Source organism: Pseudoliparis swirei, chromosome 4 (assembly GCF_029220125.1).
Source record: "Pseudoliparis swirei isolate HS2019 ecotype Mariana Trench chromosome 4, NWPU_hadal_v1, whole genome shotgun sequence".
Classification (NCBI taxonomy): Eukaryota; Metazoa; Chordata; class Actinopteri; order Perciformes; family Liparidae; genus Pseudoliparis; species Pseudoliparis swirei.
Window position 1 is genome coordinate 16,848,769 of NC_079391.1, and position 288,358 is coordinate 17,137,126.

At 42.1% G+C, this 288,358-nt stretch overlaps 3 protein-coding genes across 4 annotated transcripts; 1 reads left to right on the top strand and 2 right to left on the bottom strand.

The window, feature by feature from the left end:
- Positions 1-26,955: 26,955 nt before the first annotated feature.
- Positions 26,956-188,629, bottom strand: LOC130192398 (protein diaphanous homolog 3-like). Its single transcript, XM_056412368.1, has 28 exons — positions 188,486-188,629; positions 178,501-178,533; positions 177,442-177,624; positions 176,573-176,677; positions 171,369-171,499; positions 156,748-156,822; positions 156,495-156,564; positions 153,753-153,889; positions 152,927-153,032; positions 150,023-150,133; positions 149,372-149,490; positions 149,029-149,145; positions 143,519-143,637; positions 143,377-143,441; positions 142,027-142,131; positions 140,070-140,396; positions 138,469-138,583; positions 119,955-120,047; positions 118,346-118,440; positions 116,504-116,605; positions 112,996-113,235; positions 110,552-110,681; positions 103,875-104,000; positions 99,752-99,915; positions 91,412-91,550; positions 80,640-80,735; positions 79,968-80,030; positions 26,956-28,373 (listed from the first exon to the last, which is right to left on the bottom strand). The coding sequence occupies exons 1-28, from the start codon at positions 188,603-188,605 to the stop codon at positions 28,039-28,041; spliced, it is 3,621 nt and encodes a 1,206-aa protein (XP_056268343.1). The 5' UTR covers positions 188,606-188,629; the 3' UTR covers positions 26,956-28,038.
- Positions 188,630-192,673: 4,044 nt separating this feature from the next.
- On the top strand, positions 192,674-206,777 carry tdrd3 (tudor domain containing 3). 2 transcript variants are annotated; one of them, XM_056413178.1, is made up of 13 exons: positions 192,674-192,843; positions 193,609-193,693; positions 195,565-195,630; positions 196,341-196,501; positions 197,530-197,671; positions 197,813-197,884; positions 200,937-201,086; positions 201,577-201,729; positions 202,253-202,430; positions 202,995-203,120; positions 203,518-204,461; positions 205,730-205,849; positions 206,021-206,777. In XM_056413178.1, exons 1-13 carry the CDS (start codon positions 192,800-192,802, stop codon positions 206,171-206,173), a joined length of 2,394 nt encoding a protein of 797 aa, XP_056269153.1. In that variant the 5' UTR covers positions 192,674-192,799; the 3' UTR covers positions 206,174-206,777. The 2 variants fall into 2 exon arrangements, with proteins under 2 accessions (XP_056269153.1, XP_056269154.1); XM_056413179.1 differs by having other exon boundaries at positions 205,987-206,110.
- Positions 206,778-233,413: 26,636 nt separating this feature from the next.
- LOC130192875 (protocadherin-20) lies at positions 233,414-236,557 on the bottom strand. Its single transcript, XM_056413056.1, has 2 exons — positions 236,510-236,557; positions 233,414-236,131 (listed from the first exon to the last, which is right to left on the bottom strand). The coding sequence occupies exons 1-2, from the start codon at positions 236,555-236,557 to the stop codon at positions 233,510-233,512; spliced, it is 2,670 nt and encodes an 889-aa protein (XP_056269031.1). The 3' UTR covers positions 233,414-233,509.
- Between the last annotated feature and the right edge of the window lie 51,801 nt (positions 236,558-288,358).

Below are 288,358 nucleotides of genomic sequence, written 5' to 3' on the forward strand. Positions count from 1 at the left end.
CGATAATCTGATTGACAATCATAAAACTCTTGGTGGTAACGATAAAAAAAGGGGGAATAAATGTAGTACTTTAGGAAATGGTGCACATGTGGAGATGTGTTTCATATTTACAAGCCCCTCAAACAGACTCCTCACCATGTACCTCTTTGCCACCACTTCTTCTTGCTTAACGTGTCTTTTTTTCCTTCTGTCCTTCCTTCCTTCCTTCCAAATGCAGTCTCTATTCTCGAGATGACCCAAAACACTTCTAATTATGATCTTTTCCCACAGGAATAACTGGCTGCCAGGGGCTGGTAGAGTTCACTGAACCTACAAAGTGGACAGCTGTTATTTTTGACTGGTGTCCAAAAACAAAATTGGAGTTTCGGTAGAATGGGTGTAAATTCTCCCAGCTTAAAATGCATAGGCTACTTATTTGGTTTTCTTCAGGTGACAGGCGGAAGGAGTAATCAACAACATATTTTTAATTAGGTTTTAAGTGAGAACTATTCATATTAATGCACAGAAACAGAAGGAGAGCTTAAACACACTAATATCCACACAAACACATATGCACACACACACACACACACTCCAGAAACAATTGATACCAAGGACATTTTAGAAACATTTCCAGGTACACAGGAACACAAAAGGAAAAGAGCTTTGATGAGCAAATTCCGCTTGCAATATCACACTCACATTTAACAACCCATTTTCAGTTTTATATCCAAAAATGTGAAGTGTTTCCACGGGGTAAGAAGTGAAGGTTGCAGCTCTCCGGTAGTCTTGTCACATCAGGTGTCACCATCTAGGCCTAGGGCTTTAGTCAAGTAACAAAGCGGCAACAATCACTCAGAGTCGTAAGGTCTTCTGCTGTATATGTAACTCATGTGTTCATTTACCTGAAGGTGTTTTTAAAAAAAAGTAATTTAAGAATGCCATTTGTCCATTTCAGTTAGTGGCTTCAATCAGGGAGACTGACCTCCTGGCACACTAAAATGGTACCTTGATGCATTATTGTATAGGCAAAGAGCATAGAAGCCAAATAATCTAAACTGATGTGCAACCTAAGCCAGAGGAAAAAAATGCATGTGAAAAATAACCAGATAATAATTATTACTGATAAAACAAAATAGTTCTCAAAACAGTATATTTTCAAATATCCATGTTGCAGATGGGTTTAAAAAAAGAATCAGGATGAGAAAACTATGAAAGATGAAGGTACGTGGCTCATGTCCAGTTAGCATACCTTTCTCCTATACATGCTTCAAAACCAGATCTGAAAGTTGTCTTGTGGATATTTGCCTCAAGACAAACCTATTTACTTCTCTAATACTGATGGCTATGGTATTGTATGTCCATATACTGTAAATACTTCAATATTTAAGGTGTTGAAGTCTTCTCTCGGATACAGCAGAAGCAACAAATACCAAACAGTCGAAGCTACAAACCCAACATTGTCCTATCGAAACCACTATTATTGACTGGCTAAAACTGACAATATATTCAAATATAGAAAGAAAACGTAATACGACAACATTATTTCAGCAGGGGGATGAAATGTTCATAATTTAATAAATGCCCTCTATTGCTGAGACACTTATCTTTAATTCATTTGAGGAGAAAATTGGTATGAAAACCCTATTTCATTTTTCAAAGCTGCACACCTGACAGCTATGACCTCTTCGCAAAGCTCACATTGCTCATGCTGCAATCTAACCTTTATGAGATGCCACTTTTCTTCTTCTTATTATCACTATGACTGATGTGGACTGCTCGTGCTCACACGCATTCGCTGTCATTCATTTCATGCAGCTCTGTGTAAGAGCCAAATGTGGTAATTAAGTGTATTTACTCTATGTATACCGAGTGGCGCTGTTCTGGGTTCCTGTCCTCGCCTATATAATCAATTAGGACATGATTGACGTCAGGTCTTTTGACAGCTTTTGCTATAAAAGTGAGCTGCTTCCATCGCAACGTTGGAGGGAAATGATGTATACCACAGCACAAATATACCAAATATACCCATATTCATACAACATAGAACGTGTCAGTGGATCATGTCTGCAATCGAGGTGAACGCGGAGGTAATTGAGGTTGAAAGAACAGCGCGTCAGCCAGATCAATCTAGAGAAAACAACAACTCAGTGGTCTTAGTAGTAGACTGGGCTCATTTAACAGTCAGTTCAAAACATATCCTTGATGCTGCCAGTGAAAACACTTGTTCCATGTTTGTGCAAACTTGGTAGTGGCCTCAGCCACCCTTTTTGAAGTGTTCTAGGCATGCCTCAATAGGAGGAGACCTCGGGGTAGAGCAAGGGCACACGAAAGGGATTACATCTCCCATCTGGCATGAAAGCACCTGGAGATCCCTGAAATGTAGTTGTTTGGGAGAGGACAAATTGGCAGCAAAGGTTTGTTCAGTCATAATACAGTCAAATTAAGGAGTTTGGGAAAACTGGGAACATTGAATTAAACACCAAATTGTTCCTGTTATTCTAACGTGAATGCAGGATGAGCTATGCCACCATGTTACTAACAGGCTATTAAGGGTATTGGACAAAGGTGATTCTGTGTGGAAGGATTTTAGTCATTACAGACTTTGCCTGATACAACTGAACCAGTCTCAGGCAAATCACATAACTGCTGCACTAAACATTGGAAATATCTTTCCTGTAGGCAATGACACACGCATGTCAGTGATACTGCTACACTTTTCTCTAATGCTCCTGGGATTGTGCTAAAATATGCATCCCACTGAAAAATCATCTTAAAAATAGATACATTATACAGCAGATGACGCTGTTTGGATGAACTTTGAAAGATCAGTAACAGGGGAATTGGAATCTTCAAAGTTGTCAGTGATTGATCATTTGACGGTTCACGTGACATTCAGAATATAATAAGAAGCATATTTAAGTGGTTATTACTTAATGCTAGTACATAATTAATGTTAGAAACACTAGACTGTTTGTTTCTTTAAGGAGTCACAGATTATGTATTGTCGCTCGAAGAAATAATCATAAAATAATTATTCTGTCAACGACTAATGCTGGAATCCAATTCATGGGTGACAAACCATGCCGTACCATACCCTGTGTTTGCACTCATCCAAAGAATGTAAAGGGTTGGTAGACCAACAGGGGGAGAGAGAGAGGAGCGGGAAATATGTTTACTACCTTCACACATGCACTCTACATAGAAGAGATAAAGAGTGACACATAATCCAACAGAAGTTGACCACAGAAGCGTCTTTAAAGGACCATTTCTCTGAATTCCTGTGGTTAGCAAAAGTTCAAAAGGAAAAAAAAGGAAACAAACTCCTCTTTTCCATATTGAGACCAGCAGTACAGTCAGTCAAGTGTCTTTATGATGGGGATTCAGAATTTATACAAACCCTGAAGTGCTGGTTCATATGACCCGGTTGCATTGAGCTAAACACCAGTTTATTCCTAGTATTCTTTTCTTTTTGTCTGAAATGGGTATTTAACTCCTTATGATTACCTACATTCATAAAACTGTTGACAGCCCCCAGCCTTTTAAAAAGGGGGGCAATCGAGTTGAAACATAAAGATGCCGACATCGTTTCACCTTGTTCAAGGGCGGCAACATATTTCACAAGGTCCCATTGAAAAATGTGTTAGATACTGAGCACACACACGTCTGAGTTTTTTCTTTTTTCCCCCTGCTTCCTACATTTTCTTTTTTCGGTCGGGGGGGGGGGGGGGGGGTAGAGGGAGGTATGGATAAGAGAGTCTGTGCTGACCCTGACAGCAAAAGAACAGCCTTTAATAAGAGACACCTAACTCTGCAGGGAGTTTCTGTTTGATTTCATTGCTTGAGGCAAAGCTGTCTGAATATTATCCAAACTCCCCCTGTGCCACGGCGGGAAGCTCCATCACACTGTCTTCATTCTTCATATTTTTATTGGCAGCAGGAGAACTGGGATTGTGACAAAGTGTGGGTGTGTGCGCCTGTGTGCTCATGTTGCGTGACTTGAAAGAGGTTGGGCTGAGAAGGGTGATGCACTACTGGTGTGTGTGCGTGTGTGTTTTGTGAGTCCCTATACAGGACTGTCTCAGAAAATTAGAATATTGTGATAAAGTTCTTTATTTTCTGTAATGCAATTAAAAAAACACAAATGTCATGCATTCTGGATTCATTACAAATCAACTGAAATATTGCAAGCCTTTTATTCTTTTAATATTGCTGATTATGGCTTACAGCTTAAGAAAACTCTAAAATCCTATCTCATAAAATTTTAATATTTCCTCAGACCAAGTAAAAAAAAGATTTATAACAGCTGAGTGTTTGTCAAGGCTCAGGAAACCCTTGCAGGTGTTTCGAGTTAATTAGACAATTCAAGTGATTTGTTTAATACCCTACTAGTATACTTTTTCATGATATTCTAATATTTAGAGATAGGATATTTGAGTTTTCTTAAGCTGTAAGCCATAATCAGCAATAAATCAGAATAAAAGGCTTGCAATATTTCAGTTGATTTGTAATGAATCCAGAATGCATGACATTTGTTTTTTTAATTGCATTACAGAAAATAAAGAACTTCATCACAATATTCTAATTTTCTGAGACAGTCCTGTATGTGGGCAAGTGGTAGGATGTCTTTTTTACGACGAAGCTGACAGAGTCAAAATACAAAAATATTTTCAGTTGTCCTTTGACCAGAGGTCAGAGATCTGAGCATAGCAGGATGGCCAGCCTTCAAAACAACACGACTCATTTGTATCAAACTCCCCAGCCTCTATCGCCTCATCAATCAAGGCTGCAGCCCTGCAGAAGCACAAGCACTCTGAGATCCTGTGCCCTTTCATGCAATACACATGGCATTATTTCACTGGTATTTTAATTATGTCCACAAATAGCTTTACGTCCCAGTTGCTCCTGTAGATATCATTCTAACATGACTTGAAGGACTTTCAAACAAGGTGCTTTGCCAGGGAACCATTCAGAAATTCTGGACAAATTAGACATATTTGAATATGTGTGTGTGTGTGTGTGTTAACGAGTCCTTGTATCTAGTATATTAGATCAATAGCACTATGATGTGTAGAAATGCAGGCATGCGTGTGTGCGTGTATACACACAGATTTTCCTTTCACACAGTAAACTTTGGCATCGTTACACATTTACCAACAGGGGGCACTTGGGCCCTTCGTCCCCGATTGGTCATGCTTTAAAATCATGCTAAATTCATGTGTGAAACCCACTGGGGAGTCATTTGAAAATGTAGACAAGCTTGCAAGTGTGTGAGTGTTTAAGTCCACGCTCAGCACCTCCCCTGCTGGCTGGAGCACTGCTGTTATCTACACGAGATGTATTGTCAATTTAGACTTTACTAGAAGGTCCCTTCGTTTTCAGAAGCAACATTACCATACAATTCTGGATGAAAATGGAACAAATTAGCAAAGCTTTTATCTGACCTCGCTTTATTCATCAATGAGTTTAAATGAATGCCCTGAAGATGCCAACATTGAAATAGTGGATGCATGATCACAAACGTGCCTAAGATTGGGAAAGGTTCAAAGTAATTAAGAGCAAATACAAAATGTGATATAAATCCACAGGATGAAGGGAACAATCATTAAAATGCGTACTTCACAATTTTACACAGGACTTGATTACCAATAAATTTCCACTGCAGTATATGGAAGGCCACACTCGGCAAATGAATAATTAGCAAATTTGTAGTAATATTCAGAGTGATAAGACCATAATAGTAACATTGCTATTTTTTTCTTTCTCAAAACAACCAGAAATAGAAGTCCACACTTGGTTGAAGTAGCAGGATAGTCCACTGTTGGGAATATAGGAATGTATGCGTGTGAATTGTTGGATTGGGTGTAGTTTAAGGGTTTCCCTCTCTACAATCGATTGATGAAATGTTATTTTTTAAGAAAAAATAATTAGCAGTAATTAATTATTACCACATACTATAGCAGTTACTCAGCGTATTGCTACATTAGGATCCAGCAAGACTTTCAACAGAGCACTTTAGTTGTGTAACACAGCTGGAAGGTGTAATCATCTTCATGTCTCTGTCATGACTTGATGCTAGTCTGATACGAGCAGATGAACATGGTGCTGCAGGATGCAGTTTAGAAGCTGCTTTCTCTGAAGACCTTTGCATGTGTCTGATGTAGTTGTTTAATAATCTACGAGCATTATACAACAGAACGTTGAAGAGATAAAGCACTTGCGTTTGTTATCGCTACAAGACAGAACATCACTTAGCCAGGGGACTACCAATGAAGCGGAGGCACTGAAAGCAAAATTCATCTTTGCCTTGTGGTGAAACCCAGACCGTATACTTCATGAGATTGTGAAAAGGATGCTTCCTTCTTTTTTTCATAAGCTTCTGTTCTCCCAACATAAACATGTTTTTTTTTTTTCAATGATACAAAATCATAACTGATACATTTTGGCACTAATATTTTCGGTGTTGATGCAGATGATAACCCTCGTTTTATGAGCGCAGGTGGAGTCTTTAACTGGACTCCATGGGTAGTACTCAATTACGAGCATGGTTAACATAGCTGGCCAATCAGGAGTATCTACTCAAATACGAGCTGATGCACTTCACTACGATGACATATTGTTACCTTCACATTGAAAATGCGGAAGGTTATGTTTTGATCGCCGTGTATTTATTTATTTATTTGTATGCGTGTTATTCGCAGAACTCAAAAAATATTGAACCGAATCGCATGAAATTTGGTGGGATGATTGGTTATTATCCGGGGACCAGTTGATTAGATTTTGGGATCGATCGGGTCAAAGGTCAAGGTCAAAGGTCATGAACAGGTCTAAATCTTCTTGAATCGCATGAAATTTGGTGGGATGATTGGTTATTATCCGGGGACCATTTGATTAGATTTTGGGATCAATCGGGTCAAAGGTCAAGGTCAAGGTCATGGAAAGGTCAACATCTTTTTTTACCATAGCACGATACATTTTTGTCCAATTGGCATGCAACTAATGCCAAAATGTTCATAATTCAATGCCCAATCTTGTGATATGCGAAGGTATGCGCTCTACCGAGTGCCCATTCTAGTTGTCATTGTATTGTTCTCGTGCATCGTGTCGAAGCGCTGACTAAACACCAAGTTGAACCGCAGTCCAAGTAGACAGAGTCGAAGCACGTTTCACCATTTACTGTCACTCTTTTTCCTTCAACATGCTGGTGAAACAAAGAAAATACAAACATTCATTCTATGTTCTTAAACATTGCATTTTACAGAGTGGTAAATATAAATATATATTGCATAGAACTCACGGCATTGCCTCCAAGAGGCTTCCTAGTGGATGGGAACGGATTGCATTCTGGAGCATGCGCTCCTCTGGTGCTTTCTACCACCTACCACCAAATGTTACTGAACAGGACGTGGTAGAACCGGAAGACCGGGAAGTGACCGGCCTGGAAGTCCCATAACACGGACTTGATTTAACCGGAGGTAATGGCATGGACAGGACATTTATATTGCTTTTAATTATGTCTTGAAATTTATACAACAGTCAAAAACAAAATAAATAACTTTTTCTGAGGATCAAATCTGGTACTAAACCGTGATACAATCTGAACTATGAGTCGTATGTTCTTTTTTACCCTGGTATGATCGTAGACTGTGATTGAGCGCTCACAAGTTGCTTCAGGGTAAATCTGTTCAGCAGTAGATGACATTCAATTTAGTTTGATGTCTTCATTTGTGTGAGCGAGTGTGCCACTGGTGTGTAGTGGGGGAGAAGGTGGCAGTTGGCTGTGAGTAAGATTTATCTCCAGGTTTATTTAATTTAGTTTGTTTATCATTTTTCAACCACCCACACATGTTTTACAGCATTACAATAACAAAAGAACAGTGTTGGGCAGGAGTGGCGCAACACCAGAGCCGTAACCAGTTTAACTAGCAGGGTGATAGCTTCACTGTTAATCACTATCTGGTAGCTGAGCTCACCACACTTTCCAAGTTGCTCACTTAAAACGACAAAAGGAACATGCGAGCATAAAGCAGAAATTCAGCTACATTAGCAATCCAGTGCAGTTGTGTTTCTGGCCCTTGATAATTGTGTCAAAGATTCTGTCACCTTCACTGGTTTGGTCCACTAAGTCCTGAGAGAGAAAAACATTGCATCTTTAAACTAGTTGCTTGAACTTTTTTAAGTATTTATTTAATTTCTCTGCTACGCTAGGGAGTTAGAAGACACTTACTGTAATTTCCCTTCTAAAAAATGATATTTTTGGCTTGAGTGGTCGGTGTGATCTAAACGGTATCATTATAATGAGAGTTAAGGAATATAGTCTAGGATGCCATTCAAACCGTTAAAGGTAGGCGTTGAGCGCCAGACAGGAGAATAAACTAATAGGGTAACCTTTAAGCTTTCAATTTAAGTGGATGCTACCGGAACGGTTAGAGGCTAGCCTGCTAATCCCTCCGCTACAAAAGACAAACGTTCCTTAAAAATATTATCATGTTCATTCGTTTAGCGTCTTCCCTTGTTTTAAATACAACTGGACAAATCAAAAGACAAACTTGGGAATAGACTCTTCAGCCTACTGCCCATAAAGAAAAAGAGAAACTTGAATAGAGTCCGGTGATGGCCTTAAATGTCTGTGATTAATGTAACTATATAATATGTAGACTCCAGAGAACAGCTAATTAAGTGTGGGGGTCAGAGGGGTGTGTGAATGTGCAGGAGGCTGTGAATGTGTTGGAAAGGAAAAGGCTTGTAGGTCCATTCAATCAGACTCAGAGATGAATTGTCTTAGGCTACAGGATAGTTCAGTGTATGGTGTATGGTGTATGGTGTAAGTGCGTGGATGTGTGTGTGTTTGTTTGGGGAACAGATAGGGCAAGCCTGGAGAGTAGGGTTCGTAGGGATTTATCTTGAGGATCCAATGCAGGGAAGGAGATCTTCTGTGGCATCCAAGCATGGCCCGGTCTTCACTTTCCAAGTTGCTCCTGAACAGCCTGCTACTGGGATCCGTACTCCTCCTTCAGGGTTTCCATGACGTGGTCGAACTCAGCCGGTTCCGTTCCTTAGATGCTCCCGTTGCTTTCGTACTTCAACTATTTTCAAGCTTTTTCTGAGGTGTACAGAAACTGAATCCTACATAAACTTTTCCTTTTCCTTCAGCCAACCTCCTTTCTCTCTCTGATCTCCATGCTGGTTTTGTTACTTGATAATTGTTTCCCCTTTTTCTTTTGTTATCTACTATCAGCTACTATCAATTGAATTAATACTAGGGGCTGCTCAAGGATCCCTCTTGTCCATTTTACAATAAAAGTTTGAACCACAAGGCCACAGACTACGTGCCTTTATTTGTTTCCTTTGCCTCTTTTTCTGAACTGCTTTCGAGCAGCTCTACTGTTGTCTGTTAGAGCTGCTCTGTTCTATTGAGAGCCGAGAATCAAGCTGCACAAATACAATATATCACAAGCCATTTGGTGCTGCAAGACGGTTAACTCGAAGTCTGCAAGGATGCATGATACTGATGTCAAATGCCAGAACATAATAGTCTTGCACTGAAATATTAAAATGCCTGTGTCAAAGTGTATGAGTGTAAAAAAGGTACATTTTACAGAGAGCACTAAGCCGTGTGGGTAACACGTACATGTAACATACTTTTAAAGATGAATACCTCTGGTTCCCTTTCACTTGATCTATTAGGAAACACTGCATTAAATGGGACATCATTTGTACATTTATGTCACATATTTTTGTACTTTTACATTAACAACACACAATCATTCATAGTGAGCATTATTCTCACATAAGTTGATTCTGCCAGGGGTAAAATGTATCTCCCCTGTCTCCGTCTGACACACCTCTGTGTCAAAGCAGTCGATTTCACTTAAAGTAATAATATAAAAAATTATAAATAGCCTCTAACAAAGGTGGACTACAAAAACACAAAAGCAGGAGCCATCTCATCTTGGTAATGCATCTTCAAAAAGCTGACCAAAATAATAGTTTCAGTCCTCATTAAAGAGACCAAGCTTTCTTGTCTCTTCTTAAAACTTAGACCATGTTTAGCGGTTCTAATAGACAGTCTATTATAAATAAACAGAATAAATGTGGTTTTCTTGACTAACGTCACTGAAAAAGTGTTGTCTACACCACTATGATGAAACTACTGCCAGTACAGCACGAACACGCTGAATGATTTAATTCGTACAATATAGACCTAGTTTAGGAAACAGAAACAGAAATATCCATCTTCTTCGAGATGTATTCTCCCTCTCACTCATCATTCGACACTTGCATTACTTTCTGTTTAAGGATTGGGTCTATTTTTAAATTGAAAACAAAACGAATGAGTGCGACATTGAAATGAGAATAATTTACATACTTGAAGAGCAGGCATCAGCCTTTAATTCAATAATATGGCAGTTTATTGAGGATTTAAATTCCACCTTGGCTTGGAGATCTGCCAGTGGGGAATGGATCCACTTGACCTGGAAACATGTTGATGGGAAAAAAGAGCAGGGGCTAATAATGCCACAAGAACCCCCATGATGATTTAAAATGGTATGCAAAGTCCTAAGTGTCAGACTGTAGTGACACACAATCTCTCCTGCGAGAATAAAACTGTCCACGGACCATTTTCATTTCTCAAAGGAAGTGTTATGCCATTTTTATGGCGTCAGTGATTATTATTCAAGCCAAGTAAAACAAGTATGCAAGTGGCATTAGGATTTTGACATGCATGAGTATGTATGAAACAACATGAAATCAGAGTTAAAAAAATGCAAAGTACATTTTTGTATGTTTTTATCTTTGTGCATGCAGACATTTTTAGTATTAGTTTTATGTTTCTGAGATCTATGTCTCGTGTCTCTTGCTGTAACTGACTCACTTGACATCACCATTTAAAAGGGCCACAAAAGCAGCAGCAACATCACTCTTTACCATGAAATGGAATCATCTGAAGAGTTTACTGATAAGGATTTGATGAATCTTTTCAGTGCATAAAAGCTCACGTCCAAGGAAGTTAGTTTTCCTATGTGAATCATCAGCTCTGTCCTTTTTATTATGGTTCACCCTGTGAATTATTTATCTATCCAAAATGACTGATTGAAATTACAGATGTACATTGCCAGAATCAAATAAATGAGCTTTATAAGTAACACAAATCACATCTGGAAAGGGCTTCACACAAAACCTTTCACATAGCAATTATCTCCACAACCCTCCAACACCATTCCTTTGCACACACACACACACACTGCAGATGTGGCAACAGGGTGCAGATGACCTCTGTGTTTTTTGTATGTAATGACTGAATGCTGAAGTAAATTTTCTCTAGGTCACTGAGCTGTTGTCCAACTATTTTACTTTTTCTCTCCGCAAACAAACAGGAAGAATGAGAATAAGAAGAACATACTTTCATTGTACGTCACTGACATGACAAAGCTTAACAGCTGCCACTGTTTTAAAGCCAAAACATGCCAAAAAGAAGAAATGTTCTTGTCTGCCACACTGACAGTTTTCATACACAATTTCAGAAAGTCACACAAAGACTCTACTGGAGCAATAAGATAAGTGTGTGTGTGTTTTTGTGCATGTGACAGCGAGAGAGGGATTTGTCCTCCCGCCGGTCGTCTGTAGGGCCTGAGCAAACACAGATAAAGTCACATGTGAAGGATTCTCAAAAGCACACATCACCTCCCTGCCACACTGCAACATGGTGCAATGATCGGACAGAAAAGAAGTGGACAGGTGTGAATGTTACACAGCAATGTGCCATGTTCAGACCTAAAGTCATTGACTTTGACTCCTTTAAAATGCTGCTTATTATACTGAATAATTCATACCACTTTTTTGGGGTGGTCTGAAATATAGAAATGATCTAGAAAAGCTTGACTTGACACCCAATGAAAGTCATACTTAAATTTCAGCAGGAAAAGTTCCATTATACTTCGTAACCACTGATGGAAAAACGCGTGGTTGTAAGATATCCACTGATAAGATACACTCTATCACAAAATAAAAGAACATCAAGTAATTCATTCTAAATAATGGACTTTAAGAATCAGTGCAGAACGTAATCCAAGAATGCAAGACGGAAGTAAATTATCCAGATTAATCACAAACATTTCAAGTTTTTGAAGCATTTTCTTGTGTATTAATGATGGTAAAGTGTCTTTAGGGGTAGAATGTCATGGATCTTGGCTAGAGTCCAGTGCAGACTGTCATGCAACACAATGCAAGCAGTGTTTTTAGGAGGGTAAGGCAACAGGGCAGCCATGTTTAAATTGTTTTCCCAGGATGGTGAGGGCAATGAGGTGCTTGTTTTTCTCAGCAGTGTGTGAGGGGAAAGATGTGGAGAATCAGCACAGTGACACATAAGAAAAGATTGGGAAATATGACGCAAACTGATACATACAAGCTAAATATCTGTCAAAAGGGATACTATATAGCATTTCAATTAACAATCATTTGGTGTATGATTTAAGTCGCTTTGCATAAAAGCGTCAGCTAAATGTAATTTAATAAAATAGATACATGGTGGCTCATTCTAAGAAAACACAACAATTCTTATTTTCAGGTGAATGCAAACTAGAGAAAACATAACGACAAATATTATATTTTCTATATATATAGCTCCCCCTAAATGCTACATACTGTTCCTTAACACACAGTCAATAATTGAAATAGCTGCAGATTATTGTTTTAAAAAATCCACTTCCCAAAGAAATGGACTCACTGCTTCAGTTCTACTGACACCCAAAACCACCCGAACAGTGAACTGAAACTCAGAAATGGAGGGAAAGGACAGCTCCCCCAGGAAGGAAAGCCTGGAGGATTACCTAACCAGACCCCTGTGTGAAAGATGCCGAGCCCCTCCAAACCTGTCCAGTACTTCTCTGGCCTTCCTTCTAAACTACACTCGGGAGGCTCTGAACACAGCCTGGGCACTCACGGACAGGATGCAGCCACCGGCGGGAGAGGTGGATTCCCTGGGGAAGGAGACAGATGTTCGTGCTTTTAATGATTCAAAAGGTATTTGTGTATGAGTGGATGGCTTAGGGAAATGTAAAAATATGTGGAAGTTACCGGTAGCTCGATGTCTCTATATATGCATCTATGATTAGTGTCTGTGTGGTGATGGGGGCTTCTGTTATCTTGCACATAAATATAATATAATAATATATAATACAAAGGGAGAAAAAGAAGAAGAAGAAGTGTAATTCTGAGATGTTATATCCTTTCTGCTGGAGAAGCTGCTCTATGTTGAAAGGAAGACGGTGATGATTCAAATACTGAGGAAGGCCACAAGGTCAGAAAAGTGTCTTAGGATAATAAGAACACTAATATCAATAAGGCTTTACAGAAAGCTGTCATAGGCGAACTGTGCAGAAAGATAAAAGATCCCTTCATAAAAGAACAGATCGTTCTTGTCGTGGGCGATTTGAACAAGCTTTGTGGTCGCAGTGTTAAAAACAAACTTATTTGGGAGAAGTGCTTAGCGTTGTCTCTGCTGTCACTACAGACATGTGTCAATATCAGCGTTGTGCTGAGGGATGCTTGGTTCAGCATAGATTCCAGTGAGGATATGGCTCCGAAGAGCCACTTGTCATTTCCTCTTGACACTTGTTATCTCACACTACCTCGCAGTCCAACAACTCTCAACTCCCAGTGCTCGCCCTCATCGCAGGATTGTCGCACATTTTTCTACACATTTCACTAAAATTGTGAAAAACCTTCTGATTCTCTGCTTCTCTTAATTGCTCCATTCTCACATTGTATAGATTAAATACTACGTATATTTGTTTCCAGAGCCTCTGGAGGTTTGTCAATGTGACAGACACAAATGGGACATAATTTGACTCCAGAAGAAATGTCATTTATGCATATTGTCTAAAAAAATAAAATATATTGTAATATTGTGTACAGGCTAATGCAAAGCAGAATTTAATTAAAAGTAAAATATCTTTATGAGCATAGCTACATTCAGGGACACCATTGCCACCTATGTTTCGTTTGATTTGCTATGTGTTTAGAATGTTTATTTTCATCTTTTGTTGCAAATATATATGTCTATGAATGTATATAAAAAAATATTATAAAGGCACCTGAGTGGTGTGTTAGGAAATGACATGATACAAAGTTATTTGTTTGCATTACCACAAACCACCACTGCAAACAGTACCACTGAGGCTAATTCGTAATTTGTGATATTGGGCTATATAAAATAAACTGAATTGAATTTTTTGGTTTTTCTAAAAGCCCATGTGGGCTGGGCACAGTGAGTAACATATTTAATTGTTATAATAATAATAATCATTTATTTTATATCGCGCTTCTCAGGGCACCCGAAGTCGCTTTACAGTCCAGAGTCCAGTAGTCATACACACACACAGTCATACCGGTGGTGGTAAACTACATCAGTAGCCACAGCTGCCCTGGGGCAGACTGACGGAAGCGTGGCAGCCAATCAGCGCCTACGGCCTCCGACCACCACCAACATTCATTCACATCCATAGGAACCGGGGTGAGGCTGCGGTGCATGTCTTTATGATGGTGGGGGAAACCGGAGTACCCGGAGTAAACCCACGCAGGCACGAGGAGAACATGCAAACTCCACACAGAAAGGACCTGGAACGACCGGGACGACCGGGATTCGAACCCAGGGCCTTCTTGCTGTGAGGCGACAGTGCTAACCACTGAGCCACCGTGCTGTTGACAAAATTAAGACATGCATACTTAAATTAATCAAGTTTTGACCACCCTGTATCTCAGCACTGTGATCGAATTTGCCTTATGACCAACTTTTGTACATCTTTTATAAATTTACCGATAAGTAAATGGGCCCTAACCCGAAATGACACCAGAAATGTTACGCACAAAGACGGAGTTCTGAAGCTCCCCGTCGGGGGACAACAAGGTGATTGACGCCTTCAAGAAGATATGTGGCCTACTTGGTGTAACCTGCCTTTGTTCAAGTGTGGTCTCAGAGCCAGCTGTGACACGTCTGTTGCTGTCAAGAGGAATCATGGGATGTCGGGCAGACGGCCGAAAAGGAGCCGGTCTGCATCCACGCATGTGCTTCTTCTGCGTGGGCGAAGACGGCAGCTTTAAGTGCTGCGGGCCCGGCCGCCCGGGAACACACCGACCATATGCCCGGTAATGGCGGCAGACCCAGAGTGTTACCGGCAGGAGAAAGGCCATTCAACTCTGCTCCCTTGGTCTGGAGAGGCTCCTCTGGTCTGACAGCACCTAGAGACGGTAAGTACCGTACACACTTCAGACACAACGCGGGCCATAATGAGAATACATGGTGTTACACAAACTCTGGTTTCCTCCACTGGATTGTTTTCACTTCACATGGGAGTTGATTAAAGAGGAACTCTTGTACATTTTCTCGTTCACTTGAAGTGTCAATTAAAACCGCACAAAGACAGATCCCTCTCGATTGATCTTAATACCCGCCATGCAGAAGTATTCTTTGCTCATGTGCAAGCTTGATGGTTGAAAAAAATTAATCCAGTCCACCAAAGCATCCAAAACCACACAAATGATTTCCTTTTTCAATGTGAACACAGTACACTGAAATCCCCATATGACTAAGAAAATAGGCAAAGTGTCCTACAGTAATACTATGTTCCTTATCTGTCATGACTTCTCGAGATGCTGGAAGTGGTACTGTAAATGAGCCTGGTTTCTTTTCTCTAGCAAGACAAAGCGTTCTGCTTTAATTGGAGTTCAATGTTTGAGGAATAAAGCAACTGGCAGTTACTATGCCTTTATTCCTGTCAGCCAATGTATGTGGATTTTATTTTTACAATGAGCTTAATTCTCCCTGCTTCGGCCGTCAGTTCTAAATAATACTTAAATGGGGCGATGACAAGACTGCAGTCAAGCTAGTTGACAGAATGACTGGCTTAAAAAGTAATCTGAAACAATAACACTGGGAGCAAAACCAGAAAGCAAGTTTGATGAAAGCTGAAAAAGAATGAAATCAATGGGCACTTCAACTCCGATGAAGTCGTAATTATGAATGATTTTAATTTACCCTGCTATATAAAACTACCCAACATAGTTCATGTTTAGACGAGACATAAGCAATAACTGAAAATAGCTGTTCCTCAGCCAACTTGATCTAATGCTCATGTAAATATTCTTACAGAAATATGTCTGTTCCTTATGAAAAAGGTGGTAAAGTATGTCCTTGTTGGATAACCATCCATTTTAAAGTATCTGTAACAAATATGATGTGTTCATAAGGAGTCACAATGATTATGCGTCGTGTAAAAGTGGACATTTGTTGTGAAAAACCCATCAAGTTTCAACCCAACCACAACTCCCCTCAGTGCGGAGTCTCCACATCCCTGTTTTCAGCAAAGAGGTCCAGTAAAGTAAACAACAACAATGATGTTGTTCTTTCTGTGCAGAACCAAACACAGAAACGTGGTCTACTCTGTTGGCCAACAAGTTGTCTGTAACTGTTATACATAATTCAGTTTTATGATGCAACAACACCATTGTTGGGCTTTGGTTGGGACACCAAAACATCGGTTTGGATTAAAAGGACTATTTTGTTAAGGTGAGGGAACCTGCTGTTTATGACCACCTGCTCACACAACTGATGCTCTTCTTGAGGACAATGCGTTCTCAGCAGCTGGCAGCTGTTTCCAGTTAAAACTCTGATAAACCAACTGTAGCCAACTGGTGCCCAGCATCAAATGGCAGGCCGAGCTGGCACCGTGCTGAACATGGTGGCAACCAAAGCTGAGAGATCAAAGGAGAGTGACAAGTAGACCTCATTTTGACCTCATCTGACTGTGTGTCTGCTGGATATGTACACGAGCCAATGAAGGTTTAACAAACAACAAGTCCAGTGAAACAGATTCCCCACTGTTTAAAGTTTTTTTTTTTTTGGAAAAACAAAATGGGAGCATTGTCCATAAAGAGCTTCCAACTGGCCTGCATGGTGTTAGTTCAACCAGTCGAGCAACTCTGTGAATAACATAACAAAGCAGTGAAAAGCAAAACAAGGAACTTATTATTGTTATTGCTTACTAAATGTCACATTATTTACAGCAGAGGTAAATAAACACTCATTTTTAGATACAAAACAACACTTTTGGTGCATAGAATAATAAACTATTGTAAGAGCAACGCCGTTTGGCTTGTGGTCTGAAGCTGTTGGTCGAGCTTTGACCTTTTCAGACTTTTTCCCCACAATGCACCTGCAAGAAGGTGAAGTTGTGCCAGAAACCCCAATTTGCCTCCCGTGTTCTTTACAGCAGTCAGTGGGCGGCAAGTCTTCAGCCATCAGTAGTAGTGGCGTCTACTTACTGAAGCCCCGCATGTGACCTACTCAGTTATAGTGGGAGTCTTAAATCTAGTCTGTGTTCATGTTAGTTGTATACTCAATGTGATAATGCTGGGACATAAACATCAGGGCCTCTGATAGGATCTCGATTGGAACGCACCAGCCGGTCTCGGCATCTCGGCGCTGCAGATAAGGCCTCAGCCGCCACTGGGCGCGGAGAAGCCCGTGGTCGTTTGATTCTTGAGATGAACTGCACGTTGCTGTGCTTTCAAACCAGAGGGGGACTGGCTGTTCCCAGAGCAAAGCCAGAGCTGACTCAGGCACTCTAACCCCCGTGCCCCAAATCACACCGCGGTGTTATCTGCCAGAGGATACAATCACAGAAACACATCAAAGAGTGAAGTGAGCTGGTCTGCTCACGTGCATGTGGGCCTTGTGGGCACACAAACACATTCAATGAATCTCTCCCTAATTGCACATGAACACTCTGCAGGATGACTCATAATGAAAGAGTAATTAGGCCTCTCCATCACTGGCTTTGAACCAGACGCAGCTCTGCACTTTAATGCAGCAGCTGCTTTCAGGCATCTGCAGGCTCACCACGTGTTGGTCGGTTTGACCCGACTGTCGGACCTCAGGGAGGCTCGGTGGGCTTCCTGCCCACCTGATGTCAGGACCTCCCCTCCCACCTTTCAGTCATGTATTTTACCTCTCCATTTACATTCCAACCTTCCTGCTCCTATTAGTGGTGTAGTCATGTGTAACGTCGGTTGGGATGTATTCCCATGCCTGGGCCGGAGCCCAGAACCGACCTGCATTTCACTCCTGAATGAGGCTTTCTTTGTTTGTGTGTGTGTGTGCGTATTACTTGCTCAGCTTGATGACATTCTCATGTCGAGCGTAATCTCTGGTAATAATGTTGTTGTGGGAATTTAAACACGTGTTGCAACGCCCTCATCTCATTCAGTGGAGCCAAATCGAGAGTCCATTTTGTTCCAAATCTTGTTGACATCAAACTGCAGGCAAGCTTGACATGCACATTCATATTAATGCAGTCATGAAGTCATTTATTCACTAGCTGATTTAAATTGCAGAGCAGAGAGCTCCTAAATCAAAGGGATTTCAAAACACTTTACCAGATTTGCAAATTTGATGTAACAAGCTGTTTATTTCTCACACGTGTTGTAGCTTGTGGCCCTAAACTTAATTGTATTCTTAATTCTTTCATTAGGCAAATAAGACAGTGGCTCCTTCTACACTAATGCAATTTGCTAAACATGTCTATAAGAAATTAATCATCGGGTGTCTGCATGCGAGCGCATGTTTTAAGTATAGCCTCAATACACACCAACACATTCATAAGCATGTAAACACGCAGACATGTAGCTCTCCATATTAATCTTTTTTTCTTGGCCGCGACTCTGAACTGAAACGTTATCTACTTGTCTGCTTGTTTCTGGTCTCGAGGGAGGAATGTGCATGTGGCAGAGCCCGGCGGAGCAGAGTCGGTGGGACAGATTCAGGATTTGTATGCGACGGGAGGACCTGGAGGAGCCGGGTGTCTGGTCTGGGTGACGCTCAGTGATTCTCGACGGGGTTTGGAGCAGAAGCTCAGTAGGAGGAAAATAAATATGAGCTTTATTGATCACAGCCTTGTATGGAGAGAGACGGGGGGGGGGGGGGGATCCTTCTGCATACAACAGGGCTTTCATTGACATTGAGGATGCAACACGTGAGGTCACTGAATAATTGATTTAAAAAGTGTAATGTGTTCTGTTCTTAAAAGTCTGGATATCGGAGACACATCTTTGGCTCCTCCAAATCCTCCAAAGGCCGATTAAGGCATCAATACCTGCGGTTGTCAGAGCCGCTAGGTGATGATCTCACCTGCACAGCACTGGAAAAGATGCTCTGCTGCCCACTACACATAAAGATCATATGGTATACCGCTGTTATTATCAGAAATAGGAAAGTAAAGCTGTTAGCTTCTTTAAAAAAAATGTTTTTAAAAGACGCATTAAAAAAATTATTTGGAACTTAAAATGTGTACAATATTTTAAACCGTGTGGGGATTATATCTGATCGTCGTGTGACTGAGGCAACGCTTAGTGCATTGTGTGGAACTGAAGGTGAACAGAAAGTTGCCTTGCGTTGAACTGGAAGGTTTCATAAGTCCAGTCGGTGAGGATTGTTATTTCAATTTGTTGTGTTTGTTTCCTTTTTATAAAAATGTAAAATAGATGTCTGCAATTGCTGCGACCTGTAAAACTGACGTACGCGATTGGGCGGAGGTGGTTTGAAGTGGTGGAGGTGGCTGTTTATCCGGAGAGCTGCTCCAGAGGAGCGCTGTGTTCCCGGTTCTCTGCCAGCATCCTGTGCTCCAGGTGACGCAGCCTGTGGCTCGCCGAGCTGCATGCTCATCCACCCTGTGACAACAAGCCCAACTCCCCGCACCATTTACTTGTCTACCGGAGCTTCACCAAACAACAGCCCCTGCCCCGGCGCTCAGAGACTAATCTCGCCATTCCCGTTAAAAAAGAGAGACTCGACACACACCGTGTGTGTGAGCGAGCACATACGTTAATGCAGAGCTCTGTTCTGAAGGCCCTCGGTTGTCTTATCTTGTTTGGGAGCTTGCTGCTTTGGGTTGGGGGAACGTTGTCAGTTCACCACAGCACTCGGCCTGGCAGCTGCTCGTCTTATTATGCTGTGGACCGGAGTTCTGCAAACACAAATGTGTGTGTGGAAGGAATAAATCCTCTGGAATACAGGTGCTTTTTTCTCACAAAATGTCCCAGGTCGGAGGGAAAGTAAATGTTTTAGCATGAGGATCAGGACTGTGGCAAGTTGTGTTGTACAAGTGAGACGTGGACGTCAAGTAACCAGGACTTCATGGCACGAAGGTTCAATAGTGTATAAAAAAACTAAAAACACAGTAGCATAAGTACTTTGGGGGTGAGGCTCTCGGGTTTAACAGGAGCATGTTCCCAAGTTGTTGACATAATTACACTCTTTAACTACTGTGCTGATTATTATTTGAGACTAAAAAAATACTTATCTGGTTTATAAGTGGACAGCAATTAATTATGTCTTTGGAGCCAAGACATGTTTGTTTTGATCAGATAATTGTCATGATCCTGAGTTTGTGTCTTGTTTTGAAGTCCTTGTGTCGTCCTTCTCCCTGTAATTGTCTGCCCTGGTCCTGATTGTTTCCTTCTGTGTGATTGCTGGCCCCGCCCTCATTGTGTCCACCTGTGTCTCGTTCCCCGTTGTCCAATCACCTCCGCCTGCCTGTGTATGTAAACCCTGTTTGTCTCATTCCCAGTGTGGTTTCGTACTGTTTGGTCCACGTGTTTGTCATCCTGTTAGTGGTTTGAGGTTAAATATTGTATTTTGCAGAATATGTCGGCATTTGGGTCCTCTCTCTCTGCGACATCCGTGACACGTCATGACAGATAATGCCTTTAGGTAAAAGCTATTTCTGTATTATTTTTATATCCTTTAGTTTTATTCACATTGTACTTATTACCTTCGCATTGAAAATGCGGAAGGTTATGTTTTGATCGCCGTGTATTTGTATGCGTGCGTGTTATTCGCATAAGTAAAAAAGTATTGAACCGAATCGCATGAAATTTGGTGGGATGATTGGTTATTATCCGGGGACCATTTGATTAGATTTTGGGATCGATCGGGTCAAAGGTCAAGGTCATGAAAAGGTCAACATCTTCTTTTTACCATAGCGCGGTCAATTTATATCCAATTGGCATGCAACTAATGCCAACATGTTCATAATTCAATGCCCAATCTTGTGATATGCGAAGGTATGCGCTCTACTGAGTGCCCATTCTAGTTCTCAAAAGTTATAGGTCTCCAAGTTTCAAGAGAGCAAAAAACACTGATGGAAAAAAGGACTTCCAGCCAATCTCTCATGAATGATCATGAGAGATTGAATGTACATGTGATGTTCAGGTGGTCCTGATGTTGCCAGATACCTGTGCAATCCTGATGGATGTGGTCGTGGCAGCAGAGTTCACTTCCCTGGGGGGCTGCACTGGGAGCTTTGATTGTCCATCGAGATGAATGTGACGCCTCACATCTCCTGGTTTGTCTCCATACTTGTGTGCTCCTAAGTCGAGTATTGTTCTGCTACATGTCTTTTCACTTAATCTATTGATTGGATATTAAGTTTTCGAACCGTCAAGTGGACAGAAATGTTCTCTGGATGCTTCTCTGTACTGTTCATTGGGCCCAACGCGGGAGGGCAGGTGGTTGGCGACTTGTCCTTTTTAAAAACCGTCTTGTGTTTTAACAATTTTGCAATCTCTGACCATTCTTTTGAAGAATGGGTAGGCCCAGTATTGGACTCAGGCGGATTGTATGGTTTCTTATTAAATATGCCTATTCTCGGACTTCAAAAACAAAGGCAACAAATATCACCAGTCAGCAAATTGAGGGAATCCCTTCAGCATTCTCAATCGCCTGTGATGAGTGGTATGAGAATTATATGTATAATGATACACACACATACAGCTATAACTAATATACAAGCTTTTATAACCTGTGATATCAAAAAGCTTTAAGGAGCTCACATTAACACCCCCTTGTGACATGTTGACATGTACATAAGTGTCAACTGTATATAAATGACTGTGGCAGCCCTCGTTAAATGGTGTCTGTGTTAAAACATGGAGTTATTTGCATCTCTGGAACACAGTGTGTCTCTTGTTCCTTCCAGCTTGCGTAAGCTCGCTCTTGTTTCAAACAAGGACAGCAGTATGCGGATATACCACGTCTTTTCTCTCATTAGACTTACTAAACAGGATAACGATTCCCTTGAGAATCTGTCTCCATCGCTCGACTTGCCCTGCCACTCTGCACTGTCATCACCATGGTGATCAAAGCCAGATGTGCTCACTTCTGTCGCCGCCCGCAAAATACAACTGTGTCGCTTTTACAGTTGTCACTCTGCTCAGGGCCGCGGCCTCGGGGGATTTATCATGCGCTGCAACAGCCCGACAAAGACACCGCAGTTCCCCTCTTGGACTGTCACGCACACTCTTCAATTGAAAAAAGCTAAATTTGACCATTGAAAGTCGGCTATAATTGTTTACATATATATATATATATATATATATATATGGCTATAATCACCGAGCATGAACAGCATCCTATTCTTATTTTAGAGCATTTGACAAGTAAAGTAGCAGCCTCAGTATTGTTTTCATGCCCTTCGCTCTGTTATAGTTTCAGAGTTCCCCTCTAGTGTTATTTCAACATGTAGCCTAATAGTCTAATTGGACTAACATGATGTTTTTTGTGTGTTTTATTTTCCAGAAACCTTTACAAATATAAAAGTAATGTTTACCCTCGCTCCTTCCTCCACCTGGCTGATGTTTTTAATCTCATCTATAGTATTAGTGACTAGTTGTTTCACTCCTTTCTTATGTGTCGTCGTTTTTTGAGCTCCTGCTGGGTGGAATCCAAACGTATTAAACTATCAAGAAACCAAACAATGAAGATCAGTTGCCGATCACAAAAACAACAGCCAAACAATCCTTTCCTGAACATGCAGACAGACAGCGGGACACCATTCAGTCGTCTGAAGAGAGAATAAATATGTGCACTGGGACTGATATTCCATATCTGCTGGGAAATTTTGCATGATTGCCAAATATGTGCAATTTGTTTGAAAAGCGGCGATGGATGAGTTCTCTGTCTTCAATGCTTTTAACAACAAAAACAGCAACAAAACATCCCCGCTAGACCGAACAACAAAGACAAAGAACTGAACGAGGGCCAAAATGTACACTGGTGTACTGCAAGAGTGATCAAAGAAACACTCTCACACACACACACACACACACACACACAGATGGAGGTAACTCTGGTGAAGAAGAAAGAGGGCTGCAAGATAAACCGGTAGAATAATAAAGAAGGTGGGGAAAAATCCATAGTTGATTTAAGTGTTGCCCCACACATTAACAGGAAAGAACAACGAGAGCCTCATTTGTACCTGGGCGACCCTATTAGGGTGTCGGCTTACCACCATAACTGTCTCCTCCTGGATCTGAGCCCAGCAACAAGGCGACTCCGCTTGGGTTGCTCAATGATTGGTCCGGTTCCGCCTCAGAGGCCTGACCTGTGACGCAGTTAAGAAGAGAGAGAAAAGAAATACAGCCGGGTGGTTGAGAGAGAGGCCGCACATGCTAAAGACACACACTCCGTTCCTGAGCACGTTTGGGGAACAGAACAGAGCAATTACAACACTGTTTTCACTCGGAACTTAAATGTACAGATCTGGTCACAAATATAAAAAAATGAGGCTAGCTATTTCTTTACAGGGAGCTGTTGCCGGGAAAGGAACTGATAATCCAAGAAGTAACAGCACGGTTGTTTTAACAACGGCAGTTTTTCCGTGTGTTTGTCCATCTCAGGCTCGTGTGACGGAGCAGACGGCCGGCCGGCGTTCCACTTGTTTAACCGCGAGCATCCTTTGAGGTCTCGAGCAGTGGGTTCATTAGTTGGCTTTTAAAATATATTTTAGTGACTATTGCGAGTGATGGATAATAGCAAAATGTCGGGAGGATCTCGAAAATCATAAGAGAATGAACTCTCTCAGGGGGTCTGCAGGGTCAATCAAAGGGCTCTTGAACCCCCGGAGAGCCTCCGTACTTCCAACACTGTGCTTCAGTCCTCCGGTCCCTTCGAAGAGCTGTGGCTCTACGCCGCCACTGTCAACAAGGAAGAACAGCAGACTTTCCGGATTGCAAAAACCGTCAACATCTCCAGAAGGAAACGGGGATGGATGGCCACATTGCTCCGAATCACCCGCTATAGCTGTGACTGACGCCATCAGACTGACAACGGAGACACATTTTTGCAACATCGAATTCACCAGCATGATGTGTTATAGGCAGTTATAAATACAGCAGAAAGCTCACTCTTTGCCGAAATAGCAACACCTCTATTGATCTGCTTTGTACTTCCCACTCCTCGACAAATCCTCAGACACATTTTAACTTCTTCTCCAATCAAAGAAGCCCAGATTGCAATCCGCTTCACAATGTTTTGCTCCTCTTTATTAGGCCCATAGATACACGTCATGGCTGGAAACACAGGCCTGTGAGTACTGAAGGCTCCCTCACCACAACAAGATCCCACCCTCCTTATGCTCTCCTTCCCCTCTCAATTTGAGGCTCCTATGAGTTTAGCCGGTCATGTTGCTGCCCTCCTTCCAAAGAAACTAGGCCTGCACAGATGCTGTGACAACAAGTAATGATTGTTTAGATCTTGGAAGTATACAGGCAATTAAAGAGAAGTGTGCTGCTCCAGGCTACTTCTCCTGATGTGGACAATATCAATCGTCTTCTTAACTGAAATATGGTACAATGTTTTTGTAAATTAAAGCACACATTTCTGCAAAAAAGATTAGACTGATTAAATGTTTAATTTATTAATCCTGAATTATGGAGTGTTGTTTCTGTACTTGTAAATCACAAGGATGTTTACAGCACATTTATGAACTTGTATTAAGAACGTGGCACGTCTTCAGAAACAGCACCGTGTGAGACAAAGGAGAAAACCCACGCACAAAATATCGGAGATCAAAAAAACATTCTGGAAACTGAAAGAACAAGAGCAAATTCAGCGACACAGAAACGGAGGTAATCCTCCGTGGCATTGGAAAGAAAAACAACCCAAATTAACTCTCTTCTGAGGCAGCGGCTTTACAAAAGAGCTGAGGTATCGAAGACGGCGACTGTCCACGCGGAGAACCGTGAAAAGCCTTCAAAGAAAAGTGATTTGATTGTAATACTGTTCAAGAGGAAAGCTCACTGCAGCAGCTGCAGCTGGATCAAGGCCACTAGAGGAGCAACAACAACTGCACCGCTGAGTGCATCAGCGGGCAGGTGTTTGTCTCTGGCACCGCTCCAGATGTGGACAGTTGTGTCTCTCCCACTGGTGAAGAGAATCATCATCTGAAGGGCTCCAGCAAGCAGTGGGTTAACGGGGGGGGGGGGGGCAGATGTCTCTCTCCAGTATAACCACATTGCATGTTTTTTTTTGGACTCCTGTATATCTACCGTATATTAATATACACCAATTGATGTGTTTTAAAGGACGTAAGGGAATAAAAGTTCACAGATAACAGAGCCATGTTCAGCAACCAGGATCCACTGATATGAAAAAATAGATACGGAAGTTCCACGTGCAGGTTGTCCTGTGATGATGAAATAATGACATTTACATCAACTTGACCTCACAGGGGAGCAGATAAGATCAGCTGCGTTTCTAAATCAAAGGCCTTTTTTCTTTTCTTTAAAAAGTTGCACAGTTGCAGCATGCAGACGTTCCACCTGGTGTTACGTGTCAGTGTTGTGTGTTCTCCACTCCCTCATTGTTTTCCCTTCAGGTGCCATCAAGTACCACCTGTACGGGCCAATCCAGATGCAGCTGGGTTCCAGAAGGCGAGCCGGCCAATCGGCTGCGTGGGCCCGGTTTAAAGACAGAAGCCTGAAGAGTTCCGTGGTGGTTTGGGCGTGTTTACTGTTTACACCGACACTGCTGGGTGTCGAGTTCAGTGGTGAGAGGTTGAGGTCAGTAGGTACCCCGTACATTTGTGCACTCACGTAGGTACTTTGTGAAACATTAGACTATTGGTTGGTGCTGCCTCTGTTGTTTTGACAATAACTTTGTTGGAGAAGCAGTGAAGCCATTTAGTTTGTTTCTTTACATAGAGGTAGTTAGCCAGGCCGAGTTTTGTTTTTCATGTAACAATAAATATGATTGAACCCGTTACTCCTACTTTTGACTTTTTCACGCATTCTTTGACTGTCATGTGTTCGTCCCCCCAATTATCCCCTATAGACCGAGAAGGGGACGGACCACTGGTCACAACACGGCACGTTGCCTCCATGCGAGGATCTCGGGGCAGAGGAGACAAAAGAGGAGACAAAGCGTTCTGGATGGCGTTCTGCAAAATGCGATCGGCTGCAGTGGAACATTCCTGGACTTTAGTCACACAGCATTTGACACATAATACATCTTTATCTGGCATATGAGATAGTATGGAGTTATTGGTATTGGAACGCACAGAACAGAAGTACAAATATTTAAAACAGAGTATACAAATATACAAAAATAAATCACATGAAACCCCTCAAAACGAGTTTGCACGCACACACACACGAAGCAGTTACTAAAAGCATGACACATTTGTAACGGTCTGGTACTTTAGAGACTGGGATCAAGAGGTCTTTCAAAATGATATTCATATTGAACAACTTACGGTGGGGAATTATTTACTCCTCTACGGAGCACAATCGAAGAAAAATATGGGATCTCGGTCTAAAAGTAAAGAGTCCGTTGGGAGAATTTGGGCCCAGATGATCCGAGCCCCTTTGGGCCTCGAGTAGCCATGTGGCAGCCTTCAGCCCTTTTCCTCCAACAAGTGCTGCCAACTAATTCCCAAAGTGTGTACAAGCATATACAACTGCCTTATCTTTCTTTTACTAATGCAAATATTTCAGGATGTCCGTTAGGATGCATTTCTGCTCACTTGGTGAACGTTAAAGTCAAATGATCAGAAGCCCTGAGAACATAAACACACAGACTTGTATGTTTAATATCCCTCATACATTTTGAAACTTTTGTTAATGATGAAAAAGACGACAACACATTTTTCGTTTCATTTTATTGTAAATGTTTCTATAAAAGTGAGCAAATACAACAAATATGCTTAAGATATGAGTAATGTTTGGGAGATGGAGACGGAAGTAACTCGAGGCTGGATGAACTTTAGTTTATTTTGTGCCACATTTTGATCGATAATACTCGGATAGTGTTCCCATTCTGCTAAATAAACTTGTCAATGACATCAAATTGCTGTTATAACATGCACATACAATGTTATGTTTTATCTCGTATGTGTCGGTCCTTTGTGCTATATAGAATGCAGAAAACTATTGTTTTTCTTCTAGAATACAAACAATCAGATTAATACTTTGAATATAAAAGATCACAGGACTGGAAAAAAGACTCAAAGAAGGAAAAAGAAAGAAAAAAAGACACAAATAGTTAAATACAGAGAGAGATAAATGCAGACGTAAGCTGACGCTCATTTAATTGTCGCATGTATATGAAAATAAATGGTGTAATTGAAAACTAAAATGTAGGGAGGGCAAGATCATATGATAAAGCTGTAAAATAAATGACAGAGGTAATGATAGGAACTTCCAATGTGAAAATAAATGTGATATAATTTCTATATAAAATTGCATAGAAAGAACGTGCTTAACAACATTGCATCTTTTACTTCAAGAGAAAACCTGATATATTCCAATTCTTCGGAATATATAAAGGATTTGAATGTTTTTTGGCAGTGCACTTTACAGCATCAGGTGCATTTTCTCATTTAAACTGGAATGTTTGACACTAAAATGCTTAAGTGCAACCATTAAATCACAACTTTTGTCAATATATATTATCTATTTCATGAAGAAACATTAGCTGTTCTCTACCAACTGGAATCTTCTTTTGCAATTCAAACAAATTATTTTCTATGAAGCCAATTTAAATATCTTGGAACTTGTTTGGCTATTTAGCGCTACGACCTTCACTCAAGTCTTTCAAAACGTCGTCTTACTAACTACATTTTCTGCGTGTGTACAAAACTGTCGAAGCGGAATCCCTTTGGTCAGGTTCAGAGTGCGTGACCACGGCGGTGGGCGCTCTGCGTCCTCAGAGGCGGCGTGCACACCTCACAAGGCTCGCAGTCGGGCCAGCAGAGCCTCCAGATCGGACTCGCCGCTGACGGCAGCACCGGCGGGGGACGACCGGAAGGCCGGAGCCTCCGCTTGCACCTCCTTCTCTTTCTCAGGGGGCCTCGCCGTCTCTCTGTCCAGCCAGTGGCCGAGACCCGGGGCGTTCCTATACCGGCGGCCCGACTCGGAACACGCCGCTGCCTTGGCTCGGGATGGATGGCCCAGAGACTCGTTCTGGGCCTCCTTGGCAGGGGGAGCTTTCACCGCCGCCGAACCTCCTGAATTCATATTCTGCCGAGAGCGAGACCTTTGCAAAGGTGCCCTGTTGTTTTCTGTGAGAAAAAACAACAACAACAACAACACAGAGAGACAAAAGCCGTGAGCACAACTGAGCATGAGGGAGGAGAGCGAGAAGCAGGGCCTCCTTCAAGTGAATGAAAGCGACGGTTAAATGAGCAGAATTAGAAAAAAGGTCAAACAAGCAACGGGCTGCGAAATGAAATGCCAATTGTCGTTTACATCCAGGTGCAGATGTTACATCACAGCATCAAGCATGAGGAAATAATGACCACATGCACAACAAAGCAAAGGTACACACATCCACATTCGTCAGAATACACACACATACACACACGGCGTGGACCCTGCGCTTACACACACACACCGACGAGGACACGCTTCCTGCTGCCGACTGTGGCAAGAGGCAAACTCAATATGATGGATTGGATGAGGCTGATCAGCCGTAACAGAAACTCAATAACTTTAGGTATCGCCCTCTTCCAATCTCCCACTCTCTGACATGACACCCTCCCACCTGCACTGATTCCCTCATTATCATCCATTCTCTTTCCTCTGTTCTTCATCTCAGCTCCCCGCTCCGACAGGAGTCCTCCTCATCATTCTTATTCCCCCCCCTTCTGGTTCACATCCCAGCCAGTCAGTGGAGCGAACCAGTGGCGGCCAGATCAGACCTACGTTCTGAATTATAATCCCTCTGAGTAGATCTTAGACTTCATCATCAGTATGTGTGCTGGAAGGAGAGGACGCATCCATATTCATGTGACCTTGAGCGTGAGAGGAGTGACGCGGGGAACGACGCCACCGCATTTAAAATGTCCTGCGCCTGAAATGTCTGGCAAACAGGAGTCAAACACAGCAGAGCAGAGCGAGCCGCTCCGTCAGCCAATCGGTAATGAGTTTGGAGCGTGGCCAGTCAGTCATGACAGTGTGTTTTATGGGCCGCGCTGACGAATGACAAGGAACGTCCCTGAACACAACCTCTGACAAATAAATAAGGATAAAGGGAGGAAAGAGAGCAGACGAGGAGAAGCCGACTGCAAAATGAAGCAAAGAAATCACACACACACCCACACACACACACACGAAATGAGTAGAGAGTGACCGTGTTTACATGCATTCGAATAACTGGTCGGACTGAAATCGAATGATCCGTTTCATGTCAACACCTTTGTTCGACTATGTGCGGTCCGACTACGATCCGATTAACACCCCTGAATAACTCGATCCGATCCGGTTGATAATTCGACTATCGCGGCATGTAACGGTGAATTGGATTAGGAACTGGACTTTGCGTCTTTGCGCATGCTTGAGATCCCGCCGCCCTCCTCCCTCCCATGTCGTGACCCGGAAGTCGAAAGAGACAATAAGTTGTCACTGCCGGGAGCCTGGCCGGCAGAAAACAAACAAACAACGCTATGGAGAACACAAGAGCCACCACACCAGAACAGTAGAGGGATGTAGCTTCGCCTCGCTCTCTGTTCGCCATCTTTCTCGAAATGTTGATGTTGTTGTTGTTGGTTGTTGTTGGTGGTGGTGAAGAGGTCAAGCGGAAATGTCTGTATCACCACGAGTTGTAATGAAAACAGCGCCACCTATCGTATCGGATATGACATGCTTTCGGCCAATGATTCGAATTACTCACTGCCATGTACAGGACTGTCTCAGAAAATTAGAATATTGTGATGAAGTTCTTTATTTTCTGTAATGCAATTAAAAAAACAAAAATGTCATGCATTCTGGATTCATTACAAATCAACTGAAATATTGCAAGCCTTTTATTCTGATTTATTGCTGATTATGGCTTACAGCTTAAAAAAACTCAAATATCCTATCTCTAAATATTAGAATATCATGAAAAAGTATACTAGTAGGGTATTAAACAAATCACTTGAATTGTCTAATTAACTCGAAACACCTGCAAGGGTTTCCTGAGCCTTGACAAACACTCAGCTGTTATAAATCTTTTTTTACTTGGTCTGAGGAAATATTAAAATGTTATGAGATAGGATTTTAGAGTTTTCTTCATAATCAGCAATATTAAAAGAATAAAAGGCTATTTCAGTTGATTTGTAATGAATCCAGAATGCATGACATTTTTTTTTTTTAATAAACAGAAAAAAAAGAACTTTATTTATTCTAATTTTCTTTCTTTCTCCTGTATATTGGGATAACAGCAGATCCCCCAAAAGATAGCATAGTCCGACTAAAGCAAGATTAGAATGATACCATCATGGAAACGCACTGAGTGTTGCCTGTTGCTTGCCTGAACCGTGAGCACAGCTGTAAACGCTCCTCTCATTATCTCACCCTTTTTTCTCTCTCTTCCTGTTGTTGCCGTCTCAATCTTTAAAAGATGACAATTATTCCCCACTGTGGATCCTGTGCTCCACACTCTCCGATCCCATCCGGTTCCTCTCTCCTCCCCCTTAGAACCTGTCATCTACCCCCCTGTGTGTGTGTGTATCTTTGTGTTCTGCCAGTCCAAGATCTCACAAGCACATATTTCCTTTTCAAATGAAACACTCCGGTTCAGGTGGTGAGAAGATGATCAAATATGGTATTGTAGGAGCGCGGGAATGAACGATATGGACAAAGTCACTTTCTTTGGCTGCACACCTCTGTGGCCGTTGATTTCCTTACACAAAACATTTCCCCCGTGACACCGACACCTCGTGACCTTTAAACCCCTCGACGCCACCCCGTTGCCCTGGTTACACTCCCAGCTCTTAAAGGGACCCGGTCACGTATTCTGCACACCACCCTACTAGTCTTGTGAATTATGTGCTGCCAACAGAGTCCCCTACAGTATCAGCAATTTACATGTTAATATCTTGTTTACACTTCTGTCGATATTTCTGTATGCCAGCGGGTATTATCACACATCAGTTTCAAAGAAAAATAAGCAACTCATTTTCCTGACAGGGCCCCGGCCCTTTAGTGGGGAACATAACCAAAGAGCCGGGCTTCAGTTTCTTCTCCCTCTGCAGGCCTGTGACACCCAGCTGCCCCTTCCTTTGAAGCCCGGCTAGCTCCCCAACGTACGCCTTCATCTGACCTGTAAACCACACCAGAGATGTAGAGCACGTGTCTTCTCTTGTACTCCGTTAACCAAGGACTGACGCTGGTTCTTCAGGAGAACGAGTCAAGTGGAATTCAAAGACAAACCTGTCGCCTTTTATTGAACACAACTCTCGCTGCGGGGTTGTGCATTTATCCCTCGGAGTCCGTTAGACACAGGCTGAGACACTCGATCAGCAATCCGATACAACAATCCTCACTAAGAGTTAGGGCATTTCAACGTGGCTTTCAATTGTAAATAAATGAAAGTGTTGGGCTGTGTGGTCAGAGGGTGTGTTGTGCTGCTCGTGGCTAACGTCTCCTCCATTTCACGCAGGAGTGAAGAGCTTCTTTCTAACGCCATTCCCCCAGATTATTTTCCTTTTCAAACTTGTTGTCTTCTGCTCCGGCAGACTCGGGTGACATCACTTGGGCAATCTATCGGATTCCTCACAGCCACTAAAGACTTTCGACAAACTTCTTAAAAAATCAGTAGCACTCCCCAAGACCTGTAAACAAACCTTGACGTCCGACGTTGGCTCTCCGTCCACAGTAAGCAGTGGCAAAAAGGGAACCATTTAGGACGGTCCCCCAAAGGGATGCCCTTTTCACCTAAATGTTGACATCTGGATATTGTTCACCTCCCTTTCAGGGTCATATCCATCCAATCAAATCCAGCACTTGAACACCACCATATGTGTGCATGACCTTGTAAATTAAACAGTTATTGCCTTTGACCAGGAGGAAGAGGGCGAGGGGGGGGGGGTAGTTGGCGTCACAGCCTTTGTTGTGAGCTTGCCTTGGGTCGACCGCTGCTGTGGGCAGAGTTCCAACAGCACTTTATTGTTCCTCAAAGAGGAAGTTGGTGAAGGCGCGGTAGATGCAAATGCTGCGTTTCGTATGTCAACATTTTGGTAGTGTCGTACGCTGGTGGATTTTATCCCCCCCCCCCCACCCCCCCAAACCCAATAGAACCTGATCAATTTCTACATTTTTTGGTCTGTGCATTGATGTAGTACATTCTGTACTCTTGTATTGATTTCCCAAAACACAGCAGTTGATCTTCACACCTCGCCGCGATAGTCAATTGGAAAACCATCCGCGTCCAATATTAGAAAAGAGCGAGAAGCTTTCATTCCATCTGCAACTGGCAGCAAAAAGGAGTTCACATTTCCTCATGTAAAACCGTTCGCTCCATTCATATTTGCGGCTTCAAGTGAAGCAGATGAGCTTTTACTCATCTCCCTCCTCCTCCTCCTCCGGCTCTTGAAGTTGGGAGAAGTTGTGGGGCAGACATGCTTAGGCAGGCAGCCTCAGCCAGCGAAGACTCGACTGCAGCAGTGCTCGCCTGTCTTCCTCTCTCCTTAATGTTGAAGCTAAACCACCTGCCACCTTCGAGGTGACACTCAGTGCGTTTACATGCAATCGAATTATTGGCTTAGTCGGACTGAAATCGAATTATCCGTTTCATGTAAACACCTTAGTCGGACTATGTGCGGTCCGACTTCGGTCCGATTAACACCCCTGGCTAGCTCGGTCCGATCCAGTTGATAATTCGACTCTCGCGGCATGTAACTCTGAATTCGATTCGGAACTGGACTTTGCGTCTTTGCGCATGCTCGAGATCCCGCCGCTCCTCCCTCCCTCCCATGTCGTGACCCGGAAGTCGAAAGAGCGATAAATTAAATTCTCCGTGTACCTTGACGGCGTCTTCTCTCCGTTATCAACTCAGCCAATAGCGCCATTTGCATTCGCTGTACTCCTATTAACACCATGGAAGAATAGTAGAGGATGTAGCTTAGCCTCGCTCTCTGTTCGCCATCTTTCTCGAAATGTTGTTGTTGGTGGTGGTGAAGAGGTCAAGCGGAAATGGCTGTATCACCACGAGTTGTAATGAAAACAGCGCCGCCTATCGTATCGGATATGACATGCTTTCGGCCAATGATTCGAATTACTCACTGCCATGTATATTGGGATAACAGCAGATCCCCCAAAAGATAGCATAGTCCGACTAAAGCAAGATTCGAATTATACCATCATGTAAACGCACTGACTGAACTCATCTACATGAAGAGCTGGGAAGCGATTGGAAAGAAAACACACAAACAAGAAAAGAAAAATGCCTGGAGATTGGTATTGTCTGGATGTCTGTAAAACATGAACGCGTTGCTAAACGGCCGTCTCTCAGTCCGCCGCCATCCTTAACTTTGCCTGGAAGACAGAATAGAAACGACAAACATTGAAATGACAAGAGAGCTGGCAGGCGGAGTTTGTTGTGTCTGTGCTCGCAGCTTCCTCACAGCCCTCAGTCTTTTTGAAGCAGCGACTGACACGGGTTCTGTTGCAGCATGAGTCACATCACAAACGTAGATGTCTGATAGGATAGCATTTTGCAGCAAAGTAAACGGCCCTGTCCAAAACTGAGTGTTTCTTTTGTTTCTCTCTGCAAATAGCTGCACACTTTCTTCTCATCAGATCATTTGGTCCACATGCATTTGCCAGTGCTTATAAAGATGCAGATGAGCCTTTGCTCTCATCTCACACTCCCTGCCCGTCTCTCCGCTCTTATGAAGTTTGCAGTATTTGATCACTTTAAGAAGAGCAGTCATGCAGACTAGGAAAGATACAGAGAGCTATACGCCTTATTTTCCCCTCCCTTTGCGGAGTGATTGACACAACAAGTTAAAGTTCGCAAGATCAAACACGCACGCAGCCGACGTATAATCACTGCACAGTGGCCGTTTGCTGCATGTTGTCTAATGACCACTTTCCCTGTTTGTTTGGGTTTTGGTGCATCCAGAAGTGGAACATCTGGGGGGGGCAGTTTACTGCACAGAGGTCATGTCAAAATGTATGGAACAAAAAAAAAAATCTATAAAACAAATTGTGCAAATATGTCATACAAACAATATAATTAATGATTACGTGCACAGGTGTCCAAAGCTACACTTGGCATCGTCAAGTTGCGTTTGTTTTTGTCCAGTTCTATTTAAACATTTAAACAGTGAGCAAATTCAGAAAGTTCTGCCATTGATGCCTCAAGTGCATCATTGTTTTAAGAGTCTGGCCTGCAGTCTATCTTTCCTCATTCAGGCCCGCAACTCACAACTTCCTCTCCTCTTAGAGGACTGTACGTCCCCCAACAGGTGAAAAACCACCTCATCATTGTTTTGTGAACGTAAAATTGTGGGTACTGTGCAGAGAACGACCATCACTGAATGCATGTGTACGGCCAGAGAGGAGACGAGCAGAGGACAGCAACATTTAGGAGTTGAACAAGTTTGGTGTGAGTAAAGTGTTGATGCGCCGACGTCCCCCCGCGAGCCTTTTAGAAAGGTGAAAGCTAGCAGACAGCTTGTTAGCTTGCCCGTGTGCATCAGGCTCGCTGTAATTAAAGATCATTACCTGGCACACACGCCAGTCAATGAAGTCCCTCCTTTGTTCGCCATAGTTAACTTTAACTGTGTGTGTGTATGTGTGTATGTGTGTGTGTATGCGTGCAGAGCGGTCTGCCTAGGGTCTCTGTCGCGTGTAAAAACAGCATGTGATTAACAAAAAGGATAAGAGGCAACTAGTTATGGAAGGAGGGTGGGAGTAATGGGGGGATGATGATGATGATGATGAGGAGAAGGGAGAATGATGACAAGATGGGCAGAATAAAAAGCCCCAGGACAATGATTTGGAGCAAATGATTGTGATTTGGACTAGACAGAAATAGAGTATAAAAAAAGATGGAGCAATAAGGAGACAGGGGAAGAGAAAATAAAGGAGGTGTGGAAATGGATGGTTGAAAGAGCCCCGACAACAATCCCTGTGGGTAATGTGGAAACTAGCACTGTTCTAGCTAAGTGAAGCCTGTCCGGCTCTAATGCATATCAATGTGTTTTTGCTTTGTTGAGCTGGGATTTGCCCCCCCCCCCCATTTTCTCCTATATTTAACAACCCCAAATATCTTTGTAAATACAGAAGAATGGATGATGGTGTTCGTGGAAAAGCCACATCGTGTGGAAGCCTTGTAGGTGCGTGTGTGACGGTGTGTATGCAGGCCTGGGCTCGGATTGTTTTTTTCTCCTCTATCGTTTGAATTTATTCTACCGCAACAATACCTGGCTACACAAAGCTTTGACTTTCTTTGTTTTTGTTTAAGATCAGTGCCTCAACAACCAATTAAGCAACGTCATAATCATAATAAAGTCATCTATTATAAAAGCCAAACACATTTATTTTTCCTTCTTCTGTTTTTGTTATTGTTCTGAATGGAACAAATTATAGTTTGGGACTGTAGGAAATAAATAAACAATTTGCTGTTAACTAATGGCTCTTGGAATGATTATTCTATTAATAATAATCGACAAATTATGAAAATCGACAGATTATGAAAATAATAATCAGCTGCAGCCTGAGGGGCATGCACGAGATCTAATGAAGGCTGAAAGAAGTGCATATTTTCATTTAGTGACAGTGATGATCAGTCCAATAACAGACAAATTCTGTCCCGTTCATAATCATTATTTTGGTAAAAAGGATGGATAAAAGTACAGTCTGTTATTTCAAGTGTAAAAATGACAACCAATACAATGCGACACACATCCTGGGTGGTAATCTCTGAACACAGTGCTGGGCCTGGAAAGGAAACAGTCTTGTTCAGAGGAGAGAGTGGGGGCGGTTTCTTGACATTTATAGGTCAACCTCCGTGACTCACCTACAAACAAATCCGTGGCGATCATAAACATTATGCGACTGGACATGGCAACGGTGTTTGCACCAGGAACACGCTCCTAAAGACATGTCAACACATATCCGCCGCCGCCGTGCTTAAATAGACATGATCGAGTCACATTAGAATCAAGTGTACATGATCAAGTGAAGAGGGGTGTTTGCTTCAAACCCCAAAAGGGCAACATGGAGGAAGTGAAAGGGCTGAGCTGGATGTCCCTCAAGTCTCTTGCCCCTCAGTGTGAACCCACGCCACTGTGGGAGCAGCCAAGCATGACATCGCGTTAACACGCCTAGGTGCTTCCAACAATGACTCAAAAGTGAGCCTGGTTCAACTGCCACAACACACACCTACACACACCCACACCCACACACAGCGAGGAAGGTAATTAAAATAAACAAAGCTTCCGTTATCATGGACCACACATTTAACCTCTTCACTGTCCAATGCTCGCAATACGATGTTTTTTCCCGAGACGTCACACGTCAGAAACACAGTGGTCAAATTCATTCTCGAGGCCTTTTCGGAGGCGACTTGTTTGACGGACAGCCATCTTCAATTAACTTTATATACGGACACACATCCAATGTCGCAGCAAACTAGCATTATCATTATAGTGCAACGGCTACAACATGTTTACCGCGCACAAACCAGAGATAATGATGCGACTGCTCTGTGCTTTTGGAGGAAAACAAATACCACTTAAATTAATAGTTTTTAACAGCTTAGAAATGGGCAGTGTAGTTGAAAAAAGAAAAGAAAAAAGAAGCAAAACCATGTTTAGTGTAGTAAATTACCCATCTCAAGCAAGTTTTACATCTCTGAAAGTTGTTAAAATGCACTCATGTATTAAGGAACCTGCTGTGCCAGGCCATGGTCAGTGACTATAGAAATAAGCAATCTGTAATAAATGAGGAAAAAAAATGCACCAAAAAAAAAGATGCAGCGGGATTTTTTTACAACATAAACAAATCTGTCCATTTGTATTACAAAGAGAAAATACACCTGGCAGATGGTTGGAGCAGCCCGGGCTCTTAGTCCTGCTTTACTCTCATTATACCTACATGCAGGGTAATGGACTGAGAATGTTTCCTTGTACAGGAACAGCCTCACTTCCTGGGGTCTTTGTCTCTTTGCCTCTGTCACACACCCACAGTCCTTTTCCAATAAGCATTGGCTATTTCACTGATAAGGTGTGTAGCCAGTGTCCTCTGCTGCCTGCGGCATGAATTAAACATGTCTTGGTTTCAGGCTCTGCTTCCTGTTGTTGTTAGTGTGGTTACTGCTGGTAAATAAGCCCAGCAGCCGTCGTCTAATGCATATGTATTTCCCCTAGGTGGCTTCACACTAACTAAGGGTTTCTATCAGCCGCTCTCTCCAGCAGTCACCACCTGTCACACTGGGAGATTAAAATATTGATCCTTCACACGCCTCCAGACACAAAGCTGCCACGCACTCGCAAATGCGTCCGCAAACAGACAAACACAGAGAAGCACACATTTCTCGGTTAGCTTCCAATCAGCCTGTAACGTGGATTAATGGACTGGGGGACTGAAGAGAAGTTTATATGATGGATGAGGAGAACAGTCCTGAGAGCTGTACACACGGACTGCAGCGGATTGTGGAGAGGCTGCACAAGTCATCTGTATCCAGAACACATGTTCAGCCCACCAGGAGTTGTCTGATAAGTTCCTTTGAGATCAAGAAGAGATGTGCATAATTTTAAGAACAAAACATGGTTAGAATTTCACATGAAAACAGTTTTTCCTTCTCTGGTTTTCAGTTTCCAACGTCCAGGTAGGAGGTAGAACCAGGACATTAAATGTGATTTATTGTCATATATTCAAGTTTATGCAAGTATGTATTGGTATTAAGCATCAATACTAATCTGGTAAAGACTTTATTGTGTCAAAGTATAGAAACATTCAAGTGTGGATAGCGGGCATTGAATGTCTGGTGGATTCTTAATCTTGTTTCTTTGACTGGATGCTCATTGAAATATAAAATAATATACATGTGAGGCTTTTTTTTCTCTTCTACTGCTGCTTGTGTTCAGACAACATTTAACATGCATGAGGTTTGGCTTCTTTTGTTAAATAAATGTCTATGAATTATTTATATTTCTCAATGTAAAAAGCTTCACTTTGGTATCATTATTAAAACTTGGAAATTCATATGTGACTGATTGTTTAGCAACACTGGTGTATTGAGGCAATGTTCAACACTTCACACTTATAATGCAACACACAATTGAATCGCGCAACACTATCCTGACATCAAAAGGTGATTAAATATTTCAAACTCCATCGGAAGACTTCTATTCTTTGACTCTTTTGTAGTCTCACGGAGGCGTTTCTTTTTTACCATTGTTTTCGCTGCGAGCTGAGGGCTTGTGTTTAACACTCAAGCCGACTGACAGCTCTCAATATGCAGGGCCAACGCTGCCAAACAGACTTATGAATTCCAAACAGCCCGGAGTCATGCTCCATATTTTATTGAAGTTGAATATTTAAAAAGATCAATCCACTCAAAACCATATAAAACCTGTCGTTGTGGGGCCTTGTGTCCTAAAAATAAAATCGCATCTGCCATATCGCATTACAGACAGCCACATCAGCCTCCATCTCTTCACCATTTCCCCCTCTGTTCCCTTCTCTCTCTGACAAAACCCATCTGGTAACCAGCCTTTCTCCATCAACACTTTGCCTTCTCTCTTTCAAACAACTGCAAACTTCTTGCTGCCTCCTCTCTCATTCGTCTCCATTTCCTCCCTCACTGTCTGGCTCTGACAATTTCTTCCCTTTATTGGTAAAGTAACTCTCATCCCAGAGCTGTCCATTAAACTAATTTCTTCTCAGGGAATTACACAGACCACCAAGTAGAAAGAGAGTTCTCCCTGTCCTTCCTACAGCACAAATAACATGGTTCTTATTTTAAAAAGTGAACACAAAAAAACCAAACATTTGATATTGACCAGATATGACAGAATTAGTGGAGACAGACTGTAATGCAGCCGGCGTCTGACAGTCAGATCAAAGCACTCTGCACCAATTAAAAGGGGAAACGACTTTGACAAGACAAAATGTGAGAAGCGGACAACGAGGCCCGATAGAGTTCTACTTGTATGTCGCTTTTCCACTTTCAGCTGTCGCACTCATGCCATCATTCACCCATTCTGATGGCAGGACCCACGCAAGGTGCCACCTGCCCATCTACTCATGCATACACCGCCAGCACAGCCTGCAGCAGCAATCTGAGGTTAAGGGTCTCGTCCAAGGACACATCAATCCTGCTCCACCACTCAACCACTGAGCAAGTGGGTGTGCGCCGTCACTCGGCTCATAGCATAATTAAGCGTGAAGTAAAAACGTATCCAGATATTTATTATTTCAGCTAGCTTTTAAGTCACCTCTCAGATATTTGAATGGAACAACAAACAATACATTTGACAAAGCATATCTAAAAATATATTTTAGCTTTAAATTGTAAAACTGATATTTAGGAAATTGCTTGACAGATTGGTGGAGTTTTTGATCTTCATGATCTTTTCTGTCCAGATACTGACTTTGAATGAGATAGAGATTCAACTTGAGGAAATAACCTCTGCAATGTGTCATAACAGGGAAAATATGTTGGTGTCGGCATCTTCCTGGTTTCCGTTTGTAGTCCGAGGAGTATGGACCAATCACGATTGAGCAGGCTTTGGTCAAACGCAGGTAAACAGTTTGGGTGGGGAGCAAAATGGTTGGTATGTATTGGGCGAAAAAATGCAATATCCGAGATTGAGCTTTTCATTGGTTGAAAATTAGCTCGTGAACTGGCAGGCTGCTAAACGCAACGTCTCTACACTCCCAAATCAGGTCTCGGATTTCAAGTTGCTAATCCGACTGTGGACAATGAGCAGCGAAGGAAAAAGTCTTGGCCCGGATATCCGCTGGCTCTAGAACCTCAGAAATGTAGCCGCTTGCTTCAAGTGGCTTATCTGTCATCAGACCGATAGCGGATGGGTTCACAGAATACTCAATTACGTACAAGAGTAGTGTTCTGTAGGTAATATTACCCATGCTAAAGAAATAGTACTGTTATTATAATGAAATAATAATGATGACTTTGAGAGACAAAAAAAGGGAAACAAACAAACAAAGCAGCATTTATGAGGACTCCAGCCTGATACAACACAACAAGGACCATTACAAGAAATTAGGGCTGCAACAACGAATCGATAAAATTCGATTATTAAAATAGTTGGCAACGAATTTCGTTCTGTCGCGCGATTATTACGGCACTCAATAAGTCGCCGAGTATAAAAACAGTTGAGTTGAGCGCAGAGCTGCGCAGGAGAAACCAGAGCGGAGCGAGAGGAGAGACGGAACGCTGCGTTGTGAGAGCCAATCAGCGCTGAGCTGCTCCGCTGTTGATGAATCTAATTGGCTGCTGCTGCTCACGTGGCGCTGGATGCGGAAGTCCTTCACGTAGTCGGAGTGACATTCACGGAGCTGTGTGCGCCTACGGGTGATGTTATGAACCCAGACACCAGGGCGCTACGACGTGTGTGGCATTTCCACAAGAAGTATAACGTAGAAAAAGTGGTTATTTATTCCGTGGCGGATAGCTGAAAATATTTGTCCATGGAGAAAGGCAACAGAGATAAGCCACGCCCCCTCACCGTATGAAGCGTTTAACCCATAAATAGCCAACTCAGGAGAGTAAACCGCTGTCGGTCTGTTTGTCACGGGTTCATCCACATGCTGACTAGTGAACAGGGTTCATCCACATGCTGACCAGTGAACAGGGTTCATCCACATGACCAGTGAACAGGGTTCATCCACATGACCAGTGAACAGGGTTCATCCACATGACCAGTGAACAGGGTTCATCCACATGACCAGTGAACAGGGTTCATCCACATGCTGACCAGTGAACAGGGTTCATCCACATGTATTCCGTGTAAATTAACATTTGAATATAACAAATTTGCATTACTTTTCCAACATTTTGGGATTTTATTTTTTTCAATTACTTTTCTAGGCCTGCTAATAGCCATTTAAAAATGCCATGACTTTTCCAGGTTTTCCATGACCGTACGGACCCTGTTTTGAATAAAGGGTTGAAAATTACAGTGTTTTTGTTTTTTTATCCGATTAATCGAAAAAATAAACAACAGATTAATCGATTATCAAAATAATCGTTAGTTGCAGCCCTACAAGAAATCAGATCAAATCAACCCATACCAGAATAAAAGTAGGGAGACGGGCAACATATCGGGCCAAGATTGTGTAATACGGGGTGACGGTGTCATTGCATGCATTACTAAATAGCATGAACGTAAAGCTTGTAAGCTTTTGCATCGGGTGCTGCTTATGCTAGCAAGGGAGAGAAGCGGTCTACAAAGTAAGAGACTGCCGGCGTCACATTCTCCTCCTACTCAGCCGCTCTACTCTGCGGCATCAGTGAAAAGAAAGCAACATTCACATGGCACCACCACAGTGATTTGGGGGTAGTATTGCTATCAATACAATTTGAATCATCGCTTTGTCTCCCAGTGAAGGTCAGCTAGCAACACGAGAGAGAGAGGGAGAGAGAGAGAGAGAGAGAGGAAATGAAGTGACAGGGCAGGCAGAGTTCAGCTCAGACTCTGTCCAGGGGCTTCTTTCTCTAACAGTCATACAGGCCAGGCAATTAAAAATACATGCATCAATGGGCTATGCAACTCTAGTGATACAATTACACCTCCTGAATAGATGTAAATGGCCATAGCCATTCGGCACAGCGTGTGTGCCCAAATGAAAGCCCATTTCATATTCATGTGCACTTAGAACCGGTGGCTGGCCAGCCTTGTTCAATTCAATGAACCTCTCATCAATGCAGCGGACAGGTCACGCGGTTGAATAGGAGGTTGTACACTTCACGGCTCAGCAGAACGCTGTAGTTCTTTACACAACATGAGTCTTCTTCAGGGACAGACATCAGTAGGCCAGGACAGTGGTGTTGCTGAGATTGGACCATATTGATTTATGAATTAACGCAGAGAGAAACAGAGATGTGTGCCCTCTGTACTGAAGCCCCATGTTGTGGCTAGCTGTTAGCAAACACCCAGGGGAGGACTTTCAAGCTGAGTGGGACCTGTAGCAGTGACCTCAGTGTGTGAGGGTGCTAAGTAGGAGTGTGTTTTGATTCAATAAATTATTTTTTTATATTTAACTTCCAAGCGTGTACAAAGATCCCATCCCTGGTACAGTACATGTGTGTAATATCTGTTTGTGTATTGACGGTCTAGCACAAACACATCCTAAACAGATCTCCCCTGAGGGAGAGTGCAGTGCTTTGCTGTAAGTGTGTCATCCATCTCATTCCTCCTGAGAGCTCCCATAAGGCCCATATTTATCAATGCTCCCCTCAGAGGTTCTACGTCCCGCCCAGTGAGCCAATGGCCATGCGGACAATGGAATGGGTTAATATTGTAAATGGCCGGCAGAAGATCAAAGCTAAAAGGCCCACAGCACATCCAAAGCTTTGACTAAGAGGAAGAGAGACTTGGGAGTGAAATGTGCATCCATGGCTGCGTCAACAATCAGAGAACCAAAGAATGTCTCGCTGACAAAGCGCTTTCCTTACAGAGAAGTACATTGTTTGCTAGTTCAGTCCTCTTGTTAGCCTCGACCTGCAGAAACACGCCAGCAGCTGTGGAGCAGAAGGTGTGGGGGTAATCCACTTCTTTGTACACTCTTAACCCTTGTGTTGCCTTAGGGTCATTTTGACCCGAATCAATATTACACCCTCCCTCCGCCTTTGGGTCAATTTGACCCGATTCAATGTTTCACCCTCCTGTTACCTTTATATTTACTAACATATTTTACCCTTTGGGTTCAATTTGACGCCAGCAATTAAAACCTCCAGAAAATTATTAGAATTAATATTGTTTTCCAAGTTTAAGTGTGAGGCACTTTATGTTTGTTTGTTGACTACCGAAAGAACACCGACATTAAACATTGAATGGGGTCAAATTAATCCTAAGGCGGGGGGAGGGTGTAATATTGATTCGGGTCAAAATGACCCTAAGGCAACACAAGGGTTAAAATTCACATTCAACGTTATTTTTTACAGATACAGAACCTTGAGCAGAATCAAAGTACACACACACAAACGCGCGCGTGCACGCGCACACACACACACACACGCACACACACACGCGCGCACGCTGGGCTTAATGTCTAAGATACAGCTGCATCGATTCAAACTGCTTGAATCAGGGCATTGCTGGGAGGGAATCAATGACAAGCCTGATATAACAGGTATTTCTTTGATAAAAAAAAGAAAAAAACAGTTAATAATGTCTTTTACTTTGTGTTTCCCTTTCTGCCAGTCTTGTCAGCTCCGTGAAAGTTCAGATCATGTGTTAACCACCGCTTGAAGCATGAACTTAGTAGGTGACAGAATTCCTTTGCCTGCAAAATACATCAAAATGTGACTGTTCAAATATAGAAACCGCTTTCTATTGTGGGAATTCCTGTATGAAATATTTCACTCTTTGTCTCGATGTTGCCAGAACGAGAGACACCCCTGTATTTTTAAAACTTCCACAGTTGCTCAGCACCATCAAATATACAAAATGGTGTTTGTTTTCTTTAATCAGCCAATGAAAAGGACAATGGCTCAGTGGGAGACATCAGAGCATACAGGAGCGCCTGCGGCACAATCGTAGTTGTAATTATCACAACACCAATCAGCAAACACGCGCAACACAAACACAGGGACAAAGAAGAAATCCAGGGAGGAAACAAACAAGTAAATAACTTCAGAGGACAGGACAATGCACCATGAGAGCATGCAGCACCGTCTGTCTGCGAACAATCAGAGAGGCTTTGGTGCTCTGGCTGTTGCTATCATTAATCAGACAAGAGATATAAAAACAAAAAGGGAGAGCGAGCGCACGGCTGTGAGGGCACGTGTGTGTACGTGTGTGTGTACGTGTGTGTCTTCTGACTGCTTTGGAAAGTTAAATGACACTTACTTTTAGCTATAGCTGCCTCATTATGATTTAACAAAGTAGTCTAGCCAGGAATTACACTTAAATGTTCACCCAAAAAAAAATGTATGAATACATATCATACCCTAACACCACCACCACGAAACCCAGAAAAACCTAACCCCTTATCAAGAAAAAGCATTTTTATTTTAATGCTGAGAAATGTGTTTTGCATAAGTGAAAGCACAAGCGTTAATGACTAGTGCAGCATCTGTATGATGTCACAGGAGAGGGGTGTGACTGAAACACGAGCACAGCCGTGGCTCATAACGAATAACATGTCACATTGTCAAACGGACCAACAGACCCTGCAGGAGCAATTAAGAGAGATTCAACTTGGTGCACTTCTGCTTCTTAGACGGAGAGAAAATATTCCAGGAGTTCTAACAAGCAACAGTTGCTTGTTAAAAAGAAGAAGAAAAAAAATCAAACCAGTGCAAATGTGATTGATCCGAAATGTTTTACAAAATAAACGAAACCGCTTTTGTTTGTACGAAGATCCATGATATCAAAAGCGAGTCGGGTTCAACTCTATTGCAGAGTCCTTCATGTCGCTGTGAAAGAAATGACCACGCCGTGCTAATCAACTGAGTTAATTGTCGGGGAGATAACATGTCCATTCAGTTGAGACGATTCATTCATCAAGATGTTGCCATGCAAACGAGACGAGCCGGCAGTCATGCTCGCATTCAATTCAATTTGTGAATTTTTCAACAAACTTTTTTAAACGTCGCACAACAGGGATGCGAGTTAGGCACATTTCCACCGACTCGTTTGCACCGAGCGTGGTTTCGTCTGGATTTTTCCGGAACGTGCTAAGCTTCATGCATGGCGATTATCTGCCCGGCAGAATAATAAATGTAGGGGCTGCGAGATGGAGACAGAACAAGTCGCATTGGCTAAATAACCCGCGGTGACAAATAAATAGAGAGGCGTTAAGGAAATTGGTTTAAATTGTTAAACTTTTTAAGTTGTAATTGTTTTTTCTTGTCTGCTGGTATTTGGTCATGTTTCATGACGGCCGGAGACAAAGAGGAATTAATTATTCGGCAACGGCATTTCCATATCCCATTAAACACATCAACTTTCATTTGAAAAAGACCCACAAAATAACCCGCCATGTAAGTACAAAAAAAATTGCCCAAGTGAGTACGTTTAATCGGATCTTGACGTTTCCATAGAGCTTTTACACGATCAATATAAGTAAACAATACACGGGCTTTCTTCTGAAGTTATTCTGCAGGTTCATTTAAACCAATCCATTGTCTGCCGCCAGCACCACTAATCATGATGTGTTCCAGAAAACTGATCTGCCGACAGCTAAATCTTTGCAAACTGTCCCAAACACAAATGCGGTAAACAGAAGACGTGGAACACAGCAGGAGTTAAAGTAATGAAGAGAGAGGAAGGAGGGAGAGAGCAGAGAGAGGGGAAGAGAGAGAGAGAGAGAGAGAGGATAGGGAGGGCAGAGAGAGGGAAAGAAAGAGAGCATAGGGAGGATATGGAAAGCAGAGACAGAGGCTAGGAAGAGCAGAGAGAGAGAGAGATAGAGAGCGAGAGAGAGAGTGGAAATGCATGGCAAGAGTCAGAGCAGAGTAGAGGAAAACAACTTGGCCGGAAACGTGGCGCGTAATACGTCCATGACTGCAATTACAGTCGTCACCTCAGTGTTGCTCCAGGCCTTGGCTGTGGCCATGCACAAATCCGATTTAGTTTGCACTGATTTCATATCTGCCAAACCACTTGGCGAGGAGGCCGAGCTTACATTGTTATTGGAATTGCTCGGGTCTGGACATAATCAGACATCTCTAAACCCAGAAGGAAGATAACAGGAGAAGAACCAGCTTACACGTCCGCTAAGAACCTATGCTGTTACCCTGCTGTACAGCAGACGCACACATTTAGCACAGGTCTGGAACAATAATCTTGTTCTGCTGCGGCAGATGGATGATGATTAAAAAAACATTAGCGACTGTTTTAGTTTGGCTAGTACAGGGTCTCACACTAATGATGATACCAGATTCTCCAGAATGGCGAAGTGTTTGATTAGAAAGCTTTCATTTTCTGAGGCACGCTTTCCCCCCACAATAAGCAGTATTAACACAGCAACGGTTTTGGGGCTGCACTATGTCACCCAAAGGGATACCGTCTTTAAAAACACAATCGCAATAGTTGACAGTGCTATGTTACTTATTCACACTTTTAATTTCGTGGTAAAAGGTCGTTCATTATTCAGAATGTTCTAATTAGGGGAACAAATTAAGGGGAACTCGTACAAAAATAATCCCCAAATGAATTGCATACAAATCAAATTGAAATACAAATATTCAAATAAACAAGACAGTTGATTGAGGCTCCCTTCTTGCACACGCCATAGATGTGCAGTCTCAGTGTTCACGCTGTCCTCAGGAGCAACGATTAGCTGGTTGCCTCGACACGCATTCAAAGACCACAAACAATGTACATTGAATGGCTCATGCTCTCCAGAAATTCCCCTGTGGAAGTGTTATTATTGAACACAGCTAATATATGGATTATATTTGGTGTTGTGAGAGGGACACTCCCAATGCGGATGCAGGCGTACTTCTAATTTCCAAACTTCATCGTGCATCAATGACTTGAATTACAAAAGAAATGACGAGAAGATTATGAAATGATTCAAGCCCTGATCCGGTTTTCATATACATTCTTGAATGAATATGATGTTGGATGCTTTACAAATGACATCTCTCTCTCTCTTTCTCCCACTGTCTCTAATTAAAGGATTAGCCAGAAGTGTTTATATCTGAATGGAACCGTGAAGAAATCTCCACACAGACGGCGTCTGATAAACCGGTATAGGAACGCAACCAGTGCAATCAATGCAGACACCCACTGGAACCGGCTGCTGTGTGGCGCCGGCTGGTGACTACTAATGGTTCACAGCCGTAGGTTGGTGGAGCAGAGAGATGATCTTTGTGGAGCTCATGTTTTCCACTCAGCATGTACACAGACACCGCTGTGTGTGACACGCCGAGGATACAGAGAAAGGTGAGCACAAAGCCAGAGGAAAAAAGAGAGCTTAGGAAGCCTTATTTATCTCCCATCGCCAACACCCATCTCCTGACTTGCATGGCTAATGCCACTCGCTCACCCACACGTGGGCCTCCATATGGATGTCATGATACTTCCATTTTTGCAGGCGCTCACATACTTACTGTCTACTATATGCATTGATCGTGGGGGTTCGCCATGGCAACAGGAACAAGACACATAGCGCCTAGTATACAGCTGTAGCTTATGAATACCTGGATCTCATTATAACCCGATGAGACGGCCTGTTGTAGAACCGCTGGACACATGCAGCATTAGCAAAATGGCGCCAAGGCACAGACGGGCATGTACTCAAGCACAGAGTGGTCTGTGGCTCCCGTTTCAAACAGGAGGACTGTGACACATCCTGACAACTAGGGCTGCAACTAACGATTATTTTGATAATAGATTAATCTGTTGATTATTTTTTCGATTAATCGGATAAAAAAACAAAAACTGTCATTTTCAACCCTTTATTCAAAACAGGGTTCGTACGGTCATGGAAAACCTGGAAAAGTCATGGCATTTTGAAATGGCTATTAGCAGACCTAGAAAAGTAATTGAAAAAAATAAAATCCCAAAATGTTTGGAAAAGTAATGCAAATGTGTTATATTCAAATGTTAATTTACACGGAATATATACGGTGTGCTTTGGAATTCTCCTTGTTAGTTTAAATACTACATCTTCTCACTTTGTCAAGTATACACAGAGTTTTCACTAAATGTTTAATCATGGAAATTTGGTTTAAAATCATGGAAAGGTCCTGGAGATCCACTGGTCAGCATGCGTATGAACCCTGTTCACTGGTCATGAACTGGGTTCATAACATCACCCGTAGGCGCACACAGCTCCGTGAATGTCTCCGACTACGTGAATGACTTCCGCTCCCAGCGCCACGAGAGCAGCAGCAGCCAATTAGATTGACTAACAGCGGAGCAGCTCAGCGCTGATTGGCTCTCACAACGGAGCGTTCCGTCTCTCCTCTCCCTCTCGCTCCGCTCTGGTTTCTCCTGCGCCGCTCTGCGCTCAACTCAACTTTTTTAATACTCCGCGACTTATTGAGCGCCGTAATAATCGCGCGACACAACGAATCGACAATGAAATTCGTTGCCAACTATTTTAATAATCGATTTTTATCGATTCGTTGTTGCAGCCCTACTGACAACCTCTCCCTTGTTACCGCTCCTCCTTTCTCCTCACCCACTTTGTCAGGCAGAAGGTGTTTCAGAGGCAAACGGACAAAGCACCTTTGTGGCAGGGGCTTTGACATCATCCGTTTGGCCTTTGTATATGCCGAACGGGGAGCAAAAGGTCTTCGTCATCGCTCTGCTCGACTTGTGGATGTCAGTCAGGAAGCGGTTGTACAATTTATTGTTCTCAATCAAAATGGATGAATACTAAAGTCCCGAAAGTTGTGATTTTGATTGCGGTTCAAGCCAGGGACTGCTTATTGCGCCCGCTTAAGTGACAACTGTCACTGGCTAATTTAATTGGGTTTATCGCCATGTCCTACCGGCGCTAGTGGCGATGGTGTGAAAGAGGAACAGAAGGAAACCATGACATGGTGGGGCGTATAAAGAGAGAGCAGGAAAACAAAATGAGGATAAAATGAACAAGCAGGAAGGGAAAGCGGGGTTGTATGGGTGATGGAAACAGATGACTGGAGGAGGAAAGGGGAAGGAGAGGCTCCACAGACTAAAAAAAGGCACAGGGAAGGTGAAAAGCAGAGTGGGATTTATTTTCACCCGTCAACAGCACTTAAGGCCATAAACACATACAAAGCCCGAGCCTCCGGGGCATTAGGACAATATTAGTCTGTGAGTGTGTGTTTGGGTGTGATGGATGATTCTTCACATTGATGTAGTTTGTCATTAGAGTGTTGAATGTAATCCTCCTTGAGAAATCACTAACGCGGGTCGCCCAGCGCAGCGCTGCCGTCACTGTGGCATCGGTGCGAAGGTAACCGTTTGTGGTGGCGGCGGCGCCCTTCCACAGGATCCACTCACAACGGCACTTTTTAAATTGCAGTAGCGTAGCCCTGATTCACAACTGATCTTCAAACACCCTCTCCATATCGTTCATATCTTTCAGGGAATAGGCAGTGAATTACAGCACTGTTTCTACACCTGCGTGCTGGCTCTTGATATCTTCATGAAGACCTCATAAAGAGGATATTTCAGAGAAAATAAACAGCTCTTATCACTGTTGCAACGCCGTGGAGCGGAGTAAAATATAGAAGATGATGCAAACTTAGTAGAAAACTAATGATGACGAGTGAAAGGTAAAAGGGATCCTCTCTTCATCCCTGGATCAAAGGATAGAGGGGACATGGCAAAATTAATTCATCACCTTTTGAGAAAGTCTTTATATTAAGGCTGTGTGTCCGAACTGGCTCTCGGCTTATTATAAATACTAACAGGAAAAACTAGTCTGAATGGTGTCTGTGTGGATAGGGCTCAGACACAAAAGAGAGGTGATGACTGTCCGTGGCGTCTGAGCCTCCTGGGTCTCTTATTATTCTCTTGTACTCTCGACTGAACTCGACACAAAAATGGCCACGAACATTTGAAAACTGCAACGTCGTCTTCCCTTCACAATGCTGCCAATTAAGAGTAGCGGGGAAATATGACGCTTACCACCAAGAGAGCTGTTAATGTGCGTGTGAGTGTGTGAGTAAGTGAGAGACAGAGAGAGGAAATTTGAGGATCGCAAACACGCTTGAGAAAATGAAACTGAAACCGCAGGTGTTTTCTGCCATTTGTCATCTGCTGTTGCAAGTAAAACATGCATTCGTGCTGCGTGTAATGAACAATATGCAAATCCAGTTTGGAGTTACTCTCTCGGATTGGAATGAAAGCTGCTGTTAAACCGTAATAAATGGAGACACATAATCTACCTCAGGAAATAAGCATTTTTGCCCACATGACTACTTTACGAGTAATAAAAAAAGATCTAAAGATATGAAAAGGGTAAACACAAGAGGTGTTCATGGAAGTGGTACAACAAGGCTGCCGCCAGCTGTGTTTTCCGCATTACAGATTAATTTGCCAATTTGTCTTGTGATTGATTTGCCTATAAAGTCTGGTAACAGTGAAATATGTCAAAGATGATTATTAATTGCTTGTTAGATTGTCTGACCCACAGTCTTAAACCAACATATTTGATGTATACTGAATTAAAAAAGGGAATAAATTAGGGCTGCAACAACGAATCGATAAAAATCGATTATTAAAATAGTTGGCAACGAATTTCATTATCGATTCGTTGTGTCGCGCGATTATTACGGTACTCAATAAGTCGCGGAGTTGAGAGCAGAGCGGCGCAGGAGAAACCAGAGCGGAGCGGAGGAAGAGGAGAGACGGAACGCTGCGTTGTGAGAGCCAATCAGCGCTGAGCTGCTCCGCTGTTGATGAATCTAATTGGCTGCTGCTGCTCACGTGGCGCTGGAAGCTGAAGTCCTTCACATCGTCGGAGTGACATTCACGGAGCTGTGTGCGCCAACGGGTGATGTTATGAACTCAGACACCAGGGCGCTACATGTTACGACGTGTGTGGCATTTCCACAAGAGTATAACGTAGAAAACGTGGTTATTTATTCCGTGGCGGATGGCGGAAAATATTTTTCCACGGAGAAAGGCAACAGAGATAAGCCACGCCCCCTCACCGACACGTATGACGCATTTAACCCACAAATAGCCAACTCAGGAGAGTAAACCGCTGTCAGTCTCTTTGTCACGGGTTCATCCACATGGTGACCAGTGGATCTCCAGGACCTTTCCATGATTTTAAACCAAATTTCCATGATTAAACATTTAGTGAAAACTCTGTCTATACATGACAAAGTGAGAAGATGTAGTATATAAACTAACAATGAGAATTCCAAAGCATATCGTATATATTCCGTGTAAATTAACATTTGAATATAACACATTTGCATTACTTTTCCAAATATGTTGGGGTTTTATTTTTTTCAATTACTTTTCTAGGCCTGCTAATAGCCATTTAAAAATTCCATGACTTTTCCAGGTTTTCCATGACCATACGGACCCTGTTTTGAATAAAGGGTTGAAAATGACAGTGTTTAAAAAAAAAAATCCGATTAATCGATTAATGGAAAAAATAATCAACCGATTAATCGATTATCAAAATAATCGTTAGTTGCAGCCCTAGAATAAATGTAGCAAATACTGTTCTTAGCGAAGCAGGATGTAGATAAAGTAACTTACTGAATATTAATTGATAATTATTGTATTCTAGTGAGCCTGCGGGTGGGCAACTGGCCGCATGTCAGACTGATCAAATGAGTGACCAAAACAGAAGGAGAAAAATACTGCAAAAGAGAAAGAAAGAGAGAAAGTGAAAGAGAGAGAGGGCAATGTCTCAGATGCATGTGGTATACAGCCTGCCAGTTTGGCTCTGGCGGACACTGACCTTGTTTGCATGATTAGAGCCAGTGGGGCGTGATTGGCCCCGCTACAGTATTCTCTCCTCTTCCTTCCCGTCATCTCTTATTTATCAATCTAACTTTCTTTCAATACCCTTTTCTCTTTTTTGCCTTTTTTGTTTCAAAGCAGTTTGACTATGAAGGTAGATTTGTGTCTTTATTACGTAAACCCCCAAAACAGGTTTTGAGAGCAAATTTCTCGTTTGGAAGTAAATTAATTGTTAGTTTTGCTGATGAAACTAGAATGTGTTACCGCAAATTAAAAACCGTTGCTCTCTAAATAAAAACATTTGCTCTAAAAAAACAAACAAAAAAACCCATCGCTCACAAAACAAAACCCTGCGCTCTCAAAACGAAAATCTACGAGTTTAGTTTGGACGTAGTGGGCGGGGCTTACACTGCTGAATGAGCGAGGAGTTTCTTTTGGTGGGTTTGACTCGCTGTTCTAACGGGAGGTTACGGTGAGGAGGACGTGGAGATAAATTGGCATCACATTGCTCTGTTTTGTCAAAAGTATTTTAAATGTAGCAGCACTTCACTTTTTTTCATGTTGTTAGTGCAGTGGAGTCTCTTTTTTAAGAACGACATAGAGGGCTGCTGTGTTGACACGCAGCCCCATGTTAGACCCCGTGACATACATCAGGTTTATCAATTATTTTAATGCATGCAATATGATGCCAACTTCTCTCCATGTCCTCCTCACCATAACCTCCTTTTAGCTCAGCGAGCCGAGAGCAAGTCAAACCCACCAATAGAAACTCCTTGCTTCAGGAGCGTAAGCACTAGGTGCAAACTCAACTCGTAGATTTCTGTTTTGAGAGTGCAGGGGTTTGTTTTGTGAGCGACGGTTGTTATTTGGTGAGTAAATGTTATTATTTTGAGAGCAAAGGTTTTTGATTTGAGAGCAACGATTCTAGTTTCATCTGCAAAACTAACAATTATTTTCCTGGAAACGAGAAATTTGCTCTCAAAACATTTTTGGGGTTTTCCCGATGAAGACATAAATCTACCTTCGTATTTGACAATTGTTCAATCTTTTTAGCGTCATATAAAAACACGTTTCACTTTTTCTTTCAATCAACTTAAAGCAGGACACATTTTGAAAATGGATAGAAGGAACATAGGAGACGCTGAATGTGTTGACTTGGTTTCTTTATGATGACAGCTGTGTTGAATTGTACCGACCTCTCCATGTTGTCTTTTTGAGGGATCCTTGTGTTGGCTATTTGGTTTTTTTACCCGGTTATTTATGTCTCGCTGCAAAAGCTAATTGCCTTTCGGGGACAAATAAAAGTGGAAGTTAAAGAGATAAAAGCAACGAGCAGATGCCTGACTATGCTCTATGTTTTAGAGCTGCGTGTGGGGCAGGCAGCGTGGACTTGTTTACGCCAGAAAGCTGTGCCAACAAACACTTTGCCAACAAAAAACAAGAATCTGGTGTAAGAAAGGGGTCAAACACCCGCTGCTCCCTAGTACCGAGGCGAGTGCGGGATACAGCTGTGAACGGACACCTCCGTCTGATTCATAATGCAGATCATTATTGCTTTCCTTGTGAAATCAAACTCATATTGTAGCCAATTACATTACGTTATAAAAAGATAACTTTCTCTACATTACCTTCGTATTCTACTTTTGTCTCTCCATATATTGACTGCATTGTAAAGGTTTCTTTGTATTGTTTGGTTTTTCCAACAGGGGAACCTAATATTCAATAATATCTTTCACTACGGGAGGGCTAATGACTTCATCCGATTCAATCAACTTTTTTTCAGTTGGAAGGGAAGTCAATTTGTGTCAACAGAACATCTCCTTTTCCTGAGTCGTTGTACATTGAGTGTTTTACGTTTGGAAATAAAGCACACAGGCCACATCCTGAAATTGAAATGGAACAGCTGTGACCCTGAGGTAATGATTTGAGATGGCTCGGCATAGACAGAGGCAGGTGAAGACATTTGAATGGCAGGGGGAAAATGGTGCTTGACGGCCAACCAGTTATGGAGTGGTTTCAACTGTCACCTGTCAACATGGGAATATCAGCGGGATGGAGGGGAAACTGTGTGTGGTCTGTGTGTGTGTGTGTGTGTGTGTGCGCATGCGAGCGAGAGAGAGGGTGAGTGATAGAGAGATTGCTGATGCATTCATCAAAAAAATTTGAAAACGCATCAGTGCTGCTGTGAACCAGAACAATGCGGAGGCTCGTGTTACTGAGCCCACTATGTACATCATTAGAATTTTGCGGATGCAGAGAAAGCTGTGAAATGTATCGTGCTTTGAGATAAGAGATGGACAATGGAGTTCAGTGGAAGCGTCACAAGGAAGAAACAATTGGTTGTTTTACGCACTGGTGGATGTAAGCGGGCAAGTGTGTTGTACGGTTTGGTTCGGGCCTTGGCCACGCCCACTTCCCTAAACCACGAGGAAGGCCATTTATACTGACCCACACACACACGGTTTATTATACATGTCAGTGTTCACTGTTCCTATATTATATATATATATATATACACACACACAAACAATATATATATATATATATAAACAACAATATATATAGCAGGTTTATTATAAATAAATAGGTGTGTTATGTTGTTTTCTTCTGCAACACAGAATCACAAAGGCAGCCTCATTTAATGGTGCAGGAAGAGATGTGAGTCACAAAGTGAGTGAAGTGGAGCAGGATGAAAAAGACACAATAAGCTATCAGACTTTGAAGGGGAAAGTGGACAGGGCTAATAAACATAGCAGATGGGGCTCTTATTCATTTGATGATACTGGTGGAGTGCCCAGTATGATGCATTAACATTACAATAGAGAGCCACTCTGACGCTTCAGAGCCACAAATTAACTGTCAGGAAAAACTGACCATCAGCTGGTTACTCCTATACAGTTGTTCCTACTGCTCGTCATCGGTACCATGAGCATATGAAGCCAAACTAAATGAATTTAAAGTAGCTATAATCGATATTTGGAAATTATGATGTCCTAAATGATGATGTAAAAACATTGTGTCCAAGCAAAAGGATTCACTCTGATTAAATTAACCTAAAGATTATTATCACCAGAATCTGTGGCTCCTTGGCTTTAAAGAGCTCATTGTTCCGATGTCCGGCTCACAAGCAGACCGACAGTTAGCAACTAGAACGGGCACTCGGTAGAGCGCATACCTTCGCGGCAGCCACATATTGGCATTAGTTGCATGCCAATTGGATACAAATTGACTGCGCTATGGTAAAAAGAAGATTTTGACCTTTTCATGACCTTGACCTTTGACCCGATCAATCCCAAAATCAAATCAAATGGTCCCCGGATAATAACCAATCATCCCACCAAATTTCATGCGATTCGGTTTAATACTTTGAGCTATGCGAATAACTCTCACACACACACAAATAAATACACAGCGATCAAAACATAACCTTCCGCATTCTGTGAAGGTAACTAGCTGGTGAGCTTAGCGGAGCATGTAGCAGCTCAAGAGACAGCTATTTCCCATCTCAGGAGCTGGCGGAGATCACACACACACACGCGTTCAGCCATCTTCATAGGAGACGACATGTTAACGTTGTGTGAACAACCGGCTTCTGCTGCCACCAAAAGCGCCAAACGATCACCAGCTTAAGCACGACTCCCCGGCAGAAAAGACGTTGAATCTCAATAGAATCGTGCTGGTTATATAACGCATTGCTACTTATTTTTTATTTGTTACAGTAAATTAGGTTTTAAACAATTATATCATGATGTAATATGATCAGATTGAATGATCGCCAGCCTTTGGTAATCCGCTGGATGCCATCTAAATGACATTCATGCCCGTCTCCACCATGGGTCAGGGATGTCTTTGTGTACAGATTGTAACGCCCTCCGAGGCAAATTAGCAATTTGTGATAATGGGCTATACACAATTAATTGAATGGAATTTGATAGATGGACTGCTTAGAGGGGATGAATTATCATTTGACTTTGATGTTTGCTTATTCTCTGGAATACACACACACACACACACACACACACACACACACACACACACACACAACTCATAATCATGAACGAACCTTTGGAAGCTTTCCATATGGGAGGAGCGTGCTGCACAGACTGATGATTTCACGACTTGAAATGGTCGCGTGCCGTCGTCCTAGTCTCTCTATTGTCTCTGGTCTCTGTGCCACCGCCAGCCGCCCGACCCGTCTCCACCTCATTGAGCTTCATGGGTGGAGGGCTTCTTCCACAAGATCCTTTTCAACCAAGCAGCCTCGAACCCTCTGCTCTTTGGTGTCCAATGACTATCTATTGAGCCTAATACCAGGACAGCACTAGTCAACTACTGTTTGTAGCAGTGTGTGATACTTACGTGTTATCCCATGCACACACAATTGTATAAAGGCAGTTTAAACGAGAGAAAAAAAGAGAAACACACACACACTGGCATGGGTAGCCTCGTGTCCAGACAGCCCGTCCTGTGCCAAATGTTTAATGAACATCAGCTGGCAGACCTTCATGAGCAAACTCTGGCCCACACCACTGTTTGATGATTAGCTACAACCCACGGGAATACACACTCACAAACACACACTTTGAATCAATGGCTGAATAGAAACTAGACAGCCATTCAGTATATGCAGAGCTAATAATTGCTGTATTTTTTTCTTTACTTCTTAACATCTGCTTTTTTCTGCTTTCTCATAATTGTTGTCTCGGTTTTTCTTCTCCTGACCCTCACATTTTCATATTTCTTCCCTCCCTCCGTTGTCATTATTTTGCTTGACAGGCAGCTACGAGTCAACTGTCACAGCCCAACAAAGAGGCTTTATTTCTCAGCAAAGAGACACTTTTCTCTTCACAGGAAAAGGGGGAGCTGAGATACTAATAGGGCTGAGTTGCACAATAATCCGTTTGTCATTTAAATACTTTGATTTGTAATTCATATAAGGTCGATGACAACTTCATTGGACATGCACAATAATAAAAACATAATAATAATAATCATTTATTTTATATAGCGCTTCTCTAAATACCCGAAGTCGCTTTACAGAGTCCAGTAGTCATACACACAGTCATACCGGTGGTGGTAAGCTACATCAGTAGCCACAGCTGCCCTGGGGCAGACTGACAGAAGCGTGGCAGCCAATCAGCGCCTACGGCCTCCGACCACCACCAACATTCATTCACGTCCATAGGAACTGGGGTGAGGCTGCGGTGCATGTCTTTATGATGGTGGGGGAAACCGGAGTACCCGGAGGAAACCCACGCAGACACGAGGAGAACATGCAAACTCCACACAGAAAGGACCTGGGACGACCGGGATTCGAACCCAGGGCCTTCTTGCTGTGAGGCGACAGTGCTAACCACTGAGCCACCGTGCTGTTGACAAAATTAAGACATGCATACTTAAATTGATCAAGTTTTGACCACCCTGTATCTCAGCACTGTGATCGAATTTGCCTTACGACCAACTTTTGTACATCTTTTATAAATTTACCGATAAGTAAATGGGCCCTAACCCGAAATGACACCAGAAATGTTACGCACAAAGACTGAGCCACCGTGCTGCCCTGATAATGTGCTAATATTAATTCTGATTGACTAAAACAAAGGCAAAGTCCACAGCCATGCTAGGATATATGTGACTCTGTACTAATTATGTCAGCATCCTAACACTAATGACATCACATGCCGATGTTAAGTGTATAATGAACCATGTTCATCATCCTAGTTGAGCATGTCAGGATATTAGTCTTAGCACTAGGCACAAACTGTAGCTAATAATGATGGAAATGTCATAAGTTCTGTTCATAAACCAAAGTAAGTGTTGATGCTGAGAGAGTCGTGAACATAAACCTGAAATCCATCCAGCGTTGTCGAGACATTCCACTCAAAACCATAAATGACCACCAAAGAAGATCATTAGGATTCATACTCTGGTCATCATGGACATGTGTGCCACATTTAAAGACAGACTGACCTGCATGTATACTGATCCCTGGAGCAATACTGCATACATCTCACACATAATCTAAATATAACCCTCCAAATGTGTGCGACAGTGAACCTTAGATTCATTTTATAATGTGAATTTTTGGAAAAAGAAGCCAAAAGTAGCTCTATATATAATGCAATCGTTAGGATTCGTGAAAATGGCTGCCAATGCCAAGCCTCGGCCTAATGGCTCACTAAATGATTCTGCCTGCAAGTTAAAAGCCTAAATCAAGTTACAACAGTTCAGCTCTCGAGCTAACAACTGCCCATGACCACAAACATGGATGAATCATGTTTATGAGCGAGACAAAAATGTGCTTCACAGGCCCTCAATCACAAGGCTCCCTCACCAAGCAGATCAATGCCGTCTCCCCCACATTGATCATTCAGTGATTGTGCCATAACAGAGGCTATGCTCTCCGGTAACTCAAAGCAGGTTTTTTAAAACACACACTGATGAAGCTCAAAAGACCTGCAAAGACTGAGATAAATAAACGTAGCAGGGGGGAACTCCCTGGTGGAAGCAGGTAGGCATGCAGTAGGACATATGTGCTCGATGCATCAGTTTGCAAAGGAAAAAAATGAAAGCGAGACGTGTGTGAAATATTCAGATGAGATGATAACCTGTGCTATGTGGAAGTAGTTCCTATTGCTACTGCAGTTTAATTCATAACTTTCTCATCATGTATTTGAGTTGTTTATTGGAGACACTTTGATATAAACACAAGGAGAGTTTTGAGCAGTGTGAATTATTTCAGCATGGTTTCAAAATCAAAATCAAATAATGGAGAAAGAAAGGGTGCCAAACAGCACTACGAAACCCATTATTCTCATGTGTTACATATACGGATAAGTAAATGATGAAATAGACTGCAAAATATATTGAATCCAGGCTTGCTGGGATTTTATTCTTGATTTATACTTGTGCTTGACCGCAACACATGCATTCAAAACTATGTAAAGCCTCCCTGGTATTATAGCACAAGAGTCTTGGGAAGAAACGTGGTTAAGTAATGGTGATGAGAAGGACTTGAGCAGGTTGCCAGCTGGGAAGAACAGATATTGTATTTGATAGAATGACGAGGAATTAGGTGTTTGGAGACACTGCCTGTGTTAGGCAAGTAAACCTCAGCAGCAGGATGCCTTAAGTTATTCAGCTAAGACGCCGCGGAGCTGCTTGTGCTTCTGATTAGCTTTGGAATAGATTTATATTTACTAGTGTTTTCATTACCAACACAAAAAACAGGACAGCATCAAATTCGTAACTTAATTTGGGTGTTCTAATGCGTCCATTATTGACTATCATTTTCATCTTAGCTTTACATCCTCCTCCCCCCCCCCCCATAGATTCGGTATTCCTTCTACTCCACATATACAGACATACATATAAATATATACATATATACACACACACATATATATGTGTGTATATATACTGTATACATATATATACACATACACACATATATATATACTAGGGCTGTCAGTGTTAACGCGTTAATCTATGCGATTAATTTGGCTGCGTTAACGCACTAAAATATTTTAACGCAATTAACGCAATTTTTTTTTTTTTTTAAAACCGCGGCAGTACGGTTTGACACTGTTTCCGTTTTTAAAGCAATTATTTCTCCGCGAAAATAAGGAGCAGAAATCAGTTTAACTCGTGGATGAATCAGTCGGGTTTCCTCCTGCTCCTCCTTCCTCCCGTCTCCCCCTCTGAGACACAGAGGAACGGAGGCGCGTGTCGGGTGACGCGCGGAAAGAACTCGTCACGAAACCTTCACCATGATTTGTCAATCCGTTTCGGTAAAAACAACCAATGAACACTCAGTAAATCACAAAGGACCTCCCACCTCACAGGTAAGGCTCATTTAGCAGCCTGTCAGTCAGGGAACCAGAGAACACGGCGCGAGGACATTGAGCCTTATTTCAGAGCTGAGATTGTTCTGGAATGTTTGATGTATAACACGTGGGGGTGTGTCACATGCAAAAGACTTTAAACGGTGAATTTAATTTATTTTGTAAAATGTATAAAATGCCCACAGCCTCCAGAGGGTTAACGTGACATATGTGAATGTCAGTCAGTTATCAAGGCCACTGGTTCTGCTGTTCAGTGTTAAAGATGACAGGACCAATGGGGTCTCAATATACTTTTTTTTTTTTTACTAATCTGATGTTTCACTGAAGAAACAATTTATCATCCACGATATTAAATACCTCGCTGGCACTGTATATGTAGGAGCCTCTTTGAAAACACAGCTCTGTGTGAAGTTTTGTCTTTAAAAAGAAGGAAAACACTTAAGTGCGATTAATCGCGATTAATCGCGATTAATTAATCGCAATTTCAAAATGTGCGATTAATTAGTTAATTTTTTTTAATCGATTGACAGCCCTAATATATACACATGTACATACAAACACATACATATATATATACACTGCCGTTCAAAAGTTTGGGATCACCCAGACAATTTCGTGTCTTCCATGAAAAATCACACTTTTATTTATCAAATGAATATAAAATATAGTCAAGACATTGACAAGGTTAGAAATAATGATTAATATTTGAAGTATTAATTTTGTTCTACAAACTTCTAGCTCAAAGGAAGGCCAGTTGTATAGCTTATATCACCATCATAACTGTTTTCAGCTGTGCTAACATAATTGCATGGGTTTTCTAATCAGACATTAGTCTTCTAAGGCGATTAGCAAACACAATGTACCATTAGAACACTGGAGTGATAGTTGATGGAAATGGGCCTCTATACACCTCTGGAGACATTTCATTAGAAACCAGACGTTTCCACCTAGAATAGTCATTTACCACATTAACAATGTAGAGAGTGTATTTCAGATTAATTTAATGTTATCTTTATTGAAAAAAAGTGCTTTTCTTTGAAAAATAGTCATTTCTAAGTGATCCCAAACTTTTGAACGGTAGTGTATATAAAATGTTTGTGTTTCTATCAAAGTAAACCTGTCTTACAGTAAAGATGACAGGCACAATGTTTTGGATCATTTCATTCTTAACAATGTGGCAGTAGTCAGACAGCATGTGCTTGGGCTGCAGTCTTTCAGGGACACGGATCATATGGAACAGGGACTCTGCAACCTGCCATATTAATCACTTTGCTCTTGAGAGCTAAGAATTCCAGGCGGACTGTGAACTAATCAGTGGTGTGATCAAGCAATTAAATACGTTGGTTTCTATCTTAAAGTCATAAAAGTGCTGGAACCACATGTTTACCTCGCAAGAATTCCCTCCTCAATAAACAAGATTAAACTAAACAATGTATCTTGTGCATTTGTCTGGAACTGAAGCTAAGACCTGACCAGCATACAATCCTGATATTTGAGGCAGTTTTTCTTTGTGGCATATAAAAGAGATGTTCCTCTTTCATGTGTGATCGATGCTATAGTATGCCAGATATTTCTCTCCGACATTCTCACTGTTTCTATTTAACGAGCCCTCACGAGAGGCACCAGGCTCATACATTGTTACTCGAACCATGTACATGGATGTGTGCTCAGACTCTTACAAATATAGCGTGTTCTAGTAAACAGACGAAAATTAACAAAAAATTGCCTCCGGTGGATGTAATAATGGATGCAATACATGTTCATACGGTTATGCTTAGCATTAATTATCCGTCAGAGGTCTTTGCTGTACACTGGAGAAGAAAATGCATTAGAAGTCATGTGATGTTTTCGTGAATACCAAATTAAAATCAATAATACAAATATTTTACATATCAAATGTGAAATACCAAATGAGCAGAGACATCGCAGAAGACAAGAAGTCCAGAGAGGACAGCACAATTGGAGATGTTGCTTCAAGTAGACTTCAAGAACAATAAATTGAGACTTCTAAAGGTGCGTTCACACCAAAAGCAACGCGATTTGTCGCGTTGCCCAAAACGCGCGAGTTTACTCGCTCGACCATTTGCCGTGTTCACGCCATAAGCGTTGTGACGCTCCGTGAGGGGCGGGGCTTAACTCTGTGTCTCGTCTCCGTAAAGACCGTTATCATCTCCTTTATCCGCTATGAAGAACTAACCACTAGTTCTTCGTTATATTTGTTGTGGACATCACACACACGTCTGAACATCCAACGCCCTCGTGTCCATGACATCACTCGCAGGCTCACACAGGTCGGTCACTTTCACGGATGAAGTTACTGTTACGTCTGAAAGACTTTTGCTTCCAGCGCTCCGAGAGCGGAACATCTAAACGCGTGTTATTGTGTTCATACCATTATTAATACCATTATTATCCTCCTTGTTCTGATTCAACAGCGACGGGACAGCGATGACGCGCGAGAGCCGATTGGCCCGAGTTGCGAAATGATCGCATCAAAGTTGAAATATTTCAACTATGGGCGACAATTGCGCCGCTCAATAAGCACCGCTGTAAATGTGTCGCCCGCATTGCTTCGCCCCAAACGCGGCGCCGGGAAAAATGTTGATTCTATCGCAGCCACGCGCGTCTGTACGTTGACTTTTCATGGGATTCGGTCGCGGCAATAAAATCGCACCGCTTTTTGGTGTGAACGCACCTTAAGGCACTGTGCTCTCCTAAAGTACGGCAGCATGGACAATCAACCTCGACAGAACCAGTAATTGTTGACGGCAAGCAAGAGGAGTAACAGGGGGTAAAAAGGAGGAAGGCATTATCCAATTAATGTGCCCTCAGAGGACTTTCTCTATTGCTGGCTGGGAAGGGGCTGAGCCAATCTGCATCGTAGTAACATACCGTCAAAAGGTATTCTGTTAATAGTCCTGAACATAAAGTAAGTTCCTTTTATGTCTTGGATCTTGGAATTAAGAATATGGTATGAATAGGAAAACAGCACTTACACACAAGACATCCACTCCAGGAATATAAAGGAGTTAACAGCACTTTCTTCTTTTGTTGAATTTTGATTTTTGTATATTTTGCTGATCGAAATAAACTAAACTAAACTAAACTGACCTTTTGAAATCAAATGTGGTCGGTTTTTGATCCTATATGGTGTGTTAGGTATTGACCAGATTAATGCATTTAGAAACAGTAAGACATGCTCATTTAAAAGGCTTAAAGTATGTTTTGGAAACCTCCAATTTACATTTTTATTAAATCCAATACTGACAAAAGACGCCATCGATGCCGCACAATCAGCACATTTAAGACTACTGTCAATTGCTGTTGGATATTTACTGTAAAGACTCTTTTAGCTGCAAGTAGCTCACCACCATTTTTGAAATAAAGGAACAGACAGAGAGACGTCTGTACGCCGTAGAATCAAAGGTTTCCATTTCTTCCTTAGAACCTATTGACGACCTTCCACGCTTCGGGTTACTCACCGCCGATTTCCTGTGCAAGCTCGACTTGGGCGGCGGAGAGCAGATGACACCGAGCTCGCCCGAATGTTTTCAAATCTGACAAAGCAGCCTCACAAATTAGCGCGGGGCCAGGAAAATACATTTTCAGACACGTCTATAATGGAGCACCAAGACCTTCTCACAGTGGGGTGTGAATTAGGAATGAAGAAAAATAAATCGTCTGCGAATTCAATGCCTAGAGCTCTGCAAATGACAGATAATTGATGGCGGCTCTTCCTTGCAAATCCCGAGATAATCAAGACAGTTCAGTTGCTTTACATCTGTAGCAGTAAGAAAAGAAAAAACCGGCAAGGCCATGTGAACGTCATGTTTACGAGTGGAACTGTAAATTCTACCCATCACTGCATCACTGAGAGGAACAAGAGCAGCAGATGGGCTGCAACACGGCCCTGTTCTCTCATAAGGGCTTCTGTCAACAGGGTGTTACCTTCAAGGTTGTGTGTCACTTCCCGTCAGATTCAGCTTCTGTGCTACCGTACGCAACTATCTCCATGACAACCCCGATGGCCCTGGGTTTGGGGCGCCGGTGATCCAGTAAGCTTTGCACTGACAGTGGTTGTTGAAGAGAGGCTTTGATTGATAAGCAAAGCTGCCTACCTCAGGCTCTACTTGGCTCTGACAGGGACAAAATAGCAGTCTGCTGCGCCTGCCACTGACATTTGTTATAAATCATGGGCAATTTCATCAGTCGAGAGTGAGAGACAGAGAGGGGAAGACAGTGACCAAAAAAAGAGAAATGGACACCTGTCTCCTAGCATTGTTTATTCCATTTGTTTTTACTTAGAGCTCCCCGTCCCTGTCCCTTCCATTCTCCTTTTCAATTTCCGTTTTTGGCCTTCCTCCATGCCTTACCAGAAACACCTTGCAGCTATGCAGTACGGAACCTTATCGCAACATATAAGGTTAGGACAGCTTTACTCAAAATAATTGTGCTGTAACTCGCCTTGAAGGATCAGGTCATACAAATTACAAAAATAATTGTTTCCACTGATGCCTTGTGATATCTAGCCATGCACAGAGTTATATATATATATATATGTATATGCGATCTGAGATATCTGCCTGACATTCCTGCTGCCACACCAATAAAATTAACAAATTCATGTGGCTTCAACAAAGTGACCCTGCGAGGTAAGATTATGGGGGAACGAATATGTATATTTCTGTTGAATGAAAGCTGGTTGTTAGTGGAGGCATGTGCATGTTAAAGTAGTTGAGGCTCTAAAACAACCCTTCACTCAAGCTTTCCTGGCCAGCCACGGTCGATCAGGCTATGACAAATCGGTGGGATCATTTTCACATCCCACACATCCCACACAAATGTGTGCAGGTCAGGTACAAGTGATCAAGTCCTTGATCCTGACATTTTCAAATGCGTTTTGCGTCACAGAAATTGAGTAGGAGTAGAACGGACACCGTTTTGCAGCGGCAGGTAAAAACGTCTGCCGCTCTGACCATCCTGCTCGCCGATTTGAATGGGGATGTTCGTTCCACTCCTATTCTACTTCTACGGGTCGCGTTAAGAGGCACAAGACTGGTCTTTTTGCTAAATCTGGGAGGGGCCAATAAGAGATACCGAAGGACATATGTGGAAAAGCTGATCTAGAAACTGCTATATAGTAAACTAGAAACGAAAAGGCAAAGCAAGACAGTACAACTAAACATGCAGCGGCTTCCTGGACCTCACAATTCCATCATCATCTTCCAAACAAACGATCCATAATGCTCCGGAGACCTTTTTTCCCCCTTCAAATCTTATCTTTTAATGTCTGAACAAATGAATCCAATGGTTTAAAAAATAAAAAAAAACGCTAACTGCTGCTTCATGGCAGCAGCAACGTTGTGTCACCTAAAAATATGTATTTAGTAAATATTTAGCTTTCTTGCAAGCAGCGGGTGGGATCGCCATCTGATCGGCACTGTACAGTGTGATCACTCCATGTTGGTGGGAGCCATACAGCGGCTTGAGGAATAGAAAATCGAATAGCACGCGCAAGGCTAAACGCTTGGCCTGGAGGGGTAAAAGCTCAAGACTAGAATAATGTTCTCCCCTCCATTTGACAAACTAGACCAAACAGCTCGGGCATTGTAGAAAGGGTCCCATCAAGAAATTCAATTCAATTCAGTTTATTTGTATAGCCCAATTTCACAAATTACAAAGTTGTCTCGGAGTGCTTTACAATCTGAACACAAAGACATCCCTGCCCCAAAACCTCACATCGGATCAGGAAAAACTCCCAAATAACCCTTCAGGGGGGAAATAGGGAAGAAACCTTCAGGAGAGCAACAGAGGAGGATCCCTCTCCAGGATGGACAGGTGCAATAGATGTAATGTGTACAGAAGGACAGATTTAGAGTGGAGATGCACCGATCAGGTTTTTGGTGCCGATCACCGATCACTGAAATCAGTATCTGCCGATCCGATAATACCGATCACGGTGTCGATTGAAGCATTCTATTTATTGTGTAGCATTATTGCCTAGGAATATGAGGAAATACATATATAAAGCACCTCAAACATTAAAGAAATTACAGATTTCTTTAAACATTTAGGACTTTTACTTTGAGAAATGTCCAAATTAATACATTAAAATTGTTTGATTGCTATTGTAGGGGATTTCAGATATGTATGGAACACATCTGCATTATTCATTTCCTGGAACTCTTGGGGAAATCTATATACAGGACTTTTTTTAACATACAAAAGTCTGACTTCTTTTTATAAACTCTTCCTTGGTACAGTAAACATGTTTTAATGTTAGCATAATTTAAGCTAAATCTCAAACGATTTATAAAGATACAAAATCAGTTCATTGTTTACTTGTATATGTTAGAGTTTGATTTGTCGACATCTTATTTTGATAAATAGATGTTGTTTCACGTGGTTCTTTCCGCTAACTTTGTAAAACCGGATGTTGTCACTTAAATCCTTCCGCTAACTTTATCAAAACCCTCGCGCGCTCCCGATCGAATGCGTTTACCGTGAACATCAGTCTATAGGGGCTCAGACCCTCAGACATGCGAGTGTCGGCTGAGTTGACCCAGAGATTCAACTCGGGGGAGTTGAGGAGAACGCCGATCAAAACCGATAATGGGAATATCGGCCGATATGGATCGGCGCCGATCAGATCGGTGCATCCCTAATTTAGAGTTAAAATAGTAATGTGTGCTGGAGAGATGAAAATTCATCCATAAGGAGAGAAAAGAGGAGATAGGTACTCAGTGCATCCTAAAACGTCCCCAGCAGCCTATAAGCCTATAGCAGCATATCAAGGGGCTGGACCAGGTGAACCTGATTCAGCCCGAACTATAAGCTCTGTCAAAGAGGAAAGTCTTCAGTCTACTGTTAAATGAGGTGACTGTCTGCCTCCCGGACTGAAATTGGAAGCTGGTTCCATAACATTTTTCTGCATCTTTTTGAGACAAGATGTGCCTGATTTTTGAAATATTACGTAGATGAAAGAATGCAGTCCTTGAGATTTGCTTTACGTGGGAGTTAAAGGACAAGTCCCGATCAAAGATAACGCTGAGATTCTTTAAAGTGGTGTTGGATGCTTGAGCAATGCCATCTACAGAAACCACATCACCAGATAATTGATCTCTGAGGTGCTCAGGGCCGAGTAAAATTACTTCGGTTTTGTCTGAGTTTAACATCAAGAAGTTGCAGGTCATTTTTATGTCTTTAAGACATGCTTGAATTTTACCGAGTTGGTTGGTCTCCTCTGGTTTTATCGATAGATATATTTGAGTATCATCTGCATAACAATGAAAGTTTATGGAGTGTTTCCTGATTATATTGCCCAAAGGAAGCATGTATACCAGCAGAAATACACCACATACACAAACAGTCTCCAGGCAGATACACCTCAACTTGTTTTTTCTGTCTCGACAGCCATCTCTCTCGCTCACATCTCCGTATGTTAGGCGTCTATAAACTCACCTCTGAAGCTGCATCAGCGGTGAGTTGGTCTGTACTCATCGTTTGCTGATATTTATTTATCTCTGTTTGGATCTTCAAAGTGGATCATTTAAGCCTAGTAAAAGTGGATGTCAACTCCTTTACCTCCTTTCATCAAAGAACAAATGCATCAAAATCTCAGGAGCTGGAACAAAACAAAAGATAATGACTTGCATCTGAGGAAAAAAATAAAATATGATCCAAACCAGTCATCGGAAGAGCCGGCGAGAACTGTCAATGTGTGAGGTTGAATATACACATGAAAAATTCAGTGGTTTAGCGTTAAGTGATTCATCATTTGAATTCACCACACTTCCAGGAGGAGATCAGAGACTTTTTTTCTTTTACTGATCTATTTTGGTGCCCATCATTTTCCCCTCTAATACCTGAGACAGATAATTATCCAAGGCTCCATTTAGTCATTTCTCTCTGAGTAAGATGTTTTTATATGTGACACAACAGATTGACACGCTGGAAGAACGATAGCAATTAGCTTGGAACATTAAGGACAGTTTCTGTTCTCACAGGATGTGTATTTAGAAGAAACGGAGCCCTTTTTCAGGAGTCAAAACTTTCCCAATGTTCTTCATTCGAACTTAAACACACCCGCGGTTCATTTATCCAGCGTGTCTCCGTGTGGCTATTTTTCACAGACACCCAGTGCCTATTCTTTGCATGTTTCATGACACGATATGGGATCATCTTTTAGTTCTGGCCGTCTCTCTCACGTACAGAGGCACCGCGTAATCACTCACCTCCCTGATAAATCATGTCCCCTCTGCTGCAGCCCAAACACCTTACATTGTCAGAGCTCAGGCTCGGCTCACTGGAGAGCCTGATGGATGATTTACAGGCAGCCTCCTCCCTCTAAAACCTTCCTTGGTGGATAAGCCTTGTTCATTAACTCTCTCACATGCCTGAGCCCATGCAGGCTGGACAGTCTTACACTTTGTCTATCTAGTAAGAGGGGGACCATACGGAGGGCCGTGATCCAAGGGGCCACTTCCATCTTCCTAAAGCTTTCCACTGGATTCTAGTCGAAGTCGACGAGCATGAAAGCCAAGGCGTAATCCCGTGGGTCTCATCCAAGAGCCTCCTGATGCGTCCTTCTCCACTTTAAAACTAAATCAATAACTAAAACACATAGAGGGGCTCCTTTTAAATTAAAGTGCAATTGCAATCTTGTAATTAATTATCCTAAAAACGGTTTACGGTTGGTGTAAAGCAGTAAAGCAACAATTCTACACAATAATTATGTCACAGCAAAGGAGCCTATTTTGGTTCCCAGCATTGCTTTGCTAGAGTCTACTCCACCATGAATGGTGTCCACTTCAGGGCTACACTGTCGATAGAGATGCCACGTGGCTTACGTTAGTTTCTTCTGTATGAGATTGTTGATAGTAAAAACTCGATGGCTCAGTTCAGTAGCACTTGGCTATAGAATATAGAAGAAAAAAACAGTGTGTCCTTGTTCTACAATGTACTGCATGAAAGAGTGTGGAGATAATAACCTGGCTATTATGGAATGCAAGGCACACACACACACACACACACACCCACATCCACACACACACACACACTGTAAAAGTATGCACGTATTGGCCCACAGACATCAATGCCTCAAATGTCTTATTTCTTCTACCTATCGGGAAACATCTTCATTTGAGCAATATACTGTAGCTTGAAAAATTAAGAAACAAAGTGTCCTAGACTTTTGAACAATTAACAAGCCATGTTTTGTAAATAATTAATGTTGGGGTATGTGCTGTAGAAGAATAGCATACTGTAGCTAATGTATTCACTTATCCAAACCAAAGGATATATAAAAAATGACCAAACGACATGAGGCAATATTTAAGTGGGAAACCGGCCAGATAGCCATGATGTATTTATTTGCATTTTTAAGAAAATTAAATGGCTTAGCTTTGGCTCCGTCTTTGTGTGCAACAACGGAAGAAATGGCATTATGTGTGGAACTTAAAGTGAGAGTAATAAGGTACAGAAAACAATAAAGCCGAATCCAGCCAGCTACATCCCAACATCCCAGCTCACTGTTTTCTGCCAGTATCAGACAATTTTATACTTCATATTTTATATATTATTTCAGCTTGAAAATGTGAGATACGTTGTATCAAAACAAATGTTGTATATATACAGGACTGTCTCAGAAAATTAGAATATTGTGATAAAGTTCTTTATTTTCTGTAATGCAATTAAAAAAACAAAAATGTCATGCATTCTGGATTCATTACAAATCAACTGAAATATTGCAAGCCTTTTATTCTTTTAATATTGCTGATTATGGCTTACAGCTTAAGAAAACTCAAATATCCTATCTCTAAATATTAGAATATCATGAAAAAGTATACTAGTAGGGTATTAAACAAATCACTTGAATCGTCTAATTAACTCGAAACACCTGGAAACACATTTTCAAATGTTTGATTTTGTTTTGCTGTTATAAATCTTTTTTTTACTTGGTCTGAGGAAATATTCAAATTTTATGAGATAGGATTTTAGAGTTTTCTTAAGCTGTAAGCCATAATCAGCAATATTAAAAGAATAAAAGGCTTGCAATATTTCAGTTGATTTGTAATGAATCCAGAATGCATGACATTTTTGTTTTTTTAATTGCATTACAGAAAATAAAGAACTTTATCACAATATTCTAATTTTCTGAGACAGTCCTGTATATATGTGTTTGGCTGGAGATGTCACTGCATGCTGAATAGAATCTGCGTGTCTACATACGCAAGTGTGCGTATGTCTGTGTTTGTGTGTGTGTCTGTGTGTCTGTCTGTGTTTGTGTGCGTCTGTGTTTGTGTGTGTGTGTTTGTTTGTTTGGACTAACCCAGAACTATCTGTGAAATACATTAGACATCCTCTTTCCTCTTTGCCTGACATTGTAATTACCATTCAAACCAGCAAGGCTAATTACCTCCCCGTTTAGAAAAATAATCAGGGCTGTAGACAAATCAAGACTAGCCATAGAAGCCTCGGCCTAGCATCCAAAGGATAATCAGGTCGACTGGGCATGGTTAATATATTTATCATTTAATTAAACTTGCATGAAGATTTAAAGTGATCCATGATTCTATCATTTAGATTTAAAAGATTGAAAAACTTCTAACCCCTACTCCCACTGGGCTCTAATGCGATTAATTAGTTAAGCATAATTATTATGGCTTGTTTACTAAATGTGTTTTTAGTGTCCCAAAATAATTTTACTTAATTAGCAACAGCGGATGAAATGTCCTGTGAAGCTTGGAGCCAGACATTATTGACGCTTTGAAATCAAAGAAATGATTTGAAGAGGTCTTGCTTCCAACAGCGGGCACAACAACGCTACGATCGAACCAAATCAAAAAACGTGTGAGCTGTAATTTGCTTATGTGTCGATGTGCGCCTACTTGAAAGCTACTGGAAGATTTTAACTATTTTTTACTCATTTTCAATGATGAAGTCCACCTATACTACTCCCCTTTGGGCCAAGGGTTCTTCCAGAGCTGAAATTCTGCATCATTTGTCAAAAACAAAGTGCTTAACGCCCTGTGATAAGGATTTCTTTCTACCCAGCATTACAACGGACATAACATCTTATTGTCTATCACGATGGCGCCACGGACGGCTGCCTCGGTGTGTTGGTGCGCGATGTTTTAGAGACAGAACCCCCGCAAAGCAGCCGGGCCAGACTCTGTCTCTCCATCAATCCTGAAGCACTGTGCTGATCAGCTGTCTCCGGTGTTCACAGACATTTTTAACACCTCACTGGAGACATGCCACGTACCAGCCTGCTTCAAGTCCTCCACCATCATCCCCGTCACCAAAAAAACAAAAGTCACTGGACTCAACGACTACAGACCCGTCGCCCTGACCTCTGTGGTTATGAAGGCATTTGAGCGTCTGGTGCTGGTTCACCTCAAAGCCATCGCTGACCCTCTACTGGACCCCCTGCAGTTCGCCTACAGAGCCAACAGGTCTGTAGACGATGCGGTCAACATGGCCCTACACTTCATCCTCCAGCACCTGGACTCCTCAGAAACCTACGCCAGGATCCTGTTTGTTGACTTCAGCTCTGCCTTCAACACCATCATTCCGGCTCTGCTTCAGGACAAGCTCTCCCAGCTGAGCGTGCCTGACTCCACCTGCAGGTGGATCACCGACTTCCTGTCTGACAGGAGGCAACGCGTGAGGCTGGGGAAACACGTCTCTGACTCCAGGACTATAAGCACCGGTTCCCCTCAGGGCTGCGTTCTTTCCCCTCTACTCTTCTCCCTGTATACCAACAGCTGCACCTCCAGTCACCAGTCCGTCAAGCTCCTTATGTTCGCGGACGACACCACCCTCATTGGGCTCATCTCTGGGGGGGATGAGTCCGATTACAGGTGGGAGACTGATCATCTGGTGACCTGGTGTGGGCAGAACAACCTGGAGCTAAATGCTCTGAAGACAGTGGAGATGGTCGTAGACTTCAGAAGGAACCCAGCCCCACCCACCCCCATCACCCAGTCGACACTGCAGAGTCCTTCCGCTTCCTGGGCACCATCATCTCCCAGGACCTCAAGTGGGAGCTGAACATCAGCTCCCTCACCAAAAGAGCTCAACAGAGGATGTACTTTCTGCGGCAGCTGAAGAAGTTCAACCTGCCAAAGACAATGATGGTGCACTTCTACACCTGCATCATTGAGTCCATCCTCTCCTCCTGCATCACCATCTGGTACGCTGCTGCCACTGCCAGTGACAAAGGCAGACTGCAGCGTGTCATCCGCTCTGCCGAGAAGGTGATTGGCTGCAATCTGCCATCTCTACAGGACCTGTTCGCCTCTAGGACCCTGAGGCGGGCAGGTAAGATTGTGGCCGATCCCTCCCACCCGGGTCACAAACTCTTTGAGGTCCTTCCCTCCGGCAGGAGGCTGCGGTCCATCAGGACCAAAACCTCACGCCACAAAACCAGCTTCTTCCCGGCTGCCGTTGGCCTCATGAACAAGGCCCGGACCCCCACCTGACGGGGTCACTTATCCCTCCCCCACACATATGGACATATTTTGCACACTGAACATTGCACATGCACTTTTGCACTCCTGCCCTGCTTTTTGTATTGTAGTACTGATTGTGTTAGTATGTTTTATGTTTTATGTTCATTTTATGTTCACTGTATGCACCCATACACCAGAACAAATTCCAGGTCGGTGTAAACCTACTTGGCAATAAATACAATTCTGATTCTGTAACAATAATACAACTGTTAAAACAATAAGCAATGGCGAATTTACAGAAAGACAACTTTACAAATTCAGGGTCAGCCATTCAACATGGATCTACTACAGTAAAAGTAAAAAAGACTGCTGCTTTAGAAAATCAGATGCTTGCCTGTATAGGAAGGCCAACTCACTGACCAGTGACGCAGATTCACAGAGCAGTAACTTGATGCTCCAAGAAACCAGAAGCGCAGAGGATGACAAACGACAAATAGCCTCTTAATACAGCACTGCATGAGCAACAACAAGCCTGTTAAATAATCTTTTGGCCCGTACCCTTTGACAGCCAGCAGCCATTTCCATCCCTTTACTGAGCTCCCCAGTATCTGCTTTATTGTGATGCTAAACAGTGAGTTTTGACATTCAGGAGTGCCCTGCCAAAGGCCAGGTGAGTGGACGCGGTAGAGAAGAGAAGGCTTTAATGGGTTCAACTGGAATAGAAAGCATCTGCTCGTCTCCACAGGCTGGAGGAGAGGAAAATGTCAAGTATGGTTATTACAGAGCAGGCAGCAGCTCAAGGAACTTTTACCTGAAGGAAAAACGGACTCGGACAATGCCCACGCACAAGCTACATCTTGATACATTAACTCCCCGAAAGAACCCATTCACACCCATGCTGGAGGACGTGACTCACACATGTTTACGAGCACAAGCAATGCAAATAAACATGTGCAGTCAACGCGTTAGCCGAGTTCCGATGCCACAGTTTTCTCCGGCCCGCTTGAATAAATATCCTCAATAAAAAAATTACAAAACGGATTTAAGGTAACTCTACCCTCTCCTGAATGGCCGGGCTAATCACAAGCTTCTGAAGGGTTCATACATCGGCAGAAAGTCCTTGAGTTACTTGTTTTACCTCCACAGACCACTTGAGTTTGTTTGCTCATTTGTACCCCTGGGGTTGCTAATCAAAGCTAGTGCCAGGCTAATGAAGCTCTCGAGCCCAGAGGCCAGAGGCACAAACATGGCCTTGTGACTCGCGGCTGAGCGAGTTTCTGCAAGGGGGACGCGCGCCTGCTTGTGTGTATGTTTGTGTGTGTGTGTATATATATATATATATATATATACAGTCAAACATGCGAGTGAGTGCATGCGGGCATAAGAGGGCGGTACTGTATAATAGCAGATCAGCTAAGCCAGAGTCTTCCACTCGAAGGGGAATCCGGCATCAAACGGCTCTTGCAGCCGGAGGGTTGGCCTTCCCGCTCTGTCAGCGTGCAAACTTCTTTCGCTGCACTCAGAGCTTCTGGATGAGCGGCAAGGCACAGAGCAGGTGGAGTGGCAGCAGAGACGGCAACCAGGGAGAGGTGAGGCACTTTGGAAGAATGCGATAATTTCATTACAGCAGACTAAAGTGGCCCTGGGAATAATCAACGACAGGAGCCTCTGTGTTGGCTCCTCTTTCTGTGCGAGGATGGTGCCCTGGAGAACGATACCTGGATATGGGGCTGTTTACAGATGGGTTACCGCAGAAAGCTGGGGGGAATTTTAAAGCACAAATCATCCCCTTTTATCACTCCGACATAAAGTCCCCGTTTTCCCTTCGAGTCAAGGCGGCTTAGTGGGCAACCATAGCAACACATGCTATCGGAGATGGGTCTCTTTCTGCCAAGGCCCACAGTGTGACCAGTCGCTAATGTTCACCTGAAGCATAAAACCAGACAGACAGCTCACTGAAAAAGACAAACAAACAGAGGAACAAACGTTTTAGGAGATGAAGCACAACTGTGAGATGAGTGGGGGAGAAATGATGTTATAACACTTGTAACACTCTTTCATCAAAGGCATTACCACTAAAATAGAACTCAAGCACCTCCCTTTGCAGAGAGCAGAGGTATAAAGAGGAGATAGTTCTTATTTACCTCACGCGACAACAGAATCGTATATATAATCGTCTCCCTCGCTCTTTCACTCCCTGACGGCTGCCTGATATGGCTGCTGGCATTGGCAAATGTGGGAGGACCGGGAATGTGTGTGGCTGGGTGATAAGGCTGCTGTAAAATGTAATTAGCACAAAGCCATGGTGAGAATGACTTCATTTCTCACTGCATTATTAACTAGAGTACTGTGTAAGAGCCTAGTCTCAATCAATGTACATAACCAGTTGATGAAAAAAGGGGGCTGGACGAGACAGACAGAAAAGAGAGAGCGGGCGAGACACATTAGGCCTATAAAACCTGAGGTGTGTATCTAAACTAAACCTCTAATGCATCTCCAACCTTTTAACCCGCCGGCTTTTCTGCTTCCGTTCCCTGCACACAAGGTGTGTATTGAGGCAGACAAAAGGCGAGACAGTGTCCACGTGGAAAGAAAGGAAGAGGAGGATCTCAGACGCCGGCTGAATAGCAATCCCACATTAGCGGCTTCACTTACTGTTCGGGGCCTGAGCTGGTGTGAATGGGCTGATTAGGGCCCTTGGCTCAACATGCTGAACACCAGTTTCCATTTCACGATCCACAGCCTTTATTACAGCCAAGCTTCCTCATAATCCAGCTAAAAGTGGATATCTGAGGAGCCTGATCGGCTTAGGACTTGGCTCAAAATCGTGGGATGTATGGCGGAGCAGAGTGCAGAGGTGTTCGTTATCATATGTTTTCTATTAGGACCGAGTGGGCACAGCCGAGCTTGGGTGGCTGTGTGTGTGTGTGTGTGTGTGTGTGTGTGTGCGTTTGTGCATGCTGCTCTCATCCATCACGCTGACCTTCGCGACCAGTCAAGTGAATATACAGCACACCATTTCACTTTCTCATCCTCTTACGTTTTGGACCGGGCACGGATACCGGAGATTACTCCAGTTTTATGAAATAGGCTACATTTTCTTGAGGTGTGTTACGCTTGCCCTCTTCACATTCGCTAATGCAGTGATTATTAGTTTCAGCACAACTTGATATGGATGTGCATCACAATTTAACACGTTTCATTGGGAAAAAGCCTCGGAATCAGGGCGGCAGGACACCAGTAACAGCACAAGTGGGAGCCATTAAAAGTTATTTTTCATTATCTACATCCGTGCCTCCAAGGCAACAGAACAAGTAAACAGCATCACAATCACGTTGAGTGATATACCGCATGGAAAAGCGCAATCTATAACCAAAGGCCTTCAGTGAGAAACATATTTCATGCCATTTACCACACAGGGCACATGATGGAGTTATCATTTAAAGAATGCACTAGGCGCCGCTTCCTAGCTGGCGGTTAGAGAAGTCGCTGGTTCAATTTCCAGAGCAGGGAATACAAATCCGGGACAGTTACTTTTCCAACGACTGCTAAATGGGCAACAGATCTGACTGTTTTGTACTGGGCAGTTTCCACATGTGACTGAGTGTAACTGGGAAAGAGTGCAGCATTGCATTCAATAAAAAGAAAGAATGTTCTCAGAAAATCTTGAATAATAGGCACAAAAAATCTAAATAAACGTCCTTTATTGTTCTCCATCTCCCTCAATTACTACACCACAAGTCTCACTGCACATGTTGGACCTAATTACACTAGCCACTGTGTTAAGGTGACCTCCTGTTCCATCTGTTCAATGCATGTGCACAGGCTCAGGCACACACACACAGACACACACACACCCACACTAAGTGCAGCACTTCAGACGGACAGGCAAAGGCAGGTCAAGGTACACTTCCCCATCTGGATATGCCTTTGTCGACAAGAGCCGCGAAACATCTCGACCACCAATCGTGTGGCGATAAGAGACACGCTGTGATTCCAAGTGGCCAGAGGATTGTGGACATGAAGACCGAGAGCAGCACGCCTGGCCAAGTCTTCCACACAGCTAAAGGCCCCAAACCAGGAGGGGCCTTTGACCTTTACCCTGCGCATCATTAAAACACGGGGTTTGAGATGGCTGTACTGAAGCATGTATGCATTACCAATTATGTGCACAAGTGGGAGAGTGAGCACTTGGTGTTCAGGAACAAAAGCTCTTTGGCAATAATCTGTCACTTTAATGAAAAACGCACCCAACGTATGTGATGTGTGGATGATGGATTACAAGCAAATGCAGATAAATCAGCGACTCCTACCGTTAAGTTTTTGAAACAAAGACATGTGGCATCAATTCAAATAGATCTCGGGAGGAGAGCGTCTGTGCTCTCCTTTCCGTCTTGGTTTCACTGGAATGATTTAATAAGCCCTTCTTTTTGCTCCTGTCATGTCTGGGGGGAAAGCAGCAAGGCTACGAGGGAGAGATAAAGCGGAGACAAAACAAAGTCAAAAAGTAGAGTCGGCTGAGCGAACTTCGGAAGGATGGGAGGCGTTCTCCCATGATTGACATTGATATGAACGGACTGAAATGTGAAAGAGGAATGAGAAGACACTCACACAATCTTGCAGGATGCAGTTGCCTGGAGTGGAATCCATATATCACCGTCTATAAGAGGCACAGTCAAAAAAGGCAAGCATCTAACAGCAGATTCTACTAGAGGATCCGAGCCCCAGGAAGGAAGAGAGACTGACTCTCGGAGCTAGTTTTTCACAAGTGTCTCACATGTGAGCACACAGACATAGGAGGAAACAAACTTCCTTTCATTTCAACTTCACTCTCCACAGTTTTCTAAAAGAGATCGTGGGTTGAGTTGCAAATTAAGCCCATTAGTCATCTCTTACACCCATTCACACTTGTATATAACAAAGCCATTTAAAGTCTGCACTCTGCACTAAATACCTGCCCACATAAACCAAAGATCCAACATTATACGGGAATATATATCCAGGAGAAACTGGTCATGAAGTTGACTTGGCAACCACATCAGCACAAAACATCTCCAAAAACTAGAGGCTTGCTTTTATGGTCAACATAATACTTCGAAGTGAAGTAAGAAGACATAACTCCTGTTTCTATTTGGTAAACGGGGTCGCCAACTTTGTGAAGTGACCTTTGTATCAATTTCTTTATCACACATGATAATTGTTGGATTTCACTAAAGAATGAAGTAATTGCTCCTCCTAAAGACAGAGACATTTACTCCCTCATAGATCTTGTTCCTTAATGCATCATCCCTCCACGAGAAAGACACATACACACACACATTATCTGGTGTGTGCTGTGCTCCACACTGAGGCTCTTGGCCTCTGCCAAACCACAACAAAATAAAATAAATGGAGTTATGTGATTCCACTCAATGTGTGATGAGGACCTGCTTGGAAGACTGAAATGACCAGACAGTGCCTGGAGAGATGTTTTCAGAAGGACAGTTAAAAAATCTGCGGCTGCCTTATAGATTCAATTTGGAGATTCAAGTCTCTTACACCACCGATCCATCATTCTGTGGGGCGCGATCCAATTTAGAGTGTCGAGGAGCCCCGGAGCCCTGCAGCCTTATCCTAACCCAGGCCACAGCCACCGCAAAGCCTGCTTACCTCGACCCCCTTAAGTCTGCGGGTGTGTCTGCGTATTTTTATGAGGATGTGTGCGGAGGCAGACTGCAGACCGGGCTGAACACCGGAGCTGCTGGCTGATGTTAAAAGTGCGCTGAGCCAGTTTAGAGGGGAGAGAGGAGAAGAGATGAGAGACAGAGGAAGTGGGCACATGGGTCAGGAACCTTCCATTTTTCTTCCATTTATTACTTACAGTAAACAGAAAAGTACAACAGGAAGAGAACAGGAAGTAAGAAGAGGGAAAGAAAATAAGTTTACAGTTCTGCATTTAACAGTGAGCTCGTACTTTTAATGCAAATTTCTCTTCCCTTGTGCTGGGGAGCACAATCTACCAGATTTGTTTCTGTGGACAACAAAAAGGATCCATAGGCGCTATAACCCTGCGGGAAAAGGCCCCTGGGGAGCTTGAGCCTCCTCCGGTGTGAGAGCTTGATGACAGCATGCATGTTCGGACCGACCAGTTCAACCTCTCCCCATCACCACAAATTACTACATCTTCTGGCACAGATGCTTCCGTTTTAATTCTCTTTGCTGCTCCACTGGAGTGGAGCAACACCCCTGAGATCAATTATTAAAGGATAATTAGAACTGTGGGAACGGGAGTGGTTGGGGAAGCAGCTGTTTAAGAGCTCGTGCCACCGACTAAACGTCATCACCTTCCAACTAAACAGGGAGCATCCTGAGGGTTTCACTCAGTACTGCAACAAAACCCAGGGCAACCAAGGCCAAAAAGAGAAGGAGATGGTGGAGAAGGGGTGCGGCAGGAGAAGCTGAAAGACTCCATACCAATAACAGGCAATTGTGTTTGGGGAGGGCCATTGTCAGCCATGAGAGTATAGAGGAAGACAGCGGGGATATGGGATGGTAGGGAAATGAGGAGGAGTGTTATTTAGGAGGCAGATGGCAGAGAGGGGGAAATTAAGATGAATGGGCACTAAGAGGGCCGAGCTGGTGCTGGGGCTGGGTAGACGAAAAGTAATTAGCCGTGTTTGCTCTGGGAGGCTGGCAGTGAGTATGATGATGCCTGCAGTGACAGACTCGAGCCTTGAGCTTTATTCGTCAACAAGGCCTTGCCTGTTGCTGCCAGCAGGGGGCAGTTGGCCCAGCAACCATCCTCAAACTGAGTACCTGTGGGCACACCATGGGGTCCACAACACGGACACCGAGCAGCCTTTCCTCCGTGAACTCAAATGGCTTTGGACAAAAACAAAACATCCCTCAGATTCACAGAATCTCTCTTTCGTTGCAGAAAGAGAGCCGCAGCCAAACAGCCTCAGAGTCCAATCCCCCCCCACACATTGTTTCACCCAAACCCATGGGCTCGTTCTTACCCCCTCACACCATTTCTCTCCATTTCTTATGTTACAGCAACCTCTATCTGTCTCTTTCCTCCCACCCTGTATATCTCCCTCCCCCTCGTCCCTTTCCAATCTAATTTCAGATAAGTCGTAGCAGAACAACAGAGCAGGGCTCTTTATCATTGCCATCAATGTTGTGGGTGGACTGAGCGGGAATAATTGTATTCATGCGTGCGTGTACCAAACCCACTGGGATTCCGATTACAAGTAATAAGTTGTAATAGGGTTACGGCTTAATTCTTTTAGTGCCTTAGTGATTATAGTAAAAAATCTTTGACAAGAGAAGAAAGCTGTTGTTTGTTATTCTGCAACAGCCAAAGCACAATATATGTTCACAGCTCTGAACGTTAACGGAAAATTTGGTTAGGTAAAATAAGTCTATCCCAACCCTTCTTCACTCCCAGAAAGTCATACAATTCGACACCTGTTGCTCATTTGAAATGATAAAGATGGAGTTTCTAAATGATGACGCTTAACACTCAATGGTACAAGTGGCTTGCATTCCAATATGTATCTGTATGCATGTTTGATCGTGGTGCAGATGCCTGACCGCCGCTGCAGTACATCGGTTAGAGGTGAGAAACTTGAGATGAATTTTTTTTTTTTATGCAAGCACACTTGACATATACGGTTGTGAATAGACATCTGTCGCTTCTTTTATATTACATTTTTAAATTAGAAACATTTGCCTTCAAGTGCTGCAGTTACTGACCAATTTAAGAACCTTATCAAACTGAATGCCGCCCACACACTGCTTCCAACGCATTTCAACCGAGCTTCTCTCACAGTCTGCACAACACGCAGCCTCGAACTGTATCAGAAGAGACCTTGCACACTTTCAGAAGGCACACATGGTCCACAAATGAGGAATTGTCACTGGACAGACACAAAAGCAGGACACATGCACTGTAGAGGCGAAGTGGCAAGACAGGCAAGAGTTGTTTAAGACGCATGCTCGAGTCTTCAGCTTAGCAGGCTTTTAATTATTTGCTTTACCATGATTAACAGGCCTGAGAACCTGGCGGAAGGAGCTGGGGCTGATGGTCTTCTGCTGGTTATCTGTGGAGGGCAGGGGATATTTAATCTCAACACATCTTACTGTACGAAGAGGGATCCAAAAAGATCACAAGGAGGCATTCGCGAGCTGAAGAATGGCTGTGAAGAGAAGGCCATTAACAGGAACGTCGGTGTTTAAGGGCAACGGTGTCACTTGCCCCCTGAACTGTCTCCTGGACTGTCTGTTCAACACATGTCCAGATGCTGACTAGGATTCTCGAGCATCTTGGATTCAAGACTGCCAGAAAATAAATAACGGGGTGTTGATTTACTGAGAACCAAACATCAGACGGTCGTAGTAGCGTTGTCAGGCAGAAGATTCTCTGGCATTGTGCTGCTATGTGTATAAACAAAAAACTAGTGAATTTTTCAAGGGACTGAGAATGTGTGGAGCCAAGGCTGGATACCACCACGATGCATTCAATTCACTCAGCTTTTAAAAATATGACAAGAAACATATGCATCCAGTTGGCAGGTTGGGACTCATGCTCACTGTGATTTTTAAACATCTAACTGGAATCAGAACATTGCCCACAAGTACAATATGGAGAGCAGGTTTTATGTGAGAGTCTTTGTTTGTGTGTTGGTGAAGGGAAAGGATAAAAGACTCACCTCTGGGTCTTGGCGCTCTCTTCCTGCGGTCTCTGAATGCTGCTCCTGACTGGAGGGCTTCCAGCAAACTATCCATCACACCGGTCTCGTCATTCTCTGAAAAAAAAAACGAAGGAAAAGAACAAAGAGGGTGTTGGAAGACGGAGGAAAGATGCACAAAAAATACATCGAAATCCTGCATCGCTGTCTTGTTGCAGTTCACATCACGGTCCGTCCAAAATGTCATCATTTTATCCAGTGACCTTGACCTTTGAGCTCCAAAAGCTATTCAGTGAATTATTGAGTTCAGGTGGCCTAAAGTACCTGCACACACTGTTGATGCAAAATGAAAGATTTGTATTCCTTATTTTGTGGTCCATTTGCAGGGTTTTTCCTGCATAGAGAAAATTTGGGCGCGCGCCTAAGCTGTTTTCCCGAGCGCCTAAGGCAAAAAAAAGTCTGCGATGGAAAAAAAAAAAAAATCACCGCTGAGCAAGGCGCGCACCGGCATCGGAGCTCTGACGCGCGCGAGCCGAGAAGAGTTGTTGACGGGAGCACCGAAGACCCATTTTGACCCAGGAAAAACCCTGCATTTGTGGGTAATGCATACGTAGAAAAAGACGAATTAGAATAGCGATTTTGACGTAAATTACTACGACAAAGCTTGAAATTAGGAAGCGCTCAGCAGCAAAAGGAGGCACATTTACACGGACGAATGGTGCCTTATCAAGCTGGAATTAAACACTCAAAACTGAAAACATACTATATTTACTGTACAATTCTCTCTCAACACAGTTGCTCTGTTGCAGTGGGGGAACTACTAGACTGCAGATATATTGTAGAAATGGGAAATGGGCCTTGTGTTGGTGCGGCTGATAACCTGGACCCCAACACCTGAGGCATGATGACGGACGTGGCTAGTATTTTGCAGTTAAAACAGCCTCCGGTGGAAGGGAAGGAGAAAGGATAGCAGGTTTATGGGAATGCTGAAGGAGAAGACACCCTGTCCATACTAAGTGATGCTGCAATTGTCATACAAATGTAAGTGTGTGGTGTGCATGTGTGTGTGTGTGTGTGTGTGTGGGCGGATTCCCACTCAAATTCACATTTCTACGACTGACACACTGGTAGAAGAGATATCCGCGTGCACTTAAATCTATGCAGAGAACACTTTTTAGCTGTAATCAGAGCATACAGGGTTCAGCTGGAATGGCAGGCGTAGAAAAAAACAGATCATATCTTATCACTGTATGCAGTGCACCTGTGCACACCCTGGTGGTAGAGGCTCTGCCTCCTGTTAAATAGAGCTGGAACGTGCTGAATGTAGAACTGAGAGGTTTACAAGTAGATGCCCAAATGAAAAACGGGGGGGGGGGAGAGAAGCAAATGTTTTTTTCATGACAAACAGTGAAGAGACTCAGCAAGTTTATATTTGCTTTTTTCCAATTAGTTTTGATGACAATTGTAACTGTTTGTCCTGGAAAAAAATTGAACTGAAATGAGCCAAACTCTGCAAAAGAGAAGCAGATGAAACTTGAACTATACATACACCGTCAGCACGATTCCAACACCCGCTGACACAATGTGCACCCTTGTGAATATCTGTTACCCTTCTTCAGCACCCTGCCACGACTTTCCTACACCAACAGAATCAAGAGCTCTGCTCTGGATTTCTAGTTTGCTGTCACCAACTGAGCTTCATGCCTCGTGCTGCTGCACAGAACAAAGGCTCCCGCCGACTGCAGGCAGCCCTTTCACTCCGACAGTATTCATCATCACAATTTGCCTCCACATTTATTAAAACTGCAATATCAATTGAGATATGTTTTATATACTGTGCACCATATTAAGCACACACACGACTGATTCATAAGTATGAAGTGCCAGAAAAGTTGCAACAACTTCATTAGCTTCAGAGGCCAAGCTGTGACTGCTGACTCCCACCACGGATTTACTTAGTGAAGAGTAGGAGGACATTGCTCTGATTAAGCATGGGTGATTTTTTTTCTCTTTCCATATAATTGGAGAACAATGGGGGGGATGAGAGGTTACGCAATGGGAAAGCTAAACAAAAAAAACCAGAACATCGACAAACTTTCAATTGAATAACACAAACTATGAGAATGATAGGATAAAACATTTATGCAATACGGGTTGGCCAAGGGGCGGAGCTTGGTGTTAATTTACAACAAGCTCCGCCCACAGTATGACCTATTGAATGGGTTAGCGTTGGTTTGCTGGTCACATGACAATTTAGAATGTATTTAGATTGATAGTTATAGCTACAATGACATTTTAAACATGCCAAAAAGAAAGTTCATGCAATGGAACATGTTATATGTAATTTAAGGGTAGAAATATTTGTGATGGAGAGCAAAAGCTGGTCCAAAAGTCCCTTATGCTGACCCCTACTGAGGACATATCATGAATGTGTAAAAACATTTTTTATAATTTAATATTTAATAATTTGAGAATATGTTTTTGTGGTAATCCGTTTGAAATATTAACAGACGCAGATAACATTAGTCTATTTCAAAAGGTATTAATGAGGACTGGGACTGCAGGCAGCGATCAACCTCTGAAGCTCGTCACCTCGTCAGAAGCCTACAAGTCTTCTCCTCATCTCTTTCAAACGGAGACTCTTTCACGAGCCGTTAACTACAAACACAACAGTCGCACTGTACCATGGGGCCTGCAAACTGACATGTTCATCTCCTTTCATGCACACAGTACCATGCGGCACCATGGTGGGATTTCTGCAGACCTACAAATACTGTCAATCAGCAGCACAGTACAGGGTCCCCTTTGCAGCAAACCCATTGAAGCTCTGGTATTGAGGGCAGACGGTCCCTGGGGAGGTGGGCTGTGGTTGTGCCCAAACCCCACACTGAGCTGGGACTAACAAACACACACGCATCATGGCCCACTTCCTCGCTTTCCTGCATCGACTGCATCTGTTGTGCTTTTCATCCGCAACAGTTGCGTTCCTCCGGCTGATGTGTCCAGTTCTTCATCATTACACAGAGCAGAGAGGCAACACCAATCTCTGCGCGACAACAACGCTCCTCGATGTCCAAATTCGTCTCCACTGCCGTGGCAATTCATCACAGGCAGCAAGCTGCACACCCCCACACACACCCACACCCACCCACACACACACACACACACACACACACACACACACACACACACACACACACACACACACACACACACACACACACACACACACACACACACACACACACACACACACACACACACACACACACACACACACACACACACACACACACACACACACACACACGCACACACGCACACGCGACACTTGTGAGCTTCAGGATGCGAGGAAAAAGAAACCAACTCAGATCTCTCGCCTCAGGAATATACAAAAACAGTCCAATTTTACACATCAATCAGGCGGAACTCCGACAGGCCGAGACAGAAAACCGCTTCATAGTATGAGTCAAGAGTAGACAGCCAAAGTCGGCGAAATCACAAAAATATTTATATACTCACGCCCACATGCACAAACTTAGAGTAAGCTCACAGACATGTCACATGGGTGTACTAATGGAGGAGGAACACATGGCAGAGGAATATTAGTCGGGCTTGTAGCTGTGAAATTGTAAACAGTCATGCAGCTCGTGAGAGGTGGTGCTGAGGAGGACGTGGCACGAGAACAAAGACTACAGTGAAGTGTGGTATCCCAGTTTGGCGGCAGAGCCACTGATTAATGCTTTGATGTGCACATTTCTATTCTGCAGCATCTGGGTTCAGAGCTCTCATAACAGGCGTGCAATGTGCACAGAGGCTTTTTGGTTTAAATTTTGCAAAGAAAAAACCAACAACATTAAGACTCTCTCAAAAACCAGTCCAGGTCTCACTGATGCCGAATTAAATATGTGGTTAGGTGTACAAATGTGGGTGTAATTGTGAGGTCAACAAAAAGGTGTTTACTCTGCAACAAAACAGAAGAGTAAACTCTGTGAGAAGAATCAAGACGAAGCTTAACCTCCACCTCTTGGTGATGGCTGTAGTTATCCTCCTGCCTGGAGTGAAACTTCAGCCATCTATTTAATCAGAGCCGGCTCAGAGTGGGTTTTTCCCCCCATTTTCTAGACATGCAGCCTGCGAGTGTGTGTCAATGTCTTGGCTCTATTCAAGCCCGGACTGACGCTTCCCCGCCACTTTACTCAACAGTGTGCCGCACTTATCATCAGGACAATGGCCCGGTTGGAGCAGTATGCAGCAGAGGTGGGCCGGAGCAAGGCAAGAAATAGGGTCAATTGGGCTGGGATGGAAACGCTTACAAGAGAAAATGACATGCCCGAGTACAACGAATGCAGGCCGACCACCTCGTTGGCGTGGACACTTAGAAGACAAATGGTGCAATGAGGCCCGTCAGCCTCCTCCCTCTCTATTGAAGACCCTGTGTTGCACTTTGCTGACACTTTGAGCAGCAAGTAGCCAAACCATTCGCTGCATGATGAATAGATGGATGTATAAATGATGTGGTCATCTTTGCCACTGTATGGATAGAAACATTCATATTTTTGCTGCAAGTAAAAGTATCCATGTGTCCCGAGTGGCACAAAATAACCTAATCAACTGTGATAAATCCATAAATTTAACAGCTGCCCACCCGGGGGCCAGGACCCTCAAGGGTTTGTGTACGATAACCAGGGTAGGGGAAAAAAGAGAAAGAAAGAACAGCGACATTTGCTTTGTTTTATAGGATAGTTTCACAACAACAACAAAATTGCTTTACAGCTTCAGGCCTCTAAAAATTATCAGAACTGGCTGGAGTATTCAGAGACATGGCTTCGTATTAAGATGTCACTGGCAGAAAATGCTGGAACCGGAGCCTTCCAGCACCCTGTTGAAGGCAGTCATAATGTTTCTATGCTCTGTTGAAGCATGTTATGTTGGTACAAAGTCTGGATACAATTGATTTCAGATAGGAATTTAGAATAATGTTGGGCAAATGAAGAAAGAAGAAGAGAAAAGATCTGTAATCCGAGTCGGTCCATGATAAATCAGTCCACCAGGACTGATGAATAAGGCTGGAGGTGTGGCCCCCCGAAAAAAGCTTTCTATTTAATATATAAAAGGTATGCCATTTGGATTCAGTTTAATTTAACTGACGTAAATCTTTGTTTGAACTCCATCTTGAATAATTGTGATCAAAGAAATTGATTTATTGAAGAGGACGCAGGCAGGTCCGGCTCCAGACACAAAGAAGTACAAAAGAGCAAATGACATCAAACCCTCACAAACAGGCAACAGCTTGAAGAGTAACTGAACCCACTCTGACCAACAGTCTGGCTTGCACCACCAACTAGAGGCGACAGCATGCTCCCCCACCCCCCATCCCTGTGGCACTGTCGGCATGCTACAACACAGTTGGGTTCACCAGACTTATTTATACCCTTCACACCATATAGACCAGAACAGACATGTTTCTGATTCCTCCAAGTTCACATCTCTTGGAACTCGGCGGGCCGACATCTCGGCGAACATTAGGACATCTTGAGCCTTGTTGCCCATGGCAACAGAGGGGAACCACCCACTGCCCACCGGTACAAGCCCAACCAATCTGCGAGTAAAGATAACCACTATAATACGAAGTCATGGGTACAAGAACCAGCTGATGAGAACATACAGTATCCCGAGCTTCGCCCACATTTTAAAATCTTTCTTCATCTCCCTCCCGCTCTTTCTTTCGTTCCTCTGCTCTTAGCATCTTTGCATGCAGGGTTGCATCTCCAGCTGTTCTTCTATTTGACGTCTTAATAGTTCATCGCTTGTAGTCATGTAGGGAATGTTAAATAAAGCTCTGATGTGTAATTTGTCGCTGCACAAACATTCCCGCTCCCGGCCTACCCTGGGAGTTAATGCAACAGATTAGTCATACACAAGCCAGGCACAGCTAGAGGAGAAAAAAAACAAAAACCTATTCAATCTGAATTTCAATCTCCGTAGGGCCCTATGCAAATGTATGCAAGCTGATGCTCTCGCTCTCTCTGACCGCCAGAACACACAGTGCAGGCGGCGAAGCCAGGCTGCATATATTTGTGTCTGTAGGTGCCCAGTGTGCGAGGCCGAGGCAAAGGAGAAGTAAACTGGGAGTAGCTCACGTTTCGGGAATACATAAGTGGGCAAAGCTGAAACCAAACTAAATGCAGATACCGGTCGCAAGTAAAGCAGCAAAAATCCATTTTGATCATTTCCTCCAGGAAAGCCTCCCCCCTACCTTCCCCTGTCTCTCATTGTGGTGCCCTTCAGCATCATCTGAATGTGAAGCCTCTCTGGGGCTTTTTAGGAAATTGATGGATAATCAGATGATTACATAGAGAATCTCTATTGAGGACAATCAACCCTGACAAACAAAGAGAAAGCTCTTTAGTTAATAAATAGTCTGAGCAACAGACAGAGTGAGAGAGAGAGAGAGAGAGCGAGTCAATCCTGTGCTGGGTCGGCAGCACAACACCAAATCTCTATCACGTATTCATTTCATCTCAACAATCTGTGTGCGTGTGCATGTGTGTGCGTACGTGCGTGTCGTATATTGCCAGAAACATCACTTCTTGAGGGTGACACTGAGTTTGCCTTTAGCGTCGTCATGATGCGAGCGGATCTAAATACATTTCAAGCCCCAGGCATTTTTGAATAAACCTTTCTGACAAAATTTGGCTGAAGTTTATTCTCGTGATTTTCTTATTCCTGAACTTCATCTCTGAATTAGAAAGGTTTGCAGTGAAGCACAACTCAACGCACAAGTGCAGGGGGGAAGACGTCCACGCTGTCAATCAAGCTAGTAAGAAATCGAACACGCGAGAGGTTAACGACACTGAAACAAACCTGTACCGGAAACAAGTTGAAAACAAACTTATAGAAATGAAATTCAAACATGAGACTCAAAGTCTTTATATTAATCTGCTTTAATTTAATATTTTAAGAGGCAGCAATTACTGCTTAGTGTATACGTGGTCAGGTTACTGTGATCTGGACACTGCATGTATAGCCCATTCTACCTTATAAACAGCTACGGCTCTGTTTAGTTTCATGGCATCTAAATCATTGATTTAATTGCCGTCTGGATTCTGATTCGGATACTCCCGGGCTTTAACATTGTTGTTTTTAAGCCGGTCTTGCTGGAAATTAAATTATTTCCCAAGTCTCAGTTCTCCGAAAGATTCCGGCAAGGTTTTGTTTTGAGTATCTAAAATGATTCTGCAAATTTTAACCCTCTCCGAGCCTTTCAGGGGGCCTTCGGCAGAGAATCATCCCCACAGCATGATGCTGCCACCAACATGCTTCATGCTGGGGAAAGGGTCTTTGTCACACACACACGCAAATAAGAGGTTTGAAAGTGAACATAACAAATTGACAACAGGGTTTTTCCTGGGTCAAAATGGGTCTTCGGTGCTCCCAAAAACTTTTTTTGCGTGCTGCGCGCGCGGCCTATGTTGCCATATCACCGTAATTAGCAGACATGTATTTTTTTTTCTTTTTTCACAGAAATAATGGAGGCAATGCTTGAGGAAATCATTTTGCTTCCACTTTAGATTAAAATAGATAGGCTAATAGATTGACAATTAGAGATGCACCGATCAGGTTTTTTGGTGCCGATCACCGATCACTGAAATCAGTATCTGCCGATCCGATAATACCGATCACGGTGTTGATTGAAGCATTCTATTTATTGTGTAGCATTATTGCCTAGGAATATGAGGAAATACATATATAAAGCACCTCAAACATTAAAGAAATTACAGATTTCTTTAAACATTTAGGACTTTTACTTTGAAAAATGTCCTAATTGATACATTAAAATTGATTGATTGCCAGTGATGGGGATTTCAGATATGTATGGAACACATCTGCATCATTCATTTCCTGGAACTCTTGGGGAAATCTATATACAGGACTTTTCTTAACATACAAAAGTCTGACTTATTTTTATAAACTCTTCTTCGGTACAGAAAAAATGTTTTAATGTTAGCATCATTTAAGCTAAATCTCAGAAACGATCTCTAAAGATACAAAATCAGTTCATTGTTTATTTGTATATGTTAGTGTATGATTTGTCGAAATCTTATTTTGAAAAACGGATGTTGTTTCACGTGGTTCTTTCCGCTAACTTTGCAAAACCGGATGTCACCTCACAGTTGCGTATTGATCAGACAAGAAGACACGCTTATCAACTCGATTACTATTGATCAAAACAGAACGAGGGTTCGGCTGTAGCCTACTTGAAACATACTATTGAGAACATATTCGCTGACATGCACCTGATGAACACAGGTTTTTTTTTCTTTTTTCTCTATCGCAGACTTTTTTTGGCCTTAGGCGCTCGGGATTTGTCATAGGCGTTCGGGAAAACGGCTTAGACGCGCGCCCACATTTTCTCTATGCAGGAAAAACCCTGGACAATATTTTGTCATATCATTTCACATGTTACATGTCAACAGGAATTAATGAATATGATAAAGGTAGAAGCAGCTTCTTCAGCTACGCTGTCTGACAGTAAGTGGAGAGACAGAGCCAAAGCTCGAGCCGACATCTGCACATTACCAAGCATTCCTAATATAAACACAACCCATACTACACTGGCCTACTGGGAGAAGGTGTTGGAATGCAACCCTGTCGCTGGTGTTCTCAGATAACCACAGCCTGACGGAGGTTGAGATACAGCACAAGCTACTAGATTAACAAACATAACCCATCAAACATAACCAATCAACCAGAATCATGTTTAGAAAATTTCAACCGGACATGACCCTTCATTTGGAGGAGCACAGCGCTGTAAAACTTCATGCGCTTTCTGCCAAAATGTGACAATTGAGGAATGTCCAGATGAAAGTGAATGGAAAAAGAGGGTTTTGTATTCGGTTTTAGCCAAGAGAGGATTGGTTTTGGCTCGGTAGAAAGCCGACAGCAGCACTTTGGCCTGCATCGAGCACGGTGGTTCTCCGCTTGCACTAACATCTCCAGGAGTTCTATGGTGGCTGGCATAGTCATGTTAGCTGTAGATGGCGGTGCAGGGATGGGACTGCCAAGCTCAACGCTCTGCCAGCCTTGGCTTTGGCTTTGGCTCTGGAGGCTGCACTGTTGAACAAGTTTATGGCATCAGCAGTGCTCCGACGGGGCGGGGAAACAAACCAAAAAAACCAACCTGCAGGTGGAACTAAATGCTCTGGCATAAGGTAAACATTGCCTTCTTCATAGCAATGTCTGAACCGGCTTGGTAAATAAAGTTTCCACTCTAGCTACATTATCCCAGAGGGCCACAGCAATGGGAAGTGTTTGAAAATAACATTTTACTTCTTCTCCCATAAACATCTACTGAAAGCATGCAAGCAAAAGCACAAACCACCAAGCTGAAATATCGGTAACGTTGATATGAATACAGGACGTAATATTCATCCAGCGCAGGGGAACATCAAAGCAGACTTACAGTAACAACATATTTTTGACAACAAAAAAACACATTTGCCAGTCCAACCCTGAAATTGTTTAAAACCCAACATACTCTTATCAGCAATAAACATATTGATCATAAAACCAGAAAGTGAGCCGTGTTAGATTGAAAGTGTTAAAGAAACCCTGCACGGGGCTGCATTGCTACCAGTGAGACAGGAAATGTTATCCAAGTCACGTTGGAGTAACAGACAGGGACTCAAGTGTGTTTATACCAGACGGGACTTTACAACTATGTGAAGTCATCACAGTGGCACTTATTTTATCATAATCATTTTATCATCATCACAAAGTAAAAAAACTTGGAATGTGCGCTTGTATGTGTTTGATTGGACACCACAGCATCTTGCTCGAGGACTTTCCATTGCAGCCCACAGACAATTAGCCAGGTCCGGCGTTTCTGCCGGAACACCTTGTGGTTTTACACGGACCTTAATGAAGAGATTTTTTCCTCAAACACGGCTAATCTTACTCAGAACTTGGCTTGACCTATCATTTATTGGTACCTTCTTAAAAGGTCTTCACTTTGTATATTATTACTCTTTTCTTTATGGTAACCTAGCAGCTGAACACCTAAACTTTTGCTTGTGGTTTAGCTTCAGGAGTGGCGTTTCTCAACATGCAACGTGAAACCTCCATGTGAGGGTCTGGACAGCACTTGTGATGATCGTGTGACCTCACAGGACACGGCTGACCAAGGATCTCACAGGACAGGGTCGAGCAAGAGGCAAACATCTATAGTCGGATCAATGACCAGTCAATCATTATAATATCGCCTTTTATATTCCGAGGTTGAACGCGCTGCTCGTCGAGATCCTTGCCATGTGTGTACACAAATCAAAGGGAAAGCAACACGAGGAGAATGTTGCCTTAATAGGACACAATAACACGACCCAGAGTGAGTTACAATGTCTTTCATGTCTGGTTTAACAGTCTATACTTTTCATCACTGGGAAACTACATTTGAAGGATTAATTGGTCAGAACTAATAAAACTCAAAAAACAAGGAAAGCTTTTTTTATGTTCTCTTTCAATATCAAACAACCGTGTATTTATTTCCAGCATCACTTAAAATGATAAATACATTTTAAAAAGCCCAAATGCTTTCTGTTTGGATGAGGGATTCAATCTGCCTCGAGATAAATACTGAAATGTGAGAAAATAAGGTGTCTCGTCTAAATCCATTAAAGCAAGGCCTTGCGTTTCCTTTATCGATGAAAGTAATTGCTTTGGAATGATTTCTTCCACGATTTGACCAGATTGAGCTCCCTAAAAGGCGACAACGCAGACAGAACGGTCTCTACCTGCATTGCCTTCCAGCAACCTCCTCTTCTTCTGCTGCTGTCTCTCCTGCTTGTCACGCTCAGCCTTCTCCTTTGCCGCCCGCGCTCTTCTCTGTTTCTCCTCCGCCTCCCTCTGCCTCAGGTTTTCCTTCAGCGCTTGCTGTTGGGGAGGGGAGAGGGAGAGAGAGGAAAAAAAAAAAGAATACCCGACAGATCATTAATTGGGGTTAATTACAGCAGTTTAAAGCCTGTCAAAGGCAGAGACATCTTTATCATACAACATTAATGTCAGAAGAGGCTGCTAAGGTTGATTTTCTGCCTGGTCTTGCCAACCAGAAACAAAAAGAAACAAAAAACACTTGAAACCAGAGATCTGTTAAGATTGAGTGATGGAACAATGACATGAATACAGGCTGCTGCAGGTGCATTCATTTCTGTTCTAATTTTGACTATCCTAACATGACCCGCCAGATGGTGTGTTACGCAGAACCCTCTGAGAAGCCGTCATTGGGAGCAGTTTGGAAAAGGGCCGGGACATTCAAAAATACTGAGGTGCTTGGATGAGCCATCTCAGACTTTGTCTCCAGTTCTGATGAAGCTGATGCTATGGCAAGCTAACCACTTCAGGAGCCGCCATTGTAGCTTTTAATCAGGCGCCTTTTCGTTGCACACGAGGACGCTGATCGGTCCGTGGACTGGCGGGCCGCTCAAAAGGGCGTGAATAAAAGATTGGTAAGATAGATTGTTGTGTGGTGCCATCCTGCGATTTTCAAAAATCCTGCATCCAGTAAGGTAAACTCTTTCCTTATTTAGAAAAAAAATGAAATACATATATTTAAACATATTTCTAGAGAGAATGAAAGCTCTGTTTGGATGTTTCGCTTGTTCTCTTCTGTTCGTCGCTCTACAGTCTTTATCCCTAGTGGCATCACTTTCGAAGATTGTGGAGGAAAAAAAACATTCCCGTGTTTAAAAGAATATATACCAGGACTATTAAATGTAAAAAGTATAAAAGGCGCACATATGTAACAATGTGTGTATTAGTGTGTCTATGCGTGGCGTGTGTTCGGGTCAGTAAGGCAGCATCCCCTGGTGGATACAGTCAGCTTCTTCCAGTCAGTTAACAGCGGGTGAGCTCCGTCTCAATGCAACAGCCTTCAGGCTGCACAGCAGAGGAGCTGCACACGGGTCACAGGTGCTGAGTGGGTGGATGTTGATGTCGCAACACTGACTGCAGGTCAACTCAAAACTAAATTCACACTGAAAACACTCTGATTTTACAGAATGTGACATATTGTGTGTTTATTTAAACGTTCCTGTTCTAATATACATAGTTACTGAACCACATCCCTGGAATTTAATTCGGAAAACGGAATATGTTTAGAGTTAAAGTACTGCACTTGTACACAGTACCAAATACAAATCATATTCCTCAATGCTGATGTTAGGTTCCCTCTTCAGCATTAAATTATTCTGATTTGAATGAGAACATTCTAGGATTGCAATATTGTACAGGTGTACGAATTCACGAGGGCCCTTTCAGGAAAGGGGCGCTGGTAATGAGGTGGGTGTGGTGAAAGGCAGGAAGAGAAGAATAGGAGAACTGGAAAAAAAAAAAAAAATAACGACCAAGCAAAGCAGAATTACTCGACTCTCTCGTGTCCAACAAGACCCAGCCCAGGCCCTGCTCCCACCAACCCCCCACCCACCCCCGCAACCGCCAATCGAATCGTCCCCCGGACCGGCTCAAATGGGGGCAGTCTCTGGGCCGAGGCTTGGGACTTGGGCTGGGGGTTGTTGTGGGTCTCATCAGTGCAGGTATCATGGTCAATGTGGTCAATGTGTGTGTGTGGAAGTAATTCAAGTTCGAAGATTCTGCTCTACCTCGATTTTTTATTTCAACACCTCACCCCTTCTGGTGCCCTTAACACCCTCCCTACTTTTACGCCACCCCCCCTTAAAGCTGCCTCGTGAATGACGCCCACCCTCAATATCATATATATATATATCTACAGTACATCAACCACTGTGGGTACAGGCTCCATAATCCCTTTGCCAAAGGGGTTGTTAAACTCAAGAAGTGTCGATAGCTTAATAATGCCACAGCCAAGAGACAGACTGGATATGATTTAAGAGAGTGCTAGCACGATTGCCATCCTCCTCCTCCTCCTCCTCCTCCTCCACCACCGTGGAAGAATAGCAATGCCTGACCAACAATAATAGATGCACAAAAATAACCCCACACAAATGTGTAGTCTATTGAAACCTACACAATAAAGAGGGTCAGTCACTTATTGAGGCCCACTGACAACCTCTTATTAAGTCAACCAGCACGTGATTATTTCTGGAAATGATTGTCGACTTGAATTGGAAAAAATAATGATGTTTTTTATTCAGCATTTAAAACTTGAAATAAAGATATAGACAATTTTCAAGTTCAGTAAAATGCTAAAAAGTAGGTGTTGTGTTCAGTAGTTTCCTCCTCCTCCTGCATATGTCCTCCTCCGATTGATCCTCCTCCTCCTCCTGCCGACCTTGATCTTTCCTCAGTGGGATGGTAGCTTGTAGGAGGCTCGGCAGGCAGATAATTCAAACACAATTATTTTAACTCACTCGCATGAAGAGACAATAGACGGTTACGACACTGATGAGGACTACTCGGCAGCTTTATAGAAATTTAGGAGAAGAGAGAGAGTGTGCTGAAGAGGAAAGGAAGAAGTGGAAGCTGAATACCAAATGACGGACACACGCGGAAGCTCCATTTCTAAATGAAACCAACTCCTCCACAAAATTAACTTTGATTTAATGTAATGAAACTGTCAGTTGCCTGTGGCAACCACTGATTCACAAATGACTATATTCTTAATGGGCATGCAATCTGGTAAATTTCGGGTGGAGAGAATGAGGGGAAAAGAAAAGAAAAAGGACGAGACCACCGACATATAATACATTTCCAATAAAGAACAATGTAGCGATCCCAGGTTAGTCTTTAGCTGTGATGGATGCCTAATGTGAACTTCCTCAAAACTCTGAAACTCCTTTTCCTCTTCACGCTCTCTCATTGAAAAAGTAAAATTCAATTACCAAAAGAGAAAGAAAAGAAAAAAGACGTTGCGACCCTCAAACAAAACCATTACAGACAGTGAAGCGAGCAAGTCAGTGGTGAAATCAGTGTTGTTTACAACAACCTCATAGATTGGACTACTGATTACTAAAATGTAACAAGATGCTCAACAAATATATGACGCAATTGACAAGGTTGCGATGAAATTAACAATTGTGAGCCACTAACAATACAGACCCTCTTATTGAGGTGGTTAAGTTCCAGGTAATTTAATTAAACATGACAAACAACAGTTAGGAATTCAAACTTATTACAATTCATCCCTAGAGGGACGTGAACGCCTGTTTCATAACAATCCATGCTAGAGTTGGAAAGGTATTTCAATGAAAACCTACTGCTGGCACTGGAGGGAAGGTAATCACCAAAGTCCCCAGGATGCACCGTCTGGGAATCACAAGTTGAGATATTTCTTGAAAGATGTAAAATCTTTGAACTGAGGAAGGTCGAGGGTCGCCATGGTAATTAGGGTGTTAGCCAATCGCAGCCTTAAATAGTTGGAACAAGTTTCATGACAATCCACCCGCTAGTTGTGAGGTTATTTCAATCCGAAGCGCAAATGTCGTCCTTGTGGTGGTTGCTTTCGGTAAACTCAGTGGGATTCGTCCTCTTGGGACCAGGAATGCCTTTACAGAAGGCCAAAGTGTCGGACCAAAGAACTAACGGAGCCCTTTGTGCTGCAAGCTGACGGCAGGTGGTTTCAGTCACATGGTATGCAGATCTCCAGAGGCCTGGAGAGGCGACCGCTTATTAAAACCTGGACACGTTGCTGCTGCCAGCTGCAGGGAAAATAATGATTAGTCAAAAACGGTGTGGGCCTGCTTCAGAGGATCACTTTCAAAAAACTGCTCAGGAACATTAAAAAACATCCTTGTTGAAAAAAAAAAAAATTGATCTGATCACAGCTGGCACAAAAGGGCCTGCTGTCTTCTGAAATCACACAACCAATTAGCAATCTGAGAACAACACAAGTAACAAAGAGCCTGTGTGGACAACACAATTAATTGTGAGCACATTTAAGGCCGTTTTTCATTTGTTTGTAAAAAAAAAAAAAAATAATATTGAAGGCAATAACGATCCAACTAAAAAATAATAAGAACTGAAGGAACTTTGATTTTGAGAGGAAGAGAAGACCCCGAAACAACAAACTACATCTAGAAAGAGTCATGACATTTTTTCCTTCTGACAAAGCATTCTTGTTACTGTAATGTAGAGCTGAGGGAAAGGGGAGAGAGAGAGAGAGAACTAGCTCTCTGAGGAAATTGCCCTCCACTCTCCATCACTGCAGGTCTGCTTCCCCCTCCTCCTCTCCTGGATGTCCGCCATTAGACACGCTCAATTGGATTCCTGTCAGATGTGCGGCCTCGCCCTGGGTCTCCTTCCTACGGGTGACTGAGCATGTTGTACGTGTGTGTGTGTCTGTAAAAAATCTAAGCATCTTTTCCTTCAAGAAATAAGAAAATGACAAACGCGCACAAACAAACAGGCGCGCACGCACACACACACACACACACACATTATGCAGGCAACATGCCCACAGTTCAAGGTTCGCTTCACTCACTGGTCTGGAGACAGCATGCACCCATTAGCACCGGCCTTGGCACAGCAGGGTAAAGGCGGACGCAGATTTGACCGAGAGGTCCCGGCGCTGAGATTTACTGGATGCCTGCGTTCATTGACCTCGCCACGGTTTCTCATCAGTTATGTCCGTGATGTCTCCATCTGAACAAACTGTTGACCTAACGCATAAATAGCTAGCTTGGGAGTCTTGACCATATCATGCAAGTCTTTACCAGGCTGGTACGTTAGGCCAGAACACAACGGCTGAACCCTGGAGCTGAAAGGAAAAGGACCACAGTGCCAGCAGCACATGTTATGGAAGTAGCATTAGACAAATGCATGGAACATATTGACCAGTGTTTCCCCTCCCATTATAACAGGGTGGCGGGAAATCACCGCCAGCCCCCCTGGAATTCTCTCTATAGTGCCATGGAAGTAATACAACAGAAGTAATTTAAGGTTCCAGAGCTTGTTCTTTTATTAAACTGAACGGTCGTATGTTATTGATCGTATCTACACAGCGGCACGTCATTTCTGTCTCTACGTTGTGGCGTTAACACTTTTCTCGGCTCTCCGTATCGCGAGCGGCGAAGCTCCGCCTCCATGCGTACAGACACTTGCGCGCACAAAAAGGTGAGCTCACTCCCACCAGCCGGCAGAGAGCGTCCAACATGTCACGTGAAAAGCAAACCGATACATCTGCTTTCCCACGGTGGTGAAGACAGACAAGTAGAACTCTGAGTAGCTCCCTGCTCCGGGTTCAGGAGCAGAAACGAGGTGGGGCGCGAGGGGAAATGATGATCATTTATTTCAAGACCTTTATTGAGAACTTCACACATTATAAACTACACAGACATAAAACTAAGTCATTAAATGCCTGTACTTTCCTGTAAATGTTTACGTTACGGCGTTAACAGGTTACGCTGCGCATGCGCAACGGACGAGATTCTGGCGACTTGCCAGGTCTTGCCTCGTGAGATCGGCTTTCCTGCTGTTGCCCTTCAAAACAAGAGCTCAACATTGAGCTTTATTGAGAGTGGCCGGATCAACCCTGCAACCCCGTTTTAAAAAGAGGTGTAGTGGAAAGCTCATTGCAGCGCATAATAATAAAATTAAATGTGATGACTCACACATATCTGCACTAGTTTTGTTATGCACGTTATTGTTGTTTTGAAAAGATAGTGTAAAACTCTTTAATATATATATATATATATATATATAAATATTTGAACTTATTAGTTTAGCAGTTGGCTATCTAAACTCCATAACGATGTAGACTGCAGACCTATTCAACACCAGTCGGACTTGTACATTGTATACAGAACGCATGAAATGTCGACATCAGATGCCAAAAACACAAACGTATCGACAAAGCGTTGGAGTACAAGAGAATCTGAGGTATAACTGATGACTGTGCAGAAAAGAGGCATGAAACCCATCTGTGTGTGTGAGGTAGATGTTAAGTTGGGGGTAGGGCAGGAATTTTAGTCGGTTAATTAGCTACTATTATCTGTCTCACCCAGTGGCCTGTGCCACTAATCCTGCTGATTAACACAGTGGGTCTCCACAGCTCACGGTAGCGCCAGTCTGATAAGGCCGCGGAGCTCAGTGATGACATACAGTGGGGAAAAAAAGTATTTAGTCAGCCACCAATTGTGCAAGTTCTCCCACTTAAAAAGATGAGAGGCCTGTAATTTTCATCAAAGGTAGACCGCATGTATGAGAGACAAAATGAGAAAGAAAAAAAATCCAGAAAATCACATTGTCTGATTTTTAAAGAGTTAATTGGTAAATTCCTCGGTAAAATAAGTATTTGGTCAATAACAAACAAGCAAGATTTATGGCTCTCACAGACCTGTAACTTCTACTTTAAGAGGCTCCTCTGTCCTCCACTCGTTACCTGTATTAATGGCACATGTTTGAACTCGTTATCAGTATAAAAGACGCCTGTCCACAACCTCAAACAGTCACACTCCAAACTCCACTATGGCTAAGACCAAAGAGCTGTCAAAGGACACCAGAAACAAAATTGTAGACCTGCACCAGGCTGGGAAGACTGAATCTGTAATAGGTAAGCAGCTTGGTGTTAAGAAATCAACTGTGGGAGCAATTATTAGAAAATGGAAGACATACAAGACCACTGATAGTCTCCCTCGATCTGGTGCTCCATGCAAGATCTCACCCCGTGGGGTCAAAATGATCACAAGAACGGTGAACACAAATCCCAGAAGTAAAAACTCAACTCGTCGTGTTTGGAGGAGAAAGAATGCCGAGCTGCATCCAAAGAACACCATACCTGTGAAGCATGGGGGTGGAAACATCATGCTTTGGGGCTGTTTTTCTGCAAGGGGACCAGGACGACTGATCCGTGTAAAGGAAAGAATGAATGGGGCCATGTATCGTGAGATCTTGAGTGAAAACCTCCTTCCATCAGCAAGAGCCTTGAAGATGACACGTGGCTGAGTCTTTCAGCATGACAGTGATCCCAAACACACCGCCAGGGCAGCGAAGGAGTGGCTTTGTAAGAAGCATTTCAAGGTCCTGGAGTGGCCTAGCCAGTCTCCAGATCTCAACCCCAGAGACAATCTGTGGAGGGAGTTGAAAGTCCGTGTTGCCCAGCGACAGCCCCAAAACATCACTGCTCTAGAGGAGATCTGCATGGAGGAATGGGCCACAATACCTGCAACAGTGTGTGGAAAACTTGTGAAGACTTACAGAAAACGTTTGACCTCTGTCATTGCCAACAAAGGGTAGATAACAAAGTATTGAGATAAACTTTTGTTATTGACCAAATACTTATTTTACCGAGGAATTTACCAATTAATTCTTTAAAAATCAGACAATGTGATTTTCAGTATTTTTTTCTCTCATTTCGTCTCATAGATGCGGTCTACCTATGATGAAAATTACAGGCCTCTCTCATCTTTTTAAGTGGGAGAACTTGCACAATTGGTGGCTGACTAAATACTTTTTTTTCCCCACTGTAAATGTCGGGGGGAGACTGGACTAAACAGGACTGGCACTGTTCTGCCTTGCTTAATGCCACAGATGTTATAATCGCACAAGAGAGGTTGAGCTTCGTCTTGATGCGGCCCAAAAGTAAAGAGTACAATTTTAAATATGACTTGATAATGCCATTTATGGTTTTTTTCCTTACGCCAGTGCTGCTCATGAATACGAATGAAGAAAAGCAGACCTATATTTTTGAAATACCTTCAGTTGATTAAAGACAGAATTAAATCAACAATAATTGTTCAGTATAGTCCACATGAGGTGGCACTCCAGGGTATTTTAGTTAAACAGGTGCAGTTGCTTAATGCATCGACAGTATGTGCCACAATTTCAATAAATTCTCTCAAGAGCCAACAAATTAACACATCACTGGTAAACATCTGCAACATGCGATTAGCGGTGCATTAACTATGCTTATTTGGATGTCAAAATGTAATCAAATACCTCAAGGCACCGCCAATTCCACTGAAGATGTTACTTCCTGTATTCTTGTTGTTCTTAGTTTGTACTCTAGGTTGAAATGCACTTTATTGTAAGTCGCTTTGGATAAAAGCGTCTGCTAAATGACATGTAATGTAAAAGATCAACTCAAATAACTCTTGGCCACCCGATGTCAATCGAATGTTCCCATGCACAGCAAGAGGTCAAGCGGTGCGCGAAATACTCACAGCGAACATGGCACGGAAGTTGCTGAGATCAGTGAACAGCTCGTCCACAGAGGTCTTCTTGGGATCAACGGCGAAGTACTCGAGCATGTTCTGATAGAGCGTCTCCATGTTGCCGTGCATTACCACCAGCTTGCCATACTGTTCCCTGGCAACCTTGCTGAAGCTGTGAGGGTCACTGTCAAGGTCTCTGTCGCTTGTTAATTACATACTTGAGCAGTTATCCTACTTCCATATTGTACAGCAATACAGGAAGTGTGGGAAAAAATAAACAAATAAATCAATGCATTTACGTTTGCTCGGAGACCGCCAGTCAGATCGCTCCTGCAGCATCTGTGACTCATGTCTGACTGAGGACAATGCGGTGTTGCTTTATTGGACACAATGTTAAATGCAAATCTATTAACAGGAATAAAAAAATTAAAATGTCTGCTCTGAAAAGAAGAAAAAAAAGGGACTTTACTGCACTTAAGGTTCCAACTGTTCCAACTTCAACCCTCTCTGCCACTGCCAATTCAAAGCCCATCCAATCAGATCACACATCGACTGAAAAGCTTTCAGCATTTTTTTTCCCAGTATTTCTTTTTCAAATTTATATAAACACGGCAGAAGACTAGGTATTTGCACTCTGCACTGGGTCTGTGCCAAATCTGAAAGCGAGCAACGTCTAATTATGTTTTTTTTTTGTCAGACTAACCCCGAGAAATGAACACCGTGCCACCTCTCTCTCTCCCTGTGTAGAGCAATTACATGTCCTTGCACTTCAAAATGTCACAACAATAGTGTCAAGACCTGGTCCTCAGTTACAGATGTATATCCCACAGCACAGAGACTTAGTGTCGCAAACAGACACAAAATAATTTGAACATCGCCTGCACAGACTGACGAGCATTGGAAGGGCGTCTCAAGGTCCTACTGGTTTAACCTCGGAGAGCGAAGGGCAGCTCTGCTCTGTTGATACGTTTGTGGACGAGGGCACACAGGTTATAGTTGTTAGAAACCCACAATCACCCACTCACCAAGAGCCTTACGAATGACCCCAACAACCTTGTCTCCGCTTTCTCCCCGGAGTCCTTTTGACTTCACGTCTCATGGGGTCATCGGACCCTATGAGACGACATAGATCCTATCTGCCTGATGGATCATCGAGGTCTGGGTCGTGGAATTCCTGCTACCAACTACGCTACTGCCCTGTTGAGACTCCGCCCACTGTTGAGACTCCGCCCACTCCTCCTCTCTACCTCCATCTGCCTGATGGATCGTGGAGGTCTCCATCGTGGAATATGCCTACTATGAACTATTCATACACTGTCATATTCATTGAATGTATTTTAACTCTAAATCTGTCCTTCTGTACACATTACATCTATTGCATCTGTCCATCCTGGAGAGGGATCCTCCTCTGTTGCTCTCCTGAAGGTTTCTTCCTTTTTCCCCCTGAAGGGTTATTTGGGAGTTTTTCCTGATCCGATGTGAGGTTTTGGGGCAGGGATGTCTATGTGTACAGATTGTAAAGCACTCCGAGACAAATTTGTAATTTGTGAAATTGGGCTATACAAATAAACTGAATTGAATGGCAGATAAGAAGCAAACATGTCTGTCTGTCTGTGCTATCACAATGACGAGGGCAGCCTCTCTGGCTCCTGCTGTGGCCCTTCATTACCGCTCAATTGATGGACCTATTTGATGTCTGGCCTCGCTTGAATCTGGCTGTGGATGGGACGACCTATTCACAGCGGGATAAATGCTGATCAATAGGCACTGCTCCCAGATTGACTCGTCAGTAATATCCTTGCAAGCCAGCAGCTTCTGGAAAGAGGCACGAGGAAAGCCTGAGCAGATGATGGAAAGGCGAAGAGGGAGAAAAGAATACATTGACGAGAGTAGTGGTTGATAAGTATCATGGGGTGCTAAATATTTCTCCTCCTCCCGTTCCCGCTCTCCTAAAGTCGTCCCCTATTCCAGAGAAATCAGTGGCCCACTGCAGCTCCTTCTCCAAACTGTCTGTTCAATCTTGCTTTCTTACTGATCCTTCACTCTTTTCCCTCCATCTATTCAAACATACTTTCTTTGCCCATTTTTCATTTTCTCACTATTTTTGCTTCTTCTTCTCGCCAGTTTTCATAGGCCACTTTTCCAAGCTTAGCTCAGAAGTGTAACACTTATGCCACAAACTGCATACTCAAGTAGCAGTAGTAGTGTCATGAAACTTTCAAGGTCACCGATGTGACACTGCGAGCTTCTCACGTTGAGCTGGTTCGATTTTGTTCGTTGGAATAATGATGTACTTCAGCTGCAGGTGAAGCTGTATCATCTTTAAAGATGCTTCTACAGGATGAGGCCTGGAACTTCACGAATAAAAGAGCTTATCTCTTTGCCTTTGATCTCGTACTTTTAGAAATCTTATGATCTGCATGGAATCTTCAAAGATTTAACCGAGTAATGTTCGGTAATGGTCGGTATTCTCTAATGTGGGATAATAAGGTAAATGGTTTCCTTTAAAGAGATAGTTTATCCAAACACGGCTTGCCAATATCGATTAGCAGACACATCTATAGTACAGCTTAATAAAGTCATCGTGAGAGTTGCTGCTTTTTTTACATTATGGGCAACAAAATATTTTCAAATGAAACTTAAAAAAATATATATAATTATATATCAAATTAATTCAAGAGTGCACCAAAGTCTTAGTCACACCTTTGTTGCTTTCAGGAGTTTCCAGGTCGTAGGCACAGGAAGTGACTATCGACAAGGCTACCAATAAAACTATATTGTTCTGTTGTCAACAAAAGTTGGGTGGACAAGTTCCAAAAATATGAGCACAGCACGGAGTGTGAGGCTCTCATAGGCCTCGAGGTAAATATGACATTGAGCAGCTTAAGCGGCTCCATTTAGATCAAATATAAGATCTGATGAGACTTTTGGTCTCTATGGCTTAAAATTAGAGCCTCGACGCTCAGTGTTTTTTTTTTAATGAGCGGTAACAGTTAGATTCCAGATATTATTTTCACTTTTGAAGGAGTTGCTAAAATGAGCTTTTTCTTTTTTCATGGCACCTGGAATTGCAAAGCAAGGTCGAGAAAGACAGAGCTGTCAAATCCATTTTCAGTGAACCTTTGCCTATTGCACCCAAGTTCTCTCCAAACTCCTGCAGCACAAGCCGTCAGTGGCTCAGCCCGAAGGCTATCGATCAAAACTACATGAAAGAGGCCAGGTACACGGTGTATTATTGAACACACACTTACACACCTGGGCTGAGACGCGCCTGTCAACCTGATCCACTGGAACTACCTCAACGTACAATGAATAATTAACACTTCTGCCAGACAGATATGGACAGCTGTCAACAAGGGGCGCTGAAGAGGGCGGAGAGACAATACAAGTGAAATTGCAGATTCATGCGTTTGTGAAATAGCAATTTTGTTTAATTATCATAAGCTGACAATTGAATTAAACTAATTCAACTAATTTCGTCTCGAGCAGCAAACACAAAAGGAAAGAGAGCGAGAGAAAGATGTAGGAGGCTCCGTCCTGATTCTCCCTCTCTCCATCTCTCCCTTTCATTTTGAAGTTGCTCTCAGTGCAACTTACCCTTCAAAAATCGAGCTGAGAAGGGGGTATTGGGACTAAACCCTGATTTTGCAATGGGATGCCACTCATCGACAGTATATATAAAAATATCTATATAGGACTGGTGGTGGGAGAACTAGCTGCGTGTCCTACCTTTTGCATTTTAACAGCATATTATGCCTCTACCGTACATTGCGGATCACGATGAGTTGTAGATAGTCTGTATATAAACAAAGTGATGGACACTTTAATTTTGGGGGACGAGAGGAGTAGAGTCACTTTAAAAAGGTTTTCATTACAAAATGTCCTGAGAATGTCATTATGTAAAAGATAAACGGTAATGAGTTCAACGGGGCGTTCAATCGGCCAAAGACTTCAGAGTTTTTTCCTTCTTACGATTTTATTATTTAACGGTGGATTTTTCTCTCATCATTAAGACCTTTAACATATGAAAACTTGCCCTTCTGACAGCCGATGCAGCATCAGTGTTGAATTGTTATATATATTTTTAAAAGCCCCTAACTGGTGAGGGGAATGCATGCGTGTGCAAAGGATATTTCCATTTTAGTGAAGAACATGTCGTTTGGGTCATCGGGGGAGGAGAAAGTCTCCAGGTCTCTCTCCAGCTGCAGCAGCTGCCTCTCCATCTGCCTGAGGCTCTTTTCCAGGTTCTCTGCAGACACTGATACACACCCACATACATCAACACGCACAAACAGACACACACACACACACACACACACACCCACATTCCAAGGAATATGTGAAGAAATAAGCAGAGAGAGAGGACAATTCAATAACAGGTACAATTAAATGCATTATTATGTTGAGGCTCTGAAAGTAAATGGGAAAAAAACCACATACACAAAAACAAAGAAAATAACAAGGAGGAAAAAAATAAAGAGAGGCACCGGCTCAGTAGCAAAGCATGCTTATTGTGAGTTCACACTGTGCCGGGAACACCATGGGAATAAACAATGAATGAGGAAAAAATAAACATCAAGTGAAGGACCGTTCAATGCACTGCTTTTTATTATTCCGTTTGCCTATTATACGCTCAATGTGTGCGTCGCAAGCAATTGCATTCACACCAGAGAATACAATGCCCTTACTCACATTCGAATTGTAGTGAAGTGTAAATACCTGTTGTTTATCAGTGACACAAACAGAGCAACGGGTGGAGCGGCCTCCATCCTTTGTCTTGTCAACAGGTGGGTGGATCATGCAGGTGGGAGAGCAGGGGGACACCGAGCCTAACTTTCTGTTAACTTGGTCATGGCTGACACTTTAAGCTAGTCACTGAATATAGCATATGGCTTAAATTACCCCGATTAGACCCTGCTTGACAAAAAGGCATAAGCTGCTAATTTTTACGTAGTTTCAAATGTCCCTTGATCCTAAAACATGCTTTACGAAAAGGAGAAGATAAAAAAAAAGACGAGCGAAAGAGAACTTCAATGTGGCCAAGCTGCTCACTGAGTTCATAGCATGAAACCCATTTAGTGATGAGGGCAACTGTCTAGGACTCAAGCACACAGATATTTTAATAAATGAGTCTGCGGTGTTTCAAAGAGAAGGAGCGGAGTCTGAGTGCTGTCTTGCAACAGCAGGTGAGGATGAGCTCTTGAATGTACGAACAGAACCGCACTGCCATTCAGATGGCGGAGAGGAAAAGGCACTTTTCACTCGCCCGTCACGCACGATGGGGCGAGAGAGAGAAGTCCAAACACACTGCATTAACAAAGACAGCACAGCTACTTTGTCAGATAATATATCACATCAGTTCTTTCTCCTCATTGCATGCTTTACTTTGTTCTCAAAGTCCTGCTTTTAAATGTCACGTGTTGCTGCTTCCATCGCTCTGTCCCTCTGCCCCGGCAGTAAGAGTAGAAAGTCAGTTGTTGGCACTGGAAATGTCACAGCCCACCAGTCCTCTAAAAGCTCTCCCCAGAGTCCAGTGTGAGTGACCAATGGTGTCTCAATCAAGGCTGTATTCACAGCCTGGCGACATGTATTTGTTAAGAAATCACACTCCCAATCTGGAGGAGAACCGAAACCTGTTAAAGTAGTTGTTACGGTTTCAGCAGACAAATTCTTTTTTATTCTTATTCCATTTTTCTTTTTTCGGAACAAAGAAAGTCATTGGTTAGAGATGCGTCAAGAGCATACAGTAGTTAAGGTGCCGTGTGTAATGTCGAGCCCAGACATGGGCAAACTACGGCCCGCGGGCCACATCCGGCCCGTTAGGCTTTTTAATCCGGCCCGCCGAACTTGTCCAAATCGCAACCTTGTTTACTTCCGGTGTGCGTTGGCGCGGAAAGTACTCGTCACACGAAACCCTTCACCATGATTTGTCAATCCGTTTGTCTGTCAACATTTTGCGAAAAAAACAACCAATGAACACTCAGTAAATCACAAGGGACCCGCCCACCACACAGGTGAGGCTCATTTAGAAACAGCCGCAGTGATTTTGGCGAGCAGCGCGGAGCCTCCGGAGGAGGAGCTGCGGAGCCACGAGGAGGAACACGCAGCCACAAGAGGTCCACTTGGACCGGGTAAGAGTCTTTACTAAACGTTACGTGTCCCGTCACGTGTCCCGTCTTTGCACCTTCAATTGAAATGTATAAAAAACAGACGCAATCTCCAGGTTTAATGAAATACATTGCGTGTCCAAATGCTCCTGGCCCGACCCCTCTGACAAATTTTAGAACCGATTGTGGCCCGCAAGTCAAAAAGTATGCCCACCCCTGGTCTAGCCCCCTGCTCCAAATACTTGAAGGTTTAATTTCACCTCTACTGGATCCATGAAATCGTATTTACACTCTTAGTTAGAAATGAATATTTTAAAAATCAGACTAGGAACTAACAGCACAGCAAGAAAAAACATGTTGTGAACAAATCAAACAGGCAATTCAATCCCAATGAAATTATTGTCTCCATTTATTGCGAAAGCTTTCCTGCATAACCAAGCAACCAAAATCTGCTGAAGGAGGTGTGAAAGGAGGCCAGACGGGCAGTCTGCTAATAGAAATGATTAAAGCCCGGTGTTGCGTTGACTGAGAATAGAGCGAGGGAAGGCGAGACGGAAAGCAAAACAGAGGGATCCTTTCTTGTTGGCGTCCCAATCCAAGTCGCAAGATTTTTGTTAATGAGGTCAAGAAAACACACCCAAAAAAGGCAATGGCAAACATTACAAATACATTTTTATATTGGTGCATCATGCATGGTTCTTACCCAAGGCCAATCAGCTGCTGGGAAAGAAAGCTCCTGTTCAGAGAGGAGCGAGTGGAGATGGGATTGTGTCTCAGCTGTGAAGGCGTGTAGCGAAACGTCTTCATTTTTAGGAGTGAACAGTCAGGTTTGTTAGTCATTTGGTTCCGATTGGTGTTCTCTGTATTGAGGTGTTTCTTTTATTTCTTTTATTTTTACTTGGGGTTTGCAGTGTCCAAGTGCGAGGCACGTATTCAGTTCTGTTAAGTTATATTGCAAAAGGGGACAATAGATTATTTGTATCTCACCTGTGAGAGTTAATCTGAGAGGGGCAAGACTCATTTCATTATCCTTTTTTTTGCATGTGGTTCCCTGAGAAAAGCTCCAATGATATTGCCAATCACAGTAATATATTTTAAATGTTATTCATATTGTTTCATTAGGCTAATAGAACATATCTTCTACTGGCTTTGTTTCCCCTTAGAGACGCGTTTTATGAATTAATGGTGGCGATTCTCCAGAGTGGGGATATATTCCTATAATTGTTGGGTTAGGGATTAAGGGAAGGGGTTAGGTGTTATTGCAAATTAATTATGGAGTCGTGCTGGGGGAGCCAGGACCAAATCCTCGGTCCTCCTGCTGTCTGGAGACCGTAGTATTGGTCCTCTAGGACACCGGTACAGCTCTACCTGTTAAACCGGCAACAACAGGCTTCAGGTGAGAACCTGCCTGGGACTGATCAGGAGTGTGTGTGAGTGTAACAGCTGGAATGTTTTGTTTCACACACAGAAACGTCTTAAACAAATGAAAACAAATGATGCTGCGTGAACGCACATCTGTCACAGACGACTTAGGAATTGCAAAATAATTGCTCTGTGGTCCGGTGAAGAGCAGCGCTGGAGACGAAACGCATACAAGTGTGATTGCGAGTCTTCTCTGTTCCGTCTGGCCACCCTGCTCCTGCCTTCTCAGTCTGTGTGTTAAAGCGTGAGCGATTTTATTCGCCGTGCGGCCTGAATTGCTCTGCGGTCCAGAGGGGTTGCAGACAGATATAGGATGTTTTCAAGGAATAATAATTGGAATATTTGTAGAGGTCAAATCCCCCCCATTGACATCCTTTTATTACCCTTCCAACCTGCTGTGCTATAAAGGAGACCGAGTGGAGCACACAACGGTGCATACTCTCTCACAAGCAGCCCCGCTCCACACGGGGCACCACGATGCATCATCCTTTGATGTATGGAAATTAAGAGACTGGAAAGAAATGCAGATCTGCCTCTTGAGGCCAACGCCTGACAAGTGTGACTAGACTGATGGTGCCAGAGGCTGGGAAGTGGGGGATCGTAATGCAAGAAATCCCGGTGCACACTCTCAACATGCCGAGCGCCGACTGCTGTAGTACAGACAGAAAGAGCGTGAAGGTCACCGAGTTGCAGTGGGCTTTAAACCCGAGGCTCATCACTCAGGCCACATGTGGCGAAACTAAGCGTGAACCGCGGATTAGAGCAACACCTCACGATCATCGAATCCTCCGTGATGACTCCTCAGGGGCCAACAGCCTCGAACAGAAGCAAAACCTAAATAGCTTTGCCGTCTTTGTGACGCAAAATGGATGCAAAAGGGACCATTTAGCGTTTGCGCGCTGATTTCCAAGGAAGTAGTAATTCGGCTGTCGAGGTATTTGAAGATCTACGAGCTGACAGGGCCGGATTGAGCACATTAATATGTCTCCGTGTTTGGCGGATTTCCACATCACGCTAGACACCGAGCGCCGCACAAACAACCCGCCCTAATTGCCCAAACCTGACTGCTGTGTGTCGCGCTTCACGTCTTACAAAAGGAAACGGGAACGGGACAGCGAGCAAGATTTAAAAAATGTAAAAAAGTCGGACAGACACAGAGAAGAAATAAAGAGGTATTGACAGACATAAACAGACGCATAGAAGATGAGAGAGGGAGAAGCAGCAGACAAGGGCGGATTCTCCATGTCGAATAGAAATAATGACTGTAGCGCTGAAAAGAAGAGAGAGGGGCAAAAGAACCCTGAACTAAGCTCCAGGCTGCGTAATACAGTCAAAAGGCGGCGGCTTTTGCAAACTAAAAGCGCAAATCATTACTGTTTCCTCTACACAACCTTGTTTCATGCTCAAGTAAGTTATTTGGTTAGTGTCTATGAATGTAACGCAGCCTTTTAGTGCATCTTGATGCCTCCCGAACGGCTGCCAGGCTGTGATGAAAAATAAGCCACTCAAAAAGGCATGGCTTGCAAAGACGAAATGCAATGTGTGTGCCTTATATACAAGATACGGGGGCAAAGGGACACTTAGTGCACACATCTCATCCTGGTGCCGACACGCAGCGGGGAAGACGGTGACAGAGAAGGAGCACCGCATCTTTACGGCTGCATATATACTTGGCTTGAGGCCCACGAGGTGGACAAAGCTTGAAGAGATCCAAGGATTGTGCCTTCCATTGATCTTGCTCTTGTACTTATGAGTCCCGGCCAAGGGCTCGTGGCCACGCAGCACATTCAAGGGCAGCACAAATGTAAAACACTCCACAGAGTGTCCCTCAGACTGCCCAGTATGTCCCTGCTTGCCTGTGACCTTTACCATACTCTGGATACAACGGCCAAAACTAAGCTATGTGTGTGTGTGTCTGTGCGAGCCTATGCGTCAAATCAGAAAGATGAATTTGTGTCAAAGCAACACGGGATCGTAATCAACATCCAAACCGGCTATTGCTCTTTATCGGAGCAGTCGACGGGGTCTGAAGTATTCTTTTGAAAAATGAAGCCATAACTCTTTTTCAACGTGCTCCAGCGAAAGATTAATGCGAGAATCAAACAGCAGTGCAGATGAACAGAGTGCAGCATAGATCAAACACTAAAGTGGTAGAGTACAATGCATGTTTACAGAATCAAAGCGCCTAATCCCAGAATAATCCCCAGGGTGTGACAAAAGTAGAAAAGTTGAGAGTAAAGCTCAGAGTAAATAAAACAAGGGAATAGAGAAAAAGATTGTTCTATTTCTGTCTCGGTGAGAGCGTTGCCTAGACATTCTGTTTATGTTTTCATCAAAGCACATCTCTGATAACCGCTCAAATAGTCAAAACTGGCCAATGTGAAAGAACAAAAATGTAATATAAGTTCTTTTAAAAAGTGTGTTACTAGGACCTTTTCTCATTGCCAGTCTTCCTTCTCAGATCACGTCGCAGAGCTCAGGTGAACTTACTTTGCCTTGCTGGACGGCTCTTGGGGCTTATAGTTCACTGATTTGATGTGACGCAATGTTAACATGTGATATCCATCACGAGTTGATGCAGCTGGACAGCCCACACAGCTCATTATTGTTTTCATTAGGCTCGCCTTTCCCATCCTTGGGAAACACTGAAATAATCCATACTGTCACTAGTGTTTATATCAGGTGATACGCTTAATGGATAAGCCAAAGAAGTCCTTTCTAAATATCTAAAAAATATTTCATTAGCAGCTCAGTCGCCAAAACAACATGTTGAACAGAACACAACAGTTTATTTTCCTCATTTAACTCTAAACTAACTAAAGCTAAAAAGGCAGACTTATTTATATATTGTCAAAGAAAAAACAGAGGAAGGAAAAAAAGTGCCTCGATTGTTTTTATGGCTTTTTTTGCTCAAAGAATAGTCCAACTGCTTTATTACTAATTTAGCCTTCGCACAACCAGCAGGGACACCGGCAGAGATGCTGATTTGACAGGAAGTGGCTGAAACTCCAGTGCACCGGGGGAACTTGAGTTGAAGCCATCATTAACCGAAATAACAGCAATAATCACACCGAGATTTCACCCCAGAAAAAGCGGGAGCTCGTTGAAGTGTTAGAATTAACAAGAAGCAACGTGGTTGTTGCTTGGTGATTAGAGCAGTGATCCTCGCGTGCTTAAAGAGAGACAATAAAAGATGTGCAGAACCTTGACGACCGAGGAAATACACCAAAACCGCTTGTGTGTGTGGATGATTGTGCGCGTGGGTAATAATCAACATTACCTCTGCTAGATCGGTCCACATGTTCCAGGTCTCCAACAAACTTGATCACATCTGGAAATTCTTCCTCACATACTTCCGCCAGGAAATGGAGCAACGTGGTCTTCTGGTCCGCCGACTTGGTGTCCTTTAGCTGCAGTAAAACACACACAAAGTTACTCTCAAAGACATAGCATAGTAAAAAGATGCATTTCATTTCAGTTCCTTTAGTCTGACGTCATTTGCCAATAGATTCTCAAGGCCAGGCAATAAAAAAAAAGCTCTGATTGGGGACAGGCTGATTGCATATTTGGCACTGTGTAGTGCTTTGGACTTCCCTTGTCACTTAAAATGTCCCAGGCTCACCCGAACCATATCGGTAGGAGGAGGGGTGTGTCGTATCTGTGTTTGATTGACGGCAGCTGGAAGGCTGCCAGAGCCCCGGTGGGAACGAGCGACAAAGTCAACAAACTGCTGCTGTAGCCTGCAGACAGCACGCTGATGGTGGTATTGAAGGGAACCGCAGCAGCCTCCACCTGCACCGACATGTGCGGCGGCTACGCTTTGATGCAGTTCATTGTGCGGCAGCCGAGCAGTCAAATACATGCAGATTGGGAGACTCTAAAAGGAAAGCTAATGTGGATTACTGTTCAACGTTGTGACGTGTAGCAGGCTAGTGAGGCTACTGTCAAGCCCAGCGCAACCGTGTGCTCTGCTCTGCCCACGATGGAACGCTGGCCGCTTCATGCGGAGATCTGATCCAAGTCTGGTCTCCACCGAAACGAATGCAAAGCTATAGGGGGCACAACCTTAAAACCAAAATATATACCGGATTTTTAACTAAAGAGAGAACATGGCACAAGAAGAAAGAAAACAATATATGTATTAGAATTAAAATAATCATACTTGGTGCAACTGTAGAGAAGTAACACGATATTTTGTGTTGGCATCGACAGGCTGGCACGTGTGCTTCCTTCCGATAGCTCTTTGCATATTGATGTCTTGTCCTCATGCAGCAGACTCATATTCCCAACGTGATGACCTCTCCTCTCTCGCTCTCTCGCTCGACAACACACATCAATGTTTCACTCCCCGATAAATTTCCATCATCACTCTTTTACAGTCTAATTCCGAAATGTCTCTCAGTATCTCCGGCAAACATCCCTCCCGTGGAGTGTGTTGCTGTGTATCTCTCTAGGCGATCTATTGGTAGGCAGCAGCACACTCAGCACAGCTGGGTTTAATCATGTTTGTATTATCTCGTCTAATCAAACGTTCTCATCTCTTTTCATTTCTGTTATGCCAATGTTTTTTTTTATTTTTCCCAAAAGCTTCAAGTGCTCGCTCACAAAAGGCCCCTCTGAATTTAGATGGATGGTAATCATTGTTGACGATGTAAACATTTCGCTTTTTTTTCTCAGTTGTGCTATATTTCCCTTTCGCTGTAGAGTGTGCCATGGAATTAAGTTGTCAAAACCCGGGGGGAAAGGCACAAAGGTGATGTCTTCCTCTGTACCTGCCACCTCCGACAACGACGCACATCATGGTCGCAAAACATGCCAGGATGAAGATAAGCAAACGGACGCGCCGGAACCGCAACGTTACAAAGGCAATGAACACAAAACATATTCCTTCACAGACTCATATTAACTGACAAACGATCACATTAATGGAAACCAATCCATCATGAATGTATGAGGAAATCCATGTTTGTCTACGCACATGCTTCGGTGTTTGTAGGAGCATGAGCTCCCCAAGTCTAACAGGGCATAGAGGTAGGTGGCAGTGATGAATGGCTGCGGTGGTCGTTACTGTGGAAACTGCCGTGAGCGTGCCAACAGCTGTAATGTAACCACTGGGGGAGCCTCGATACTTCAGGATTACCTTCTCTTCACTCCGCCATAGGAGGTAAGCTCACTATTCTTCTGTCTTCGTGCCATTTCAAATACAAAAGGTGACGCCTATTTGCTATGTCGCTGACCCACTAAGCACAGGTAGTCCTGCCCGGTGCAGAAGACTTTCAAAGGGATGCTGGCCGTTGCCTCGGTTTTCTATTCAGAGCAGGAGAATGAGAATGAAGAACCCCGGCTGATTTGGCTCACTTTGATTGGTGCCAGCAGATAGAGAAGAAAATATCTTGTTGGGCTGATGGTGTTCATTTGAATGAGTTTCTCACATAATGTCTAATAGATGTGACATGAAAGAAAGAGACACAAAAAACACCAGCACAGACTGAGAAGAATGGATATGCAGGGGAATGTCGGAACAAAATACAATGAAATAATGAGACGAATCGTATATGTTTCCTTTACACTTTCATGTTAACTTTATATTGCTCCTACAACAAACACAGCTGTGTACAAAAGTTTGGGTTCTTTCTTGAACATGCGTCTGTCCTGTTGAACCCATACCACAGGAGGGATGAAGAGCTCCCTCTTGTAAAGCGGTCAGCGTTTCGAACCCCTCACCTTGCAGAGGGAACTGAGGTCGAAGCCATATGACTGGGCATTTCGAGAGCCTGCGTTCATGTAGTTCCCCAGCAGCAGCACCAGCTCCAGCAAGCGGCCGAAGGAACGGCTCTTCCGGACCTCATTGCAAGCGGCGTCTACAGCCAGGATATCTGGACGCAGGTTGTTGACCTGCTCCTCAAACTGCAGCCGGAAGAGGATGTGGCTGAGGCGAGGATGCAGGCGCTTCACGCTACTCATCTGGAAGAGGAGGGACAGAGACGGGGGAGTTGGGGGGAAGGGAGAAAAGAGTGATGTGAAAAAGAGAGTTGTAGGAAAAGGCAATATAGCACGAGAGGACCAAAGCAAGGGTCAAGGGAAAACGAGAGAACAAAGTCACAGAACATAGTCAAACTTAAAGTAACTACAATTACACTTTTAGCACAGTCTCATGTACAGCCGATCTAATTTAAAAGACATTAATGCAACCAGCATGCTGGAAAGTGTTGCTAGGCAGTGGTAATTGATGGTGGCACTGATTTGATTTGGGACCCTGGTCCGGTAAGTTAATTGTGGAGTTAGTGTCCATATAGAGCAGGCAGCGGAGGAGGTGGAATATACAATAGGCTGCCTTGGATTACCACTGACACAATTAGAGGAAATTGGAAAATATTGCATTGGGCCCAGGGCCTGGCCACAACAGTAATTGTGTATGTGTGCGGGGGGCGGGGTGCAGGTTCCAATTGTCTGTTTCACACAACAGCTGGCTATGCGGTTTGATGTCCTCCATCAAGGGTTTAATTATAGCTACTGTAATGTTATCAAATGACTATTTCAGTCATTGAGCGAGAGCGCATGTGTGTGTGTGTTTGTTAGAGGAAGCACGGCACAAGAAGAATGAGACAAAATTAAGAAGCAGCAAGGTTTTAGGAACCATAAATGGTGGCAAAATGTAGCCCAGGGATGGGAAAAAATTTGTGATATTGACATTGTGGCAGAGAGAAAATAATCAGAGTAAGAAGGGCAAAAGCAAGGGAGGGTCTTCAGAGTGAATGTGTTGATAAATCCGCTTCAGCATTCCAATGGGAACAGGGGGACGAAATTGACTACAAAGAACCCAGAATATATAGAATGTCTGGTATATAGAGTCAAAATACAATGAGGTGGGAAGATGGTGAGGGGAGTGTTAAAAGTGAAATTATGCATCAAAATTAATAAATATGGCTTGTTATTTTGGTCGACTTAAAAAGCATCTCTCTGTGGAATGTAAAAACAATTTAAATCCTTGATGAAAGACTTTAAATCAAAGTCGTGCCAGTCATACGGTGTGTGACTCCTTGCTGCCTTTCTTCAGCTTTTAGGGATGGAAATGAAGTTCGTAAGTCATCAACCGTAACCAGTGGCGGTGCGTCCATAGAGGGCGCTAGGGCGCCGCCCCTCTTAAAATGTTTAGATGGGGAAAAATAGAAGAAAAAAATATAATATAAACTGTCAAAAAACATTATATACCAAATTTAAATAATAAATATACCGTGTTGACGCGCTAAATGTGTGTGGGAGACCGTAAGCCTGTCAACAACTACTTAAGTTAAATGTGACATAAATAATATATCGCCACTCATCATAACGGAGAGAAGCCCCTCCCCATTTTATGGGCGCCGGCCAAACGTGTGTGTGCGGCAGCGAGCAAACATTTCACGGTCGTTTCGGCAAGGACGGCTTCTCATTGGCGGATGAAACGTGAATCTTGGGGCGCAAAAATTTGCGCCCTGGCCAATGACATTGTTTCTTATTTCAAGTGATTGGACAATTCGGCCAATCAGAGACCGGTATCGTTCCCTCAGCCCAGAGAGCTCCACGAGCTACGGGAGCAGGTTGCTCACCGAAGCTGGTTAGCTGGAGGCTCAGTGAGTAATGCGCCGTTTAGTTTCCCCTGTCTGTTGTTCCAAAGTCCTGGGACTGAAACTCTCTGGACTACAACGGGGTGAGGAATCTAAAGAGCTTCAGACAAGTGTAAGAAGCACAAATCTTGCCGCAGCATCTAGCTAAGAGCATGGAGCTAACTCGCTAACATCATGACGCTAACCCTGAAGAGTACTATAGCAGAGCAGCAGAAGGAGACCGAACTGGCATCGAAAACACAACGAAGAAGTTCTGAAAAACAGACACTTTCCCTCAAGAATAATGGAAAAAGGCTGGTTACAGACATGATTGACTTTAACCAGAGTTATTGAGAAGTTTGACCACTTTAAAGAGAGGAGGCTACTTTTCTTTACAGTAGTGGGTCTGCTCTGTCAAACACCCAATGTAACATGTGATCTCTTTCTGACTCTATTCTGCTCTGAACCTCTTTCATGTGAGGGTGAAACTCTTATTTTGTAAACCTCTGAAACCCAACCCAATGTTTCTTAAAGCTGCTCTGAACCTCTCATGCCCAAAGCTACAGTGTGTTGATGGTTGTTATTGGACAGTGTTGAGCACGCTGTGTTCTTGAAATAAAGCTTTGTTTTTTACAATATTCTACTCAAAACCTGACTTCACACAGAAATGTTGACACGGAAACATTTCACTTGGTGGTGTGCAAAAGCAGCCGCATAAAACAATACACATTTTCCGAGTGTCCAGTGCAAGATTTGTCGTAATGTCAACAACGCAATCATATCTATTCCCATGAAACCCGATTGCACCCAAGGTAACGCTTAAATCAAGCACACGAGTGGCACACATGGACAAAAAGTAATAAATAAACAGTCAAATTGCACACGTGTTTGCACAATTGTAAATTACAAATTCCCTTTGAACCTGAGCTTTTTTGAGAGCTGAAAGCACACAGGCCTCCTTGGGCCCACGCAGGCACCGAAGCGAAACACTATTATATAAACAGGCTCTTCTTTGTTCTATGTCTCCCTGATGAACCATCCACTCCAGCTGAGCATGCTCTTTTGCGCCCGCCCCCCCCCTCTCCTCCTCCTCCTCCTCCTCCCTCCCCCCTTTCCAATCACCTGCTCAGTCACTGCATTTTCATTCAGTGATATTTTTTCATGGGTTCTTACAAGTGGAAAGTTGTTCCTATGTTTTGTCAGTAACTTAGTCGCTAGGCAGAAACACAAGATTCAATAAGAGCTCGACACTCCTCATGCATAATTCTGGATAAATCTCCTTTGAAAAGTATTTTAGAAAACGATGCAAACATAATTAGACAGCAGTGCTGCTGTTTAATGTGAATAATGTAAGTCTACAGGTGTCCTTCCTTTCCTCAGAGGCTTAAAAAGATAGCATTTTAAAAAGCCCAGGATATGAGGATATTCATATGAAAAGTGCTCCGTTTGTGTGTTTGAGAGAAAGAAAGGATGCAAATACACGACAATTTGCATTTCTGATATTAATACAGTAATAAACCAGTTGTATAAAACGGTGTACGCATAACTATGATCACAACTTTATAGTTCTCTACTATATAAAAGATAGAATATCACAGGTCCCACATTTACACATCGGTGCGCTATGAGCAGCTGATGCGTGTACTTACCACAATCCCAAACTGCTCCGGCTCGGACAAATTTGCGTACTCATTTTTATACTTGGCCAAGGCGTTCAGCTGCTCCTGCTCCGGGAGGTGCTTCACAAGGTTCTACAGACAAGAGAGAGGAAGGGAAAGGATAGAGGCAAAAAGGAGAAAAGCAGAGCACAAAAGAAAAAGCATTCCTTATCCAGCCTTGCGATGGTTGTGCCATGATGTCCAACACACTTCATCGTATTGATTGCAGCTTGTACGGTGTTCTATCTTCCTCGTTTTCATATTTCAATTTCTATACCAATGATTTAAGGTGACCGAGAATGAAGCCGGTCGCCTGCGGGGCATCGGCGATATCTGTCTGCCAACAGCAATGTTGTGTCCACAGTCCGTGTGTTGAGAGCAATGTGCTGTTTTTCTTTGAATTTAATTTAGAGAGAACCTCAGGACCGCCGCTCTTTGTTCGAGGCTCGTTTAGAAATCTAACCTACTGCTGTTCTATTGGAAGTGTGTTTTGGGGACTGTCAGCTCTGTTGATGAGTTTCGGTTCAAATAAAGTTTTGCAGCAACAATTAAATGTATTTTATTAGCCAACACAAGACTCTGGGCGATGTATATGCAGAGAGACCATTGAAAGGGAATGCTTTTATAGACAGAAAAAAGGAATAAATGCAAAATTATTTGAGCCATGTTGATTGCATCGCCTTTTCCACTGAATCCAACAGCCATCCAAACAAATACTGCCACCATGAGAGAAAGATGTTGGTCTGATGCATTCAAATTGGGTTGGAAATATGTTTCCGAAGCCTGGAGTCAAAACAAATAATGCCACTTTTATCACTCACATTTAATGGAATTTGCCTTATTGACTTCATTATTCATGTGTTGTCATGAACAACTATTAACCAAACTCATTCTTTAATGTCTATATCAGGAGACCAGGTTTTACCTTGGTGTTTTTGTTTAAACTCCGCTTACCCCTGCTTGCCCTGACCGACCACATCTCAAACCCCGGAATACATTTACTCTTCAACATCTGGTGCGAAAATTGTCAGCCATTCACTTTTTAAATTTTTTTTGGTGACATCTATATGCTGATCTAAATTTAGCATGACGTATGTAGACCATGTGGAATTCGAGTTGCAGTGCATCTGTGACTGTTGTTATCACCTCGGGCTCCATTTCCTGTGTGCATGTGTGGATGTATTGCTCCATGTCCAGCGGCATTCGCGACAAGCCGTCAGCGTCTCCATTGGCTTTTCCAGGCCGATATTTGATTGAGAACGGAAAGTCGGCTAATTCTGCAATCCACCTGTGTGTCGTGGCGTTCAGCTTTGCTGTTGTCAATACATAAATTAAGGGATTATTGTCTGTGTAGACAACACTTATAGTATACTTATTCCAGCCCTTTAGACTACTTTAATTTCCTATTTGCTGGAATTCCCAGTCGGTCAATAAAAAAACACTTTCTCCTTTCTTAGCCTCCCGGCACCGGCTCCCAGTATGACTCTGAAATTATTCTACAGTTTCATCGCTTGCTAGACCCATCCTCCACCGCTGACCTTCTCTGTCCTTACACTCCTCTCAGTAGCCAACGACCCGCTGACCAGTTGGGTCAAAGCTGGAGACAGTGAGTTTTGAGGGCGTCTGCTTCCAGGCCTCAAAACAGCCTTCCATTCGAAATCAGGCCCGCAATGTCAGTGTCATCTTGGTTTACAAATTGGTTTTTGAACAGTTTTAAGTCCTTTTTTTTCTCTGACATTTTCTTAGATGGGCAGTCTCAGAAGTGGATCTACTAATGTCTGAAAAAGTCAATGAAGCTCTACATTTTACAACTTCATGCAAATCTTGCCCGACCTGGACCATAGGTTCAGTGAGTTGCTCCTCATCCACCTCCACTATCATCCGGCGGATTTCCTGATAAGGCATACGGAAGGAACCCAGGAAGATGGCTGAAAAGAAACAAACAAAAAATGCAACAAATGCTGTGGTAAATAATAAAAACATTCAGCAGCAATTACAGGTATTATTGCAATGTCATCCTCGATAACAATAGGGAACAAAAAGTATAACATAATTCAACAAAAATAAATAACAAAATAAACAAAACAAATAGTGTGGAATGAAAAAAAAAGAACAGCTCAAGGACACATGGCCATTAAGTAGGAACCAAAAAGAGAAATGACATTACATATGCATCAGTACATAAGTCAGCCAGAAATAAAACAGTTTCATAAAAAGTGTGAGATCATCAAGCCCATGGTTCCACTGGGGACTTGTCAGGAGTCATTAGTCGAGGCAGTGGTCCCATCTGAGGCACAACTTTGAAGGTTAATGGGATAACTTAAAGGTAAATACTGCGTTGATAAGAGTATTATATATCCAAGTTTGCAGCTTAAGAGTTCTGTATTTGAGTTAGTGTGGTGTAAACACAGTTGCAGACATAGTGACACAGCAGAACTAGGAATAACTCTCCAAAATACAATTATGAAAATAAGCCAGTTTGCCCCCCAAAACAGCTTTGTCCATCACTTGAAAAGTGTAATATAAATGTGAGATAATTAGACTTAACAGACCATTATAGTGCACTGGTTAAAAAAATGTATGATGTGTCTTCGGGCAAAGTTTGGGTAGCAAAATTAAAACAACCGACTGGCTTCATTCAATGGAGGTCTGACTGACTATTCTCCTAAACATATGTCTAAATGTGAAATTAATGAGCCGTCTACCTTCAGTGGTAAAATGTTATTCCAACTCGTTTCATGGAATACATTTGCACTGCGCCAGCATTAAAACCCCACATACAGTACTCCCTCTTAGCCTTCAATCAAAGCCTTTAGACTCTTTACTTCCTATGCTTCAACACATAAAGCTCATACTGAACCCTTTTTTCTTCCCTCCCCCCCCTCCTCATTCCTGCTCTAGAATTTCCTCAGCGTGATTTATCACTGTTACCCGGCTGATTAGTCTCATTTTCTTTTAATACATGAAACAAAGGTCACAGCTCCCCTTGATATAAGCCAATGAGGTGCTTCAATCTGGGAGTGCTTAAGAGATCAGCTGGATCCCCATTAATGCCGGGTGCTTTTAAAATGGTCATTTTATGACAGAGCGTGTGTGTGTGTGTGTGTGTGTGTGTGTGTGTGTGTGTGAGAGAGAGCGAGGGAGTTACGTTCCTCAATGGGTGCTTAACATTGATAATTAGCTCTGTTTTAGAAGCCGTTAGTCACAGGTAGCAATGGCCAGGTGTTGTCTTGTTTTAATTGCTATAGCAACAAGCGACGGTGAAACTCATTCCCTGCCAAATTGCTCCACTGGGGGTCACTTTATAACATGAAAGGAACCTCTATTAAGAGATACGGGAGGTGACTAAGGTGGATAAAAAAAAGAAATCCATGCCCAGTGCACAGTAGCATGAGGTTTCATGGAGGTGTGTGTGTGTGTGTGTGTGTGTGCAAATACTTACAAAGATTCTGTGCTATCTTGGGATCGAGCACCTTGAGCTCTTTAATTCTCTTCTTTATGTATTTCTTATCCTCCAGATCCTCTTCTTTTTTGGCTGATGAAGACAGAAACACTGAATTATTACCAACACATGATGGTAATGTTTACACAAATGCATGCACTTCCTGTAGTGCTGACGGATATGGATGGATACACACAGATTTGGATACAGCGAGATTAAGAGATTTACATATTTTATTCCAGTTTCAGGCACAACTTGAGGAAGAGGGCGGCAGTGACTGGAATGTAGAAATGGTCCGGTTGTTTTTGAAAAATTGTTTATTGATAATGTACTCATTTTAACCCTCCTGTCGCCTTCGGGTCAATTTGACCCGATTCAATGTTTAATGTCGGTGTTCTTTCGGGAGTCAACAAACAAACATAAAGTACCTCACACTTAAACTTGGAAAACATTATTAATTCTTATAATTTTCTGGAGATTTTAATAGCTGGGGTCATATTGACCTCAAGGGTAAAATATGTTAGAAAATATAAAGGTAACAGGAGGGTGAAACATTGAATCGGGTCAAATTGACCCGAAAGCAACACAAGGGTTAAAGATGATCAAATGTTTAAATTCAGATTAAATTTGACTTTATTCATCCCCAGGGGGAAACCACAAACATGCTTTCCATTTCCTTTCCCCCTTTGTTTGTGTGTTTACATAAATCTCAAAATGATTAATGACAGTCTGCCATGACAGAACGCCTTGCTGCGAGAGAAGCATGGAGAAAGGGATTATGGGAAAGTGCTGTGATCACACCACTGACAGTACGGTTTGGGTGAGCCATGGCTCTTCCGTAAACACAAGGCTACACATAAAGTAATCAGGTTATAGGTGAAGGTAAATCCGTTCTGGGTCACATGGAGCAGGGCGGGTGGGTCTGTGTGCTCTCGGTAGATATGAGGTCTGGATTACGAAATACAAACAAACAAAAAACTGCAAAAAAAAGACAGATATGCACATCTCTCTTGAGCCACGGAGTTCATGGTTGGTTTTAATTATTTAAGACACCAGATTAAGAGAACAAAATGTGCATCCCAGGGGTATGCTGGGTAATTGTCTGGTGCTGTAATTATAGTGTGTATGGTGAGAGGCGAGGCGGAGGAGAGGGAAGCGGTGAAGCCACAGGAAAGGCATTTCTACTGTTCCACATGGGCTTGGTCTTCTTTCAGGGATCCTGGATCTAATTAAAAAGTGAAGAGGTATGCTGGGAGCTCCCGCGGAAAAGAATGTTAGCATGTACACGCACAGCACGGAGCAGCACACGCAGAAATGCGCCCACACACCCAGCTATCCTCCCAACTTACGTGGCTCCTCTGTTGGTACGCTCTCCTCAGTCTTTCAGTGCGTGAGAGGAGAGGGGAGAGATGGGGGGGGGGCGTAAAAGAACAGACGAGGAAGACAACGGGAATTGTGTACCATGGAAAAAAGGGAAGAGAAGAGCGAATGAAGAGATGAAAATCCATTTTCACAGGACTGCATCATGCCCACTGCGGCGTGAAACACGCAGAGACTCGGGTGGAGAAAGAGCAAAGGCACAACAAAGAAACAAGAAAGGCTGATGATACAAATGAGTAGAGTGCAGATGACTAACGATATCTAAAAGTAGGAAACAACTAGATTTAATAGAACTAAAGAAAAAATACCAATTACATGAACGTGTAATATTAGAAACACACCACAGAAAGATGGGTGGCATATTTTCATAGATAGACATATATAGAGCGTATTCACGTGACGTCAGAATCTCAATCGCGCCATCTTGGGGTCCCACTTATAAAATGTCAGAAGAAGTTGACCTGGCTATCGTGTCCGCTGTTTGATTATGCGAGAGCCCAGCAACCTCATGTCCTTCTGCATTACCAAAGAAAGATTTCAGAGGTTGGAATTGAATATTTGCAACGCTTTTTACCTGATTTTACTCGCTCAACACTTTGTGGTTAATTCGCTAGTTACCCCTAGTTACCAGCACATAGCCCGGTCACATTCCTGTAAAACAGTTTTCATTTCCACTATCGACCATGGGACATTAACAACTATTGCTGCGTTATACTTGTTGTGGAAATACCACAAATGTGGGAACATCAAGCGCCCCGTGTCTGGGTTCATATATGATCCGTAGTCACACAGCTCCGCCTCCAAGACGAGTGTCTGGATGAAGCCGCTTCCAGCTCCTTCAGGACCAGCAGTGACTGTTTGGCTGGCCGTGCTGATGCTGTTCCCATGGAGCCAGTGTTTTATTTTACCTTGAAATGAATCACAGAGTAAAGGCAGACATCGCCCGAAGGAGTTGCCATGTTCATGGCTTCCTCCCAAGTTTCCATCCACAGTTCCTTTTGCGCAAGTGAAACATTGATTTTCGCTCGGCGAAAAAAGCAAAAAGAGATTATTGACGAGTGTGTCAATGGAAACGTGCCCACAACCCGATGTATCAACAGAAACACGTGAGAACAGTCCTAACGCTCAGACGCCGAGTGAAGCCGAAGGAGATGACAAGTTGAAGTAATAGCCCGTCTTGTTGAGCTGATAAACCCATATTCTGAATCATTCGTCCCACATCCAACAATGAGGCACAGAACCATAATCACAAGGCACACCGCTTTGAACTGAAATCGTGTCTCCTTCAGGATATAATGGTCATTTCTAAGGGAAGAGCGGCATACAAACAAGCAAAACAATGCCGTGGTGGGACCCCAACATGGCCGCCAGTTTGTTGTGGTCACGTGAGTGAATACGCTCTATAGATAGTTGTTAGAAGCGACGCAGCAATACAATAAATATCTTGGCTACAATTCATTTAGTCTGTGAAAGTATTATTGTTATTATACTCTCCAGCTTCACTTCAGTGTTGAAACTATAGTATGCTGTATCACACTAGGTTAAATATGTTCAAACTTTAAGGGTCGTTTAAAAATGTAGGTTTACGTTTTTAAATGACGGATACGAAACCAATCAACAGAAAGAAAACAAATTTGGTCTCAACAGTTTGGAAATGGCTTCGCATCATGTGCCAAAACACTTCAGTTTTTTTGTATATGTTCAACAAGTGATGATGCAAGCCACTTTACTTAAGTCTCTAAAGTATACGAGTGCAGGTCAGCAGATTTTCAAGAGTAACATATTTATATATATACTATTTATTTGCATAAATAACTCAAGTATATATTCTGATGGGAATACAATCTTGCATTTGATGTTATCACGTATTAGGATGCAATATAAGGAGCTGGCCCCTCAAAAGCCTCCTGCATGAAGACGTTGTATTAATCTACTCATCATCACATATAACCTCACAGAATCTCATTTATTCTACCAACACACACACACGTCGCGCACGAGAAAACACACCACCGCCGCCGAGCCTTAACCACCTTGTTGCAGTGCATATAAACCTACTTGGCTGGGTCGTATAATCCATGAATCATCCTCACATAATACTGCGAGGGCTGCATCCATCTCTGTCGTACAGCAGATAGTGAACCCACACACACACACACCACACCTGGTGTGTGTTATCAGTTAAATCAGCTAATTGGATCGCCACCTTCCAACGTCAGCCCACAGTCTCCCTGGCCTTAAAACAGCGCTTCTTCACGGAAGCCTGCTCATTATACATCAGCCAATTAAAATCTCCCACAAGGGGGTCAGAGGTCACCGGTTAATCAATCAGAAGGAGCGGCGACTGTTGTCGTTATCAGATTGCACTACCACCCAGGAAGTGGGGAAGATAAGGCGACACTTGTGAGAGCAGCGCAGTGGGGAGTCCGCAGTGCATCACACGGGCCGGTATTCTGCATCATGCAAAAAATAAATGTGTCGATTTGTGATCATGTCTTTTGTTGGAAGAACAAAAAAGGAGAAGTCGTCCTGGGGCTTAAAAGAAAGAAAAAACGCCTTATTATTTTTCTCGTGAAAAGAAACGGGGTGTTTAGTTCCGGAGTGAGACGAGGGCGCAAAGCTGGGCATTTTAAAGAGTGATCCTCTCAGGCGGAATAATACCAACTGCTTTTGAGCTCATCTCTGCTGCAAAATTATGGCAATGTGTAACAGCAGACATGCCCCACAGCTCTTCCCACAAGGCAGTATCAGTGAATTGTGCCTTCAAAGCACTAAAGGGAATGGTGGATAAGACTGTTGTGAAAGAGCATGACTGATGATGTACATGACAGGCAGGCCTCAGAGACAAGAAAGTAACACCTCACCCCCCCCCCCCCCAAATCACCTCCTCCTAACCCCTCTACACTCACACTTCATCAGGATGGATTCCTAATCAGTAAAAACGCCACACACACACACACACACTGTTTGTGTCTTTATTTTGCCTGTCACTTTATCCCTTATTTTTCCAACAGTCTGACTTCCTGAGGAGATATGACACTGTCAGCTGACTTTTCCCTTACGAGACTATTATTTATGGCATGTGGTAGTGATCCGACCCCCCCCCCCCCCTTGAGAAACCAGATACACAAGCACATGGCGAGGGGGAAAGTTGAGAGGCCAGCAGTCTTAAAAGGGTAATTAAATCACCGGTGTTTACAATAGCCACAATAATCAGTCATGCAGGTAAAGTTTAAATCACTGCTATTAGGGGAGTCTCTGTAGCACGGATAATACGAGGGGCGCGCAACACGCACGCCTCAAGCTGAATCCGCTCTGAGACAGCTGATGCACAGGAGGGGGGCTGTCTGCAGCAAGTGAACAAATCCACCGTTCCGACACATCTGTCAACTCTCCAGTCAACAGAGGAGAGACGAACAGTCAAAGCGTCCGCGCCGCTCGCCTGTTGACTCGCCGTTCTGATCCAGCTGAGGCCTGAACTTCAGTCGCCCAACAGAGCGCTCTAGAGACTTCCACAACCTCCGGCCTGTCTCGCCTAATGCACAAACTCGGACCAACACCGGGACATGGCAGCTCGACTGTCCCCGTTCACACACACACACCAGTGGTACAAGTGAGTTGCGAGAGAGAGAGGGAGATCAGAGTAATGAAGAGAGGGTCTGTGTTGTGAGTGAGCTAATCAAAGTGAACCATGCAGGGCCACCTCTCTCTGTGATCTGACTAGATGACCCAGGGCCATAATTAGTCGGAGACTTTCATTCTGATGGCAGCAAATTAACAGACTTCATTAGACATTTTGTCTCCTCCGTGTTCCTGCTCCACCAAGATCTTTTTCTTAATCTAACCGGCTGAATTGCGCCTGCGTGAGTATCATCGACTGCTATGTTGACAGCATACTAGTCGATTGCTTTTTTTCACGAAAAAGAAACCGACACGCCCAACAGAGGACATGAAAGTTCACACATTTAAAAATGGATCCGCCAAATCTGGACTGAGATTATTGAAGCCAAATCAAAAATATTCAGTCGAAAGCCTCTGTTAATCACTATGTCCTGGCTTGTGGGGATGCTTTCTGCCTGCGCTCTATTCTCAGTGGAGTAGTGCCCTCTAAAGGCCTCTTGAAGAGCTACCAATGGCCTCCAAATGCGAATGTGTGTGCGCCTGCATGTGTGCTAAAATTAGTCTTTTTTGTCATATCAGGTATGAGGCATTATGATCTCCATTTCATTTCACTGTGTGACAGCATCAGTCCAATGTGAACAGTTCTTAAGCCCACCTTAACATTTCCCAAGTCATTCAGTGGATTGATGGCAGCCTAAATCATCCATGTCCGAAGTCATTTGGCATTTCCCTGTTTTCCTCCCGGGGCTGTTGAAAACATACCCGCGCCTGTCCCTTCAACACTCCAACACTCCCCCAACCACCACCCCGCCCCCGCATACACAAACCTACACGTGTGGATGAAAAATCACCACAGAAGAATAAAGTCTGGAAAGCAAATACGTTTTTAACGAGCCAACCCATTACTTTGTTGATATGAGAACATAAAAACACAAATTGGGAATAGAGTGAGGTGCTGATGCTTGAGAAACTGTGGCAGAAGAGAGAAAGAAAAAAAACAATGGGGGGGGGGGGGGGGGGGTAAAAGGAAACCTGAAAAACTGAAGAAGGTTAACCACACATAAAAAACGAGATGGGAGCCAAAGACTGTTTCGTAATATGCGTCAGTGATTGCTCCAAAAAAAGTATGGTGCATGTTACCAACACATAAAGCCATTTCTCACTAGGATGTGTTTGAATCTCTTGGACATATCTATCTATCTATATATATACACACAGGGGTGCACATAACTTGTTCAGTGAGTTCCTCAGGTGAGTACCGGGAGATGGTGTTTGGTACTCACTCCATATGTAGCGTCATCTTTTGTGACGTCCACCTACAGGGGGGGGGGGGTGCAAGTGGGAGTGTGCTCACCTGTGTGCGCGCACCGGCATCGGAGCTGTACGGCGCACGAGACGGAGAGCGGAGAAGTGTTAACGCGACACGTAGAGACAGAAATGATGACATGCTGCTGTAGAGACGACCAATATCAGATCGGTCAAGTACGCAAAGGCGCGAAGTAACACAAGTGGCATTACACATTGTTGATTATTTTTCGCCCATGCGTACCAGTTATGTGCACCCTTGTATATATATATATATATAAATTAAAATAAAAAGCCATGGAACCAGAGCTTCCCTTTCAACAACAATGAAAATAGCCTTTATGGATTATGCATTTGACGAGATCTCTCACAATGGCACACATTTTCTGCAGCCCCATGAAATGTCATTATAGAACTAATGATGTTCTTCAAAATGTCACAGCAAAAGCCTAAAAGAGACACCGAATGGGAGAAGACTGAGAGAAAGTCCATTTGATGCGAGCGGATATGTAGCGGGGAAAAGCAATGCTAATGAGACAACAGTGTGAGGCTGGACCCCCTGCTGTCAGCCTCAGACATGCAGTGGTTGGTTCTGCTGCATAAGGGAGTCCTTTTAGCAGCTAATTATAGAGGCTAACTTACAGGAACATCCAACTGATCAAGTCGAACCGATACATCACGTTACAGTGTCACCCGAGTGCTGCGGGGACGCTTATTATGAGCTCAAGACGACTCAAATGATGGACGTCAATATAAAACTCTTGACTTTTTCTTCGAGCCTTCTTCAGGCATTTGATTTCTTTTTCTTCGAAAAAAGGCCACCTACTACCCTGTCTTTTATCCTTTGAGCCGCACCTCTTCTCGTCTTCAATGTCTTAATAATTCCCCTTTGGTGTCCACAGCCTCCTCAGCTGATTTTTTGTTGTCTCATTGCGATTCAAAAGCCCACCATTCTCCACCCAGCAGACCACAAAATCTTCTGCGGTTCTAAGAAATCCACCCACCTTGAATTCAGGAGACCTATTAACCATCGCCACATGGTCTTCTAAAGTGGCTCCACTTTGGTGGCAAATCTGGGGGTTATTGTAGCAGAGGAGAAGCATGGGTTTGAATGATCCATTATGGGTCTGAGTTTCACGTCACGACAAAGCTGTCCGCTCTGTCTTTCCTCAACGTTCTCTTTGACAGGCTACATAGATCTGGAGAGCCACTGAGAACACAGGCCTCACTGCCACAGCAGGGGACATACAAAGGGGGGGCACTTGTGAAGCATCCTGCTCCAAGGTTTTTAATACCCATGCCCTCACTTCTAACAATGTATTCATTAAAAACTGACTTTTATTGAGGCTTTCATGCTGAACTACACTTAACAAGCACTATCGTGGACGTCTGTGACACATAACACTTTAAAACAACGCGCAATGATTAGTTGGTCATCAAAGTTAAAATCCATTAATAAAAATTATGTTAACAAAAGGTTTTCAACTAATAAATATTAAGGAGTACAACATGAACACTAGTAATTGGTGTAAGGCAAAATTAGGGTATCAATGTGACAACACAACAAACTAATGCAATTATTTACCAACCGCTGGGCTGCTATAAATATATACACATATATATACACACATAAATATATATATACACAAACAATTTGGTTTTAGTAGAAAGATTGAGTGTTTGCATATATACAGATATATATATACACAAACACATAGATATACATTTATATATATTTAAATGTATTTGTGAATTATATTTGGTAGGAAGTTTGTAATTATTAGGATATTAGAGACCTGAAAATGATGTGCAGTACCCAGCAAAAGCCACTGCAGTACCACTACTAGTAATATAATGTTGGCCACCAGCAGTGTCAGCCTTTAACACACGATGTGAATTAGCAGAGGTTATTTCATCAGCCGCTGATGAATGCGCTCTTAATCCCATCAGAGAGATCTTTTAATGTTTGCATTAAGACGTTGAAGCCTCTTTCAATCACAAAAATCACAGGCTATAAAAGGGAGTAGAAAATAAAGCTCTGAACAGAATTATTTCTCAATTTTTAACACTTGCATCCGCCAACACCCATCGAGTTTCTACGCCTTGCTGCCTCTGATCGTGCAGCGCTGTGACTTTTGGAAAAGAGGGAGGTTATTAGCAAATGCCTGTATCCTGTAGAGAAATGGCAAAGTGATTTTGTGATCTTTGAGAGTTTCGTCTAATTGGATGTTATTTATTAGCCAAAAAAAAGCCCTGGCAAAGGGCAGCTCTCTTCATGCTCATTTCCCCAGCACTATGCCGATGAATCCATCTCGCTGCCCTCTCTGAGATGGAAAGAAAAAGCTGGTTTATTCCAGATGTAAATTAAGGTACCCCTGCTGAGACCATGAATGCTAGCATGCAAAAATATACCAATTTAGTAAAATGTAAGTTTGACAAATGCATTTGTCTCCACATAATAAAAATATATATATTTTAGAGGGAAGAAATAAATTGGATGCTTACACCAGCAAAATGCCGGAAAAAGCTTATTCCAAACCCTGTATCAAGCTCATGGTGGAAGCAAATTAGCCAAGATGAGTTACGACATCTACTGTGCAAAATACCTGGTGGCCAGCGGGGGGGGGGTCCCTTTTACTTGATACGTTTAATAATTCTCCTCAAAGACTCAATAAGACTTCATGGATGCAAGCCATCAGGTTAGAAAGGTTAACATTGCTAACAACTCTCTCGTAGGAGGCCTTCCCAGAAATAAGCAGGGTTTCAATTAAAAAAAACACAGGAAATAAAAGGTCTGCTATCATTTTTGTGAATAAATGTTTAGCAATTTGAATAATGATGGTGGCCCTCAAAAAGTTGCTGCTTATGCTTTCAGGGGGTCTCAAGTGTCAATTGGCATTTCACACACTTGTTACTACATATGTAGACCCAGGTATTAAAGCAATATCTCATGCATAGTTCGGTAGAGAAAGTAGTGTCGAACTAGGGCTGCAACTAACGATTATTTTGATAATCGATTAATCTGTTGATTAATTTTTCGATTAATCGGATAAAAAAACAAAAACACTAATTTTCAACCCTTTATTCAAAACAGGGTCCGTACGGTCATGGAAAACCTGGAAAAGTCATGGAATTTGTAAATGGCTATTAGCAGGCCTAGAAAAGTAATTGAAAAAAATAAAATCCCAAAATGTTGGAAAAGTAATGCAAATTTGTTATATTCAAATGTTAATTTACACGGAATATATACGGTGTGCTTTGGAATTCTCATTGTTAGTTTATATACTACATCTTCTCACTTGTTCATGTATACACAGTTTTCACAAAATGTTTAATAATGGAAATTTGGTTTAAAATCATGGAAAGGTCCTGGAGATCCACTGGTCAGCATGTGGATGAACCCTGTTCACTGGTCAGCATGTGGATGAACCCTGTTCACTGGTCATGTGGATGAACCCTGTTCACTGGTCATGTGGATGAACCCTGTTCACTGGTCAGCATGTGGATGAACCCTGTTCACTAGTCAGCATGTGGATGAACCCTGTTCACTAGTCAGCATGTGGATGAACCCGTGACAAACAGACCGACAGCGGTATACTCACCTGAGTTGGCTATTTATGGGTTAAACGCCTCATACGGTGAGGGGGCGTGGCTTATCGCCGTTGCCTTTCTCCATGGACAAATATGTTCAGCTATCCGCCACGGAATAAATAACCACTTTTTCTACATTATACTTCTTGTGGAAATGCCACACACGTCGTAGCGCCCTGGTGTCTGGGTTCATAACATCACCCGTAGGCGCACACAGCTCCGTGAATATCACTCCGACTACGTGAAGGACTTCCGCATCCAGCGCCATGAGAGCAGCAGCAGCCAATTAGATTCATCAACAGCGGAGCAGCTCAGCGCTGATTGGCTCTCACAACGCAGCGTTCCGTCTGTCCTCTCCCTCTGCTCTGGTTTCTCCTGCGCCGCTCTGCGCTCAACTTTTTTTATACTCCGCGACTTATTGAGTGCCGTAATAATCGCGCGACACAACGAATCGATAATGAAATTCGTTGCCAACTATTTTAATAATCGATTTTATCAATTCGTTGTTGCAGCCCTATGTCGAACATTTAAATCCGACACGACCCAAACACCCAGTTAACACTCAGTAACAATCGTATGTAGACGATACGTTTCTGTGATAATGATGCTAATGATGCTTTTTAGAACAAAACATATAGCTCATCTGACAGTGAGACAAAAACTAACCATTCGATATAATATAATACAGTAACAACGATCCACACAAGGTTTTTATTTTTATTTTTTATTTAAAAAATGTATACCGTATGTATATTTGCTTAAACATTTAATAAATTATAAAAACGAGAAGAGTTAAAGACGTGTCGGGCGACGTGTCGGGCGACGTGTCGGGTGACGCGGCGCGGAAAGAACTCGTCACACAAAACCTTCACCATGATTCAGAGAACCAGAGAACACGGCGCGAGGACAACTGAGCCTCATTGTATAGAGCTGAGATTGTTCTGGAATGTTTGATGTATAACACATGGACATGTGTCATATGCAAACGCCTTTTAAAGGTGAATTTACTTTTTTTTGTAAAATCGAAAAAATGAGCCCAGCCTCCAGAGGGTTAACGTGACATATTTGAATGTCAGTCAGTTTACCAAGGCCACTGGTTCTGCTGTTCAATGTTAAAGATGACAGGACCAATGGGGTCTCAAATATACTTCTTTTTTTAAACTAATCTGGATGTTTCACTTAAACAATTTATCATCCACGGTATTAAATACCTCGCTGCACTTTATAGGTAGAAGCCTCTTTGAAACACAGCTCTGTGAAGTTTTGTCTTTAAAAAGAAAAGAAAGAAAAACAAACTTTTAATCGCGATTAATGAATTTCAAAATGTGCGATTAATAAGTTTAAAAAATTGTAATCGATTGACAGCCCTAATACATATATATATTATATGCAAAAAAAGCACACTGGCAAAGAACCAGCTTACTCGGACTACAATTAACATGTTTGGCACTGGATATATTTTCAAGACAATAACATATGTGCAACCTGTGCAAAACCAAATGAGTGCAGTGTGTCATCGGTATTAGTGGCTGCAATGAGCTTTCCACTACAAATCTTTTTTTAAACAGGGTTGCAGGTTTGATACAGCCACTCTCAATTCATGCTCAATGTTGAGCTTTTGTTTTGAAGGGCAACAGCGGAAAAGCCGATCTAACGGAGATTGGCTTTTGGCAAAACGCCAAGAATTGGCCATCTTACATGCGTAACCTGTTAACGGCGTAACATGTACACGGAAGATCAGGCATTTCGTCATGTATTTATTAACGACTTAGTTTTATGTCCGTGTACTTTGAACTTGTGTAATATATTTCTCCATTTCCTCCTGTGCCCCACCTGTAGTACTACTGCGCCCCATTAGAGGGGCGCGCCCCACAGTTTGAGAACCACTGGTCTAGCCAAAGCCTGATATAGCGTTGCCATTTGTTTGTCGTTTGTTTTATATTCCAGAACTAAAACTGTGGCCCTCGACTAGTGTGTTTTCCACTGGTTCAACTTCATGTAAGACATAAGAGAAAGTAAATTCACTGGTGTTAGGTACAAAAAGACATAACATATTTAATCCCTTTAATAAAAATGATTTCACATATCGCTCAATTCCAACCCGCCAGTGTCTCCAACACATTCTGTGATGTTCCCCCTCTTTTGCAAACATCGGGAGGAAAGCATGCCGTACATCAGGGCTATTCAACTTCAGTAGCAAGTGGGCCGAATAAGAAAATCACGGGGGGTGTGAGGGCCGCACAGAATATTGATCAAATCACCTGTGCGAGCATCACAGCTGAGCGTTGCGCGAGCTGGCATAAAACCGAGAAGAGTTGTTGACGGGGGGGGGGGGTGCTAGTGAGAGTCGCGCGCGAGCCGAGAAGGATTGTTGACGGGGGAGGGGGGGGGGGTGGCTCTGGGTTAGATGTCTCAATGTATAAAAGAGGCGTGTCCGTCAGTTTAATTTTTCTTACCAAGCTATAGTGATTTGCAGGCAGTCTTGCGGGCCGTAGTTAAACTCAAACGGGCCGCTAGTTGAATAGGCCTGCCGTACATGTTTGATCTCCATCTATTGACACAGAGCTTCTCCGGAGGGAACGTCACAGTAAATACTGAACAATCCGAGAGCTGACAGCATTCCCTCCGGGCGTCCACTCACTAGATTTGTGTCTCCCTTTTTACTTAAAATTAGGGAGCAAAACAAGTAACAGTAGTGTTTCTTTCTCGCCCTTGCGTCATCAAATGTTAGAGATTCAAATTGTATGGATTTCAGAGAAGTAATCAGTTCTATCGATAATGCAAATATCTACTAATTACTGCGACACTGCAGCCCTTCCAGGAAGACGAATGCTCAATATTCCTCATTTTTGGGAGTTTCTTTCCATTAGAAGTCCTCAGCAGGATGGGGGGAGCTTTTCAATGCAAAATAATTGACACCACCATGTAAATATTATTATGAACATCCTAAAGGAGGTTCAATCCAACATAATGACAATTGTAAAGTTGTGTCTGAGTATCAACACACCATAGAAATGAGGACTAATCTAGGTTACACTAACCAATGAATAAATAGTGCGAGGCGATCATGAGACGATGAAGACCATACCAAATGAAAGAAACAGAAAAGTCAATACCTATTAATTTGCTTCACTGCTAAAAGTTCACAGCAAGGCCACCAACACAATCACCTATTCAGTAGCTTCCTGTCAAAATCTGAACACAGATCACACACTCATCTTTAAGGATGTGAAGGAAATGCACACGAGTGAAACGCAGTCCCTCCACGTGCCACACAATACTCTCTAATAGAGCTAACCGGACTAAACGGCCTCGCTGGATTGAAACAGTGCAAGCAGAAGAAGTTCACATTGATTGTTCAACAAAAAATAAACTACGTACAAGGTGAATTAAATCAATGCAAGATTTCCGCGCTGCACTTCGGCTAAGAACGCTTCCACACTGCCACTCCAAAGTGGGCGAGCCCTGACAAGCCGAGGGCCCGTTGGTCGTCATTCTGGAGCGTAAACATCAGTCACGTGTTAGTCAACGGACATTTAACCCACGGCTAGTTGAAGAGCAGCGTGAACCCTGGGTTAACGACGTGTGTGAAAGGGGGCTTCGTTATCCCAAGGTCAACTCTACACCCGGGGCGACGAATAGTCCTGGGAAGGAAGAGCAGCGGGAAAAGCTTGCGTGTTAGTACTCCAGTTTGAGAGATTAGAAAAATCAGGCTGAGGTCTCATTTGTTCCCCCTGCATAGCCAGAGTAGATTTTAAAAAAATAAGAATTTAACTACAATCTGGATTATAAAAAGGGAAAATGTACCCACTTTTTTGTGAATGTGCCATCAGTGTTGACGGTAAATGTAGTACATGCTTCATTGAGCAGGAATATTATCTGGACCAGATGGGGAGCCACAGCCAATGAGTGCAAGAGACATGCAGCTACATTTACAGCACTTATTTTTTTCAAAACGGTGGAATGTGTTTTTTGAAATATTCCTGTTTTAATGTTATCTTATATGTTGTCTGTTACTGTATTAAAGCACTTCTTTTCATAAAGCAAACGAGTGCAATTTTGTCTTACATTGGATTCATTATGTTTTGGAATACATTGTTGAAATCATTTTCATCTACCACTCTTTATGATGATAAAATGTCCCGAGATTGTAAAACACAGAAATACATGGAAAATGGAAACAAATCCAACCGATTATGGACATTTTTCATACGGTCCTACTTTAAGTCTGGGGACAACCCAAACACGTAATGTAAACTAGGGAGAAAGGCAACTAAAGGGTGGAAGGATATCATACTAACCTTTGGTTTCTGTTCTGGAGCAAACATGAAGGCAGATCATGCAGCCAAACATTAGATGCAAGCATAGAATTAAGGAAAAAGAAAGAGGAGAAAGGGAGAGAAACAGACAGAGCGAACAAGAGAAGGAAGAAGAACAGCTCGTTAGTGATCTTTGAGGGAAGCATTATTTCAGACATTTTATTGTCAGCAGAGACAACAGAAAGCATTACACCAAATATAAAGCAATGGTACAATCCAAAGAGAGCTATTGTATGCGTTTATAGTTAAAAAACACACAGTGCCATTGTTATGAAACAATAACGGCCTCATCAAAAGCAGAGACCGAGCGGAGTCGAATCACAGAATCTCAAGACGTGTTCGTTCATGGGGATCGTGTCATAATGTTCTGGCAGTGGTAAGTGATTCGAGTCACCAATGGCATTAATATTCCATGTCTCATATTCATATCAGAGGTCAGAGCCTTAGTTTGCTCACCTAAATGGAATATAATATTACAGCCTTCATTGCATGTATTGCCATCCTGATTTTGCCCGTGTACAGATCCGGTCCGTCACACTTTAAAAAAAAGTGTAAATGTGCTTTGATCCATATTCACAGCCGTGGCCGTCTATGAATTGCACTTGTGAATAATAAGGCTTCTTTCTCCAACCATTCAAATCATTTACACATCACAAGTCAAGCTTGAAACATTTAAATCTATTTTCTCAGACTTTAAATTAGTCACTGCGTGTGAATATTTTTTCACGACACGGGTCAAAAGACAATTTGTCCTACAATGAATTGCAATCGTGCTGCAGCGCACGGCACGTTCTGGTCCCTCCCTTTTGATGAAGTTGGAAGAGGACGGCCTCCTCTCCTCTCCCGCCCCCAGTATACCAGACAGTTAGCACGAAGACTGCAATCAAAGCCTTCGGATGTCAGGGAAACATATTAAAGCTTCGAATTCAAAAGGCAGACATTGAAGCTTCATTAGCTATGCTGCATTAATAATCTGGGATTATTCATCACAATGAAACAACCCTCACTCATGGATATAATGCTTACCGTTTGCTCACTATTCATACTCAACCTGAAAGACTTGTTATACAGCACCTCGATCCCCACCCTCTTTTATACGTTTTAGTTTGTGTCACAATTCACTAATTTGTCTGTTATCTGAAAAGTGATGAATGGATTTTGGCTGATGCAGACATTCAATGGAGGACATAGAACAAAGTCACTGTCCCTGTATGAACACTTAATGAGTATTATCATTGTAACTGTATGCTGATTAGAACATGTTTTATTGGTATTATAACCATAGGATGACTCGGGTATGAATGAAATGTATTGATTATGGGAGGCGTAGTCAAAATGGAGGTATTTTTTAATCTATTGATATAAAATGTAAAAATGTATCAATTACACTATATACATTGTATGTACTAACCGGATGAGCCTTTATGTGATCTTTGATATTTAACTTCATATTTGCAACCAGATCTCAGCTTGTAGACCGGGTTGAATAAGGCTTTTTTGGGGGGAACGAGTGCCCTGCCGGCAGTCGTAAGGTTGAATATGCAGTCCATTAGACATAGAATAGGACAAAAACTACCTGAATTTCAGGAGGACTATTTTCATATCGGATGGTCTTGAATTGCAACTTGAGGACAAAATCGATTGATCTGTGCTTCTCTCATGGCAGGACCAGTAATTAAGGGTTATTTTGGCCAAGTCAATAACAAACTGATCTTGCCAAATTTGCCCACAATTCTGAGGCGACAAGACTAAATATAACCTTACAAATGAGTTTGACAGAGAAAAGATGAACTGTATAAATGTGTGATACTGTGAATTTAAAAACAAAACAAGGAGAGAGAAAGAGGAAACGCCTACCTCGGCTAAAAACCCAAAGGAATGCAATCTTTGAAATGTGTTCATGATAAATAAACAAACAAACACACACACACACACACACACAGATACAATGTATGAAGTCCATAATAGCTCGCTTCTTATTTTTAAGCCCTTTTCAATTACATAATTGTCTGTTGCTTTCCCGGTGCTTGAAGCCACTCTGGGATCGCTCCATTAGGCTGAAGATACATCCTGAGAAACATTGCAGAGGAACGTCTTCTTACTGCGTCGGCCTTAATTAAAAGGTTCCACTGGTCTTTAGTGATTAATATAAGCCATTTGTATCAAAGGTTAGCAGCAAATGAGCAGAGATTTGAGAGACAAGTACAAAAATCAACTCGTATTATTCAGTATGGTCTTATTTCATTTTGTTGGCTCTGACCTGCTTGCTCAAAATTAAAAACATTCACTTGCTGCAATTTACACAGAGAGGAAATGTGTTGAAGTGGCTCTGACCCTTTGCCAAAAGACAAACTCCCTACTCGGAATAGATAAGCAGAGGAGCCATAAAGGATATTGCCGCTGTGACTATAATGTCTACTTAGTCAAAGAACAATGCGTTTCACGCCTAAAAATGCATCCGGATAAATGTTGGTTGAATGTGTTGTTCTAGCCTTCTTTTCAACACTTAAGAATAATGTTTTGGTTTTTGTAAACAATCACTGTATTTGTATTTACAGTCGAGGTCTGCCAGAGACACAACGGGGATGGTTCCAAGTCCCCATTCAAACTCAGCAGTTTGTGAACAGGATGGCGGGGACGCTCCCAGAGAACAGCAAGAGGCGCAAACATGGCCAAACAGAAATGAATATTTAATAAGAGAAACTGAGCGAATGCCATTTCATGCCATGTACTTTGTTAATTTTTAATGCTGATCCAGATGCCCCTGCTCTTAAGTGAGATGAAACATGATACTACATGGCTGAGTTAATAAGACGACAAGTGCACGTCCGCTCGCCGACACGCGGCAACAGAAGCAGCTGGGTTCAGGAGCGGGACCCATGATGCTATACGGCTCCACTGGGACGGGAGGACCCGAGGAGGAACACGACTTAGAGAATGGACTCAAACCCTGAGAACGGTTTGATTTAGTTGAATGTCTCATGCCATTCCTGGCAAATCCAAAATGCATTACCCATGAGCAGCCGGCTTCCGCGGAGCGGCAGTTCTTTTCCGTGCCTCCCGTATGATGAAAAGTGTTTCATGATAACTGTAAAATAAAATGCAGTGTGAGAGAACCTGTGGTGGCTCTGGGACATTACCCCAACCGAGAAATACCGTCTGCAGGTGGACATCCTTCCTTTGGACTCTCCAGAGAACACCTGCTTGACTGTTTGTCTACCTGCTTGCTATTTAGATTGCCTCCATTATTCAACACCTCAACGGTAGGGAACAAGGGGGTGTACCGGTTTGCGGGGGGGGGGGGGGGGGGGTAGGTGGCAGCATAGAGTTGTGACAGGTAGATAACACATGGATGAATAATTCAAATTGGTATAAGCTAGCCAAGTCAGTGACAAGACAAGAAAGAAAAAGGCATGTGAATAAATCATCAGGGAAGGGACTAACAGACCACGCACAGGAGAGGACAAGACTGATAACATCTCATGCTACCTCCTGCTCCAGCTTCAATCAGCCCAACAACCTTGTACATGAATATTCCACATCTTACCAGCCATACTAATGTGTGAGAATCCAACACAGCAGCACAACCTCAGGGACTCGGATTCCCTGAGGAGTGCTGACTGCTGGCCAATAAGGGGGGGGGGGGGATGTGATGTGTGACAATCCACATGTAGGCTGTTAAGATAAAGGCAGACATTATTTCCACTGACAAGTTTTTCTATTGTAACGCATAATGACCTGAATATCACTCGATGAAGTGATCCCGAGTTAACCTTTATAGCGCATAGTTTTACATACTAGTAAAAAGTAACAACGTTGTTGGGATAACATTGTGATAATCCTAATATTAGTTTTGCTCCATATCCTGCACCAATGACAGTATTCGCCAAGGAAACTTTGAATGAAATGAGGAAATTGGAAATAAATCAACACTTTAAACAAGAGGAAATGGCAACAAATCAAACACAAGTAAGTGATGACATGTGTCATGCATATCTATCTCTACCTAGTCACTGGAAGTGATAAAAGCAGTTTGTTTGCCAACAGTAACCTTGAGGGTTGGAGCGAGCACTCGAGCACTTGTCTCTATCTTTTGTCATGCACTTCCTCTTCAATGAAGACACATTAGCAGTTAATCTCTCACATCTATTCCTTGTTTTACCACTCCAGCTCAGCCATGGTATTCCCGAGCACCACATAGAAAGTTGAAGCCAAAGTCGGGACAGGAAGACAGAATATAAGAATAAAAGTGTAATTGATACCTAAATTAAATATAAAACATAAAGTGGGAGTCTGACCTGTTCTTTGTGAACTAAAAGTGAGAGCGATTCTGTCGAGTAATTCTGGTTTCGCGTATTGGTTCTCATCGGCCCGCACCCAGAAACAGCCCTCGGACATTTCCTGGGGACGAATCTGAAAACAAACATCCACAGTTCAGCACATGAAGTCAAAATTTAAAAAATCACAAAATTTGAAGCAGATATTAGTCACACATCAACGCCAATAAAAGACCAATTAAAATTAATTTGCTGCATTATAGGCCAGCCAGTTCCCAAAGTGAATGTATGTCCTGGTAATCTGCCAGATAATATCTGGAATAGGAATGTCCTGATTGATCTGGCGTCCCGAGCTGCGGGAAACTTAAATAAATACCATTATTTGAAGATTATTGCACAGCAATATTAGCAGGGGAATTATGACCCGTTTATAAGTCAAAGGTTTCTCACACAAGTTAAAGTGGTTTGTTTGCATGTAACATTACAGTCACTGTTTACTAGTCAGGAGCTCGGTAGCAACCTCCAGAAAGGAAACGTTCAAAAAAGATTTTTGCTTTTGGAAAGGGGTGTTGACCCGAGGGGAATTTAATAAGTTTGGACATTTAATATTGGCTTTATACTGATTATTTCTGAGTGCAATCACTCAACTTCACATCATCAACCAATGCATGTAGTTTACATTGCAAGTGTTTTTCAACCTTTCGAGGCTCATTAATAATCATTCCATGTGTTGGTATTATTTAGCAAATAAAGTTAGGCTGAGATGCTTGTGAATATTGAGCTTACGGTCCCAGTGGAGTCAAGTGAAACTGGGCCTGAATGAGATGCCCATGTGGCCTTGTATCGGTTTGCGAACACAGTACTCGTATGAAAAGTGAAAAGCCAACAGTTTGCAACGGCTTCCTGTCTGTCAAAAAAACGTGTTGTGACAGAACTCTAATCACAAGTTTGTAGTCACTACTCTGTAAAACTGGCTGAGCCGCTCTGCAAGAGTTGGAAGTTTGGAGTCTTATTATCGTGCAGAACTTTCTGAACAGCTTGGTCCCAAACATAACCACATGTGGGGGCCTCATACAGCTGTGCCATAAGACGGGTCCTTCTCGTGCCACTTTAAAATTACAAGCATATGGTTTGGTTTGCCGAACACCTGTACCAATGTACATGTGAGATTACATTATGAATCAAACCACAAACTAATATCACTTGTGGTGTGAACCACTATTGCTCTGCAGAGAACAACATCTGCGGTGATACCACTAAGACTGCTCTGACAACAGCATCTGATCATCTGTTATTTCAAATTATTATTACTTGCTTGGCACAGAGTTAGGAAGTTGTTGTTTAATTCTTAGAAAAACATCTGTACTGTTCAGGTTCCGCCAACGAACATCAGGAACACGGCGCAAAGGAAAGGGGGCCACTATAAATATCTGGCCTCAATTTTTCAGTTTCTTGTCCCAAACTTTTTGTTCACCATGATCCAGCCCAACGGGGAAGCATCTCTAATCTCTCTTTATACTGTACATCGCTCTATTGCATTGAGTTTGAATTGGTGGTATATAAGACTGCATTGCATAAAAGTGGAGACGGTAAAAGATGACAAAGTCCTTGCAGTGTTTCACCTTGGACCAGTTGAAGCGCTTCATGGCGGTCTCAGGCTTGAAGTCCTTCTTCGGCCGGAGGCCATAAGGCAGCACCTGTTGAGTGGGGGAGCCCAGACCACCGCCAAACCCGAGAGGGGGTGGGGGGGGAGCACCAAAGGGAGGAGGAGGCCCTCCGGGTGGCGGAGGTGGCGGAGGTGGCGCAAGACAACCAGGTAAAGGAGGCGGAGGAGGAGGAGCGGCCATGCCAGGTGGGGGACAAGGAGGAGGAGGCCCAGACAGGAGCGCTGAGGAAGATGATGCTTGTCCGACATGGGCGGAGGACAGAACCACAGGTCCAGCTCCAAACTGGAAAGGTAGGGAGAAGAAATAGTGTGTTGAAACAGAAATGCTGTCTACTTCGAGACTCCTCTTCAAACTGAAGAGAGAAACACACCTGAATAACAGACACACTCGACCATGTTACACGGGTGTAACAAGGACGTAATACAAGCGCCATTTGTTGTAATTGTTTTAAGTCTAATGGTGTCGTTATTTTATAGAATCAACATTCTATCTACCTTAATTAATGTCATTTCCTAATTGAATTTCAAATTCTTTTTTTTTTTTTTTACTCCTTGTCATTAATAAAACCTTTTAATTTAACTGCCCAAAACGAAGAAGCACGATTGAGTTAGCCTGGAGCTAGGCACTTTTTTTTACCATTATCACCAAATCTCAATTACCAAATCCAAGATTATTATACTGAAAATACTATCTGTGTAGCTGAAGCATAATATGCTGGAGCTCCAGAGAACGCCACTGACATCCCCAAAAACTATTAAAAACACATTATGGCGTCATACTGCGACCGGAATGATGACACTTGTTGCTGAAATCAAGTCATTCTTGGTTTTGGTCTCTTGGGGGGGTTCAGTCAGAATATAAAGACAAGGTCGGCTGTTTAGCAGGTTGCTGATGTTTAGCAGTAAGAAATAACATATGTTATTTCTCTTGTGTGGGGAATTCACATTTCAAACAAAAGAAATGAAAATAGGTAAGCAGGCTAAATACAGCATCTGCCAAGTGTGACCCACAATAGGCTTTCCACTCTAATACCACTGTGCTCCGGATAACGGAGGCGTGGTCTCTCAACCGTCATGCCGAGGATGAATGCTCAAAAACTATCAGGATTCTTGTCCAGAACCTTCCCACAATGATTAGTTTTTCTTGTTTTAGATTTGTCAAGCTAAATGTTATAACTGTGGCTACAAAGTTCCATGAATTGTATCATACAGAGCAAATGGCTTATTGATCCATGCAGCGGTTTCAGATTAAAGACTCACACTAAAGGTCAGCCGCGGGCCTTTACTCCGCCACTCGCCTCGAGAGGGAAGAACTCCTTTGCTGATTTAACAAGCGCGCGAGCGTGTGTGTGTGTGTGTGTGTGTGAGAGTTAGACTGACACACGGACAAAAGCAGCGAGACAGTGTGTGTGTGTGTGCGTGAGCCCATATTTGCTAAATGTACAACCACAATTTGAACCAAGGTACTATTGAGTATTCATTCTGTTTGCTCACTCAAATTGAAAAATGATCGAGGAAAATAAAAAAGGAGGTTCTCTCGGAGCGTGTGGTTATCTTGCAGTGCCAGAGCATGGGAGCAAGTCTGGGAGTGCTGGGGGGCACCAGGGGGGTTTGAAGAGGGTTGTCGGAATAAATTGATTTAAAAACAATTTGCTCTTGTGAGATGAAGATCAGAGATTCAGAAAAGGCCAACTTAGGGACTGGTCAATGTTCTTATTAGACTTGGTGTCATTAAAACCTCCACCTCTACCTAAACTGCAGTTTCCAGCGAGAGAGAAAAAACAAGAAGTCTCACACAAAAGTTGAATTGCAATCTGCCACATTTAAATGGGGTTGGTTGAGTACTCCCATCCAATCTCACAGAATGAACACAATTCCCGAAAGAGGACACTGAACACAACACGGTCATTTACCTGGGATCTGAAGGCCTGCAGCTCTGCTTGGAGTTCAGATATTTTTTCATCACACTTAACCAGCTGAGCTTGCCCCTGCTGTCTACTTAGAAACTCCTCTTCGAACTGGAAAGAGAAACACACATCCAAATAACACAGACCATATGACATGAATGCAACAACGACATAATATAAGCGCTATTTGTTGTAATTGTTTCATAGAATCAACATTTCATTTACCTTGATTACCTTCAATTCCTGATTGAATTTAAACTTGTTTTCTTACTCCTATTCATTAATAAAACCTTTTAATTACCAAACTTGAATGCCAATCAGTGAGCCCATCCTTCTAATCAGGATCTACAACCTGCTGCGACCCTGACTTCAATTAAACCCAGCAGCCAATCAATTTGACCTCACATTTCACAAGCATGTGTGTGCGTGTTCAAAATACTGTTGTTTTGACCTTGTAGTACGATACATTTACAAACATAAATCTTAATATATTAGCTTGGGGTGTAGGACACATTAAAACATATACAAGAAGAACAAATTTATATATTACTGTTCACAAACTGATATATCTAGAGCAGAGGGAGCCAACACGGGACCCGCGGGCACCTGGTCGCCCGCAGGGACCATGTGAGTCGCCCGCAAATAAACACTGAGCTCAGTCAAGAAAAAGAAAGAAAAAAATGAATGGCCAGCAGGATGAAAGGTGATGTTGTGATCTTTGCAATAACAGATCTTTGATGCGTCGAGTCTTGGCCAATCAGCGTTAAGATGTCTACAGTGTCTTCAGTGCATGTGCTGTTCAGCTCCTTGTTATGCAGCTCAAACGAGTCCTTGATGGACTGGTTCATAGTTCATATCAAACAAATAGCCCTTCGTATTATTTTGAACCCTTGAAGTAGCTCTCTTTCAAAAAGGTTGGCGACCCCTGACCTAGAGCATATGTAGAATTGTTGTTGACAATAATTAACATTTTTGTTTAGCTTTCAACTCTCCTTGATTGTACACTGTCAAAGTATCAGTCTGATTATTATTTTATAACCAGCAAGACTCACTTTCAAAAGACCTAGTTTTTCTAGGTTTTTTGAGAAAGAATCAAAGAGCATTTAAAGCGTGTTGAAAAGTGTTGACTGCCAATGCTATCATGCTACTGCTATGATCTCATTATTGTTTACCAACACAAGCCCCAGGAATCATCAGTGCTATGTTTACTTCAAAGTGTTGATATTTTGTTATCTAAAAAGATCTTATGTTATGGAACAAATTAGAATAAATGCCTCAACGGGCTCCGTTTTGGCCCAATGAAAAGGATTTGTAGAGGGATTAAAATCCAAGTTGGTTTTTTTTGTCAATACTTGCCTTCTGTTCCAGTTCTGAAGCTCTTTGTTCGTACTCATCACTTCGAGCTTTATCTATGCACACCTCTGAAAACATAAAGCAGAGAGAAAATTATTCACGTTCTATTGAAATATCTATAATGTACATACACTGTGGGACTTGCCTAAGAGGTGGCTGAAGTCCACATCGAGGCGCTTGCGGTAACTGAAGTCTGGGTCAGTGCCGCTACGGTGCAGCACTATTTGGGACACGCACTCCTCGATGATCTTAAAGTACTGGGGCCTGAGAGTCCAGACAGGTGAGACAAGAGAGTCAACAGGAGACCAGAAGAAAAAGACAGAGAGGGGGGGGGGGAATAAATTGGATTGGATTTAAATCTTTTAATCAGAAGTGTGTATGCATTTGAGCAAGAGCTGTTATCCGAGTGAGGCGTGAGAGAAAATGAAATATCTGAAAGAGAAGCAGGGTTAGTGAGGAAATGTGGCTTTCCAGTAATTACATATGAGATATCAGAGATTCTACACACACAGTCACACACCAGAGGGCTACAAGCAGGGGCTCCTCACCATCGTGGCGCCTTAATACATGTAACCTGCTCCAACAACCTAATTAACGATGTTGACATGAGAATTGGGTCCATAGAGAATTATTACACATCTCTATCTCTGACGCCAAAGGCCACCATAAAACGACGGCAGGTTAATAGATAGCAAAAGAAAGGAACAAATAAGAATGATGGGGGATGAACACAGAGACGGAAGAACAGAGACTGTGTTCCCCGTAAACATATATACAGCATGGATTCTATAAATAAATATGGAGCATGAAATGTTTTAGGTTGATGTTTCTTTTCCTTTTGTATTCCCTGAATGTAAGCCTTCATTGATGATGTCGAAAAAGGCTAACTGTCTTGATTCTTGGCACTATAATATCGTAAACAAGATGCTACATAGGTTACGGGTCTTTTGGTTTCTTTTAAACAACTTTCATTTATAACTCTCCCCTCCATATAAGAACCGTGAACAATGGCATTCAACAAAAGGGAATACACACCGACCTATTACCAGGTGCTGAGTAATTGCAGTTAAATTCTTTCAAATGACTCCGTCGAAGGCGATGATCACAGCATAACCACCGGCATGCCACAATCGGAGAGACGCGATATTATAATGAAACAGATGAAATGCCAGGCTGGGGGCCACAGTGCTGTAAAGGGAAAATGTCCGTTTGATCTGCTCATTATCTTACAACAATGTCGCTCTGAGAGTCCAAATACCTCCCTCACATCATTAACTCATACTTTGAGACTGAGAAACAACGATAATCAGGGACAATGCTTTCCAGCTAAAACAAAATGGGACTGGATATGATAGATGTAGTATGAACACCATGACTATGATCTAGATCAGGGGTGGGCAAACTTTTTGACCTGCGGGCCACAATCGGTTCTAAAATGTGACAGAGGGGCCGGACCAGGAGCATTTGGACACGCAATGTAATTTATTAAACCTGGAGATTGCATCTGTTTTTTATACATTTCAATTTAAGGTGCAAAGTTAAAGTAATCAACATTTACTGGAAAGAGATCAATGGAATCACTTTCAACATTCAAAACAAATTATTACCCAACAAAATACTCAAGCTCAATAATTTCTAATTGTTTTAAACCCTGCAAAATAATGGACGGATTGTCCTGAGAGATACTGTATTAAATATCCTGCCTGCAGCAGAAACTAGAAAAGGGTCTTTAAATTGAGGGCGATGTGCGGCGTCATCTGGTCAGCATGTGTATGAACCCGTCACAAACAGACCGACAGCGCTTTACTCGAGAAAATATGACCCTAAAGCTGACAATTGAAGTTCGATTTTTAAAAATTATTCATATCTCTTCTGAAAACACACCTTTACTCATGTGGACGAACTGTTTTGGTGTTTGAAATTGGTTTACCAAAGGTCATAGGTTCACAAAAGCAGTGAAATATCTGAATACAATGCTAGATACATGTAATTGCACCTGTCCATCCTGGAGAGGGATCCTCCTCTGTTGTTCCTGAAGGTTTCTTCCCTTTTCCCCCTGAAGGGTTATTTGGGAGTTGTTCCTGATCCGATGTGAGGTCAAAGGTCAGGGATGTCTATATGTACAGATTGTAAAGCACTCCGAGACAAATTTGTAATTTGTGAAATTTGGCTATACAAATAAACTGAATTGAATTGAATTAAATAAATGAGGAAAACCAAATTTTGTATGACCGTTTTTTGAGTGAAAATGATGTGGTCTGTCACACATTCACCAAAATGATAAAGATGGGACTGAGAAATGACTTCATATTGCAGATAAAGTTTCATGGGGTGTGTGCAAATAAAAAATGACCATTACATTTCTTTTTTAAATAAATATGTATTGTACATAAAATAAAAAAATTCTACATTATATACATGTTGAGAAATAGAAAACAGAACACAACTATTGACAGACTATTTACAATATGGCTTCACTATAATAACATCATGTCATCGTGTCACGAGACCTCTCTGCTGGCCGGGCAGGTGGAGCTGCAGGCTGCGCTGCAGGCGCTGGTGAATCCTCTCTGTAAAATACAAGACTAGTCAGCACCGCGCACAAGTTACGGACACCGGGACGGACACCGTGACACGTAATGTGTAGTAAAGACTAAAGACTCTTACCCGGTCCAAGTGGACCTCTTCTGGCTGCGTGTTCCTCCTGTGGCTCTGCAGCCCCTCCAGGCTCCGTGCTGCTCGCCAAAATCACTGCGCTGTTTCTAAATGAGCCTCACCTGTGTGGTGGGCGGGTCCCTTGTGATTTACTGAGTGTTCATTGGTTGTTTTTTTCGCAAAATGTTGACAGACAAACGGATTGACCAATCATGGTGAAGGGTTTTGTGTGACAAGTTCTTTCCGCGCCAACCCACACCGGAAGTAAACAGTCGCGATTTGGACAAGTTTGGCGGGCCGGATTAAAAAGCCTAACGGGCCGGATGTGGCCCGCGGGCCGTAGTTTGCCCATGTCTGATCTAGATAGTGAACTGATCGAATTATTTTCTGCATGAAGATGAAAACACTGCCAATCAAGTGAAATGCGGCATGTTGTCAGTCAAAGTGCTGCTGTTCCTCTCATCCCTCTGTGACTTTGAGACCGGTGTGAAAAAAGACTTTCTTTATGCTTGAAATCAGAGATCACTAAACCGGGAGAGATGCCGTGCATGAAAAAGGATCACATGAGATTTGACGACTTATATGCCAATGCTGAAAATCAATGTCAAGGGAACGGAACTGCCGGAGGAATACTTTCAAATGTATTCTAAAAATAAATACTTGAAGCAAACTAAGGAGAGAGTCTGATAAGAATGAAGGTGAAAATATGCAATCATCCATGGCCTTAAACCACGCATTTAACAATTCAACGAATTCTTAATAATATCTAGAACATACAGTGTGTTTGCCTTTAGGATAATCACGTCCTGAAAACAAGTGTTTTGCCAACCTTAATCCCAATACTTCCAATAATCAAATAGAAACGTTGTTGTTGTAAATACATGTGTTGTCTCAATGGACTGTAATGTGCTTTTCTAGTCTTCCGACCATTTAAAGTGCTTTAACACTAAATGACATCATTTGCCCATTCATACATTGATGGGAGGAGCTAATGAGCCACGTGCTCATCAAGACTAACTAACATTTACACAACGTAGGCACAGCGATGGGAGCAATTCCGGGGTTAAGTGTATTGCCCAAGGACACATTGAAACGGGCGAGCGGAGCCGGAGATCAAACCGCCGATCCTCTGATTGAAGGACGACCCAGCTCACCACTGAGCCGCAGACGCCCGAGCAAGTGTATCTGCATAATCTCTGCACTAAGGCACTGAATGCCACTGGCCACCTCATCATGAAGACCAAAAGAAAGCTTGCTTTCATGACAACTGTAGCAATTATTTTTAATGATATGATCTTTTTATCTTAATCAGCGCTGAGGCCGTAAAACGTGGCCATCACAGAGTTGCCGTCACAATTACCAATGCCCAAAGAGTTCCATTTCATTGTGGTATAACCCTGTGAAGTTGCTTAAATCACATACTTGGACAAGTACAAAGGAGTTAGGACTCGTGCTTTCAAGAGAAAAGGCTTTTAGGTTGAGGACTCGCAAACGGCTTTGACGTCCGTAACGCTCGCTTGGTTAACGAGTTTGGCAGTGCAGCTGTGTAAACCTCCACAGATCCTATTTAGAGCAAGAGAAGAAGAAGCTAATCAACTCTGGTGGCATCCTGGACCGGCTTCCACACAGTGAAAAAACACGAAGAAACGCTTACAGAGTGGATGTGCCATCATAAACAGGATTAATTTTTTTCACCCTCCTTTTCTCTCGTTTCGCGCTAACCTATAATCCTACAAAGTATGAAAGTCTTCCCGACCCTGGAAGTGTCACCGGGGCAGGGGGCCCCGTGAGGTAAGTGGTAACCTTGCTGGGCATGCCGACGTTAGTAGCTTAGGTTAGAGCAGACAGACGCACAGTTAAATTCATCCCTTAACCGTTTTGCTCATAGAAAAAAGAGACACCACTCTCGGAAGTCTTCATGTTGCTTTCAATAGAGCATATGGAGAAACATTGAAACTGACAGAACTGCCATGCCTATTTACAGTCGCTCTACGTTATTGGATATCATCATTGGATTTTCAGTAGAGGGAGTTAGAGAATGGTCAATTGACTAGTGTTTAAGCAGTAGATTACAATGACGAATAATAATATTGAATTATCGGCAATAAAGCATGAATAATATAAAATACAACTTTGAGTGTAATCTATGTGGTCCAGCTGGTTATCTGCCAGAAGATTAAGAAACAATGGGTGTGTTGTCTAGATATGCCATGGTTAATAAGAACTGGCGGGCAGCGTGTTTTTGTGTGTGCGGCAATATTCTTATGCCGTTATTAATGCTTGCAAAATAGATGGCAGCAATGCTGGCAGCCATAACCCCAATATTAACAGTTCCTAATAATTTCAGATAAAGAAAACAAAATCAGACCACAGCCATATCAGAGTGCCAGACAGTTTAGGTGTTGATTTTGGGCGAGAGAAAAAACTGCAGGTGAGGCATTTAATATTCTTCAGATTAGAGCTCCATCTTTTGATCAAGGCCAGGTTTGACCCACACCCTGCTGCAAGAGAACTGGCAGAAAATAAGCCTTTGAAAAGAACCATTAACAGGAGATGAGAAATACTCTAGAGCCATGGCTGCTGGTGATTGACGAGAGATGAAAGAGACGCCATTCTCTTTGTTAGCCAATGTCATTGAGTGGGGTTTAAGACGTGAGACCCCCACAAATCAGAAGCTCTTCACCAGTGTACATCATTTCCAGTGTTCAAAAGCTGCTGAGACCTTTGCTCGCGTGAGCATTCGGCTAAGATGAGAGATTTCAACTCAGTCATCCTTCTTCACACATGGACCATAAGTTATATTACTGTTCACTTTAAAGCAAAGCATGAAAATTAAAAAAACTGAGCTAATAAATTGAGCAAATACAGAAAGTCCAAGTCATACAGGATGACAAGGAGGGTGATTGAGAGACCATTGAGAAGTGAATAAAAGAAAATGCATGCTTCATTACACTTTAGATAATTCATGTTCTGTGTCTTGTGTGTGCTGCAGATTTGTACCTGACCACGTCGTCGTTGCGTATGAGCATCAGGTGCTGCAGTATGGAGAGGAAATCGGGCTCCGCACTGCTGTCCTTCACCATACTCTGCACAATACTGAACACATCCCCCACATCGGTGCAGAGAGTCAAGGAATTTGGGGAAAACTTGAACACTGCATTTCACATTTTAAAAAAAGAAGGTGCTACTGAAATTAGAATAAGAGACAAATTATATATTTTTGGGAACAACGGACCTCAGCTGGATGCCTGAAGGATTCACATGTGAGCCACATTTACAAGAAACAGACACTGTATTAGAACTTGTTGGTGCACGTGTCTGTTGGTAATAATGACAAGGATATTCCAGCTCGCTCTTGATGTCCTCCAGCCTGTGAGAGAACTCCATCATGTCCTCTTCTTTGTGCTCCTCAAACACCTTGAGCTGAATGTCAAGGCCCTCATTCCTGATGGTAGTCAGTTGCTGCCGATAGATTAAGGCGGGAAAAAGATGAAAGAGATAAAACACGTTTAAGAAAAGAGAGATTGCTATAAAGCAAAGATAAATCAGAGGGAGGGGCTTGAGATCTGTAATTGGCACCAAAAGGGAAGAATCAAGCTCATGTGAAGACGAGCAGCTCGTTCTAAACACTGTTCCTAATCATGATAAACCGGTGTCAGGACCTGCTCCTCGCTTTCATTTATTTTGTTTTCTTGGCCGCTCCAGCAACAATGTTTACAACAAATAAATATGTTAAGTAGAAGGCATAAAAGCTCGTAAGAAGATTATTAGCCAAGGCACTAGACACTTTATTGGACTGTGGGTGCTGGCACAGACAGAGGACGTGCAAACTCTCCTCTGTGTTTCATAAATTATTTGCTGGAGTGGACAACTCATTTAAATATTAATACAAGGTGGGTGTGAGTTTATAGTGTGTGTGTGTGTGTGAGTGTGTCTGTGTGTGTCTGCGTGTGTGTGTGTGTGTGTGTGTGTCTGCGTGTGTGCGTGCGCTTACCGGCAATATCTCTTTCAGGCCACAGCGCATAAATTCATTTCTGATGTGCAGCCTGAAGTCCAGCTCATCAGGGGATGTTACTAGTGCATTGATGAGCTGCATGCATGCCACCTGCAACATGAAAGGTACACAGAACAGACAGACAGAGAGATAGAGAGAGACAGAGAGAGAGAGAGAGAGCCCAGGGAGAATCAGAGAAAGAGATGACGGACTTCTTCCAGAAGTTGATGAAAAGCATGCCGGCATGCATTCAAAATGAGTTATGTCCTTGGAAGCAGAGGTCCATAACTAATGCATGTCTATTTTCTCCAGCCACCAACCAAGGGGTGCTGATTTTAATATTAATGCAACAACTGCATTCCCATACATACAAAACTAACAGTCAATTTAAGGGCAACTCGCTCTTTTGGAGACAGTTTTTCACTCGTCTATGAGCTCGGTTTAATGCTCGGGGACCGGCGCATCCTGTGACTCTTCAACTAGCCGAGCAAACAGACAGAAAAATAAATTATTGATCAGTAAAGCAATCCACTCGTGTGAAAACAGAGTATAGCTATGCTAAAGTGGAGGAAGGGTATTTAGATGTGTTCAGCTTCATTTTAAATTTGATTTATGTTATTTTTTTGTCGTCATTGCACTCAAGTTTGAATTTTATAATAGATATGCATAGGTAGCATGACAAAGTGTCACAAAACCTTCTTCTTGACATGTCCCTGGGGTGCAATGGCCGGCGACAAAATGCCACTTTTATATTTAAAGATTGTAACAAATATTTGAATGATTGCCTAAAGTCTAAATACCCTTTGGTTCCAGTGTAGATACATTCATTCAGAATTAGATCAATACGCAGAGAGTTGACACTGGAAACACTTAATCAATAACAAGAGACAAAGAGGGAGCAAGAATATCACAGCAATGCTTTCCATCATTTTCCATGAATAGAACAATATAGACGCAACGGTACGAGACTATTTCAAGTCTGTAATTTGCTTCTAGACCATCATACACTTCAGTCATTCATATCCATGTATTCAGTCATCTCAGATATGTTGGGACACTCTGACCTTAACCCTTGTGTTGCCTTAGGGTCATTTTGACCCGAATCAATATTACACCCTCCCCCCCGCCTTTGGGTCATTTTGACCCGATTCAATGTTTCACCCTCTTGTTACCTTTATATTTACTAACATATTTTACCCTTTGGGTTCAATTTGACGCCAGCAATTAAAACCTCCAGAAAATTATTAGAATTAATATTGTTTTCCAAGTTTAAGTGTGAGGCACTTTATGTTTGTTTGTTGACTACCGAAAGAACACCGACATTAAACATTGAATGTGGTCAAATTAATCCTAAATCGGGGGGAGGGTGTAATATTGATTCGGGTCAAAATGACCCTAAGGCAACACAAGGGTTAAGAAAGATTTCTGGCATCTTTCACTGAAAGGGTCCGTTTCCCCTTCCTGTGTAAATGAATGCTTTCCCGGAGCCAAAGGCTGCCAGCCAGAGGAGACGGTGTGTAAATGTAGTCCAGTAGGACAGCGAGCCTTTGGCCACACAGTACCATGGTCAGGATAACTGCAGCTGGGCTTTAATAATGCATGGTGCTAAAATGAAACTGTGATGTTTATTAGGAAGTGCAAAGCAATAACAAAGCATCAAATCCTTCCCTCACTATTTTCCTCCTCCGTTGCTTCCACCCTCTTCGCGCGTCCCTACGGCTTTGCACCTGTCAAAGGTAGTTACAGCCAACTGAAAGAAAATGCTCCGGATATTTGCTTCAGGTGGGCAAAAAAGGTCCCATCATTCATTCCAGTTTAACTTCGGCCATTTCACAACCAGAGGAGCAAATGGTAACATATTTTAGACTTGTTCGCTCATCTGCTAAATGTGTGTGTGTGTGTGTGTGTGTGTGTGTGTGTGTGTGTGTGTGTGTGTGTGTGTGTGTGTGTGTGTGTGAATGAGCGCTCTCTTCCCATCCCTCAGATACCAATTAAAAATGCAGACAACATACTTTCATCATGAATTACATTATTGTGACATAAACTGATGCCGTCCCGGTTTAAAGCAGCCCATGTGCAACATCTCAAGAGTACGTATCAGCAGGGAGAGGATACGTGTGGACAATTATGTCCACAAAGAGAGGGATTACATGTAAAGTAGTGTGTCTGATGAATAAATGGAAAATGGACATGGACAGGTAAAGATTTGTCAAAACATGAAGTGGATTAACAGGGGGACTCAGAGTTTACAATATATTAACTTATGGGCATGACAAGGGGAAAAGCCTACTTTTTCCATAGATAAGAGAAATATTTGGGGGGGGGGGGGGGTTATGGTTAACTCTTGTTATTGTTGTGTTATTGTGTTTTTCCTTAGCCGTTCTTTTAGTGTTGATTTTACTGCACAATGATATCATTCCTCGTCCTCCAGTCCATACAGTAGTTTGTAATGCAACTGGAAGATCTTCATCTCAACCGAGCAACTAAGATCATTAACAAGTATTATGTTCATTACTGCAAATAGCAAAATCAGATGCAACAGATCGAACCTCAAGTCGGACACTTCACCAATATCGATACATAAACCAATCCCCCGAAACAAGAAACAAACACAAGCAAATGAACATACAGTTTGATAATAATAGGTAAAATAACAGTCTCGATACAGGTGCTTCAATGTTGCCATTTTGAGTGGAACACCCAGATTTGTTAGATTACATTACATTTTTGCAAGGCTATAACGAAAAAGGTCTCGGACATAAAAGACTATCAGACTTAATATTGTGTGACTAGAGACCCTTGAGCACGGAGCAGTTGTGATGTGTTGAAATATTCATCCCATATTTCATCTCAGAGATATCTGAAGGAAACGACCAGGTGTCAAAAGCTGTACTTTGCACTTACTTGTAATTGAACCGAACGATCTCGTAGTCCCTGGACGATGGGACTGAAGCGCTCCATGGCTCGCCACTCCCCTGCTGTGGTGATCGCTTCAAGGACCTTTTCCAAACTAAAATGAAAACATGAAATGCATTAGCGCACCATTGGAGAAAAAAAAAAAAGAATACATACATTAATTTAAAAGGATTTGGACCGTGAGCGTCCTTTTCCACTGCGCCCAAGGTTCCTTTAATGGCAATTTCAAGGGTTTGCCGAACAACACCCTTGAAGCGGACATTATTGAGGACAAAGTCCTACCTCTCGCACCGTATTGCTTAACTTGACGCGAGTGTTTGGGCTTTTTCGCTGGGATTTCACCACCTTCGCGGAACTTCTGACTAATAGGATCGTGATGAAAATTAAAACAGATACAACTTATATTGATCAATAATTAACGCAACTTCTGTTCAACTGTACATTAGAGTCTTTCGATTTTGCATTTTCATTTTTCAGGCACGGCTGTTGCAATATATTGCTAACGTAAAGTACTATTTAGTGACAGCAGTTTTGTTGTGTGTGCCAATGACACTCACAAGCTATAGGCTTTTTTCCACTTATTCCAAATCTTTAATGCATACACTGTCAGTTCAGCCTTTCACTGACTGTTGGTTATTTTGTGTTTCACCTCCTCTATTAGAGGCCCCACAAAACCCTTTGATATGAATTGATAACGACTAATAAATGGCAGTTATCAACCCAGTCTCATTACTGCTAAATAAAAAAGTGTCATCTTTAAAAAATGACAAAAGACATGGATATATTGACAGAATGAATGAAGGCAGAGCCATACGTGTTCTCTTCGCCCACAATGCAGATGGCTGACAGCAGCTTCATCACGTCAGTCATCATGGCAGACTGGGAGGGATCAATGGCTCCTGCCAGTAACGAGAGACTCTTCTCCTCCCCCAGGATTCGATCCAAGCCATACTGCAGTAAACACAAATACAAAACATGATTACCAAGATACACTGTGATTATATATGCTGTGAAACAGTAACACCCAAATGTGATTACCGTAGGAACACAAGATGTATTTAAAAATGTAAATATACTAACCTTTAGTCCGAATTAAGTTTGAATGATCAAATGTTTTGCCAAAGTTAGACTGAAGGTTACATTTTTGTTTTGTTATTCCATTTATAATGCACCGTCATTCAGAGGTTGACAGATGATTGACCACCCTTATTAGTAGTTACTACTGAACAATGAGAACACAGGTCCATTCATTGCTTGTGGTTAATAAATTCTTCTTCTTTTTTTTAGGAATTAAAATGCCCGGAACAAATAATGAGTTGCACTTAATTGACCCTTTGTATAGCAAGTAGTTGGCCCTCTCTTTTACCAAGGAAAGTAATCGAAAAGTAATATTTTCCTCTCTGAAAAACGATTGCAAAGTGCTTCTGTTGACTTGACACTAAGCATTACTGGGCACTCAAATCTAATTTGCGGTCTGCCTGTTTGATGTGGGCTTTATACATTTGAAGATGCAGTCAGCGAGGCAAGTTGTGTTCTATTCAGATGTGTCCTAGTATCTGAGCAGTTATGTGCAAGCAGTTAAATTGTATGCTTACTTTTTTTGAAATATTATTACTTTTCTGTCACATTTCTGTAATGTCCGTCATGATATCTTTAGCTATGCGTCACGCATTAAACGGTTCAAATAACTGATGGCTTCACGAAACTTACTTCATGACCAGAGCACAGTAATTTAACCGGGTACTTCTTTACTTTTGCGCTGAAGGAGCCAGTGGTTGCTCAATCTCCAGAAATAGAAGAAAGATGAACTGTGTCCGTGCTAAAAATAACATTTTTAAAAAGAAGTTGACAAAGCCGGAGAAGGATTGTCTATTCAAACACGCACCTGATGTATACACAACATATTTTTGTCATTGTTTTGATCTACTTTGTAAAACCTGGCAGATCTTTTCAATACCAATATTTGCATACAGTTTAACGTAGTGTCGATAGAAGATAAACAGTGTAAACACCGAGCAAAATTGTAGTCTGTGATTCAAATTCAGATTTGTATGTATACTGGATAATTAGTTTCCTTGATACTGTGAAGTTGTTCAAAGGGAACTTTCACAGGGTGGTAACATTTAGCATTACATTATTGTGCCATTGCTGAGAGACAATAGGAAATATGCAACCGTGTGACTTCACGCAGGAAGGCAGAAGGAGAAGAAAAAGGGAAAAAAGGTTGCACTGACAGCTGGCAGAGAACACCTGTCTTCTTGGCATTGTGGGTACTTCCCATCCCAAGATGCCTCTCTAGCCAGGGAAAGGTCTGGGCTGACAGAGAGGCCTCTGGGTAAATGCTGGCGTCTGGCGCCTGTTGAGACGCAGGATTACATGAGACCTTACAGCACACTTTGTGCCAAAACATTTCTGTCTCGGTTGGGCTCTAGCTCCTCGTGGCAAGACCTTTTTTATTTTTTTTTATTTTCCAGAGCCACTGTTGACTAACGGCAAAAAGCGGAAGCTTTGAGAAATAAAGACACTTCAATGGAAAATATTTTCTAGCACATGTCCTTTAAACCTGGGCAGTAGTTTCTTAAGGTGCTTGTCTATTGTCCACAGGCCAAACTGTGCTGCGGCCACAGATCCTATAAGGAGTCACAGGAACTAAACTCAGACACTAAATCCATAACTAAAAGTCTAGTTTTGCCTTCCCGAGGAAAGTGAAGATCTGTAAGGCAAATAGACTGCTTTGTTTGAGATGCAATATTCACCCACACAACAAAACAGAAACACACTGTTGTGTGATGTATGGTTATTCATGTGGTGTGTCGTACATTACCACATTGAAAGAATCTGCCAATAAAGTTGTTTTTCTCACTCTCTCTCTCTCTTTCTCTCTCTCACTTCTCTTTCTTTTCACCAACACTCTGAGTCACATACTCGCTCTGTTAAGGACTTTTTGCACGCCAGGAAACTTGGATCTGTGCAAACATGCCACACAGCATCATCCAGATTGCATCAGGACATTAGTAAAACTCTCCCCAATTGGCTCCATACTGTCGTGAAGCTACTCTTCTTCTCCACTGGTCATAAACCCTTTGTAATTGAAATCCCAGGTGCCCAATTTGGTAATAGCATGAAAACACCAGATGTTTATGTGGATGGGATTCAAATTACCTTTGGAGATAAATCTTAAATCAAAATACAAAAAGTTATTTCAGATAGTTTTTTTTCCCCGAAGGGTAAAAGGACAAAAGTGAATAACATGAATTTAGGAATAGTACACATTTGGTGGGAGAACCCAGCTGCCCCTAAAAGAGTCTATGAGAATCCATCAAACTGCAAATAAACTTAATGTGGGCTATGATGCCCACAGACACAAATAAGCATTGAAAAACATAAAAACAAGAATCACCCCCCGCCATGCCTGTTTTCTTTCAACAAAATGCTAGTAAAGAATGACACCCCTATTCATCTAGCGGTTAAACAAACTACGCAACTTACAATTCTACTAAAATTAAGAAACAGTATCACATGGGTCTGCTGACAACAAAAAATACATTGTCATTACCTTATTGTTCATGATGGCTTTGAGACACTGGACAACTTTGTGTTGATTCTTTTTGTCAAGCTTCTCTTGCCTGGGGACCAAAGAGAGTAATGAGGAGCTGTCGATCTCTAAAGTAAAGCATGACGACTCCAAACTATATTCAGCGGGGTTGGAAATGAGTGAACATTGTCAGAAGCAGATACAGGACTCTGAATCAAGAAACAAGAGTGAGATAGGTGAGAGTCTGCACACATGAGTGAGGGTGCAAACTTACGGTTTCCTGAACAGCAACCTCTCTAAAACGTCCAGCAGCAGTCCGAGACCCTCATGCCCAAAGCTCTGCACCCAACTGAAATAACAAACATTAAATCAATATCATAACACTGTAAAACTGACAACTGACAGCAACACCTCCATACTCATGCACCACTGTGGACAAATTTAAGCAAGAAAAATACAAGTAGAATTCCATACTTTGTGCTGAGGGAAAGCAGCAGAAGCAAACTTCTGCCCTGATATATATCAGACATCGGGAAACGGCAAATGGAAAGCACCTTCAGACATCGTTCAAGCGAGAATTATCTATACATGTTGTGTAGTCTGACCCTATACTGCAATTTTGAGGATGATATGCATATCAATATATATGAGGATTTACAGATGTAATGATGGCCATTAAAGACATGATTAAAAAAAAGGTCGTTGGAAAGGATTCCATGCATTTGACCAAGATATATACTGAGCAGGACATTTTACAGTTGAGAAATAAACATGCGTCCAGTGTCGTTTGCACAAAGATAGAAAAACACTTATATCAACACACTGTTGTTAAAGGCCTTAATACAGTGGCATTCATCCTCCAAGTGATAAAAGTGAACATGGCTAAAACTAAAAATCACAAATCATTGAGGAGTTTGGGGCCAGAGGGAAATGGAGGATGTACTAATATGACGCAAGTGACGTTTGTGAGACGTATCATTCTCAAGGAGGTTAAGCAAGTTCACGCTGCTCCATAAAATATGCCATCGGAGGATTGCATTTTCCCGACTGCTCCGTCTTTGTGAAAGTTGATTTAAGACACATCTTATGGGGAAGGTGCCTTTGATTGATCCCAGGGAATGCTGCCTGTGAATAAAGTAGGAGCTAAAGCTTGGGACAAACATAATATAAAGGTTTATTTTCCTCAGAGAAAGGCACATTTCTTTCCAGTGAAGAAGACATAGTTTGAAGGAACCCAACTAATAACTATTTGAGATTTGTGCTGGTGAAAATATGAGACCGTAATAGGGATAGTGTGGGCGTTTTTAAGTGGGCTTGCATGGGATTCTTAACCATAGTCGGTGTAACAACAGGGAAAAGTCAGCATGACCCGATTTTGGCGAAGGATACATGGAAGCGAGGTAATAACACAGCTCTGGACGTGGGCAGCAGCAACATGTATTCTAGCTACTACAGGTAAGAGGAAAACAAGTGTGATTTTAAATTTTAGTGTTAAATTACCTCAGTGGTTCTCAAACTGTGGGGTGCGCCCCTCTAGTGGGGCGCGAAGATATTACAGGTGGGGCGCAAGGGGAAATTAAGATTTTATTTATTTCAAGACCTTTATTGAGAACTTCACATATTCCACAGCACACATAAATTAAACAAAGTCCATAATAAATACATGGTGAAATCAAATGCATGTACTTTCGTGTAAATGTTTACGTTACGCTGTAACAGATTCGCCATCTCCTACCTCCGTGATATCAACTTTTTTGCTGTTACCCTTCAAAATAAAAGCTCAACATTGAGCATGAATTAAGAGTGGCCGTGTCAAGCCTGCAACCCGTTTTTTAAAAGACTTGTCGTGGAGAGCAGGCTCATTGTGGCCACTAATACAGATACAACGTGACACATATCTGCACTAGTTTTGTGTTCCAAAAGGTTGCACATTATTGTTGTTTTGAAAAGATATGCAGTAAAACGCTTTATTGCCAAATATTTGAACTTGTTTTATTTTTCACAGGTTAAACTTTATTGTTATTATCTTGAAAATATATTCTGTGCAAAACAGGTTAATTGCAGCCACAATAATACATTTTTGAAAAAGCACAAAAAGTTATTTCAATACAAAATCAGTATGGACCATTTTGTTACAATTTTATTGGGGCAGTGGGGCACAACCGTTTTTCTTCCTCAGAAGAGGGGCGTGACAGAAAAAGTTTGAGAACCACTGACTTACCCTTGAAGCATCTTCCTTAACAATTTAGTCTGGAAAGGCTAATTGTCCAGAGGTTGTAATGAACTCTAGCATTGGCTACCAATATCTCTCTAGAGCCACATGTTGTGAGAGCGCCGTAAGAAGTTAATAACTACCAATAAAATATGGCATTCCATTACATAAACCAAACAGTTCTTTTAGTCTTCCCAGTTCTGGTTTACAATCATTTCTAAGTGTGTGTGTGTGTGTGTGTGTGTGTGTGTTTGTGGTGCAACACATAACAGAAGTAATGAACTTTTGCCTTATAAAAACTAGTCAAATTTTGAGACTTGGTGGATACAATCAAAACAGAAATAACTAGAACGGGCAATCGGCAGAGCGCATACCTTCGCATATCACAAGATTGGGCATTGAATTATGAACATTTTGGCATTAGTTGCATGTCAATTGGATAAAAATTGGCCGCACTATGGTAAAAAGAAAATCTAATCAAATGGTCCCGGATAATAACTAATCAGCCCACCAAATTCCATGCGATTCGCTTTAATACTTTTTGAGCAATGCGAGTAACACGGATACAAATAAATACATAAATACACGGCGATCAAAACATAACCTTCCGCATCTTCAATGCGAAGGTAAAAAGAAAACAGTTACTATTTATCATCACTGAGAATTAAAAATGCTTAAGATCCAAGATTTTCACCAAAAAGAACATAGACTTTTTAAACTTTGCTTCAAATAAGAAGCACAAACAGATTGTTTAGGCAAAACCCTTCAGGGCATGCAGAATATAGAAACAAAGACATCATGAGTGAGACTGCACCTCCCTCCTGATAGAAACGGAATAACCTCTCTGAACATTAGCATGCAGTGTTTGTACAGTCCTAATCAACAAGCTGCATGCCTCCCAGCATCAAATCTACAGGAATTCTCAAGGTGACACAAAATGCGAAGCCGTTATCTGAATTGCACGTCTTTAGAAGCAGTGTGATGTTGTATGTGGATGGTGTTTAGATGCTTATTTTTGCTTCACATCTCATGTTTTTCATACCTTGAATGAACACAGGTGCTGGCTGACTGATTTATTTTCCACCAAAAGAAACAAGGAAACGCTGCACTAGCAATGATCAAAGTGCTTTTTATCGTTTTTTGATGCCGTGACTGAAGAGGGTAGCTGATTAAAATCAGTAACTTCATAAGGACAGCGACAGTAACTGGCGAGGTGGTTTCTACAGATCACATGTACCGTTAGAAAACACTTAGACTGCTGACGCCCCAAGTGGACAGTCATTACGCACATGACACCGTAGAGTTGAGAAATCCACCGTGTTACGATCACTGAACTTTGGCTCATCTCTCGAGACGCCACCGCTCCGTATGTACAGTGCTTACAATTTCAGTTTGCTTAATCTTTGTCGAGAAGAACGGCAAAAGTCGAGACCATCTTGAGCAAACATTTTCACACAATCAGCCTCCCAGTCAGATGTATGCTTTGTGTCCAAACTGTTCCCTGTGAGATGGATGTGGAAAAGTGCACGCCATCAAGGGGGAAACACGTTCTGCTCTTGATGTAGTCGAGCCTCCATGTGAAGCTCACCAGGATGTATTGGGTTATAATTTAGTCGAGGGCAATCATTGCACAAACGAATAGCAACAATTTATTTGATTTTGTCATATAGGATTATATTAGTGAATGGTTCGGCCTATTTTAAAAATCACCACAGCTTCAAATGTCCCCAACCTCTGCCGTCATGACAACCTTATGCTAAACTGCCTGATACAGCGTGGAAGCAGAGCAGGCCACTGCATCATCAAGGTGTCTGACTCTGTATGTGGCAGGGTCAAGAAAATACGGTAGGCTGAAAACAACTGTCACTGCCATTCTGATGAAGAAGGGGACGGCTGCCGCCAAGGTAGCTGTGAATTGAAGCTCTCGTGATTGAGAAAAAAATATATATAAATATAAATCACTTTTCACTGGGCCGTGGCCCTGGCCATGCTGGTTATAGAGGAGGCCAGGCGAGGGGCTTGACACACGCTTCATTGAAATACATAACTCAGTGGCCCACTGCATGCTAGCTTTTCATCATCAGTGCGGAGGCAAAGAGCAAAAGGAAAATAACCAGCTGATCTATGGCAGGAATTATTGCACAGGAAACCAACAAGCCTGTACAGTCAGGGTCTGCTGCAACAAATATGGAAGACATCTGCCTTGAAACACATGAGTGTTTTCAAAAGGCTTCTAGTAAGAGGCCTGGCAAAGATCTATAGTACTACATCTCAGAGCCCAGAAAGGGGCAAATTAATAGCCATCCACAGCACCTGGAGAAAAGTCTCATCTTCGAGAGCAAGAACAATCAGGCTGAGGCAATAATGTATCCAAGGAATGTGCCTTTGAGTCGCAGCTGAAGGTCAGGAAGTCCAGTGGGCAGAAGACGCATTAGGCTGTGCAGACAGACAGCGGGCCATTCTGTTGATCTGGTACTTTGCGTCAACTCGCATAACCTGCTACTTTTATGCTGACAATGAACCGCTCAATTAACTGGCTCACACCGAACGTAAGCACAGAGCGTTTCTGTCCAGTGGTGATGGCAATAAAGTTTTTATAATAAGAGGGTGACTCAAAAGACAGAGGCTATTAAAAAAGAGAGAAAAACTGGATTGTATGGTGCAATTCGAATTTGAACAGAAAGTAAGATGACAAAAAAGTAAAAATATGAAGCCGCAGATGTCTGTAGTATTGTTAGTCTGTAATGCAGTTAGATGAGTTTTATGTCACAGCCATCTCAATACCACAACATTTAAAATATGTGAGCAGTAATGTGAATATAATTCATTTCTAGAGCAGTGTTGTGGGGACCAATGGAGGCACTCGTGGCTGGTGTGTTTAATAATGTCACCGGTCATCTCTCAGTAAACTGTGTATTCCGCATGGTTACTAGTTTTTTTGTTATTATTATTATACTGCAAACATGTGTCCATACACTATGGAAAAAGAAGAAAAAAAACTAGGGCTGTCAGCGTTAACGCGTTAATCTATGCGATTAATTTTTTTTTTAAACCGCGGCAGTACGGTTTGACACTGTTTCCGTTTTTAAAACAATCATTTCTCCGCGAAAATAAGGAGCAGAAATCAGTTTAACTCGTGGATGAATCAGTCGGGTTTCCTCCTGCTCCTCCTTCCTCCCGTCTCCCCCTCTGATACACAGAGGAACAGAGGGGCGACGTGTCGGGTGACGCGGCACGGAAAGAACTCGACACACGAAACCTTCAACGTGATTGGTCAATCCGTTTGTCTGTCAACATTTCGGGGGAAAATAAACAATGAACACTCAGTAAATCACAAAGGACCTCCCACCTCACGGGTAAGGCTCATTTAGCAGCCTGTCAGTCAGAGAACCAGAGAACACGGCGCGAGGACAATGAGGCTCATTTCAGAGCTGAGATTGTTCTGGAATGTTTGATGTATAACACGTGGGGGTGTGTCACATGCAAAAGACTTTAAACGGTGAATTTAATTTATTTTGTAAAATGTATAAAATGCCCCCAGCCTCCAGAGGGTTAACGTGACATATGTGAATGTCAGTCAGTTACCAAGGCCACTGGTTCTGCTGCTGTTCAATGTTAAAGATGACAGGACCAATGGGGTCTCAATATACCTCATTTTTTTAACTAATTTGATGTTTCACTGAAGAAACAATTTATCATCCACGATATTAAATACCTCGCTGGCACTGTATATGTAGGAGCCTCTTTGAAAACACAGCTCTGTGTGAAGTTTTGTCTTTAAAAAGAATGAACTTTTAACTTTTAATCGCAATTTCAAAATGTGCGATTAATTAGTTAATTTTTTTTAATCGATTGACAGCTCTAAAAAAAAACTATAAAAACAATCGGAAAAACGTAGAATCCAAGTTGATAATAACTTTCTAAAACAGCAGTAATATTAATTTAGTCACACGTGCTTTGTAGTTGACATGCTGTCTGTCTCTAAAGTAATTAGTGTTTACAATTCTGTTTGCTAATTTAGCATGCTTTGGCAGCCCTTGGGTTTCATTAGTTCCCAACATCTGGCACGTCTCCCACATCCCAAATGACAAACTTTAATCATATTCTCTGCCTGATTGTCCTCAGTGTTCAGAGTCGGGTTGTGAAAAAATAATCTGAAAACACTTTGCTGGAGAAACTGAGTCACCGATTTTATCTCAGACTGCTACCTGGTAACGTCGCCATTGTCTTTGGTCATTGAGCCACACCCACGCACGCACGCACACACGGCCAGGGAACCTTCAACGGTCACATGCGTCACAGAGCCGATCTATACATGCTGCCTTCAGAGCCGCAGCTCTATTTCCTGCACGTAATCTCATGGGGTAGCGGATGCAAACGAAGCGGAGGCGCTACAACTTGCCATAGTAATACTCGTAGTAATATTTGGGAAGATCAACAGCGGAAGTCTGCATTACAAAAATGGCTGGAGAGACACGGTCAATACAGGGAGCTTATTTCTTAGCAAGAGGTGAGATTGTAGCGAACAGTTGTCATATCTGCGACCAGTAGTATCAACCTGGATATCTGTGTTGATCTCATCCACACCTGAAGATTCATTCACCATTTTTAATCCCACATACAAAGCTTTGATCGGCTCTGCGGTTCTGAACCCAGGATCAGTCTCCTCCTCACTATTAGGTCGCTGATGGACAGTGTACAGAAACAAGATTTTGCAACTAAAATATTCCACATCACTGCCTCAAACGTCAACATGAATTCTTGGACCAATAACATGGGGTTATTTTCCGTCTGCCAACATGTGAATGAGATACTGTAAACTACTTGGATTTGTTAATTATACAATGCAATAAACAGTCATTAACACTCACTCTGGGATCGGAGGAAAACTGTAAGCACGCCATCAACAGATTCAATAGAAGCAAAGCCGTATTCGACCGAGGGCTAACATCTGAGAAAGACAGAAACGGAGCGAGCGAGAGCATGACAAAAAAATATATATAAGGAAAGGAAATTCATCATCCTATTCCCAGGGAAACCAAAACAGTCATAAATCAAAAAGAAAAATGAGGCGGCTTATTTGGCTAACTTCACAGCTAAGGTAGCTTGACTTCAAACAGAATCTCAGGAGAATGCCTCCAAGGTTCCCACGCAGTGAAGCGCAGCATTGCACTAAAGCGATTACGAACCACAAATATAAAAAAAATAAACTTTAAAATGTTGTCCCAAGTATAGCAAGTTAACTGACTACAAGAGGGTTCTCCGGTGACGCGGGGGGGGGGGGACAGACGGTAGAAACAGTCATGCAGAATAGACGTCACGTCATTTAGTGAGGACGGCTTGCTGCCACTCTAGCAGATTGCTACTAACACCAACAATGCTTGTGACTACTTTTTGTTTTTTGGTTGGTTAATTTAAGAAGAAAAAAAACTGTAACGTCCAAAATTGCTTTCACTAAGGTCACTGAAAGAATTACAAATGTCAGTTTCAGCTTTTACAACCGACCAGAAAGTAAAGCATGTGGTTTGTTCTTTCTAGTTCTGTCTGTGGGAACTACATGGGTGCCGGGTGTATGAGAGAAAGGAATCCAACGTTTATTAAAAACGTTGGTGTAAGGATAGGGGATGCTAAACTGAGGATAAATCTGGAACCTGAAGGTCAGCTTTAATATGAAATCAAAAACCAATTTCCACTTGTTTGTCAGATGCATTTATCAAATCCATTTAATACAATTACATCCTGTAGCCTTGCTGGTCCTGTGGGCTAGCACTGTGGCCTCGCTTCACAAAAAGGGAGAAAGAGAGCTAGAATAGTGGAGGTGGGTACGGCAAACAGGGGTCAGAGACAAGCGTCACAGGACACTCTGGAGCTGCAGGAAGTACCAAATGACCTCCAAGTCTGCCCTCTCTTCGCCTGAAGGACCCCGATGAGGGAGCACATAAGTCTGCCAGCCTATATCAGACAACACCTGATATTGGACTGAGGCAGTGAGTGAGAGATGATTGCTGGCACGGTTCCAAGAAAGTGACAGTGTCCAGCATCCCAAAACAGTGGCCGACAAAATACCTTTATCGGCAAATCCATCCCACCATCAGGACCATCATGGTGCCATTAGATAGCAAAGGGGTAAGCGCTGTCGGCCACCAATTCTAGGCGAGGCAGATTTATGATCAAGCCAGACTCAGTCATGACACAGAAGTCTGACGATCCAATTTATTAGTGGTGACTTAATCAAAAGTGGGAGCCTGCAAGCCACGTTTTCCTCGAGGCTCACACAGGTGAGGCTTCCATAAACAGCAGTGGATACACATAGACTGGAGCTTTTTATACCACGTTTCATGGGAGCTCTTGTAGCAAGCGATTAATTTATTCATACATTCATTATATACACGCTTGAGGTGTGTGAACATGATGTAATAACACGTTTACTAGATGTTTATAATAGCCTTCATAGAGCATTTATCACAAATTCACACATTCAACCAAATAAAGCAGCGAATTCCAGATGTGGATCAAATGAGATCATAATAAATCATTTTCACTTTTCTTTTCTTTTTTTGCCTTGAACCAAATAGTGATGGGCAACACAGCCTTTGCTTTCCACCTGAAAAGTCACATATTCACCACGATGGGGCAGAACAACCACCACGGCACAAATACTAGAATAGACTATTGTTTTCTTTACCCATCAAGCCTTGTTGTTGCCATTATCAATTCCATTATCAATTCCATCTGCAATCCTCTCTTTAACCGAGCTCTGAATAACCAGGCAGCAACCTGCCAATGTGGATGCATCTTAAAACTCACATTCTCACCAGCAGCGTACGACTCCTCCGGTTGCAAAAGGAAGTCTGATTGTATGAAAGTCTGAGAAAATGACCCTGCAGTTGGTTTTTTTTACTCGCCACACCACATCTACGTTGTTTGATGAAACCCAAACCTTTATAACTGTGGTCTTTTGATTGTTCTGTCCTAAACTCTAAACTGATCTGATTAAGAACAAAGCATGCGCTGAAAACACGTACGGTGTTAATAACAATTTAAAGAACAATAGGTCCTCCATTCTGACTACGTCAGTGCTCGGGCCCTTATAAAAATAATAATAAGGAATAGACATTTACATTTTATATAATGTGGTCTTTCATGAACCAACTTCCTTTTTTAGCCTGAACAAGTCCTTTAAAGACTCGTTGACGCTGCTTAGCCATGAGCCTTTTCATTGAGTCTTTTCTGCCTCTACATCCTGGTTGTCACAAGACACAAATTATAACTGCCATAAATATCATGATACCCAATAAGATACCATTAATACAATATAATACCACAAATACGATACGGGTATGTTTAACTATCATAGTAATAAATAAATCAGTCAGTGAATCATTTCCATCATCATAAGTTACTGACATATTGTGGTTCACAACCAATCCTCTAGTTGGGTTAATACAATTAGTTGACTTCAGTTGACTGGGGCTTCAAGCTTTAAATGTTTAGATTAAGTCCCTTATCACATGTAACATAACTACTGTTTTTCTTTTACAGAAGCATGGAGTAATCAGCTCAATAATAGAGACAGCAGGTCAGACCAGCTACTGCTCCAATGGCCAACAGTGACGCAGATGATGAGGGTGAACTGGTGCTGGTTGACAAATAAGCATATGTACATATATTTTTACACTGTACATATATCTTATGTACTTTTTAATTTGTCTAAAATTAAATTGTCCCCTCAGCTCTGCTGAATCTTTGTTTGTAAATTAAATTAATCTATGTATACCCCTTTTATAGCTTTTTGTTTTTGTTTTGTTTATCCTATCTGGACTTTCTGTATTAAGTAGGTACACAAAAAAATCAATAAATATAATTTGGATTTATAAAAAAATGGTTGTTTAAACAATGTAATAACAAGAAATAACCAAGACATAAGAATACAATTGAATATAATTGACTGATTGTTTGTTTTTTGTTCAAAAAAAATCTAAGAAAACCCTTTGAATCTGTAGACTACTCTCAATAGTCTTATTATTGCCATATGACGACAATTGCTCATATACTGTAATTCACAAGTTTAAAATTAAATTTATATTTGGGGGCAAAAATTGCATTGTTGAGATTCTCCTCCTGTTGCCACAGATTTTCCGTGGTTGTCGAATCAGAAATTGACAACATATTAGATACCCATTGTTATGGGATAGCACCTCATTTTTGTACAGACACAACTCGAGGTGTGTAAACGTCTGTGTATAAACCAGAGACCGTCTGGTATAAACAACCAGGCCGCCGTATTTATGCCTCAAAGACGTTATTTTATGTGGTGATGAAGAAGCTGTAAACCGATCAATCCAAACTCCATCCAGAAAACTTACTTCTTAAAAGTTGTTTGATTGTTGTCCAGCGGAAAGCCCAAAGAAATCTGCTCCTTCATGTGGATATTTCTGCATCTTTTCTCATCCGTTTATTGCAATTAAATCCCAGTTTAATTCTGTTATTTTGTGGTTCATACTGCCGAGGTAAACCAGTCCCGTGTGGCTTGCCAGACAGTTAATACAGCTCAGTGAAACTCACTGAGCACCTCAGGATGATGTTATGAAACCAGACACATCGACATTTCTCGTACGCGAGGCTTCCACCTCATGTGCAAAGCAGCAACAGTGGTTATTTTGCCAATGGATAAAACACAAGGACTCCTGAAAGATGATGCACGACCACAGTCATCCCTAATCAGCCGTTAACAGCAGATAGAACAGTTTTTTTCTTGACAAGAAAGGCATTGTGTGGAGTGTATTAGGGTTCATACACATTTTAACGAAACATTTTTATGACAGGCAAATCACTACTATGTTAATCAGTAAAATGTGTTATACCCTGAGAACTCCATTGTGAAGCTTTACATAATAAAAACTGTCACTACTTCTCCACCTTAACAGGAGTATTCGTCCTGCCTGCCTGCTTAATTAACTCTCCTGTCGTTCCAGATCCTGTCGTCCTCACCTGATTGTCCCTCATTCCCTTCACCTGGTCCTCACGCCCTTCTCACCTGCTGCCCATCACCTCATTAGTCCCTCACTATTTAGCTCCCTCACTTCCACTTGTCCTCTGCCAGATTGTCTTGTGTGTCATTGCCAAGCTCTCCAGTGTATTCTAATATTGATTCTATTCTGCCGGTTCTGACCCGGTTTGCCCGTTTACTCGACCTAAGAATTTTGCCTGCCCCCTTTTTAGATTTATTGCCCCATTGAACTGACCACACGGTTTTGACCCTGCCTGAAAAGACAAGCAAAGATCCTTTTTTTGCATTACCTGTTTCCGAGTTGTGCTTTTGGTTCCAATACCTGTAAGCCTTACACACAGTTTGGAGGCAGTAATGTTTAAAAATATATATATATATAATGACTAAATAAACTTTTGATCCACACATATTTGCAGAACTTCTATTTAAGACTTATTTAGCTTTTGCAATACAAAATTCTAAAACTAATCTCCCCCTCCCCAAATTTACAATGAACCTAATGGAATATTAAAAGACGAGCGATTTCCATGTTTTAACCACCCAAATGCATTCTCAGTTTATTTTGTTAGATGTCTGCAAGCTTTTCATCAATCTGCTTTTCGTTCTCCAGCGGAGAAGCTTTCTTTTCTTTTACAGTTTAGGAGAACGCATTGGATTTGGTGATCAAGGTCAGTTTGCTTTCTCAGCGTATTCATCCACTGATTTCTCAAGGGAGCAATTGTACGTCTTTGTTTTCAAATCCTCCAGCTCGTCTGTGAGGGCTTTTCTTTTTAGGTCAACATCTTGATGCTCTCTCTCTCTTTCTCATCATTTCATCAAGGTAGCCACAGTACTTCTGCCTGGCTCCTGCAGCAATTATCAGCTTATTGGTAATACTTTGGTTCTGCCCCCCCCAACCGATCTGACATGATCAACAGTGAGCCACCGGAGACTTTTCCTTCCGTCAAATCTTGATCTCCAGTCCCTGCCTCTCTGAAACTAACACATTGACATGTATCTGGCATACAAGTTGCCACCCAAGTCGGGGGAAAGGGTGTTGCCTCACAAAGAGGTTTATTTGTAATTATACGCTTTGGTAAATTGGTCAATTACAACAATTCTCTACCAATCTTAATATACTGTATATATTTGTGATACAAATAAATTTTTCCAAAGCTTTTCCAAGCATTGAACAGAAAAGTATCTGTGACATTAGTTATGAAAATGGCTTACTGGGATCAAATAAATCAGTGTATATGGGGATAGGTGGTGAAGCCACTGAAGCTTAGATTGACCGCCTTTTAAGTGTCTCGGCAGAGTAAATGATAATGTGAAACAAACTTGCGAAACCCCAAACTCAGACCGAGAGAGCCAAAAGCAACAATCTAAATCTAAGATAAGGAGACAAGCAAGACAAGGCTGCCAGGGATCTGCTCGTCAATGTAGTTTAAGATTGAACCAAAGGGAACAGCCCCTCCCCCGAGTCACCGTCAGATTTAGTTCGTACTGGCAACAAATGTACCTTTGAAAAACTAGCCATCCTACCACAAACAATAGTATAGTCAAGATGTGGACTAGTGGATAACTTTTTAACCCAGCCTACAAATAAATATTAGGGGTGGGCACGTTAACGCGTTAATCTTGCGTTAACGCATCAATTAATTAACGCCGACAATTATTTTATCGCGCGTTAACGCAGGTTTTATTATTTATTTTATTATTGCAAAAGTGTGTTGCTCACAGGCTTTTATTTTGTAAAAGTCTGCTACTGATTGCTGTGGAACCGGAAAAGAAAGTCATTCGCGGTTTAACAAACATGGAGAAGAGTACGGAGATTTTAAATGGCACACAGTGGAGCGAGGCTTCGGCAGACGACGCTGCAGGGAGGAGATCAACCAAGGCAGGAGAAGCGAACCAATGCCACAGCGAAGTGGAGAGCTACAGACTGCAGGCCGGTTAGTTAGGGTGACCAGACGTCCTCTTTCCCCCGGACATGTCCTGCTTTTGAGACCTAAAAAATGCGTCCGGCAGGGATTCCAAAAACGTCAGATATTTGTGTTTCTCTGGGTTTTCATAGACTAGTATTTACCCCCTTACAAGTTTTGGAAATGGTATCTCCCTTACGTTCCACCTTCTTGCGTGAGCTGACAGAATAGAGAACAGTCATTGGTCGACCGATCTCAGGGTTGCCAGATACATGATAATTATCCTCCAAATTCAACCATTTTGAGCCTTTGGTACGATACTTCACCATTTCCAATCTGGCAACAGAGCACCTTGCCGCTTCCACTCGTTCATTGTTGTTTGTGCTATAAACTACGACCAGTGCCGCCGCTCTCATAACGCGCACTACGCGCTGTACGTAGGGCACCAAGTCCTGAGGGGGCTCCACAAAATAGGTAACTAAAAAAATCCTCATAGTTATAATAATTATAATGCCGATATTATTTCAGTCTAGAAATATTAGGCACCTTTTAGGCATGTATAGTTCATTTTAGTTTAGTTCATATGGCAGTACATTTAAAATAATTGTCAAGTTCTAGGAATTGACAAACTGCACTGAAAGTGTTTTCTGGTGTCTCACTCTAACAGGGACAACACATGTTATGGCACTTTCATTCATATGGCAAAACATTTAAAATAGAAGTGCGCTATACACTACTTTTGAATTAATTATGGATTTTGCGTATACAAATGCGATTAAATGCGATTAATCGCGATTAATCAGGGAAATCATGCGATTAATCGCGATTAAAAATGTTAATCGTTGCCCAGCCCTAATAAATATATAACTACAATATTTTTATATGTGGAATTTTGGAGAAAATAATTATTGATAAAATGTTGTCAAACAAAAGCTTAAATTGAAGGAATCTAAATGTTCAGGAAATGCTATGCTGCAAAACTAATTTAAAATGTGTGACAATTATGTCAGTAATTGAAATGGAAAGTAAACAGGCCCAGGTCAAGAGTCAACTTCATGCATCTTCTAATTTACATGTGATCCTTTACAAATACAAATGTGAAAGGATCCATTCCAATAAATTATTTAAATTAATTTGTTCCAATGACAGGCGACGATGTAGCCGAAGATGCAGGTATGCATACAAGCTAAATAAATGTCACAACATGGAAATGGTAATTAGTAAGATATCATTACAATGAATAAATTAATGTATGGGATTAAACATTACTCCTTTTCCATTTTTTCTTTAAATAAAAAAATATATTATTTATATATATATATATATTGACTGCAATAAAAAGTGTATAAAGGTTGAAGACTAGCCTGTACTAAAAAATGTAAACGTGGTGTTGTCTTATTTTTTCTTTCGGAAAAGTATGCAGTAGGTGAAGCACATCCAAGTCTTGAATATACGCTACAGTCTCTTTGTTAAATAATTTTTTTTTTTATGTTTCAAGACAATATAAATAAGTCCCAGCTGGTCAACTATGTCAGCATTGGCCTTGCACACTCAAATGTCAATACCACTTTGTCATATCATTTAGTTTCCAGCTCAAAAAATAAGTTTAGGCGTGCAGTAGCTCTAGAATAAAACAAGGGACATAGTGCTGATCCAAGTGCATTTCGACTGTTCATTATTTACAAAACTAATTACAAAAAAGACAATAGTGAGGCCACCCATCAATGTCAGTTAAAAGAAGAGAGCGTTGTCATAATATTGCACTGTACCTGACAGGGTTGCTGGTAAGCGACACTCTCAGCGAGTCGAGACAGGCAAACAGACGTTCGTCCATCACCCCCGACTTCAGCTCTCCCAGGAATTCCTGGGGAGATATCTGATGGCTGCTTCTCAAGCTGCCCTGGAAAAGTTATAAGGAGAAAGAATCTCTTTAGTGCAGCTGGAGAAAAAGTGATCAAAACAACATGAGGCCAAAAAGTCGGAATAATCAGTGCACTGACAGAAAGACTCCATGACAGCTTTCAACAAGTGCAAATGTACAAAACTGCCCACGGATTTCTTTCCAGTACCATGTATAAACCTTTATAAACCTTAGAATGTAATCTTTGCCTCGTTTAATGAACTTCATTCTCATAAGCCCTGTTAGACAAGACATGTATACACGCCATTTTTCACCATATTTCTTTCTTTTCTTCACAACTTTACAAAATGGCACTCTAAACTTAGCCAGCACGATGCAATGATAACAAAAGACCAGAATAATTCCATGAATCTTTTACCGGCCTGAAAGTGGCACAGTTTGTCAAGTTTGAATCTTTAATTTTATAAAGTACAGAACATTTCGACTGAAGTAAGACTGAATGCCTTTTTCAAAGCTGTGGGATCAGAGACTAAAGCCTGGGTTATACTTTATTTTTCTTTAATTTGATAGTCTCTTAATTAGTTTCCAAAGTTCAAAATATCTGGCATAACCCAAAAATTATAAAAACGCAGTGGAACAGAATCAAAGAAATGTTCATATTGGTTCAAAATGTTGTCATCAACAGCAAATCACAGTAATTGTATTCTATATATAGAATCTTTGATCACATGCAAAGGAAACCACTATATATTTTGTAATTGCATGACTCAAGTCACCAAAATCCCAATGGACCCATAGACATTTTCTTAATAAATAAAAGTAAAAGATTCAAATCAAATGTCTCTGACCATAGAAACAAAACATGATAATCTACATGCATCTCACCAAACTAGATATCACACCTGCACATTTTATAGTTGAGGAATTCAGGTGCTAGACCATTAAAGCTGAAGCTTATCTCCGTGTTTCATTTGTGATGGTAGTGTAGAGAGAAAGCTACATTTATTTGGTTTCAGAAATCAGCTTGTATCACGACCAGCAGGTATACTGAAACTGAGACTGAAAACACATCTTTTCCGACTATATCTGGATTAAAACACAGATTTGCATTTCAGTGGCACTTCGATGGCACTTATTGTGGTGCTTGTGGTTCGACTGAGTTGAGGAAGTGTTGCTTCCTGTGTTCTTGTTGTTCTTGGGTTGTACTCTAGGTTGAAATGCACTTATTGTAAGTCGCTTTGGATAAAAGCGTCTGCTAAATGACATGTAATGTAATGAATAAATAATCCCTGGTGTGCCAAAGCTACAAAAACAACTATGCCCAGTCTGGCTCTCCCCTGACACCTAAAGCCCAAAACCATGATATCCTCCTAAATATAAGATTAATATAAAAGTAGACGTCAAGGTCTTGCTAAAAAAATATATAATAAAAAACACTTTTCTTCAATCGTCAAATAATGTGTGATATAAGCACCTCTATAGCCTCAGAAAGGGAACTGGATCATGTGCATGTCAAATAAAAGATTAAAAAGAAAAGCACATCATGGCTTCAGCTCCAAGTCTCTTGTGACAGTAAATGACTAGCGAGTAGCCTGGTATCCAGTTTGAACCTCTGGAAAAAGAAAACAGTGTATCTACTGGTTTACCCTGAGGAGGTTCTGCCTCAGTACCACGAGGCCAAGAGATGCACCCTCCTTCCAATCAGCTCGTGGTCCAATGAAGCACTCCTCCGCAACAACACCACCAGCCTCCATGGTCAGCGGCCGCGGCAATTTCACCAACTCTACCGAGCACCTGCCTGCATACAGTGCTGGTGTCTTCTGCATCTCTAATGGTCTAATGTGCCGTCTGCTGAGGCCTTTTTCTCGCTACAGCAGCATTAGTGACAGTCTGTTGGCCCGACTGCTGGAATCAGAGGTGTGGACCCACCAGCAGCCTCGGCACCAGTCACGTCATTTGCTGCAGGGCCATCCCAGAAAGTGTTCCCTGTAAGACTTCTACTTCTTTATTTCCAACTCAGGGTATTTTTCAGTTCACAGGATCCCATGCTATTAATAGGCTCCCTTAAGTTGGGATGACCTTTAAGGTGGGCTCACCATTAGGTGAAACGCTGCTTCATGTTATTTTGCTCTGTTATTTGATTGTTATTTGGATTTTTTTTTTACTGATAAACTGATTAATGGCATTAATCGGTCAAAATGATTAGTCAGTGAACAGTACACGGTTGATTATCAACATTTGGTTTTTCAGTGGTCAGCATACTCCCGTTTACATTTCATAATGTACATTTACCTACAGTGCTACCACTGTTTTTGTTTCTTTCAACGATCAGCTCCTTCAACCATCAATCACTGTAATTGAGGTATTAGCCACAATTGGAATTTTGGAGCCAGTAGACCACAATTTATGTTCGATCAATGTTGAGCCAATAAGCCCCTGCCTTGTGTTTTCAAATGTGAGCCGATTAAAAGTCTGAGGCTTGCGAGCAGTTCATCCCGAGGAAGTCAGAGGTGAACTGAGCTTTTTGGTTGGTTCACAGAAAGTTTTGTGCAAAATAGAAAACATTGGAGGACATCCACTTTATTGACCAAAGTTAGTCTGGCTTATATTAGTATTGGCTTTTATAATGCATTTGTACACAGACAAAGGACTGGGTGTTTTTTTATATATATTCCATTGAGACTGCATGTAGAGAGAATCTCTTCACAAGTGTACTGGAGGACAATTATAGCAACCAATAAGTAGAGCTGAAGCATTTCTGGAAAGTCTCTAGGTGTTAAAAAAGAGGCAACACTAAGTAAAACACTATCCTACACAGCAGGGGAACTGCAGACAAGTCAACTCAGTGGGGTCTCCAGTAGGTAGAATCATTTTGGTTATTTCAGGACAACAACTGCTACACATCACACTTTTGGATGCAGTATTAAAGGGTTGACTGGCGAAGCCGTCTTGTAGTTGAGACGGGCGTATCAGGATTTTCTTTGGGGGGGGGGGGGGCTCAAGTAAGAGAAACGTAACAGTTAACTGAGCCGAAGCATCAGGGAAAGTTCTTTAAAGATGTACATTTTCAAGAGGTGTTATGAATGGAGCAACCTCTGGAATAACTCACTGTGCAGGTTTTGTGCGTAACTTTAGCAGTTGAGAAAGAGGGTTTGAAGGTGAGAATGAAGATATTAGTAGCGTTATAGCTGTGAACGTAGCAGTTCATTGTGTGTGTACAGTTGAGGCAATTTGTCCCTAAATTAATGTTACGACTCCTGCAGACCCAGGCCAGGTTCCCGTGTCTGCTTGCCGCCTGCTAGTTAAAGTGAAGGGGGCTGGCCTTGTCCTTGAGTTCTTCTCATCCTGGATCCATCCGGACTTCCCCCCCCATCCGGCAGCCTTGGTGGCACAACACCCATCTTTGAAGTCCACCTTCATTTTGATGTCAACAACCCATTTGTAAAGTTTCTCAACGCCATTATTTATGCTGAATGACTTATTGACAAGAAACATATAAGCCCATCTCTCGTAACCACACGATTTATAATAGTGCTTTTATGTTCCAAGTTCCAAAATATCTAGGAGAGTTAGTCGTCTCAGAATTTCTTTGGTCGAGGACAGCCATAGTAATCAGGGAGGATTGGCTTTACAAGCCACCAGTGCTCGCCTCTTGAATGTCCGAATCTCTACCGTCTTGTTTGGTCACCCAAAAGAAACAAAGTAACTTTCTTGTAAACAAGCACAATGAGCGCAGTGTGCCTGTACTGGACTCTAACCTCTTCTAACATGTCTCCATGTTTCCATGTTTCCAGCCTCAGTTTAGCAATACATTTTGCATGGCCTGTCAGACACGATTGACTAGATTATTATGTCTATAAACAAAACAAAAATGTATTATTATTATTTCTTATTACTAACACAAGCAGTTTAGCACTGTGACTTCAGTGACACCAGTTACTAATATCAGCTACGTTTTTATTTGCCAGAATATATGAAAACTCATGGAGGCTGTTTTTATTTTTATTCAAACTAAGCGTCACAGACTGAACTCATATCAGCTATGAACACACTAGATATTTAATGGAGTGTCACATGCAAATTGTAGTCTTTAAATAGGATTCTAGTCCGAAGGGGAAGAAGAATTGGTGCAAAGCATGGCAGTGTGGAAGAGAAAGAATGGTCTATAGTTCAGACTTCTTTGGAGACTAAATTTTTTTCTCTAAACACTAACAGTTTTATCACCTTTCATCAAGATCCGCCTGTCTTCTTTGAGGGTGAGTAAAAGCTTCGGGCTAAATGCTGGAACTTTGAAGGAGGACCAATCAACCATGAAAGCAAACTCATAAAACTGAAGCAATTACCTTCCAGCATTCAACATTGTTATTAAGAATGAATATCAAACCACATTTTTACTCAAAGGCATCAAGTATATATTTTGTAATGCCCTATCAGACAAAAGCAACAAAAATCGGAATAAATCTGTATCACCTTTTGGACAACGTATGCATGTGTATGTATGTGTATATATATATATACACACACACATTATATAAACACATATATATATATACACATATATATAAATCAGTGGTACCCAAACTACGGACCGGCTCCCGAACAATACCAATACAGGCAGCGTTCGATTTATTTTTTTTTGGCCCGCTGCCGTTGAGATTGCAGTGAGACGCGGAGAAAATGTGGAGTGGTGCTCTTCGTAAAACATCTTTGATGGTGCGTCTCGCCAATCAGCGTTCAGATGTCGACAGAAGTTTGAAAGCTTGAATGTTAGTCCGCTACATCTACTGCTGTCACGCTGTACATACTAACAAAGTACCAACAAGTTAAACACGATGTGATTTAGCATATTTTTAGTATCGATACTTCATTAAAAGAGCGATCAGAGCGCACGCGCTGCTCCACTCCGTTAAATGCTGTCTGCTGGCCCTCCAGCAGACAAGGGAAACGTTATGTGGCCCTCTCAGGAAAAAGTTTGGGGACCCCTGATATAAATAAATAAAACACACCGAGAGAAAAATTATACTTAAAAACTAAAAAACATTTGAACACATTAAATCATGTAACTAGAAAGTTGAGAATATAAAGTTCAAAAATACGCATTTAAACACTTACAGTTTTAGAGGCAGTAAAAATATACTGGATGACCATTTCTCTCTTTGTGTTGAGGTCCTTCTCTCTCAAAGGAGTCTTTTTCTCTTCACTCAAGTTCATGTCCTCCTGAAATAAAATAAATATATTCATTAATCCAAGACAAAATATTAGGGTTTTTACATTTTGCCTCTGGCGGCATGACTTGCTTTGGTTCTCACAACATATTAATCATACAATACTTTAGGAAATATTAGATATTGTTCGACATGAGGTTCAGTGTAGACAAATATTTATTTATTTTGGTCATATTTGTCAATATTGGCAAAAACAAAGATACAGCAGAAGCCTTTTTTTAAATAGTGACAACAATTCCTTGTTTTCCAAAGTTACCATAACCTTTTACCATAACAGTGTTGCATTAATGGTTGTAGCCCTACTGCTTTCACTTGTGTCTACCTGTTGTACAATCCTCAGACATATTGTTGTAAAGTATGTCTGGACATTGTCAGCCCCAAAAGTCTCAAGTAATTTGAGTTCCACATGGCTCATGTGGAATTTTTTCCTCACTAGTGAAAACAAGTTGAAGTCATCACAGCATCCTTACAGCAGCGATAGGCTGTTATCGAACGCCCTTTAAGAAAATAGAAAGCCCAAAATATCTTGGGGGGACAAAGAAATCAAAATTCAGAAAAATCTGTTTTGAGGAGTGTGTGACTTAAATATTCAAAACATAGCACATGCCCATGTTGCTATATTCAGTGTTTTCTTAAAAAATCTTTATCCAAAGCATGACCATAGTTAGTCACTTTGCATTACATGTAGGTTTTACATGTCACGCTACTATTTTTCTATGAAACCTTTGATGTTGTATGTAGTTAAAAGCAACATACCATCATCTTTTCAAATAGAGCCAAGATCTCTTTCTCTGAGGTGATCTTTGATGAAAGTTCCTCAAACTTATGAGATGTGGATGAAGAAGAAGTGGACCCGTCATTAGTATTGTGTTTGGAGAGCGATAAGGGTGGCCGCTCCTTTTTACTGCCGGGGATCCGAATGCTGGCGAATCTGTCCAACTGTAAAGATAAGAGAAAAACTGTAAAAACAGGGAAATGTACACAAGGATTTTCAGTGCCAAGTTTATTTAATATGTTTAGTAGGGCTGCAACTAACAATTATTTAAATAATCGATTAATCGGATAAAAAATTGAAAAAAACATTAATTTCCAAATCTTTAATAAATAAAAAAACTGACAATAATAATAATAATAATCATTTATTTGATAAACAATGCTTTGCTCACACGAGTTTACTTGCACGACTGTGTTTCATTCGCACCTGAGAGGAGGCGTGGCTTATCTCTGTTGCTTTGCTCCATGTAAACAGTTATCATTCCTGCCATCCACCACAGAAAAACTAACCACAAGTTCTGCTTTTATACTTGTCGTCGGAACATCTAACGCTCTTATGTTTGGGTTCATAACATCACCTGTAGGCTCACACAGCTCGGTGAGATAATTTTTTTATTATACTCAAACATCTCCGCGACTTATTGAGTGGCGTAATAATCGCGCAACACAACGAATCCATAATGAAATTCGTTGCCAACTATCCTAATAATAGATTTGTTGTTGCAGCCCTAACGTCTAGCATATTCAATGTAGACAAAACTATTAATGAGTGAGAAAAAGCAATGCCATTAGTGGGAACAAAGCACATACGGTACACAGAACATCCGTTTAACACATGTTGAGGAAAGGCATGTAGAGTTAACAGAGACATTAGGAAGTGAGAAAAGCAGCCTGTGTTCTGTGATGTGAAAGAATCCAATGAAGATCCAGTTTTATTGCCACTCAATAAGCACATTAGATGACTTTTTGTAGATGGATGTAAGACGTTGCAGGGACTGAGAACCAAGGGAAGAGAAAGCACACCAGCTTCTCGAATCTTACCACATCATCTGTGATATTCCTAAATGGTAAGTGCTACAGGGGGAACAGAAAAAAACAAATCAGGACACATGTAGTAAAATATTGTTTCAACCCTGATATCATTCATGAACAGATACAGACAAATGTTGGTTCTTTATACACTGCATTGCAAATGTGTGGCATTTGTTTTATTGTAGCATTTAGCTGGATTCTGAAAAGAACAACATTAAAGTGGTGCTGCTGTTTGGCCTCTACGTTGTTACGCTTATCTTGAAATACCAAAAGGGAGAGATGTTTCTGCTCATTTTTCTAAATCAGGACTTTAACAGGACTGATATCTGAGAATTACAGTGGCCGTCTCATTAACATATCTTGACCAGTTATCCTTTAGATTGCCATGTAAAGGTGACCCTGCTGTGATGTAAAGATAGTGGGCAGCGGCTATCAAGGCTGTGTTTCACAGGTTTTAAAAAAGCGACCCAATGTGTGCCAGCTGAATAAAGCCCAAACTGCCGCACACTCCCCAGGAGCCTGTACAACCATCACCAAGCACGATGGGTGGGTGCCAAGGTTCCCCTAAAAAAAGAAAATCAATTTGCGGCACCCAGCAGTGCAGTTTTAGCAGATTATTAAACACATGTGCAAACGTCTAAAACCGAACGCCGTTTTCATCAACGTCATCAGTCGTGTGAGCCTGTATTTCTGCAAGTGCGCCAACAAGCCCCGTCTGAAAATTATAAAGCATTTGTTTATGACAGGAGAGGAGATTGGCAGTTGGCCTGTTGTTATCTGTGCCGACCAGCTACCTCAGTGTCTGCCGATCAACTTTTCTCTGCTGCTTTTACTGCTGTAGCGGATTGTTTTGTTTGTTTGTTTGTTTGGACTTCTTGGGAAAGTTGCCTCTGTATTTTGAAGGTTTAACAGTCAAAAAAGGCTAAAAGAATAATCCCAATCAGGAAGATGTGAAATTTTCTAAATCTGTCATATTGAAATGCTGAATGTAAAACTGACATGGAAAGGTTAGGATTTCTTCAAGCACAACAGCAGAGCGCACATAACTTCGGAGAAATAAATCAAGACACACCTGTGTTTAATTAAATAAAATCACCCGGGTAAAAATGTGTTAACCTGTCAGTGAGCAATCCTCCTAATGAGTGCTCCGAGATTAACATCATACATTTTTGTCCAATTGAATTGATAAAACCACCCACAATATGCAGAATACAGGAATTATTTGGTCTCCACTGATGAGCTTGGCAATTGGTCAAACTAATTGGACACAGCTGTCAAGCTTCTAGCTCATATGCCCAGAACGTGACAGACGATGCAGGAGGAGGCGTCTAATTGGAAAAACACTAACTCCAGAAAGACGAACCCCAACTGACTATTCTCACTGATTTTATTTCATGGATGAGATGTTAAAAAGGGATCAAATGCACCTAGAAAAGGGTAAATATGAAATAATGTGGATACCGTTAGGTAAATAACAAGCGCATGAAGAAAAGAAAGACTCAACTCAACCAACAAATTGTAAAATAATTAACCAAATTTAAATCAGCGTTCCCACCGCGGCCTCGATTCTCAAATATACTCCAGCTGTGGAACACTTGTTTAACATTAATTTGAATGTTACTGTATATTTCACAAATGATAGGCTGACTTTAAAAAACGTCATTATTATTCAGCCCTTCAACTAAATTGATTTTAATGCATGTCTCTTTCAAGAGTAAACTGAGTCTGAACACAATAAGAACAAAACTGCACTTAAAGCTAGGGGGGGGAACCGAGGCCAACGGCACGAGAAAACTCCTCAACAGCGTCCCTCAACAATTTAACTTCTAATTGGTATTCAAGTACTTGTTATTTAGCTCTGCTAAGGCAAATTACTGGGAAAGGATGTCCTGAATAGTAAATTAAAACAGTAACTTAGTCCACCTGTTCTGTTCCTACAGGATTATTGCGATGGAACATAAAAATGACAAATATAAAATGAATGGATAGACATTATGCAATTAATCAAAATGTTACTATTTCTTTTCTACAGACCAACAATGCCTGAGCAGCCGTTTGTGCCAGCTGTCGCACTCTAGTGCCCGGCTGTACAAGTCTCTGCAATGAAGTATGAAGTCATTGCAGCTCGTGGGCCCAGCATGTGCCTTTAATATGCACACATCAGGATGTTCAGTTGGTACTTATTGAGTCGTGTTGCATCTAAACAGCGGTAGCAACAATCAGCATTGGACAAAGGAATCCACAGGTGGCCTACCCAGGGAGCTTGCAGTGCAAAAGCGAGACATTGTCAAACAGAAGGAAAAACAAAACTCCTCAACAGGAAGCTGTACACATGACATGAGTGCAGAGTAGATGGGGAAAAAGAAGACCTCGCAGCTGCATAGCAATTATTGAATGTTTCAGATTTCAATTTTTAAGTGGTGAGATACTTGAGGAAATGCAGATTTTTCTAAAATAAATAATAATTCTCTAAAAAAAGATTAGTGTTTGGCATCCACAGTCACGATGAAAACTTCAGCAAAGGGTGAAGCCCCAATGGCACACCAATCGTACATTTCAAAGGCTTCCAAACAGCAAAGGAGTTGACCAAAACAACAAATGACGTTGTGTCTATTAAGCTAGTTCTAGTGCAAGTTGGTTAAGCGCCAATATTTTTCAAGTTTGTTAAGTTGTAATAGTTTATTTTGATAACATCTGCAGAGGTCTTATGTTTTAAATTAATACATATAGAAAGATATTATAATAGACAATATTAAGGAGAATATTGATATTGTTATTAATGTATTATGAAGCATAGGGGTAATGTTTACTCTATGCAAATGTAATGGCAAGAATTAATGTATATTGCATGAGAGTGACTGTACGTTATTGTCTTTTTTTGCACTTTTCCTCTCTTTTTCTTTTTCTTTTCTTTCACGTTTGTCTTAGTTACGGTCGGACACTGGACCATAACTACTTTTTTCGATACTTCTACTGTGGCTTTTGTTCACTTTGTCGTGAGTATCGGTGAGCCACAGCAAAACAATGACTGGGACCGTCGTCTACTCGCGTGCTCAGCTGATCGCGCTGTGCAGGCCGAAGCTTCTGCCTGGAGACAGACCTGTGATCCCGCTGGAGCTACGGAGGAGGGCTCGCGGTTGCAGATCGGGTGTCAAGCGGAGGGCTAAAACGAGGAGATACAAACCCTCGGTACCGTCGATCATAACGGGGAACGTGAGGTCTTTGGCGAATAAGACGGATGAGCTCGGCGCTGGTAATGACCGAGAGGATCTTCCGTGAGAGCAGTCTCTTGTGCTTCACTGAGACGTGGCTACACGCGGACTATCCGGATCACAGCGCCTTTGCCCGGCTTCAGGACTGTTCGGGCTGACAGAGACGCTACACAGAGCGGTAAGATGAGGGGGGGCGGGATCGCTGTTTATGTGAATGAACGGTGGTGCCACCCGGACCATGTGTGCGTGAAGGAGCGCTTCTGTAGCCCGAACATTGAACTGTTGGCCGTGGGGATGCGCCCGTACTATTTGCCGAGAGAGTTCACGTCCGCCATTGTGGTTGTCGTACGTGCCGCCATCAGCTGACGCTGAGGAAGCTGTGGACACCATCCACTCCACTGTGTCTGCTCTGCTGAATCATCAGCCTGGAGCATTCATGGCTATCACTGGTGACTTTAACCACACCACATTGGAAAAAGCTCTGCCAACCTTCCATCAATACATAGACTGCCCAACAAGGAACAATAAAACTCTGGACTTGCTGTATGCTAATACTAAGGACGACAGCGCCACTGCCCTTCCCCTCGGCAGGTCTGATCATGACCTGGTCCGCTGACACCCAGGTATGTTCCTCTGGTGAAGAGGCTGCGGTGACCACCAGGACTGTGAGGAGGTGGTCTCTGGAGGCTAACGACGCCTACAGGACTGCTTCGAGTCAACGGACTGGGATGTGCTGTGGACCGCATGGGAGGACATCAACAGTATGACCGACTGCATCACGGAATACATCAAGTTCTGTGAACACACCACCATCCCATCACGGACTGTGCGCTGCTTCCCCAACAACAAGCCCTGGATCACCAGGGACCTGAAGGCGCTTCTTAACATGAAGAAAGCTGCTTTCAGGTCTGGAGACAGGGATGAGCTGAGGAAAGCCCAGCGCAACCTAAAGGTGAAGCTCAGGAGGGCAAGGACTCCTACAGGAGGAAGCTGGAGGCCAAACTCCAGCTGAACAACACAAGGGAGGTGTGGTCTGGCATGAAGCAGATAACTGGCTTCAAGGTGGGAGGAGACAGCCAGGGGCCCCTGGAGAGGGCCAACGAGCTGAACTGTTTTTTCAATAGGTTCAGTTCACAGCCCTCCCCCGCCTCCACACATCACACCTCCCAAACACCTCCTCCCTCTGTCCCCCTGTTGAGCTGCACATCCACCGAGCCCTCAATAACAATGGGCTCCTCCACCTCCCTCTCACTGTGACGACTGACCAGGTGAGAAGACAGCTGGAGAAACTACACCAGCGCAGAGCTGAAGGTCCTGATGGCATCAGCCCCAGGGTCCTAAAGACCTGCGCCACCCAGCTGTCTGGTGTCCTGCAGCGCCTCTTCAACCTCAGCCTGAGGCTGGGGAAGTCCCGTGCTGTGGAAGACGTCGTGCCTGGTCCCTGTCCCAAAGAAGTCAGCACCATCTGGCCTCAACGACTACCGACCGTCGCCTCACCTCCCATGTGATGAAGGTGCTGGAGAGGCTGGTCTTGGCCCACCTCCGGCCGCAGGTGAAATCATCGTTGGACCTCTGCAATTTGCTTACCAGCCTCATGTGGGAGGACGACGCCATCATCTACCTGCTGCAACGAGCTCAGTCGCACCTGGATGGAACCGGTGTCTCTGTGAGAGTCACTTTCTTTGACTTCTCCAGTGCATTTAACACCATCCAGCCACTGCTGCTGAGTGAGAAGCTGGTGGCCGTGGACGCGTCCACCATCTCCTGGATCACTGACTACCTCACAGGCAGACCACAGTTTGTCAGAATGGGGCCGTGCTTTCTGGAACGGTGGTCAGTGATGTTGGAGCCCCACAGGGAACTGTTCTGTCTGCCTTCCTCTTCACCCTGTACACCAGTGACTTCCAGTACAACACGGAGTCATGCCATCTGCAGAAGTACTCTGATGATTCTGCAGTGGTCGGGTGTATTAGGGATGGACGGAAGGAGGAGTACAGGGCAGTGGTGAGTGACTTTGTAAAGTGGGCCGATGAGAACCACCTGCGGCTGAACGTGGCCAAGACCAGAGAGATGGTGGTGGACTTCAGGAGGAAGGCGACAGCTCCTACACCTCTGAGTGTCCTGGGAGTTGACGTGGTAAATTAATACATATAGAAAGATGAATTATAATAGACAACATTAAGGAGAATATTGATATTGTTATTAATGTATTATTAAGCATGGGTAATGTTTACTGACTATGCAAATGTAAATGGGGATTAATAAAGTATATATCTATCTATCTATCTAGATTGACGAAGCCGGTTGAAATCCGTGAAGTGACTCACAATAACAAGAGACTTTTATTGTGAAGGTGACTTTTAATGCAGTCAAAACCAAGACGGGAATCTTATTGTGAAAGCGACTGGACCGGAAGTGACGTTTCGACCGGTGAGAGAAAACTCCGTCTCTCAGAGAGATCGGTCTCTTTTCTCAGGTAAGGCGGCGGAGGAGGGTGTGCTCCCGGAAGGTGCCGGGAGCCGGCAGCCTGGACACGAGGGAGAGCGCGTTGACTGTTTGTTTCACTTTTCCTGCCATTAAAATGTTGATAACTTAATCCATGCGCGTCCGGAAGCCTGTTTTTCCACCATCTGCGAAGTGCCCAGTTTCAGAATACTCAACAAGTTCATAATTATTTGTAAATATATCTGTGGATTCACTTTACTTTCCGCTATCAGATTGTTCATTTAATTAACCTGTCTGATACCATCTTTTTTAAATTACCAGAGAAAACCCTGTGTTGATAAAAACCCACTGATATAGAAAACACTGCACATGGAGTCCACAACAGAAAAGAGATTGCTTCCTGGAGCAAAAATGAAAGAACCTAACCCAAAACTGTCTCGATAGACATCAGATTTTGAAAACTTTTGTATAGCCTTCATTAACAGCTAGGCTGTCTGTTTATTTTTGTTATTCTATCACATTTTTTGGTTTCAGCAATTGTACAAGCCAGAAGAAAGCAAACTCTCATGATAAGGCAGCGAAAGAAACGATAGTGCGCCACCGCCTCAATTAGCATTTATAAAAAAAACTACCTTGGTCTTTTTAAGTCAAGATTTTAATGAACTTTTTCTTCAGTACTCCCCATATGAATGTTTCACAAGTGAGCAGGTCACATTGTGTTTAGGTCTAAGTCTGTTGTAGCCTCTATCACTCATCGAGCTCAGTGCCACAAGGTTTGTTCTCTACACATGATCTAAGGAGGACTTGTGTTCTACATATACTGTATATTTTCTGTCAATTGACTAATTCATTAATATCCAACCAGTATTTCTACCATTTCAGCCTCATCCCAACGGCACTGAATAAAAAGCCACTCTACAAAAGTAGCTTATAATAAATAAGTAAGTCAAAGAAGAAATGTGCATTGGTGTAAAACAAAATGTCGACCACAAGAAATGCTGATGCTCCCTTTTCATCAGAACCAGGTTTCTCTGCATCACATCGGTCTCCATTTAGACTTTCAGCTCCAACATGTTAGATATATTTCAGTGCTAGTGTTTCTTACCTATCTCTTTCCCATTTGTCAAGATTTTATGAAAATGAAAAGTCTTATAGTTTAATTTAGAAGTTAGTTTTAATTTTGACTGACCAATACACCCGCCCCCCCTCCTTAATTAATTTGACCCTGTTTTTAATGTCGTGTTCTTTCGGTAGTCAACACAAACAAACAAACATCAGTGCAAAACACTTAAACTTGGAAAACAATATTTTTCTATATTTTTTCTGAGTTTTTTAGTTGAAAAGCCAATTGAACCCAAAGGGTAAAATATGTTTAAAAATATAAAAAGGGGAGGTGAACATTGACATGAATCAAAATGACCAGGTAGGGAGGGAGGGGATTCGGATTAAATGACCCTAAGGCAACACAAGGTTTAAGGTAATTTAATATGCAAATGAAGTGTCTCAATTATGGTAAATCTATTCCCAGATACTTATTTGAGCACCGACATTCAGTAATATTGCCCGTTAACACTAAAAAAGGCAAAAAATAAATGATCCAGAATAGGTATTAAACACAGATTAGATTTTAAAAGGACCATAAATTCTGCTCAGAGATTAAACTGAAACCAACAGATTTTTTGACAATTAAAAAGGTACTTCTAATACTTTATACCCTGTACTTAAGGCCCAAAACAGCATTTTTTTTTTAAACATTTACTCATTTGCATTAACATCCTGCACCATTTCTTCACTGTTATAATGCACTGCTTGAAAATAGCCTTAAAAGGAAAATCCACTTTCACCTGATTCCAGTCAATATTGTGGTACTACAGTGCCACCTATTGAGATGACGAAATACATGAATGCTCTTCTTAACTGTGAAAACTATTGACATTGTCTTTTAGTTGTTTTTAAAAAAATTATGTTATGAATTATAAACATTGCCAGCCCAATCAGACTGTATCTTTTAGTGAAAATAAGAAGCAAGATGTTCTCTGGTTGTGCATTTCTGAAAGAACAGAACCATAAGGAGAGCATTTCGGAAACGCAAGGCTCCCTGAGAAGCAACATGGCCTCAGTGTGTTGATTTGTGTTTTGGACATTAAAAAGAGAACCAGAACAGCTCACGTGAGGATGCTTTGCTTTTCACTCTTGCCGACAACAGTACGGGGCAAAAAAGCACAAAGAAGTCACACAAAGTATTGAGTGCACTGCTTGCAGTGTCTTAGCATTGATTAATTAGGTTTTAAATAGGTTTGTCAAAATAAACTTGAATCAAGGTCTATTTACAACAACAACAATCCCAGGGCTACATCTAAGTCGTAAACAACAGTTGGCATTTGCTCAGCTGAAATAGCTCTGTTATCAATATAGTTAACAGATAATAATGGGCGGTCATGTATGTTATAGGTGGATCCGGATGGTTTTAGCATTCACTGTGAGTAGCCTCCTTCCACACCAAAGACCATCCTTGAACAGACACAGGTGGTATTATTATTATTATTTTCATGACGACTGCGCAAATGCTATCTGCTGTTCAAAACCATGAACTGCCATTGAAAGCTCCAGAAAAATGAAAGTAAGTAATCCTTAATATAAAATGTTTTGGGAAAATAATATTGACAAAGGTTAAGAGTGAACTTCCATGCTCAGTGACTGGTAGCAAGGGCTCTGCTTAGGTGAAATGCTGCTTGTGCTTATTGACATTTTCCCAACATGACCTTAAGGACTCTCAGTGTGTGATCAGACCCAAAGTATAATTGGCTAAAGCCTAAACATCGACAGAAGACGGCCGATGTCATCACAAGTTACCGCAGAGCCCGAAGTGATCCCTTAATGTTGATTAATTTGTCCAACTAAGAGTTAAAAACCCAAAGTCCTTCCTGTTAATTTGTCGGCGGCCAGACACAGTGCAATCAGGTTCGATGCACATTGGCAGTCAGTCTGAAGTTTACTCTACCTACGCAACCCTACTGTCTACCAGCAGTGAACACTCGTCTCATTCGGCGAACAGGCGCTTTTATAAGGAATGGTAAGTGTCTGACATTTAGCCAACCAGTGGGAGTGGACCATGACAGAATTTAAAACCCATTCCTTCACACACCTTTCCTACGATTCTCAACGAGAATCTCTGAAGGGCAGCGAAAAGGAATGAACTTGTGTTCGCACTCCCATAAGAGTGGGATCAAAAGCGGGTTGAGCGTGCATTAAATAGACCTGTGTCTGACACAAGTCTCCGTTTTAAAGGGTGTGTGTGTGTGTGTGTGTGTGTGTTGGGGGGGGGGGACCCTAAAAATAGTAATGCTTTGTCCGAACAGCAACACGTCCCTATACCATCCAGAAGAACACACCAGACGCCAGGCAGACGACAAGTTGGTTGGTTTGTGTACAATAGTGGGAAGGACATGGATTAGTGTAAGGGCCAAACCCTGTGCTAATTTTAACCTTTTGATTTCCGACATGAAAAACAAAGTCACAGTCACTGTTTCACAAAGACATTCAGAGATTGCACTATTCATAGGCTTTTTTTAAGTGTGAGGGAGATTCTGTGAAGGTAGTCTCCGCAAGGTGGATAATATAATGTGTCAAGTAAGAACATTGCACGGGCATGTCCACTTCTCTTCCACTGGTCTGGTTCACGTAAGCTGCGTTCACGCCAAAAGCGTAGACCCCATGCAAAGCCAATGCACAGACGCGAGTGGTTGCGTTTGATGCAAATAATCGCTGGGCCGCGCGAATGAGGACAATTGAGCAAATACAAAAAGTTGCCTCATTCGCCAAACTTATAATATTTCAAATTTGGTTAATGAGGCGAAAGTTGCCGAAGTTTAAATATTTAAAGTTGAATATTCACAATGCTTTTGGTGTGAACGCAGCATTAGGCACAGCTGGTAGCTGAATAGAGTGTAAATATAATGCATAATAAAAGGTCATTGTCACATTTCTTTCATCTATATCTATTCACACTACCATAGGAAAAATAAATGTGAGAATGTATTATATGAAATGAAAAGTCATTGCAGACACTTTTCCTCCACAATTGTTGCACTGTGTGTGTGTGTGGGGGGGGGGGGGTGTATGCGTGGGTGTAGTCCACAGGTGGCATCCATCAGAAACAGCAGGGATCACGTGGGCATTTTTGACAAGTAGCTAATACTGAGAGGACATCTTTTAGATTCTTAGAAAGACAAGACCACCCGCCCTGCAGCTACAATGTGTATGTATATATATATATATATATATATATATATATATATAAATAAAAGACACGATTCAATTCAGCTTGCCATACTCACAAACTTCGGTTTGCGGTCTCCCTCGTCGTAACATGTGGTGTGGTTGGAAGCGCCCTTCTTCTTCTGTGGTTTGCAGTCCCGTCCCGCAGTAGAGTCAAACCGCTGACTGTAACCATCCATGTTGTTGATCCTGTTCAAGCGAACGACCTCTACACCTTGTAATGTAACGTCGCGTTAGTGCACACACCCTAAAAAATGGTGAAGACGACAACGCGGGAGTTGTCAACTAGCTCTACCCTTCGTGTCTTACATTTGGCGGACGGCTAAAGTTATCGCCGGTTTACGGAGAGCAGCGTCTCCTTTGTCGGAATCAGAGAAGCCCGAGCGTAACGTTATAGCTTCAAGTCCGCTCTCCCAGCAGACCCCGGCCTTCAGCGACCTCACGTTCACGTCACCCGGCTAACGATAGCAAAGTTGGCGAAACTATCATTCACTGGAGGCTTAACTGAGCGCTAATCCAATTTATGGACTCGTCACGTTACGCTAGTGTAACGCTTCTACTCGCAGAAGGACTGAATGCTGCTGACAACGTACCGGGTTCCTCCACTGACACCCTTCGTATCCGTCCATCAATCGTAAGCTATAAACTCATTACAAGCGGTCGCTGAGTCGTTGGCTGTGTAACTTACATGAATGCCGCAGATATTTTTTGACAGACCCGCGCAAAGGGGACGTCAGCGGCGCCGGTTTAATCTAACCAATAGCATCACTGCACCCCTCTGAGTCCGGTTGAAGAGGCATTTGATTGGCCGCAGTGAGCTGTCAAACTGCTCGAACTCGAATTCGTTCGTTTTAAGCACCTGGGTCTCCCGTGGGTGCGATGGTTTGTGTTATCCGAGTCTGCAGGGTGCAGAAATGGTTGCAGTTGGTTTGCAGTCGTCCGTGGGATCTATCTGCGTGTCAATTCAACAATGTAAATTAATCCACGGGGCACATTTTTATTGAATCAAATTACCAACCAGGCAAGCTGCTGAGAAACAAACACAACATTCACTTCAAATACAGTACTAATAGCCTCCAGTTATTGAGGAGTCGCCTGTAGATAGTTTACAAAACAACAACAAAGGCATCCAATCCCACACAACCGTTTTGGAGGCCAACCCAAACCTACAACATATTTAAATAGTTTTTTATTGTGGAAACTTCATGTAACCTTTACATGGTTATCCAGACGTGTTGTAGACTTCCCTGAAGGCTTTAATCAGTTTAAATGTGAGTCATAACATATTATGCACGGTTGATGAGTTTGAAATGGAATGACAACAAAAAAAACATCTGTGATTGTGTCTCTGTGACACATTAGTATAACTCACTTGTCATAGATGATGACAGACACATTTCTGTGTTTTAGACAATGTTCTTCCCTTACTCATCCTACCCTGTCATGTTTCCAGGAGTCAAAAAAAACCTTAACTTCTCATGCAAAGTTCGGGGTGGAACACAATTGATGCTTCCTTTTCTTCTTTGTTCCTCTTGTTTTTCAATCAGGTCGTTATACTGAAAATACTTTACGCTGTTGGTTTTCAGCTTCGTTTGGCCATTTTAAAGTCAGCGTCAAGCAACAGTGAAATCCCAAATAGCCTATTGTCTGATGCAAACAGCAATGAGGTGATGTGATGCAACAAACAGAAACTTTTGTGAGATCCTTCTTCCGTACTTTCCTCAAACTGTGATCTGTTCCCCTAACAGACGCTGTATCATGAGTTATTCTAGTGGCTAGCCAACAGGGAACTTGTGTACCCCTGTTAGTGAGACGCGTGAATCATATCAGGGAATTTGAACTGTGTGCCATAATGATCCACACCATGATGGGGAAAAACACAGCTCTTCAACGGCCGATGAGATCATTCAGCAGTTCTGAATCTGAATCTGAATCAGCTTTATTGACCGTGTTTGTGTACACATACATGGAATTTGACTCCAGTTACACGTTGCTCCATACAGGTGTAACGTTATTCTCGGGGACAAATGTAATCCTCACGTTTGTAATGGGATGAAAAGCCACAAGTAGAATGAACCTTTCACCTGCCTTTGTGCTTCCAGCCAGCTGTGGCCATGCCAATCTGTTTTAAGACTTCAGACTGAGGTCAAATTATAATGAGACATGTGTAGCCTACTGACCAAAACACATTTAACAACAATTGCTTGTTTGATTGGCAGTTTAAAAAGAAAGAAAGAAGAAGAAGAAGAAGAAGAAACACATCTTTGTCACCATCAACAAAAAAATATATTAACAAATTGGTGACATATTTCAGCTGTCTCTGAGATCATGTAATTTGCAGCTGTTATATTGCCAGCATCAATCTTTTACAAGTGGAGCAGTGATTCATTATAATTATGCTTCCCTTATTACGATGTCAATCTGCAAAAAAAACGCAATGGACAGGGACAAATTCTCACCGATACGTAAAATGTCATACGAATGGAGATTTATATAAGCATGGTTTTATACGTGAAAGGCTGGAAACAGATTTTCCATGCCCAATTGGAGTAAAACAATTAATTTAATTAAATGTCACGATTGAATGAAACATTTCACTATGAAATCAAAATGGACTTTATTTGACCCCGTGAAATCTTGTTATAGACCATTCTTCTTTGAGCTGGAAAGCTGTCGGCATGGCTGCCAGCTGTGTTTTAACGCTCTGCCGTTATTCTAGCCGAACACAAGAACCGTGGCATTGGGCCTCGCTAATCGTTACAGAAAATGAGAGATCAACCCTTCCGTATCGGTTGAAGAAATTCCACAAGAATATACATTTGGAAAGACCGCAGAGGCCAAATAATATCAATTCAAAAATCTCTGTATTGATAATGACATAAATCTCTGCCATTTAAACAGAAATGTCTACATTCATAAAATTCCTTTGTCAGCGTGAATTTTGTATTTCTTCTTATTGAGTTATGTGTGCTTTACTGGCATTAGTATTTCAAGACATTGTCATATCATGAACAAATACAAAAAATTATAAGGATAGATCGATTCTGAAATTACCATCACGGATAGTTTCCCTTTCTACCGTATTGAGTCTCAAAGTTGCTCAATTCATGAACAACAGAGTTTTTTTCTGAAGAATTTACTTAGGCAGCCAAGTTTTATGTATTGTTTTAATGTTTTGTGTGCCAACAAAAAACATGTTTTTATGTTAATGGTTGTGCTAGTGTTTACATAATCCAACCTTATATCAAAGTCTTCAGTCATATGCAATAAATACAATGAAACGATGTTTAATGCTGTCTACATTGTATAGAACAAGTATTATTCGTTGGCTAGGGATCGCAGCTTGAAACTTAAAGGCTCAATAAGGGAAATGTTATTCTCACAATGAAGCTCGGTGGCCTGGTCCATTCTATTGCTGAATTTCTTTAAATCTTGTGAAACACATTAGTGTGTATATACTACCATCTTGTGGTTAAGATTAAATGTTATCCCTATATTATAATCCAGTTGTATTTGATTTATAACGAAACCAGGGCAGGTATATTCTTTCTTGTAAAATACAAAGTGTCAAGAGTGATTGAAAAACGCACGACTGTTCTAAAATGAAAGCATGATCATGCTTCTCAATAATAAAAATAATGCAAATGTGTGCTCTACAGATTGTAAAGCTCCAACTCTGGGATTTGTAATATTAGGCTTTAGAAATAAAATGGATTTGACTTTAATAAGACACATTCTATTGTTTTTATCAACAGAACCATTACAAAACATTCATGAAAACCTAAATCACCTTGGTTCAGTATATGTTCATGATATTCAAGTAATTCAGACACATTTTGCTACATAAATTGGGCAAACATCTCTGCGAAAATCGGTTAATTCACTTGATTGTTTAATCTGTACAACAATATTACCAACAGAATAGTTGAACACAAATAAAACAGAGGTAACTGAAACTGAAATGTCTGAGAGCTTCGCCCAGCCAATATGTGCATGATAGTGATTAGTCAGCTTTGTAGACACACACAATGGCCTTTATACATTGCATTGTTCGGGCACAGTACCACTCTGTGTATACACAATGGAAGGTATAAAAATTTAAGACAACTACTTTGTAACAGATTCTATAGAACTGTAATCGGGCGTTCACACCAAAAGCGTTGAATGGAAGAAACATGCGTTTGACCCTCCTGGCACGCCGTCGCGTCTTGGCCGGTGACGTACGTTACGTACAGCCAGCGGTTCAATACTCACATTAGCGAAGCGTAATCATTGTCGGAGGGAGAACATGCATTACCGAAACAGATAGTCATCGTTCGAGCGTGCTCAATCCAAAACGCGCTGGTTTCGTGATTTCCAAATCTACGGCGTGGATGAAAATGACCGATTTGACAGATTGTTTGACCAAAGAGGGCTGGTAGGTACCCTGGTAGCTAATGTCAGCGAGCTAGCCAACGTCAAACTCACCGAAGTGGCAGATTGATGTGGGCTCAATGCACTCATCATTAGACCGAGCGGACTGTTGCACTAGACAGTTTCGCGGGGACGCGGAGGTTTTCCGCGGTGCCCGCGACCCTCTTTGAGGCCGTTATTCGTTTTTCCTGAATCGAAAATAAGTATTGTAACCAACTGGGAGCTAGCAGAATAAACAGCGTTAGCATAGCTACTGCGGCTACGGCTAATACACCTTTAGCATGGCTCTCGTAACGCGAGCTGTTGACGTTACAGTTCGCGTTAGCTGGTGAGCGGTGGTCACGTTAATAGCTAAATTCAAACCCGCTTTCAATCTTGTATGTTGTGTTGATGGAGCGGTCCCACTCTCCACTAGATTAACAGTATTTATTTTATCGAATTAAACCAAGTGTTTTGCAATGTTTGATACAGATGTGTGGCTTCCAAATGTATTTGTTTTTGTGCAGATTATGCAATCTGACCGAGGATGCTGAGCCCTTAAAACGAACAGATAAATAAATAAACTGTTATTTGAGTCTTAACACGTGGGCAAATAAACTTGTATCATATTATTGATATTGTTAAAACGTTTGAACATAATACAGTTCCACACATAAACATGGTTCATGACTTGTTCACATCTGCCCCTATGTTTCTTGTGATCTCGAAGTCAAGGGTAAACGAGCTCTCATCTTTTGAATGATAAATCATGTCGTCCTCCACCTTGCAGGTACCTCAGTGACGAAGGCATAGCAGAGCTGAAAGGGTCCGCTGAGAAGATAACACACAATGACATTATTCGTATTGCACTTGACGTAAGTTTTCATTCTGCAAGTTCTACATCTACACATTTAGTATGCACCTTATTAATGCTGCAGTATGCAGACATTGCTCAATGGTGGGGTTTGCAATGGCAGCAGTTTTGTGAAATAGTTATTAAATGTTGTGTTACTTCATCATTTGGTCATTGCTTTTCAGGGGTAACATTGACATGCACCGCTATGGACATACACTTTTAACTCTGTTAACGTTCATTCTTATGTTAAAGGCATTTTCAGCCTATTGTTAATAATGTATGTCCCACTATTGGCAGACTCTGCATCTGCTCTTTCCACCTTCAGTCGCCCCCAGCTCTTCACATCCAACTAGGTCCTTTCCCCTCTTTGATCAGCCAGTTAAATTCAGTCCTTTGCCTCCATCTTAACACGATAGAAGAAATTAACACACGGTCAAAAATATATTTTATTTTCATGGCATGGAGAGATGACATAATAATAATATCAATAATAATTAGGATGATTATGATAATAAAAATAGTTGTAAAATAAAAAAAGCCAATATAGAGAACACACTAGACAATACATAAACACAAAAGTAGTAATGAGTGAATATGAACCGCAGTGGCAATGCGTTTGTGTCAGACAGGCAGTGACACTCCTTACCTGATCCGTAGCAGACAAGTCCAGAACATGCAGTAGTAGAATTTACTGCGAAAGCCTTGACCTTTAAGTTTTAGCCAGGAGGGCTGCTACAAGATCTCAGACTGTACTTTGACTTATTACTGCATACCTGGGTTAACATTGAGCAACTTGTATCAACTAAATAGCTATTAGATTCTAAGAATAATTGGGAAACAGTTGTTGTTGTAATTTGCACCTCCTTTTAAAATATTGTATTTTAATTGTGTTGCGAGGAATTTATTGATATCAAGTTACCTGGGAAAATACTTGACCTGCATTTCGTGACACGGTGAGCTGCACTAAAACAGGATAGTATTAATGGACAGGTGAGAGACAAACTCTGATCAGGGACCATGGTGCAGACTACAGATACCTGACGGATGACAGTTGCACTTTTGAGACAATTCATAAGGAGTTGATCAGAGTGGTTATTACAAAGAAGTGACACCATGTCATGTTGTACTGCAACAACTGCAACTACTTGTGTGCTTTGAATTGGCTCCATGATGTCCACTTCTTGGACTGAGGGTACAATGTAAAAGGTCCCTTCCCTAACAAGCCGAATAATATACTTGGGGAGATTATTTTAATTTTGAGGCACAAAACACAGCAGGTAAACACATTTCTAGAACTCTCATACATGCAAACTTGTCACCTTTCGGTGAAATTCACCGTTTTGAAATCAAAATAGGTCAGCCACGTGAATTGTGTAGATCCGAAGAGTTTTTGTTTTCTGGGGGGGGGGGGGTCAACTGGCCCGCTGGCCTCTATTGCATTACTTATTTTCAATATTTATTACATTTATATATTAGGGCTGTGAAACGATTAACATTTTTAATCAGGTTAATCACAGGTTTCTGTGGATTAATCATGATTAATCACATATATACATTTACAGGGCTCTCAAGACAGGCAAGAGCTCCGAGAAGAGTTGTTGACGGGGGGGGGTGCAAGTGACTTTTTTTCGTCCCGATGTACGCGCGCACGCCGGCATCCGAGCTCTACGGCGCGAGAGACGGAGATCGGAGTCGTGTTAACGCGACACGTAGAGACAGAATGACATGCTGCTGTAGAGACGACCAACAACAGACGGATTGGAAGCTCATTCTGCGCATGCGTTAAATGCGTTAAAAAAAAAAAACTAGTTAAACCTGTAATTTAATTAACTGAGTTAACGCCTTATTTTTCACAGCACTATTATATATATATATTATAATTTTTTGCAGCGCGACCTCAGGCCTATTGGGAGAAAAATCCTACCGTCTGATATCAATAGTGGACGAACTGAGAAGGTGAGTTGCACCAGAATGATTCTACGGCCATTTCAATGCTGTATTTTTAAAACTCGGTGGGCAATGATGCTACGATGTCATTGAGTGCATGCTTAAAATGTTCACCTGAAATGCAGTTTTCATGAGTGCCACTAGATGGCCCCACCACACTGACAAACAGGGAGCGGAGAACCACTTCTCCACCTGTGAAACTAGAGTTGTGCAACTATAAAGAAAAGATGTTCCAAATAGTGCCAAAGTATTCAAACATGGGTTTCTATGTGAGCTTAACCTCCGCTCCCTTCAGTGGTCGGAGCTGCTTTGTACAGTATTACATGCTTTCGAATAGAATGAATGCCATCTGAACATCTATACTTACATTAAACCACAGATTGTAGTATAACCTGAAGAGTGCATTTACAAATGTTCCAAGTTCATTTTTGTAGCGCAAGAAATCCTTATTTGAGAGGATAGATTCAGTGGTTTTAAAATAAAATGGTCACCGTGAATCTAAAGGCTAGTCATGTATCAGCTTGGAGAAATTAGTAAACCTGTGCTGGTACTGGTGTGCTTAATGGAAGGAGTCATTTTTCTTATGCCATTAATCATTTCCAGTATCCACGGTTAAATACTCAAATAGTTTGACTCTGCTTATATTTTGCTGTTGCAATCCTGCCCCACATGCTGCATGCCCTTTTAACGCCATATGTCTATTTCTTGCACTCGGCCAGTTGGAAGGTCCGTGTGTTCTTCAGGTGCAGAAGGTGAGGAACGTCTCGGCTCCCAAAGACCATGAGGAGTCTCAGGGCGCGCCGCGGATGCTGCGCCTTCAAATGACAGATGGGCATACCACCTGCGTAGGATTGGAGTTTCAACACCTCTCTGAAATCAGGTACCCTTATTATAACATTAACTCTTTAGGAATATTGAAAACATGCAATTGAGGGCAAGTAGTATTTTGTAAAAGTCTTGAAACTAAATTCCAAATGTAAATGTAAAAAATATTCTGCACCGACACATCACCACCTTGTCAACCCTACCACCCCACCACGTGCCTTAAAGTTCTCATTATCTGCAATTTCCACGTGGTGGCACCTATCTAACAATTCCCGGCCTTAATTAAATCTCCATCCCAGCAACAGTGGCCTTGGTGACGGCTGCCATGGCGACTAGCCAGTCTGTCCAGCTGGAGTGGTCTGAATGTGGGCCTCGACCTTCTGATAGGGAGAGGAGAGTACAGAACAAATCCCCTCTTTGTGAGCGTCTGGCAGCGGCGATGGCTGGTGTCGCTCATGAAAGTGTTCGCTTGGTGCGTGAGGCAATAAGCGAGTGACAAAGAAGGATGAGATTGATTACAGGGCCGTTCAGCGTGTTAGACGGTGATATAGAGCGATGACAATTAACCACTGAGGAGCAACATTGATTAGACGGTAAATACTGTGTGTGCTTGTATTTGATTGAATCGAGGCCAGCCAGAGCCTCACTTCTGCACGGGCGGCTATCATGAGAACAGCATCCATCCCAGAGGTTCAGAGTGAAATCCCTAATTGTTGCTTTTGCATCAGTAGCTGGAAATCCCTCCAAGTCCTTTCTCTTTCTTAATGAGAGAGGCAGAGGCCTTATCAGACCTGATGAGATGGAGGAGCTTTTCATTTACCATGAGGATGGGTGAGCAGCTGGATTTATTAATAGTCTCTTCTAGCCTCGCCACCCATCCCCTGGCAGCGCTACTTCATGTCATTTATAAAGTAGTATGGGTAAAGTGGATAGGGTGCGGGGTCTGGTATGTGCTGTTCTTGTATCATACACCCTTGAATGTCTTTTAGGTTTAACAGTTGGTTAAACAATTTAGATTTAAAGCATCCTTTCACACATACTGTTAATTTCTTTAAATTTTTTTATTTTTGTTTTGTTTTTCAGTCTTAATACACCCCCAGGAACAAAGGTAAAGCTCCTTGGTACAGTCCTGGTGAAAAATGGTCTTTTGCTGCTCGATGACTCAAAAATCTCCGTCCTTGGAGGAGAGGTTGATCACATGGTGGAGAAATGGGAACTACAAAGGGTGAGAGTCGATTTTGTAGCAACGGCTTCTTTTGCTCAAAGATATTAAATTGTGTTTCTAATGGCATCCTTCAGTCCATAATTTATCTCGCTACGATTTAAGAATTGTTAAGAAGGATGTGCCTTTACCATCCACCTGCAGAGTCTGGCCAAACACAGCAGGAGTAACATTGGAGCAGAAGGTGGACCTCCTCCCTTTGTGCCATTTGGTCAGGTAAGGTGTAAACCATTCCGACAGTTCGCATTTCAAAATAAAGTTACAAAGATCTTCTCTGACATAAACACCAGAGGAAAACAATAAAATAGACACATGATTACAAAATGGCAAACTAACAAAAATAATACAGTCGGGGAAAATTGCAAGTTTAGGGAAATGAGATTTCAGCACTGACTTAATAGAAGTCTGAAGTACTGTGAAATAACATTAAGCTCACAATTGTTTTTGAGGGTCCAGACAAAGGCCTGGCTCCATTAGTGGGCTTTGATGTACCTTTTCTTGTAAATGTTCTCTCTGATCTTAATCATTGAGTCTTCATGAATTTTTAAAATGCATCACTGAATTTTAATTCTGCTTTGTTGTCTTGCACTCGTTGACAGTGTTGCCTTTGTACAGCCTTCAAATAAAATAGGGAGAAAAAGAGTGAGATTAGCAGGCCTCTGAATTGCACCATTGGATATATACTTGCATCACATTGTCAAACTTATTTACACACAGATTTAGATTTGAAAAGAATATCCATGCTCAATTCCCAGTGCACACAGAAACTATTGAACTATTGAAACCTTGATTCCTCCACATTTTGTGGTTTTGCACCACACCGCATCATTTCTCATTTTAAAACCACTGAGCCTGAGTAAATGCTCCCTTGGCAAGAATCCCCGCTTCAGAGCGGGATACATCCGGATCGGCTTGACACTTGGATTTTAGGATTTTCACCCACTCTTCACTCCAGATTTGCTGAAGCTTTGTAAAGTTGGCTGAGGAGCATTTGGGAATTATCATTTCACATTCTCTAGATTTTCAGTGTAAATCTATTTTTAATGCTGGGTCACTCCAGGGCTTAGTGTTGATTGTATGGAAGCTTGGGGTTATAGATAATATCCTATTTCAAGGTAATTGGCATTGTGAAGCAGTCTCTTCAAACATGTGCTTGCAATTTATTTAGTTTAGTTTGATATGTTACATTTGCTTTACATCTCATCAGATATTGGAATTATTTCCCTCCTGCGCCTCGTCCAACATTTGTAATCAGTGAAGTGTTGGGTACACTTCAGAACATTGAAAGAAAGTAGCCTGTGCGTTTTAGTCGTCATGACATCAATTTCCACTGAGATATCTAGATGTGCGGTTGGGTTTTATCTGCCTTGCCCTTTTAGAATCCATTTTCCCAGTGCCTTAGTTAGCCTGGCTTCTCTACAGAGCTCACAGACGTTTATCTCTGGGAACTGTTTTCTACTGAATAGAAATTAAACTGTCCACAGCGAGGTCTATGAATTATCCAGAGTAAACCGTGGACATTGTCTTCTAAATCTAAACAATTCCAATCCTCCTCAACAAATTGGAATAGGGGCAGAAAGATCAGTGGTGGCGATCTCAAAACCTGGGCCAATATGTTCCATCTGCATAGCGAGGCACCACCAGGAGTAATTAAGATAATGAGCCCTGTATTAATCGTGAAAGTGCAACGGCATGTGCCAGGTGGTAGGACGATGTGGACGTCTCCATGCACACCTGCTGTCTTGGTTCATGTAGGTGCAGCAGCGCAACGTTGAACTTTAAACAGCTGTGCCAATCACAGTGATGCGTGACGACAACAGCTCGACAAACGAAAGAACGTGTGTGAGTGGTGCACAATGTGAGCACACAATCATCAATCAGCCATAAATCTGCCGCCAGGTCAAATGGGGTGTGTTTTTTATTTATATTTATTTAACCATTAATTACAACAAGAAATAAAGAACTTTACACTTGTATTTATCCCTGTGGGGAAATTCTTCTCTGCATTACCCATCCTTAGTTATTAAGGAGCAGTGGGCTGCAGTGAAGCGCCCGGGGAGCAACTGGGGGATCAGTTGCTCAAGGACACTTTGAAATGCAACGATGGGGAGAGCGGGGGTCAAACTGGGTACCTTGTGGTTGCGGAACGACCCCTCACCTCATGAGCTACAGCCAGCCCAACAACGGTCGAAACAAATCATCAGCTTCAGTCCGACAGTCTTTCAGTCTCCGCTCTGTCATGTTGTAAATTGTCACATTATGTCTTGTGACTGTGATGCAGCACCGTGTTGCATTTCAATGATGAAACACTGAATTATTTTTGAAAGTTTAAAGCAGGCTGTGACGCACGGGAGTAATGAGCTTCGGTAATCTGATGGCTCTCATGTAAACAGGCAGAATATGGAGTCATTACGCACCTGTCTGATGCACGTGTGTGTGTGTGTGTGTTTTGTAACAGCCTGGTGTCATTTGCACATGATTTAATGAAGGTTAACGTTGTGGATGGTCATGGGTAATGGCACATCTCAAAGCAGAGGCTGCAGATTTATCAACATATCTGTCCTCTTGCCTTCAGATGGCTGCTGGGATTTACCACTGGTCAATCACTCAGCCTGCTTCATCCACATTAAATCCATCTACTGGCTGGGGAGTGATCAATTAAATTTGATTATTTATGTTTTTATGCATTATTCCGTTTTTGCTGTGCAATTGCGGCACACGTTTTGTGTGTCCTTTTAACACACAAAAAAGACCCACTGTCCAACAAAATAACAACACACCTTGGAATGGACCTCTCAGCAGCTGGAGCACAGCTTGTGTTGATCGCTGCACGACCACAACAATGTTCATTGCCGCTCTCTTCCCTTCCCGTCTTGTCATAAGTCCCTCTATAACCGTGCCGCCTATCACTTACCAATGCAGCCATCGCGAATGCAACAGAAAGATAGTGAACCTACGGAGCAAAGGTCTTTGCTCCAATCGCTCGCTTCTCTGACTTCACTTGTCCTGAAAAACAGCTGCAGGAAGTGTTGCGTTTCCATCTCATTTCTTTCAAGTCCCTTGGTAATATAATACAGTTCACAGTCTAGTTTTGCAACCTAAACCGTGAGCTGAGAGGCGGCGTTGGGATTTGGGTTGCGATCGGTTGGCACGACAACATCCTAGAGTGTAGCTTAAACATCGCGTGCGACTGCACACAATGTGGAAACTCTTTGTCACCATACATCATTGACAACATGTTCTCCCTCTCTCTATTTGATCCCTGTAGAAGTGTGAGAGGAAGGAGGAAGTAGACAGCAAGGATCTAGACCAGAGGAAGACCCTGCGGGCTCAGAATGTGGTCAAAAGTCCTGATGAGAATGATGAGTTTGAAAAGCAGCGGACAGCAGCTATTGCTGAGATAGCCAAGACCAAAGAGGTTTGTTAACCATTATCATGAGTCTTTACTGATGTAACTTCAAGCTACTTCATTATTGTACAGAGCTACTGCCATGTATAGCTTACATTTTGTAGCTTTGTCTCTCAAACTATTATCTATTAATAGACTATCAATCTATTATACTGTCCAATAATTGTCTGCGGCAACACATTGTACTAATCTAGTTGACATCCTTTAACCCTCCTGTATGTTGGACATGAGTTTCAGGACCACCCCTTTTGCCATAATTGAAGTTTCTCTTATTGATTGTAATTTTTGCACATGCCATTTCATTCGTTCTCCATTTAAAAATACATGCCCCTTTATCGGCGTTCATCTTAACCTCGATTGCGTTTGAAAGCCGAGCTACTTCTTCCAATTAAAAAAGCCTAATGACATTGTCGGCTACAAAGTTTAGTTTCTTACGTTGGCTTTCGTGTTTCGCCCTGTCCTGCAGCCGTATCGATCGTCTTGTTCTTCTACTTGTTAGGCTCCGAGGACATTTGGTGGTGGAGGAAATGCAGGCAGTAATTTATCCAGTGGCACTTCCTCCTTTCGAAGCCGAGACTCGTACCAGCAGAGGAGACTGGAAGACTGGGTCGAAAGACCTGAAAGCAGAGAAGATGGGAACTACCGGGAGCTGGTGAGGAGACAAACTTTGTCCAAACTTTTAAAACAAGCCATTTAAATGATAATTTGACCGTTCAGCCGCCACTCACGGTAACAAAGCCATTAAAGGTTGGAACTCGTCCTGCGCTCCTCTTTGGTTTTGTTCATCTGGATTGAAGTCTTTAGTTCAATGCTCACAGACTAGTGGAGGCATTGATTATGATTTTGTAAAAAATTTAAATGAATTGGAGGCGTGGCCGTGTTTTCCAATCAAGAGGCAGTCCATTTGTCTGGCTCAGTTTCTCGGCAGAACCCAGCCAGCAATTCGGCTGTACACATAAATATGATGGAAGAGGATATTAAAGTGTGGCTTCGTGTTAATGATGATTTGTAACTTGGATGCACTAATCCAACCTAAAACTATGTGATATCCATGACTGGCCCACTTAAAAATGAGGTTCCTTGTAGATTATGCTTTCTTCCTATTCTATTTTTGTCAGTCAGTGAACGTTATCCTTTCGGTCTATTTATTTTTTATGTTATCCACCTTTGTTCAGGTGGATGAGCGTGCTCTGAGAGACATCATGGAGATGGGCTTTAACAGGGAGGCGGCTCGACAGGCTCTGATGGATAACAACAACAACCTTGAAGTGGCACTAAACAGCCTCCTGACTGGAGCTTCTGCTATTAGACCCGACCCTGTGGTAGCTGAATCCATCAAGCCCCCACTCAGAGGTTCATACAAACACACACACATGCACACAGAGCTGCCCGCAGTGGCTTGAGAAAATGTTTCATAGCCGGAAACCTGAGTAAAAATGGATTGGAGGGAGTAATCCGAATGTCCTTTTATTTGTATGCAGTAAAAGTCATCTACAACCTAGTGAAAGGTTCACATTGGCAGTTTTGCTGGTTTAGTCCCTTTAACACAAATTGCATTCGCACTTTGCTGCAGACGACTTCCCCCTCAAGCACACCGTGAGGTTTTCCGATGGTTTCCTGCTTTACCTGCGGTCATTTGTTTCAGCATCGTAAATCAACTTGCATCAACTTACAACTTATTGAGCAGTAGGACAACTGAGTGAGTCTGCTGCAGAACATTAACCGTTCCAAATTCATGTCATCGCTAAGGAATGTGAGTGTTTGGGTTTTGTTTCTCCAGTTAGGTTCAGGTTTGAAACACAAGCACCCAATCAGACGCACACATGTGAGATGTAGACACTCGGGGTAGACTATCAGAATCATTGATGAGCTGTTCTTACATGGGTCGACATGATCTTGTTTTTGGTTTCTTCCCAGCAAGAGGAAGGGGAAGAGGGCGGTCCAGAAATGAAGATGAGGAGGAGGGAGCAGGTGGGAGGCCGTCTGGACCAAGCACTCTTTTCGACTTTCTAGAATCTAAGATGGGAGTTTTCTCCATTGATGGTGGGTGCAGTGGTCCGGGTTTCATTCTAAACTGCCTTCTCTTGGTCCATAAACATCACCTTTTAACCCCTTTACTTGATATGTTTAAGGAAAGAATACATCCTGAATAATTAAATATTGATATTGCTCTTATATGTTTAGTAATATTCTTCATATAAATAACATTATGCCATTAGAGACTGTCTCAGAGCTGAAGGGAATTAATGAAGTCATGTTCTCTTAATGTCTGAAAGCACTGCTTGTGTAGAAGAACAATGCTGCTTTAGCGATCGTTAATCTTTATTAAATACCACACTTTATTGGGATCTCGTCAAAGCTCCTTGTATTATTTATCCCCTATTGTTTTGCCATGGTTTTGTATTACACTCTTCTTTTTTTTCCCGGTTTGTTTTCTCAGAGCAAAAGAGCCCTGGACCTCAGAGACACCATGAGAGTAAAGGGAATTTCTCCAACTCAGATTATTACTCCAAAGATGCACCTCAGACCAAGTTCTCCTCACATAATGACCACAGGCAACAAAGGAATGACCGACCACCCCGCTTCCACAGGGACTTTGATTTTCCAAAACCTGGCCAGGAGCCTCACTCTGACTCAACTCAAGCCCAGCAGTGGAAGGGCCAGGAGAGATGTTCACGAGGCACGTCGGACAGATCGCAAAATGACAAGAGAGACACGAGAGACGAGCCCATTTTTACTTCAACCTTCTTGACTACCTTCGCACATTCCAAAGAACCCACGCAGCAGATGGAGTTTAGTGCATCTCACCAGCAGCGATCCAGAAATGGAGATGGAGGCAGTCGGAACACGGCGGGGCCGTCGAACAGGAGAGGACCTAAAGACGGCGTACCCACGTCTAAAACCCCGGATTGTGCAGGCAGCGAGCCCGATGGCAGGGGGAGTAGTAAGCGCACGGACAGAATTGAAGAACCAAACAACAACAACAGCAGGAGGAAGGGGAAGACTGACCGGCCAAACTCGGACCACCCTGACCGACAAAGGGATAGTGGGACGCCAAACTTCAACCCGAGGGGAGGAAGATCAGGGACACCCCAAGAAATGGGCTTATTGCGGGATCTTCGAATGGCGACGGGGGATCCCTCTCTTTTCCAAAATGGAGATATGGAGCACAAACGGACTGGGCCGATCAAGCCAACACACTCACAGTGTGCCCCTTGCAGGGAGCCGCCCCCCAAGAAAAACCCCTCCAGTAACCCAGGACCCAAAAGGAGGTCGGGACAAGGCAAAGGTCAAGGGCCGCGAGGACCGGAGAAAAGTCATTTTGTGGAACAAGCTTGGAAACCAGGAGACCAGTGCCTGGCACTGTACTGGGAAGACGGCAAGGTATGTAATTAATAGATTGGTAACCTCTCAATAGCTGATAATTGTTGAAGCACGCATTTAATTTGCTGTACGTCAAGTTAGAGAATGTCCACCGACATTAAAGCAATCTAACGCATACACAAATGAGCTCATAGTGTGACATGTTGACTAGGGATGGGTATCGTTTGGGTTTTTTCCGATACCGGTGCTAAACCGGTACTTTTAAAACGATACCGGTGCCTGAACCAATACTTTTTTTTTTTTACGCACAATGAGGACATTAAAAACCTCTTTGGCCATATTCCCTGTAGAAGCCGTTATCATGGAGCACTGACAAACAACGGATATCAGACTGTTAACATACACAATATATGTTCTCCATTATATGATGTGATATGTATTGTCATGTGCAGACCTTATAGGGTTAATCCTGTCACTGTTTTGATGGGCAAAGAGAACAACCAATCAGAGGTACTGAAGATGACATGTGACAAATAAGTTTTGCTTCTGACAGCGAGTTACACTGAAACAAAGTGACGCCCCACGGTCTTTATTCCTCCGTCACTATATTCCCGGTAACATCGGGTAAACAGCCGGGACCGCTGGACACCAACACATCTGCTAGCAGACTGTCACGCTGGTAGCTCAAACATGGTTATAATGGCTAATTTATTATTTCTTGGGCTACTTTTATGAATGCAAGACTTGCAATCAACGTTACGGTACTAAACTGAGTTAAGGCTGCTCGTCATCATCGGTCTCCCCGTGTTCAGGGGGACCGGTGACGGTCTCCCCATCGCCTCCAGCCTGACGCTGGTGTGCTCCACACGGGTTCACGTAGTCACACACGGCGCAGCCTCCGCTGTCAAACTTAAATATGAGAGGCTCGTAACCTGCTGACAGGGCGGAATCACCAGAGAAGTTCACAACAATAGTTTTTTTTCAATGTCAATCGGCTCAGGCACCGGAAAGAAGCACCGAAATGTGCGTTGCGTTTCCGTCCGGGTAATACCGGTTGTATTGGAACCGGTACCATATTGGCACCGGTTTCCGGTACCCAACCCTAATGTTGACTGCCTACAGTGACTACGACAGATGTATCTGTGGCATCATTATGAACCACTAAATCTTTTGAAGTTGCTGTTCATTCTTTTTGTTTGACAGTTAACAAAGGATGTAAAGAAAATAACAATGAGTGCAGTTGTGGCTCATTTTCTCTCATTCACTGTGGTAAATTTGGCTGTCAGGTATAACTGACGTTGTTTTGTCTTGTGTGTGTGTTCGTGAAGTTCTACAATGCCAGAATAGATGCTGTGCATCCATCAGGCTCGACGGCTGTGGTTGTATTCAGTGATTATGGAAACTGCGAAGAGGTCCTGCTGCACAACATCAAGCCCGCTCATGTTTTGGTGAGATATTGAGCATAAAATGATTCATTCATCATTATTAAGATCATAATGCGTTACTAAGTTGGACGCAATTAATTCAAATGTCTTCAAGTGGGTTGAGTAAGGAGGAAATGACATCTTAATCTGATTACCCACAGTAACATCACAACCATATCAAATGTCCAATGGCAGGAGGAAGATGATGGTTACTACGACAGTTCATTAGAGTTTTGCCGTGGCGGAGACGGACAGCCCCGACCGACCAGACCCACACAGCAGTATTACCAGCCTCCTAGGGCACGAGACGAGATTGATGTGCCTGCGTTTACAATGGCAGGTAAATAGATATGAACTTGTGTTTTTTGTTTTGTTCTCATTTAATAATTAGACGTCAAACATTGTGTGAAGAATCCTCCTATTTTTATATGGCAGCTTTTTATGCACATTACTTTTCATTGTAGTGGGAGTCTTGACTTGTATAATAAAAAAAGGAAGTTCATGCTCTCATTTCTATGTAAAAAATTATTCTTCACATAATTGAAAAATTTCCACTTTGGCTGCTTCTGTTGGTACAATGCATTGTGTAAAAACTATTTCTCAAGTTCTGCAGCTGTTTTGATCTTAAAAGAGTCCTAAAGGCAAACCTGGTTAATTCTTTTTGTAATTTTATGTATTGATTCTTCACCCATCTGTGTGCTCGTCCCACATCCTTCCATGACAGATTTTGTCACTTTCTGCAATAATCCAGAATGCTTCCTGAATTAGTCATGGTCCATGTAGCCAGGACATACACAACTTTTCAAAGGGCTTGGACATAATGCTTATATGTAATGGAAAAACTGATATGAGCACCTGTTGATTTTAGTTCAGGACATATCTACTGTACATGTTGTGAAGCGTTGTTTAAATGAATGCATTAAAATAAAAAAAGATGATTGTATGTAGTGGATATGTTGTTTAAATGTGTTTTTATTTTCAATTTCAATACACTGAGACTAATCCAGAGCAAAAATAGAAACATCTCAGGGGCCCTTGGTTTAGTTTTTTCATCTCATTCCAGTAGTTATGATTGCCCGTTAGTTTTCAGTCATCACATCATTGATTTTAGAGTTCCTGTCTCATGGTTTAGCGCTTTCATTTCTCCTCCTGTGGTCAGCATCGGCACTTTGAGTCTATAGCAAGCAGCTCGGCTCATCTGTTGAGTTCTGTGAAGCAAATCCAAAGGGTAAGACAATCTCTTCCCCCTGTAATGGAGACGACTACACTGCAGATATATCATTTTGCACAATACAAAAGCTCTTCTAGCATTGCACACACACAACTGAGCTGGCTGTTTATGGACTTCGTGAGAGACAAGTTTTACACATCAAGGATAATCTCCACCCGGGATCCCATTTCACTCACACCAGCAGTGGGGGAGACAAATGGACAATGCAGGCGGGGTCAGCAGAGAGGTCGCTGTGCTATTCTGGGTCATTGGTCCAAAGGATTTCCTTTATTTTCCAACTGAGGTGCCAAACGAGCAAAGATGAATAATTAACGGCCGGTAATATGGAAACCTATCTGTTGGGGAGGAACTGAAAGTGAAGCTCTTGAAGGTGTTCTTGGGGACGGACTGTGACACACTGGCCACATAATCTTTAAGGCTTGATTTTTCAATCCAATAAACAGCAATATTTTTGGGAGAGGAGTTAAGCACCTTTCATATTGTATATTTTTTTCTTGGCCCGGTGAAATATCTGGACAGACATAGGACTGAAGCTCTGGAGCCTGAAGTCATTGTAGGGTCAGTTTATTACCTTCGCATTGAAAATGCGGAAGGTAATGTTTTGATCGCCATTTATTTATTTATTTGTATGCGTGTTCCTCGCATAACTAAAAAAGTATTAAACCGATTCGCATGAAATTTGGTGGGTTGATTGGTTATTATCCGGGGACCATTTGCTTAGATTTTGAGATCGATCGGGTCAAAGGTCAAGGTCATGAAAAGGTCAACATTTTCTTTTTACTATAGCGCGGTCATTTTTATCCAATTGGCGTGCAACTAATGCCAACATGTTCATAATTCAATGCCCAATCTTGTGATATGCGAAGGTATGCGCTCTACCGAGTGCCCATTCTAGTTTTCACAGTTATTACTTGAATGCAAACAGAAAAAATAAACAGGACTTGTACTATATATATAGATATTTATATATATACAGGACTGTCTCAGAAAATTAGAATATTGTGATGAAGTTCTTTATTTTCTGTAATGCAATTAAAAAAACAAAAATGTCATGCATTCTGGATTCATTACAAATCAACTGAAATATTGCAAGCCTTTTATTCTTTTAATATTGCTGATTATGGCTTACAGCTTAAGAAAACTCAAATATCCTATCTCTAAATATTAGAATATCATGAAAAAGTATAATAGTAGGGTATTAAACAAATCACTTGAATTGTCTAATTAACTCGAAACACCTGCAAGGGTTTCCTGAGCCTTGACAAACACTCAGCTGTTATAAATCTTTTTTTTTACTTGGTCTGAGGAAATATTAAAATTTTATGAGATAGGATTTTAGAGTTTTCTTAAGCTGTAAGCCATAATCAGCAATATTAAAAGAATAAAAGGCTTGCAATATTTCAGTTGATTTGTAATGAATCCAGAATGCATGACATTTTTGTTTTTTTAATTGCATTACAGAAAATAAAGAACTTTATCACAATATTCTAATTTTCTGAGACAGTCCTGTATATGTTTTTACATTAAGTATTATTATTATAATATTATTGTAAGTGGGTTTCTGAGGAAAACCAATCAGTTTTCACGATGTGAGAGGATTCTCAGTGTGTGGGTCATGATGACCATGAAGCCACAAATAACGCTGAGTAAGTGATCCAATCTCAGTGTAATGTCAGCGTGACCCCCTGTTTTGGTCCCCATAAAGAAAGTGAAAGATTGAAAGCTGGCACATCAGATTGCATCGTGTTTTTCATGTTTATGTAACTACACAGTCGATGCAATCGTGTTGATGCTGTGATCAGAGTAAATCCAAAGCTTCAAACACTGCATTTTCTTCTGTTACTGACGCTCTTCGATTGGATATGATTTAATGTATACAGTATTCTTCAAACAATCTTAGTTTGTGATTGGATTGTACAGTGGGTGTCGAACGTATCGGGACAGCAACTCACGTTTGAATGTTTACGTTTGGCAGGCTTCACCACTGTCAGTTTCGGATTAATCGTATTGCCATTTGCATTGGATTATGAGAGGGTGGTGGGATTGGTTAGTGGTTCACGCTGTCGCCTCACAGCAATAACGTCACAGATTCCAATCTGACCAGGATGGTCCGAAGGGAGCTGCTGGTGTGGATATGAGTGGGTGCCATTTAAAACGTACTTACAAAGCTAGCTCATCTGCTAGCTACATTCATTTTCTTCATCTAGTGTTACTGGAATACCCCGCTGTGTGCATGTAGCTTGAGATGAAAAGACTGATGGGACCACAATTTAATTTGTGGGAGGGTCATTAGTAATCACCCTCTGGGGTACACAGACCTCTACCAAATGTCATGGCAATAAAGCCAACAGTTGTTGAGGGATTGGACTCAAACGTGTGAACTTTCATCGCAGCGATAAATGAAAAGTGAAGTGGTTTTACGAAGTCGTTAGGGTCCGTACCCCGGAGAACAGGAACGTCTGTGCAAAGCGGTATGGCGATCCATCCGATGGTTGGACCAAAGGGGTGCACCGGCTGGCTGACATCCCCAGAGTCAAACTGCAAGCATGCTTGAAAACTATTGTTCTTGAAGCATTGCCTCTTTCAAGGCCTCTCTCTAGTGCAATCGGATCACCTCCAGCAGCAGGAGGAATGCTTTTCTCTCCCCGAGAGGGAACAACCCTCTTTCCCACATTAACAACGCCTTTGCTCTGCCCCCTTCGTTTCCCACCTGCTTGCCTCTCCTCATATCCCCATTCACAGCTGTCGGCCATTATCTTCCTGCCTACCTGACCCCTCACCCTCCATCCCTACACCATGGTACCTTTGTGGCAGGGACATCTGAACCCTGTGAGCCTAATAAATGTGTCCTTTCTTACATCATTTAGACACCGGGCTCAACAACAACATCTATTGTCTCTTGCTCGTAGATGGGGAAAGTGAGACCTGAAAGCAGGTTACGAGAAACGCGACTGGCCAAGAGAGTGAGTTTCATTGCTAGCTTACTTAGTGCCTTTTGAGAAAGAGAGACGGAGCGTCAGGAATTACATTTACTGTGCTACCTTTATGAGAAAGGCCTTTTGTTTCGGATGGATCAACTCCACCCATCACACAGTCGTTTAACCCTTGTGTTGCCTTAGGGTCATTTTGACCCGAATCAATATTACACCCTCCCCCCGCTTTAGGATTAATTTGACCCCATTCAATGTTTAATGTCGGTGTTCTTTCGGTAGTCAACAAACAAACATAAAGTGCCTCACACTTAAACTTGGAAAACAATATTAATTCTAATAATTTTCTGGAGGTTTTAATTGCTGGGGTCAAATTTAACCCAAAGGGTAAAATATGTTAGTAAATATAAAGGTAACAGGAGGGTGAAACATTGAATCGGGTCAAAATGACCCAAAGGCGGGGGGAGGGTGTAATATTGATTCAGGTCAAAATGACCCTAAGGCAACACAAGGGTTAAGAAGGTTAAATTAACAGGTTAGTTCAACGATTCTGGATTCTGGCTTTATTCTGTAAAACTGACATTACACATTACACCGCATACAGACTCACGAGGTGAAAACAACACCAGCATCACTGTTGCGACTGCTGAACATGCATTGAACAAAGAGAATGTCCTCCTTGAAATGTGTCTGCAAATGTCAATTTTAGCATTATAGTAAAATCAAACCATTTCTTCCGATTTCAGATTTGAGAGCAACATTTTAATTTCCGATGTGCTTAGTCTTGCCTCGTGCAAAGAAGACGCAAAAGTAGGAAATGGCAGCTTAAACTAATATTATAAATATTAAAATCCCAGGAAGTGGTGAACACAGCTTATTGACGGGGTTCAAGTCTCTCGACTGCTCTGCTTGCACCATGATGGGTTACTCTTTTTATCTTCGTCACGACAGGCTTGGTTTGCATGCGAGTCGAAGAATTGACAGCCGAACGAGCAAGCTACACCACTAACATGCAAAACAAGTGCCTTCATGTGTATGCTTTGTTGGGATCTCGATGCAAATTTAATTTGTATTGCAAAGCGTAGAGCACTTACTCACATGGGTGACATTATAACAGCTGTGGTGTTGGAGAAGACACTTCTAGCCTTTGCATACAATATACCACCCTGTCCCTGGACACATAGTGGGTATAATGGATGTACATTTGGTTAATAGGCTTTGTGTTTTATAAGCTTCGGCTAGTTTCACTTACCGATGACACTTGGTTGTTGTTCGCAGGAAACAGGGGAAAGAAATGCCATTTAGTCACGGTTGGACGTGATGAATGACGAGTGAACCATCTGGAATTCTGTTTCTTTTTCTTAAACCGGTGGTACCATCTCTGGAGGGTGCGTGTGCAACACTTGCACAACAAAAGAAAAGATGTTCAACTATTTTAAACTTCTGTGTTATTACTTGAACTGCAGTTGAGAGGCTCAACACTTAATGAGCAAGATAGGTCCTGCTTGTCAGGGTTAATGGCTGTTCTCAGTGTGCAGCAGACCGTGGCCGAGATGGGTCATTCCTCAAACATCCTGCCAACGTTTGTTGCCAAGCACCCCTCGTGTTACTCATAACACATGACACTATAATGGTTGAATGGGGCCAGTTAGCTGGACCAGAGACAGTCTGGACTGAGGCTGATTGATGAAACAGCAGCTCGGTATTGATCTTTACCATTACCGCATACAGGTCCACGCAACAGAGCAAACATGGAGTAAAGTACCTCTCAGTCACTTTTATGGACCCTGTCCAGTTGCACCTAATGGCTGCATGCCACATGAAGGAGGATAACTATTGAGTCCAACTAGTGTGGCTGTCGTTGTTCTCCTTTTCCTTTTCAATTGCCTCGAACAAATATGACCTACATTGTTATACTTTCTTTATGTCATCCGTATGTCACAGAACATACCCGTCTGTTCTCAAGAGACCATCAGAGTGCATTTGAATGTAGGTGATCAAGAACATTTTATAATTATACTTGTTGCATTATGACATTGCCAATCCATAATGTAACAGATGTCGATGCAAATAGACGAGAAATCCAAAGAGCAATATGTTTAAGAAAATGGGAACCATTAGGTCACTTTATTGCTACTCCTGCAAATAGTTAGGACTTATATATCTGGTATTTAAGAGGGAAGGATCCCTTCACAACACACAGTCATCACTGTATTTTTTTTAATTCTTTTTAAAAACTGTTTAGATTTCGCTTTATCTCCATCAAAGCATGGCCACCAGCACAAAGTATGAGTCTATCTCCTTTCTGCAAATAATAAAGTTATGTGTTATGCCCTTACACCCCTACTCATCATAAGCAAAAAACAAAACATAAGGTTAATAATGAGAAAAAAAACTGCCATATTTATTGCATAACAATAAAAGATATTTGAAAAACATGTCAACGATATGTCAGGGTGGTCAGATGACAAAACAGCCACTTTGTCTTCAGTCTCTGGTTTCATGACTTTACTAATTAGCTGCTCACTGTGGAGGAAGTGATCTGTGAAGCACAGATTTCCTCTTGACCCAGAGGGCAAGGGGACTGTTTGGGTCATTGGCTTTTCTTTTTCTTTTTTTAAGAAAGGGGGAGTTTTACAGACTCGCGCTAAGGAGTTTAAAAAACACACCAATAAACCTGAAATCTATGAGGTCTCTCCCAGTGTAGTAAATCCATGCCCTTCCCTATATAATTCACAGTGCGTCTCGGCTTCAGAATTATGTGATGAATCTCAGGATGATAACCAATCAATCAAGCTATATTTGTATTGTGGTAACTGTTATTCATGTGGTACGTTTATGGAGTGCTTCACAAGTCATAAATGACACAAGCACACCTCAATCAATGCAGAGTCGAGTCGTCAATAAAAGGCCTGTCTTTACTAACTGACACTTTAAACAGTTCATATTGCAGACCACCCCACCCCAGCAAGGCTATTCCAGATCCTGGTGGCCGAACTTCAAGAGCTTTGCTCTTGTTGTTGCCGACGAGCTTTGGTCAGGTGGCTCTGCCCTACTTGTACAGAATGGCTTTTGGGGATTGAGAAAATAAGCCGCGGCTTGATTATAAACAACTTCCTAATTGGTCAACAGAATAATGAGATTGATTCTGTAAGCGCCGAGAACAGCGGTGACGTGATAGTTGATGTAACAAGAAAGATACCGTCAGGCAATCTAATCCTGTAATTAATATGATCATTGTGTCACAGGGTTGTTGATTCAATGCTGTTGTACTTTAAGGCTCTATTTTATGGGGTGTATGTCTGTCACTGCGTAATGTTTGGAATATAGTTTCTATAATGTTTGCTTCTAATTAGAAATATACAGTTTATAGTCGATAAAAATTGTTTTTTTCTAATAATACTAGATATTATTGTGCAAAAAGCAAACAAAACAAAGTCTCAGAATATAATCACGGTAGTACATATAGCATTTTCATTACATAGTACACAGTAAAGTATCCATGTTTTCTGATCACCATTAAAATATAACTGACTAAACTAAAGTTGCTTTTCTAGTGTTATGAAGTCTATTTGTGGAAGACCTGACTCGTGAAAATAGTCCATGTTTCTACTCACTCCTCTTCCTACGGTGGCGTAATTAGATGAGTGTCACTTTAAACACAGATCGGTTGCAGGTATAAAAAAATAACCCTGTTTACCTCAAGAGTAGTGCCACCTCAGCAGCAAACAGGACCTGCCAAGTGCAATCACCAAATCAGGGTCCAATTTGTCATCTGTGTTCAATGAATCTAAATGTGTCCAATGAAGGACCTCAAATCCCTCAAATCCCAAGATCAACCTGTGAACAATAGAGATTTCCATTGCCGCCACCATGATCAACAGAGATGATGAGTGCCATATGGCTTCTCTTCCTCTAAGAGGTTTATATACCATAGAAAAAGGGTATTCAACTAAAATTCAGTGAGGTCCATTTAAAGAGAATTTCCTCATCCAAAGGTCCGGAACATCCCAATAATAATAATGTCTTTTCCAGATTAGTGAACAAGCACATTTTTGGATCCAAAGACCTGGAAAAGTAGTTGCAAGAGGAAGTTGATGAGTTATTGTAAATGTGACTTATTTTGACACCTCCCCTGCGACCCGTTGCCATGGGAGACCCTCCCACGGGTGAATGCACCGAACAACATAGCTCTCAGGATCACAGAGCCACTCAAACCCTTCCACCATGTTAAGGTGGCAGTTTGCGGAAGAGAGAATTCAGTAATTGAGTCCACTAAGCTAACAACTTGAGTCAAAATGGCACTCCTCCAATGGGAAGCCGAGATCTGACCTCCGGTGCCGTGCTAACACAGTCACCTGGGGCTGTGAAACCAGGACATACAACACTCTCACTGCTGCTCCGTGCCAGCTAGAACGCCATTCACAGACACCCTACCAGTGAAGAGGAGGCCCAGTCCTCTCCCCCTTATGGGCAGCTGTGGAGCGCTGTACGAGGCTTGGCTCCTGTACTGTACCGTGGTAACCAGAGCGCCATGGCAGACAAAACACCATTGGTGCCTCTGCGATAGTGCTCTTGGTAGCACAGCGTCACAAAGTCACCGTGTAAAGCGTTGTGAATATTCGCAACGCTTTACTTATGTGAGTTTACTTGTCCGACTATTTGTGGTTTATTCATTCTCTTCAATCAAAAGAGTCAATAACTTCTAGTCCGGTTCTTTCTGAACAGAGACTATAAGAGAAGGTTTGACTTTGAATTACAGAATGAGATACAATGGTGTTCCACCTTTTTTCTTTTTTTAAAATGGTTTATTTAATAAGGGACAGTGCACATTGATAAAAACATTGCAGTAAATGTGCCAGAGTTAGCCAAGAGGTTATTTTTCATCTGTAGTCCCAATGTTGCTGATGTTAAGAACAAACCTAAAAACATAAGATTGCAAATACAATCTACAGATAAAGCAAATAAAATAGGGGAGAACAATGTTAAAATGGACAGAATAAAAACATAATGCCAGAGATACAACGTAAAAGCATACAGACTAAATGTGATATATAACTGCAAACAGGTGAACGACAAGAGAAGACACGCAGGTGGAGTAAACGGCCGACCAGCAAGTCAAGACATACAGAGACCGGACAACAGACAGACAACAACTGACAGACAGACAAAATGAAAGTCCAACCTGGACAGATGGAGGAGGTAGGAGCCGTTACAGTCTAGTGCTGACAGAGCTGGGTAGTAATGTACCATTTCTTTGTTTCCGCTTTAAAAGAGTTGAATCATTGTAGATCTCTGATATATACTGGAATGTAGTTCCAGTCAACTGCTGCTTGTACTGAGAATGCAGCATGACTGAAAGCACTTTTCCTGAGAGGGATGATACAATCCCCTCTTGCTGCACCTCTTGTGAGCCGATATCCAGTTTGTGTGGTGACAAATTGTTTGAGAGGAGGAGAGGTCAATCCATGTATGATTTTGTACATCAGACAGACGTGCACATATTTAATCAAGTTATCCCAACTAAGCAAGTTGTATTTTTTTTAGTATAGGACAGTGATGTGATATAACTTTTTTTTAATCAAGAGTTTGGAGCATACGCTTGTATAATGACTGTAATGGTTTGAGCGTAGTGGCACTAGCATGTGACCAGGTTGTTAAACAGTAGGTGATGTGGGAAATAACCATTGAATGCATGAATGTTTTAGCTGCCTCTGTTGACATGTAGTTGCGCGAGAATCGGAAATTGGATAGATTGAATTTTACCCGATTATAAACTTTTTTCACCTGTGATTTGAAAGACAAATTAGAATCAAAAAGTATTCCCAGGTACTTGTATTCAGATATAACCTTTAGCCTCTCCCCAGATACAAAAACATCCGGTTCTACACTATCAGAGTTTCTTTTGGTAAAAAACATACACACAGTTTTGGATATATTGAGTTGTAAACAATATTGCGTTAACCAAGTAGTCACATTAGCCATGGATGTAGTGAGTTCTTTTGCTACATCTCCCAAATTGCTGCCATGCAGATAAATGACGGTGTCATCAGCATACATTTGAATATTGGAATGAGGACAAACTGATGGCAGATCATTAATATATAAGGAAAATAATAATGGGCCCAGGACAGATCCTTGTGGGACACCTGTGGACAAGCGGAGGGCAGCGGATTGATGTTTTTGAATTGGGACAGACTGTGACCTCTTAAGCAAATATGATTCCATCCATTTAAGTGTACCTGAGGAGAAGTTGTAACTGTGCAATTTGGACAAAAGAATACTATGATTTACAGTGTCAAATGCCTTCTTGAGATCAAGATACACAGCTCCAACAACACCCCCTTTGTCCAGTAGAAATTTGATTTTTTTCGGTGAAGAAACAGGTGGCCGTCTCAGTGGAATAATTGGCTCTAAAGCTGAATTGCATTGGATGAAGGGCAAAGGGACTGTTTTTCAAATGGCAGATCATTTGCTCAGCTACCAACTTCTCTGCAACCTTTGATATTGTAGGCAGGATACTGATTGGTCTGTAATTAGAGGGAGAAAGGCGATCTCCTTCTTTGAATACTGGAATAACAGCAGCCGACTTCCAAACACTGGGAAACATGTTCTGAGAGATTGAGAGGTTGATGATATTGCTGATGGGATTTATTAGTGTTTTGGTAAGAGTTTTGAGCATAACGGCATCCATACCAAATGTATCTTTAGTTTTGGATGGTTTAAGAGAACTGATTATTCTTGTGACGTCTGAATGAGTGACATTTCTTCTGATGAAAGTTGGCTCCAATGTATTTACTGTACAGACAGGTCTAATCTCAGGGGAGAAACATTTAGCAATGGTAGCAACAGAATCAATGAAATAGTGATTGAAAGCTTTTGCTATTTCAACTGGATTATTTGACAGTTTACCATTAATGTTAAGTTCTTGCAGCTTCCTTACTTTGTTGGGATGTCCCATTAGCTTGTGTAACTGATCCCAGACCATTTTAGTTTTACCTCTCGCTTTTTCTATTACAGTCAGGAAGAAATCTGCCTTAGCCTTTCTTAATTTCATTACCACACTGTTCCTTAGCATAGCAAAATGTTGTCTGTCATGGCTCGGTTTATTTTTAATTGCAGTTTTTAAGGCAGAATCCCGTTCTTTCATTATTTTTAAGATATCATCATTCATCCAAGGAACAGAGTGTTTGATATGTTTGTGCCTAAATTTGCAACTGAAATCCTTCATAGTGTTCTCTAATTTATCTGAGAATGTTTTACTGTCTTCCTCGATGTCTATTCCCAACAGTAGATCATCCCAATCAATAAGTTGAAGAGTATGATGAAAGATATCTAGATTTCTTTTGGGGATTCTAAAGGATTCATCCTCCCTGACCAAAGGCCTAAACCGCTTGCTGGTTAGTTTCCTGGCTACCAGAGTTAGATTGTGGTCAGAAAGTCCAGTTACCATGTTGAGAGTTTTTAGAACTCTATCAGGCCTATTACTAAATATTAAATCAATTTGGGTCCTGGAAGAATTGGTTAGTCTTGTGGGCCCACTGACCATCTGAACAAGGTCAAAGTCATCAGTTATCCGTTTAAGATTATTTCTAGATGATTTTTCCTCCCAGTTTATGTTAAAATCACCCATAATAATGACCTCTTTACTGAAATTACATTCTTTTAAAAGTTTCTCAAATTCCTCATAGAAACTGTTTTTGGAAGAGGGAGGCCGATAAATTACAAAAAGTTAAAAAGACATTTGTGGTGATAAAATTATATGAAGACTTATACATTCCAAGTCTTTACAGACAGACCACTGGATTTCATCACACTGGATATGATCTCTCACATAGATCATGACACCACCACCCTTAGATCCAACCCTATCTCTCCTGTAAATGTTGTAACCTGGCACGGTTATTGCTGCTGATGGAGCATTTTTATGGAGCCAGGTCTCAGATAGACAAAGAAAGTCTAAATTGGAATCAAGCAAAAGATGATGGACTTGATCACTTTTAGATTGAATACTTCTTATAGATAGATAGATAGATAGATAGATATATACTTTATTAATCCCCAAGGGGAAATTTGTCGAGTCAGTAGCAGCAACACACAAGAATAAAAATAAAAAATAAAAAAACACAAAATATAAGAAGGGTTAGGGTGATCTGGCAAGAGGTGAACTGTTGTAGAGCCTCATAGCCGTCGGCAGGAATGTTCTCCTGTATCTCTCCTTGTGGCAGCGGAGCGTGAGGAGACGTTTGGAGAAAGTACTCCTCTGTCCCTGTAGGAGGTGGTGGAGAGGGTGGTCCGGGTTGTCCAATATGGACACCAGTTTCTTCAACGTCCTCCTCTCCACCACCTGTTCCAGGTGCTCCAGCTGGCAGCCGATGATGGAGCCAGCCTTCCTAACCAGTTTGTTAAGACGGCTGGTGTCACCGGCTCGATGCTGCTCCCCAGCAGACAATGGCAAAGTGCAGCACACTGGCCACAACCGACTGGTAGAATAACTCCAGCATCTTGCTGCACACGTTGAAGGATCAAGCTTTCTCAGGAAAAGAGTCGACTCATCCCCTTCTTGTACACAGCGTTGATGTTGGCCTTCCAGTTCAGTCGGCTGTCGATGGAGACGCCCAGGTACTTGTACTCCTCCACCATGTCCACGTCCACTCCCAGGACACTCAGAGGTGTAGGAGCTGTCGCCTTCCTCCTGAAGTCCACCACCATCTCTCTGGTCTTGGCCACGTTCAGCCGCAGGTGGTTCTCATCGCCCACTTTACAAAGTCACTCACCACTGCCCTGTACTCCTCCTCCCGTCCATCCCTAATACACCCGACCACTGCAGAATCATCAGAGTACTTCTGCAGATGGCATGACTCCGTGTTGTACTGGAAGTCACTGGTGTACAGGGTGAAGAGGAAGGAGACAGAACAGTTCCTGTGGGGCTCAACATCACTGACCACCGTTCCAGACAGCACACGGCCCATTCTGACAAACTGTGGTCTGCCTGTGAGGTAGTCAGTGATCCAGGAGATGGTGGGACGCGTCCACACGGCCACCGCAGCTTCTCACTCAGCAGCAGTGGCTGGATGGTGTTAAATGCACTGGAGAAGTCAAAAAGTGACTCTCACAGAGACACCGGTTCCATCCAGGTGCGACTGAGCTCGTTGCAGCAGGTAGATGATGGCGTCGTCCACTCCCACATGAGGCTGGTAAGCAAATTGCAGAGGGTCCAACGATGATTTCACCTGCGGCCGGAGGTGGGCCAAGACCAGCCTCTCCAGCACCTTCATCACATGGGAGGTGAGACGGCCGGTCGGTAGTCGTTGAGGCCAGATGGTGCCGACTTCTTTGGGACAGGGACCAGGCACGGCGTCTTCCACAGCACGGGACTTCCCCAGCCTCAGGCTGAGGTTGAAGAGGCGCTGCAGGACACCAGACAGCTGGGTGGCGCAGGTCTTTAGGACCCTGGGGCTGATGCCATCAGGACCTTCAGCTCTGCGCTGGAGTAGTTTCTCCAGCTGTCTTCTCACCTGGTCAGTCGTCACAGAGAGAGGGGAGGGTGGAGGAGCCCATTGTTATTGAGGGCTCGGTGGATGTGCAGCTCAGCAGGGGGACAGAGGGGAGGGGGTGTTGGGGGGGTGTGATGTGTGGAGGAGACGGGGGAGGGCTGTGAACTGAACCTATTGAAAAACAGTTCAGCTCGTTGGCCCTCTCCAGGAGCCCCTGGCTGTCTCCCTCCCACCTTGAAGCCAGTTATCTGCTTCATGCCAGACCACACCTCCCTTGTGTTGTTCAGCTGGAGTTTGGCCTCCAGCTTCCTCCTGTAGGAGTCCTTGCCCTCCCTGAGCTTCACCTTCAGGTTGCGCTGGGCTTTCCTCAGCTCATCCCTGTCTCCAGACCTGTAAGCAGCTTTCTTAATGTTAAGAAGCGCCTTCAGGTCCCTGGTGATCCAGGGCTTGTTGTTGGGGAAGCAGCGCACAGTCCGTGATGGGATGGTGGTGTGTTCACAGAACTTGATGTATTCCGTGATGCAGTCGGTCATACTGTTGATGTCCTCCCCGTGCGGTCCACACAGCACATCCCAGTCCGTTGACTCGAAGCAGTCCTGTAGAGCGTCGTTAGCCTCCAGAGACCACCTCCTCACAGTCCTGGTGGTCACCGGCAGCCTCTTCACCAGAGGAACATACCTGGGTGTCAGCGAGACCAGGTCATGATCAGACCTGCCGAGGGGAAGGGCAGTGGCGCTGTATGCGTCCTTAGTATTAGCATACAGCAAGTCCAGAGTTTTATTGTTCCTTGTTGGGCAGTCTATGTATTGATGGAAGGTTGGCAGAGCTTTTTCCAATGTGGTGTGGTTAAAGTCACCAGTGATAGCCATGAATGCTCCAGGCTGATGATTCAGCAGAGCAGACACAGTGGAGTGGATGGTGTCCACAGCTTCCTCAGCGTCAGCTGATGGCGGCACGTACACGACAACCACAATGGCGGACGTGAACTCTCTCGGCAAATAGTACGGGCGCATCCCCACGGCCAACAGTTCAATGTTCGGGCTACAGAAGCGCTCCTTCACGCACACATGGTCCGGATGGCACCACCGTTCATTCACATAAACAGCGATCCCGCCCCCCCTCTTCTTACCGCTCTGTGTAGCGTCTCTGTCAGCCCGAACAGTTCTGAAGCCGGGCAAAGACGCGCTGTGATCCGGATAGTCCGCGTGCAGCCACGTCTCAGTGAAACACAGGAGGCTGCTCTCACGGAAGATCCTCTCGGTCATTACCAGCGCGCCGAGCTCATCCGTCTTATTCGCCAAAGACCTCACGTTCCCCGTTATGATCGACGGTACCGAGGGTTTGTATCTCCTCGTTTTAGCCCTCCGCTTGACACCCGATCTGCAACCGCGAGCCCTTCTCCGTAGCTCCAGCGGGATCACAGGTCTGTCTCCAGGCAGAAGCTTCGGCCTGCACAGCGCGATCAGCTGAGCACGCGAGTAGACGACGGTCCCCGTCATTGTTTTGCTGTGGCTCACCGATACTCACGACAAAGTGAACAAAAGCCACAGTAGAATTATCGAAAAAAGTAGTTATGGTCCAGTGTCCGACCGTAACTAAGACAAACGTGAAAGAAAAGAAAAAGAAAAAGAGAGGAAAAGTGCAAAAAAAGACAATAAAATAAAAGCAAAACGCCACTACTGAAACAAGCAGCCGTTGGCACAGCGCTTCCTCCTGTATACTACTCCTTATGTTTAGATGCCCTTATGTTTAGATGCCCACCTAGGAGACCTTTTGGCTTAACTCTAGGATCCCACACTGTTCTTGAATGATTGACAGTTCGGAAGACAGCCCACTTCCTGTTCTTTGAGATCGCGGGATTTAGCAGTTTCTTGTTTACGTTTTGGGTAATCGTTCCAATTCTACGTGGACTACCTGAGCAGAAGTCATCATTAGTCGGAGCAAGCCGTGGCTCAGTCAGTGCAGTGGCCGCCTCGTTTATCGGAGATGTCGAACCGCACGGATCCGACAAACCCGCGGTGCTGTCTGCCGTCACGTTAGCCTCCAGGCTCGGCTCCAGCGCCGGTAGTCCCCCCAAGGCAAGCTGCGGATCGACCAGCGGGCGACCGTAAAACCCGGTCTGTAAAAATAGCGATGGCCCATCGGCCGCTGCAACAGCCCCTCCACTCCGAGAAGGCAGCTCCCTCCAACCAGCGCCAGGTGACCGTTGTGTTCCATGTAACTTCTGCGTTGGGGTTGGCTTCCTTCACTGGTGTTGTGTGCAGCGGGCCGGGGCACGGGTGGATATCTCCAGATTACAGCAAGAAAAGTGTTATAATCAGACTGTGGCTTAGCTGAAGTAAAGTTGCTGGTTTTGTGCGTTTCTTCACTCGTTCATACAGAGATGGAAAAATGAACGATACGGCCAAAGCATGTTTTCCATATCCAAATTTGACCACGTCTTGGTTTGACAGACCGGCGTAATTTCCGTATATTTTTCCATGACTACAGAAGACTATGGGTGGGTTGATGACAGCTGTTTTCAAAACTGACTTTATGTTTGTCGGACTTATAAAGTTGCAAAGCAAACCATAGAATAAAAGGGCTACGAGTACACCTGCTCTACCTGCTACCATTTGTTTCAGCATGTTGTCCTGCTGGTTGGGAAGAGACACACGTGTGTAATGTAAGCTTCTCAAACCTACTGGTTTCCCAACGCGTGCGTGGGTTGTGTTCACTAACCAGCTGCAGCGGTGGTCTGTCCCCAGAGTCCTCACACATTCACAAACATATTGCTGGAGATCTTCAAGCAACTTTTTATATCCATTACAGCAATTACGATTGTATAAGGGAGCACTACATCACAACCACGTATGAAGAAATATATTCAAGAAAACATAAATATAGAAAGATCGCAACAACCTGGATTCGATCTCTTTCAAGCCAAATGAAAATGTATGAAAAGACGTCCAGTCTTCGCATGATGCCACATGTTAGTTTCATCGCAAGTCATTTAGATATTCAACCATTACATCACATCTCTCCTGTGTCCAGGGAACAGGTGAATGGAAGTAGTTGACAGATCTAACATTTTCTTATCCAAAGCAATATCCATACATTTAAAATACATAATGGTAATCGAAATGGCTTGATGACCTAGTGGCATCCATTTACCCCCCGGAGTATCTCATCTTATCTGGCAGAGTATAAAATTGTGAAAACAGAATTACTGTTGTGTGTCCTTCAGACCTCTTGCATGTGTTCATACCCATGCCTACTCAAGAGTAAATTGGCGCTCTTTGCGCATCAAATTCTTGGATTTCTTGGAATTCACCTCCTCCGAGATAGTTCAGCGGCAATCAGAGGTAAGGACGATGGGATGCGAACCTTTGACGAAATCTGTGTATTAAAAGGCTGAACTTTGCTCGGGAGAGAGAGTTCTTGTCCTCTCAACCTGTGTGTTGTCGGAGGGACTCCCCTAGGATTGCAATCGCAGCGAGCGCTTGTACTTTGTTTGTGATCAGAGAATCAATCTACCAGAACAAGAGCAATTGTTAGCTGAATTCTTCCAAAGGCTCTACCAGGCGTCCAATGTGATACATGCTTTCAAGCCCTTGATGACCAGTAAAAAGAAGAAATCATCGTTTTTGGAAAAATCGAGATCCGTTACACTAAAAGTTGATGGCATTTATTTATGAATGAACGAACAATCCAGTTGTATTTACATTTATAATGAAAGAGCAAGATGTATCTAAAAATAATAATAATGCTGCTTTATGTTATATTATGTTTTATATATGTTAGGATCCCTGTCCTGCTCCTAGTGTGTGCTGCCCTCTGTTTTCTTATTGTGGTCCATGTGCTTAAAGTTTGTTTTTTGTCTGCCCACAGCTTCCACCCCCGGTTTCCGCCCACTGCCACGCCCCTCTCGTTTAGCTCAGCTGGCACATTGTCAGTCTGTTCCGGTCACCAGTCTGGTTCTCCGAGTTCATGTCTATTTCGTTCGAGTCCAGGAACCTTGAGCTCGGTCGAGTTGCCCTTCCGACTCCGGTGAAGGAAAAATTCTAGTCTTTGTTTTGTTTTATTCTTTGTTTTTTCCCACCCCTTGCTAAATCAGGAAAATAAAGTCCTTGCTTTATTTCCAGAACTGCTGCGTGAGCATGCGTTTGGGTCCTCAACACCGCACACCATGTGTGTATATATATATATATAAACAATTATGTTTGTTACAAAACAACAAATTGTGTTTGAATGAGAAACAAAGATGACGCGAGCCCTTATGTACAGCACTCTGCGTCCTGGCCAACCTCAGCAGGCAGTTGGTTGACAACAGAGGGTCGTCCGCTTCAATAAGCTCACTTTGGCCTTCCAGGCTACACAAGAGTGTGTGTGTGTTAACTCTGTTGCGCCCTTCTTCCAGCTGACATCCACCCTGCATCGCCTGCTTTTTGGTTCAGCACCTTCTCCACCTTTCCAGCACACAAGCGCTACTTTCAGCAGCTGACTTTGGTGTTCTCTGACTCCAGTGTTCATTTGAGTTTGTGACAGTTCCATGAGTGAACAGAGAGTTGGCTGAGCCAGTGCCATGTGGCAGATGAGCGCCAGCCCTCACGAAAAGGAAAACCTGAGACCAAAATGAGTTACATCATGAGCACTTATCTCTCTGCCCACCTGTTCATATCCATTACTCTATGTCCTTTAATCAATCTTCCCTTTATACGGCCATGCCACTCTTTCTGTCTATCTGTTTTTTTGTGTGGCTTTCTGTTTTTGCCTATGGCTGTCAGGTTAGAGACCACAAGCAGAGTGCTCAGGGATTAATGTGTATGGGGTCAGATCAGTCTCAATAATTGCAAATGCACACAGAGAGACTTACTATGGAAACACAAAGATTCACAAATGCGCACAGAACACATTCAATTTACAAATGCACGCAGAACGATTCACAAATACATTCCAATGCACACAGAAATTAATTACGATTTATATAAATCTACAAGAAAAATCACAAATATATTTCTGCATTTCTATGTGGATTTGTCTATTTGTTGGTGGATTTCTCTGTATTTATTTGTGGTTCGCACTTCATTTATTTGTGGATCGTTACATACGGATTCACGGATTTTTGACTCCCCCGCCATGGCTCAATCGTAACTGCGTTTTTTTCAACATGGACCTATCTGTAGCCAATCAGATGACAAATAAATACATATAAATTCACAAACAAATAGATACATACACTTAGAAATGCATAGATATATTGTAATTATTCTTTTATATTTCTATAAATAGTTATTTAATTACGTGTGCATTACAGTGAAGTTGTGAATCTTTCTGCATGCATTTGTAAATTGAATATTTTCGTGATTTGTTCTGTGTGCATTTGTGAATCTTCATGTTTCCATAGTGAGTCTCTGTGTGCATTTGCAATTATTGAGACTGATCTGACCCCATAAATGTGTTCCCTTTTTTTCTTTTTCATTTCCTTAACCTTTACATTCAGTCTGCAACATCTTATCAACAACTCGTATTGCCTTTGTAATGAAATGGTAGAAAACTACCATGAGATTTTAAAAATGAGAAAGTAGCTCCGTGGCGTACAGAGAACGTGTCTGTGTGATGTGTGAATGCGTCCAGCTGCCTCTGCTCTACCCATTTTCACACATTGTATGCCTTTTCAATTACGATGCAACAGATCAGTGATCAGCATCCATCACACGGGGCAAATAAGAGAAATGATGATACCGTTTTCTTTTTTTTTTCTTTCTGAAAAAACGTTGTACATTTTCCTCACCAAATTAGGTTCGTAGACTAAGTTCTCCTTGACAGAATAAACGGCTTCCTGAAATGCACGAGTGGCTGATATTAACAAGGAGCGCTCATCTGGCACTTCATTAACTCAGTCAGATGCTAACTCGGTCAGACAGTCAAACCATATAGGGCACCTCCCCATTAAAGCCTGAATACTTCTTAGGTATGAAGGTACGAACGACTCCGACTAAAGACACATTCAACACTCATTCCCTCTTACTCTGAATATAGACGAACACCATCGCCTATACTCGTTCTCTCATATTTTGTGTGCATCCTGCTCACTTACTGCATGCCTTCCACAATATGAAGACAACTGTGAGTAATATAGGACAAATGTTCAAATGGATGATATATGGGAATATGAAGTACACTGACAGGTGTGTACGTACATTCACAGGCATTACGTGTTCAACGGAGAGACTTTCTACAGGATGTTTAAACCTTTTCATTATGTCGAGCATCTTAAAGCTGGTGACAGACGACCCATCTATACAGTCAGGAGTCGAAAATGAATAACTGAGGAAATAGGAAAACAAACTTGTTCTCTGCACAGTGGGAATTCACAGCTGAGGTGTACATGAAAAATAGCCCAAATTACATTAATGTATGATAATTTAAATTTAGCTAAGTTGTGCCTCTGCACCATTAGATAAAGAACATCTGAGGATCTCTGAATAGAGAAAGGAAATAAGCAGATACATGTACATCCAGTTTGTTAGCTTAATGTTGCAGTTTGAAGTTCAAACATGGCATTGAAACCTTTCCAGCAGTCTGAGACTGAACATAATCATTAGGTTCCCCCTAACCAGTTCTGTTGATGTTCCTTTGAAGTTCTGTCCGTTCTGTATCAGCCTGGAGAGAGCAGAGCTATGGGGAGGTCAGATCCAGGCACTCTTTGAAAACACAAACACCAAAAAATGCTCTACTTTTATAAAACTGCTTCCCTCTCCAATTAAACACAAACATCCACAAGTGAAGTGCAAATCAGTTCAACGGTTGGTGTGAGTGAACATCATGGCTCTAAGGTATGGCTTGTTGACTAGAAAAACGTTAACTTTCTAATCTAACTTAGAATTATGCAAAATAAACTGAGGGTTGCATTGGGAGTTGTTCCTTCTAACCAGCGGGTGATGTTTTGCTGTACACATGATACGACCTCTGACAAACTGGTAATTTGGGGCTGAGGGATATTGAAGGCAGGGAGTAAGGTTGTCTTCACTACATTGTTTGAAAAGGTTCTGACATTTATAACTGGAAAAGGCATTAATTTTTCATGCATTAATAGCTGTGTCTATTTGTACATGGTGATGGATTTATTTCTGATGAGGCTGTGGAAGGACATGCTCCAAAGGAAAGTGACCTGACTTATTGCTGATTAAGGCTCACACTTCTTAGGAGCAATTTTTGTTATCAGTTTTGAATTAATTTGAATAAATTCCACATATCTAAGTCATTCTGAAGTGTCAATTGATTGAAGACAAATTAGTTTTACTTTCAGCCACGTCAGTTTAATAGATAATTACAACCTACTGCTAAAAGGGTAGTGTGTGTGTGGTAAGGGAATGTATCTGAATGTGCCTACTGCCTACCAATGTACTGTTTCGTGGGCATACACACATTAGACATGTGTGAGAATGAATGTGTTGTGTGTTGCATATCCTTACTGCTGCTCATGTAAGAGATAATGTTCAGCAGACTCAGGATTTAAACAAAAGACAGACACAAACAGACACTTTTGTAAAACTGGGAACTTTTGTAAATAAGAATTGATAAGATTTTGGAATATCAATATGGGAATAATTTCCTTGAAAACCTCTCTAAATTAAAGGACGTATTCAGAACTTTTGTGTAAATACAAACCCTCTATAATATTGGTATGATGCGAGTTAGAGTTATTACTGCTTGCTGTAATAATCTCCCCTCCATATTGGCTGTGAAGTAATCCTTTTGTAACATAACTCCACTGTATGAAAAAATAAATAAGTACAAATCAAGTTCTATGCAAAATAGCATGCTCCAATGTGATGATGCTAAGGTAAGCTCCGGTGGTGGAAACACCTGAAACATGGAGCACGCCAGTCAAGGTTGAATACTTAACACCGTTGAATCTTTCTTGGTTTACCCCCCCCCACACACACACACACACACACATTCACACACTGGTCAATTGGAAGAGGATCCACTCACACACTTGCAAACTTTTCTCTTGAGGCGGAGAGAGAGCCGAGTTGCACCCTTTCTTCCTTGTTGGCATTGTCCTGGTAGATTTCTCACAGAGCAGTGCAGTTTCCTTTTCTTTTGGTGAATCACATAAAATGGTGCAAGTGGAATTTGAAATAAAGCCACACTTTTGATACATCATGATTATATTGCTTAATTTAATACACAAAAAATTACAGAATGCACATTACCAACATTGAGCAACAGCATGTCAGAGGCTCCACTATACATGGAAACAAGTAATTTGAGCAGTCCTATATTGTAAATGAGGGGGTTATGCTCAGAAAGGACTTCCTGAAGGCGATAATGATGGCCTTTAAATGAATTGACTGTTTACCAGGAAGCTGCTGTGTATTGAGACTTTCTTCACGTCTCACTACATAATTTGCAGTTTAAAAACCTGTCCGACCTCCAAAAGTTTTTGCTTGTGCTATTATTGTAATGTAAAACTAAGTACTGTGCTGCATTCATATGATTAACACAATTGTATACCACGGGAACAGTTTTGCGACTTTGGAATTCTGTTGAAATAGTGAATTGTAACGTAGCACGAGTATTAAATTATTGGCAGTTGTCGGAAGAAAATAAATACTTTGCTGCAGCTAATTCCCTGGAATCCCCTCAATGTTTTGCTGAGATGAAATTGGATTGAGAGAAAAATAGGGATGGAAGAAAAAAAGAAAATTAGTAACGTAATCCACAGCAGGATCAAAAGAGTGCGATTGGATTATATTTTGTTGCATCACAGCAAAGGAAAGATGATTTAGATCAAAGGCAGAGATTTTCAGAGGGAGACTTTGGAGATGCATTATTGAAGATGGCGAACAAAGTGCGTGTGGGGGGTGTGGGGGGGAGAAGTATTTGATGTCATAACTTGGGAAATGTAGCCTCTCTCATTCAGCAGACCTGTGTAACCCAACCTGGGCCTCTCATTGTGTCTTTATTTGGTTGATTTCAAGGCAGGGACATTACAATAAAGACAATCTGGAAATGGGATCGGGCTGTGACTGATGGTAATTACTTGCTGTCTACAGCATTAAGAATTTAATGTAATTTCAGATAGAGAGAGAGAGAGAGCGAGAGAGAGAGAGGCTATTTGTATCAGTGCGGTAAAGAAAAGACACATTTGGAAGACAGGAGTCACCAAGACATTTGTGCAGCGCTCTATGTAAGATATATTATAGTCTTATCCACCCCCCCCCCCCCTCCGTCATGAGAATCATGGATGTTTAATAACCTGCATATTGTAAAAAGTATAGAACACTAATCTTTGGGAACAGAAATAGTTCAAGAACCTGATTTAAGCCAAGCCACCGCTCCACTGTCCCTTCTGCCCCGGTCTAAAGAGGCAACAGGAGGTGATCAGCCATGTAGAAAAGCTGTGGAGGGTCTTGGTCAGGGTGACCCCCTAATCCAGCTGTTGTTAGCTGTGTGAAACTGAGAGCAGGATCCATATAACAAGCCGGATATCTAAATGACGCTCTGGTAGATAGAAAACAATTACCACTGGGTTAAAGGGGGTTTGGAGGATCTTGTTGGATTCAGGAACGTTTAGAGAAAATTGCTATTTGAAACATGACAGTCGGATCTTGAATTACTGACTGCAGAACAAATTGCTCACACGAACAGCATTCAGGCAAATCTGTATTTCACAGCTTCTACAGCGAGCATATTGCACTCATGCAGTGTGTGCAATGTGATATAGTTGATTAACAAATAATGTGGTATGTTAATTTTCATGCTAAGTGTGGAGAACTTGCAAAAGCCTGACTGAAATATCATAACTAAAATGGTGAACACGGTCAACATAACATTATCTGACTTTTAGCCAGGAGGCCGGTGTTCGGGACCAGTATTATTTGGAAGTTGTGTCAAAAAGAAGTTTCTTATTTTTTACGTTGTAAACATACTTTTTTAAAGCCCAATTAGCATGATGCTTTTCCTAAATCTCACCAATTTATTTTTTTGCCTAAAAAGTGTTTTTTTTATACTGCACCGCTAAGCACATAGTGGCGGCAGGGTTTAAAAATGATTTTTTTGCCGATTGTTATCGGAATGTAAAGACAATTCGAATAAGAAAATAGCACAAAAAATGTTCTTGAAGAATATTACCAGTCCTCGCTTTAATGCCTAGTTAATGAAAAACTATGTGCACCCTGACCAGAAAAGAAATGTGATGTCACGATCGAGCCTGTACATTTATTAATCAGGGACATTCTTTGTTATTGCAAACAGAAGCATACTCTATCATCGTAACAGCTGTGTTTAGGACACAATAGGCCTAAAGGGCTTGTGTAAGTGTTGTGTGTTTCCTGTCTCAACATGCTGGGGGAAACGATTAATTCAAATAGTCGGAACGGGTGAAAGAGAGAAGTGATACAGTGAAATTAAAACTCCATTGTTATTACTGCAATTAATCATATGCTGTAATTGTTTGCTCAGTGTAAAAAACTATTGTAAAATTGTGCAGAAACCTACTTAAACTTTGTGCCTCCTGAGTCCTGACTGCATACAACCAGTGCCCGGACGGCTGACTTATTTATTATGGGAAGATATGAAATGCACCGCCCATGTGTGTTCAGTAGTGATAAATTGGGAGGTTCTATCATAACACAGCACGGCAAGCTCAGGTTGCAGCATTTCAACCTGTTCCCACAAAAGGAAAAATTATTCAAAATACTTGTTATTGCCATATTTCTGGATACATTTTTTGTCAGTGACACCACAACTTCTTCATCACAAATTAACTTATTACCGCAAACTTAAACAAAAAATATATTTTTTGGGACAAAGAGATACATTTTGTAACAAAAGAAAAAATGTAAAAAGCAACCAGACAACCAGACTGCCGCCCTCTTCCTTAAGTTGTCCCTGAACTCTGGAATAAGATATGTAAATATCATATTCTCGCTCTATCCAAATCTGTGTGTATCCATCCATATACGTCAGCACTACAGGAAGTGCATGCATTTGTGTAAACATTACCATCATGTGTTGGTAATAATTCAGTGTTTCTGTCTTCATCAGCCAAAAAAGAAGAGGAGGATCTGGAGGATAAGAAATCCATAAAGAAGAGAATTAAAGAGCTCAAGGTGCTCGATCCCAAGATAGCGCAGAATCTTTGTAAGTATTTGTTTCCTTTTCTGCCCACTCCCCCTCCCTATACACTCTTTTAAAAAATGTGTATCCACCTTAGTCACTTCCCGTATCTCTTAATAGAGGTTCCTTTCATGTTATAAAGTGACCCCCAGTGGAGCATTTTGGCAGGGAATGAGTTTCACCGTCGCTTGTTGCTATAGCAATTAAAACAAGACAACACCTGGCCATTGCTACCTGTGACTAACGGCCTCTAAAACAGAGCTAATTATCAATGTTAAGCACCCATTGAGGAACATAACTCCCTCGCTCTCACACACACCCACACCCACACATACACACACACACACACACACACCTACACACACACATACCTACACACACACACAGGTTCCTTGTTCCTCCAAGGAATGTGTGTTAGCACCAGTTACACGTGTCATTTTACATGAGGTCATGAAATCTGCAATATTTTGATGGCATTGTAGCACTTAGATTGTTAGCTGCCTAGAAAGACATAACATATATATATATATATATATATATATATATATATATATATATATACACGCACACATACCCAAACTGCATCTATGATTATCATCTTTCAGCATATTTTTATCATGCACAGTTCAACCAGAGGTGATTACTGAGCATTCCACTAATGTGCTGTCACCTAATGTGCTGTCACTGTTTGCATGCAATGCTTCTGTTCTGAAACGAAGATTATAATTTAAGTATCTGTCAGTACACTCCCAGCACTGGTTTGTTTACATATTTCTAGTTTTGAAAGCGTCAAACCTGAACAGGTTTCAAAGGACACATAACAGGATTGAGTTCCTCACTTGGGAGTGTGCGTGGTTAACAGGAATGCTAAAACCTCAACTCAACTTTCATATCAAACAAATGAACAAAACAACTTCAGGTAAAGCAGGAGGCCCCATTGATTCATCCGTGTTTCATCTTTACCTCTTTCACAGGTTAATTGGTGCTGTGAGCACAATACCACACAGGAAAGGTGAGACACGTTGCTTGGGCTAAATTGATTTGAGCCTCAAATGGTCCCGACAGAAACAGCTGTCGCTGCAAGTCAGCACAGTGTTTTTCCTTCTGAGTTGACTCTGGGTGTTACCTCGCCCCTTCTGACATATGCAGGTGATGACAACAACAACAACACACGTTGTCAGGATTTTGATCTTTAACGGCTTCATTTCGCTCTGAGAAACAATGCAGTAGTTCATTTGCACACTGAATGTAATCTTTTCTGAAGCGGATGCAATCTAAACTTGACTCGATTAGACTAATGAAATATTTAATTATTCATACTCTACTGAAAGAGATTCCCATTGATTATTTTTTTTGTTCATGTGATGTGACAATGCGTATTGCTTAGCCTGCATAATTGTAACATTTTAACCACAGATGTACAATCTGCTGTTTTTCTATCATAATCCAAAGTATAGACTTGCTTTCCTTGTCGGCTTTCAATCGATATAAAGTCAACTGAGACAGCACCAAAAGATGGGTGAATTATGTTTCCCTGCTCTCCAGTGTTTGATTTTGCTTTACAAAGAATAGATTGTAATTTTAAACCTTACTAAATATCACACACCCTTTTGAACATATACACACACATTTGAACATATCTAGGTATATGGCAGTAGTAAAAATTCAATTTCAAAATCAATTTTTTAAATAAAAAATAAAGCATCTTTAATAGTTACTTTGATTTTGTTTCACAAACATTGAGCATGTTTTTACATATACATTGAGAATGTCATGGTGGTATAAAGGAGGTGACCTATGCAAGTTGAAGCAGGTTTATGACAAAGAAGCGTGGACACATTTCAAATTGTTGAGTGTGCTGAAAATATGGGAGTCTTTGCTGAGATGGCATTTAAAGGTTTCCCAGGCACAATCAGCAACTACTGTGAGACTTCACAGAAAGTAGGGCATCTTGTTACTAACCATGGCTCTCAGACAATAAATAAATAAATCCCAACTCAACTTTAAAGCTTTTCCCAGGAGCTTTCAACATCATCTAACAGTATATAACTCATACATAATTTTACATATCATGAAATGCATATAATTCCTTGACAATTAAGCTAATGAAGGCAAGATGCAATTGAAAGCGATGCAACTCGTGAGTGGGCAGGGAGTAAAGATTTTCTCTTTTGGTCAATCTGTTTTTTTCAAAAGCATTGTGCATATTGTCTTCACATTTCCTGTATACAACACAGCCTATACTGTAGAGTGTGTTGTATATTGACACACTGAGCTCTCCGTATATAACAGGATTACAAAGCCCTAAATGACTTAATGCATTTTGATCAACCTTTTCTTTATCAATCAATTTTGAAATGTACTTTATAAATATAGATAACATGTAATTTAGGAAACAGACAGATTTACATGCCAACTTCCAACTGGAATCACGTATAGTGACGTGATGTAAAAAGATGCAGTTTTTTTAAGACAATGATGAAGAAATAAACATGTATTGTACTTTGCACTGTCTTTTGTCCTTTTCATGAAATGCAAAAGTTGTTTATAAAGTTGTAAAACATTTTGTACAATATTTACATCGGACCTTAGATTGAGTAATTGTCACTGAGGTGCTCTCTGACTTTGTAATAAAGCTGTTATAACTTTGAAACCAATACAAATGGATTCCTTGCCTTGGTTAAGTGTCATGCTTTATAGATTTCAAAACAAGTTAAATAGAGCATGAAACTGTGTGCCATTTTTAATGGCAAAACCTCTTGGCATATTAGTCAAATCACACAATATTACAGTAATAACAATCATATGACAAAAGCACAAAGAGCAATTTCATGTGAGAATTACGCTTCTCACAGTGAGTTTTGTAAACATGTATGTAAACAGGAGTGCTTTGGGATCTGTGGACAACTGAATATCAGATGTTTGAGATATGCCTGTTCTTTCTGTTCACAACCTGCATTGAGTCATTCTTCATTTTCAAAGGTATTTCAACCTCCGATCTTTTCTTTCGCTGCTTTTGAAATCTCCTACAGCATATGTAAGATATCAGTGTGACAACTGAGAAGAATAGCCCCAGGCATGTCACTGAAAGAGCAATGATAAGAGGCTGACAGGGGAACAACTCATACCTCTCAGGCCCCTCTGTCATCTGACCTTTGTACCAGGGCCTCTCCTCTACCTCAATTTCAGCCTCTCTAGTCAGAAGGCTCTGGACGTAGCTCTCGTTGCTCACTGTTTCATTGACAAAGAAGTTAACCATCACTGTTGAGTAAAGCGGCTCAGGCTGACCATGGTCACTGACTTTCACCAGAAGGCTGTAGAGGCCCCGGATGCTGAGCTCCCTCTTTAATGTGATATTTCCTGTTTCTGGGTCAATGGCAAAGGAACCTGGCTCGCCACCTTTCCTCTTAATAATACTGTAGGCGATAACAGCATTCATACCTGTATCCTTATCTACAGCATAGACCTCTGTTATTGATGTTCCTGGTAGAGTATTGGGTAGAACCAGCATGTAAGACTGATTTGACTGGGGGAAGAGGACAATAGGCGGGTTGTCATTTACATCCATCAACAGTACGGTCACCATAGTGACACAGGAATTCGCAGGTTCCCCACCATCGACGGCCTCAACCCACAACTGGTATGTCCCTTGCTGCTCACGATCAAGTGATGTCTTGGCCCTCAGTGCACCTCGGCCTGTGTCTATCATGAAGATGTCGCTGCCGTTGAGGATGGAAAGGGCCACCCATCCATTTTCCCCAGCATCGGCATCTGTCACAGAGAGGACCCCAATTTCCCCGTAACCCGGAAAGTTCTCTGGCACAAAGAACGTGAAGTCCTTATTGATGAAGCGTGGACTGTTGTCATTGCGGTCTTGCACGCTCACCACCACTGTTGCAATCGACTCCCTCCTGGGCGTCCCCTGGTCCACTGCTCTCACTGTGAACCGGTATGTCTCTTTCTCCTCACGGTCCAGCGATGTGGTTACAGTCAGGACACCCGTCACACGATCCATGACAAAGATCCCTGGGGCATCACCACCAAGGAGGTAGGTGACTTCCCCTCTGCATTTGCTGTCCCGGTCTGTGGCTTGGAGCTGGGTCAGAAAGGTGTTTGGTGGATTGTTCTCATCCACAGATATTTCCACCGAAGACTGATGAAACACTGGTGCATTGTCATTCTCATCCAATATCTGCACCTTGAGAAATGTCTTGATGACAAGTTCCCAAGAATTCTTGGCAACAATAATAAGCTCATACTCCTGTGTCTTCTCATAGTCCAAGGGCTCTGTAGTCTCCAGCAGGTATTCATTCTTTAAAAGCTGATAGGGGACGAGCCTGAAGGGACCAGACCCTTCCAAATGACAATCTACCTTTTGGTTCATGTCAATGTTTTTTACAGTAAAAAAAGCTATTGGTGAAAACTCTGGTTCAGACTCTTTTATGGTCACAATTCCATCCTTTTCTGGTGCAATATATCGGGGTATGACAGTAGGGGGTCCTGTAATAACTTTGATGATATGGATGGAAACAGTAGCTACTGCAGGGATACAACCAGGTCCATTGGCCAAAATGGTGAGTTTGTAAAACGTGGGTGTGCCAGTGACTATTTTCCCTGCTAGCTTGATCACCCCTGTGATTCTGTCCAAATGGAACAAGCTCCTGGTGTCCCTTGGCACACGTTCACTGTAAGCGTAGCTGATTTGAGCATTAGCACCAAGGTCAGGGTCAAAAGCATTCAGATGTGCCAAATGTGACCCTTTGGTGGCATTCCCATGCAGAGTGACATTCACTTGTGACACTGTGAATTGGGGGCAGTTATCGTTCACATCTGTGATGACAATTTTCAAAGTAGCCGCTCCGAGCAGAGGAGGGGTCCCTCCATCCTCTGCAATGATATCCGTAATGTATTCAGCCTGGGTCTCTCTGTCCAAAGCCTCCATCACAATGAGGAAGGGTGTCAGCTCCCCTCCCTCATTTTCCTCAACATCCAGTGTGAACATGCCAAAGTCATTGACAAGCCAGTAGGTCTGCACTCCGTGAACACCGAGGTCTGGGTCCACTGCCGACTGCTCCACTGCATACCGAGCATTTATTGCTGTGTTTTCTGGGACAGATATACGGATCTCATCCACAGGGAACTTTGGCCTGTTGTCATTCACATCCTCAATAAAGATTTTAACCTTGACCAGTTGAAAGTATTGCTGGGGCAACACAAATATGTCCAGTGAGAGGACACATCCATGTCCCCCCGAGTTATAAGGGCAGAAAGTCTCCCTGTCAATCTTCGTAGCAGATGTGTAAAGCTCCCCGCTGGTATTATTCAGGTTCACATACTGCCCACTGACCTTCTTTTTCGGGAGACTGAATAAAAAGGGGGGCTCCACAGTGAAATCCAAATGTAAGTCTATTCCAATGGCCCCGATGAAGGTCCCCCTGGGTAATTCCTCTTTTATCTTATAGATCAGCTCTTTTGCTTGGCTGAAACTCGCAAAACAGGAAAGCGGGCTGGTGTAAAGCAAGAGGATGCACAATCCCTGGAAGAAAAGGTAATTAAAGATAGTTTAATGAATGAGTTGCAGAATTGTATGATATTTGCAAAATGAGGTATTCCTGATGTATTATTCAGGGTTACGGGGTGAACATTAGTCTTTAGTTTAATCAACTGCTGCAGAGCTTTGTTGACACATGTAACAATGATTTGAACATTAATCATTACACTTATCTTGCATTGTAATTATCATTGAAGCCAATCAATCCATGACATTTGATATGAATATAACAATATAGTATAAAGGAAGAGGAGCTAGTCATGGTCTGTACTACTAATATAAAACAGTAGTCATAGTATCACAACTAGTACTGGTAGTTGTGTTAGTGAATTCTGTCTGTAAAGTAATCATCATAAAACTTACCCATATCCCTCCTCTTTTGCTAAGGCTGTGGTGTCTGCTGTTGAACATGTTTACGTCCGAGTCCAGCACTTTATGGCAGGAAGAGCAACAGTTTAAGTAACCTCAGCATTTTGAGTGCTGAGCAACGCAGACCTCTGCTGAGTGCTATGCCTTCTTGCTATCTGCCTGAACAAGTCATTCATCCCAGCGCTGGCTCAGGTCACTCCCACCATATGCAAATCAGCCACTCAGGCTATCCAATGAGAGCTGATGGTCACTATGAAATCTCCTTGAGTTCAGAGATTCCTTTTTTCATGCATGCTGTCAAAGCACATCAACACGCACCTGCACTTTCTTTACACACCCATGTTGTTGCAAGCAGCTGCATACCTTGTATGTCTCTGGCAGAGTGAAAGCACCCACTGAGCTCATAATCACACCGGAGATTGAGCAAGATGGGAAATGTCCACAGTGTGGAGATTACTATAATCCAGCATTAGTTCAAATTCACCACAGATGAAAAAAAAAATCCTGTCTGAATTAAAGCAAATGTGTAATGATATAATAATGATGCATAATCCGAGATAGATAGACTGATTGATAAACAGATAGATAGATAGACAGACAGATAGATATATAGATAGATATAGTATTTTTCATGTGCCTTCAAAAAGGGGTAATTTCTTAGTTTGTGATCATTATAAACAAATAATTCTGTAGAATGTGTATTGCATTTTATAATTGACAGTATATACATGCTGTGTATATCAATGAAATAAATACATAAAACATTGAAATATCATAAACAAAGCCAGCAGGAGGGGGATGTTGGCATCATAAGTGGTGCTATGGTCTGATTCTGAATTGAGCCTTTAATTAAATCAACCCCCTAATCCTCATGTGTTCTAAATGCCGGGCCAGCTGTTTGCTGGGATTGGAAGCATACTGCTCAGAGAATTTGAGTGATTTAAGTTCTCTGGAAAAGGGCGGATTGAGACAGTCCCACACAATCATTTACTACGTTAGGACTCTGCGTTCATTCCTCATCGAGAGGGTCAATTGGATGGCAAAAGCTGGGGCCTTAGCTTAATGTATTTTGTTATTTAGTGATAACTTTGTATACAGTACAGTAAAGGAATATGGATCATCTACAAATCCATCTTCCATCTAGAGTGTTTTTTTCTGTTTAGCAAAAACATTTCTGTAAACACAGACTGTAGGCACTGTGGAGGCTTGGGAGCATGGCGAAGCTGCAGATCAGGGAAATGAGTCATTCGGCAGCTGCATTGAAGTGTGCAGCGCAGTTACCTTTGATGATACAACCGAAATATTAATTGTTTAATAATGTTTAAGTACAGCATATTGAATTAGATCATTAAAAATACACATTTTTAAATGGTGTCGGACAGCATTTCTGCATTACTGCATCCCACACCATTTCTTTGCAGCCTATCTATTATCTGATTCATGGAATTCCCTTTGTCTAAACTAATCTTACACTGTACCATTTTTTATCATGAATTGTGATTGTGTAATCAAAAGCAAAACTGTTTCTTTCTATTCGACTCAGGTGGCAACCCCGGCTGCTAAAAGGTAAAACCAGTGTGGAAATGCCTTTACCTTGCATTCTCTCTCATGGCCAGCAGGGGACGACTCTTCTGGTGGCAAAAATAAGTCATATTATATAAAAATTCATGAGAAAATGACCATACTTCTCGCTTGATTTTATTACCTCAATAAACATTGTGAACAGGAGTTTATGATATCAATCTCTAGTTACAAGTCAATACAACATGATAATTTCGCAAATTATGGTTTAGAGCCAAATAGACAATGAAGCAGTATATGCTTAAGGTCATGGCTGCTTTGTGATTGAGAAGCTACGACCGCGGCATTGTCTGTCCTTGGAGTTTTCCTCGTAGTGTTCGGTTTTACTTAGCTCCATCCTTTTGTGTCACATCTGAAAAAAAACAGATGGTGAAAGCCAAAAACCAGGATGGAGACGGCAAAAAGCCAAACTCAAGACTTTCAAAACAGCAGTCCACAAACCAATGGGTGACATTACGGTGACTATATCAACTTCAAAATGATATACAGTCTATGATTCAACTCAATAATACAATATTAACAATGCTCACATCACTGGTGGTGGCAGTGACACATTTCACAACTGACTGTGACATGATATTGCAGTCCATCAGGGCTTTCAAGTGTTCCTACATCCGTCACAAGTAAGTTGATTAATTAAATGTGTTAAATTTCAACTTTTGTGATTGTGAAATCGTCCTCTGGATCACAAAAGAGCAGGTCTCAGTCAACATACCATTTAAAAGATGTCATATGTTACACGCGGGCTTTACATTTATTACACTGTAATGACATCACAAAGGTCCTTCAGTGAGTAGGTTCATAAAATATGACTACATTTCTATAAGCTAATTTTATTTTCTCTGCCTTATTTGCTCTAACTCTCTCGTAATCAACAGCTCTGCAACTTGTGAACTGTACATCAATTCGACTTTGCACATTTTCATTTTTAATGAAGTGCATTCTGAAATGTGACAGTGTGTGTAAATCGTGGTGGACGAACAAACTACAAAGGTCTAGTCAGGCCAAGAGGCAGTATTATTTACATAATTTGCTGCTCTGAGTCCGTGTGGGATGAGGCTGGGTAATCTCTGCACAGCTTTCCTGACAGGTGTCCTGGTAACCTTGGTCTTCTCTTTTAATCAAAGTGCTGCAAAGCTATCTTGATAGCTCCGAGACAGATCCATGGCTGTTCAGTAAGATGGATATGACTGCAAAAGCATTGTGTCAGGCGACATAGTAGCTTGAAAACTCTCATCAAAAACAATATATAATCTAACCACAATGTCTCTCCACTGGGATGATTTGTAGATTTCATTTTAGTTATTTAACTCAAGATGCTTTACATTTCCAATCTGTGCCAGAAGCAGCTTCCCAGAAATAATATCCTGCCTGCATCTCATTCGAAAAAAACACGACAAAACAAATAGTGTGTGTAAAACAAATACTTATTGATGTTTCCTATAACATGACATAGTGTACGATCAGGTTCAGTCTCCGATCAGGCAGATCAATGTCATTGTGTAAATGAAGACCACTGGAGAGCTGCTGCAGTATTCCCATCTAAAATGTCTGATGTGTGATATATTGTAAGTGACACTCACACAGTACAAATAAACCAAATGGTCAAACTGTAATTTTGAAAAGGCCAAAAGCCAAAACAGAAGCCAGTAAAATGAGTTACTTATTGAGCCAGCTGGAATCGCTGCTGGTACAGCATTGTACAGTTCCAGAAATTTGCATCACAACTGTGTTGTTAGTGATAATAAAAAGTCTCTTGAGTTTCCTCTTGGCAAATCAATAAACACCCGTCGGATATACTTCCTTTATATCATCTAATTAATCAAACCTTCATTTTATCTGTGTTTATCACAAAACAATAATTGCTGCAATTTCAACACAGATGTCAGTTTAATGTAGTACACACACACACACACACACACACACACGCGCACACAGTGAGAATGGGAAAGATAGTCTGCAGGTTCTGCTTTACTTTGCAATATCTGGATGCATAACGGGCAATATTAGCATATAGATATTCTCTCTTGACAAAGTTCTGGTAATGACTTTTAGCACCAAGACGAGAGGATGCGAGACAATAAATAACCTATCCTCTTTCTTTCTTTCTTTCCGTCTTGGAAAAACATTTTCCAGCCCGGTGCACTCCAGTGGGGATCAGCCTCATCGCAGAGTCTCAAGGGTAGAGATTTCAGCATTCATAGAGAAGGGGCAGCGAGGAGCAGATTTTAGATGTTGTTTTGCAACCATTGTAACCAGGACAACACTTTCTCACATCTCCAGAGAGACACAATGAACTTTATTTTGTGGAAAGCCTGTAGGTCACTGGTGTACTTTAATCAGTAAAGTCAGTCATGGGTGTTCTTGCTCTGTCACTGCCATCTACTGGTGAACAAGTAATGTTTAATTATCACAGCATCAGTGTGACCCATACAGCTTTTCTTCCTTTTTTTTCTTTTTTCATTGGCCTTTTGTTCTACGGCAGGATTATATTATGTTTTTGTTGTTGTTCTGGGCTGAAAACGTGTACTTATTAGGGAGAGGATTTGTCATTTTTCCTGTGGAGAACCAATTTTCAAAGGAAAAATGCTTTAAAACGTCTCTGTGGTTTGCAATCCTGGAAGCAATTTTGGTGTAAAATGGATCTGTCCTAATGTAATATTATACTACACAATTTCTGAACCCCAAAGGTCTATTTCTGTTAACTGAAAAAATACTTCACTGCTCTCCCATTTGTTTCTCTCCTCCTAACACCTCCCCTGCTGCTCCGCTTCTCCACTGTTTTCTCCCATCAGTTTTCTGCCCTTGTCAGCTGCTAAAGATGCATCCTGGCACACATGTGAGAAATCTCATATGTAAGGGGCGAGACAGAAACAGGGAGAAAGTGAAAGAAAATAACACAGACACCTCGTGAGCCCGAGCTTGCAGACGGAAGCAGAACAAGATGGTCGGATACCAGGAGTGTTAAAAGTCGTTGTGGTGTGAGCGTGCCTTTGTGCCTCTCCAGGTGCAGCCTGGATATATCACTGAGAACAGGTGCTGTGGTAGAATGTATGCCCCTCACAGCTGCAGCCAAGGAGATTACTAGCCTGGCTTCCCAGTAATGAAGTTTCTATCGATTGGCTCACCACAGGTTCTTGTTTCTGCCTGCTAACAGTGCGACTATTCCTGAAGCCCCATTTGAGGTTTTTGAGTACATCAATTAAGGTATAAAATGGAGTTTCCAGGAAGGTTCGATTGACTGAGCAACTTCTAATACTTCCATAACTCAAAACCGAGTCAATTGTTTCTCCATCGAGGCCTCAGAAAATCAATTTATTTTGTATGGCTAATAAACACTTTACGTTCGCTGTTGTTGTTTTTTCCCTTCACCTGGTTCTGTCACTGTGGAGCGATTTGAGAACACCTTGTGAAGACACACACGTCGTTTGAAGGGCAAAACCCAATGACATAATTCTTTCAATTACTTGCAGTGGTTTTAGCCATAGCAGCAAAGTCAAAATGTAAACACATCTTGAATATTGCAATATTAATTTTCATAAAATCCATGGATAAGAAAAACATGGCCTCACAATGCCCCCTTGGTTAAACAGATATATTTGAGTGAATAAGCCTCAGTGAGTATTTTCATATTGAATATCAATTTGCAAGGCAGTAATTATATTAATTTCCCCTATGATCATGCGGCAGGATTACTGAAGAGGTCTATAGGAAATAAGAGGGTAATGGGGAACAGCAAAAGGAAATGGGAAGAAGGCTCAAGACTGTTGTGTTAAAATGATAATTTAAATTTAATGCATTCTGCTCCAGTGGCTGGAGTCTCAGTCTTTTATTATTTGTACAGGGGGAAAGAGAGGAACTAATGGACAAAAAGGACATTGCACGGACAGATTTGCACGTTACATTTAAATTATAAATCTAAGATGTATGAAAGAAGTAAGGTCAGGGAAGGACAGAGCAGACACATCCCATAATGATCTGAATATATGGAGAGCCTCCCAATCAAAAGAAGCAGAAGGGATGTGGTCACATTTGGCCACATACTGTATTTCAGGGTTACTATTTTGTTGCTCGTTAAATGTACTTTTAAACCTAACTGGAGACATCTGCTGGGAACTGCTGGATTATGGTATTTGCAATCATGAGCAGTGTCATCTTAATGGAATACTAATCACAGACAATATATATATAACGCATGGCCCTGAACATGACATGTGTTTTGAGAAAGGGCCGTAATAGCAGTAATTCTCACATACACAGCAACGGCACATCTTGTCACTGATGATGGATTGGGTTCATAAATAAATGTGACAATAAATCTGGTGCCGATTGATCATCGTGTTGCAGTGAAAGACATCCAATTCAGATTCTCTCAAGTCATAACATATTCTTGCTCCTTGGTGCACTTCAAAGTAAAACATGTATTCAGCAGCCATTGTATTGGCTACCCGTGTACGTCGTATGTGACACGATTGAGAGGTTTAGTCGACCAGAGTGAACATCAGAATGGGGGGGAAGAGATGTGACTTGGACTGTGGAGAGATTGTTGGGGTCCGATAGGATGGTTGGAGTGTCTTAAAAACCGCTGAGCTCCTGGGGTTTTCCTGGACAGAACGCTCTGGACTTTACAGAGAACGCTGTGGAAAAACAACATCCTGTGAGTGGCGGCTCCGTGGGCAGAAACATCTTGTTAAGAGAAATAAGCATGCTTTAACAACGGAGTGGTCGGGTGACTGGAGTCGGAGAACTGTGGGGACGGTGGAGCCCTGCCTGTAGATTGCCTCGTCCTGCTTTTGTGATGAAGGAGGTGCATCATAGATGTTGAGGCTTGCTGGACTCGCTCTTCTGGACCTCTTTTGGAATACCGAGAGCAGGATCACCGGTGCGGCTGCAGCAGCAATGTTTTTCAGCTGAACAACTCAGACTTTGGACGAGACAAAAACTAAGTTGAAATTAGATGAGTGGAAGGTTAGTGCTGCTCGCATATTGTCAGGATATGTAGCTCATTTCTCTGAGTGTGCTCGAGGCGCTGTTGCGTGACCGAGGTTTTGGAGCTGAATACGAGAGCAGAACGGGAGGAGACGTATTTATGGATATGCAGGAAGTGGCACGGTTGAGGTGTGGTCTTGCTCCGACAATTATGCTAAGTAGCTTCAATGAACAGTCTGCTTTGTAAATATTGTGCCTCCTTCAACAGTTTTAGCATAACAGGAAGTGTACCTGTTTTGGTTAATCTAATTTACATAAGAGTTCATCATTGCAGAATGATTTGAATGCCATTAACAGATCCCCTGGGTGTCAGTGATGCAGTTCTAGAAAAAACATGATGAAGAAGAGGCACTGCTGGCAACGGTTGGAGATCAGAGTAATATCAAATAAATGTATCCGAAAAGATAATTTTTTCTCTTGTTCTCAAAATAAACAGAAGCGCCTATGACCTTGTGAAGAGTTTTGATTTGAAAGGAGAAATGTTACTCATCAAAAAGCACCCGATTGTTCTGTTGTACAGCCGCAACATATGTTGAAGCAATGATTATGTTCAGGTATCAAAGACAATCAATGAAGAATACTGTTTTAGTTGATGACATGTATTACGGTTTCTTTGCCTGTAATTTGAAAATAAAGAATGTCAGACTCATCTACCACCTAGTTAGGGGTTTATTCCTTCACATTGTCATGAGTGCACTTAAAATATGCACCCATTCACAGCACAAGAAAGAATCAGAGTTTCTGTATTTGTAAATGAGGATCACTCACAGAACTTTATAAATTAAAAGCCAGTGTGAAATGTGTGAAAAGTTCTGTCTCTCAGATTAATGAAAGTGAACTTCCTGCAGCTTCCTCCATCAGCCTGATGCTATGTATCTGGTCTTCAGTGCTGAACATGGTCTCATAATTAGATACATAACCCTGAGCAGAAACATGTATATACAATACAAAATGGAAAATGTATATAAAATAAAAATAAATGCACAACAACCAAAACATTTGCAGTAAAGTGTATTTAGAATACGTTACCTTTTTATAATACGGTACATAAATGAAAGAACATAAACCTACTGTAAGTGTTCTTTCTTTCTGTATCACTGTAGTGTGAAGATGCCGGTGTGCCACACTGAGCCTGCACCAGTGTACTTTTTGCTGGCTTCGTTACAAGGATGAGTTTATTGCTTCTGATCTCATCCTTGCATGAGAGCGCTGTGGTTAATGGCTGTGCTCATGGGAAAATATCCAAGGGAGGACAAAACATGAGATCCCAAGAGATAGAGTGTGAAAGAGGGCACTAACCCATGTAAACTATATCCATAAACGCCCTGGGGGATCTGCATAAACGCAATTTCAGATTTTCAACAGTGGGTAAACAGCATTTATGTGTATTCACCCTCCACCTCACCCCGGCATGAATTTCTGAACTAGCGTTTTAAAGCTTGGATCTGAGGTCACTGTTTGCCACCGTCACTTGGTCCCTGGAACCACAATGGTCAAATTAAGCGCTACATAAATTAGTGTTGGGCCCGGGCATTTCTCCAATACAAAGGTTGGTCTCACATGTGGGCACATCTGTCAATGTAACAACTTACGCAAGAGTGCCCCGTCACCTCGTGGTCTCGCCTTGTAACTCTAACAGAACAAGCCCGATCAGGATCCCAAACCGGTTTGGTGCTGTACGATGATTTATAGGCCAAAGTAGGAACGGAAGCTTGTGTGCCGCCTAAATGAATATTTTTTCAACAACCATCCTTTAAACGGCAAACAGCTGCGCCACTATGAATACGTTTTCCTCCACACTACACACAAAAACGACTGTATTTATTACAACTTGAACAGTTTCACACCCCGATTGAGCATCAAGTGACTCACCACGAGTGAGTCACCAAAAAACCAGAAGGTCAAAGAGGAGAACTAACGGCGTGTCACTTCGCTTGACCACAGTCCCGACCCGACAAAAGTGCACTCATGGAGATGACGTAATTCCTAAAAAGCAGAGCACAAAATTTGACGGCTAAAAGCAACATACTGAACCCAACACATCCATCACTTCAACTCCTCACATATTTCGGATGTCCAAAATACTAGTGCAGGTGCTGAAAACAGCATCCAAATACAAGCATGTCCTGCATTTTGTTAACTATAATTTTGTTCTAGCAAATCAGGACCCTTATCCTTTTCAGTTTACTTTAAAATAAATTGATACAAAAAGCATGTAAGCCCCCATTCAATAATAAACATGTAGGCATTGTTATCTGCCGAGCTTAGGATTGTGTTGGTTAAATGTATTAGTTGTTGTATGATGTAAGCTCAAGTAAAACCACACACAAAAACAATACAGGCTGAATCATAAAGATTTCACTGGGAAAACATAGAAAGCCACAATACTGTACAGCTCCAATAATTGGAAATGAACAACCTGCCCCAGCTGTTTTCTAATGCAGCTGATGTGCAGCGATGCATCATTGGGATGCTGCGTTTGTGTTGTTTTCATTGAGAACGCTGAAGTGGTCTGATGTGACAGTGTGAGTGAAGATCCTGGGAGACAATGGACTCGCTCAAGGTCACGTCTAATGAGACATTATGTGCAGAACCTATCTGACTGCCTGAGAAGGGGTGGGAGGAGGCACAGAGGGGAATAAATACCGTATGTGCTTCCCGTACTCTCATCTTGCGTCTTTTTCTTTCCTCTGCTCTGTGGTTAGCATGCTGAGTGGGCCCTCCAAGTTACATTTCGCTTCATATTTCAGATTACTCAATGGTCTGCACTTAGGAGCAAGCATATGCGCCGTGCTATGCGGACTGCTGTATTTGCACAGTATGCTTCCTGTTCTTACTCTGTCCACGTGGGTGTGTGGCATTTGAATCAGCATGGGAACAGCCTGCACTAAACAACATCAGTCTATGCCAGCAGGCTCTGCAGGTGATGTATGTCCTTCTGCCCTCTGGAGAGTTACGAGCGGGATGGAACCAGGGCAGAATGCGGATCCTCTGGTGTCCTTTTGATGGCATCTTTATTACCTATTTGTGCCATTAGATCAAGAACTCAAGGTAACTGGCAAAGAAGGGTAGAGTGTGTGTGTCTGCATTTGCATCTCTCTGTGTGTGTAGGGTGGAAAGGGGGAGAGAGAACAAAGATGGCAAAACAGTTGGTGGCACTGGAGACGGCATAGAGAAAAGCAAAGGTTAAGTAAAGACGAATTGGACATGACGAGTAGAAAGCAGCGAGAAAGAAAGTGGAAGAGAGTTTGAGAAGGAATGGGGCACTTTGGGATGAGGGGCATCTGATTAAAAGGGTATCTTCTCTCCCAGGGGTCAGGCTGTCAGAGCGACTCTGTGACATTTGTTGTCCCACCTTTCCACTGTGACCTTACATTAAGCCAAGGGGAAACAAGAGACAAGCACACTGGCTTGTCATCAATATCACATCTGACACCATCTTGCGCTCTCTCTGTCAAGCAGACACATGCCAACCCATCAGTCCACGCTGTGCGTCCGCAAAGCCACATTGCTGCAAGTCGGGTGCAGGCAGTACGCTCAATTCAGCACCTTTAAAAGAAGAATTTGAAGGACAAGCTATTGACCTATTTGTCGAAATATGAGCAAATAATTTCATTGCTGGTTTGTCTAAAGTTTGTGAAAAATACAATAACTTATCCTTTTAGCACCTAATTCACCTCCTCATAAAGAACTCCATTTTCAACTGTTTCTCACAGTCTCGTGACGCAGGTGTTTTCAACCCTCACATATTCCAAACTGTACGATCTAGTATTTTAACAGGAAAAGGCTCGTATGATAGGCCCACAGAATTTGTAAAGCTATCTTTGAAATGCATCAGGAAAGGACACCAAAAGAGACTCAAATCTGTTGGCATTTTTCTTTTAATTTTGTTGTTTTGATGATCTGCATCAGCTTTGTGGGAATCACTGACAGTTCCTGGCTGCTGTTTAAAAAGAGAGGTCCCTCCCACAAATGTCTCAGAAACACTGAGGAAAGCATCGGGCTGTAACATGTCCGTTTCTTTCTGCTGCTGCGCATCATTAATAGTGCAACACACTTATTTGTGAATGCTGACAAAGTCAGTTACCAAAGATATGAAATGAACCATGAGTCAGCAACTGCATGGCCTATTTCACAAATTTGCTCTGAACACTGACATAAACCAGAAATCTACTTTCATAAGCTCATCTGTGACCAATTTGACATTTTAGAAATAGCTGCCGTATTATATATAAAAAAGAAATCACCGGTGAGGGCCACTGACAGCCCAGTGAACAATTAATTTATGCTGATGTCTGAATAATGGGAACTGTTAATTATCTGTTGTACAGCCTACTTGAAATAATGTCCAAATGTATATTAGGAAATCATGAGTGGGTTTGAAAAGATCTATTTGTCTGACCTAAACATTTGTCACACCTGTAAAGCACCTGTGGTCATCATAGACTCTGATGCAATACATTTCAGTATTCATAGATATGAATATGCTGATATTTATGCAATGTCATTTGAGAACATTTAACAAAATGATTAGGTCAATGTAGGAAAATGTATCAATTCTTGCCAAGGAGTAATGAGAGGGTCATTACCTCCATCCCCTTTCCAACATATTTCCCTCACACTCACAACTCACACCATCCTTTATCATCCTTTGTCCATGTGAAGAAAAAAAAGGACCTCCAAATGATGAATTCCCAAGTAACCGGCCTCAACTGTCCTCCCTCTGTGTGATTGTCACCATCGTTTACCCCTGCCATATTTTCTCACTTTGCTAATTTACCCGCAAGGTGAGAGGATGCTGGGAAGCTCCTCTAGTCCTCTGGCTCCAGATGTCTGGACCAGATGTCCCATTATTTCTGCATTCCTGTAATTTTAATTTTGTATCTGTTTCCGGCTCTTTGCACCTTAACTAAGCCCTGCTCACCCCCCCCCCCCCCTCATACACCACACACACATACACGCACACCTAAACACACACACACACATGTCACTGACCTAAACATCATTTGAGATTAGCCCCGTGTTTAAGATTTCTCAAAACATCTCCTAATTAAAAGTTAACAAATAAGAGCTCTGTACAACGATAATGAACAAATTAATTCCACAATTAATTTTTTTGAAAACTCTCGTGTTAGTCCTAGAGAATGTAAATGAGTCGACCACTTGTACCCCATTAGATTGATGACAACCTGACACAGTGTCCATGGCATGGCAAGCTTTTATTGTTGCTATGCAACGATAAATCAACCTGATTGACCACAGCGGCTGGAGCAGAGAGTAAAAGTTGTGGTCAAGGTTAATCAATGTTACGATAACAATTTTTATAAGTGGGTATATATGTTATATATATTTGCCAGTGCTTGAATGTCTTGTCCATCGAATGAGTGCATGTTGGGTGGAAAGAGATTAATAATGTGAACAATTCAGCATTCGACTTTCATAAAATATTTGAGAGCATGGCAGAAGCATCAAACAGATTATACAGAATATAGGTCTATTTCCATCGTTTAAAATGTGATCATTTTAAAATAGTTTGAGAAGCTCTGGTACATTGTGTTATCTTCTTTATCAAGCTGCTTCCGAAACCTTAATTTGTGTCTCTTGAGCAGATATAGAGTGGTGTTGCACAATTTGTAAGTTGGGTAACAAACAACAACATATAGCCACACACACACACCTACCCAGGTGTTTGTGTGTGTCCATTTCACACACACGCACACACACACACACACACACACACACACACACACACACACACACACACACACACACACACACACACACACACACACACACACACACACACACACACACACACACACACACACACACACAAACGCACTGCAGCAACGTATCTCAACACCTTGAGTCATTCATCTCACCATGAAACACCTTCTTAGATGTGCTTGTTGATCACATTGGTGCAAAGCAACTGCCTGTAACTAATGACCACCCTCATCTGATGGAGCCCCTGCCGAGTTACCCGCCACAAGATGGCAGTGAAGCACTGTGTCAAGCGCATGCCTCGCCGTCCTGTGTTTGCCGTTGTCACTGTTGGTCGGTCCTATTTTATCTGTTCTTAGATCCTTCTTTCCTATTGTAGCACGGGAAGATAAAGCCTGCCAGCGCAGACCGGTATCGTTTAGGGATCTGTTGCTGCTGACAGCACATGTATAGTTAGAGCAGAGATAGAGAAAGTGAGATAGGGGGAGAGAGGAGGAAAGTGAGAGATGAGGGCGAAGGGAGGGGAGCAGAGGAGAGCGAGAAGAGAGGGGGAGCAGCAGAGTATAATTGGCCTGAGACATGCAGCTAATGCAGCCTCATCTTCATTGTTTTCTTTCTCCAAGCACTCTTAACCCATACACCTCGATTTCAGCCACACTCTCCAGTCTCCTCCCCCCGCCCGCCCCTCCCCATGACTCTCTCCTCTACCACTCATTCAAAGCACTTTCTGTCCTCTTTCACCTTCTCAAGTTCCTTGTCCCTGCCTTCCCACACTTTCCTTTCTCGCCTTTGCATATACAGCGCCACTTGCTTTGTCTTCAACCGACACCTCGAGGGAACGAGCATCAGGGATGAGCAGATAAAGGTTAAAGGGCAAGAGAGCTCCCACAGGGACTTCCGTTCAGTTTTGACCTCTCTGTGCTTTGTGGCCGTCTGGGAGCTGGACGTAGGGGCTGTGAAAGGGCTCAACGCGCTCACAGCGAATGCTCTTCACCATTTAATGAAGATGTTCCATCACGATGAGTTATTTTTTTATTAGTTTAGTTTACAATCATCTCTGCATTCTAAAGCACGACACTAAGCGCCTCAAAGACCCGCAATACTGACCTGGTTCTGCATCTCCAAAATGAAGGCAGTTGTGTCTCCTGTGATACAAGAGCGACACTAAAAGCTCTGCAAATAAAGCAAGTGACACGTTCAGTGATTACGCTTTATGGTATACATTTACTTATTTATAGCACCAAACAATATAGCATTCTCTTTTCTTCATCCACCTCGCTATAAAGCCTGCGTTTACATGCAAGGGACCCCAATCGTCAAACTGCAGGATCCATTAACAACATGAAATAACCATCATCTGGTATCGTCGAGTGTATTGTACTTAGGTTATTTTATGGTAACAATAACATCCAGCCTTAACCAACACTAACACACTAAACCCGCCTTGGCTGCAAACAGCCAATCAGCCCTGTGAAGGCGTGTGACAAGTGATTTGTAATCCAGGTGTGTAATAACATTTGGATGGTAGATTCCTGAGGTGCCGATAGGTAAAATGTACTTGGTTCATTTATTTATCATCGTATAACACAGCATACTGAATTGTATGAATACGTTGTCCTTATTATGTTAGTGTTTGCTGAAATTGATTGGAGGGCCTTACCAAAACAAATGTCCACCAGCCGCCACTGTAACACAGGGTTGTATTACTACATTATATAGTTGTAGTCCAACTATATAATGTATGTGCTAGTAACATTGCTCCGTCCTTCAACTTCCCCACAATTAACCTCTTCCACTCCACCCCCATTTTCGAACAAAAACGCCTAAAATGATGTAACGAAATTAAAATAGCTGTAGTTTCTGAACCCCTCTGACTAAATGTATCAATGAAGTCTTTCTAGAAAGATTACCCTTGTCACTACTTGTGAAAGTGTCAAAAATCTTTCAGGTCATACAGAAACAGAGCAGTGGGCCTTTGAAGTCAGTAAAAATTTAAGATTTTTGTCCGCCGAAAATAAAAAAGTATATTTCAGTATAAATAACTGCATGTGTACAGGAAAAGTTATTTTATTATTAATAAATATAATATATATATATATATAATATATATAATTATTATTTTTCTTCTTCACTCAATGCATTGAGCCAGTGTAGTGCTGGATTTACATTCATAGAACTCTCTTTCTTGTCATTGGTGAAGGTCAAGGTGTGACCCATGCTATACTTTTCTAAATCATTGCGTTTCGATGTAAAAACCTGTGGAGCTGATGTTAGCAGAGTACGTTAGAACCCGAGTGTTAGCAGACAAATGTCTAAACCTGCTGTTTTTTCTTTTGAATGATTGTAAAAGTGAAGACCTATCGAGCTGCTTGCGGCGTTGAATGAGTTTGACATCCTTGATGCATCCTTCAAACGCAAATTTTAGACCCCACTGTTCTTCTCTCTGAATTCACTTTTTTATCTTCCCAAATTTGAGAAAATGTAAATTGGAGGAGGGAAGTTAGTGACAGGGTGGGCTCCATACTAGCTCTGACAGCTTGATGGTGTAGCAGCAGGGATTAGCAAAGGGTCAAATTATGAAAATGACTGCATTTAATCAGGGGAACATTATACCTGGAGCTTATAGGTATAAATGTAATTTGTATTTCTTTTATCTGGCTTTATCTTAACAATTTCTGAATAATGGGGATGCTATGTAACACACTCTTGAAGATTATTTTGAAACAAACACAGTTACATTTCACCCGTTGGCAGTACTTTGCAACTGACTTTTGCATTAGCTCTCTAAATTCACACAAATATCTAGGCCAAAGCGATAAAAGCCCTGTAGAATGCAACACTCCCAATTGTTAAGATTCACATTGTTCTAACCCCAACCCACGCACACATGCACGCACACACACACTTGCGTGCACACACACACGCATGTGCGCACACACCCCCACACACACACACATAATTGGATCCTCACACTGCTCACAAGGGGGACCCATCTGGATGGGATGTTTATGTGTGTCTGTGTTTGTGTGTGTTTGTTATAAGGTACATTTCTCTTCCAGTCCACCCTTAGGCCCTTGGCAACATTTGCTCCCATCTATCAGCCAGATGAGCTGTGTCCTCTTAACATTGCTGACAGCATGGGAAAAAAAATAAAAAATACCTCAGACAATATATTTATTTGTAGATTAAGACCCAAATCAATAACCCCTTTGGAGATGAAGGGTACCATTGCTGATGGAAACGGACAACTCTGAAATTAGAATTTAATAACAACAATTTAGGATTTCCTCAACAAGGAAAAACATCCTCTTCGCTGAAACCGCAGTCATCACTTTTGTCATTATGTACCTGTAAATGTGAGTAACTCTGTGACAGATATATACACTGTGCTGCATATAACAATGTGCAAGCAGAGGATGTATGTTTGTATTAATGTGTGTGTCACTTTGTCTGTAGTGGATGTCTCCACCTCTCTGCTGGATATCTGGCCGTGTCTATATTTATTGTTTTTTTTCAAACGTCACTTTCCACACACTATTATTTAGTCCAGTGGCTGTTGTTTGTGCTCAGCCGTCATTGTAAAGGATTATTTTCGTATCCACATGATGATGTGTGTGCGAATATGTCTGTAATGGTGTTTGTATGGGGGCCAAATAGTGTTAATCAGATGTTTACAAGCGCTGCATGGTAAATGTCTTTCCCAGTTATAAGGCATACAACTGCTGTACAAGCTTGAGAGCACACATTACCAAATCTTTGAATGAAATCCCTTTAGATATGCAATATGCCAGTCAAATATGAGAGTTTGAGAAGAAAAACACAAGTATGACTTTTGGGCAAACTTTTAAGCACGTTTTAAACATATCGGGAGAGCTATTTGTCGATATGATTTTAAATTGTAAATGTTTGAGGATCATAGTTTTGTAAAAGATGAATATCACACAGAAACTAGCGACATGATTGAATAAATGCATTTCAAAACTGGCCGATCACACATCCAGTTCCTCAAGCACCAAAAGATGTAAGAGTATTGAAAAGGCCAAAAAGGAAAATAAGTTGTGTTGTTTACATGATCCTTCCCACAGCACGGCTTTAGATAAACCTTCAGTGTATGTCGGGCCAATCGAGTCAGCTTTTAAATATAGCTGATGACTCTTTTTCTAAGGTAATTGCTGCACGTTATTTCATTTCCTGATCATTACGGCTTCTAATAAAAGTAGAACATAGAGTTATCTCAAGGAATTATAGGAAATCTCCGTAGCTATAAAATCCCTCCCATTTATTCCTTTAAAAAAGGCTATTGCCCACCCACCATGCCAGGCCAACCACACATTTCCACCTGAGTGGCGCACGCCAAACAACTTCTCTCCACCCTGCAGGCAACAGTTGCTGATGTGCCTCTATTTCCATCCCAATTCCCATTTGCTTTCAAGTGCCACTACTTCCCATATCTATGTGAGTCTGTCCATCTCCCTAGAGGGTACACACATCTCCTGAGCCTTCCTTTTTTCCTTCGCCTCTTTCGTTACACCAGACACTTTCTTAAAGGTCAGGTACCTACAGGGCCGTAAAGATGGAGGGGGGTGAAACGGTGTGTTGAAGTCGTGGCTTCATCTCGTAAAAGCCTAACCACAAGCTCAAGGACAAATGATGCAATGGTCAAGTTGATTGGTCAACTGGATTCAGCCATGGCAAGCATTAACTAACATACAGCAGAATGAGTAGATGTATGGTTTGCCTGTCTGTCATGCTCATGTGAGACATGATTTGATTTCATAATGAGGGCTCATATTTGCATGTGTGTACACACTCATGTAGGTGTTTTTCTTTTGGTGTAGCCACTCAAGACATAAGTACAATGAGTGGCCATAAAAATAGAAACAACAATAGAATACGTCCATACCACCATATGTAACACTCTTTTTCAGACAACTCCTTTAGTTACTTGACACTGTGTCAACAATAGTAAAATGCTGTTAAGATTTGATCATACCTGGATTGCATTTTTCTTGTTTCTTTTCACTGAGACACATGTAATACATTGCAGCAACTAAGAGTGTCACTATGCATTCCCCTTGATAGCATGACATCAATTTATGGCATCTCTATTGGTATGTATTCCTTAGACAACCCCTGCTTGACCTTGTATCTTTTGTGTTATCCTTTCAGCTCTCCCTCTTTACACAATGGTTATCCTCTTTATCATTCCGTTCACCCCCTTCCTCCGATTGCATTTTCTCATATACAGCTCTGTTCTATTTACCATCGCTGCCTAGTTTCTATCTTCTCCCTCTCTCATCCCTTCACGCCCTCCAGCCAATTTCCCCGCAGCCCCCTTTCCACCATCTAGTTTTCTCTCTATCACCGCTGATCTACCTTTCATGCTGGGCTACTATACACGGTCTGATGCCTTCCCTCTGTGTTTATGCTGTATGTGTGTTATTTGTATCCCATACCTGCCATAGTGAAACCCGTTGCTTTGTGTAAGGCCCCATCCAACCCACTCACTATGCCGCCTGTCATAGGAGCCAGGCCACTGAAGATTACACTTCACTGAGCAAGTAGCCTCTCTGCATGCCTATTCCCAGAAGGTGTAGCTAATGTAGACTATTATAACCCTGCCCCTGTGCTTTCTCTTCATGTTTTTATTATTATTTAAAAATACAATCTCGTAGGTCGAGAGGTCATCTCTATTAAATGCAAATTGTTTGATTTTTTTGGTCACCTTTTTGTATTGTGCGGTATTATTGCTTGCGACCACATGCTGTGTGTCCGTTCCTCTATATAATTTCTCTTGGTTTGCAACATGTCATGTTATGGTGATGGTGTGCATTATGGTGTCGACCTAGCTAAAAGTCACATGGAGAAGGTCTGCAGCCTCCGCAAGCGAGCGCTCAAGCTGTGTTGACCAGTTGGGCAGGGCACCAAGGTTCTGCTCCCCGACATCACCCTGTTACCCCCTCTCTTTGTCTTACAGACAAAGCCTGAAACACTTTAGAGGACAACGTGTTCCTCTTCAGCCTCACAGATGGCCAGTAGGCTTACTTACTTATCTTCAGATATAACTTCCTTTTACTGAACACAAGAATCTGCTGAACTTTATGTTGCACAAGTCTTGCTTCATTAACAGTTGTTGAGCAATATGCTTTGTCTTAATGCTCTGCCAATACATTTGAAAATTAATACTATGTTACTTCATGACTTTTACATTACATTTCATTTATCAGGCTGCTCTAATAAGTCTCTTAGGTCCCTCCAGTTGATCCAGAATGCTGCAGCTCGTGTTCTCACTAAAACTAAGGAAAGAGATCACATCACTCCTGCACTAGCTGCTCTGCACTGGCTCCCAGTAAAATCAAGAATCACTTTTAAAATTCTTCTCTTAACGTACAAAGCCATCATATCTTAAGGAGCTTGTAGTACCATATTGCCCCACTAGAGAGCTGCGCTCACTAAATGCGGGACTACTTGTAGTTCCTAGAGTCTTAAAAAGTAGAATGGGAGACAGAGCCTTTAGTTATCAAGCTCCTCTTTTATGGAACCAGCTTCCACCTTCAGTCCGGGAGGCAGACACAGTCACCTCATTTAAGAGTAGACTCAAGACTTTCCTCTTTGACTGAGCTTATACTTAGGGCTGAATCAGGTTTGCCCTGGTCCAGCCCCTTGATATGCTGCTATAGGCTTATAGCTGCCGGGGGACGTTTTAGGATGCACTGAGTACCTATCTCCTCTTTTCTCTCCTTAGGGATTAATTTTCATCTCTCAATCACACGTTACTAACTCTGCTTTCTCCCCGGAGTCCTTTTGACTTCACGTCTCATGGGGTCATCGGACCCTATGAGACGACATATATTCTATCTGCCTGATGGATCATCGAGGTCTGGGTCGTGGAATTCCTGCTATTGACTACGCCACTATCCTGTTGAGACTCCGCCCACTCCGCCTCCCCACCGCCATCTGCCCGATGGATCGTGGAGGTCTCCATCGTGGAATATGCCTACTATGAACTATTCATACACTCTGTCATATTCATTGAATGTATTTTAACTCTAAATCTGTCCTTTTGTACACATTACATCTATTGCATCTGTCCATCCTAGGAGAGGGATCCTCCTCTGTTGCTCTCCTCCAGGTTTCTTCCCTTTTTTTCCCCCTGAAGGGTTATTTGGGAGTTTTTCCTGGTCCGATGCGAGGTTTTGGGGCAGGGATGTCTATGTGTACAGATTGTAAAGCACTCCGAGACAAATTTGTAATTTGTGAAATTGGGCTATACAAATAAACTGAATTGAATTGAATTGAATTTAGCTGACGCTTTTCCAAAGCGACTTACAATCATGTTAAACTCACATACCGTAGACACAGCTCGGGAACAACTCAGCGTTAAGTGTCTTGCTCAAGGACACATCGACTAGGGCGGAGATTGAACCGCCAACTCCCTGATTGAAAGATGTACCTGCTAACCACTGACCCACAGTCGCCCCTCTTCCGATGTATTTACCTCAGTCGGCTTTATTTAAAGTTTTATATTCTAGCATTCTTCTTTCTATGCACCATTCAAGGGAGTAAATCTGCCGATATTTGCAGACTTAATGAAAGAGATGGTTGTCGAACGTTGTCTAAAAATATGGGCCTACCTTAAATTAGTAGTGGGCATGGAGTTAATTGTGGTATTCCCTACTTGGCCAACCATTCCATCCCAAAAATCCAAACGGATAGATGCTTTCTCTTGCTCTTCCCCTATCTTTAGTCTAACGTGTCCACAAAGCCAATAGGTTGAAGACCCACCGACACTTCCCTTCATCCAGCACTTGAAGTTCATTTCTGCTATCGTCATCCAATTTCTTTGCCATTTCTCTCTTACTTAAAAAGATGATCCCAGATGACCAATCCACAAGGATGGACAGTAGCACAAGGAGTTGATAATGTCAGTTTAGTTTGAAATACATCGCAGTACAGAAGCCAAAGACACCCTAACTTCCTTTTCACTGGAACCCTGATTGGTTTATTGCAGTAGTGACTGTAGACAGAGATGGGTTGAAGAGCAGGGACGACTGGAGACGTCAAAGGGAAGCGGTGGAATGGAGATCTGTTGGGCAGCATGGCCGACTGAGGAAGCAGTGGAGAGATTGTTGGCAGACAGGAATGTGTGTAATAAACAAGCATGAAAGTGGAAAACAAACACACGGGAAATGCGTTCCAGATAACTCTAAATGCGAAAATGTCCGACCTACTTCTAGAAAAAGTACAATGGAATGGCGTTTAAAGTCTTGTGAACTCTGGGTAATCCATCTTCTCCGACTTTAAGAAAAAACAGTTGTCTGCTGTTACACAACAATGGAAGTGGACATTGTAAATGGTAAACCATTTACCTTTTTCACCTGTTGATTAAAGCAATACTACCATCATATAATAAAGTATGTCCCCCAATGTACCTGCGTATATCATATAGATGGTTGTGGCCAGGTGTGTGGTGAGCTGGGAGATGTGATGAGCTGGTCGACCGGGTCTAGGTGAGCAGCAGACACACTTGGGGTCATGGAAGACACAAGAGGAGACAGATACAGGGGGAACAGACATGGCTGTAAAAATTACATCTCCGGACTGCCCCAAGCCATCCGCAGGCCTTATGGTATCTTAATTTCTTCTGGCATACTCTCCTGGATTACTCCTAATACTGATGATTATACTTCTGTCCTCACAGGGACATGGCAGGGAACTTTGTGATTTGCCACCAATGATTGTAATGATGCTGACTTTGGTCTTTTATTTTTTCATTGAGTATTATACAAATACAACAGGGGAACTTTGATGAGTCTCTGGCCACTTCCAATGTGTTGATTTGGATATGGAACTGCACAGTAATGGCTTATGCCAACAGACAGGAGATTTGTGGAAGTGGGCATCAGTGGAATCGTGGCCCATTTGGGCCACACATGAGCCAGTAGTCTACTTGCCAACACAGGAGGCTTGAACTAAGATGATCTGGTTAACAGACCGTCTCTCTGTCCACATGGCTACTGGCCACTGCAATGCAGGTGCATTCACTGTGTGTGAGATAAGTAGCAAGTTACCTAATACCATAAGCAACAGTACCCTGTTATTAAAGGACCATAGGTCCCTCGATGGGGTTTGCATCAGTGCATACTGCAAAGTTAATGAAATTTATGCTTTTACATTGTTATCCTAATTAAGTGTATGTGCGTGTGTGTGCTGGGTAATGGTTAAACTGCCTGGTGCATGCTAAAATGTAACACTCCTCCGTAAGCCACCTATGGTACTGGTTGGCTGGTTAGAAATGACAAGCTGACAGACACCAGATGGGTTTAAATTGTTCTCCCCCATCTCCTCTTTTTCAGTTTGCCTCCTCTTTCTTTTTGTATTTCTGTGTATGTGTCTTTCTGTCTGTCTGCTGCCTTCATCAAGCCCTCTGTCACCACACCTTCAAGCTCAGTGTTCAAATCATTCCTCTGGAGCTCCTTCCAGCCACCCCACATTTACTAGATACGTTATTAAATCTTCACTGTGGCACAGTCAGACATTTAGAATAACGTATCTTTGTCATGACATAAATGTCTATAAAATGTAACTTTGTCTTTTATATTTTCAGTTTTTCTGTTTAAATACTGACAGGCCATGATTATGTTGAGCTCACATGATGAGGATAATAGGAATGCTATAAGTGTATATTTCAATGGGATCACTGGAACAGAGCAGGTACTTTGCTGTGTTCACACCAAAAGAAAAGCAACGCGATTATTTCACGCAACGAGATCCCATGCAAAGTCAACGTACAGACGCGTGTGGTTGCTATAGACTCAACATTTTTCACGAATGTGTTAAATGTTCTGACGTTTGTGGGATGTCCACAACAAGTATAATGCGGAAATAGTGGTTATTCCTTCCATGGCCGATGGCGGAAAGAAACTACTATCTTTACGGAGACAAGCCATGTAGATAAGCCCCGCCCCTGGCAAAAAATCGCGCCGCTTTCAGTGTGAACATGGCAAATGGTCGCGCAAGTAAACTCACACGTTTTGGGCGTTGCTTTTGGTGTGAATGCAGCATTATAAAAGAAGGCTGATTGCTGATTTTTCAGCACACTTTAAAGGACCTTTGTTTCCTCCACACAGTTCACACCAGGGCGACGGCAGAGCTGTATTAAGCAGGACTGAGAAAAGATTCATGTCAATATACAGTATATCCAGCAATATAGCATGTTTTCTGGTAATGAATTAAATAAATAGTTAAAATGAAATAAATATGAAGGAAAAAAATGAAATATATGAAATGTAACCTGCATTACCTGCATTGGCAGCCAGTACATAGGCTATGTAAACAAAGCGAAGAGAGAAGCTTTGATAAAACACAAAGAGGGAGATTGACTCTCTGCTCAGGTAAATCTATCTTCACTATATCTTTACATATTTTTTTACACTTTGTTTGTTGCTGTAATAATGCTCTGAATCCCCCGAATTACACCTTAAAGACATCATTCTTGTCGCTGCTCGCTCGCCATCAAGTTGCAGGTGTAACTATTGGGAGCACTGAGACAAATCACACCTTTTGCCATTAAGTAGCAGCTGTCACAATGCCACATCATCGAGACATAACAAGTTTGACAGTCGTGACAATTCTTATCCACAATAACCTTCATTTATTTTATTATTTATGAAATTTCTATGGCATACTCCATGATTAAGCTGCATAATGTATAGTCTTGATTCATCAGATCTTTGGGAATTTTGCAATGTGTCAAATAAACTGATTATTAATTGGATTAATGAAAATATCAGACAAACCTGAGAGGTGACGAGCTGCCCAACCCATCCTTGGCGAAGCTCATCTGTGCATTATTGACAGCATGGCACCACACAACGTTCTCTGCTCATCCACACACATCTGTCACATCATTATTTGCTGAAACTGTGAAAAGTGGGTGGTGAGTGTTGTCAGTCATCTCCAGCTGGAAAAAAAAGAAAATAGAAAAGACATGTTCAGACAGGCAACACTTGTTGCCACCCCAGCATCACTGCTTCCACAGTGTAGTAGAGTTTTGAGATATCAGGTGCAGGGACAGAGATTGTCGGTTTTCTCCCCTCTTTTCATCCTGTCCTATGTGATTGGTTTTCTGACAACAAACATTGTCGCCGGATGCAGCCAGGAAAGGATCCACAGGTTGTGACAAATGCCGACGAGGTGCGGAATTGCCATGGCGAGAAAAACCTTCTCGCCCCAAGAAAGAATGAAAACTTGCACAGAAAGCTTGTTGCCACAGTGCAAACCTCTTGCTTACATTATGCTGACATATCTGCAAGTAATGGTTTCACTTAGTTTTACATCTCGTAGTGCAGTCCAAATGCTCATGGTAACCGGCACCGCAGAAAGATACTATTGCTTTGTGCGTGGGGGGGTCTTCTGTTCACTTGTGAACATGGAGATCTATTCTTGCATGAGAGTTCACCAAGCAACATGACCAATTTCAGCAGTTTCCAATCTGTGCCATTTAATTTGTGCTCCAATTGCTTTTCCAGTATTTATTTTTTCTTATTTAACATTATGCTGTTGTGAGCTTTGACAATGTGTACACCCATGTGGATGTCAAGGTCAGTAAAGTCTACTGAATTAAGTCTAATTCATTTAACTGTAAGGGAGATGTTTGTTAATTAATCGTGGCATTGAAACATATGGCAGCAATCTTGACTGCATTCAACTTGCAACAACTAAAAGCTAAGATGTAGCATGTATCTGTAAGTGACAATTAAAAAGTGTTAGTGTGTTCTCAGCTGACATAAGTTGTTACGTCCTGTGACTGAGACGGCCCTCTTTCAGGAAGAGGGTGGAGCTATCTATCTCAGGTCTGGTATGCCTGGAGCAAGACTACCTGAGAGGGATCACCTAATCAGTGGGCAGGGCTTATATACACCCTGACTAAGTGTTTCTCTCTCTCTCTCCACCTCTGAGCTGTGACCATTCTGTGGTATGGTGCCGAAGTGTTGGCCACCATTTGTATTTTCGGGTCAAGCTTGTAGGGGTTCTCTGCCATTTTTGTTGTGTCAGTTTTCTCCTGTTTTGTGGTCAGAAAGGGAGCTTAGTATTGTTTTTCCTTTCTTTGATGGTAGGTCAGTGGTATCTTTTGATTTCTAGTTAGCATCGTGGTTTTGTTTGTTGTGTTGGCCTTGGAGACCCTGACGCCTATTTTTCCTTTTGCTTTGCTTCTGTGTTATTCTGCCCTTTGTTAAACCTTAACTGTCTGAAATAAATCTTCCTTATTTTGTTCAAGTATTTAACTTTATTATTTGCCTCCTTTGTTTCCCCCTTAGCTGTATCCCTTTTTTGTATGTTGCGGCCTGTGCATCCCTAGTTAACCGAGAGGCCGTAACATAAGTATTATTGTTCAGGCAAATAAAACAGTATTCCCCTTCTGCTGTAGTGAAGGCGTCTCATCGGGTCCATTGGACCTGGCTGGGTCTGATGCCATGGCCCTGCTGATGCCCCGCCCACTCCTCCTCTCTACCTCCATCTGCCTGATGGATCACGGAGGTCTGGATCGTGGTCCATGCCTACTACCAACTATTCATACACTCTGTCATATTCATTGAATGTATTGTAAAAGTTATGGTCAACTTCTGGTGACGCACTCTTTTTAGTGCAGGAATTAAATGCTGCGTGAAGAGATGGACTACAGTTGGTGTCCAAAGGTCACTGTTGTAATCACAGGCAAAATATACTTGAAACATGATAATTGATGTTACTTTATTTGACCTCTGTTTTTTGTTTCTGTGGCTGTTGGACACAATCTCTGTGGTATACGTGTGAAATATATGCATTCCAAGTGGCAAAGGAGCTATTAATGGTTGGAATGTTCACAAAATAATTCCAATACTTTACTTTGTGCATCTTATTTTGGCAGGTACAATCTCTGATTCTTCATTGAAGTTTTTTTTCTTCTTTTTCTTTTGCAGCTCGAGGCTTCTTTAGATAAAAGAGTTTGCGGCGTAACAGGCCTATATTCGTGACATGTTCAGTACTCTCTCCCCCCTTCAGACAGAAAAGCTTGAGGCAGATTTGGTAAAAGAATGATTCTCTCTTTTATATCCTTGATTTAAATCTATAATAGACTTATTGCTTTTGCCTGATTGAGACAGTATGTCCTCATAAGTCTAAATGTCACCACAGTGAGGTATTATTATTAATAGAACATTAGTCAAAGCATTTTAAAATGGGAAAGGAGTCACTTCAAGAACATTTGGAAATGTCCTCCTCCAGCAGCCCTGGTGATGGATTTGTGCATTTCAGGATTGACACATGGGACCCCCCTATCGCCTGGGACAGCATTTGGCAGACCAACTAGGTAGGAGCAAAGTTCTAAATGTAAATGAGTAAGTGAGCATTGATACCACGGGTTTATATTCACAAAGCTATTCTCCAATTTACCCTTCAGTTCTTGGTGTTTATTTTGGCTTTGGCTACTTGATACTGTCCTTGGTTTCCAGAGTTCTGCTGGTTACATTCTGCCTGGACCTTAACTGTATTCACTTGGCATCCCAAGACTGAAACTGTGTTTAAGTTCTATACTCACACTATAAAGTAGAACAAAGGCAGTTTACGGTCCTTGTTCTGCGCTTTTATTATAAGAAAGGCATACAACATATTGTAGATTATAATATGGAATGAATAGAAGAATTTTCTCTCACTTGCTGGGTTATTTATACAATTTACAGAATTTCTTTAGTAATTGGACTGATTAATCCAGGTGTGCACAACACTACACAGGATATATTTATGGATTTAGCAGATGTAAGAGGATGAAAGCAGCAGTGATAACATACGATGGCAATCTGCCAAAACTACATTGCCTGGTTGCAATCTGAGAAACCTTCGTGCACATCCTTTGTACCTGACACATGCGCTCCACTCAGCTGAAGGTGGTGTTTCATAACACGCCACCTGTGAAGGCCTGTCCAGGGTTTCCACATCGGTCCACGTGATGTGCATTTTGTCATCTGCTCAAGTCAGAGAGAGTCCCACAAGAAATGTCCACACTACAAAGAGATTTGAGATTGAGCAGTTCAAACACTTTCTTGCTCACGATGCTCGATGTAAGTGCAGTGAGAGACGTCTAAATGTGAGGGAATATGACCTTTGGTGTATGTTGAGAATAATTCATGGTAGCTCCGAGACATTTTACACAACTTAATGCTCTATGCATGTAGCTACAGGAAGGGGACAGATCAGAACGCTGATGCACTCATGTCCTGGCAGCTTTAATGACAACACTTCTCATCTGGTCTGATATCAGTTTGGTTTATAGTCGGTACAGACACGATTGAGCAGTGCTCACATACTCTACAACTGCATTAGCTAATTTAGTTTAACATACTACAGGTGTGTCTGGACTAGCTAGTGTGTTGGCAGTGTTCTAGTAAGGAGGCTTATTTATTATTATATTATTATTATCACAAACAATATAATTATATGTATAAAAAAACAATCGGACTCCATCCTTCTCTCATGTTTTCCCTTTCTTATGTTGAGAACATAGTAGCATGTTGCGGCTGCAGGCAGGACCAGCGCTGTGCGGGATGTGCTAATGTGCTCTGTCCTTGGGTTGCCGGATATTTAACTCTACAGTGCATTTCTTAAGATGTTTCGTACATATTTTCTCTTTCCAAGTAAGACTTTTTGTTCGGGACCACCATATCAACCTTCTGACTTTCATCCGTCACAGATTGTTTTTACAGGAGCCCAATTTGGCAGTGAGAGTTGAAAATTGTATGTAAGTGTGCATTTGTGTGGCGAGCTGGCTGGGGGGCATGAAGCTGAGAGTAAGGCATGATTAAAAACCATCTGCTTTCCTGCAGAGTCAGAAGGCCGTCTGGACACAGTCTCTGAACAGGCCTTGTTTTTCTAGATGGTCTGAGGCAATATGACAAATGTTAATGCCCAAACAAAAAAGGGTAACTGAAACAATATTTTTTTACATTACAAATCTAGGTTTGCATCTTCAAACAGAATACTGCGTTCATCTTTACTGTTACCAAAATGTACATATAAATGTTGTCGGTATATCTCCATTTGCTCTATAAAACTATCAATATATACATATCGTTTTTATGTATAATACAGCTTGTCTACCCTCTCTTCTCTGGATCCTCCATGTAAAAATATATCAATAATATCCATGTCATTTAGAATTTTTATAGTTGGAAATATCTACATGATCATCAACAGAGTCAAACTCTGCTGATGATTATGGTCTCAATAATAATAAATATTGCTATGTAATTCTAATAATATATATAAATATATATATAAATGATGACATAAAGCCCGAAGTGACAAGTAACTCAATTGCATGCCCCTGGTTGTGGTTGGTCCCCGGAGACATACTGTGACTGTCATGGTCCGATTGTGCCTCCCCTCTTTTCTAGTGTTGTGTTCCTAATCGGTCCCCTGTTTGTCCTCTCTCTGTCTGTCTGTGTTTTGCTAGTGTGTGGCACCCCTACCATCAATCCACCTACACACCTGCGACGCATCCACTCATCAAGCTCCAGCAGCATAACTAGCCGGACTCTACACTCCAGTCCTTGCCTGAGTGCGGGCAAACTAAGATGCCAGGAGAGGCAACAAAGGCTGACAGTATGTTACCAAATATTCTAAAAAGAAGGATAGATGTATTGGAAATAAACCTGTTAGATTAATCCATCCAGGCTGCATTTGCTCCGTTTACATGAGTTACCTGATATCTTCATAGAAGATTCTGAGGGGTGAATTCCCAAACAATGATTTGCGGCCACCAATAGCTCCACGAACTACACATCATTTGCGCTATCTGCCCTGTCTCAAGTTACGATTCACAAAAGACAATGTGTCGGTTGTGAGAGCTGAGGGTCAGAAGCCACCCGACACACTGATTTGGGTTTGGCTCTAACCACATAGTGAGCTGATTTATCTTTGAGCGCTGATCTTTTTCAATTTTACTGTTTTTTCAATGAGGCTCATTTGCGTAGACATTTTACCTAAACACGAGAGTTGAAAGCCTGCAAAAGTAGAGTTTTCCATTAAAGGGTTGATGGGATTCTGGACGTGTGGTTTCAGCAATTGTGCACGGTTGGCATGGCCTTTGTTAGTGGGGTTTAATATATCTTTTCATGAAGCCCAAAATCTGTGGGCGTTGCCCCTGCTTACACTGCATCAAGCAGTGCAGCTTTTATGGTTTTAGTGACAAGTGTGAAGATAGAGGACTGTAGGAGAACAGCCATTAGGTTTGATGTACTTACAGTCTGTGTTGAGTACTAACAGTTGGGTCTGGCAGGAATGGGATGGGATGATTTGTAGGGTGAGCGGTTCCTGGCTCCACATGAGCAGAGGAAATGATGAGTGGAGAACCAAACCCACTGGTGCTCGGACCCTGGTGACGTCAATATTGGAGGGACTGATCAGAAGAAGTGGATGTCTAGGTTGGCATTAAAACATTTGTTCAGTAAACTACAAAAGCTGAAATTTTACATTTATTTTACCAGCACACTACTTCATTACACCTCTACACCATTTCAACCAAAGAGATCTACATGAAAAAACAATGATTAAACTATCCCCGTCATCAAAATGCCTTTAAATTTTTTTTGTAAATCCCAAATCATGTTATTTTAGCCACGTCTATTTCAGTCGCTTTCTGTGCCATAAAGTGGCCCGTAACCACTTCAAATGAAACAAGCTGCGCACAATACTGCTAGGCTGCAACTTCCATCATTTGGAATCGGTAACACTTACAAATATAATATTCTCAAAGAAATGGTCTTGATTTGGCCAGGGTTCTCTTGGTCCAGACAAACGAGAAGAAATACGCCTTCTTGACACTCAAACAACATTCCTCTATACCTCAAATTGATGGCTAGTGCGTGTCTTGCAGGCATACACCTATGTAGTTCCTTAGGAATTGGTAAGTCTCCAGTTCCAACCTTCAAATGACCAAGCCAATGCAGACTGAAATTACTGCACCTGATCAGGTTTAAATGATAGCCTTCATAGCTTTGGCTTTCTTTGTTTACATCACAGCACAATTTCTTCTCTGTTCTGCTCCATGACCCTATTTCTTTCTACCCTCTTTTCCCTCCTGTTGGCATAAACAGACCGTAATGGCGTCTGCATTTTCCTTCCCCCTCACTGGTCCTTCACATGGCTCAGCAGCTTAGCTTGATAGCTCCGCTGCCTGGGAGTTCAATTGGTGGAGTTGAAAGCCTTTTGCAGCGTTGAGGTTTGGACTGATAGAATCCTCCATTTACTTTTTGCCCTCAGGCGATGAGAGAAAAAGAATAAGGGTAAAGCCACGCTGGTAGCAGAGACTAAATGGAACATGATCCTTAAAAAAAAAATGCAAGACAAAAGTAGGAGGTGTAAGAGGGATCATACAGAAGATAAGCATGGCACACTTGCTAAAAATTCTGTTTTGGTTCCAGCCGTCATTTCTGTGTCAAGGTCTTTCATTAATAACCTTGGTTTTTTGAAAGACATCAGCTGACAGCATGCTTTCATGCACAAATGCACACTGTAAACTCTGCAACGGTTCATCACCTATCTCAACTAATTCCAAACCTTGCAGCACTGTATATCATTTTCTCATAAAGAGCAGCTCACTTAGTTTTGGCAACAGTTTCTCAAAAGTGAAGCAAGTAAACTCAAAGAAATAAGAGTTCAAACTTTTTATATGAATGAGAGGACATTTATTACTTGTATTCATTTAATTAAATTCATGAACTGCATCTGGATATGGCGCCGTACGTGATGGCCGCTGTGTTGCGAGCTCCCGGATTTTGTAGCAGTTTTTTTATATTCTTACTATTTATTTTTTTACAAAACACAAAAAGTTTAGCGTCCGGACGCACACGACACACTACAATTGGATCGGCGGTTGCTGCGCCCGCCTGCAGTTTTTCAACTTACTTACCGGGGCGTCCGCCAGGAACAAACTAAACTATCTCATTTTTTTATTTCTCACGCTCACGCCGTCCGTCGCCGGGCGAGCTGGCGTGCTGGTTAGGGATTTGGCGCTGAAGATGCGACCCCACCACCCACCCCCACACTGCTGGCAAATGTACACAGTCTTTGGACAATAGCTATCCAGAGCTACAGGCTTCAATTCAATTCCACCTAAACTCAACCATCATCATCTGCCTGCATGGAGACATGGATGGATGATGATGGATGTCGGAGCCAGTGCCGAGCAGCCGCGTTTTTAAATTCACCCGCGCTCTCACAAAAGAGGAGACCTCTCCTGAGATGGTGGAGATCTGGTGTCTCATGATAAACAGATCTTGGTGCAGCCAGTCAATCTGTAAACTCTCAAGGTTCCTCGTTTCCGGACCTGGGTACTACCTGCTTTACCTGGAAGACCATGTGCACTCAGAGCTTACTACAGTGACACAGTCACGTGTGTCAGATGGTACATTCCATACTCAAGCTAACACGGACATAGCTGAAGAGGAACAACACGGGCGATTGCGAGGCCAGGGGAGGTCCGAGGCTGCTTTCATTCCAAGGGACCATTCCACAGACACCTGAGACTGCAACACCAACAAAGCACAGTTAAAGTAAAAAGCAACACAGGGGGGGGAGCTTGACCACTGCTACACCCTTCCACTCCGATACCCGTTCCCAAACCCCCCGCCACACCAATCGCCCACCGCCACTCCAACCACCGCCCGCCTACAGGCAGAGAAAGCAGGCAAACTAGATCACCGTGACCACAGGACAGCTGGTCGGGACCAATCGGGTCTGCTATGCGGGACTGTTTTTGACTGTAATGGGACGATATGTTCAGGGAAGCTCGTCCTATCGGGCTGACTCAGAGTCTGGTCGTCATGGATCATCAAGAAATGCGTAGATGCGTTGTTCATAGTTCGTTTTGGTTCGAATCGGTTGATGCATCCCCCTGTGATAAATGCTAATAAAATGCGCTGCACTGCAGCGACTGTATAACCGCCTTTGACTCTGGAATATGGCGGAATACAAAACCACCGCTGACTCTAAGCAGGGAGACATCGTGGAGGGTGGAGGGACGGGAGGACAGGTGTGAGAGGAGAAGCTCAAAGAGGCATGACGGGAAGAGGAAACAGACAATCACGGACTTGAATCACGACTCCCAAAGGAAACCCGGCGGTGAAGAGCCAGAGCCTATACATTCGCCAGCTATGCTAGGCCTGAACGCGCGCGGCAGCGCCGGCAGGCGCCGGCGGCCGGCCAGGGCCCAGCCCTGACAATCATCTCCTCCGCATCTCGACATCCGGGCAGACGCCCGAGCCTTCAGGGGGTGGACATCCGAGCATGAGGTCACATCAGCCGGCCCGGCTTCAGAGCTTCCAGACAGTTCTGCCCCTGTTCCAGGACACCTTTCAAGAGAATCAAGATGTCCCAGGTTGTCCTTCCTGCTTCATTCATGAGGTGTTGCCTGCCTGTCCCCAAACACCCCGTAGCCTCTAAATGACTGGAGGCCGTGATTTGAGACAGAGTGCTCGTAAAATTGCTGTCATGTGTTGTGCATGCTTCATTTGTTCCATGTTGCCTATGCCAGTTGACGCACGCTATTGCCACTTCCCACCTGGTGCACTCCACGACGTCGCACTGCGACACTGCTTCACCAGCCACACTGGCTCAGAGGAGGAGCTGTTGTGTGCTGCTGCTACTTACTGTGGTTGTCAACTAGTGCTCACTATCTGTTCTGGCTCATGGAGCCACCGGATACCAAACCTGGCCACCTGCTGTGTATGTGAGGCGTGGAGATAGGCGAGACCCTGACCCTGCCCAGTGTCGAGGATGGATGACGGTGGAGCCACAGCTGAACCACCTTCCAACAGCCCTGGGGCGTCCACAGCATGGACAGCTCTACAGCTCCCCACCCCAGGAGCCAACGCTGACTCAGCCACAGGCCCAAGAACAGAGCAGCACAACAGTGACGGGGCAGAGTTGGGGAGGAGATGGATCACGCCTACAGCGCCTCGACAGACAGAGAGCCCTGGTGTGGGGTGAGAGGGGGCCAGTGGAGCTGTGGACTCTCCAGCGTCAAGGAAGACGAGAGGACAGCAGCTGGAGAGACACGGAGAGAGGGTCATCAAGAAAAGTTCCTCGGACACAGCAGCTTCAAGCAGATCTGCACATCCTGTTCAACCTCTGGACTCATGACCCATCTAACATCGATTCAATTCACGCCCCACGCGGATTCGACAAACATGGCTGGCCCAGTTTTCTCTGAGGTGATGCGAGCCGTGCATACATCCCGCAACCCCACCGCCCTGGCACTGGGGTACGGAGGGTACATCCGCCTGTGTGGTGCACCTTCAGGGTACGAGAGGCCGGCTGGATACAGAGGGGCCAAAGGGTGGGGATCCACCAGCCGGTCAGTGTCCGGACAAAAGGTACATCCTGGGACAAACCACCCTTACCAGGTACAAGCGCGGTCAGCGGTAACTGAAGGATGATGTGCAACAACCAGGCCGCCACAAACTGAGCACCACAAGCTGGCTGTCAGGCAGGACAGCACAGTAACATAGAATATATATTGTCATGATATGAAATTGAACTCAGGCCAAAAGGGGTTCAGCTGTCATGGTCTATAGACTAAAGGCTGGCGTCGATGAATCCCTAGCAAAGCTCTAGATTGGCTGATGTAGAGTAAAAATCTATGGGCCTGAGTTGTAGTTGTGATGGAAAATATCTAATAAATGACAGCTGGATGTCAGAAATTACAGTAAACTTGTTGACGGGCAGCAGCGGTCACTGTAGTGTTGTTAGTGATGAATGAAAGATCTTGTAGAGGGCAGAAACGGCCTCGAAAAAGGTTCACTCTTGTTGAGGTGGTGGGCAGGCAACCACAAATGAATGCTTCAGACTGTGTATTGCCAGAGGGAAATGAAAGGTTAGGTTGAGTGACATCAGGATAACAATGTTAGGTAATATCATGGAATTACAGACCCAGGCCATTTCTAGTGTAAAAAGGAAAGCGGCTGCAACCAGGTTCAAAGGTCTCCCATAGTAGAGGATATTTAGTGTGGACAGCAACACAAGACAACATCGATAGTAGCTAGGAGATGAATGATGAGTTCAGGGCAGACGTCTTCAGCTCAGCATGACAGCTGAACATATTAATTGTCCTAATTGTGCCGTCATCTCACATTCATCATCGGTGACATCCGGCATTATGCATGAACAATGCCAAAACAAGTACCTGCACTTGAAATATCAAGACTCCTGATTTTCACAATGCTCAGGAGAGTAGGTCTTATGACGGCTTACAAATACAATCAATTGGACAGGAAATAGGAAAGGTAATTGTAATTCATACATTTTAACATGCTGAGATAACAAAGGGGTTCTATAATCATATCAATAAAAGACATATGCGCATTTTCTCTTGGGCCAGGCTTCAAGCTTGCTTGTTGTTGAAACAGTGCCATCATTTGCTCTCCTGTGCCCATTTCTTTTGATTATTTTACTTTCTGTTGTGTTTACTGTTCTTTCAAAGGTTTGCACTGAATGCTTTCCACTGTGGACTGAAGATTGGGCTTCTCTTGCGCATCCCATATAGACACATACCAGGTGGAAAATCTTGGGCATACAGTATGTGGACATGTTCGAGTAGGTCAAGCGCAGATTGTCATGTTGTGAAGTATATATAGTGTATTGTTGTAATAATGTTGGTGTATGGGTGATACTCAACTGTGAGACTGGGTTGAGTGACTATATTATCAAAACCCGTTTCTGATTTGTGCTTGTAGCAGCTCTATTGCCGCTACCCGTGGGTTTCCCCCAAAAGCTCCAAGGATCAGCCAGGCACACAGAGGTTTCGTTGGATACCATGTTTATTTGTAGCTACACAATACTCAGCAGACCGCAAACCTGCGCCTCTGCTCACTCTCCCTGCTCCACTCTCAACTGGGAGCTTTTATGAGACCGGCCTCGGCTGCTGACTGATTGCCAATCACCAGCAGCCGAGGCCAAATGAGAGACAGCTGCCACAGTGCTACAGTAAAAGTCAAAGCTTGGGCAAAGAGTCAATTTCAAGAGTGAACAGTAAACTTTAATGGATAATTCTCATGTTGAAGCTATCTATATAGTTGTTAGGTTTTATTTCATTAGTGTTGGCTCACGCTCGCTGTCTGAAATAATAATGCAATCCTTGACAAGATCAAACTAGCCTATTGAGCATCCCGCTGTAACAGTGCATTATGTCTGCTATATTCCATTGTTGGTTGGAGCTGCTACTCAAGTGGAAAACACCAAAGTATTTACAAAGAAAATTGACATTATTGACATTTGATGTAATAGTAGCTCAAATGTACAGGAAAAACCATTAATTATGTTGCATTACTATAGAAAAACATGATTACTGGACTTTTGTCATTTTCTTTTTTAATAGATAAAATAGTAGGATGGATCCACTATTTTCCAACTTAAAGTATAACATGCCAACAGGGGTGTACGATTACTGTCAGTCATTTTGAAGGAGCCGTGTCTACTGCATCTGTGTCTGTCTCGTTCAAAATGACTGACGGTGACCTTTATGTTCTCTGTCTATTTTCGTTTTACACAATATGCAATAACCTTCCTAAAATAAGTACAGACGTTTTGATAAGTAATACGTAAACATTTTTGCTATGATTGTTTCTTACAGTTGTTTATTCTTGGGGTCTCTGTTGGAAGACCTTGTATGTTAAATATGTTGGAAGGATTCAAAAGCAGTTCAAAAGATTTCATTCGCCTCCACTAAACCACAATAGGGTTAATTATTAGTAAACACATACAAGCATTGAATAACTATGTTCTTTGATCCATGACTATCTAATCATCAATTGAATATGGTGGAACTTAAGTGGAAGCACAAACTCCATAAACGGTGTGGACCAGAATGACCTTCAACAGTGTTTTAGTTTATCTAGCGATGTGTTAGTATGTTCTACTTGATTCTCCAAGTCCAGCTGAAGAAGCTTGATTTACACATTATAGGCTAATTCAATTAAAGAAATCAGACCACTGCTTTGAAAAAGAACATTATCCTCTTCAAAAGATAATCCACTGGCCTACGGTCCATTTTAGTTGTAACCTTAGGGCTCGATCACACCAGACGTGACTTGTAAAAGCGCAGCCGCTTCTAAAACGCCTTGCAAAAACGCACTGGGCAAAACAGCCTGGTGCACCTGTGGAGTTAGCCTGCGTGCGCAACCGGACGATAAAACTTCATTTACAAAATGGATTCAAGCAGATGTCTGTGTTGTGGGATGAGGAGGAAAAAGCCCCAAAAAAGGAGGTTTTGGGTTTACAATGTATAAAAACAAAAGGAAAGAGTACAGCGAATACCACCATCTATTCCGCAAATTGTGTCTCGATGAGAAGCGCTTTCAGTTGTACTTTCGGCTGAGCAGGAGTCAGTTGGAGAAGTGTTTCGATTTAGAATTATGAAGCTTTTCGTAATTAAATACCGCCAATATTAGTGTCTTGTCGGAGTTTGCCATTTTCTTTTGAGATTCCCGCTGGTTATACCACACAAACAGGAAGGAAAGCCCGCCTCTTACTTGATCCGATTGGCTGCCTTGGTCGAGTGTGAAATTGTTGAGCTGTGCGACTCCGCGCCTCTCGCTTAAAGTTGATATATATTTACTTTTATGCGCGCCTGAAAAACGCACCGCACCGCATTTAAAAGGTGTACCGTAGCATAGGAAAACAATAGTTTTGCAAAAATGATGTGAAAATTACAACCTGAATTGTGAATCGTTGTTCATTTTTGGCAATGGGATTGTGAAGTGTAGATCAGGAAGAATCCGTAAAACTCACCGAAAGTATTTTGTTTTTCTTTTTGGAATTTTAGCTGTAACATACTGCCAATCAAGAGCCATTTCAATAAGGAGAGACTTGTTTTTAGAGTTTAACAATAATTCAAGACAATTGCATATATTTGAATAGTGCAAAGTATTTGGCGATTGGACTCCATCCTGAATTGGAATAAGCAAGGGTAGTGATTCTGGTATCTGCGAAGGCAGAATCCCCCTGTAGTCCAGACACTGGTGGTGTAGAAGAAGAGAGTTGCTGTAACCCGATGATGAATGACGAGGCAACCCTGTATCACGAAAATTATGTTCCCCCAAAACTAAAACGTAATGTGCAATTATGTTTGACTGAAACTTATTTTTCCCCGGATTACATTTGTATTTGACGTATTACAAATACGTCGCTAATCAACGTATGTTTGCCGTTTGTTGTCTCGTTTTTCTACAATGCTTTTATCAAGTACAAAAAACGCACTCTAGTCTTTTGTATTATTATTGTATCTGTTGTATCGCCCACAGCAATAGGCGTGTTTACTTTTCAAAAAACAAAAAAACAGGTATCCTGTAAAAAGGCGAAAAATCTGGGAAATAATTTTGGAATCGTTATTATAATATGATTCAAAACATGATTTAAAAAGAAATAATGGAGCTGTGAACTTGTTTTTCGGTTAATAACAGCATTGTAGAAAAGCAACAAACGGCAAAGATACATCGATTAGAGATGTATTTGTAATACGTCAAATACAAACGTAATCTAGGGAGAAATACGTTTAACTCAAACGTCATTTCAAATTACCTTTTAGTTCTGGGGGAACTTAATTTTCGTGATACAGAGTTGATGAGCAGGACTAAATGCTAACTGGAGGAGCCTGGGTGGGAGGAGGGTCGCATCGGTTTAAGCTGAAATTTAGTTTATTTTATTAAGGATCCCCATTAGTCTACACCGTAGTGGAGACTATTCTTCCTGGGGTCCAGGCAAAAAAACATTACAATACAATACAAATACATAAAATGCAGTACATCATGATCAATTATCACAAAAACACTTAGACTTTGAAAACAACATTTACATTAAAAGTAAAATAATAATACCCAAATACCTTAAATACCTAAAATAATAACCTAATCTACTCTAATTTCCTTTCTGATTATTGCTGCCTTAAGTTTCCTTTTGAAATCAAATTTATTTCTTGCTAGAGTCACATATGAGGGGAGCACATTCCAGTATGCAATGGCTCTGTACATTACTGATTTCTTAAGTGCATTTGTTCTGGGTAGAGGAAAAGTAAAGTGACCATTTAGTGCCTGTCTAGTATTATAACCATGTCTCTCATTTGCAGGTGATAGCTGTAAAGACAAACTGACAGGTTTCTGTGAGGAATACACATTATTTAAAAACAGAATAAGGCTACATGCCAGTCTTTCATCCACCCTCATCCATGACAGCCTGGCATGCATATCATCCACACTACTCCTCACAGAGCAGTGAAGTGCTAGTCTTGCCGCTCTGTTCTGAGCAAGCTGAAGTTTACCGAGTTTGAATGGCATAGATACCATTAATCATTCTCACCACTGTATTATTAATCTGAGTGGACCATGACAGTGTTTCGTCAATGGTGACACCCAACAGTTTGACTTCTTTAACCTGTTCCATAGTAGCACCCTTTAAAGAGAGGCTTAATTTATTATCTGTCCTGAGAGCATATTTAGATCCTATTATCATGCTTTTAGTTTTTAAGACATACATAGTCGTGTCATCCTCATAAATCCCCATTCCTGCATTTTTTAATAGATAGGGCATGTCATTTACAAAAATAGAATAGAGAAGGGGGCCAAGGCAGCTTCCCTGAGGAACTCCACACTGAAGTGTCTCAATATTTGAAATGGAGCCATTGAACATAACACATTGTTGCCTGTTCACTAAATCGCCCTTCAATAAATCAATAGTGGAATCTTTGAATCCATACGCCGATAGTTTCATGAGTAGTAGCTCATGATCTATTATGTCAAAGGCTGCACTGAAATCCAAGAGCACCACCCCAACAACTGACTTCATGTCAATCTGTTTGAACCACTCATCAGTAAGACATGTCAGTGCAGTGCTTGTCGAGTAACCTGCTTTGTATGCATGCTGTATATCTGAGTTAATGTTGTTTTCTGCAAGATATTGCTGGATCTGCTTAAATATAATTCCCTCCAAAAGTTTACTCAAGACAGGTAAAATGCTGAAAGAAATGACAACTGACTTCAGCAGAGAGGAGAACACATTTTAAAAGTTTGCCAACAACGCTCCCCAATCAGCTGATGGAGACTGCTTATGAATGAACACAAGTGTAAATTGTGCCTTCCTTACTGAACTTCCACTTGAGCTTAATTTGTTTTCAAATTCAGCTTAAACAGCCTTTATTTTAAAGCTTTTACTAAATGAATCGGCTGCCAAATGGATCTAAAATATTTCTCTCCCTGAACAAAGCTTTTATTCAGCTTGGAAATTACTGTCACTGCAAACACCAGAGGCCAAAATCCATTTATGACAGCATACATCTGACAGGCAATGTTAAAAACAATCACAAATAACATTTGCCTCCAGAATAGTGATGTAACTGTTTTATTTAATATCAAAGAAAGTATATTTCAGGTGATCATATCCCGAGCACCTGCTGAAAATGTACCTTGTGTCTTCTGTTTAAAGGTGGTTAATCCACCTAAATTGAAGAAGAGGCAGTCGCTCGATTATGAATTCTAAAATGAATTAACACTAAATTGGTTTAGTGGGCTCATTGCATTCTACGTAAAAGCAGGGTAGCAACAAATGTTGAGATTACAGCGAGAGACAGAGGGAGAACATGAAATAAATTAAGACACCATATGGGGTGTGAAACATCTGTTGCCCCAGGGGTTGGCAGGAATCGATGGTGCCCCATTACTCCCATGGATAACACATTATTATGACTGACTAAATAAATAAACCATCAAGTCACTTAAAATGATCCTCAACCCTTAACGATTTCAGAAATGTCTCTCTTCATCTGTCTCATTTTATGATATTATAGTATGATTTGCAGTTGAGTGAACTATTTAATGTCACGACTCAAAAACAGGACCCAAAAGCACGACTCCAAAGTTCAGGGCAATCAAAAGGGTTTATAAAAACAGAAAATCACAGCTATGCTGGAAAAAGACTTGAACAAAGTACAAAACAAAATCACAACTATGGTGTAAAAGTAAACCAGGACAAAAGACTACACTATCAAGAACGATCAGGACAAGACAAGAGACAAGATGATCTGACACAAGACACAGGTAGACACAGGCTTAAATACATGAGGAAATGGGGAACAGGTGGACACAATCAGGGGTGGAGCAGACAATCACACTAATGAGGAAACACCGGGGCAGGAAATAAAGTTTCTGAAATGAGAGAGGACAGTTACTACAAAATAAAAGCGGACATGGAAAACAGGACTTAAACCTAAAACTTAACACAACCGACGAGACATGACATTTAATTGGATATTCGCACTAGTGTCAGTGGCACTCAGCTTTTTGCCTTTTTTCCGTGACTGCTGAAAACCACTTATGTAATATAGCTTAATCAGAATCTGAATCAGAAACATTTATTTGCTACATTTGTTACACGCAAATAATTTGACTTGGCGGCTGGTGTGTACATTAGACAGACAAACAAAACAACAACAGTCAACAGTCAATATTGTGCAACAATTTAAACATTACATTTACAATGGCATAAGGTAAAATAATGTGCACAAACAGAAAACAGTGCAATAGACAGGGTACTATAAGTGTGTGTGTTTAAGGGAAATGTGTGTTAAAGTGACATATGAGTTAAAGCTTTTAGCTGTCTTTGTGGCGTGAAGTCTTGGTCCTGATGGACCTCAGCCTCCTGTCAGAGAGGAGGGCCCCGAACAGTGAGTAGAAGTGTTTGCAGTGGACGATGAGGGACTCCAGGTCCGGAGAACAGCGCTACAGAGCCAAAGCCACTGGTCCCTGCACCAGCCGCTGTTGGAGTAAAAGCAGACTCCTCCACCCCTCACCCCGCCGGAGAGCGTGTCTTGGTCCGCTCCGAACAGCTGGAAGCTAGCCAGCCGGAAGGTGGAGTCCGGCATCGACTTAAAGAGCCAGGTCTCCGTGAAGTACAACATGTCTCTGTCTCTCTCCACCAGCAAATGAAGTTCATCCAGTCCAGCGAGCGGACGCTGGAGAGGAACATGCCCGGCAGCTCTGCACGGAATCCGTGAGTGCGGAGACACACAAGCGTGGGCCAAGGATAGCGCACCCTCAACGCCAATATCCAGAAGCTCCACAGATGACCGTAAACACAAATTATAAGAAATGGACACTTGAATTACATCAGTAAGATATATGAAATAACATTTCAGGGTGCCACACCCTCCCCCACTAAAATAAAATGTTAGCAAAACATTTATTTCTCTGGTATCAACATTAGTTTACCGACCAGATAACACTTTTGAACCTCACGAGATGAGTACTGCCTAGTATACAGTTACACAATCATACATATGTCAATAGCTACACATCTGAGGACTATAACAGCATGAGTACAGGATAAATAGGCAACTATTTATTTTCCTGTGGTTGTATTGTCTTAATCCATAGGTACATTGGTAGGCCTCCCAAGTCCATTAAGTAACATATGGCAATATCTACCATTCCAACATATTTAATGTACATTAACAATAATACACTACCGTTCAAAAGTTTGGGATCACCCAGACAATTTTGTGTTTTCCATGAAAACTCATACTTTTATTTATCAAATGAGTTGCAAAATGTATAGAAAATATAGTCAAGACATTGATAAGGTTAGAAATAATGATTTGTATTTGAAGTATTAATTTTTTTCTTCAAACTTTGCTTTCGTCAAAGAATGCTCCTTTTGCAGCAATTACAGTATTGCAGACCTTTGGCATTCTAGCTGTTAATTTGTTGAGGTAATCTGGAGGAAATTTTCAGTTTCTTTGCAATTTCTCGCATGGAATAGCCTTCATTTCTAAGAACAAGAATAGACTGGCGAGTTTCACAGGAAACTTCTTTTTTTCTGGCCATTTTGAGAGTCTTATCGAACCCACAAATGTGATGCTCCAGATAATCAACTAGCTCAAAGGAAGGCCAGTTTTATAGCTTCTCTCATCAGCAAAACAGTTTTCAGCTGTGCTAACATAATTGCACAAGGGTTTTCAAGGGTTTTCTAATCATCCATTAGTCTTCTAAGGCGATTAGCAAACACAATGTGCCATTAGAACACTGGAGTGATAGTTGCTGGAAATGGGCCTCTATACACCTATGGAGATATTTAATTAGAAACCAGACGTTTCCACCTAGAATAGTCATTTACCACATTAACAATGTATAGAGTGTATTTCTGATTGATTTAATGTTATCTTCATTGAAAAAAACAATGCTTTTCTTTGAAAAATAAGGACATTTCTAAGTGATCCCAAACTTTTGAACGGTAGTGTACATGCTTTACCGTGTAGTGCTATTACTTACACAATACTTTTTGTGTCACCTTGTTACTTTGGATTAGTACATGGTCTCCAAACTCAAGTACAGAACTCCATGATCTCTGGTTGTAGTGGTTTTTTTCATGTTTTCCATCGACTCTCGCCATTTTTCAACATATCTAGCATGAGACTGTTGTCTTGCTTGTTCTTTGGGAAACATCAGAGAAATGGGTAAGGTTGACTCTCTACTAAACAACAGTAAAAATGGAGAAAATCCTGTTGATTCATGGCTAGTGGAGTTGTTTGCATTAACCACTTTGTTCAAATAGTCCTTCCAGCTCGGTTATGGTGTCTCTTCAAGTGTCCGAAGCATACTCAACAAAGTTCTTTTAAATCGCTCAGCTGGGTTAGACTGGGGATGATACAGAGTCATCCTTGAATGTTTTATCCCACTGTAGTGTAATGTAGATGCATGGCTGAAATCCAATCAGTGTCACCTTTGTTCTGAGCATGCAGTCCTTCTCCAACTGTTGCAATGTCGTCTGGTTTACACTTCTCTGTGAATTCTTTCATTATCTTGGCCATTTCTGCTGGTTGACGGGATAAACAGTCTGCATCACAGTTGACAGATTCTGATGTGTACTTTTTGAGTAAAGCGAAAATATGCTAACTCTTACACCCATTGATGTCCTACGGCATTTAGTTTTGCTAACTTATGTCCGTCTAGTACGTCAATGGATTGTTATCGCGGTACACGGTAAAGTGAGGAGCATGGAAGAGATAATCGCGGAATCCATCAGTTACAGCCCATTTGAGAGATAAAGATTCCAGCTTCCCGGAATGGAGTCTGTAGTTCTTTTCTGGGGGAGTCAGCGTTCGCGATCCATATCCTTTTACTCTCAATGTTTCTTCTTGACGATGATACAAAACCGTTCCAAGCCCTTCCTCAGATGCATCAACATGTAGCACCAATGGCTTCTCAAGATCAACATATGGCATTACTGGAGGATCTGATACTGTGTCAACCAGTCTGTCCAACACCTGCTGATGTACTGCTTGAGATGGAGGCAGCTGGGGAAAACTACAGCTTTCAACCCTTCTTTATCCGTTTCTTTTCAGTCTTTGGGTGGGACAGCAGCTCATAAAGCGGCTTGGCAGTCCTGGAAAAATCAGCAATGAATGACCTGTATTAACCCAAGGAGCTAACCAGGGATCACACCTCTCTGACTGTTTTGGGATTTCTTTTTTTCAAAGCTTGAACAGCCTCTACTTCGGTTGGATTCATTTGTATCCCTCCTCTGAAATGACACGTCCCACATAGCAAACTCCCTTTTAAAAGAAGTCACATTTGTTAGGTCTGAGTTTAATTCCACAGTCCTTTTGCCTTTGCAGCACCTTCCTCACATTCTCAGCAAGGAGGTCAAAGTTCTTATTGAACACCAAGACGTCATCAAGGTAAGGCACACATATCTTATCTCTCAAGTCTCCAAGGCAACCCTCCATGTACCGCTGGAAAGCAGCAGGAGCATTTGTCAGTCCAAAAGAGATCCTGAGCCATTCATACAATCCCAAGGGGGTGATGAAGTCAGTGCATTTGCGATTCTCTTCACTGATAAAGCCCTGATGGTAGGCTTTACCTTGATTAAGTACTGTGAGGCATGAGTTTCCTCCAAGATTTCCTCGATTCTTGGGATAGAGTGTTGATCAGGGAATGTCTTTTCATTTAGCCGTCTGTAATCGACAGAGTCTGATAGTAGAGTCCTTTTTCCTCACAATTACGATCGGTGACGAGAAGGAAAAAGTTGACTACTGGATCCATCCTCTGCTGAGGAGATCTTGAATGTGTTTTTTCAGTTCCTCAGACAGGTGACATGGGCTCTAATTGTAGGTCCTTGTTGCTGGGATGTCGTCCAAACGTATTTTCATTGATCAGGAATACATCCAGTGTCCCTAACATCCCTTGCGAAGACTTCACTCTCTTCCCTCAGCTTCTGTCTCACTTTGTGTTGCTGCTCTGATGTTAGGTGAGAAAGGTTGACAGGTGGGTCACAGAGTTGCTTTTCAGGTTTACTTTCATTAAAACCTTTGACTGTCGCTTTCTGACATTTTTGTGTGTTCATTTTCACTCAAATCTGCATTTTCCCTTTGTGACTCAGATGTGCGTTTTCCTCAGCTTCCTTTACAGCATCTACAGCATACAACCAGCCAAGTACAGTTCTGTTTTGAAGTCTTACATCATCTTCTGTGTTTTCAATCACAACAAAAATGGTGGCTTTATCTTTACTGGGTAACTGTACCAACTATTGTTTTATCCAGTGCAGTAGACCATGGTGTGTCTTCATTTGGTTCCAGTATTGCATACTGCTCTCTCAATATGTTCTTTAGTTTCCCACAGACCACTTTTACCATCTTATGCTTTGGAATGATAATATCCTGTCTTCCCAGCTTTGCAATCTGACTCTCTGAGAAGCCTTCCTGATTTTTCAAAACAAAATACTGCTCTTGCCTTTTTTTGTCCGACATCAAGGGATGATCCAGGACTGCACAAATTTGCCTTCTACTGTTCTGTCAGTAGTTATGTTGATTTGTGCCAGCTCTTTAATAACATTGAACCCTATTATTGGTTTTGCAAGTAGGTTAGTGGTCACTAATAGCGGCACGAGTATTTCACTGTCCTTGTTTGCTAGTAGGCTGAACTCGACTCCTATCCATCCTTCATATGGTATCTTTGTCCCATTTGCAGCGGAAAGATCCAATATTCTCTCATCAAAGAGCTCTTGTACTGGTCGAATCTCAGCATTGGTTAAGTGTGTCTTTATCCAGTCATGTCAACAATAGAAACTTGGGATCCTGTATTTGCTGTTCTTTCTTGTTTTCTTGTCAGTGAAGCCTGACTCTTTAGCTTAGCAACATTGTCCAACTTAACATCGGCCACTTCTATTTTCCATGTTCTGGCAGTGGTATCTTTTCTTTTTTTGACAGCCAATGGCCCAATGTTCACTGCTGCCACACTAGTAACAGATGTACATTGTCCCTGTGGGTTTGATTTCTCACAATCCGGACACTTTCTTGGGATTCGTACAGCACTACCAGAGTTGTTCTGCTTAGTTTGAAATGGTCTGTCTTCTTCTTTTCTGTTATGTACTTGGTTGAAACTAGCAGCCTGTGTTCTGCAGGGCTTCACAGATTACTCTATTGCCAGAATCAAGCTTTTCCAGTATGGTGTGGGCTTAGCTGTGTGGCTTTTATTTTTCTTCACGTCACTAAACTGTTCAACTTCAGTTTTCTCCATTTGAACCATGGCCACTCACTCCTTTTTGTTTGGAGACAGTAAAGAGTGTGTTTCTCCGTTGCTGTTCCAGACTGTAAGCAGCGCTCATTTTCAAGTAACACTTCATCTGGTACAGATGGATCCTGCAGGTAAGGCTTAATATTGGTACATATAGCTTTGTCTTGTAACCCTGACACCAATGTTTGCAAGAACTGGGTCTGTATAAGTTCAGGGTTATACTCCAGCCCTACCTTGGCTCTTTCCGATGCAAAAATAACTTTCTGTCTGAGGTCCATAGTGCAAATTAGAAACTACACAGGGGTTTATTTTGGCTCTTGTACAGCAGGGGTCAGTGAATGATAAAGTTGTGTAGCATCTGTCTCTAGTCATCAATGAAATCATTTGTGGCTAAAAGCTCTGAAAATCCTGCATCCTTCACACCAGTAACATCTTCACTCTCCAGGTGACCTCGGATCAGCCTTCTCAGTAACCAACATGTAGATCTGATCTCTTCACTGGCCCGACGTCCTAGCTCCTCACTTACTGCAGTGAGTTACAAGTTTCTCCTCCACCTTAGCCAGTAGAGATTTCCACTCACTGTTCATATTTATTCAGTCTTTGCATAAACTCACAGTTTGAAGGAAGCAAAAATGCTTTTTTAATATTCCCTCTGTGTCTTTGTTGCTGCGTCATGAACTGGTTGCTGCTGCTAGTCGCCATTACAAGCTAGCTTGGCTCAACTCCTTGTCCATTGCGATCATCACTTTTTGTCATGAAACAGGGACACACAGCCGCGTCTTCGAATATGACCATTACCCAGTTTATGAGGCTTCAGTGCAACATGCTACTGTGTATATTCAATATTGTCCTCTTCACATAAGCTGATAGGAGACTCCACATAGAAATGTCAATCAATTAATATTTGATAAAACAAACTATGCCTCGTGTTCATGGCCATTCCTGTGTTGCAATAACTCTGCCATATTAAATTACATAAAATAAAATAAAACGTAATAACAAATGTCTCCATGAATGACTTAAATATGATGAAATGGACCTCTCGTTATGTTTAACTGACATCTGCTTCTTTAATACATAAAATAAATGATTGTGTGCTGTAGTCAGAATCTGAATCATGGCTATCATTTTCTAACAGCATTGTACAACACGTGGTTCTGAATACAGTAAAGAGGGGTATTCTTTGTTGGGTTGCCATCAACTCAGACACAAAGCATTAATGGGAAAAACACCAAGGGGTTGTTACATTTTCAAAGACTGTGTTAAAATAGCAAATCATTAATCTATTTCTCGACTATCCTGCCCGACAATTCAATATACAGCCTGCCAATCCTCACAGGTTTTGACGCACTGTCATTGTGTCGCCAATGTGTGTTAAAGGTGCCAGCTCTCCATTTGGAGAAGCACAAAAGTATTATTGCGCCGATTTTCTCCAGATTTTTCTGCTAAAAACACTGAAGGGAAAATCCCAAACAAAGGCTTTGTTGGATCAGCTGTAATCACTGATTGTGTTTGTACTTGAAAATTATACATTCATGAAAAAGAGAAATGCAATAACAGTTGATGACTTAGACAGGGTTTCTCTGGCAACACCAATGCTGTGTCCCAAATAGATACGACATGCTGTAACCTAGTTTTAAGTATTCAGTATAGTGTGTTTACAAGGGAAAAACAACATTATTTAGTACACATTTAAAGTTGCATTATGCATGCATGCATAATGTATACACTTGATTGTTCAGTCTGCTATTGATGGACGCTATTCTACCAAAATGCAATGCACAAAGAAAATAGTTGCTGGGGAAAATTGTGGATGGTGATGAGACAGTATTCTATGGAAACAAGGAAAAAAACACATACCAAATCTACACTCAAAGAAATGGCTCATTGGATGAACTCAATTAAATTGTTGGCAGGTTTTCCATCCAATAATTATATGCAACTCCAACTCAAATTTAGCACATCAGTGCAATAAAATGTAATTAATTTAGTCCAACTCATTTGCATCAAATACATCTAAAATAAAATAACTATATTCATTAAATTTAATTAATTTGTGTTTGTCCAACTCAAAATATAAACTAACTAAATATGCAAACTCCACACAGAAGGAACGCCCGGACTGGGAATTGAACTCACGGACCTCTGGCTGTGAGGCGACAGTGCTAGACACTACTCCACCGTACAACCCTGAAAGTGTCTTCACCTCATGTCAACAACTGATTTTCAGCTGGCGCATGCGCAAAGGGTAGTCCTCAATGAAACACATTTATTTGGAGTTGATATGCACACCATCTAACCTAAATAAATCTAATAAATGAAAGTATTCATACATTTTGTGTTACACCCATTAAATATAAATATCTATTTTTGTAATTGATTTATTTAAATGTATCAAACAATATTTAAATGTGTCACCTCGAAGAAGGGCTTGAATCGTTTTTGTGAGTGTTACCTAAATAAATCTAATAAATGAAAGTATTCATACATTTTGTGTTACACCCATTCAATATAAATATCTTCGTTTTGTAATTGATTTATTTAAATGTATCAAACAATATTTAAATGTGTCACCTCTAAGAAGGGCTTGAATCGTTTTTTTGAGTGTACAGAGAAACATGTGGCCTTCTTTAGTTCAGTTGGCTAACATTATATCAGACCGATGGCTCCCCTCCTGTTGTTGCCAAGTGCATCACAAAAGGTTTATAAGATGACAAGGCACAGACCATCTTTGATGTGTAGCTGTGCATTAAAATAAAATGATGTCTCATTAATTCAAATGAGCTCATCGCTCCTCTAATTATCCAAGCACAGCATATTGTGTACTCTTCTTTCATCAAATATCATCGACCCTTCATTCTCTATTGAGATTTGTCACAAACATCCTCATTATTCCCCGTAATTGGTCATAACATCATGAGCTAATTTTACATTGTATGCCGCTGTATGCAGATTGTCTATACAATGCAGATACAAAATATTTCCTATTATTAAGCAACATGATTAAATTTGATACTCGATTGTCTCCTTGTGCATGAAACACATTTATTTTACTAATCTATACATGTAATGGCTTTCTGGTTTCATATGCAAGCTTGCTTACACTTTACAATTTGGGATTTTGCTGTTTTTGAATGCATTCATATGCTCTATCACAGGGGTGCTCAATAAGTCACTTGCACCCCCCCTCCCCACCCCCCCAGTAGGTAAATCATTTTGACTTGGTCATTTTATAAGTAGCTCGCATGCTGAAAAAGTGTGAGCACCTCTGCTCTATCATGTAACAATTTCATATTGATATAATAACAGATTCACAAATTAAATTGTATTCATTAAAATCCACTTCTACAAATGAGAAACACTTCTACCAAGCTGACCATTTTGAATTCATGACTTCAAATTATAATTTGACTCTTTTAAAAATGTGGCAATATTGTTGTATTTCCCAACTTGAACATGATTATCGTCAAAGTATTGCGCACAATTGTGCGAAAAGATAAACTACTCGCTGTATGCAGTGTAAACACTTTTTCAATCAACTATAGAAAACATGAACAATTGCATCATTTGTTTAAAGATCTGCTCAGAAACAATGTATGCATAGTATTTAATAGCCCCCTTCCTCAACTATTAAGCTATCTTTTAATGTGTTGAAGGTCTCCCTTTATAAAGTAGATATAAAGCACAAGTACATATATTTATCAATCTCACTGAGCCTTATCAAAACCTCACAAAGTAGGGAATGAATCACAAGTACCACAAAATAAAATGGATACACCCAAATATATTTAAGCCAACAGCAGCCAATAACTACAGCATAATAAAATACAAACGCTCCCATTTTCTGTTTGTATGCTGAACAGACTATTAGCATTATCACTTTGTCGTCTTAGGTTCCCAGAGGAATCATTATTGGATGAGGTATCAAAATAGCTTCCGTTCCTCCCTCCCCCAATGACTCCACATTCATCAGTGGAGGAAATTAAATTTAGGCCCTGACAACTTGATAATACGGATTTGGTTGGAGAATAAAGAACATTTTTGAGTTGTAATGAGCTCCCATTATTTATAAAGCATAATTATAGAGGAAGGTGTGAAAATGAAAGAATACTGCCCTTGTCATCGTTGCAAAGCGGAATAATGGTTAACACTGTTGTCTCAGTAGACCAATTTAAGATTAAAACACTCATGTTTTATAACGTGTTTGTAATGCATTCGCTTCGCTATATGTGGTTTAGCTCACATTTTTAAAGCTCGATCTGACTATATCCGTGTCTTTGGGTCTAACTTGACAGTAAAACAATAGTTAATTATTGTTGCGAAGTTTCAAAAGCTTTCAACATGTATCTATTTGTTTCTTCCCTCGATATCCAACAAGCTTCCTCTCGTCGAAGGCGCCCACATGCATATGTATGGTTGGAAGTTGTTTGGGGTTCTCAATATGTTTATTTTAAAATCTTTTTTTAGCTTTACTCATAATGTTGTGTTATTCCAAAGTAGATTGTCTTGATGTTGGAAATTATAATGCGATTTATGTTTCTAGGACACCATTGGAAATACGGCTTTAGTCTCAGTAGGATATTTCAAGCACTCATCTGCTGTTTTATTTATTTATTATTTGAATCAAATAACAAAGCAGAAGATGATAGACAGGAAGAAAAAAAACAAAGGAGATTTGAGGCTTCGTTTGAGTGCCGAACAACCAAACAATGAATAAAATGAAGCAGTGGCCTCTCAGTGGTGCCATTAATATGTTTCTTAGCTCTTCATTGAAGATGAATCAAAGTCAAGAAGGCTATCAATGGGAATTAATTAATGCTAAGAAAATATGACGTTAAAAAAACATCTTTTATTTTAATTATGTCTAGTCTTTGCCCTTCTGTGTGTGTGCTCTGTTCTGGAGGGCAATGTTCAGCATATTGATCAATTTTAAATTGGTTTAGTAGTAGGGATGTAACTGATCCTTTTATGATATTATTATTCATTATATGGAGCCTATAATTACCATTATTAGCATTGTTGTTGTCATGAACTCCTGCAGTGACTTGGATGGCAGACAGCAAATGTACATGTCCCTGACCAAACATAGACGGTAGTCCTTCAGAACCTGCGTGAGGTACGAAGATGACTAGGAAGGATTTGTAAGGGAGCTCTCTCATCGTACAGCATCAACATAATTCCGAAGTGAGTAGTATGAGTGCACCGCGGCCATGGCCGGGCCTCTCAGCCGCAGTGGTTTCCCATTTGCCTCTCTGCTGGTCTTCCAGTCCAAAGAATAATGACATGTAACACAGAGGTGTGTTAAGTGTGACTTTTGAACCCCAGTTATCATGCCACAACAGTAACTGGTTAGGAGGAGTGGATGTGACTGTCTTATTGCCCCACTCAAGGCTGAACCCCGCAACCATCTCAAGTCTAATGAAGATGGCTCTGATGCTTTGAGAGAAATGGAGCATGTGATATTGGAGGACCTCTATGACAGATACTCTGATCAAGACACTCCTCGCACGGGGAGGTCAAGGTTATGCATTTTGTCTCTGCATGGTTTCTATCGCACCTTGTATTTGCAAGTGGGTGTGCGCACATATGTTTTAATATCCTTTACTCCTTTTATCAGCATGAACATTTGACCGGCACATCAAAGGAGCTGCAGCTCCTTGACTAGCAACAACAACAACAACACAATATTGACCACAGGTAAGCAGCTTTTGAAAGGGCTCATTGGGCTCTGTCACAGTCTACTGGAGGAGCATTTCTTGGACATGACTTCATGTTCTTAAATGTGTGAGTGAGTGAATAGCTCACTTATCACCACAGTGGACTAGCATCTGTCCAACGGAGCCCTCGAGTATGGAACGTGCTGTTAAATTAATAATCATGCAGAAAACTTTGAGCTTGTATCATATCTTACTTTCATAGTTACTTACACATGCACTCATTCACACATCTCTCCCGTCGGCCACTCATTAGCTCAGCAACCTCCTTCCCCTGACAGTATCGAAAGGTTTAAATTGGCTCTTCGGCTGCTATCATTACTGCGACTACTGACATCTCTATTTCTGGGGCCGACATGTCAGACCAACACTGCTCGACTGACATCCTTCAGCGCATATTAAAATCCATCATCGTCTTCTAGTTTTGGAGCATGACCTCAGTTCTTCAATGTTCGGTGAAATTGTCTGCTGTAATTTACGCAGCAGAACGTTTCAGGGTGTTTTCTTCTTCACCTTATTAACAATATTCATATTCTCACACACATTATGTGTTCATCATTCATTTGATTCAAAAGCACTGAATGATGAATAAAAGATCAGCAATGCTGTCAGCTTGAGGAAAGGGAGGCAGGCAAGCACCAGAACCAGGACTGCGCAGGGCAGATTGCTGGACTGCTGCAGTAAAATGATTCGGAGAACTGTCGTGCTCGAAGTGATGGAATAATGGACTGAAAAACAAAACTCACTTACCAAAGCATTAGTGAAAGAAACGTGTCGGTAATAAATGTTGTTTAGCTTCCATGTCTGCCATTCCCTGAAACAAAAGTTGATCTTTGAAACACAAAATGTTTAATTGGTGAACAATTTAATTCTTTTTATCTATGACAGAGACGTCTACAGTCAGTCTATTCAGTATGTTCTTCTTAGAACACAGTAACTGATGAATTATTATTTCAACGGCTAATAATACAAGTGTCATTGGGTCACTGAGTGAAGGTGAAGTAAAATATTTGAAGTTACATCAGTATGTATGAAATACAGCATATGTAGGAGACTATACAAACATGTATTCAGAGGACAGTGTTGTGTATTATTCATCTTGGAATTACTGAGTACAACATAAAGAGTACCAGTGGAATAAACCCTGAAACTTCTAACACAAACACAGTGGATTCTTTTGTCATCTCACACTGTTGCAAAATGAACATCTTCCCTCCAAGTTGTTTGGCCTTGGGTTTGAGTTA

Excerpts from the sequence above, each read along its gene's own strand:
- LOC130192875 (XM_056413056.1), bottom strand. The coding sequence starts at position 236,557 with ATGTTCAACAGCAGACACCACAGCCTTAGCAAAAGAGGAGGGATATGG. Across the intron at positions 236,132-236,509 it reads GCAAAAGAGGAGGGATATGG|GGATTGTGCATCCTCTTGCT; the intron begins GTAAGTTTTATG and ends CTTTTCTTCCAG.
- tdrd3 (XM_056413178.1), top strand. The coding sequence starts at position 192,800 with ATGAAAATGACCGATTTGACAGATTGTTTGACCAAAGAGGGCTG. Across the intron at positions 195,631-196,340 it reads ATAGTGGACGAACTGAGAAG|TTGGAAGGTCCGTGTGTTCT; the intron begins GTGAGTTGCACC and ends GCACTCGGCCAG. Across the intron at positions 201,087-201,576 it reads AGATAGCCAAGACCAAAGAG|GCTCCGAGGACATTTGGTGG; the intron begins GTTTGTTAACCA and ends TCTACTTGTTAG.
- LOC130192398 (XM_056412368.1), bottom strand. The coding sequence starts at position 188,605 with ATGGATGGTTACAGTCAGCGGTTTGACTCTACTGCGGGACGGGACTGC. Across the intron at positions 178,534-188,485 it reads GAGACCGCAAACCGAAGTTT|CACTTACCATTTAGGAATAT; the intron begins GTGAGTATGGCA and ends TTCCCCCTGTAG. Across the intron at positions 118,441-119,954 it reads CAAGATAGCACAGAATCTTT|CCATCTTCCTGGGTTCCTTC; the intron begins GTAAGTATTTGC and ends GTTTCTTTTCAG.